The sequence below is a fragment of the Apus apus genome, chromosome 3, assembly GCF_020740795.1.
Source record: "Apus apus isolate bApuApu2 chromosome 3, bApuApu2.pri.cur, whole genome shotgun sequence".
Classification (NCBI taxonomy): Eukaryota; Metazoa; Chordata; class Aves; order Apodiformes; family Apodidae; genus Apus; species Apus apus.
The window spans coordinates 14883059-15171416 of NC_067284.1; the positions used below are offsets into that span (position 1 = coordinate 14883059).

At 39.1% G+C, this 288358-nt stretch overlaps 3 protein-coding genes across 4 annotated transcripts; all 3 read right to left on the bottom strand.

Moving 5' to 3' along the window:
• Positions 1-35412: 35412 nt before the first annotated feature.
• BCKDHB (branched chain keto acid dehydrogenase E1 subunit beta) lies at positions 35413-192322 on the bottom strand. 2 transcript variants are annotated; one of them, XM_051616000.1, is made up of 11 exons: positions 192093-192322; positions 190310-190387; positions 187707-187775; positions 169383-169516; positions 168600-168755; positions 163916-164024; positions 156482-156579; positions 152112-152222; positions 122359-122445; positions 84556-84708; positions 35413-36670 (listed from the first exon to the last, which is right to left on the bottom strand). In XM_051616000.1, the coding sequence occupies exons 1-10, from the start codon at positions 192283-192285 to the stop codon at positions 84568-84570; spliced, it is 1176 nt and encodes a 391-aa protein (XP_051471960.1). In that variant the 5' UTR covers positions 192286-192322; the 3' UTR covers positions 35413-36670; positions 84556-84567. The 2 variants fall into 2 exon arrangements, with proteins under 2 accessions (XP_051471960.1, XP_051471959.1); XM_051615999.1 differs by lacking the exon at positions 35413-36670 and adding an exon at positions 79376-79716 and having other exon boundaries at positions 192093-192321.
• An 18553-nt stretch (positions 192323-210875) lies between these two features.
• LOC127382298 (nuclear receptor subfamily 0 group B member 2-like) lies at positions 210876-216950 on the bottom strand. Its single transcript, XM_051613707.1, has 2 exons — positions 216380-216950; positions 210876-211168 (listed from the first exon to the last, which is right to left on the bottom strand). Exons 1-2 carry the CDS (start codon positions 216948-216950, stop codon positions 210876-210878), a joined length of 864 nt encoding a protein of 287 aa, XP_051469667.1.
• Positions 216951-243914: 26964 nt separating this feature from the next.
• On the bottom strand, positions 243915-266440 carry TTK (TTK protein kinase). The gene is made up of 21 exons (XM_051615993.1): positions 266296-266440; positions 265779-266004; positions 261289-261395; positions 260471-260614; positions 259319-259427; positions 259154-259229; positions 258971-259071; positions 257887-257986; positions 257237-257360; positions 254794-254972; positions 254536-254669; positions 252626-252752; positions 251443-251535; positions 249868-250025; positions 249625-249776; positions 248284-248408; positions 247888-247968; positions 246299-246475; positions 245505-245595; positions 245188-245285; positions 243915-244004 (listed from the first exon to the last, which is right to left on the bottom strand). The coding sequence occupies exons 1-21, from the start codon at positions 266438-266440 to the stop codon at positions 243915-243917; spliced, it is 2637 nt and encodes an 878-aa protein (XP_051471953.1).
• Positions 266441-288358: the final 21918 nt, after the last annotated feature.

Sequence of the window (288358 nt, forward strand, 5' to 3'; positions counted from 1 at the left end):
CATGTGGTACTCCCAAGAAAAGCAGAAACCCAGAGTATGTGGATATTGATTTGGTTGCCTTGAAGTTCCCTTTTCCTCCTAATGCTCCACATGTCTGAGTGTAGCCTGCAGCACCTGAATCTCTCACCAGTGTGACAAAAATATTTAATAAAAATGGGTCTTTTCATCCTGTGAAGAACTGCATTGACATTTTGGATTTAAGAATAAGCATCTTCACCCCCTTTCATGCACATCTCCCTTTCCTTTCTCCCCATAGTTCTATCTACACTTCAAAAGGATTCCTCAAATTCAACCCATTGTTTTGAAAACTAAAACCACCTTTATTTACTGGGATTCTGGATTCTAGCTGAACTGAGCCATCAGAGTTCAACAAATACAAAATTTTTCAGCTAAATGAAAACCCCTGTCGTGCCATAGTTGTGAATCATTATCTTTAGAATTTTGAAGTTCAGCATAACCATCACAAAATCCTGAGCTGCTAAGCCTGACACATGACTCAAGAGAGTTTGCAACTACACACCGAGGGCCAGTGTGAGCCAAGCTGATTATTGTTTTCACAAGTGGGATAGAGGACCCTTCCCTCGTCACAATTACCTCCTGCTAACAGGCACACATGAGCATGGTCTCTGCCTGTGGTGGGGCCTAAAGCAGCCCAGAAGGGACACTATGATTCTGCTTCTCCCACTCCCAGTCAATGGATTTCTGTACCAAACTTGCTTGTTCGGACTGGTTTGGGAAAATTCTAATAGTAAGAGTTTCTTGCTTTCCAGGAGACCCTTGGGAGAGACTACTTCTGGCCTTATCCAGACTTCTTTCCACATTTGCCACAGGAGATCTGGCTGGCAGTCAGGGAAGCAGCCATGCAGGGGGATTGGGCTGTCAGAAGAATAGCTTTGCTTGCATCGGTTGGCATTCAGCTACTTTGCCACCAAGTGTCCAAAGGAAAAGTAAAGCAATGTGAGCATCCTGAATTTAACAATTAAAATAGGGAATAAAATGTCTGGTTTGGATGAGAGATTCTCCAGGAAGCATTTGCCTGTTACTCACAATATTTTGCCACCATATTGTTATAATCTGCACAGCCTAATCATGTCAATATCAGAAGTAGGACCCAGAGGAGTGCCAAACTGAGGCACATTGTACTTCTTTCCTGTCCTCTGTGGTTTCAGAAACTTCAACCCTTTCATTAGCTGTTTAATTGTCCTGCAAAGGTCTTGAGTAAATATTTTTATTTCCTGATTTTACCTGCCAGTGGTGAATGATCTGCTTCCCTTTTCAGAGCATCTGACTAAATTTAACAAGTGGGACAAGGAGGAACACTCCCATGCCTGCTGGACTGGAAAATTGTAAGCATATTTAACAATTTAAACTATGCATGAAGAGCTTGAAAACAACCACTTTGTACTGAATAAAACTATTGTTCTGGGGTTTTTTATGTTGTGGATGTAAAAGGATTATAATGAAAATATGTAAAGACAAGAATTCCATAGCTCCATGAATAGACTAAAAGTCCAGAACCAAGTATTAAAAGGGATATTTGAAGGGTTTCTTATCGCTTCTAAAGTGTGAAATCAAATGAGTTCTTAGCTGCTGGCCAATGACATCTGCAGATAAGAGGGCATTTAAGAGCTGATCTGAACTAGCAGCTCGTCCAAAAATCCTTATTCATTACAAAAGGCCCAACAGAAATCATTTGGGAGATGATAATCATTCCTCTAAAGTTAACAGTGCAATAAATATAGTATAGCAGAACCATATTGTAACTAGCATGCATTCCATGGGACATCCAGGAAATACACACCCTTCTGCATTTAGTCTTTCCAACAGGGTTTATGGAAAGGTAAGGTAATACAATGTTGACATCCTGTCTATAACAGGAAATCTGAGGAATAGTTAGCTTTCGTGGATGCAAATCAAAAACAAAGTAAAGCACTTTTCCTCAGAACTCCTACTCCAAAGTCTAGGTGAGAATGCACCCTAAGGACCTTTGGGTGAGGCATGTTGGCATTGTTATTAGTGAAGAATGGGAAAGAAAAGGGCAGTGAGCATGCTGTAGTGCCCTGATTCAACAGTTTTATCAACAAAATTTGTCCATCGTTCTTTTTTTGGTGGAAACCGAGCCTCTTTAGGAAAAAAAGTGCTGCAGAAAACAGCTGGATTTATACTCAAAGAAAAAGGTGATTTACTGTATCTTTGTTTTGGAAGGTTTAGAGGAATTCAACAGGCAGATTCTGTGGTTCCATAAGAATAAGCCAGCATGCCCAGTTCTGAATTAAACCCAACAAAAGTGGGGGCTGTACGTCTTAGTAAGAGAGCCATCATACAAAAATATGGGTCAGATGGGTTTCCCTTGATATACATCCAATTCTAACAATCCCAACTTCAACTTTTTATTATTATTTCAAAAATCCCAGCTGCACAGTGTTTTCAGGAAAAGGAGAACAGAGACAGCAGAAACAGGTATGGCTGAGTCCTTTGCTCTTTTAAATCTTGCCTGTGGTGTGTCAGCACCTCCTCAATGTACAGTTACGCAGATTAATATTTTCTAGAGCTGCTGGAAGCTCCCTTTCATAGTCCAAGCAAGCCAAAAAGGATGCTGTTGACCTTCAAACGTGTTATAAATGGACAAAATCTGGAGCTTGGATGTTCAAATATGCAAGTGGGCTCTAAGAAACAAAGCCTTGCACTGGATCAGTAGCAAGGAGTACAAATGCTGTATGAACAGTGTTTGTCTGACTGCTGTTTTCCACTGAGCCAAGCAAAACACTGTTGGCAAATTACAAAACTGATGAACATGCTCCTATTTTTTGACACACCACAGGAAACCTGCCTTACCCAGCCACATCTGTTTCTTTGATTTAACTCCACGGTCACTCCTGTTAGCAATGGATTAATGGTTTGGCAAGTGCATTGCACCCTGCTTCAGTGAAAAACATGGCTTCCTGGTGAAATAAACCACTTTATGAAACTTCGATATGAACATATTTAGCAAATTATTCCATTAACTCCTCCTCCTAATTAGGAAGATAGAGTGCAAACCTTACACTAAAGGATCTGGTTCTTCACAACTAAATTGAAGAGAAGACCTCTCTCTCCAGTCACCCCAGATGCTCTCACGTCAGACTGTACCTATTCGTATGGTGGTTTCAGAGAACTAGCAGATACATCCTGCTGATTTGTACTGTAATTCCAGTGCAAGAGGTAAGGTTGCAAGGTGGCCCAATTCATTAATCTCTAAAGAATGCAGCTACACAAGTTCCAAGAGAATTTTAACGTCTGGAAAGAGCACACAGGAAAGGGAAAACAGAGAAGCAGAGAGAAAATCTGAGTTTCAGATCACAGAGACTACTAACTTGGAGCAGGAAACCTTAGCTAAAAGTAGAATAACTATGTACAGGGTGCACATACCACACGTGCTTTTTAAGGAGAGATTAAACAGATTGTAAGAGGTGATTATAAACTTTGCATTTAATCTGCGCTCATGACCTGGAGCTTATCAGTCAGTCAGCTAACATCTAAAGATATGTAGCATTGTTCACAACATTTTGATGCTAAATGGACCCTCAGTAGAGATCACCTAATGTGTAAAGTGCTGGGTGCATCTGAAATTGTAACAGTAGGCATTTCAAAGAGTCGTTATTTGTACACAGGCTCCATTTTCAAGAATAAAGTTACAGCATCAAGATCTAGGCAGGGGGAGCGTTTTTCCAGTCTTAGAAAAAGTTACTATGATCAGTCTGTCAGCAAATATTCAGCCCCATTCACTCCCCAGGAGCCAGTGGCCAGGCCCCCTCACATTCATTCACTAGAACTGCACTCGACTGTGAGAAAATAAAGTGTGGCAAGAAAGGACATGCAATTTATCCAGGTTAATGATAGTACTGCCCCTTCTGTGCACAGCTGGTGAACACCGGTGGGAACACATTTTTGGTAACAGAAACAGAGAATCCCACAAATATGCCTATAAATACAATGTGGGTGAGGGAAGTCATTTAAGCATACTTCATGGCTTGAGGTGTCGCCCAGTTAGAAAGCACAAACAAATGGCAAATAGCAGACTCCTGAGCCTGAGGAATTTGAATGACTGAAGTCTTCAAAATGGGATTTAAGCAGAATTTCACCAATGTGCAGATCTCGAGCAAGACCTCTGCATAAGGTTAAACTTTGTATTTTGCTCAAAAGCTGACTCTAACACCCAAAAAACAACACCTGAGGAATATTTGTGACAGATGTAAACTCCATTAAATGGATGGATGGATTGACAGATACATAAAAAGAAACAGCCAATTAATAAATCCTGGAGCTGATAGCATTTAAACGTGAGCTTGAAACATCCTGTTCTTGTATTCATATTCAATCCTGAGTCACCCTCTGCTTTTATTCCCTGAATACATTTTTCTAACCCCTTCCTGTCTACCACCACTCACTGCAGCCAAAATACAGGGAGTTAGATCTTCAGTGTTGCACAGCTCTTCAAATTTCATTGTTTCTTTAATCTATTCCCTGTCTGTCTTCTCCTCTGCTCTGCCACCAGGGACCTAACCCTGGTACCTCTCTGCTCATCTGTGGTTTTTTTTTAATCCGGTAGCTTTTTACTTCCATCTTTCCTTAGAAAGTGCCCTCTCCCACTGACAACTTGACCTTCTTTCCCTGCTTGCCATTATATTAAAGCATCCTTCCTTTTATTCACCTGACAAGTTCTCTCTCTGCCTTCAAAATCCTCATTGAAGCCTAGGAAGGCTGATAGTCTTCAGCTCCTCACTGGTGGTGATCTTGAGCATGCCTACAGTACTGGCTTGCCTTGGACAGTAGTTTTGCTTATCTGTGTAATTTATAGGCAGCGTGTAGATTTACACTGCAGGACCACTAAATAATGTAGAAAAATGGTTCTGATGGAAAGTCTGTCTGTTTTAATAAGCCAAGGGGTATTCTGAGTCTCCAGTACGCTGCTACTCCTCCTTCTTTATGTCTTAAGTTGTCCAAGTCCATTGCTGAAAAGAAAGTTGAGACAAGCTTTAAAAATAAATAAAGCAAAATTTTACTATATTGTTTCATCAGCTCAATGTTGGAATTAATATCCCCTCCCCACAACTTGGTCTTTGTGGTCTAAAAACTTACAGTGTAAATGTGCTAATTTTCAAGTTAGTATTAGAATAATATTTTTCCAAATACCCACCCACTGCTGCTTTCCACCTTGACATAATGAGATAATTTTTATCTCTCTTATTATCATTAGTAACAACATATTGTCAGTCAGACCTTGCTTCTCTACAGTTATCAAGGAATTTAGAAAGGTATTAGTAAGGATGTACTGAAAATATTTTTTTCATAAATTAATGCTATCAGCTCCTTTTCAGGTGCTGTGCCATTGAAATAAAAATAAAAATGCATGGAGACTGGTTTCCCTGAATACAGCAGAAACCAAAAAGGAGGGGGCAAATACTATTCACAGTTGCTAGTCTCCCTCCAACTTGCATGTTGCTCTGCTTGTTTTCTTTTTCCCTCACACAGATACCTGGTTTTCTAGTTGCTTCCAAATCTCTCTCTGTTCCCTGTCTGCTTCTGTTGTTAATACACATGCACATACTTTTTAATTTCCCACCCCAAAAAAAATCCCAAAGTACCTTTGCACATTCCTGCAAATACTCTCTGAATTAATCTTTGCCAAGTCTTGGATGGCCCCTGCATTTCTGGAAGTCTCTTTTCTTGCTTCAGCTACCTGAAGCTCTGAATTTATTTTTATTTTCTGCACTTATCCTGAACGACACGAGGCAAATGTGGTGTACTGTTAATATACTCCAGTTGTTAAAGTGAGCGTTTTTCAGCTTCTGCATTTTTTCCTATTATACTCCTCATTTCCACTCAGTTTAAGTTAATCCTTCTGTTTCTTGTTTCATCTTGAGTGGTAGTTTTAATGATAATTCTTTTCAGGACAAAGTCCTTATCCGAGTGGTCAGTTTATTGACTAAATTCTAATTTCTAGACCTTTCTAAACCTTTGCAATAATATTTTGATGAGTTAGAATTATAAACAACATTAAAAGAATAAAAAAATAAGAACAAAACAAAAGTTAGGTTTTATTGGTCTCTCTTCTTGCAGAAACGGAGGACTGAGGTATAAGGGGGCAGACAACTGAAATGTTGCAGGAAATCTGCCACAGGTCTAGGAGCTGGATCTAGATGTTTGAGTGCTTTTCCAGTTTCTTGAAAACAAACTTCCATGATTCATGTATTCAAAAATGTTCTCGGTCTTCAGTTTTAACTTACACAACTAAAATGGCAATAATGACCTCATTTAACTTTGCCATCAGCAACTTTTAAGTTGTAAAGACTGGTTTTATTAAAGAAAAAAATGCATCTGAGCAAGCACCCAGGTGTTTTCTAGGGGAAATCTTGCTTTGTAGTTTCATCCAGTATAAAACATTCCCTTGTCCTTGGTCAGAAACTACCAGGAGATGCACCCACCTATGGCTTGGTACAGGAGCCCCTCCATGCCTCTCCAGCTGTGCTCCTTGCCAGCCAATGCCGTTTTGGCCTCTGCCAGGGACATCCCTGCCACCCGAGCAGCTCACCAGGCAGTGTCTGTATTTTCAGAGCTGGCAGGGAGTCCTGCATGAAGCTGGCTGACAGCCGCGTGGTCTGTACCTATGCGGCCATGGATCCTTACACAGCAATAAAGTACAATATCTTGTTCAAAACCTGTCTCATTTTGTTTGAATCCCCTCTGACTGTGCTGGCACTGAGCCACAGCTGGTGTTTACTGACCTTTCGGAGCAGCTCTGTTGACTGAAGGAATAAAAATATCTTCTTTTCAAGGTTGTGTGCAGACAAAGCTGCAGGGTGCACGCTCAGCCACGTGTGCAGCTGCCTTCAGACCCATCTGCAGGCTGTGGGGAAGGATCAGGACAGCCAGCCAGTGCCATTCCTGATGGAGCTGTTGCCTTGGTTTGAGCAGGCAGCTCGCCCCAGACATCTGCCTGCTGGTAACCTACCTCCTGGTCCCACATGGCAACGTGTAACATCTGCTCAGCTTTCAAGGGATAATGCTTCCAGGCTGTGTCTGTGCTGTGAGGCAGAGAGGATCCCACAGTTCTCCCTGCAGTCCTGGCCCAAAAATACCTGCTGGGGGTGCTAACAGGACCCCACTACGCCTCCATCCCTGGGCATGCAGCATGGCATCCTTGAGGAAGGGACTCACAGAGCTCAAAGAGCTAGAACTTATTCAGGGTGCCTGGGTGGATGCTACAGGCACCCCTCCACAGCCTCCCAGCATCTTCCTCAGGTGCCTTTGATGACACGAGTTGCTGCAATAAAGGCAATGTAAAACACACATTTACTGAGCCAGCAGGCTGTTACCATGTCTGCCAGGTAGAAAAGTGTAGAAGCCAGTTAGCCAAAAACCTAGAGCAAAGGGTAATGTGATCTCCCTAATGAGCAATCCTGGGTTTTTTTCAGCCCTTAGGTTAGGAGAGCAGGGGACTCTGGCTTCACTTGAGATTTTGCTCAAGTTGGCCTAGATGAGACATGCAGAAGTTGGGGGAACCCATCTCAGTTAATATATTGGGACCACTGTTAATTTTCTTTTAGTGTTAATGTGGTGTGCTGTATATACATACTTCAGTTTTCAAAGAAAATATTTTTCTTTGCAAGATTTCTAGCAGGATTTCTGCCTGGATATGGGGTTTCTGCATGTCACAGAGCTTACCAGCAGGTTCTGCAGAGCCACACGGATGCTGCTCAACCACTGGCCAGCACACACACAGAGCTAGATTCAACTAAAACAAAACCAAGCAAGCCCTGTGCTTTTATGTAAGAACACAGCTATTACTTTGGCAGTTTATGATGGGCACTCTATCTCAGAAAAAGAGTTGCAGTATCTGGGCCACATTTGCTGGTTTGTGCTGAAAGGCCAGGCTAACAGGGGATTAGCAGGAAGACGGTTCCAGGATGGATTATCCCTGCAGATCATGGTAAAGAAGTTTCCCTTAGAGCAACACGTATTGACACCACATTTGGAAGGTTGCCCCTGGCAGTGTACTCCTAGGGTTAGCATGGTGGTGTCGTTCCAGGCCTGCAAAAATTTGCATGGGATTTTGTCCCAGGCATCAAATGCCTTGTGTGACCTGCTTGTGTCCTTGCAGTCTTGGAAAAACTTCCCAAATTGACGTTGTTTCAGAAGCTGGTTTTCCTTCTTGAAAATGCACAACAGCTTCAAGAGACACTTCAACTCCATTTCTGTAAGATTCTGTTAGCTCATGGTACCCACACTCCATGCCCCTCCTCACAAGCATCGACCTGATACTGCCAGACAGATGAGAAAATATATAGTAAGAATGGCCAAGATATATCTAATTATTTGAGACATGTGTGGTATTTAATTTGTTCCTATCACAGAATATGACAAAGTAAATTAGTAGCAGAGGAAAATATTACATAGTGCCATTAAGGGGTGAATATTTTTATGTGTTTAGTCAAAGCACTGCCTAATAAGATAATTGAATATTGGAGAATATCCATTTTAGCTGTGCACTTAATCCCCCAAACTCATGCCAATAATTCAGATGCCTTCATTTAAATATGTCTAACACTTTTATCACAGAAACAGTTTCTGTTTGTTTCTCTCTTCTTTTAAAGAACACAGCACTTACTTTTGGCACATTGCTGATGCTTATTTAATTTTTTTCTCTTTGGGGATACCAGCTGCGTTAACATTTCTGTAATAATCAGAACAAACCCAAGGGACAAGAACCAAGTATTGGTATTCCTTTGTCAGTTAAATAATCCACTATAAAAAAGAGACAGTTGGAGAAGAGAATGCTCCAGGGAAACCTTATAGCAACCTTCCAGTACCTGAAGGGGACCTATGGAAAAACTGGAGAGGGACTTTTTACAAGGGCATGGAGTGATAGGACAAGAGGCAATGGTTTTCAGCTGCAAGAGGTCAAATTTAGATTAGACATTAGGATGAAATTGTTTCTTGTGAGGGTCACGAGACACATCAATATATTGCCCAGAGAAGTGGATGCCCCCTTCCTGGAAGTGTTCAAGGCCCGATTGGTTGGGGCTTTGAGCAACCTGGTCTAGTGGGAGGTGTCCCTGTCCATGGCAGGGGGATCAGAACCAGATGATCCTTAAGGTCAGTTCCAACCCAAACCATTCTATGATTCTATTATGCTAATTATAGAAAGAAACCAACATTGAGACCACAGAATTCTAGTATTTATGCCTACATCAAAAGACCTATATACAGTAACTGAAATTCCTCTATTTTTATTCAAAAGGGGGTTTTATATGTTTGGTGATCAAACACTTTGAAGGAAGTTACACGTTTTTCAGATGGTCATGAACAAGCCACAGGATGAATGAGATACAGTTAGAAGAGGAACTGGCTGATGTGTAACCTGTTTTCACAGCAATTGTGTCACATGGAGTGAATAAAGCAATGTTTTTCCATCTCTCCCTCTGTGAATGAACAAACAGATTTCTTTATTTTTGCAAGGGATTCAACAGAGGCATCTTCACTCATATCCCACCAGAGAGTATCCTTGCAGATCTGCCTTTGGCTGCTGCAGATGCTTGCTAAGAAGCCTAAAGGAACTATATTTTTTTGCCTTTTGAGTGGACATACTTTATTGTTGTTCCCTGAGTAGCAGCACAGAAAGTGTTACCCATGACTGAGCTCCTTCCCTCCATGGCAGGCTGTTCTGCCCTGCTGACCTTCTGTGCTTTACTGGGAAATATTAAAAACAAGATCTTTATGTGCTCAGAAGAAAGTGATCCATGTTCTAAGAGACATGAACAGGTAATAGCCTTCCTTTTCAGTAGTACCGTAGCTGTTAGAAGTGCTAAGCATCTTTGCTGTTCTAACTCCTCTGACAGTAACATACATAGGTAGCCACAAAAATTATATGGTCACCTGCCAAGAGACAGTGCAGTCCAGCTCACTGGTGGCACTGTGTCAACATTCAGATTGGAATGCTCACCACAGATTTTCACCCAGAGGTGTATGAAATACTGTGGTTTCCTACTTCAAAAATGCACAGTGTCAAAGACACATGGTGGCACAGATAGATAGAATACCTTAAAAATACTTCTCAAAATGTTTTAAAAAATTATAAAAATCATAGGCCTTTCCAGTAATTCTAGCGGCAGCTCCCCTTTTGCTTCATTTTCAAAATCATCTGCTGTGTTTGCTCAAATGTATATCCTGATTGTTAGTTCTGCCCCTCTAACCTTGCTACAGGCAGTGAAAGGGAGAAAATGGTAAAACAAAAGTGTTCTTACCTGGACTCACAGAGTTTATTTACTTGCCTTTTGAGGTGAACTTCAAGAACATCTTGATGGTCTGTGTGGAGAACTTTATAAATGCAGAGCAAGTATGTGCTAAGCTGCAGTCTGTAGCACATGTTCCCCAATGCTCAGGTAGACCCAAAAGCTCTGCCATTGGCATTTCATTAGGTGATTTCATACCTGTAAAATGAAAGTGTGCACAGAAATTGCAGCAGGTGGTCTGAATGCTGGGGAAAAATAGTTCTGTCTTCCCCTTAGGATGGATAGAAATATATCTTAGGAGCTTCTTACCTTGACCTTTCTCAGCAGACCACTTAGGAACTGTTCAAAGGGCACACAGTGAGCTCTGTAAGGTGTATATGTTACTGGGAGGTGGTTGCACTAAAAGTAACCCGTGCCTGTTTCCCTGCACAGGATGTTCCTAATTCTACCACTCAAAGATAGGCCTTTCTGCAGATGCAGACCTAAATAAACCAGGCTCAATGCCTGTCACACAGCTGCTGCATGCTAGCTAGGAAATTTAACTCATCATCACAACATAACTTTGTTAGTTTTCACAAATGGTATAGAAATACCTCTACAGACCAAAGAGAGGTAGGTTTTGAAGAAGTGGTGCATGCAAAATATTCAGCTGTTGCAGAGCCTGCAAGCTACTGCACTAGGAGATATTTAGAGGTTGGTCTTCCTAACTGGTATGCCAGCTTCTGCAAAAAAAGCACCTATAGCCAGAAAATACATGGCAGAATTTGCTAGATTTCACTTCAGAGTAAACATGTGGAGATGGCAGGACCTCTCTGCAGAGAAAATGCTTTCTCTCAGAACACTGACATAGCACAAAGGCCAGATGCTGATGCTAATATTAGGAGAAAAGACAAAAAGAAGTTCAGAAATGCAGAGAAAATAGAGAAAAAAGCAGGCAGGACAAAGAAAAGAGTGGCAGAACAGCTCCATCGAGATCCTGGGCTTCAGGCCATACCCAGCACAGCTGCAGCAATGAAACCAAAATACCACAGAAACAGGAAAGGAGAGTCTACCTCTCCAGAAACAAGGAGAGGAGAAACAAGTCCATAGGAAGCTGGGGAAGCAGCAGAGGAAACATCTTGAAACAGAGACCTGCTTTGATCCTGATGATAAATCAACTTTGCCAAAATGGATGAGCCATTTGGACCCATTCCCTGCTGTTTAAGGATTTGTCCTTGAAGTGATGAGTGTGTGTGAAAACCCACATATGTACTGAGGAACAGCAAGCAGATGACATCAGGCTTGAATTCAGATTAGAAAAATGTGCATGAAAGAGCAAAATAAAACACCCCAAAACAACCACACATTGCAGGATAGAAAAGTTTGGAGTTCCTTTTCAGTCCTCCTCTGACAGATGGCATTTTCAGCTGCAAATGGCAAACCCCACATTTTGCTGCAGATCAGCCACCTCTCTGGGTACCCAGGCTGTCTTAGATCACCATCTTGCAGGAAGGTTGACACGAATTTGCAGGACTGGTACTCCACAGTGCTTCATCTGAATGCACCTGGACGCATTCCTGTGTGATGTACTCTAGGCCACCCTGCTCTGGCAGGGGGGTTGGACTAGATGATCTTTCGAGGTCCCTTCCAACCCCTAGGATTCTGTGATTCTGTGATCTGGCAGCAGCTGCCCATCTGTGCAGGCTGTCTGAGGCAGCTGCCCTGAGCTCAGAAGCTGCTCTGGGTCCATCACCCAGACCACAGCAGCCAATTCCTGGACAACCAAGGGAGACAGACAAAACCCAGGCTGTGGGTGCTGTATCACACAGGAAAGAGTAAGACCTTCAAACCCCATAAATGGACTTGAAAGTCTGAGACTTTTCAAAACATTTGCCTTCAGAGATAGGTGCTCACATGTCATGTTCTTTTTGTTTCTCTGCTACAGAGAGAAAATTGCAGGGACTGCAGGCTCCGGGGGTGTCTTTGCCAAAAGAGCAATTTGCAAAATTAATACCCAAACAGATACAAAGCAAGTAGTTTATGACTTCAGTCCCCAACATTTTGCAGCATCTGATGGATACTATAATGGTCATGTTAATATCTAAAATGGGCATTTTAAAGGTTCACATAGGCATTTAAAATATTATTTCACCTCTTTTAAGCAACCCATTAAAAATAATTCGCAAGACAAGACTATCACATTTTCTCATTTTTGTGCTAATATTGTCACCATATGTGACACACAGAACAGGACGTTTTGTTTCATCTTTGCAGCATGCACAGTTTTCTTCTTGTGGTATATAAAAACATAACTTAGGAGTGCTGATTTTGCAGCTTATTTTGGAGTATTTGATACTTTAATTATTAAATACATGAGCTGTGATGACAACACTGCATGCATTTTAACTATGAAGCAATTAGGCAACAAAATGCCAACAGAGCCTGTGTGTCTCCAAATCACCCTACTCCCAAGGAATTAAAATACATCTGATGATCTTTAAGTCCCTTACAGACTTAACTATTTTATGATTCTATTTTATCACAACCTTGTAATAAATTTAATTGCCAAAAGTCTGTGGGGTGATCACATCCGAGTATGTACAACTTAATGTTCTGAATGTTGCAGGACTACTAAATAAGCACAGTACTGTTTGGGGGTGTTCTGAATGTATTTAGCATCTCAAAAAAAATTCTTTCTTCTAAAGCTTGAACACACTTGACTATCAAAATCCCTGAGCTTGTGTTCACAGGGGTATTCATAGCCTTCATTTGAAGCATCCCCTCTCTCAGCGATCTGATCAAAGTCCTTTTACTTTGAATTTCAATCAGAGGTAAACACTGGGGAGTTGCTCACAGCATCCAGTCCCACATTTAAGATAAAGTGTAGAGCACGTGTGTACCCCAGAGCTGCCTGCAGCCACTGTGCATTAGAGGGGCTTGGGGCATGCCCTGCGTGACTCCAGAGGCTGCTGCACCTCAGCCAGCTCCAGGGCTGCCAGCACAGGGATGGCTGACAGCTGCCTCAGGCACAGAGACTTCCTGCAAAACCTGGACACACACACACATACACACACATGCTTTGGTTGTTTACTAAACATAATTATTTATTTTTTTTTTAATATTTCTTTAAATTATTCAACTGGTTTGTATGTCAATGTTTAGATCTCACAGATTCCTACAGGAAGTCTGCCATAAAAAATTTGAACCTGAAACACACTAAACTGTGCACTGTTGAACATTACAGAAATGTAGCTTTAAACAGATATATATAATGAAGAGCAACTTTTTTTTTTTTATTCTAAATATTTGTGTCTATATAGTTTTAAATATATAGACAATTTTTTAAAGGTATGTCTAGCTAATCAGGAAATAATCAATATCTTATAAAACTCAGCTGTCCTTATAGGGCCTGAAATATAATGTTATGTTTTTATTATCTCAATCACTGTGAAGAGAGGCTGCATAACAAGTGAACAGTGGCCAAGGAGAAAAAAAAAAAAAAAAAATCATCATAAGATATTGAATATCTGCACAATAAAGTAGAGAAGTTCCATGTATGATTTCATTATGCCCATCTCAGCAATGGCAGCAAAGAAATCTGGTTCATTCAGACTGTATTAAAGACACCTTTTGTTTTAGCTAGTCCCAGACAGTGTGCAACCAGATAGCCATGCTTTTATAAAAGCATATATAAAGCTAAACCTCAAACCTAGCCACTATGGAGTCCACTGTGGTGACCTACTGCGTAGATTTACATTAGCAATGCCACAGAAGTCATGCAGGCTGAAAGAATTTCTTTCTGAGTCTAATTTTTCAGGGTAGATGCTGCCATTTGATTAACACTTTTCCTTTATCTTTTCACAGACTCTTTGAAGGTAGTGTAAATTGCATCTAGCTCTGATTAATGGTGAGTTTCATGCTAGAAAATAAAACCTTCACTCTAGCTGGAATGTAAATGGAACCTTTCAAACTAGCACAGAGTTTTTAACAGAACCAGAACGAATTAACTTCACCTGAAATCTTCCATATGCACACAAAATATCAGGTACCTAAATAATCTCAGTTTGTCTCTGCTACAGTTCTTGATAAAAGGTAAAGGCTCTATCAAATACATTTTGGTGTGCTGTCAAGATAATACGCTTGTTTCTGCTTGTAAAGTAGACAGCAGTATCACTGTGTGAGTGCTGTGCAATCTAAGGGATGAGCTGGTAGCAATTCCTGCTGGATGTATGTTTACCCATAAAAAGAAATCAGATGCCCAGCCATCACTGGCTGTCCAGAGGAATTGGGTGTTCAATAACCTTCCCCTGCTACCAAAAATCCCACCAAACCAGAACATATGGTAAGGGAAAACCTGATTGTTCCCCCATTTTGAGGTAGGTGACTCCACTTGGAGTCACAGCAGCTACAACAGAGGTTTCAAGCAAGAAAAACACAACTAATATGATTATTATGTTAATAACATTAATATGATTATTTTGGGTGGCATAGTGAGATAAGTGAGCAGAAGTTTTAGAATCACTCTTTCAAGGTATAATTTTGGAGTTGGTACTAAATTGTTTGAGAACAAGGAGGCTCCTATCTCTAAGGTCAACCTTGCCTTGCAGAAGAGGTGAGGCTAGGAGAGAGCTCTGTTTCAGGGCATATTATAAGCAAGTGCCAGGTGAATAGTGGATTGCCTAGAGCAGGAAATTAGTAATTTGCTCCTAAAAAAACCTGTGTCTTTTAACAAAACAGAAACCTGCCCAGGAAGTAAATATGAAGAAGCCTAAGTTCCTTCTGCAAAGCACGGAATGAATGAACAGGGAGAGAATGGGGTTGGAGAGGGAGAGCAAACCCTTCCCTGTGTACAACAGGAGAATAAGAATTGTGACATCCTGGATGGATGGTGGAGGTCCTGGAAATCAAATCTGGGGAGTAAAAAAGAGAAAACTAACATTTTAGACCCAGATCCCCCACATAGTAAGATGACTCCCATCTCCAGGCCTGTCCATCTGGTATCTCTCATTGATGCCCGAGTGCAGGAATGTTCTTTGCCTTTGTTTCTGAGGAGGATCCCATGGCAACAAAATGAGGCAAGGTCCAAGAGTACATAAGAGCAACCAACCCATTAAATCACTGGCCCCCACTTCAGCTGAGTTGGTTTGCTTTGTGTTAGCTTATTTGTCATGGGAAGTCTGAAAGTGCACACAAACCCCCTTTTCTTTATCCTCACGCCCCTCCCTCACTTAGATATCCATCTAAAATAGTATTATGCTGAGCAGCAGAAATTTTCTTTGACCATCCTAGAGGTGCACCAAGTGCCAGGTGTGCATGCGTTTGCGCACATCAAGACCAGGATGTGAGGAGCTGCACAGTATGATCTTTAAGGTCCCTTCCAACCCAAACCATTCTATGATTCTTTGAGATACCTGAACATGCAGACCTATTCTTTCAGTGCTGCCTGTACTTTTCCAGTTTGCTCAGTGACAACTTTTTTCTGTAGCTATTTGCCCTCAGTGCCTACGTACTCAAACGTGTGGGGTCAGACAAACCCCTGAGGAGCAGGTATGGCTGCAGTTTGATTTCACACATTTCTGATGAATACTGAGTGCCTTGGAGCTTCTTTATTGCTCTCCCAGTCTCTCACAGGGCTGCAAGCTTTGCTCCAAGATCTGCAACAACCTTATTGCAGATTTCTTTGGAGATACCTTGATGTTCTAACAGGTTCTGGTATTGCCCTGACAAGCCTGAAGAAAGGATTTCAGAGCATCTTCAGGGGCCTTCGCTTGTTTGTCTCTAGCAGCACAGCTATACAGCATGCCAATATTTTTTTTGTAGCTTTGGGATCTTCTTCAATGACTCTATGCCCAACCTGACAGAACTCATAGCTCCCAGGGGGTACCCATGTACCAGTGCCATTGTTTGTCCAACACTCATGCTAGCAGATGCCCAGAATATTAGTTAAACAGATGTGATAAAGCCGTTCAGCTATTGGATTGGCAACTACTTTTATTGGTTCCAAGTACCCAGCTTACAGAGGGAGCAGATATTAATGTCCTTCACATGGAATCCATTTTGTGTCTCCAGTGTGTTCTTCACACTAATTATACTTTTGCAGATGACAAAAGAATGTGTGAAATACACATATTTTGAAGTTGTTAACAATTTATTAGTAGATTTTTGCCCTGCACTTGTTCAGGACATTATTTGAGAAGTCCTTAGAGGAAAAAAAAAAGTTCTAATAGACATTTGATATAAATTTTTTGGTGGAGTCAACTATCCAGAAAACAACCCACTCAGTATGCAAGAGATACAGGGAGAAGAGAAGCAGTGCAAGGCAGCAGTCATCTGTAATCTTGTAGGACAACAAACACATCATAGGTGACAATTTGTCAATAAACCTAGATGCAAATAGAAGGTGGAGGAAAAAAAATCTTAAGGCTATTGCAGTATCAGAAAATAGAGAGCTGAAGGATACTTAGCTTAAAGAAATGCAGTTTGTGTAAAACAGGAAATTAAAAAACAAATGCCACAACTGAGACACTTGCTCTTTTAATTGTGCTCCTTCCCTTGATAAAATATCAGACTAAATTAAGCTTTGATGGAACTGCAGCAAAGTCAGAGCTACACTGAGGACAAATTGCTGCCATAAATCATCAAAATCAGAGACAATTGTGTCTGTTCATGCCAGAAATTCATCTGGCCTATTACAGCAATTTTTTGACATCCAAAGCTAAATTTAATTTCTGTTACCTATGTAATGAAATATACTTAAGCTGTGATGTGTCAAGACGTGTCCATGTCCATGTCCTGGGAAACATGCCTCCAAGGTTAATCTACCAGCTATGCAGATGGGAGGACACAGCATCTCTATTTTACTTTTCACTTTCCCTTCAGGTGTGTCCAGCTCCACGCTACCCGCTACGTGAGGTTGCCCAGGGAGGTCATGGAAGCCCCATTCAAGACCAGAGTGGATGGGGCTCTAAGAAACCTTATCTAGTGGGAGGTGTCCCTGCCTGTGCAGGAGGGGTAGATCTAGATGATCTTTAAGGTCCCTTCCAACCCTAACCTTTCTGTGATTCTATGATTCTATGTAGTCCCGACCTTCCTGCCTTGTTTTTACCTGTGTTCTGTTGTTTGCTTTCTCTGTGTGTTCATACTTAATTTCCACCACAGTGGCCCTCTTGCAGTAATTAACTGAGGTGTAACAGCATTTTGATGTCTTCATACACAAACAACAGTAAGTGTAATGAGTCATCTGAAATCTTCCTCAAAGGTACATTATGAGACCTTGAACGAAGTGCGAGAGGATTTGTATCACCCTCTCTGACAAGAGACCATTGAAGAGATCCACCATCTGTTCCTCTGTATCTGCTTGCTCACTCCCTCTGCTGCTTAGGATCCACAGCAGAGGAGTTTCAAACCTTTTTAATTATATTTGCATATAGCAAGCTTCTGCTGAGCTACTGTTCAAAAAGCAGCCACAACCACTAAATAACAAACCTGGGGCTGCCAGTTGACACAGCTGGCATGCTCATCCTGGAGACATCTGCCCTTTCCCTAGCACCAAGATCACAGATTGTTGGCAGTGGCCTTCCCATAGTGGGCTTGTATGTCCTTGGCTCTCCAAAAAACCAAAATAACTTAGAGGCTGCTTTTGGATTTATCATTCTTTTATTTTCTTCTTTATTGGTCTTTGCACAGCCCTGGAAAAATGTCTGCAATATCTTTCATAAACTTCATAATTTATTAATGTAATGCAAGTCTGAAACAGCCCAGTTGTTTGGGTGCTTGGTAACGTCTGAGGTTAGCTCATTTATAAAGAGGAGCAACACTGGAAAGTGTTTCTCTTCAGAGAACCACATTGATGAAAAGTTGCTTAGATCTCATCCAAAATTCTGTCTCATACCAGATCTTTAATATAGTTTCTTTTGGATGAAGTTACAGCATGTGTGATTTTTTTCACCCTAATAACCACCAATATATTTTTATGCATTATTTTAATGCAGAGGTTTTATTTTGATGTTGTGTAAAATATGTGGAAACCGCACCTGGGAAAATTGGCTGGCATTTCTGTAGAAATGTAACAATAGTGTGACAGCTTAATCAAGTGGGTGCTGGTATTTAACTTGGTTTTCTTTTCATCTAGTAATTTCAAATGTAATTTGAATATTCATAAGATAACAAGACAGTGACTCGTTGAAAGATGTATCAGGTTCTATATAGTGAAATGCTGTGGAAATGAGCAGTGTGGTAGCAGGTTGAACAGATCAAATACAGCAGAAGCCAGAAGAGAGGGAGACACAAAAAACCTGTCTCTTTTCTGAATGTGAGCATAAGGCAAGGATTAGGATCATCATGTAATATTCAGGATTGTTGCATGGGAAATACATTTCCCATAGCAACAGCTGTTATAGATGTTAGGGCAAGATTAAAGAGAACCTATTTAATCTACTTTTGTTTTAAATGAATGGTTACCTGCCAAACAGCAGGTCAAAACAGGCTCTTCTGTGAAGACAAACCTCTCTCTGTAAAAATTATGCTCTTGCTGTGGATTTGGTTTTCTCATCTGATAATGGGCAATCATGTGCCATACTCCAGGTCTGTGTGTAATTACTAATTCACCATTTCAGTTCTACATGGTTAGCCAAAAAGGTCCTTAAGTAAGGAAAAAGGAATGCAAAAACGTTAATAAATTCAAGATGTTAAACTCTGATTTGTACCTAATTCCGTTAATACATATAGTTCAATTTAAAACGTAGCATCAGACTTTCTGCATTTGTTGACTTTAAAAAATCCAATAAAATACAAGATTGTATTATAAAATATTATAACCCACTTTTTCTCTTATCTCTAGCTCTGTTGAAAGAAAACTTGAGGCAAGTAATAACTTCTATAAATTAGTCATTACCAGATATTACTATTTTTAAATAGCATTCAAAAAAATTGTGAGGCATTAAAGAGCAAATAGCGAAGATTTGACCTTGCTCCCGTACAAAGACATTAAGCTCAAATCCTCAAAGGCTTAGATACTCAAGTCCTCTTGGGGCCCAGGTTATCATAGAATAGAATCACAGAATCATTAAGGTTAGAAGGGACCTTAAAGATCATCTAGTTCCAACCCTCCTGCCATGAGCAGGGAACCCTGCCAGTAGACCAGGTTGCACAAAACCTCATCCAACCTGGCCTTAAAAACCTCCAGGGATGGGGCATCAACAACCTCCCTGGGCAACCCATTCCAGTTCCTCACCACCCTGATAGTGAAGAATTTATTCCTAATATCTAACCTAAATCTCCCCTCTCTCAGTTTAAAACCATTACCCCTTGTCCTGTCACTATCTTCTCTGCTGAAAAGCCCCTCCCCAGCTTTCCTGTAGGCTCCCTTCAAGTACTGGAAGGCCACTATAAGCTCTCCCTGGAGCCTTCTCTTCTCTAGGCTCTAGGTTCATTTAATCTAACCAAAGGATCCCAAATTAGGAGTCAAGTCAACACAGGCTCCCTCTAAAAATCCTCAAAGAACAATTAGGGGTACCAGAAGATGACTCAGCTGTCCTAAAACCCCCATCACCTTCGAAAGGAGTCTGCCTCTTCCTCTTGGGGTGCTTGCAGGGGAAAATGCTCCTACCGAAGGCAAACAGCAGGCACCTCCTGGAAGTGGTATGGCTCATTAGCAGTTCAGTGTTTCGACACTTGTGGTAAGTTAGACGTGTGCGATGTGCCAAGTGCCACTGGTAAACAATGGGAGGGACAGAGAGAAAGTGGATTAAATTTATGACAAAGGACTATGTACTCATTAATTTTTTACATAGGCATTTCCTGATGGTACTTGCAAATTTATTAACTGCTTGATTTTACTTATGTTAATCAGATCACGTACTGCAGGCAGCATCAAAGAAGCATTTGGTTTTGAAGTAACTTAAATAAGGAGCAGATGGTGGCTTGTTGTGCAGGGCCTGGATTTGTTCTCAGTTCCAGGTTCGCAGTCACAGCCTATTTGTGAGGTTCTAAATTGGAATATATTATATTTGAGCCAATATTAATAAAAATCTGCATAGAAAAACTTACATTTTATAGTTGAGACTCAGCATATTGATTAATTTTTGATAGAACGAACTTAAATGTCCTGGCTGCTTGGGTGACTGCATATTTGATATATATCTGTGAAAAGTCAGTTATGCAGCCACAAAGAGACAGAGTGAAGGCCTTGATTGTCCACAGAAAAAGGCATCTGGTAGGATATGGGAGATTCAGGTTAAGCTCCCTGTTTGAAATATTTCACAGTCCATCTCTCCAAGAGAAGGCTTAGGAAGCACCAGTCTCTCAGAGAAGCTAGATACAGTATATTAGGGATATCTGCTTGGATTGTAGGATAGCAAAGTTTACAGTTCTCTGCCAGATGTTCTTCCACTCCTTTTGTGCCCATTAATTCCTCTGAGGGTGGCCACCAACACAGCTGATGCTTGCTCTCCTATGGGACATGTCCAAGACATGCTTCTCTCTTACCTTTGGTTATGGTGGTGCAGGCTGTAGATGCTGATTTCTTTGGAGCACCAAAGAAATGGCACAGCTTCTGTGAGGTACCCGTTGTCCAAGGGAAATCATCTGGCACTGCACACCTCTTGCAGTTAGCAAGCAATGCCCTCTCTCATTTACCCCTTCCAACTGGCCCATCTTCCCAAAAACTGAGTTTAGGACCAGAGGCAGGGCCAGCCTGAAGCACATAGAAAACCAAAAGAGAATTAAAGCCCTTTGGAAATATCCTCTGCTGCAGCACATCCTCATGAGCAAGCCAGAACTTGATGTCTGAACATTTTTCAGCAGCGCAGGGGCACGTCATGTGTTTGCACCAGTCCAGGAAGGGCATTTATATATTCCCCACTAAAAAGGCTGACTTCCTCAGGCAGAGAAAGAAGCTGTTCAGTCTGTCCATCAGGCTTGCCAAACCTCTCTCATCCCAAGGGAGAGTCTCATTACAAAGAGGGTTTCCCCCTTCTTCATAGAAGACATTCAGTCTTTTCAGTGTGAGCTCTCTCTTTGGGTCTTATCATTGTTAGAAAGAGATACCTTTCTCAGAGCTAAAATGGCCATTGTTAGGAGGAAAAAAAAAAAAAAGGCAAAAAAAAAAAAAAAGGCAAAAAATCTCTGCATGTGGGAAAGTAAGAACTAGCACAAATAGTCACTATTGCAAATGGACACTGCATTGCTTTCCAAGTGACTATGACCCCAGATGATGGGACATGACTGTATGTTGGCAGCGCTTACAGTACTAAAATAAAGCCCCATTTCAAGTACATTTGCCTCTAGAAATAGAAAAGTATCCTCTATATTTATGTTATATTAGTGGTTGGTTTTGGAAGTTTTACCAAAAGTTGTCCAGAAATGAAAAAAAAAAAAAGAAGAAGAAGAAGAAGAAGAAGAAAATTTTGCATGAATCATCCATGCTATGGTCTTCATAAATCTACCTCACTACCAAAGTATGTCCCAAATTGCTGCATGAATACCAGACTTGAAACACTGGTGGGAAAAGAAGGGTATAAAATTATGTCAGAGTACAAGCAGTACTAATATGATGGCAAGGCAATATCATTCTGTTAGTCTGTGAAATTTCTGTGGTGATATTCTAACTTTAGGACATATGCCTTTGATACAACAGCAGATGTGGTAACGCTCGATTTCACACACAATGTTATGCCTCCATCAGTCTGTGGCAATGTAACCTCAAACCATAAGAGAAAAATAAGGCTGAACTTAAAACTTTTTAAATACTCATTATGCAGCACAGCATTGCAATGGCAATACTCACTGCAGATCCTCTCAAGAGAAGCTGCTGACACACTAAGATTCTTCTGAATAACCTCTTAAAATGAAGACTAATTTATTTAAGACAGTTTTATTTGTCTTTCAACAGCTATCCAACAGAATGGTTTATAATTTTTTTTCCTGGTATCTTAGTTATAAAAAGAAGGTTTATATCTTAGTTATAAAAAGGTTTATGAACATGTGCTAGTGTACACATTAAATTGTCGCTCACAAAATTATGATGAGCATATTCATTCCTTCTAACTATTTTTTTGCTTGTTTACTGTTAACCATAAGAAGAGGAGGACTGTCAAACAGGGAAACAGATTGCTCAGAGGCTGTGCAGTCTCCACTCTTGGAGGATTTCAGAACCCCTATGGTGTAGAGTCTTGTATCTGGGGAGATAATAACATTCATCAATACACATTGATGTTCCTGTGAGAGCTGCCCTAGGTGATCATGCTCTAGCAGGGTTTGGACTCAATGATCTCCAGAGGTCCCTTCCAACCCCTAACATTCCATGATTCTATGATAAAGGTCTGAACAATCTGGTCTGATGTCATAGCTGCACTTGCTTTGAGATGGGGGTGGTCTTCCTGCACCTGAACTATGCTGTGATCCTATGATCCTGAAGTTTATTATTTACTATTTTATAGCTGAAATAATCTGCACTAGAGTCTCATTGTTCAGCATTGCATTTCCACCATAGCAGTAATTCAATTGTACAGAAATACCTGGATCACAAACAGTGGGTCTTGGGATGTTTTAACTTCTCTGACTGCTGCCAGAAGGATGGGGCAGGTGGGACACAGACAGTCAAGAGGATTTGTGGAAGCAGATAACTTCTTGGCTAAGGTATGACATGGACAACTAAGAGTGATGCAAGGTTGGATCTACTGTTCACTAAGAAGGAAGAGCTGATCAAAGATGTGATATTCATTGGCAATGTTGGCCACCAAGGAGTGACCATGAAACAGTGGAGTCTGAGATCCAGAGGTTAGCAAGAAAGGAGACAGAAGAGAGTAGGAGAGCAGACTTCATACAATTCAAGGAACTGGTAGGTAGCATCACTGCATCTCTGAAGGGTACAAGGAGTTGAGGGAATCTGGCAAGTCTTTAAAGTTCATCACAGTCCTTAGCAAACCAAGCAGACTTCACAGGATGATGACTTGGATGAGCAGAAAAGTCATGACAGAGCTCCAATGCCAAATGACAACTGGAAGAAGAAGCAGGACCGGCCTATAAAGGAAGAATTTGGAAACATTGCCAGGGCATGCTGAGGTATTTTCAGAAATGTCAAAGGTCAGCTTGAGTCAAGACTTTCAGAGACTGTCAAGGGCAGAAAGATGAGCTTCTATGACCAAATCAGTACTAAAAAGGTTGAAAAGGGAAAACGTGAGGCTGTTGCTAAATGGAGCAGTGGTTTAGTGATAGCAGACAAGTTTATGTACTCAATGCCTTCTTTGCCTGTGTTCATCAACAAGGTTTTCCAACATCTGCTAAATGAAAGGGTTCAGAGAACAGCTAACAGCACAGGATGAGAACCAAATCAGGAATTATAGACAAAAACTTGACCAGGAAAAAAAACGGTCCTGGGCACACAGAGAAGCAAGAGAGGGTTGCCAACATGGATTTACCAGAGGTAAATCATGCTTGACTAACCTGATATACATCTATGACAAATTTCCTGGATTTTGAGCTGAGGGTAGTGGATGTCATTTACCTTGACCTTAATAAGACTTTAAACATGGTGTCCCACAATAATCTTATATCCAAGTTAAGACATTAAAGTCTGGACAGGTGGAAAACAAGTAAAAAAGTGGTTGGATAGTTGGCTTCACAGATTAGTGGTCAATGCCTTGTAGTCTACCTGGTCGCCAGTGACAAACCAGCATTGCAGGGGTCTATACTGGAACTTGTACTTGTCCTGTTTAATGTCCTTATTGGTGACCTGAAAGAGGTGATAGAGTGCACCCTCACTGAGTCTGCAGCTGACACCAAACTGGAGGGACAGGTCACTAATCTCAAGGGCAGGGCTACCAAATCCAGAAGAAGACAGGCTGGCGGGGGTGGGTCAATCTTGTGAAATTCAGAAAATAATTGCTGGACTGCCTAGAAGAGAGTGACTGACCCAAATCACAACTGCAGAGCTGTAGAATCTCAGGGTTTGCTCTTTACCTCCTCCACAGGGTAAAGATCTCTGCTTTGTGCCCTTCCATATGCATGTAATGACAACCAAGACTAGACTCTCCCCTCCCACATAGCAGTGCTGCTGAAAACCTACCAATGTGTTCTCACTGCTCAAATGCATTACAAGTCACTCATTAGTCTTTTCACAAGCTATCAGTCTGTGGGTCTCATCCATAGTTCATCGACTTTGCTGCAAATTTTTCAGCAGATTGTAACATACTTTAGATCAAGACCACTGCAAGCCATGACTCTCCTTTGTGCCAACATATCAGTAATCAGTTCATTAATGACCTATTTATACCCTTGAATTTTTTGTATTTTTGAGATTTGATTCTTTTATCTGCATGTCTAAACTAGACTTTTATCTTTGACCCTTTTTTCATCACCCTTCAGAACTTTGTAGCTGACACTGCTTTGATCAGGAAGCTGGACTAGAGACCTCCTGAGGTCACCTCACAGCCACATCATCCAGAAACACTATGAAGTGCACTTCTCTGCTAGGATGGGAGCTGAGGAGTTTCATTTTCAGATTTTTTTAAGGAAGAAAGTAAATCTGCAGCTGCAGCACTAACTGGAGGCCTTTTCTCCCACCTTTGGCTTTGCCTGCACTCTTTGCTAATCGGTCATTAACCATGTTTATGCTGCTTTCAGTTCAGGAATTACTTATGCATCCTTTCATGATGTAAGTGTAGCAAAGGTTTTTAAAACAAACAGGCAAACAGACAAAGAGTTTAGCTCTACTAGTAAGGACTAGTCTTTATTGGCTTTATTCCAACACCCAAGACCCATGGTCAGGAGGGTAGTCAGTTACACTATGCTCAGCATCCTGCTGCTGTCGGAGAAAGAGGAAGAAAGAGGGAACAGAAGCAGGAGCACATGAAAACGCCTACTGTCCTACGCCAGCACCAATGGATGCATATGTACAAACCCCCTTAGATTCCCAGCCAAGTCCTTTTTTGGTTTCTGTCCACCTGTTTGGGGTGGGGGGGGGTGTCACATACAAATGAATTAAATTTATGCTCAGCCAAGATATTATAATAGGAATTTCAGTCATCAGTGCTCTAGCCAAAGACCAAAGACAGCCTAGGAGCTTTCTTGAACATTCTCAGTCACATACATCCTTCATACTGGGAGCTAAAAATATTGAAGTCCCTGACACGGCAAGCTGACATAACAGCTTAAACCTTTGGTCTGCTAAACATATTAAAATGGGGAAAAGCTATCCTACAGGCACTGTCAGTATATTTGAGCAGCTCTAGTGGAGTCTGGAGAAGGAAATTTAGCACAATAAAGTAGCCAAAAAAAATTTGAGTTCCTCAGGTATAAAAGTTGCTCTACCTACCAAAATAAGAAGCAGGAAGGAGGAGAAAAGTGGATGAATTTGACAGAACTGATAAAAATCTCAAAAATTTAAATGTCCATGTGATGGAAGTCTTACAGTTAGGAACTCACTGGCAATATTCATGGTCAGATTTCCATGAGTACTGAGAAGTCTGTGAGTCAGGATTAAGGCCTTTCAGAAAACTATCAGCATAGAATTAGAAGGACTTGAGGAGGAGATCTCTGATTTACCACGTTGGGTACTCATGATAAAACCATCAATTCACAAAAGAATTGTAGAGCTCTTCCTGGTTATGGTAGATACCTATCTATTTTTTTTGGTACCTTAATACACTGGGTATTTCAAAGTCTGCCTTGGGGTATCTCCAGAAATGCCTCAGTCCTGGAAATGCCAAGCATCGTTTCGGGATGAAACAATGCAAGTGTCACACACTGGTATTCCTCCTGCTGGCCTCCTGCCAAGCCAGGCCTGCCAGAGGTCCCAGAGCTCACCAACAAAAAAGAGAGAGGAGAGAAGCTACATTTTTAATCTTTAGTTGGAGATATCTGGATCTAGCGTCTAAACCCACCTCTCAGTGCTTCAAAGGCACATTAATTACATATCCAGAGGGTATGCTACCAAGGCAAAGGAGAGCAGGGGGGGTGGGAGGAGGCATCACCATTCTTGTCAGTTGAAGCTGTTTAACTTTTTAATAAATATTATAATTTATCATTCCTTCCAGCTAATGTTACAACTTGTGAGATAGGGACTTGCATGTCTACCTACTCTTCCCCACAAGCGCTGATCCAGCCCCATAAAGAACGGGAGCTGGAGCTGAGAGCATTCTCACAGCTCTGATTGTGCCAGAGCTGGGTTGGAATCTGGCTTTGGGACTGGGTCACTCTCTCTGGAGTGTCACCATGTCTTTGAATCCTCTCAGTCTCCTATCTGACAAGCAAGGGCTTCACCTGCTTAGCAACTGCACTAGGATAGACAACCTCTTCTGCCAGCCACATCCTGAAAGTGACTGCTTCATTTCTGGGAAGTGCCCTGCATGTAGGAGAGCAATTTTCTGACATCTTGGAAAAGGTACCAAAGAGAAGGCCTGAGTACAAATGTAATTTCTTCTCTTGAGTGTTTCCCATTGTATTCCTACCGAGCCAGAACTCCATGTGGGCTTGGATTACAGCTGGGATGCCTAAATCCCCCTGAAGCACTCCATATAGAGCCAGCATACCTAGTTTACAGTGCATGAATCCCTGCAAACTATTGGATGCCTAAACACCCACCTTGCACACACAGTCTGAAGAGTGATTGGACCCCTAGAAACTTTTCCTAACACTGTTACTTTCACATAACACAAAAAAAGAGAGACCTGAAAATAGACAGAATCATGTCTTGGTAATGAAGGCTTTAGACCCCTCAAGAAAATATGTGGGTACAAATATTCATTTTTTCTGCAAATAGGGAAAAATTCCAATCTCTGTATTATTTTAAAGAAGAAAGCTGAATTCAGTTACAGTGCAGGTCAGACAGATGTTCCACTCAAGGAGCCAAAACATTACTAACTATTATATTTATGTTTTATTACACAGCCTCAGGACCATAGTCATGGGCCAAGACCCCACTGTAATGGATGATACATAAAAACAGAACTAATATCCTTCCTGACATAAGTCTGAAAAACCCAGTGCCTTCAGTGTGATTACTCACACTGCAAGTAAGCAGCTTATTTGCCCTAACAAATCAACCAGCTACACATTTTACACACTCACACAAAAATGCAGTAAGGTATCCAGTATCAGGCTATAATACTTAGATTCACCATGAAAACAGGTATATGCATTTGTAACAAAAAACAATGTGCCCTTCCTTCTTGCAAACAAAGACTACCAAGAAAGCCCTCTTTTTCTTTTGCTTTGGCATTTTTTTGTGTCAGTGATTTCCAAAGAGCCAGATTGGCCCCATACCTAGAATAGCAAAGCAAGTTGAACCACTTGAATGCAACATAGCATCTCTTGTTTGCAAATTGAATTAAATAGTACATAAAAGCCCACTAGTTACTCACTCCTAAATATGACTAAGATTAGACCAAATGTTTTAATCTGTAGACAAGTTCTATTAGGCACACACTAACCTGTTTTGCCACTGACCATGACTGGGCTTTACCTAGGAACTGGCCAAAACATGCCACAAAATTGGAAAAGTCCTAGAATTTGCATGAGAAAACTACTTTCTTCCTTTCTTTCAATCTTAAATAAACAGCAGGGTACTGTGTGTGCTGAAAGGGAATAGTTTATGTTGGACTAAAACAGAGAAGGAAAAAAAGATGGAAAGGCCAGAATAAAAGTAGGCTAGATGCCTGGAAATAAATACGAATATATTAGAAAAATATTTCAAACTAAGGATGTGAAAAATGGAAAGCCCAAACCAAAACTAGAGAATGAACTTAATATAATTTGGTTTTAAAACCAAGAAGTGGCATAATACCATTCCAAAGTGGGGCAAGTTTGCTTCTGAGATCTGGAAAAATGGGAAATTTCTACTCCTTAGTTGCTCTGATGTGATTCTCTAACAGCTCCTTTGGTTTCTACAGATTTGCTCCACTATTAGCCCCAAATATATTGCCTGAAAGTCCTGCAAACACAAGATCAGAACACAACTTCCTAGTGAAATCACGGAGATTATCTGTTCATTGGCTGGCAGGATCTCAGGTTTCATTTGTATGAAACAAGAGCAGAATCTAGGCCCAAACAGATATGCCCTCACCATTACCAGGGACTTTCATTGGCAACGGCACAAGATTTTCACACTTTAGCCAAAGGAATACTCTCACCTGTCTGGGTATGCCAGACAAACACCCCCACCCTCTGTGACAGAGACATGGAGAGCAAGACAACAGAATGTGCCAGATGGTGATTAATAAAAACACTCCTTATTTCCTTCCTACCACAGAACCTGGGAAGATTTTTTTCTTCTAGTGCTTTCCATGTCTTTAACATTGAGAAAATTAGGAAATATTAGACTAAAGTTATTAGGTGGTACATAGGCAAGTGGTGATAAAAGTTTAAACACTGCTAGGAAACCATGACCAAAATTAGGATCTTTCTAATATACTGCCTCTGTTCTGTAATATATGCTATGAGATTACTTTTCTTTCTGGTTTTGTTGCTTTGTAATGAGCAATACCCCTTTTGTGGCTGCAAAATAAAGAAGAACTAGGTCATCGTGTTTACTATAACGCACCAGAAACATAGTGATCACTTAAATACAATGGAGTCTGGAAAAGTTAATGACAGAAGAACCAAGAGGCTTTTCTGAAAAATTGTCTGTAAAGGCAACAACAGAATGACTGCAGAAAGAGATCAAAAGCAAGAGCACAGACAAGAGGAACACAGAAGGCCCACGGAGCAGAAAATGTACTGAACTGTAAATACTGTACCAAGGAAAAACATTATCTACCAATGGAAAAGGTAAGAGTGGAGGAGAACAGACACGTAAAATATAAAAAATAAAGTATATTCAAAAGATGATCTTTTAAAATATCAAATAATAAAGAGGGTTTTGAGAAAAGGTGAATTAAAAAACAAACCTGTCAAACCTCAGGCGAGACAGAGATAGAGAAACAGGCATGTCTGAAGAAATAAATGGTGAGAAAATACCTAAGATAGGTCAACAGAAAGAGGGGAAATAGGATTTTAGACAAATACTGGAGGACTCGTACTGTATACATGGCAAATTACATGACAGGCAAAGGAGCAATTAGTAGAAAATAAGCCTGTCATTTAATCCTAGGAGCTGGTTAGAACCCAAACAGATGAGAAATATGGTTTAAGTGGTTTCTCTAAGATCAGCATCCCAGAAGCCCAGCTAAAGAACATAAACAGAAAGATGTTGTCAATCAAGTTTATTGGAAGTGAAATGGCATAGAAATGGTTTAACTTAATCCCTGAGGGTTAATTTTTTATTCCAACTTTGTTTTTAGGTTTCAGCCTACATTTAAGAAAACCCCTCTGTTCCATTTGCTGCCTGGAGCCTTCAAGATTCCACTGCTTAACTTTCTTCCTTTTTTTATAACTAAAAGGATCAGTGATCAAACCAAATTCAACAAATGTCAAGGGCATTCTTTCAAAGCCAGTATGTGGTCTCAAAACATCTCACTTCTTGCCAATGACTGAGAACAAGAAGATTGGGCCTGAGACAAAATGATCATTCTTATTTTTAAGGAAAGGTATTCATATTTAGTCAAACATTCCATCTAAGAGGTCCTTGTTTGCAATTCCAGTCAGTTGTGCATCACTAGCTCCCATGGGAACCTCAGCATTTAAGTGTCATATTTAGTTACTGGAAAACTCTTTTCCACACGGGCATCTGGTGGCCCATGCAGCTAAACAAAGGCACAGCTTTTTACTTCTGGGGGAGATTTTACCCCAGAGTTTCAGAACATGTCAGGACAGTGCAGGCTTGCACTGGTAAAGGTGAACACAGATACAGGGCAGAAGTGTCTTGATGCCAGCTCCTGTTCTCTGGACTCCACGTGTGTTTCCTAAAAGCAACTAGAAGTATTTAATTGTAAATTAAAAATAAACAAGAAGAGTTTATCTGAAAAGATAATCACAATTGAGTGTGCATTTATGGAAGAGCACATATTCACATGGATACACACAGCTGTATGTACATCTAGATGTCTCTGAGAGATATGCTACAGCATCAGTCAGCACAGTTGTGTTACCCCATAGGATTAGCAATTTCATAGTTCTCAGAGCTCTTTATAACCAGTTATAATCTTCAGGATCAAGAAAATCAGGAGGAAAAAGTTCTTCTCTTTGGAGGTACACCTTCTCAATGGTGGGATTGGCTTAATGTAGCTACATGCTACACTTTATACTAATTTAGGAGCATATGCAAGACTAGACCAAAAACAGTTTTAATGGGGCACATGTAAACTATCAACATCTTTCCTCTCAGCACTTAAAACACTTGGCTGGAGTGAGGAAGACAGAATAACCCTCCAAAGCCATTTTGGGTCGGGTGTGTTGAAGAACCTTTTGGGTGCCTGTGTTACTTCAGGGACCTGTTCATCTGACCCGAACTGCTTCATCAACAGCATTTTGTTAGATTTGGCCAGCACTGTCCCCTGTAGTGACTGCCTTCTTCATATCACTGTGGACTGTAAGAAAATTATCTGCATACTATTTCTGCACATCAGTCTTTTCACACCCAGAAAAGGTCCAAAACCCTGACTTCCTGCTGCACCAAAGTGCCACATGCTGTTTTCTACACGTGCAAGAGTGCACCGGGTTCAGCCCCGTTGCACCAATGTCCAAGCTTTTCCTGCAATGAGTACCAGAGCATGAAACACCCTAATTCTTGGTCCTGGACCTCCACACATTTAGAAAACCAAGTGGGCTGGTATCTGCTCCTAAAATCAAAGAATGAGGCCTGGTCCTGCAAGCAGACTCCCAGATATGTCTCAACTAAAACAAAGTAGTGATTTTGAGATGTTGGTGTCTGGTAAACAAGTCAGTGCAATCAAACTTGAAACACATTTTTTTTCACCCTTTCTTATTTCCAGATTTCTATCTCCCACTGCCCATGTTGTGCAGTGATTGCTTCCTGTATTGGGAGAGCACCACAAAATTCCCGTGTTTGTACATTTGTTTCTGTAGGCTCATAGAGATTTATTTTTTTTTTTATGCATCAGTGACAAATGTAACTTACAAATATTTTTTTTTCATTATTTATTTTCTAAGACCTTTGTGAATTTTATTTATCTCCACCACCGTAGCAACAACATGACTGAAGCTGACATAGGAAGAGACTAGCAGAAATACGGCTCTTACCACACAACTTTATTGATGTTTCTGCACCAACTGTGATTCTTGGCAATCCAGCCCAGCCTTTCCCAGCCTTGGCCGATGAAGTCATACCCACAACACCAACAAAGAGAGATTCAACTTCTCCTCACTCACTTTAGGTGGGCTCTTCAACTTGCTCTTAAAGAGAGGGTGATGCCTCTGTGAGAAACAGCTCAAGTATTTCCCCTGTCATTGCTAATATCCATGTGCCACACACTCGCTGAAGGGAAGGCAAAGCACTGCCTGGGAGCTTGGGATCCCAAGGGTAAATGTGTTTTGCATTTCTCTAGTTCACCAAACACCTCATGACTAGTGCCAATGGTTAGGTTTCCTGGGTAGGTGTGGGAAGCAAGGCTCAGTGCCTCTGTCACTCTGTCTCCTTTCCCAGAAAATCTAGGGGCAACAAGGCTAGGATTTCCATGTTGCAAGTTTATCTCTTAAGACTTTGAACACCTCAGTAAGTTTACTAAGACAGACGACAGTCATTGCAAGACATAGAGAAGGAGAAGACTACTCAAACTGTTCTTGTCTGCGTTCATTTTTTGTTCAAAATGCAAGTATTTATCTGCCTGCTCAGGGACCCACCAGCCCACTCTCATAGAGTCATTGAGAGTCGTAGAATTGTCAGTGTTGTAAGGGAACTCTGAAGATCATCTAGTCTAATCCCCCCTGCCAGAGCAGGATCACACAGAAATATGTCCTGGTGGGTTTTGAATTACTCCAGAGAAAGAGACTCCACAACTCCTCTGGGCAGCCTGCTCCTGTGTTCTGTTACTCTCACAGTAAACAAGTTTTTCCTTGTTTCTAACTTGAACCTCCTATTGCTCCAGTTTGTGCCCATTGCCCCTTGTCTTGTCATTGGACAATATGGAAAAGAGAGTGGACCCACTCACTCCCAGTCCAGTAGATTCGAAATGTGTTACATGATCTCAGTTTAATTTGACACAAATTTGACAGACGACTAGAGCTCCCAGATGCCCCTCAAGCTGTGTTTTACCAACATATAGGCTAAGCCCTGGTCCCTGGACCAAGTGGTACAGGATACTGCACATCTACTCTTACTATAGGGCATGGTTCATAAGGCCACTTCCTCCTTTCTACATCTCAGTTTTTCCCTCCCTCTTTGTCCTGGACTGGAGCCTGGTAGTGGATACAGCACTTTAAAGTGCAGGTGGGTGCCCAGTTACTCAGTTCCTACCAGCTTCCCAGGAGTTGGGTGGAGGATGCAGCTGGCGTCCCTAGGGGAGCAGAAGGCTGCAGGCAACCACACTTTTTCCTTTATTGAGGCACTCAAATCCCCTAACTCCAGGCCATCTGCTTCAGATTCTGTTCCTGTTACCAGCTTTCCTTTACTTTCACTGATGGCCTCTGTGACTGTAAAATATTCACGTGTTCATGTCCCCTTCTTCCCTAAATGCACAGAAAAATGTGAGTCCCACCTTAATATTTTTTTAATGCTGCTGGGATTGTTACAGGTGACAGAAGATCAACATTATGCTGTTGTAGGTACAAACTTACAGTGGTATTAAAAAAAAAATGCTCAATCTTCCAGCAAAACCTGTGGTTTTATCAAGTAGGAAACATTTGGGAATTGTGTTAACTTTTACAGCTTACAATAGGAGACAATAAAAATTAATAGTGCCAACTCTTCTTTTCTTTCCAGGTGTCAACAAAATTCATTTTATTATGGCAAAATTTTGCCATTAAACAGTTTTCTATTATTTCATTTTATCTTCTTCAGAATAGTTTTAGTATTATACTCCTATATATATTTCTATTTTTATATTGCACTTTTGATATTATCCAAATGAAATATTGCAATGGCTCTAAACATATTTTTATCTGGAACACAGACCTATAACTCATTTAGATTCTCTTTATAAGCTATGTTCTGTAGAGCTCAGCAAATAATAGAGTTTGTAGTCTGGGACTGAACCAAAAAAGTTAAAAAAGAAGCTTTGTTCAAGCCAAATGAAAACAGAAATGAACGTTACATAAATAAATTTTAAAAGGAGTAGCTTATTAGCAGAAATTATTATTTTCCTTAGCTTTTAAGGAAGTTAATGTCTCTTCCCTTAGATATCTTATTAGCCATTGACTTGCCACATTCAGACCAGCATCATAAATAGTTTCTGTCCATGCAAAACCTCATTTTTGGTGGACATAATGGGAAAAAGCCTTCCTGGCTCAGACTCTCTGCTTCAGGATAGGATTCAGCCTGTGCCTCCCTTGCCAAGCAAGACCTCTGGTCTTTGGAGGCATTTGAATGTGGGCTAGGATGCTCCTGCTTCTTTTTTTTTTTCCTTATGTTTAAAATTATGTTTTTATTTAAATTTAAATTTAAATTTAAATTTAAAATTTCTCTGGGAGAACTGAGCAGCACTGGTTTCATGTAAACTTCTAGGTTGCCACCACCTTCATTGTCAGCACCATCCTTGGCCAGAAAAGCCACAACTGCTTATCTTGAAATGACAGATTTTGTGAGTGGGAACACAAGGGATAATTTTCAGCTATCAAATCCAGTGAAAAAAAAAGAAGGTTTATGAGCTCCCCAGGTCCTAAAACTACTTGGCTATCACCAAAAATCCTCTGGTCTCTGCAGAAATCAATGTGGCAGCTTGCTCTAGTTGCTAATATTGCTCTGACAGCAGAAGAGTGGGGCTTGCCTGAAAATAAAGTTCTCAAGGGAAAAATTAAAAACAGAGGCAAAAATTAAAACATAATAGATTCGCCCTCACAGGACAATATTGCCAATACAACAAAGACAAGTAATTCCCTGGGGACTCATTTTAAAAAACTCCAGTTTCCCATGTTCTCTTGTCTCAGGACTGAATTGTCTGGTGTCTCTCAAATTCTAAATGCCCCATTAAAATACTGTTCAGTTTGGGAGAGTTGTAGTACTACTGTTGAGGAATGTTGAGGAGTTTGCTCTCTTCTCCACCTGGTTGCTTATCTTTTGGAAAGTCTCAGGAATCTTTTGGAGTTTGCATTACATTTCATGAAACTAGCCAGGGAACTGGGCTAAAAACAGCAGCAGATGCCAGAAGCCCTAATTCTGTCTTTTCCTCTGTTTCTATTGTTGGTTAGGCTGAAACATAACACTAAGCATTGAGAAAGAGCTTGAACAACATCTGTCTGGTTCAGGCAGTTCTTCTCTTGGTGGATATGAAGTCTAATCCTCTTTATTTTTATGTTCTCCATTTCTTGCTTTTCTGGTTCAGATTCTCTGCCTTATACAAAATAGTTAATCTTTTTCCATTGACCTGGTGACTGAACTCCTCATGACAAAAAGGCAGGCTTTCACATTTGCTATTATCTTATGTGAGACTTTTACTAAAACTAGGAAGAGTTTGGTCTTTCCTGGGATGCTGAAATCAGAGTCTATCTTCTGCAAGACATTCAGATTCAATTCAAGTTTTCTTGAATCTCTCCTTTCTCCTGAGACCTGTCTGAACATTGCTCTGAAAAACACCTGCTTTGAATGGTTCTTAAAGTTCACCATTCTTCACCATTCTGCTCCTCTAGAAACCAGGCTCAGTTTCCACCAAAATTATTGTCAATTTTTATTGCAAATTTGACCATGCCCAGAAGTGAACAAGGTGCTTTAAACTATAGATAAGAAAAGCCAGATTGATTCCTGCAGCAGTTTTTAAATGTGACCTCGTGGTAGGGATGACAATAAAACAGGGAAACTCAGTGGGAAGGAAAAATGAAGTACGAACAGTGAGACCGCACTGATGTTCCCTGAGACTCATTGTACAGCATGAAGAGGTAAAAAATCAAGCATTTCTAAATAATTTTGAAATACAGTATCACATTCTCTTGGAAGGATCACCATAAAATCTTGATTTTTAAAAACAGTGTAAATAAAAAGAAAGAAGAGCTTGTCACCAGCTCAGAAAAGTATTTTGATTTAGCATTGACTTAAATGGCATTTTGATCACATTAACTCTTACTTTTTTCCCAGAATGATGATATGGAATAAAGTCTCAGCCAATGACTACTCTGGAAATACTGACCTCAGAAACCTTTTATTTCTCAAACATTTTGCCATTTTGAAATTCAGTTACAGCATTGCATTTCTACAATGAATTCATTACTGAAGCTTTTTTCTCCCAATTCATTTTCCAAAAGATACCGTTTTCAAATGGATTTTGTGCTGCTGCTTAGCACACTGTGGACAGAACAAAATAAGGACACCTTTTGGAAAAAAAACAACCAAACAAACAAACAAACAAAACCTGTAGTGGTTTCAATAGATTCTACCATCATTCTGCTAGCAAAAGTGTTTGACCGCAGAAACTACCTTAGCCTGGTCCCCTCCTCAGCTTGGATTGGGGAAACAAATCTAGGAAGCTCTTTATTTTCATCTATTTTTCTAAGTGAAAACTGCACCATAGACTCCATAAGATTTAAAACTTACTGTGGTGTGAGCCACAAGACTTTCTGCAGCTAATTATAGTGTTATTTCAGCCTGAAACACCACCAAAAATAACCAGCATAAACTTATTATTTTTAAAGAAAACAATCTTATTTTTGTAGAAATTCAGAATACATACATTTTTGCATGGACTTGTAATATCAGCTGAAGCCAATGCTAAAAACTAAACATCTTTTAAAAACACAAGTCGTTCCTGTAAAGAATTTGATGAATCCGTGCAGCAAGCCAGCTTGGATTTCTCCAAAGAATAACATTATAATTATTATTATTCATACAGCAATAGCTAAATAGCTAAATACTTCAATGATTTTCAAGCCTTGGGGTGTTAAGTAACATGCAAGAGACAGACACTTCTCCAAAGCATTCATCTTTGAGATGAACAAGCAGCACAGAGAATAGGTGATGGGGGAAACAAAACACATAGGAAGAGAGGTGGCCTACAATTAAAATCTTAATTTTATTCTTACAGGTGGCCTGTAAATTAATATCTTACCCCTCACTGCAATGCCTCGCCCAAGCAGATGTGTTGTCTGTATGGCAAATGGCACAACAGCAAGGCTGAAATCCTAACCCCATAAAATCCATGGCAGAATTTCTCACCAGATTAAGAATTAAAATCTCTTGTGAGACTCCACCTGGAGTAATGTGTCCAGTTCTGTGCCCCCCCAGCCACGTAAGAAGGACATGGAGCTCCTGGAGAGAGTCCAGAGGAGGGCCAGGAAGATGATCCGAGGGCTGAAGCTCCTCTCCTATGAAGACAGGCTGACAGAGTTGGGGTTGTTCAGCCTGGAGAAGACTCCTGGGAGACCTCATAGCAGCCTTCCAGCACCTGAAGGGGATACAGAAAAGCTTGGGAGGGACTTTTTACATGGACATGGAGTGAGAGGACAAAGGGTAACTGCTTCAAAAGGTAGACTTAAGCTAGATATTAGAAAGAAATTCTTGACTGTGAGGCTGATGAGGCACTGGCAGAGGTTGCCCTGAGAAGCTGTGGAGGCCCCATCCCTGGAAATGTTCAAGGCCAGGTTGGATGAAGCTTTGAGCAATCTGGTCCTAGTAGAAGGTGTCCGTGCCATGCAGGGGGGTTGGAATTAAATGATCTTTAAGGTTCCTTCCAATCCAAACCAGTTTATGATTCTAAATAGAATTTTAAGACTATGACACTTCATCCATCAAAGTAATTGTCAAACTTTCTACTGACTGACTGACCAAAGTCTTGTATTTCAATACTATGCAGCATCTGTCGGCTCCCAGCACTTATTTAATAATTATTTTTGCAGATGTCTGCTACAGAGTTACCAAAGAACTTTTATCAATAGTGAGTCTCTCTAATCTCTAAAGTTTTATGCTTTTTTAGTTACTGAAAGTTTTGAATACATGGAAGGAAACTGTGGAAGAAGTATGTCTAGCCTGTCATTCTTAAATATTGATTGAGGCTTGTGCAGCTTGGTCAAGTGTGAGGTGTCCCTGTTCATAGCAGGGAGGTTGGAACCTGATGATCTTCAAAGTGCCTTCCAACCTTGATTCTATGATTCTGTGATTGAGTTCCTTTGATTTCAACTTCTTAATTTATTACACACTTTAACAATTATGTTTCACTATTCTAAACTGTTTGTTGTATTCTGAAGTTTGTGAGACATATTCTAAACACACTGAAACAGGCTTTCTAATTGTTTTTTAGTGATGTGCTGTTTGTGGATATAACATATAACAAAATATAAACACAGGTTTAAAGTCTCTTGACAGAGACTGTCTTCAGATTCCAGATTCAGAGAGATGGAGATTCCAACAGAGCAAAAAGCTTGATATAATCAGAGGCTTGTTAAATTTGAATTGATTCAGTTATTCTTTTGAAGTAATATTGATTGCAAATGTAATTATATCTTTTCACTGTGAGCAGCTTACAGACTAATGGACTAGTTCATTATTAAATTGTTTTTTAGTCATACATATTCATGGAATAATCAGGATAATCTTTAGATTCAGAATGTTCACCAGATGTTCACTCTGACCACTTTTTGTTGTTATTCATGCTGTGTGATTGGCTACTCAAACCGTATGGCATTGGTTTTAATCCTCAATCAGTGACAAATGTTTAAATCTGGATACTGATGAAAACAAACTTCACTTCCGTGAGGAATCTTCAAATGAAAAAATCATGTCCCAAAATTTTTTCCTTTTTAATGAATTATTAATATTTTCACCCATTCCATGTGCATAACCAAATAGTGATGAATAATACAATGCAGAAGTTAATTCTAGGGCATTGCCTTTTCTCACAGTTTGCACAGAGCACTCTTTTCTCATTTGACAAGCTTTGACTTTTCCCCAGGGTCTAAATTTTAGTGACAGACACATTGTTTGGACTTTTGTTACTATCATGAACATTATCATAGTTATTACTAGCCTTTGAACTTGTTATTTCTTCAATCAATTCAATCAACATATTTACTTTTCAAAACTTACTTTCAAATAAATATTCCTGGGCAAGGCAGACCTATTGGCTCTTTTATTTAAGAAAATACCATTTTAGGAATATTAGGGGAAAAGACATATAAATTGGCACTTTTCTTAAAGATTTCTGCACATAGCAGCACATTTTTTCACAGTAATATAAAAGTCAACTTTACTTGAACATTTCTGAGAAAACTAACACTTTTCTTCAGGATCTGGAAATGATTCCTACATAAAACAGCGTGTCTTAAACTTCCAAAGTTTAAGACTATTAAAAACATTGTCCACATGGCATATTTCATAATACTAAGCTATTCTGTTCGTACCCTCACATCTGTCATCACCTTGGTATCTGAACACATAAAGTTTTTTTAAGAAAATGTTTTCCTATTAAAAAAAATTGTTTTCCTATTAAAAAAAAATTAAAGCTGGCTTCTCAGAGATCACAGAAAGCTACTCCAGATAAGGACCAAAAATTTGTTCTAGTCTCAGCTTTAATCTATAACTTTAATAATGAACTGAGATAAAACAGAAACATATGGCTACTGTTTAAATTTGTAATTTTGCTATCTGCAAAATGACAAATAATTTGGGGACACAACCATTAGATCAGTTTGGATCAAAACAGATTTTACCCCAGACAAATGAAGGTGATATACACAGGAAGAAAGACACAATTCAGAGTAATACAATGGGAGCTGTTTCCCTGAAAATCAGTGACAGGCAGGATCTTAGGGTAGATGATGTGGAAGAGCAGATTGATGATCACGGCGGCCCCTTCTGTATGTAAAATTCTGTGAAGCTGCAAAACGCAGGAGGTACAATCTAGGCACCAAACAGAAACAAAATTTGGAGTCTGGCCAGCTCCTGCACAGGAGGTTGATTTCTGACATTATTAATTTGTCAAAAGCTCAGCCTTTTTATTCCATCATTCCAGTGTTTCATAACCAAGATGACATTTCATCATGAGAAACAATGCTGAACAGAAGTAATATGAGGGAGTCGTGCTCTTCAGTGGTGTTTTTCCTTCTTGAATTAGAACCTTGATGCCATGCTGTAGTCACTTATTTAGAAGGGTTACATTAGCTACAGTAACTGGGGACTGCTTCAGGAGTTATCTGCTCTGACTGACAAATCTTAGACTATGCTTTGCATCCATGGCCTCTACAAAATGAAGCATACTTTCACATCCTTCTGTGCTATTTTTTCTCAGGATTCTCAAGAACATCACCAAGTGGTCCATTTGCATAACAACTATGCACAGACAGCCTGACATACCCCACCAGGACTGGATTTACTGGGCATGAACAACACATGCTGATCCACGCATGCATTATGAGCTTTACAATGGTTTCCACATGCATAGCAGATGGGCTGGAGCTACTTTACCTATACTGTAGCACATAACCTGATAGAAGCTACCAAACATCCAGAGAATCCTAGGCAAGAGTGAAGTAGCTCCAAAATTCACTTAGACAGAACTTCTGAGTGAAAACAAAAAAGAAACAAAACAAAACAAAACATTCCATTTGGAAAACCAGACTTTAGTACATCTAATGTAGAGTGCATATTTTGCTGAATTAAGGCCTTCATGCCTTTAAGAGAAGTGATTGATTCCTAAGAGAGGGAGAATACATCTTCCCTTCTTCCCCTGCTTGTGGGAACGATGCTTTAACCTGACATTATTTCAAGTGTGGAAATGATAATTGCAAGAGTGACGTAGAGATTCCCCCTGATCCAAGAAACACCTCAGGCAAGAATGGAAATTACTGAGTTCTGGGCACGTTGTTCCCTGCTAACTCTTGTGAATAAAAGGTACAAAAGAGGATCTGGGTTGGAGCTACAAGGCAATTGGAGGTAATTCTTCAGAGCATTGTTTTAGAAGCTCGGCTCTTTCATCAGCTTCAGACAGCTCTTCCCTGGTTATGAACAATCCTACACTCAGCCATGATCATTTTGGATAACGTTTTCTCCTCTCCTTGTTTTTTCCAAAATACTGGATAGGGAGTACCAATTCCTCAGTAGCAGTCCTGAATTTTACTACAAGGATCAGCTGCATGTGAGTCAGGGAAAGCTAATACAATCTCTGCACATTGATGTTGGTTGTTTTTTTTTCTGAAAATATAGCAAATGTGTAGGATTGGACATGTCAGCATACAAGAGAGACTGATAACCTGAACTATCAAAAAACTTTCTAGCCAATGATAAGGACAGAGAAAAAAAGAAAAGAAAGAAAACCCTAGATCTGCACCATGAAGCAGACCTTTTCAGAATGGGTGAAAATGGATGATGATATTGTTCATTTGGAAGAACTGTTTCTCATTAGATTCCAAAGATTTTCTCCCATCACTTCCAATGCTGATTCAACATGGTCACTTCACTCTGGAAAGAACCACATGTTTTGGATAAAAATCCACAGTGCCTATCAACACTCCTGCAGTACTCCAGTCATTTGTTTGTGTTCTCATTTAACTGGCTTCATTCTTCTAGGTGCACGAAATGCTGTCATAAACCTTTGATGCATTTAAAATACATTTTGAATACTTCAAGTAGATTAAGAGCCTGAAATGAGGCAGCCTGATCTATCTGTCAATAGCATGAAATAAACTTCTCAGGCCCACGTTTGGCTCTCTCCTTGTCTTCCATCTCTTCCAGCCTTTGAGCAAGATATTAATCATACACCTCCTGACTGATCACTATCCAACTTCAGCCCTTGTGGAAGCTCAAGTTTTTATGAAATTGCACCAGAGGATGAAGCTGGCCTGCTGTGCAGAGAACACAGAATGAATGAAGCCAAGAAAAAACTGGTAAAGAAATGTAATGTGAAGTAAGAAAAAATTCCTTAGTGTATACAGTAACATCTAGAACTTTGCCTCCTATTAGAGTCATGGACATATATACTACAGAAGGGTGTCTGTAATTTTTATTGACAGCCAGTTTTGTGCTTCTACCAGCCATACTCAGGAGAATATTCAAGTCTCACAGCATCAGCCGGCAGGAAGAGCCAGGGAATGTGCACATATATGAAACTACACAATTAAGCTACAGGAGGCAAGGAATTTTTATTTTTATTTTTTTTATTGCCTAGATAGGAATACTAGATATGAATACTCTGCTGAAAAGGAAGGTGAAATTTTTTCTTCCACACCTTGAAGATTCCTAATATGTCTCATTTTTCAGACGAAACTGGAAGGCTTCTGCACAGGGTCTGAATTTTACTCACAAGATTCGTTTAAACTAACGAATGAAAGGGACATATTCTTTTTATTTTGTCTGTGTTTTTAAGCTAAGCTTATATGGAAACATAAAATACTCATAAATAAGTACATGTAATTTATTTGAATCTGTGTTGCATCATAGAATTTTTTAGGAAACATTATCTCGTAACTATCTAGTTATATAGATTTCTAAGACAGGAAGTTTCCTAGACCAAGGCAACCGAAGTTAGAGGTTTGGGGAGAAAGAGGGGATCCTGATCCATAAGAAAATTATTTAATTTGTATAAAGACCTCTAAACAATGTTTTATGAAATACTGTTGTTCTTTAAAAGTTTATGGCTTGGGCTTTTGTTTGGTGTTTTATTATTATTATTATTTTAATGGAAAACCATTTATGAATTGGTTTTTCTTTCTGCAGGGCACCATATCAGTGGCTTGATGCCACAAAACAAATCTACCAACATAGCCGCACAAAATTCAAGCAGTGGCTAGAAATGGCTTAAAAATATCTCAGAGGTTTTATTTCAGTTATATCCTTTGGGATTCTCAGTTGTTGTTGTACATTTTGATAAATTAAACTAGACACTGGAACTCAGCCCTTTAATCTCTGTTAACACAAAAAAAAAACTGTAACAAAGTATGAAAAGGATGGGAAGGGAAAAAGAAAACTAAATAAATGAGAATGAAGAGAGTAACAAAACAAAATCAAACACATCAGAAAAAAGAAAAGCAGGAGGCCAAGTCTGTGTCTTTAGCTTCGCAAAAGATTATTTCCTGATGCACAGTTTCCCACAGAATTTATTCTGAAATTACAGAATACCCACAGCAGTCAGTCAGTCTAATAAAATAATCTGAAAAATTCACCATGTGTTGCTATCTTTATAAGGTAAAAAATTTTCTATGTGTTGAAGGTTCAAAACAAAATAATATTTGAAACTGAAAAATTAGCAAATAAAAATAACTCTTTCTTGTGTCTTGTTTAAAAATACCTAAACAAGGTTCAGTTACTTGTCTCTTCTTCAAGGGTCTCACTGTTTTGCTGACAAAAAACACTTTCTCATTGCTCTTCTGCAGCCAAACATGATTAAGAATTTCACCCAAACACAATGGTGTGTCACAAGAAAGGTGTCAGCTGGTCCACACCAACAGCCAATAACAGTGAAACAGGAGCAAAACTCCTGGCTGGCAGTAACCAGGAACATGAAGACAACATGAAGACATTGGGACTGATGTTGTCCCAATGGGGCAGGCTCAGGCAGACTCACAGAACAGAAATGAGAACCCCAATGTCCATCAGTCTGGATGCAACCCAGCCTTGAGCATAAGGAGACAGGAATGCTAATTCAGATGATAATATTTATTGTGATCAAAAGGACAAGGTATGTTCTTTCATCTACTCAGACTATGCTGGACAAAGCTGTAACAGCTCTGTTCTGGAGTGGTTTCTGTTCAGAAAGAAACTTTACGTTGCATCTAAACCAAGGCAACTTCCACAGTCTCACAACATGTTGTTTCTTAAAAAACAAGATGCCCTTAATCTTTGCAACAGTTAAAAATAAGCTTTCCTTCTTAAAAATAAACTTACATATTAAGTGCACAAATGTGCCAGACATGGACCAGGCAGTCTCATATGTGCAACATTGTACCTGGTACACAACCAGGTCTGCTGCAGGGCACTGCCATTGTTTCCAATTACCTAGGCACAATTAACTTTGTGACAGTTTGGTAAACTTGGTGATGTGGGATATTTAGGGAGGATTTGGAGTTTTTTGTTAGACACTTCATACTGCACTGCTGTTATTGGCACATCTGGTGTTTAGACATTTTTTACTGCCTTCTGTAAACCAGTAAGTCTAAAAAATTCAGCTTTCTGCTGAAATTTTATTTCCAGTGAAATCTACCCATGTGCACTCCACCTGATTTAAACAAAACAAAACAAAAAACACAAACAAAAAAACCCAAACAAACAACCCAAAAAACTAAATCATCAAAACTTTTAACAAAAATATAGCACCAGACTTACAAGAGAGCAAAAATTGCTGGTAATCTTCCTACTTTGAGGTCTTTTCTGCACTAAGTAACCCCCTTTTCCTCCCCAAAAAAGAAAAATTTGGACTTTTTTTCCTCTGAACTCTTAAGAACCCAGTGTTTATTCATTGGAAAACTATCCTGAGAAGTGGACTGCCTTATCTTCCTTCTTACCTCTCACACTTCTCACAGCATGTAATTCCTGAGAGCAGACTCAGTGACTTGGGAAAGCAGAGCAGAGCAGAGCTCAAGGTCTAACCCCAATCCACTGAGTCAATGGGCTTTGAGCCTGGTCAAAACCCAGATTACTACAGAATCAGTCATCAACCACCATATAAGCAAAAGACAGAGCAGTTTTCATCACAAACCAACCCTCTCACATGAGGAATCCCTCTGTTGAAACACCGATTGCTAACCACAATGTCTGGAACACAGTCTCTGATTTTAGGAAAACTCTGGACAAAACAAAGATGTTTATCTTCCAGAGACTGGAAAATCCAAACCACTAGAATGAAGAAGTACAATGGTTTCATGTTGCATGCTTGTAATTAGAGTGCAAATTGATAGTTACTTCATTATCATCCTTCAAATCCTTCCTTAAGCTATCTTTTGCCAACACAGAAAAAAATAAGTGGCAATGCTGTTATGACTGCTGATGGAGCTAAGGCTTATCATCCCATTCCTGATCAGCCTGAATACATCCATTGCTTCATACTCGGAAACTCTTTATTCTATATTTGTAAGGTGCCTATTTAAATGGGATCCAGACCCATGACCGACCATTCTGAACATCACACCAATATGAAGATAAGTCAGCAGCAGGCTTTCCAGGCTGCAAAGTATTCTAATCTGAATGGATCTTTAAAGTTTATCTTGAGAAGTAACTCAACTGAGCTTATAAAATAAATGGTTTTGTCTTCTCATGGAACAAAAAGAGTTTGTGATCCACTGCACTGCTTTTGATGCATTCAGAAAACCAAATTTATTATCTCAAATGTGTGATATGATGTCATAACCCATGTTGGAGCTGTCTATGTTAGCATATTGTGCCCTAGATAGGCTTCCCCTCTCTACTAAGACCAACACACCCATGATGAAAGGAGGTAGTCAGAGTACACCAGGTGGCTGTCAGCTGGGACAAGACAATGGCAGAATCAGTGGAACAAGACCTGCATCCTCAGGTTTGCAACACAAGTGGCCCCCAAAACCTCCATACAAAGCACCACCATTTTGCCTCTCAGCAGTACTTTACCTGCACTAGAAGAAGAAAGAAGAGCCTGAGCCTAGGTTTTTCCCATATAATTAGCAAAAACTGAGGAGAACTTGCTCAAGCAATGGATTTAGCACTCAAGCAATGTTAAGGAGGCTTTCAGGATGACTTTATATGATTATTTTTTTTTAACGGGAAAGCCTACTGAATGCTGTTGCTAGTCATCTTGAGTTTGTCCTTCACACCCACTGGTGGCAAAAGATTATGCTGGTGCTGCTGCTAAATTGTTATCAACCCTTCCCAATACAAAGCACTGTTAGAGCAATGGCTGAGCATGGGAATGCTCTGCTTTATTATACTGTGCTTCTCTAACAAAAATACTGCTCTCAGAAATTACTTATCCTCAAACTCCACAGCTTTCTTCTCCCCAGGAGGAGAGGATTTGGGATTAGCCACAGGAGGAGCTATCAGGGAACACCATGTTTCTGAGGTCTGGATCAGCATAACCCAGTGAAAAACAACCTAGTATCTAGGAAGGGTCTTTCTCTCTCTTTCAGTGCTGGTTTTTCATTCCATTTGATTCTTTTCTGGAAACCACTGTCTCTCATATATTTTTAAGTCCCACAGAAAACCAATCCAGCTTGTTCCTGAAATAACTCCAGCTCTATTATGGCAAGGCAAGAAGTCAGGGATTTGTTTTTCTTTCTCTCCTGGTTTGGTGTTTAGTGCTTTTTATGAGTCATGCAGGTGGCAAACATCAAATTAAAATACAATCAGTCTCGACACTATATTGACAGTGAAAACAATGCTTTCCTTCATACCATATGAAAAGTGCTTATGTCTGCAACGATACGTGTCTGTCACCTCACTGCATGCAGAACCTCATGCAATGCCTTTTAAAATGTACAGGGAAGGGAGTAAAACACTTGTAATGGAGTTTAATTTCCTCCAAAACTGAAAAAATAACTTTGGAACAGATACAGCTGTGTGTATTCAGATGCAGATTTAAATAATAAAGCACTAAAAGAATATTCCAGTGAAAAAGGGGTTGAACACAACAACAAACATCTGGAAAACACTGGAGGTCCCTCATAATAGGTGTCTTTGAAATGGTATCTATACCTGAATTACTCTGTGAAAACTCATTCATTTGTCAAAAAGCTCTAGCTTTGCCTCCCATCCTTGTATCAAAAGCTTTAAATTTGGCAGCAAGGCTTCACTAATACTGGGCAGGAATTATATGTCCAAGAAAAGCTGCTCAAATCTGGCTAAGGTTCTGAAGAAGAAAAGAAAGGTGGGGGGAAATGGCAAATATAAATACTTGTTAGTGTTTGGCAGCAGAACTATACCAAAATATATTTCACTGAGCACACTCCATTGTGGATTAGTGGGCCTTGGTCAGGATTTTACATGCAATTGCTCTTACCTCTTGCTGGAGACCACCAAGGAAATAGACAAAAATGACCAGAGGGAGTTTCTCCCTTTTATTTTCTTTCTGGAATCTTATTTTTTCCCTTATCATGCCATTTGGATTTGTTCAAAAAATAAAACAACCAAATAAGCTGAGCCCTGTTTCAGCCTACCAATGCCTCAGCATTCCAGCAAGTAGAAGAAGCTCCTATTATGCTCTGTTTTGGTAAGAACATGGTTTCAAGTAACAAAGCCCAAATTACAAATATATTACTTCCACAACCCATTCCTCTAACAGAAATTATATTGGGCTAATGACTTACAACAAAACCCTCCTTATTTATGAAATACATTCCTGAAGTAAGAATATAATTTTGCACTGCTTGAAACACAAAATATGGCTCCCATGGAGGATTTTGTCCATGGCATAAAAAGATTTTTAAAAGTTAAAACTTTAAAACTGTTATGTTATATTGAATCCTTCAAAATTTGAGTTTAGCATAGAAAGACTAGGAAGATAACTTGCACAAATTAATGCTTTGTGATTTTCATCCTCTTTTTCTAATGGGATGGTGGTGGTGTCTCCTTTTTTTTTTTTTTTAATGCTAGCTAAATTAAGTTTTCACTGTGCAAACAGCAAAAATACATATTTGCTTACTCCTTGTAATAGCAGGGGAATTTTTTACTGCTGAGGAACAGCATTTCCATAGAGCTGAGCTGCAGCTGAACACCAGAACTCTGCTCTGTTCTGGTTCAAGGAAGCCTGCAATTACAATCAGAACAAATGTATTGGAAAGAGTTTTTCCAGACTTAGTGAGAAAAAGTACCTGACAAGATTATTAATTTTATTACAATTTATTATTTTAAAAGTTCTTTAATTTTTCAAGATTCTGTGGCAATTTCAACTCATCCAGAGCAGATGGAATATTATTGGTAAGGGGATGAAGGGGAAGGTATGCCAAGATCCTTCACGTAAGCTGGTCCCCAGTTATTTTTTCTAGTAAAGATGACTCATTTTTTATTAATGGCAGAGGTAAGTATACATGGGAGATACAGAGCAGATGACAGGCATTAAAATCCCATATTGCCAGACCCTGAGGTAGTGCACCCATGTTCCCAAAGCTCACATACACTCTTGAGCTGCGTGGGTTGGTACAGTTCAGAGGAAGCCCCCAGAAGAGCAATAGTTGACCACAGACAAGTTTTGGTCTCTTCCTCTCCTTTCACTGTGCAGCACGTAGGAAGCTGTTTGTTTTCCTTGCCCCAGGCACCTCCATTTCCTTAAACCAGCTCCTCTGAATGACAGACAGTACCCCAGATGGCAACAGTAAAGAATAAGCATTCCTTTTGCCAACTGTTGAAAACCTTTGCACATGAACTTAATAATTAAACCAGAATAATAGAAGCTCACTGGGTTAAATCTGAAGTGCCCCCATCCTTGGATTTCTTAAGGCTCTGTCAAACACAGCTGGCCAATATTTATTAGCTGATGAGAGATTAGCCAGTGTGGATTCAGATGGTTTCCAAAGTGGAACTGATGGTCCTAATTACTTATTTAACCAAATAGTACCTATCAATATTTATGGGTGACAGGAAAGCAATGCAGACTTGCCTTTAAATAAATAATAGCAGCACTAATCCAGAGTAGTTATATACTGAAATAACCTGCTTAATCTTTACTTACATTTCCCAAACCACTTACCCAGAGTTGTTAGTCTGTACAGAGAGAGAAAGAAAGGAAAATAGACCTGTAGAACAACCTTGTATCAGAAAATAGAGAATGTACTTTTCTGTTATATGTAAGTAATATAATATAAAATACCAGTTTCAGCTGAACAGTTGTAGTCATTATGAGCTCATGGAGATTTGATATAGTAAATTAATTTCTGTACAAGATGCAAGCTAATCTGCTGTGTCTTGTATCTCCCTTGCAGACAGTGCATGTCAGCAGGAGATGTGATGAAGCAGGAGGAAAAGGCCAAGCAAACTGCCTGCAGACCCCCAGCCTATAGGCACACTGAGGTTCAACAGGTACCCACCTGTGATGTGTGGCTGTGGTGAAAAGTCATCTGAATCACTTCTTGAAACTGAACATTTTTAAGATGTGTTGATGCCTCTGGGAATGTTGCTGAAACTGATATTGTTATTAAAAAAATTAGTAGAACAGCATGTTAATGACTTATGTTCAAACTTTCTCAGTAGTTGATTATTACCATTTCCACACCTAGTGAATTTTTCACCGTCTCTTGCAATACATGAACTGAGGAGCATCAGCTGAGAGGTGAAAGGAACAGGCTGAAGCTAAGTACAAGAAAATATTTTCTTGCACAACAGGTCACTCAGCTGCAGAAGTTAGTAAAGTCTACCCTGTGAAAGTGTTATTGCTTGACCATCAGCAATAAATGGTTCCATTTACCCATTTATCCATTTACCACAGGTGTGTCAGGTTTCTGAAACCAAGGGCAAACCCTCTCTTGCCCTAGATTACATACCTCAAACTTGCTATCACTCTCTAGCAACAGTTAACAACTGTTAATTATATTTGTCTGATTTAAACTTTGCACAACATATGGTCAAACCTTCGGTCCTACAAGAGGGCAAGAGAGGAGTATTCCAGATGTTATGCTTTAGCCCCCACTAAACTGAAAAATAATCTCAGAAAATATATAGAAAATAATCTCATATTTATTTCTCAGGATCTGGCTTGAAACTTTGGCTATGTTAAAGTAATGAAAACACTGCTGTTGATCATCAGTTCCAACTGGGGACACCTCCCACTACACCAGATTGCTCAAAGATCCATCCAACCTGGCCTCACTCCTCCTCCTCCCAGCCCTGGCACCCTGTCACCTCTCCTGTACCTCCTCTTACCTAGCCTGTACTACTGCCACCATCCCAAATGTATGGGCTTCATTTAGGGGAAAGGCACAAGATTTCATTCCCACATCCCTCTGGTAAATCTGTGTTTTTTCCTCTAGCCCTCTTCCTGGAAATGATTGCCTAGGAATCACATCCAATTGGTGAAATTTCCAGTTCCTCTTTCACCTTGTTATAAACACACACACACAAAAAGAAAAAAAAAAAAGCTTGAGGCCAATGTCCAAGACAGAAAATATCAAACCAAATGGTTGACATTTAAGAAAATTATTGGTGCCTAAGAACAAGGCCTCATAAGCAAGAGAACTAAGGAGCTTCACACACCACTAAAGTGTGTTCAGCTTTGAGCCAGACTGGAAAAGTAATTTTGAATCTTCAGTACTAGGCAATGGTTTGCAAAAAGGAAGGCAGTCATTTCTGCACTTGAAACTGCTCTATCTGGATAATCTCCATCTGGCAGGGGTAGCCACAAAATGCCTGACCTTGCCAGAAATTTGGTGACACAACTGGAGCTGGGTTCAAAGACTCTTCCAGGAGACAAGGGGAATATCAACTCCATCAGGGACTTTGGCTTGGATCAAGCTTTTGTTGACCACATATTGAAATCTCCTGCTGAGATTTATGGAGGCTGCTGAACCAATTCATTGCCTGCTGAAGGGAGCATAACACCCTTCTGTTCTGCAACCCCCTTCAGCACTCCTGGACTTGTGTGCCTGGTGGTATTTCAAGATAAACTGGGAGGCAACTGAGACCTGGGCAAAGATCTGGGCAGTTTTCACACCTGCTATGTGGTGAATGATAGCTTTTCTCCATTTCAATTTTGCCCTCACACACACATACAGACAAAGAGTACTGTCTTTGTTTCACCTGAATGTCTCTTATGCTGTTATCTGCACTTTAAAAGACATTCAAGCAAAACAAAGTATGCAAAGTCTACATAAGAAACCACAGAATACATCTCCTGTGTAATGGATGCATCCAGACTGCATAAAATATCTTCTGCCATCAAGTCTTTTCAGCACTCTTAGAAACTAAATGGCATCTGTGCAAGAGAAGAATAACAAATACAGCCCATTTTATTACATAGCAGAAAATAACAAACTTCTAGGCACATGTAAGTCAGTAACAAAGAGGATTTTTTTTCTGAAGAACCTTTTCTCTTTAAAAATTCAGGATAAAAACGTCTGTTGAGTGTCAACATAATACTGCTTTGTGATTTCAGATTAAGAAAAATGTTCTCTTTTGGGCAATTATAGATAAATAGCCATTTTGGCACTCATTTCTGCAGCTATCTAGCCTACCTAGACAGTTTTACCTGTTCTAACAGTGAAAAGGGCTTGTTTCCACATGGAAGTATTTCTTGTGTGCTCCAGACCTAAGTCAGCGGTTGAACTCTGAGCACCCCAATTGCTGGCAGCCCAGAAAGAAGTGAGAATGTAAAGGACTCAGAGACAGAACATGATCCTCTCCTGGTCATGATTTGCTCAGATCAGTCAGATGTGAAAGTAAGTTCAGTGCACAAATGGCTCCTCCAACACGACCAGTTGTGCACTCTGAGGTCTCAGGTGCCCCAAGGCCCAGCTGTGTTTGCAGCACTTTACTTTCCCAAGCTGTCCTCCTCTTCTTCCCCCAGCTCTGGGTTGCCATAACTTCCCTCGTCAGAAGAGGGGAGCAAGGGTGGAGAAGGAGAGGAGTGATGCCACAACCAAAGCCTGGGCTGCAAGGAACAGGGAAGCTCTTTTTGCTGGTGCAGTCACCCCCTGCCCCTGCCAGAGCCAGAGCTGGGGTGGGGGAGAGGCAGCAAAAGCTGCCTGGAAGTGTTTTAATTTTCTGTCAGAGAGCAACAGGCCAGCTGCTGTGGAGGCTAGAACTTAATCCACCATTTGGAAAGAATTAACGGGCAGTAAGATGTGAGCTCTGGATGCAAACCTGCAGTGCTCGACCTGGTGCCAAGGCAGAGCCTGGGCTCTGTGGGTTACAGGCACATCTGCATGGACAGAATCACAACAGGTGAGCCACCAGCTGCAGTCAGTGCACCAGTCCCTATGGCTCTGTGTTTTCCTAGCTAATATTCAGCTGAGAGGCCTCCAAGGAAAACCCATGGGACACTGGTGCTGGTGATTCAATAAGTGTCATTCTTCCCTCTGACTCAGCGTGCAACCATTTCCCATAAACGGGGTTAACAAGTACTTGATGGCTGGAAAGAGTTGTCTTTCAGGCCAGACATAAAAAACAGAAGTCCTGAACAGTAGTGTGAAAAACATTTGTAACTACAGCAAAGTAAAGGGATTTACCTAACTCAGTATAAACAAACGGGTTCGCTTCTGCACATTTAGTTAAAGCAGCATCAGGCCCATTTTCCATTGAGAGCACGCCAGCATTAGAGCAAAACTAGTCCTGGTTTAGGGTGAAAATGACTTTTTTATTATGTATGAACAAGGTGATATTTTTGTCTGGGTTTTGTCTTGCATTGAGGGATGTGAGGTCAGGCAGCAAAGAGGAGCCATTGCACCCATCACACAAAGGAAGTGATGGCAGGGGGCAAGGACTAATGCAGTGGGGCTGTGTCCAGTGGTGTGCCTGAACCTGGGGTTCACCAGGCAGATGTTTGAAATGGTGCCCTGGTACATGCCACCAGTGCCTCCAGCCATTGCTGAGCTGAGCACTGAGCCAGCAGGCTGACGTCCCCAGCAGCTGGGGACATGCAGAGCCACACCAGCTGTCCCAGAAAAGCTGTTCTTTGCTGGAAATGTGCAGTTAATGTGCAGTCCTGGGGTTTTAGCTATTCCTAGGGTTGCAGATTCTTCCTGCTGGCATAGAAAGTGGTTTTGAGGTGCAGTTTATTTAAAAAAAAAAAAAATAATAATAATTCAAAAAGGTAACCAGGGTGTATCTAAATCAGAAAGTCAAAGCAAAGACATAAGAACAAAGTTAAAGGCAGTGCCAGCCAGGACTCAGACACTCAGCCACCACACCACACACAGAGGAACAGTCATTTGCATCATCTCCACTACTGCAGCCATGTGGGTGAAATAGATTCCTTGCACAACACAAAACTAGAGTGCCAGAGAGGTGTGGGATTTCCTGGAGGCGGTACAAGGTGTTGGGAGGAGTGGCTGACACACCAGAAGGCTGTGCTGCCATTCAGAGGGACTTAGACAGGCTGGAGAGTTGGGCAGGGAGAAACATGATGAAGTTCAACAAGGGCAAGTGTAGAGTTCTGCATTTGGGGAAGAAAAACACCATGCACCAGTACAGGTTGGGGGCTGACCTGCTGGAGAGCAGTGTAGGAGAAAGGGACCTGGGAATCCTGGTAGACAGGAGGATGACCATGAGCCAGCAATGTGCCCTTGTGGCCAAGAAGGCCAACGGCATCCTGGGGTGCATTAGAAAGGGGGTGGTTAGTAGGTCAAGAGAGGTTCTCCTACCTCTTTATTCTGCATTGGTGAGGCTGCATCTGGAGTATTGTGTCCAGTTCTGGGCCCCTCAGTTCAAGAAGGACAGGGATCTGCTTGAGAGAGTCCAGCGCAGAGCTACAAAGATGATTAAGGGAGTAGAACATCTCCCTTATGAGGAGAGGCTGAGGGAGCTGGGTCTCTTTAGCTTGGAGAAAAGGAGCCTGAGGGGTGACCTCATTAATGTTTACAAATACGTAAGGGGTGAGTGTCAGGGAGATGGAGTTAGGCTTTTCTCAGTGATGACCAGTGATAGGACAAGGGGTAATGGATACAAATTGGAGCATAGGAGGTTCAAGGTGAATATACGAAAAATTTTTTTTACTGTGAGAGTGACAGAGCACTGGAACAGGCTGCCCAGGGAGGTTGTGGAGTCTCCTTCTCTGGAGACATTCAAACCCCACCTGGATGCGTTCTTGTGTGATGTGCTCTAGGTGACCCTGCTCTAGCAGGGGGGGTTGGACTAGATGATCTTTCGAGGTCCCTTCCAACCCCTAAGATTCTATGATTCTATGATTCTATGAAGGTGTCATGGGCACACAGCTGTTGGTCAGGAGCAGCCGAGGTGCTTTCCATTAAGGGTGTTGATCACGGCAGTTTTCATTGCTGTCAGGAGAGGAGGGACAAGGACACTCCTCACACCTGCCCAAAGCAAATAACTGCAGGAGTATATTGCTGTAACCTCAGTGCTCCTCACCTCTCCTTCCCATTTCTCTGCTCTTGGCACATTCCTGCATAGCACTGGTACAAGAAACTCAGTTCATCCTTTCACTTTTATTGTCACATGTGGCTATGCCTCTTACTGACTGTTAATGGATCCTTAAATGTGCAATGGTAACAAAATGGACAAGTAACACGTACCCACCAGAAGATAGAACTTCCCCTAGTCCCTTATGATAGATGAAAGACCTGGTGCTCTGACAGAAGGGATGCTGCTGTGTTACTCAGCTACTCTGCACCACAGCACTGATAATACTCACTTCCAGTTAGCTGTCAGCAGGCTATGCAAAAACATGACTGCTACCCACTATCTGCTGGTCTTCATGTGACATAGAAACAGCAGCCCTGGAGAGCTGGAAACACTCCAGCCACCTGTGGCTCCAGCCAAAATCAGTGCAAGTGCTCAGCACCTCAAGAAACTCACTATTTTGTTTTCTCCCTGCAGCCTGAAAACCACCATTCCCTTCTTCTAATCTCATATTATAAACCAGCTTAGGAACTCTCACTGGCACTTTCTTTTATTTCTGTTGTCACTTATTGTGAAGGAAGCCTTGGACGGCCAGACTGAAGAGTTTCAAAGGAACTGAACCACTCTGAGAGGCTAAATTATTTGGTTACAGGCAGTCATTAGAAGGCATTGTTCATCACAATTATTTCTTCCTGTTGGGCTTTATTTAATTGGTATTTGATTTCCCCCCTGGGTGAGCTCAAAAGAGTTTTAAAGAGTGCTGGGAAAAAAGCCTCACTTGCAAGAAGCCAGCGTTTCTCCTAAAGGAAATACTAAGGTTGAAATGCAGTTCCAGGTTAAAACACCTAATTTTAAGTGCTTTCTTGTGGAGTAGGTGACAGAAATCCCGTTAGAGCTTGGAGGGTGACTCAGCTTATTGTAAACATCTTGCAGCTGTGTAGCTGAATCACCACATAACCTTGGCTGACACTTAGGACAAGCTATGGAGCAGTATTTTTGGTGCTTTGGGGTCTCCCCTTTGCCCCCTTGTTGCTGCTGAACATGGAGATGATTGCCTGCCCTGGGTACTGAGTACAGCGTGTGGAACCGCATGAGGTGAGGAGGGGAGACCTGTCCCCTGGCACCCACATCTCCACCCCCTTTCCCTGGTTCCCAGACCCTACTGCCATAAAACTGCCTTCACTGTTCAGTAGCAGCACATTTAGCACTGGCTTTTGGAAAGCTCAGAGTTTATCCTGTGACACATCAGCATATGCCACTTTACAGATAGCTCTGCTTTATTTTTTTTATTATTTAGTCACAGATAGCCATGATTATTTATTTTCAGATATGAGCTCTTTACCATTTTATCAAGAAAATGTGCCCTTTGACTCATTTTTTTTCTCTCCCCTTTTTGACACAACCACCCCTCTGCTCTGCCATCCATCAGCATCTCACTAGAGTTCTGATGGGACTGGGAGTGTGGGACAACAGTTTTCAACTTGCTAGCCACTACCAACGGAGATCTCACAGAATCACAGACTCATCACGGTTGGAAAAGACCTCTAAGATCAGAGAGTCCAATAATTCATCCATGGAAAGGAAAAAAAAACAAAACCAAAAAAACCCACCACACCAAAAAATGCAAATTGAAAAAAAAAATAAGAAAACCCAAAACAAAACAAAATCCAACAAAACCAAATTAAAAAAAAAAAAAAACAAAACACAAACAACCACACACCCCACAAAACCAACAACAATCCACAACCTCAAAGAACTCACTGTGACCACTGGAGCATGCCCTGAAGTTCCACATCTGTATGTTTCTTGAATACCTTCAGGCACGGTAGCTTCACCACCTCCCTGAGCAGTCTGTTCCAGTGCCTATCCACTCTTGCAGTAAAGAGATTATTCCTAATATCCAATCTAAATCTCCCCTGATGCAACTTGTGGCCATTTCCTCTAGTCCTATCATTATTCACTTGGGAGAACAGGACACCTTACTACACTCCACAACCCTACACCCTCCTTTCAGGTAGTGGTAGAGAGCAATAAGGTCTCCCCTCTGCCTCGTTTTCCCCAGACTAAACACTTCCAGTTCCCTCAGATGCTCCTCATAGGACTTGTTTACCAGACCCTTCATCAGCTTGGTTGTTCTTCTCTGGACACGCTACAGCACCCCAGTGTCCTTCTTACAGTGAGGGGCCCAGATCTGCACACAGAGCTCAAAGTGCAGCCTCACCAGTGCCCAGTACAGGGGCACAATCACCTCTCTACTCCTGCTGGCCACACTACTCCTGATACAGGCCAGGATGCTGTTGGCCTTCTTGGCCACCTGGGCACACTCCTGGCTCATGTTTGTCTGGCTGTCAGCCAGCACCCCCAGGCCCTTTTCCTCACTCGTCTCCTAGTTTTGTCACTGTTGTACAGAGTGTGGTTGTTGATCACAGCACAACTGGGAAATGAAATTTGATCAGAGAGCAACAGCCTTTTGCACATACTTCGCAGATACATAAATGCCTCTTCTGTTCTCTCCCACTTCTGCCTGCGCTGAAGGCCACTGCCCCTCAGGTAGAGCTGCACAATGTTCACACATGTACAGTTCTACAATCCCCATGGATTTTTAGGAAAGGCTTTTTTGCTGAAGGTGTGAACACTTCACCAGGTAATGCAGATTGGACAGAGATGTACTAATGAGGAGATGCTGATAGGTGTTCCCTTTCTGGCCTGGTTTTTCTCTTCCTACAAAACTGTGAGAGCCATCCAAGGCAAATGTCTAATTTCCCTGTGAAGCATTAAACAATGACCCAGATCCAAACATTCACCTTAATGAGCACATTCTCAGAATTTCCTGATTAAAACTTTTTCTTTCCCTAATGACATGCTCAAAATGCTTCAGGCTGTAATTGAAAACAGGGCAAGGATTCAAATGAGAGGTGGGGGTTATGGAGACATTATGGAAATAAACAGCTTGAGAGACAGTGATGCCAAGATTCTTCCTATTTTGATGGTCTCCAACTTTTCCATTATGCTGTGGAGCAGCACTACTCCAAGGAGCCATGGCAGCTCTGGGCTGAGCCCCATGAGACTGGCTGCACCTTGGACCTGCAGACAGGGATCCTGGGCAGGTGTTCTGGCATCCTTTGGTACTGGGCAAATGCTGTATGAGCCATTTGTCCCAGCTGGGCTTCAAACTCATCCCTCCATTCCTCCTCAAAGTGCAGCCCATGGCAGCCTCAGGGACAGGAGCACACTCAGTGTTTTCTCAGATGGAGATTTTTAATATCAGGTGACTGGACTGTGTTCATAAATGTACACTCATGCATCCAAAAACATTTCATTACATTTCAAGCTCCTCAGATCTAGAATTTAAGCTTAGTTTCATAGGATTTTTTAAAATTACTGTTATACATTTAACTAAGCAGTAATGGTATAGTTGAAGATGTCCCTGCTCATTGCAGGGAGTTGAACCAGATGACATTTAAAGGTCCCTTCCAACCCAAACCATTTTATGATTTTATGAAATCATCAGGGAAAAGAAAGAACATTTCCAGAGTATTGCTCTGACAGCAGTAAAATCCCCATAAATGCAATCAAAGTTTAAGTCTGTTGTTTCCCAGATTGCACATGCAAATGCCACTGAAGCTCAGTGTGCAGTTAGGCTTTAGACTCATTCCTCCCAGTTGTGGTGAGGCAAAGTCCCAGAAAACGGGAACCCATAAAGTACCCCCACGTGTTTAACACACACAGGGGGGCACTTTCAACCAACCTCATGAGCAACAGGGAGAGTAACGTCATTACAAGCAAGAGGAACATACAAAAAGTGCTTCAGCAGCTGAGTGCCATATTTAAAACAGTGACAACTGGGTAAATACTCACTACCTTTGGTATTTGAACCCAGAAAGGCTTTCCTAAATAGCCAATAGTTCCACTTTAACTAAAAACAACAGACAGGGCTGTGTGCTGATGATATCTGCCTATGAAGGATATTTATTTAGTTCATGCCTCAGGTAAATTGCACAACATCCCTCATTGTATTCTGGTACATAAGCCAGAGCAATTATGACACTTCCATTTTGCAACACCATAGTCATGATTGTTTAATAAGAAGTAATGGGATATTTTACTACCGTTTGCAACACAACGCTGCCAGTGCTGATTTTGTAACAAATTAACTTCAGGTATCCTTTTCTTGTTTAGAAAAGGGGAAAAAAAACAGAATAAAAATCTGCACTGATTCTTTGATTTGGAAAAATGCCTGAGAGAGGCTCAGCAGAGATTACCAGTCCATTTCCATTGGTGACATTATAGCAACACCAATCTCAACCCAGACCTGACATTCTTCACTGTTATCACCGAAATGCTGACTGTCTCCCCTGGGGCCAGGCGTTCAGCCCATGGTGACAATGCTGCCACAGCAACCACAGTGACGCATACATATAATACTTCTGCATGTCCTCTACCATGTCTTCTCATCCAGAAAACTGATCAGGTTTGCAGCAGGTTCTCAGAACACCGGGACAGAGAGACGTTTTGATTTAACCCTTGGTGCCCAAAGCACTGCCAACTTCACAAAACATTTACTGATGGCAGCAATCCCTTTTCACTTAAAACCAGAAATGAAACAAAAGTTAATGGGTTAATTACCTACACAATCCCTTATAAAAATTAAATACAATAAATAGTCCCCCAGTTTCAGAAAGCCCACTAGGGTAGTGAGTCTGTGCCTTAACTCATAAAGATCAAGTGTTTATATGTCCAGCAAATTTGGCTGTCATAAATACCTCCCAGAAAGGCAGCTCTGGAGGTGACGCAGCATTTCTCCCACTGACAGGCAGACTCCAAATCCTGGCTTCTCATGTGGGACAGGGAACTGGTGATGGGGAATGAGGGACAGCAGAAAAAATATATTTCACTTCCTTCATACTGTCACCAGCTAAAACCACATCTCCAACAGCAAACCTACCTATTATTGACTATATTAATATAGGTAGGATTAGAAAAATCAATGAGTAAATTAATAAGATTACAGAGTTCTCTGATGGCAACGACAGCACTAAGGCATCACTGGAGCTGGTCTGACAGTTAGTGGCTGTTCAGCATATACTGAAACCATAGCAGACCTTCTTAAAACACCACACACCCAAGCTCTGCTCCTCTGGAGTTTCCTGTTGATGCAGAGTTACAGCTCTCTCCTGCTGCCTACAGTAATTGTAACTTTCTCTTTCAAACATGCAGAAAGGAAAGAGTCACAACCCTTTTTGCAAAACCATGTAAGTTACAATGCCCACGCTGCCACTGCAGCTTTCAGCATCATTTATGTAACATCATCACACAGTCTGATGGACAGATAGAGGATAACTTCAGGAAATAAAAGATAATCAGGATACTGATCATGACATGTTTAAAACACCGACTTGATATTTCTTCAGCAACTTGAACCTGGAGCTGAAAACCATAAATGTGTCATGTGAGTCCTCAGCTCAGTATTATTTTCTGATTATATCTGTAAATGAAAGATAAAGTATGTTTTATTACTATGTGAGTATAATCTTCTAAAATGTTCCAGCTCAATAACTAATTACAATAAATTACAAATTATTTTTGTAGGTAAAAAATTGCATGAAGATGTAGAAATCTCAGAAAAACAATGTTTCCAGAATAAATAGTTTTGCAACTCTTCATTTAGCTACACAAAATTTTCCTTTTTTTTTTTTTTAATGAAAATCATGTCTAAACTACATTTTTAGACAGTACCAGCTATACACTACTGTCCCTAAGGGGTTCTTTCTAAAAATGTGTAATTTAATGATTTGAACAAATACATGTCTTTCTTTTAGTTAAACCTACAAGAAACAAAAAATAGATCAAATCTTTTCATTTTACAGGCTTTTGGGGGAGCATCAGCAGGAGAAAATGTACTTACATTGTGAATAAAATTATTTAGTGATTGTTTTTCATTGGAAAAACCTAATAGGAAAAAGCTAATTACTGCATCATTAAATTTTCATGGAGGAACTAACACTATTTCATAGGTTACTTTGCAAAAGAAAAAGTAAGGAAGACATTAAGACGTGCAGTGTGAGCTGCGTGAGCCAGGGCGATACATCGTAAGCCTCGTTCATCAGAGAACAGAAATGGATGGAGAAGTCCTTCCACATACAAAAAATGTTACCCCATGTTGTACACCCCTTAAATCTGGTAAATGTGACCTCGGCACTTTTCACCAAATTGGTCTGTTCAGCAGCTTTACTTCCAGTGGGGTAAGTAGGAATTGGCATGGCATGAGAAACGTGGGTGGCCTTGGAGAGGTTAAGCCCCGGGAGCTGCTTTTGTTTTGTTTTCAGCAGAGCTATTTGGGCCTCCTGACTCACTTAAGGACTATTTTATGGCTTGATGCTCTTGCACATTTCTTAAGTATATTCTACATTAAACACAAACTAAAATAGACACAGAAGAAACTTACCAGAGAAACAGTTGAGTGCTGCAAGCTGGAAGTGGAATAAAAGTTTTATTTTTAATCATACCAAATCCTGTCTACAGGCCTGGAGTTTACCTGAGTTCAAGCTAAAATGAAGCTCACAACCCATGCAGAGGAAGAAAAAACCCTGCAGACAAAAAGCCTTGCACATGGGCTTTTTTAACATCTCCACAGGGATCAGTTTCTCAGGTGCTAGGTCAGGGCCTGGGAAGGAGCCAGAGCAACAGCCCTTTACAAATTAAATTGTGGGAAGGGTTTAGATGGGCTCCAGAAGTTTTGGTGAGAAGGCAGAAGCAGGAACCTCAGATAAGGAGGAGATATCCATGAGGACAGGAATGTGTTGGGCAACCAAGTGCTGGGGAGGTTGGGGATGTGTTCAGGAATCTTCAGCTAGGCTGGCTTCATAGTGAGGGCACTTGGCTGTCATGTCAGACTGAGATTAAATGAGACTTAATTAATAGGTACTTGTTGCTTAACAGAACACAGCTGCCCTACAAAACCATGGATCCATTCAAATATATATCAAGAGGTGAGATTAACGTTTCTTACAGCTAAAATCAATGCCATTGTTTGTCTTGTTTGTTTTTACACACTTTAGGAAAAGCAAGATAGCACCATGTCCAGAAGTGTCACAAGGGACAATTGCTGGAAAACTAGCTCCTTCAATGTTTTTATATCTAGTTGCATTTTTACACATTCTTTAAGCATTTCTTCACCACACTAATCAATGTGTTACAGTGCTGCCTTTATTGGTTACAAAAATCATATATGCCAACATCACAATGACAGGAAAACAAGATATAGCTACAGTTAGCTTTACATTTCATAACTAAAGATAATTACTCAGGCACTACAGACACTCTAAAAAAAAATAATCCTTGTTATTTTTGTGATCCAGTTCAGAGGGGCCCAGAAAGATGATGAAGGAAGTTAAGTAAAACCTACTAGCTGTCTCCTCAAATTATTAGTCCACAGTGTCCTGAAAAGGAAAAAAAATTATTGTTCTCTTGAATGCCCTGAGAGGGGAAAAAAGCTGGAGCTGCCTGAGAGCAGCTTGTTTTTTCTGAGGGACATTTGTTGCACCTCCATGTGACCTGCTTTCCGGGTATTCATAAACTGCTAATTTTATGGAGTTTGATTGAAATATGAGCCTGCAGCTCTTTCAGGGAACACCTTGTTTTGCTGCTTCTGAAGCTCTATGAGGAATGAAACCTGACCACTGGTCTCCACCACACCAGTCCATGTGTCCCTATTGCATCCAATGCAACTGCAATGAAACAGCACAGCAGAGCTGTGTCCGAGCCAAGGCTTTGGGAGAGTGTGTGTCATTGCAGGGGAGTAAGGGGGCATGCCATATTTCCCAGTAGATAAACAGAATTCATGAGGTAACTGGGCAACCTGTTCTTGCACTTGAAAGCCCTCAGCAGGGAGCAATGATTTATGGTTGATGTATGTGTGAATAAATACATATTTCATGTTCCTGTTGCTATCTCAGGGTGAGTTCTGCAGCTGATGTCTTCTTTGCTCATGTCCAAGACAAAGTGAATGGGAATTTAATCTGCAAGTACTTCTCTCAGAAGTGATCAAAGAAGTAATTGAATTAAGGAAACGGCAACAACAACCCCCTAAGCCCAAATGTGTCTTGATCAAAGAGCAACTGTTGATAATGCATGAGCTGTGATAAAACTGATTAGGCCCCTGACTGGGAGAAAATTGGTCCTTTTTTCATGTGTTGTATTGACCAGATCCTCTCAGTCTATTAATTCCTTAGACCTGTGCCTGGGTAACAGCACACTGCAGGACTTATTATTTGAGAAATAACCTCAGTAAAGCCACAGATGTAACACACACAGAGATAAATGAAATAGGAAACCGGGCCACACAAGTGGGCTGTTTCTTCCATCAAAAATAAGGTGAAAATCATTAACTAATTCTCTGAGCCAAACTTCAGCAGAAAGGCCAAGGAGGCAGGTAGGGGAAGAGGTGTTCTTTGTAGGCTTGTTGATCTCACACCCCAGAGATGCTGGGTGGGAAAGCAACAGCATAGCACTACATGGATCAGTGTAATCTCCATACAGGTGTTTGACAGAAATATGCAGGTGATATCCTGAAGATCATCACCAGATTGAAGCAATCATCATCCCACTCCTGTCTGTCTGCAGTTCTTTAGTGGTCCTCAGGGGTCCTGCAAACAGCATACAAACCACACAAACACCATGTCACTTTTCCTTCCTGTTTACACGAAAGTATACATTTGTACAGATAAATTTATAACAGCTGATTAATATAGGACTCACCTCCAGTCGGAGGGAGGGAACTCTAGAGGATAATGATTTTAGCCTTAGCTGCCTTCACTGGGAACATGGAAAAGCTTTAATGCAATCATCTGAAAGTCAAAGGACAGAAACTAGCTTTGTTTTGCAGGTGTCACATTTCTAAGCTGCTCTGCAAGACTGTGAATGAATAAAAATCTGAGCAAAAGTGGCTGGATACCAAAGGGCACAGGATGAGGGTCTGGAGTATAGAGCAGAGGAATATAGAAACATTGGAGAACTTACACGTGCTAACCACAGCCAGGTAGTGCATCCACTACTCTCTTCCTACCTAACTTTCAGAGGAGCAGTTGCAAGAAAATGTGTTTTCGTTGCCATCTGAGCAAAAGCTTTTCAAAAATTCTCTAGGGTTACAAAAACAAAGGCATCACTGTCTTTCAGCAGGCTTTCTCCAAGGTTTTGAAGTCCTAGCCCACTTGCCTCACATACTCACCTCACCTCCATAACTGCAGCATCTGAACACTTCATCATATTTAACACATGAACCTTCCCAGCACCTCTGCTAAGCAGCACAGCTGCAACAGCTCTGGTTTATAGCAAATGATGAATGGCAGAACAGACACCAAAGACTAGAGCCACAGGAAGACTTTGAGCGGCCCAGCACTATGAAATGTAACATGGATCAGGCAGCATGTGCACCTAGGCCAGGTGCTTTTATAGTATAAGGTGAGGTTCAGTGCTGTACAGGGACAAACAATTGTCTTTCCAGTGCCCCACAGGGTCTGGTATGTGTGGGGCACCAGGAAAGAATGTCACCACACCAGGGGGTTTCAAAGACATCTGAGGGATGTGAAGGCTCACTCCCACAAACCTTTCCTTACACATAGGGAGGTCCTTCTGAAGCCATCTCGACTCCCTTTTGCTCTGTTTTGATTGAAAGCTCCTTCCAGATGCCATTCCTCAGGCAGCCAGACCATTTCTCATTTCTGACCTAATTTTCTTCATTACCATTTTTTTTTCTACTACCAGCATTGCCATTTAACAAAAATTCCTCTTTTCTCCCCATGATCTCACAACACTATTTTTCATTACTGTCCTGCTTGCTTCGTGTCATCAAGCCAAACAAGTCACTCTGTCTCCGTTTGGAAGACAGAGTTCCCATTGCCTTGATCACCCTTAGAGACTTTCACCACATCTGTTGCTGTTTATCTCTTTTTAAAACACAGCTGATCAGAGCTGAAAACAGTTTTCTAAACAAAATCATACAGAAAGCCTTGCACAGCAGTGCTGATGCTTCCCACCCATCTCTCCCATCTCTACTGGGAAGATGTTCTCTGTCGCATCCTGAAACTTCTAGCCCCCAGCTTGCCTGCAGCTGGTAGCTCTCCTGCAACTGGGCTGAGTTGCTGTGACTGCTTGAGAGGCACAAGGAGTCAGGCCTGCCTCATGCCTCACTTCTTGTTCTATGCTTAGCAGTCCTGTGATCAGCATCTACTTGACTTTTGGAGTTTACTCACTGGAGTCCCTCCCACCATGGGAAGGAAAGGGAGGGAAAGCCGCTCCCCTCCCTTCTGGCTATCTTGCATATCACCAAGAGACAAAAATGGTGAAAAGGCTCAAAACTGACTTGTGCAAGTCTGTGCCTTCCTTTCTGAAGGCTCAGAAGATTTTCTGAAAGCTTGAGGACATCACAACTATTTTGCTTCTCCATGAGATCCCATCCCCTCCCCTTCCCTTGTCCTTACTTGGTAAGGAAAGTGCCGGAAGGGAATATATGGCCTTGCTGATGTACTGGACCATGGTGCTGAAAACGGTGTCTCTATATTTTGGGCAGGTTTCACTACAGGTGACAAAGCCAAGACAGTTAGACCTACTTGCTGCCTATTTTTATTTATTTATTTATTTATTTCCAGTGTTGGCAGAGCTTTCTGACTAATTACCAAATAGTGAAGGACAGCCTTGTACTTTTTAAGTGCACATGGTGTAACACTAACAGCAATTTCTAGGGTGCACAGGCAATTATTCCAAGGAATATGCCCAAGTGCATCAAGAAACAGCTCCCTGGAGTTCCTTTTCACCTGCTGCATCCACCTGGTTGGGCATTTAGTCTCTTTTTTTCATTAACAGAATTCTCTATGGGAGCCCATAATCCATTTTAAAATACTTGTCAGAACCTTCAGGAACATGTACCCAAACTCTTTATGAAACTTAAAAAAAAAAAATAAGGGCTGTTTTGTAATTGGAATACGAAAGCTGCTGCAGTGCCTGGTGCTTCTTCCTGTGCTTCTGAAGTTAAAAGAAAAAAAACAAGAAGTAATCACAGCAATGATGGGACAAAGGAAAAAGTAAAGAACATACTGAGGTACAGGCTGATAGAGGTATCAGGCAAATGAGCTATAATTGTTTGGCCTAGTTCTTAATGTAAGAAACTTCTAACATGGTTAAGTGTCTTTGATCTGAACAAGGGAACAAGTGTCTTTGATATGGAGAAAAATAAGTACGCTTGGAGTGAGACATATCCTGTGCCTCTTGCATAATTACAAAAATGTAACCAAAATGGAGCTCTTTGGTGAACTACAGGCATCTTTGATGGGATTTGTGCAAGGAAGTGACTGGACAGACTCTGGGAAGTTGTGGGCCTGGAACTTACAGCACTTGTGAAGAGATGTACTGTGGTAACCAAACTGCCATCAGTGTTTTGGAAAAAAAATATCTAGGTCTAAGCAGAGATGATTATGCAGAAAATACATTTAGAACTTCTTATGAAATAGGTCCAAGTTTTATGTCACAGCATTTTTCAGCCTCATTCCTAGGATTGCTTTGGAATGACAATTGAAAAGGAAACTACCTTTTCTAGTGAAAAGCCAAACTGCTGTTCAGCTGAAATATTTGAAATTACCTGTGAAGGAACCATGTGCCTTATATTTCTGAGGCTGCAGTAACCAGGAACATCCCATGGCTGACTGCTCCAAAGTCTCATGCAGGATAAAACCAGATCTGACCCCTTCTTATAGGTAAAAGATGTTTTGACAAGACTTTTTGTTATGTCTGCTGGAGGAAGTCCTGAATGTCACCTACGGCTGTAGAAACTGAGTCCAGGTAGATCAACATTCTTCCACTGGGTTCCCATGTGTACCATAGGCTTTCTGCTGTTGTTGCTCTTACTAAAAATGACAATCAAAAGATGTGATATGCCATTATCTACACAAACAGGAGGAAAACACTAGCACATCAGAGACCTCCCCCTTTAAAGTAAATGAGCATCAGGAGTGATGGAAAACACCAGATCCATCAGTCATGCTGGCATTCTCATCCACCAGGCACCATCAGGCTATTAGTGACTAAGAAACAGTGTCACATACTTAAATTACTATGGCCCTTCAGTAACACCCTGTAAAAGGCTCTCAGAGATATTTCCCCAAACTCTCAGGAATGTGACAGAAAAGGCTTGTCCTTAGCCTGACTCCAAGCAAGCCCAGCACATTGTAAAAAATGCAGTTCATAACTTGCAGCATCTCATTCTGTTACAGACACAGATGCAGCCATGAGCACACATCTGGCCATGAGTGTGTGACAGCAGCCGCCTCTCCAGCTATTGCCCTGGGACAGAAAGCTCTGCACCACAGTCAGTGACTTAATGGGAAAGGAAAGTCGCTGGAGCTGGAAGGCAGTGGGATCCAGCAAAAGCAATGTGGTGTCACAGTGCTGGTCACCACTTCCAGTGTCTCACCAGGAGCATAGTACATAGATAAGAAAGCAAGGGAACAGCCCGAGGTTTCCACGTACATTTAAATTTGGTGGCCACCAGGTTCTCAGAAGCAGCAATACAAGTGGTATGAATTAAGCTCACCAGAGTTATTCATTTTTCTGGGTGTAAAAAGCCCTATTTTTTAATTCAAATATGGAGAGATTCAGCAATACACTGCATGCAAAATAAATTAGTGGTTCATCCCCAGACCTAGCAAGCTGTAACTCCGACTGGCCAGTTCTTGTTCCTATCTGGTTTTGGTTTCTGTGACTCATAAACCCAGCAGATGATTCCTCCAAAACCGCAGCCGTTGGCCCTTTCATCCACTTCTTTCCAGCTGATTTTCGGCTTATTTAGATCTTTGTTAATGTTTTGTTGACACTATGCTCTTGGTCGTCCATGGCCTCTCTTCCCAAACATTTTCTGGATGCATAATGGCCACAGGACCCTGCCTGCTCTCCAGTTCACTTTGTGCTTGACCCAACTAACTTTCCTACCATATCTTACTACTGGCTGTTGGCCAGGTCTCTCAGACATTTCCAGACTCATAAACCAGCATGTTCTCTCAGCTCTTATTCTCTGACAACATTATGAGACAAAATGAACAGTTTTAACTCTTACTATCCGTATTTATTACCACGAGAAAGCACACTGTTGGCACTTCACTGCCTCAATGTTTTACCTGTTGAAGGCTTTTCACCTCCTTTCCTCCTCAACCTTCCCTCTGACCTTTCCATTGTTTCCATACAGGTGTGGGCTCACCAAGGAAACAAAATTTCTCAGCATTACTGACCTTTGCTGCCTCTTGTTGAGCAGCATCTGCTGTTCTCCTCCAGTGAAAAGCAAACAAGACTACTCAGGCCTCCTTCCATGTCAGATACTGTTGGCAACTTTGCCTGTGTGCCAGGAGTGGGTGCTGTGAGGTGTCTGCTCACCTGCACACCCGCTGCTCCTGCCATCAGCCAACACAAGCCCAGCACAGCTGCCTGAGGCATCCCTTAGCCCACCCAAAAAACAATTGCCACCATCTTCACCCAATTTATGTCATTACCTTAAACCAATCTGCTGGTTTGGGGATGGGGTTTTACACCATATTCAGCCTCAACTGCCAGAGTTGCAGTTTGGTTTTATATTTCTTCTGACACCTCCCAGGTGCTATAACCTTCCCTAGGCTCTCTCCAACTCACCACAACCATGACAAGATCATTGCTCGTCATTAGCCCTGGTCCTCCAGTGCATTTCCTGGAGTCCCTGCCAGCAGGTGTGTTTGCTCCATATATAACATTGCGTATCTAAAGCCTTCTCATCCACCCCCATCAGCAGCCACTGCCCCTTCCTGCAGAGCCAAGCTTGTCTTGCTGGTTGGAGATCTCACTGGAATTACGCATATAACAAAGACATTCCCAGTTATTATGATTGCAGCTGGGGAGGGACTGTCTACAAGGGCTTGTAGTGAGAGGGGTAATGACTTAAAACTGGAAGAGGGAAGATTTAGGTTAGACATTAGGAAGAAATTATTTAGTCTGAGACTGGTGAGACACCAGGACAGGCTGCCCTAGGCAGTTGTAGCTGCTCAATCCCTGGAAGTGTTCAAGGTCAGGCTGGATGGGGCTCAGAGCAACCTGATTTAGTGGGAGGTGTCCCTCCCTTCCCAGTGCAGAGGGGCTGGAAGTAGATGATCTTTAAGGTCCCTTCCAATTCAAACCATTGTATGATTCTATGATTCCATGAGGGAACAGGGGACATTTAGTTTGGAGAAGAGGAGGCTGAGGGGAGACCTCATTGCCCTCTACAACTACCGGAAAGGAGGTTGCAGGGAGGTGGGTGTTGGCCTCTTCTCCCAAGCGAATAATGACAGGACCAGAGGAAATGGCCTGAACTTGCAGCAGAGGTTTAGATTGGATATTAGGAAGAATTTCTATATGGAAAGAGTGGTCAGGCACTGGAACAGCCTGCCCAGGGAGGTGGTGGAGTCACCATCCTAGGAGGTAGATGTGGTACTTCAGGGCATGCTCTAGTGGCCAAGGTTTAAGTGTTGGGATTTTTTTCAGTTAGTGTTTTCTGGTGGAGCGTGTGTGGTTGTTGTGTTTGTTTAGGGGTTTTTTGTGTTGATGGTTGGACTCAGTGATCTCAGAGGTCCTTTCCAACCATGACAATTCTGTGATTCTGTGAGTCTGTGATACGTGCCTCTGACCTGGCCAAGCCACAGTGCTCTCCAGTGCAGAAGGTGACCCTCTGGGGCCGACTGTTTTTTTCTTGTTGACTTCCACCACATTTTCACAAACGTGATTCTGCCCAAGGGAGGTCTCAAGAGTAAAAGCAGGAATGTTTTGTTCAGGACAGCTCACCTCAGCAAACACTTGGGATGTGGATCATGTCCAGAGTACCAGTTTCACCTTTCATTTATTGCCTTTCTCAGTTTGTATCCAAACACAAAGTGAGATTGTGGCAGAACACAGCAAAACACAACACTTAAAAAAAAATCAGTGTGAAAAGGTTGCTACATGTTTCTGGCACAGGGATCTAAATTAGAAAACTTCAAATATATAAACAAGCCTAAAATGCTACAAAGGATCAGGCCAATCATATCTGCCACATGACTGCCTTTATTATAACTGGAAACCACACAGGTACTAAACTTGAATTGTTTTAATACTTTCAGATATTTTGTGAGCTTCAGAAAGGAATGCTTGGCATAAATACTGCTTGCAGAAGGGCTTTTCAGCAAATGTATTAATCTTATGGGATCTGCCAAAGTGAAAAATCCATCTACCTTTCCATGGATTTCCTGTATCTTTTGGCACATTCAAGCAATAGGAAAAAACTTCAGGGCTTTTATTATTATTATTATTTTGGAAGCTCAGTAGCTCTCTTGAGACTTTAATCCTGGTAGCTGAATTGTGTGGTGAAGCCACTGGCCTCTGTACTAGCTGCAAACTAGAAAACTTAGCAAGAACTTGATGAAAGTTGTTTTTTTCTGCAAAGCCCTGAAGGTGCCAGTAGGTTTGGGTCCAGGTCCCAACCCACAGCTTCCCCTTGAGGACACCGAAAACAGGGAACTGGCTCTGATATTTACCCTGAGACCCTTCCCATGCTGCAAGCTGCAGCTGGGGCAGGGGTAGGCTGAGGCTTCCTCAGGGCCAAGTGGGAAGCCAGCTCCCCTGGGTGGAGCATCCCCATCAGACTTCATCCCCATCAGACCCCATCCCCACTGCTGCTTCCAGAGCTATCAGGGGGCAAAGCCCCTTTAATCATCTGTAGCTGTACCTATGCTGCAAGCTGAGAGAGGCCAAGTCTGAAAGGCAGTGGTAAGAAAAAAATGTTTAAACAAATTTTCTGTTAATGAAATTGTGTTGATTTGGAAATCCTACATCTGCATTAAAGTATTTTTAGCTAGCATTGCTACAAGCCCTGCCTTAAGTCTCTGGATCTAAAACCAAATCCCAGCAAACAAACCAAAGTGTAATCCATCTCTTCCAATGCATCTGCCTGGGTGAATCACCAGCACTTGGCACACTGGCAGAAACTTGGCACTTTTATTTCTGCTGTATTTCTTCACACAAGTAAAAGGAGGAGAATTAAAATAAATAAATAAACGAAAGTTACAAAAGCAAGAAAGCATGATGGTGAAAAAAAAATGGTTGGGAGGGCTCAGGCTGATATAGCAGAAATTAAACCAACTTCATTCTTTTAAACACAGATCTGGGTGTCAAGTCCACATCAAAGAGTTAATGTAGCACTTTGTGGGCCAGATTTTCAGATGTTCTCCACATAAATCACTGGAAAAGCCTCTTGGTCATTTTTTCTATTCCAACAATGACATAATAAGCAAGGAAAGGGAAAGCAAAGGAATTAAGCTGAACCTTGGCAATAAGTGCAGAGTACATCCTAGCAAAAAGTATAGTGGGTCTGACAGTGTATACAAGGCTGAGTATATATAATACAGACATATATCAGTGTTCAGTGTTTACTGACAATACCGTGGTTGGCTTGAACTAGCCATGCTAGTGAAGAAGTCATTTTGTAGGTGATTGTACTGTCCACACTGAGAGAGAACCTCCTCAGCTTCCCCCTGGTGTACCTGTGCCTCCCCCTGCAAGGGACTACTGGCAGTGGGGTGAAAGGTGAGGATCTCATCCTACTCACTGCATGTCCTGCAACACTTCTAGGGCATCACACAAGGAACGGCAAGCAACCCAGGGATGGCAATTTGGGCTGGATAATGGCCTTTTGTTCCCATCCCCATGGAAGAGCAGGGCTGCTGCCTGCTCTTGGCACCATGGCATGGCATTGCCTGCCTCCTCGGTGCCAGTCCCTGCCCGTCAGCCACACAAACAAGAGCTGCTTCAGGCACCAGCACGTCTGTGTCAGCCCTCCCAAAACACACCCCTGATGTGCCAGCAACGCTCTGGGCAAGCTGGTACTGCCCTGGTCACCAGCCTCCATACCCCTGAGTACCTCACCTCCCTTTGGGGAGGTTTGCACACTTTCGTGGGCCAGCAGTTCTTCTCAAGTGTGTGCCAGAACTGAGTCCCCTGTGTCCTGGTACCATGTTGATGGCCAGCTTATTTTTATGTTCAACATCCCTGCCCTGTGAGGCCCTGCACTAAATCCCAAGAGTTCTCTGGTTCAGCAGGCAGACACACAGCCCCATGGTCCATCTGTCCACCTCATGGCTGCCATCACTGGGTTCTCCCTGGTTTGAAGAAAACACCCAGGACAAAAATGTCTTCCAGGACTTTCTCTTCCTGTTTACACTGCCTGAAACGCTTCTTTTTCTCATAGAAATGTGACATCCCCTGACCCAGGCAGTCGAAATAGCTGAAGTTACGCAGACGACAAGAGAAGCAAAATGAGGAGGAAAACTGAGTGCTCTTGAAAACAGGAGTCCAGAGAGAAGACAGGGGCAGCGGGCAGGCAGCAGCTTGCTCAGGGATCTGCCCACAGGCGCCAGCATCTGCTGGGCTGCCAAGGCCTCTGCCCAGGGCTGGCTCTGCTGGCATGCAGACAGGCAACGGGGGTAGGCATGACTGGCACTTTGGAGTAGCATAATTATAATCTGGGCTCTGCAAGTGTGGGTTAGCTTTCACTTAAATAAACTGCTCAAATCTATGATGAATATCAACATTGTAGGCACAAGGGGCAAGGCAGTAAATTGTAGTAGGATGAAATACCTACATTTAATTATGTCAAATTATATAGAATTTGAGAGAGTTTTTCTGATGCATGCTATTTAAAGTTACTCCTCAGTGCACTTCCTTGCCTGAATAAAGCAGCTTTTGTTGAAAGATGTGGGCTTGCTTTGTAGTTTATGATTTATAGCCTTCACCAAATTTTGTCACTTTCTTGTTTCTTGACTGAGATGTTTCTGAACATCTCATTTCAGATAACGGGATGCAGCTAAAATGCCGTGCTATATACAGTCTCTTAAAAAAAGTATGAGCAGTGCATTGTTTGTTTGTTCTTAATCAAAGATACTCAAGTATGGCAAATATCCTGTCAAAAAAGTGTGTATACAACACATGCACGTGCAGCCAGTAGTCATTGCTGAAGTAGTCTAAAATTCAGGCACTTCCACACCAGCTAGATGGGACCAGCCCCACCCATCTCCATTGCTGTTATTTTTTGATCAAACCAATCAGGAGTGTCTAAATAGCCCCCAGCTGAGCTCACCCTTCAGCTCCATGTCATTAGCAGCCTCCGGGGTTGAGCACTAGTTTGGGATGCTGCCTCAGGAGCCATGTGCTGCGTGGCCAGGCCTGGCACACTGCCATCGTGGCAGGGCTGGCAAGTTACAAAGTGAGGAGCCTCCTCTCAGGGCAGAGGGACGGCTGATCTTCTCCACTGTGGGCAGAGGAAATGACCAGCTGGTGAAGCTGAAAGGGTTGCCACCCACACGGTTCAATGGCCCTGGAAAGAAAAGGGGGCTTATGTGCAAATGAGAGCCTGAAATCTTCCTGCCTGATGGGCTCAGCGCAAGGTGACCATGCAGAGAGGGAAATTTTGTCCAATCCTCTGAAAATACAACATTTAGTTGGTGGTGATGGCCCAGACTTGAACCACTTTTTGCATACAAATGCACGTGGGAACGTTTCTGATCCCACGGTCCTGCTGGGGCACTGCCCTCAGCATCCTCTCCAAGCCAGAGGGATAAACTGAGGGGTGTCTGGTCCTGCACAAGCTCTGTCATCACCTCAGCCAGGTTCCAGTGATGGGTGGTATGTCCTGATGTTTCCAAGGTAGGCATATAGGATCCTGTATTTCTCAGGTACAGTGTCAGGTCTCTAAGTTCTGTGGCAATGAAGGGAGGGAGTGTTCACAGCTGTAACTCACCTCACTGCAAGAGAATGTGGTGAGGCTTGCCTAGCAGATCTCACACCACAGCATCAGAGCTAATGAAAGGACCGCAGAGCTTCATAATTAAGTATAAAAGAACAAAGTCCCTTTTAATTTAGCTATTTCCCCTGGTTGAAAAATAAGCAAATAAAACCAAATAAACTGCTTGGAAAATGGCTCCATATTTCATACCTAGATGAAAGATTGTAAGGTTTCATTTGTGGATATAGACAAATGTTACCAACATAGCAGAAGGAAATGACTTAATCAAACTCATTGGGAAAAATACTTTAAATTTCAGTCTCAGGGAGCCAGATTCTTTCAAGAGTAGCCTCACTTGTTTCAGTGAGCATGTATAGATACAGACACACACAAATATCAGCCTGCTTTTGCAGCTATGCTCCACCAAGATAATTTTAATCATATCAGTAATGTGAACATCCTCCCCCAAAAACAGCAGGCTGAACACAGGCAGTGCCTGCACTGCTACAAAACGGCTTTGAAAGATCAGAGGCAGCAGCATCCTGAGGAGAGTGAGCTGGTGCAGCAACAGCAGAAACACAGACAAATTTGCTCCAGGCTTCACTTAACCCACAGCACTATGGCAGCTAAGGGCTCAGTTAGTGAAGCCAACAGCAAAACTCTCAATGATTTCACTGCTTGTAACATAAGATGAATCACAGGTCCTCTGCTGAAAGTGATTAGATGAAGTGCTGTCTCCCAGAGACACAGTGTTTGACAACACCTCTATCCCACCCTGGGTGGGTGTTGTAGCCTCTTGACAATGGTCCTGGGGAAGCCATGGGTTGTTTGTAGCATGAGGTAAAAGCTGGGAAGGAAAGGATGAGGGAGAAGGCAATGCCTTCAGATCATCTCTGCTATAGAAGACAACTCAACACTGCCTTGCCTTTGCTTTAGCCACCTTTAACTCCACTGTAGCAGACACCAAATGAGAAACAGCTTAATAACCTATACTTTGGTTTTATTACAAGTGAGATGAAAATCACTTTAAAAGTTTTGTAGGGAAGAAGCAGCTATGCTGCTGGGGAAAAGGGGGAGAAGCCTCACTGAAAGTTACTGGAAAGAAGTAACTGTTCAGATTACTCTAACATTGTTTACTACTTTTTGTTCCCACATATTAACATTTGAATGGCAACCTGCTGACACTCTTCTTGCCAAGTTAAGTTGTGTTTTGTGAATAAAACACAGGGTGGGTTACAACATGAGATGCCATGAAGCTACTGGAGGGGCACTTGAACAAGGCTGCACTTTGTTCCTTCACTGCCTCCCTCACTGCTCTCTCACTGTATCTTTGAAAATCCCTGAAGTCAAGCCAGTAGGCATTAGTTTTCTAAGAACAGCAGACGCAATCGTCTGGTCTTTTATGGAATTAAAGAAAGCACCCAAACCCACACTGCTACACGACACATACCTCTCAAGATTCTTCTGCTTTGAGTTGAGGTACTGCCCTGCACCACGCTAGGTGGGAGAGGAAAGCCTACAGTGCTTGGTTACAGCCATGGGTCCTACTGGAGGTACCTTACTTTTGTTTTCCACACAAACCAGTCCAAAATTTAAAACATATCTAGGTTGGCCCTTTCCTGCAAAGCACTGGATTAGCAGATAAAAAGTGTTAAGTTAGCTGAGCTAATGCATGCAGGCTTGGGGTCTCAGAGTGCAGGGTCAGGTTGCAGGCCACCACTGAACAATATTCTCTAATTGCTCCTCTGAGCAATCACATCCCACTCCACCCACCCCTGAGACCCAATGCCTGGATGTGCTGCTCCAGGCCAGCCAGCCCCTGGCCCCTCCCTTTGTCTCCTGTCCTTCCTGCTGCCGGGCACCAAGGTGCTCTGCCCCAGCTGCTCCAGAACTGCACCTGCTGGGCTGCTCCCCACACTGCCACCACCTGCCCTCACACAGGCTGTCCTGCAGCCTCTGGATAGTCACAGTCCCCATATCACCCACAGGGTCCTCCTGCTGCAGCTGGGACAGAGGCAGAGCTTGTACAAGCCCTCCTGCCCTCTCCCTAGGCCAAACCAAAGGCACTCAGGATCCCAGTGTGGTTCTGTGCACCCATGTTGTCCTTCTCCAGTCAGATCCATGGCAAGGGCTGCATTGAGGTCCTTGGCACAGCCTAAACTGGGGCAGCAGAGGGGAAGGGGGTGTAACAGCTTTACTACCTGTGAGACTTGTGCCAGAGCCCTAGAAAGCTGAGGAGCTGTGTTTGCACGTGAGGGGCCCTCTCTGTCCCCCTCATGGTTGGAGGTGGCAGTGGGGACTGTCGTCCCTGCCAGCCCCTCACAGCCACCTAAGCAGCCCCACACCTCCACCATCTCCCGCGTCCTCTGGGCTCCTTCCTGGGAAAGGCAGGCCAAGGCCAGGCCCGGTGTAAGCGCTCTGAACTCACGGTGGGAGTTAACCACCAGCTTTGCCCACCGGGGAACAAATAACTGCTCGTCTGTTGCTTCACTGCCCAGGCTAAGGGGAGGCCATCATGAGCTGTGGTGGAAAGACTGGAAAGAAGCCACCTCCCTCCAGCCCAGGTCATTTACCTCAAAACTGCCTGAGCCTGCATGAAACTGGAACTAGCAGTGGCTCAGGCAGGGCAGAGCTCACAAACACTGTGAGAAAAGTGCAGCCACGGGTGTCATAAATTCAGACCATTTCTGTTTTCAGCAACTATTCAGCTGCGAGTAAACAGAGTGCAAGTAAACAGGAATGATTTAATTTATCATATAAAAGCAATTAATTAGACACAGGAATCAACAGGGAGCTCTTCTCAAACACTGGTGGCACATTACTGTCAGTTGTAGAACAGTTCTCCACGGACCTGCGTGAGCAAGGACACCAGTTTCTATTATTGAAGCAGAACATTTGAAACTATTTTTTTTTCTCCAAGATAGACAAGAATTTGGTTTAATCATGTAACCAAAGACCAATTTTGAAGCAAGAAACTTAAACCCAAAGCTGGGGATGATTCAGAGTTGCACTTGTAATATCCATTAGGCTAATGATCAAATTAATCAGTATTGTTAATCAGAAGGCTTAGTTCTTTCTGTTAGAGGGCTGGGGACAACGAATGTGATGTTAAGTACAAATTAAGCCATTGCTGCTTGTAGCAGTTGAACCAAGGGACAGACCATCTTCTCCCACAGCTTCTTGTACCAGTCAGTGCACGGCCCCAGCACCCACCTAACACTTTCTGTGCTTTGTTCTCCACTCTCCCTTCTGTCAAAAGCATGGAAAGGGCAATTCATCTGAGGTGAAGCATCTGAAGTCCACATTTGGGCTGTCATCTTATGAAAGCCACAGCCACTAGAGAATCAGGACCTGTTGCCCACACAAACATCTCACAGTGATGCCTGAGGTGACAGGGCATGTAAGGTATATCTGAGCTAGCAGATAAGACTGAAGACTGATGGGAGATCAAACTTCTAGCCTAGCAGCCAAAGGCCAGGCAGGATACCTTACAGCACCTCATCTGCCACTATGCATGGCCAACTCAACTGAGGCAGCAATTGAGTCAGTTCAGCCTACAAAATTGGCCAGATTACCCTAAAGGCACTTACTAGCTAGCTCAATTGCTCTGCACACCTGTTTCTTGACACTTAAATTTAGGTGGCTTAATCCTGAGCTGAATCCCACACATGGATCCTGCAGGAAGCAAGAGGACTGCAGCTCCCTCATCTCCCATTATCTCACCACTGTTGCTCATGGCTTTGCTCAACTTGAACCAGGTCGTGCCTACATGCTACCTTCAGATACTTACCAGGAACCTTGAGCTGCAACAACCAACTGCAGCCAGGGGACATTTTTAAGGATTTTGCTCTAAATTTTTAACCTGAATTAACTGCCCAGTTCAGCATCAGCTTGACATCCAGGAGACAATCCTTTCTTTCACACACACAGCATGTCATGTATCCTGCCTTATGTACTTACCAGGGATTTGAGCAATTTATTTTGAAAGCTGAGGCAATCTCAGTGCTAGCATTTTATACAAGCTCACAGGAAAAAAAAAATATAAAAAAAAATATAAAAAAATAAAAATTCAGACATCAGCAATCCAAGCCCCAGAAACAAAGGGCTCTATTTAGATGCCTGAACACAGGTATCTAGTGCCATTTGAGATGCCCTGAGGCACCCAAGATACACACGGGTTGGCAGACATCACGTAGGACCCATGGAAGCAGCAGCTGGAGACACGGAGACGATGCAGGACAGCGCAGGGTGCCTCAAACAGAACTTGATGCCACAGCACAAGCAACTGAATTCACTTCTATAATCTTGTTTATACTGAAGTCAGATGTATGTCTCCCACGTCTATCAAACACGTATCTTGCAGAGCAGCTAAGCAGCAGCAGAGCTACAATAGAATTGAGTCCTTATTTCGGGTCTACTGAAATCTGGCAGAGCTTACAGACTGTGTCAGCTTATTTTGTTATGAACATATAATGCTCACTGAACCCCATGAGCTGCTGTGATAACAATCTCTGCCAGCTTGCTGAATGGATTCCTTTCAGTTGCTGCCTCTGAAGTTATGTGGCTAACAGAGCTTCTGCAATATACCAGTGCACTGGCAACACCAGTTTTTTTATCCACGGGAGCAAGAGAGCTGCCTGAAAAGATTCATGAGCTCAGAATTGTTTATCAGACCATAGGAGCAGAAGGCCATTGTGTCAAGGCTCCTGGCTACCACAGTGAGAACGTACTACCGGCTAATCCTCTTACGGACACATGCACCTCCACAACGGAGAATACCTCTAATGATTTAAATCCAATTTTTATTAATTAGTGCACTATTACAATGAGGTTGTTATGGCACTACAGCGTTAACTGAGCTAGATGACAGGAGAAGAGTATACAAGTCTTTCATCTGCAGTTAATAAATCTAGGATCCCATGAAAGCTCTGTCTGTCTTGAATTCCACTCTGCTGGCTCAGGATCCAGCATTAAACTATGTACCATAACTATTTCCAGCAATTAGTGCTAAATGAGCATGACTAGATAGTTCACTAATTTTCTGGACTACCAGCAAGGAGTACTGACATGATTTTTTGCTTTAGAAGGAGTTACTTAGAGTTAAACAATCACTGCCCAGGTTAAATCTGAGAATATTCCTCCACACATAATCTAATTAATCTAATCAAGAGACCTAGGTGGTTAAAAATGAGAAAATAGGACTTGTCTTTGGATTTTATTATTGAGGAATTTAAGGGGATACAGTTATTTGTATGTAACAGCATACACCATCCTGTCCAATTCAGAACTATATGTCATTTTTCCATAACACACACTTTAAACAGCTGCCATCCTTGACCACAGGTTATGTGAGGGGATACTGCCATCTAGGCAGGCTTTTGGGAGCAGCACCTATTTTAGAACATTGAATTGTCTTTGCCAGGGCAACATATTCTATTATCCAAAACGGAGGAGAAAGGAACATTTTTCACACTATTATAAAATGACACATTACCACTCACTGAAAATACAAATCTTGCCCCTGAAGCAGACTGTAGCAGTCCACATGAAGAGTAAATATTTTCTACACGTTCATGAATATCTTATTCTGTATTTCCATACACGTAACTCAAACTTAAGCTCTGCACTAAATTACAAACTGCTTTTGTCTATGAAAACTGTAAATACGAAGTATATATAGTATTAAGGTTATTAATTACCAAAGCACATTTTACTATGACAGTACTATAACTGCAACATTTTATATGCTTTGAAATACAGTAACAGTACATTTTTTAAAAAGTTACCAAAATATCTATTGATTTTCTACAGAGATAAATATTTCTTAAAACCATTTTGTTCATAAAACGAAGATAGTTTCCATCCAGTGCAAAAAAAATATAAAAAACCATAATGCATCTATCATATTTAAAACAATAAAACAAATTCTATACACAGGATTTACAAGAGACTTACAGACAGAAGACTTGATTTATAATGTCATTTTGGTAAGAAACATTAACAAACAGCTTCATTATCAGTTGTGGGATTCTCTAGAGAATGTATGAACTATGAATGCAGAATATTACACAAAATGGTAGTAGGACCTGAAAAGATTGTAATCTAGCATCTTCCATCTGTACAAATCTTTTGAATGTGACTTTTTGATTCAAGTTCTGCTGGCAGGTAAGCATCATTCCACATTACAAACAACAAACCACGCCACAAAGACTGCTCCTGAGGTCTGGGAGATTGAGATGAGAGTTGCCAAGGAGTCCCAAGAAGCTTTGAGGTGCGGGTGCTCACACATTGCCCAAAAGGCCAGATTCCCCTGGGATTTCAGTGGAACTGCTCAATTAACAACTTCCCAAATCTTCAGAATGGGTGATAGAGGGGTATGGAGGCAAATATCCACTGACATGCAGAGTGAAGCTATTCTCCTGAGATTCCTCCCTGGTGTGTTTCAGTAGACACCTTGAGGACTGCCCCGAGCAGTACTCTCCTTTTTCCCTGAAAGATTTCCCTGAATAATAATGGAAATGTGGTTACCTGGCTACTGGCATACATCTTCCCAACCTCTTCCCTCCTTCCCCCATATAGTAAGAAGCAATACAGCATGAGATTGACTTGTGCCAGAGAGCAAAGCAACCAGAAAAGACTAGGAACTGCTGAATACACAATTTAGGTGATGGAAAAATGAACTGAGCTGGTACCAAAGGAATTCCATAATAAGCTTGGAACCTACTGTGCTGGAAGATCTGCTGCCCTTTGAGCAGTCCTGCAATGTAGGACAAGAGAGGATAATTTTCACATCATCTTTGATGTGTCCTTGACTTGTCATAGAAAAGAAGGGCATTATTAAAAATTAAGCAAACCTTCACTGAGCTCAGAAGCTCTCAGTCTGGAAGGCTGAACTCCGTCTTGTACTTAGGGATGCTCATTGCCTTTTATACTAGCAAAGGAAAAATAAACACTCAGTTTTAATTTTATAGTAGAGTCCTTTTGGTAATTTTGAACTTCTATGTCCTCAGCAACCCAAAACAGCACATGTGCTGACTTCTCTCCCACCACTGGCACGAATATGCCAGGGTACTGTTAAGTTTTCTCAAGAAAGTGGCACATTTTGCACAACTGCTTAGAAGCAGATACATTCTATATCCAGAGGAAAAATTATTAAACAAAGATACTGCAGCAAAGATGTTCTAATAAGCCTCTCACTTATAGCAACAAAGCAGAAAAGAAGAACGCAGTTTTTGTTTCCCTTGTAGGGAAAGACAATGACACTGGTTAAAGGAGGTCTCAGACCAAAAGCACAAGTTGGTCTGGCTGTCTAAGGTTTATTTTGCTGAAAATACAGTAACATTCAAATAACTCTGTTGGATTCTCCCCAAAAACCAATAAAGCCAAGAGAGAACATGTGCATAATATATTTTATTGAATAAAATCCTGCTTCTAATATTTACACAGTGAAGATTAGAGATGTAACCTAGTGAAGCATGGCAACGTGTAACATTCATAAGACATCTGGAATATCTTTTAACACACCTGAAACTACTTACTATAGCAATCACCTGCTCATCACTGATTTCATAATTAAGGAAGATTTGAACTTTCTGAATAATAATCAAGATGAATATTAAGAACAGCTGAGTTCTGAGAAAACAGTCTGCTATGTGAATTCCAAACCTAAAAGATCTGAGTAAAGTGTCAAGAGTTTTGAAGGCAGTTTCTGTATTTCCTTGTGGTTCTTCTCATCTCTGCAGAGGAAGATGACAAAATAAATTACAATTCTTAAGAGTGAAAGTAATATCCACAACTTAAACACACAACACCCTCCATGGAAATCTTACTTTTTAAATTGTAATGTCCTCTTACCTTCAAGGTAGGTGAATTACAGCAAAATACTTATTATGTATTAAAAACTATTTTACCTTTTTTAAGCTGCCAAGGTAGGCACATAGAAATTAGAAATGCTGCAACTAATATCTAGTGACAAGACAGCATTAATTACCACCATTTACTCAAAAACTTTTATGATGAAGCATCTTCCATCCTACTCCAGCATATTAAGTGAAGTGTTAGTTATATGTTGGCTTTTTTAAAGCTCCACTAGATATACTATCAATATACTATTACAAGGAAAAGGAGTCCTGTAACAAAACTCTAGGCAATACCCTTCCTACTTACAGGGGTTTTTAAAGATAATTTCATTATTCCTGATCTTGCATGCATTCTCAGCAAGGTTTGAATGTAAGTATAGACTTAAAACAGCCACCCTAAGAGACTGACTCTTAGCACTAGCAGACTGTTATCTTATATTTGGACTACTCACTGGTTCTGAGTAAGATATGACTAACCAGCCATTTGCATAGTTTTTGCCATCCAGGAGGAAAACATCATAAACCAGGGATGCTGTGTCCTACTCAACACTCTGGAGGTTGGTTATTCTAGTAAGTTACAGACAACCCATTATAGAAGGCAGGCACTCTAGTCTGCCACGTTTGGGATCCAGTGTTGAAAAAAACCTGGTTGTTAGTCTCACATTAAAAAGAAATTATTCTGCACAGTCTCTCATATTTTATTTACCAAACAAAGAGAGGAATTAGGAAAGGCCTGGCTAATAACCAGGAGTGCAAAGAACAGATAAACACCAACCACAGTATCTACCAGGTCCCTCCCTGTTTCTCAGCACAACTTACTCACTGAGGAAGGGAAAGCATTGCTGTCATTTGCAAGTCTCTCCCAGCTGAAGCACTGGTTATGAGAAAATGTATTACATGTTGAAATGCAACTTCAAATACATGCTTGGAAAGAAACAAATTAACCCTTCCATCATTCCCTAACATTGTTTAAGCTGTAAGCACCAAGATTAAACTTTCTGTAAAATAGTTCCATAATGAAGTTCAGTGTGATAGCTTCGTATTTTTAGAGACTAAATTTGTAATAGTAACAGTGTCTCTGCATAGATACACAGACTCTCATGGAGATAAACTGTAACATGGCAAGGACAGCTTTAAAATTCAAAATTTTACAAGAAAACAGAATATACAAATGTGATAGAAAAAGCTGCAAGAGGTAACAGAAAAGCACTTGACCATTTGCCATTTCTGTGCTACAGCCACTCCTCAGTATTTTCTGTATTACAATAGTATATTTTATAAAGTATGGGGCTGTTTTCTTCTGATTCTCCTTTTATCTTTTTTTTTCTCCCCTCCTCAAAAGAACAGCCAGACTATTCCAGCTATCCATAAAATTTATACCCACTCTAATCTCACTGATTATTTTCTCTTTCTTTTTTCTAACCACACAGAGTTATCTGGAACACAGCTGCCTATCTGGAAGCTATTTCTCTTATAGCTAACATGGGTATAAATTTTAATAACTAAGATGCTGCTGAAGGATAGAAATTTTGTTCTTGCTTGTCTCATGGGTGAGGTACACAGAATGCCTTGTCAAATGCTGTCTTTGAGCAGGAAAACCATCTGTACTGTCAATGTCAAGATAAGCAACTCTGTATGTGTGAGACACTGTCAGCACTTACACAGAATAAAACCAAATGTACATTAAGATAACAAGGCTAAGTTTAGAAATGATTGACTGCAGCATCCAGCTTAAGACTCTGCATTAGCCTCAGACACAATGAAGCAAGCCAATCCAGGCACCTGAGAGGAACCTTTTTGTGTTTGAGGTACACACAGTCAAGCATATTTCAAGAAGGGGTTTTTTTTGGTTGTTTTTGTTTTTTTAAAAGAAGATTTAGATTAATTCTTTATTAAGTAAGAAATACTTACTTGTGTAAGGACTGAAAGATTTCCACAGACCAATAACAAAGAAAAGCACACTGGTAAAAACAAGTTTGGAATTACCATCCCCATGTTTTAATACAGAACCTGTTTCTAGATGTGAAGAGGACTTCAAGCAGCAGTAGACCATGAAACATTATACAACTTGATGTAACAAGGGGAGGAAATCTTATCACTGCAGACTTCACAAAAATGAAGTTGCAGATAGCTCCTCATCAAGCTACAGAGATCTCAGACAATGTTAGAAAGGACAATCTGATATATACCTCTGATATATTTGACAACTACCATAAGGAAGTTTTAGGGTTTTTTTCCCCATGACAAGCCAAAAAGCAAAGAAAGAAGAAAGTTCCATTAAATTGTCAGTTAAAAGGGGGAAAGAAGGTAGACAGCCATCTCATATCTAACAGAAATTACTTAAAGAATAAGCAAAGCAACAACTTAGCCAGCCTGGCCACTTCTGTAACTCAGAGGACAGCCCTATATTTCTCTTAACCAAGGAGAACTGCTAGTTCCTCTGTCTCTCCAGCAGCAGGACAGGAAGCAGCCCAACGTTGCTCAAATGCACACAAACTGTAACACCAGTTCTCAGAAAAGATATCCCTGTCTCCTGACATGTGAGGTGGTTTGGAACATATTAACCTCATCAGTCCAGACCAATGGCAAGTAAGGTCCCTAATAAATGACACACTGAGTACAAAAAGAAGCAAATGTAAAGCAATCCTTCCATTTCTCAGAAATGGAAGAACATCACCTAATATGCTAACTCTGGAGTAGATGACAGGATGGATATCTACTACAACTGCTGTGTTCATCACTAAGACCACTTACCTCACCTGTAGCATGCAGAAAAATAAGGGAATATGCCCCTGAAATGTGCCTCTAAGGATCTCTCTTTGAACAGCTCAATCTGTAACACTTAATACCAAGTCACACCAAACAAAACACAGCGTTATGGGTCCCACCATCAGGATGTTCTCTTAGACAAGCCAGAAAGCAGTTTTCTGTCTCTTTACACTGTTTTCCAGACTACCCCTAATAAACCTGGTCCTTGATATACTAAATCCATGCTTTCAGCTGGCCAGTAACCTCCTCTGATATTTATGTGTGGTGCAGCCCACAGGAGAAATGTTTATATGAATGCAGATGACTTTTACACATTTTAGTATATATTACCTTCACAGAAAGGTTTAGCGTGGACTTTCAGTGCAGAAACTGGATTGTATGCAAATTCAATGCAATCTCAGAACCCACTTTTTTTTTTTCCTCATACTTCCTTCACTTCTCCATCCTATGGAGGAGTGGGAGTTAAACTAAGTCTCTGAACCACAAAATCCTCGTGGTTTGTTCTCCTCTACTTACAAAGTGGTAAGATTATTTGGTCCTTTCCTTTGGACAGGAACAGATGAGAGTCTACTTAGCATGGACAAGTAACTCACCTGAAAGATTTGAGCCAACCCATTCTCTTTAGGAAAGCTTCAATGACTGTATTACAGATGTGCCAAACAAAAAATATAATAATAAGGCTTTAAGTTCAGTTTAGCACAGATGTAAGATGCAAACAACTGTTGTGAAAAAGACAGCATTTGCCACATGGTCTACAAAAAAGACCACAACATTTGTCAGTTTGAAGCCTAAGGACATGCTCTGGTATGTCAATAACTGGTGATTTTGGAGAAATACTGTAAGTTGAATTACACTGTTTTTCAGAGATGCTGCCTCACTGATTGAGTTCCCATTTCACATTCACATACAGACACTTGACTATCAGCTATCAAGGGAAACAACAATAGCAAAATTCAAAAAGGCATCCTGAAACTAAGTATGCAAATAAATGAGATTAGCATTAAGGTACTGACAACCTCTTATCCCTGGCCCTGAGGTCAAACATACAAGTAAAATGGACACAAGAGGGCGCCCCAAACACAGGGCCCACCTTGGCCCTCCCCTCTGTAGAGTCAACAGTCACCCCCAGGACCCGAACAAGGCTCAATCTCAAAAATATGCTCCTTGATTCACATAATCAAAGGAAGCAGATAATACAATGCACTAACACATTTCCTAACTATTAAACTTTGGTCATTAAACACCAGAAGTTCTCTCACAGCAACACCCAGTACATTCCAAAGTCCTGGTTGGCCACTGCACTTAGTATTATATTACAATGAAATCAAAGACAAAATGTTACAGACTGTGATTAATAGACACATAATAGAAATCTGTATTACTTCACAGACTTGGTGCCTGAAGGGCTCTGCAAACAGAAATCTTCAAGCATGATCAAATTACATTAAATATTATAAAAAGTATTTTAGAATAAGTATTAAATATAAGCCTTATAATTTCATTTGAACAGAACAAGATACTACAGATAGTTCCTGTATTTGCAACTCTGTGTTTGCTTGCAATGCCGTGCCTATATCTGCTGAAAATTGGGCCTTGTTAGCACCTTACACGATTACAGGCCACCTTGAAGAGTGAAAAAATATACAATTTAACCATATGGTTTGCCTATGACAGGCTGAAAGAGTTGAAATGTTCTTTTCATTGCTCAGGATACAATTTATTTAATTTTCAGATTGGCTGAGCAAGGTAATTAATTTCAAACCCTTACTTCAATAGCACTACTTAATAATATTCAGACTCCTTTAAGACTGAAGGCCCATAGCCACGAGACAATTCTTGTTCTAAATAAATAACTACATAGAAGAGTATTACTTCATCCCCAGACTTTGCAACCACACTGTCAGAATCCTTAGAGGCAAAGGGTCAGTATGAGACATTATTTCTCACCTGTACCACTGCTCAGTAGTTAATCATTTTCCGAAGAGCGTCATAGCATTTCCATTTGTCTGGGATGTAGAAAGGCTCAAAGATGTGAGGGAAAGGAGTGTCATAGCCACATACTCTTGAAATAGGAGCTTCTAAATTCAAAAAGCATTCCTCCTATTAACAGAAATACAGAATAAATGTTACTGAGGCCATTATTAGAAGCAGTCTTGCATCACAAACTGAGGTTGAATGAACTTTGCCAGATTGACAGTCCTTGAAATTCAAACCTTCTATTTATATCACAGCATAAGTAGTCCAGACCAGAACAGAGCTTCCTTTGCCCAAAGGTCCATATTAAAATAACAACTTGTATTAATGTTATTTTCATTTGCTACATGTATGCTGCATTAAATCATAGGCAGGTTATATTTAGTACATCTGCTATACATCCAGACATGCGGTGCCAAGAAATAAATAATATTAGGAACAAGGGAGTAAGACTTTCTTTCCTGTGCTCCTTTTAAACATAAAGAAAAATTACATAATCTAAGAGTGTGTGTTATTTGTTGGCTACTTGAACATCATATTCAAATTTCTTTGAACTCCTTAGATTATTAAGACTGTCTGTGAAAGATGAAGCAGTTACAGAAAGTATGAAATTCAGCTCAGGTGGGTTTACATATCTCAAACCCCTGAGTCAAATCCATGCTACACACAAAAGCCCACAACTTGTGTTCTATTTGGAGATCAGATTTAGCAATGACTATGAAAGTATCATTACTCTACTAGTAGAGTACAAATACACCATAATAATCTCAAAGTAATCTGTGGAAATATGTGTAATGTTATCAGCTTTAATAACCAACTCAATAGTGAGGTTTCAATCTTCCTTCTCTGAAGTACCAGAGTGATGTCATGGACCATGAAAATGCACAAGTGGATGCAGAAATAACTTTGCCAGATCAAACCAATGTTGATGCTAATTATCAGCTCCAGTTATCCCCATACCTTTAGCTATGTATTTGTTTTCCAGATTAGACAAATTAAGAGACTAAACATGTTTCCTCCTGGCCTCTCCTTTATGGACTGCAGCAACTGAGACATCCTGGCCAACTTCCCCTGCACTTGGCTCAGCAAAATGGGAGGTGAAGGATTACCCACCAGACCTTTTCCATCAGGCTCACAAGGAAAGCAAAGCGCTACACTTTCCTGCAGCAAAGTGCTAAGTATTTTCTCAGACTGATGAACTGTTTTAAAGACATGTTGCCTTGCACTCCACGACAGCCTAATTCTAAATTACTGTTCTTTCTATACATCACGGTATCTGGCAACGTAGGAGGTACTCATAACACACTGAGATTATCAACTTTTGCTCCAGCTACTAGTTTGGTGTGTTTTGAAGTGGCATCTTTCTGAACGACAGATGGAAGTAAAAAGTCTAGGAGGCTGCATGACTGTGTACAGTGTCATTATGTTTAACTGAAAATATCTGCATAACAATACGCTGAATAAACACTTTACAGTTTTCGAGTACCTCATGATAGCATCATGGAATGGTTTGGGTTGGAAGGGACAGCCAAAGATCATCTAGTCCATTCCACAATTGGATGATCATCTTACAATGTATTTTTTGCCTTACCAGCCATAGCTGAAGTCATAGGCAAGTCCTATACATAAGCATGTGTTATAATGCAGAGGATTATTGACACATATTTTACAAATGCCTGTTTGGGTGAGGTGATGTGTTGGTGATGAAATACATTGCAGTAAGTCTCTCAATAACAATGACCACAGTAACAACAGAAATGCTGCAGAAAAATGAAGATGATTCAGTTGACATTATTGAATTTATAGATTTGCTGACAATATTTGCAAGGATACTGATAAAAGTGAATTCCAAAGAATAAAAGCTTTTAAGATATATTTATATTTTACAGACTGGAAATGAAGTAGTAATCCAGAAGGTGGACTATAAAGTTATCATCAGAACAAGCTTTTTGAAAACAATCAATAAAATACATTTTTACTTTACAATGTAGAAGCATTGTAAAGAAACAAGAGTATTGGATCTTCCTGAGAGTTTGGCAAGTGCTTGACCCTAGCATCAAAATTCTCGTTCAAAACATAATCAAGTTTGTTTTTATGACTTTCAACATGCTCACAGTAGGATAGCTAGATTTACTCACAGAATCACAGTGATACTCCTGCCACATGCTAAGTATTTGGTCCTCAAAAAAAAAAATTCCCAAATCCACACATTTTACACATAAGTAGTCATGAAAAACAAGCTCAAGTAAACATATTAATAACATGATTTAGAGAGAAATCATGTCTCTTCTTTTTTTTTTTTTTTTTTTTTTTACACACATGTAAGGTGATTTGATAGAGGATAAAAACTACTTTACCAGACATGCTTTGGATACATCTAGGTATGCACCCAGTCTTTGCTTATAATGATCTGCAATTAGTTTTGGAGCCAGTTATGCTTAACATGCAATAAAATTTATCAGTTCATGGGGCTTTGATTTGTCTCTGGAATAAGTTCTAATTTTGGGACAATATATTCATACTAGTGTCCTTTAAACCCAAATCAAACCAAACTTTTTCACAAAGTTACAGAATATGAAAGTGCCTGCTTGATGGCATTAACTTAGTAACTGTAATCTGATAAAATGCAATTTTATTCTTGATTAGATGGCATTACACTTCAAAAAATCACAGTGTTAGCAAGATTTATATCATAACACTAAACAATTATAAAGTTTATGGACTTATTTATAACTTATCCTTCCTTTTTGAGCTGGAAGAGCACTTAACTCGAATGATCAGGCCATCAAATAGCCTGTCTTATATGGATTCTTGTTCACAGCTGCTGTAAAAGTTAGACTGCAAGAGAAACAAGGTTCACTTCATCCTGAATACAATACTACCACATGTGCTGTACATATTGCTGTGCCAGATTTTTTGCACCTGTGCAGCCCAACTGTAGAGAAACACAACAAAGAATATTAAACACACAACATCCAGCTCTTTTAAAGATTATTTAGCAGACATCCATTGTACAACCCTATCAGGCATGTCTGTCAGAGTATTTGAAAGAGTGAAAGAAGATCCAAATTTTAAATTAAGTGGGTTTACTCCATACTACTTAGGTATACAAGGGCTGGCACTGGCCAAAAGTGCTTTTGCACAACATGGGAATGCAAGCTTATAGTCTTCAAGAAGTCCCTGCATATTTCAAAAAGACTCTGACATCTTTCAGGGAATGACCCTGGGAAAAAAACTTTAAAAAGAAACATTTAGGAAGTAAAGGAGTATGTTTGGGATTTCTGAGCCAGTGTAAAATGTTTTAAATTCAGTTTTTAAAATCAGTATGAAAAAGTCACACTTCTTTAGCAGAATAACCATAAACTTGCTAACATTCAACTGAAATAAAAAAGTATTGTTTTATTAAAAAAAATGCTTATAAGGGAACAGAAATAGTTTAATATATCCAAATTGTCTTAATTTTAAAAAGTTCAGACAAAACACGAAATCATTGCTCTTCACTAACATTGCTTCCTAACTGCAGAGGTTAAAGTGTAGTCTCAGTTATTCAATCTGACCTTTGCCAATTACATTCATTTGCCTGAATTTAACTTAAAGCCTCCTGGAAAAGGCATTTTAGCTGGTGAGATATTTAATCTCAACATTTGATGTTCAATGAAATTTAAGAAGACTTTTCAGAACCATTTAGGAGCAGAGGACCCACTAAAAATCTGTTGTTGAAACTCACAGCAATCAGCCAAATGTATCACATGCACGCATGACTTCAAAACAGTGTAATGCCTTCATTTTTAGACTAGATGCTAAAACCAAGGACTTGCCATATGTTACGAGATCATATTTGACATGCATACTCTGGTACACTCCCTTTTCCCCAAAATTTTAATACTCTAGTGTGCTAATATGGAAAATTTATCCAAGTCTATTTTAAATCTATTTACGTGTGTATTTTACTGTTACCAGAGACCCAGGTAATCCTTCTTAAATTGGAGTCCTGAGTGTAAAACTGAGAATCACAGGCATTCATAGACACATACAATTGTACAGAAAGGAGAAACAAATAAATCAATTATTGGGCATTACTGAAAGAAAACATTACTCATCCTTTTGCAATGTACAGAAAAATAAAGCAATCTGGTCTGCAGTTTAGGCAAAGTGCTTGTAGGCATCTGGCCAAGAAGAAAATAGTTAAGGAGTTTATTTGCTAAAGATCTTTCTTCCTCTGAAGGGGATCTCTATCATCCTATATTCATAGTAAAGAAAACTCCATATGCAAATACTCTGGTAAACACCAGTAAATGAGACCATTTAATGTGCAAGTAGCAAGACAGACAATTCCCAACTGATATTTTTCCCCTTAATTATCCTGTTTTCATCTTATTCTCATTATTTCCATATATGTCATGTTTTCTCTCGGACTGACACAAAATAAAATCAGTAAAAAGGAATTTTGTATTTATTTTTAAATTCTACTACTCTGTAGAATACTCCCTAAGGTGAGAAAAAATTCATTTAAAAATCAATTATTTGTGCAACATTTTATGTCCCTTTCCCATGCTATTCTTATTTTGCAACACTACAGGTACACAAAAAAATTAAGACCTACAAGAATATCATATTGCTACAGAGTTGCTATATGAGAACACCGATTTTACAATTCCTTTTTTCAGTACAGGAATTTACTTGCTGTAGGATGACAAAGAAAAAGTTCATTTTAAAGATTAATATGAATAGGCAGAATTTGATAAGAGACTCTGGTGTTTCTTCTAGTATTATTGCCATTAAAATAAAAGAAGTCTAAACATAACATTAAGGTAAACTACACAAGGCAAACGGTAGGAACATTTTTCATGCAAGACTACTTACTTTTCTGCTGAAAAGAACTATAAAATTTAGACCCAGGAACTCACAGACTAGTTGTAAAGGTTTAATTCAATTGTGGTTTCTGTCAATTAAAACTCTGAATTTTTCCATCTCATCTGTAGATTATAGAATTTTTAAATAACATATATATATATATATATATATTCAAAGACCTTTTCAGAAAGAAAACTCTCGGCACATTGGAGTTTTACTTTCTGTTCTGATATTTTTATCCTGATTTATTTATGCTGTTGCCATAAATTAAAGCATGGGGCTCAAACAGTTAAGAAAACTCATTTCATACCACTTTGTAGATGACTGCTACCTTTATACTACCTATTACTCCCCCACATGGATTTCTAACTGTAAATTGCCTACTATGGTAAGAACTAAATGAATAGTACTATAAGTTAATAAAGAGCATGATGAGCTCATTTATAAAAACAACTAATTTTTACATCAAAGCTTAAAGATTTTCAAAAGAAGCTTTCTAAAGAGGCTGTCAATCAAACCCCATTTTATAAAAGGTGGATTTCATGCAATGAAGCTGACAGATTAAAGGTCTTCTTTTTCGGTTTCTGCTTGAAAAGAAATTTGTACAATTTGAACAGTTTACTTTCAGTAACAGAAAAGTCAAGCATCTGTAGTTTTCATGTTCCCAACTGTAGCACAGTACTTTCCTTGACAGCCGCAAGCACCAAATGCTGTATATTTTAAACAGAATTTGCTTTGACAACATATGTATCTGACATTCTTATGAATAATCACTTCTAGGAGCTATGTAAGTACTATACACCCATGCAATATTTCCAAGATGAGATAGATACATATCTTTTTTTAGAGTATTTTTTTCCAACAGCTTAGCCATATTAATCTTAAAATACTTTTATGAATCTCTTCCTGATAGTAACAATAATGATACATTTTTTCCTCAGAGAGCTCTGCAGTTATATGTTGTAAATGTTTAACTTCTACCAAAATTTTCTCCTTTTTGAGATCACTTTAAAGCAATTATTTTATAGTTTAGCAGTTTGTAATTATTAATTTCATTTATTACCAATTATTTGAATTTACATAATTAATTTATTGTCAAATACAGAAAACACTTCACTGCTAAAATAATTTACCTTAAGATTGCCCAACAAATAAATAGTATTTTTACTTACAAAATATAACAGAAATTAAAAAAAAAAAAAAAAGCACTTAGAGGAGAAAAAATGTTCTGTGTAACACATTGGAGTGTTATTAAAAAGCAATTAATGGTAAATACTGTTTTTCCAGAGCTGAATCACATAAAACAGTATTTATAAATGAAGTCAAATTTACTACATAAAACAAGGTATTATAACACTAAATGAACAAAATTATTTTCAAATTATACACACCCCTCTTAAATCCATCATGCTAAAATAATTTACTTCATCTAATTTTAATCACTAGCATTGGATCTGAATCTATTGGCAGTGAATATACTTCTGATCAAAGCACTTTTCAAATTCAGACAAACAGAATAGAATCCAACATTTTAAGAGTAATATTTAATCCTGGTTTAATACTTAAATACTTTAGTACTTAAACCTTTTTAAAATTATCAATGACATGGTGCATTCTGACAGTCATCTCAAATTTTTAAAAAGGGTGATATATGAATGCTCTGTATTAAAATCTTTACTAGAAAAACATGCAAAGCATGTGTGCTTTAAATGGTGTCTTCATCAAAAGAAACGCATTGGATTGGGTAGCAAGGATGATGACAGTGAATATAAATTACTTTTATGCAACACATACACACTTTTAGAAAATGTGTTTCTACTATATACCTTAAATGATTTCCTAATAAATGTTCAGGGAATTTGAAAAAAAAAAAAAACAAAACACCAACAAACAAACAACTAAGTTTAAATTGCAAGCAATGCAAAATGAAAATATTGTAAGTGGAAGTAACCCAGACTTTTAAGAATATACACATTCCTATGCATAAATACAGTACTTTTGAAACTGCTTTCTTCAGGCAGGATGGAATTTTTGGTGCTACGGCCACAACTGCAATCCTGTAAGATGATGTTAGGTCACTATAGCGACTATGGGGTGGCTACACACCAGCAGCAGCCTTGCAAGTCAGTGCTGGTAATACAGGCTCTTTTTCTGTCATGTGGAAGTAAAGAATCCACACGTTGACTGAAATATTAAATGCACTCTTTCCTGAATAATCAGTTTCTAGAGCATCCCATACATTATTTTTCTGAATTCCTGGATACTCTGCTGACTTTCACTGCAGTCAGGTATTTGCATGTTTTGCTTCTGGCACATCATTAACTGATGAAACTAATGGACACTGGAAGGATGTTTTAATTCAAGTCACTGAAAAATGTTTCTGTTGCATATTTTTCCAGACCACTTGCAATTTCTTTATATTAAAAAATAACCAATCTGCTCTGTTAAGCTCATTACTTCCATTTCACAGAAAAGAATGTGCATAATTAGAGAAATAAAACAAATGAGGATAATGTTGTCCTCATTGTCACTTGTACCTCTGGGAGTTGTAAACACTCTGAAAGAGGATTTAACCAGAAGTTCAGAACAGACTCCTTGCTATGAGCTGGTTTCATTTTTAAAATCAATATGCATAATTTTAGAAAAGTCACACCTTTTGTAACTCATAGTGCAACAAACTGCTTATGGGTAGAATAACATTACTGCTTATGAAATATTCACTGTGAATTTAAAAGGTTCTGCAAATTCCAAGAGGGAGAACTGAAACTTGTATAGGTTCAATATTCTATTGCTGATGGGAGACATCAAGCAACATATTTAACTATATTAGATTTTACAGAGGGCCTCATCAGCATTCCTTTACATAACATAACCCTTTTATACATGAAGACTTTTATATGGACTCAAGGGTATTTTACTTCTTACTTATTTTCCATCTCTGGAGCTTCATTAGTTGCACTGCTTAAGACAACACCAGCTACCTTAGCAATGGCTGCCTGAGGCAATAAGTTCTCATTCACACACTGGTTTTGAAGATTGCCTTCCAAAGTCATGGTGGCTAGCCTCCCAAATGAATAATCTATTATAGCCCAATGCAAGACTGATTTGGTTTGTTAATTTCTTTTTATCAAGTTTAGAATACAACCACTCCAACAAACATTCACAGCAATAGCATTATCTTGCAGCTGTTGGGACTAGAGCCTTGGACAGTGGCTTACCTGTCTTGGTGGCAGAACCACACAAGAGAATCAGGACCACATTCCCAAGGTATTTACAAAACAAACAAAACCCCACAAAAATAAACAAAAAATTCCTTCTTTTTATGTCAGTTTATCCTTCCCACAAGAAAAGGCAAAAGAAGGAAAAGTACTTTTAATTTCTTCCCATCCTATGTTTTATACAAAAAGTTTAAGATTTTCCAGGGAAACTTTATACAATTTAAATCCAACCTGGCAGAATCTAGGACTAGAACTGACATGATGACACACTGACAGAAATTACATTCTTCCCAGTAAAGTAAAAATTTGCATTGTTTAGGAAGTGAGGTGCAGCAGCCAGCAAGATTCTTCTCCACAAAAAAATTGGCACAAGACAGATCCACTCAAGAGGATGTAACAGGACTTCCAGATTGCTAGAATATGTTACTGCCTTAAATGAACCATAAAAGTGCTCTTAGTCAGGTAGAGTTTTTTGATATCTAATTGTAATCCACTAGATTGTCACTTCCCATCTTTTCTCTACAGGTATCAGAAAGACTGTGTTTTTCCTGGACAATTCCTGCTACACCGAAATGTAAACAATCTAAGGTCTTTCCTACAAATTACATATGCTATATACTATATATAAAAAAATATGACAAAATTCTTCAAATAGAAGTTATTTATTCTGTAAAGTAGTAAACAACTTTACAGAGCATTCAACACAAATTATTTTATTCAATCGGATATTCCAAGTTTACTGTGCACTTTCTTGAAGTGGCAATTCTGAGTATTTACGCCAGTATTATATGTATCTATATTTTCTAAAACTACACCCAAAGCCCCACAGACAGTTAGAACAACTTCCCAGGCCTATGAGCATCTGAAGATACTTTCTTTGTTTAGTTACTTGGTGTTATTAACTAATTTCTTCAGTTAATGATCCTAAACTGTTACACATATGTCAACACAGGTGAATAACCCAAGAGCTGAAGTGCCTGCATAAAATTATTCGTATGTGAAAATGTTTCCAGATCACAGGTCATTTTCTGCATAAATGAGCAATATAATAAACATTTTTAAAGCTTCTCCTTCTAATTACACCCTACTCCTTTTAATCCCAAAGCTATAAATATCCTACCAATATAATCAGATTTTATAATTTTTGATCACCGTTTACGATTCTAATTACTTATTTAATCATTTTACAAAAACATCTCCTAGTTAATTCCAGCATGCCAGAAGTGACTGGAAGTATTTGCTGCTACTAGTTTTAATAGCCAGTGAGTGATATTTTTATTTCTACAGCTGTTCAGGCAGCTGAGAGATCCTTGCAAAGACAGCCTCATCAGTCTATGTATCTGGCACAGTAAAATCCTCACAGAAGTACTTCGCTCAACACACACTAATGAAATTCAAAGGAAATGCAATTTCAGCTGCTGTTATTAAACATTTTAAACTAGCCTATTTCCCATTTTCAACCAAAGCATTTTCATTTTAGGACAGCACAAGAACAAGGCTGCCACTCTGACTGACCATCACCAAACACTTCTCCAGCGCAAACACACAGCTTGGCAACACCGCCAGGGAGAGGCAAGTACAAAGGAAATATCTCATTCACTCATGAAAGTTGGGGGCTTACCTAGTATTTTCCACAGTGTTTTTCAACATTATTTTCCTTGCAAAATGGACTTGGAGGGGGGGAACACTGGATTACTTGAAACAGATGTATAAGGAATTTTATAATGCATTTGGTAAACCTGGCTGCCATTTTACTTGTGTAATTTGTAGGAAGCTGCTTGATGATTCAAATACACCGGCAGCAGCAATACAGTAAAAAGCTTCAACTCATATATTAAATATCTTCTCATATAATGGCAAAAGTAACTGTCACGGAAGCTGAGTGGTAAGTATAGAGATGTAACTTTTATTCTACAGAAAAAGTGTAAAAAAAATTAAAAGAGAAAAATACAATGAGATTTTACAGAAAGTATAAATGTTTATGCAGAAAAATATTCGGGAACACTGAGTGACCCATACTGGACACTGGGTACAGGGTGACTTAAAAAAATTAATATGAAGATAATTCTTAAAATAATTATTTCATCACACAAACTTAACATTTCTATACCACATTATGCCCAACTTTCTTACATAAATTAGTTTCTCGTGTTTCCTAGAGATATCTATATTATTTATAGTGTTGATCATTTTTTTACATTTCCTAAATTGCTCTTCATATAAACAGGCTACACTGCTATTCCACTGTAAAGAAAAATTGGTGTTACTTGCCAATAAAACAAAAAAAAACCAAACAAGAACAAAATCAAGCCTGTAAGAAAATAAATAATTCATACCTTATTAATTTTTCCAGCTATAAAAAGTTAATTCAACTCTCTTACAAAAGACCAAGACATTAAACACTTTCATCTTGAAATGTTTAATAAAACTATTTAAACAGTTCCTATTACCTCTTTTATTATAAAAACTAGCCTAAAAAATGAAGACCAGGGATAATGTATTTCAGAGGCTATGAAATTTTAGGTTAACTTTATCCCAGAATTAACAGTTCAAAATTATTGATCTGAATTTGAAGTGCCAATAAACTGCATGCATTAAAAAAAAATTAAAATGCAGCAACATTTAAGAACAGAAATACCATTAACAGAATTAATTATGTTTATACAAGATAGATACATAATGGTAGAGGCTAACTGTATATTCTAGGATTCTTGCTGAAGTTTTCATTGGATTAAGCCCAAATATTTAACTTGGTCTGTGTTTTAGAACTGACTGCTTAAATAGATTTCATACTTAAAATTATTATGTGAACTTTACTTTCATACTAAATAAATTATGAAATTTTAATTTTCACTCCACTAATGAACTTTCTGCTTCACAGCCAAAACTATAAATCTTTTTTGTAACCTCATCTGTCTCTTCCACCAACAATGTTATCAATTGTATAGGGAATTCGTTAACGAAGAAACAGAGTTAAAAGTAAAATACCTACACAGTTGCCTTAGTTACCATGAAGTACCTGGCATAATTTCTTTTCACTCACAGTTAGTACTCTAAGCACAGTTTCCATGAATGAAATGTAAAAATATATTACTGACAATATTGCAAAAAGGAAACTGCAACCTGGTTCAAGCTGAGATTTTTTTTTTCTCCCACTCAAGTAAGTACATTAGGAAGTGCCTTTTCAGTTTATTCAGTAAATCAGGCTTTTGCTGAGATTAATCTATCAACACAAACTGCATTCTACAGGAGTGGCTATCGTTAACAAATGGCATTCAATATTGCAGATACAAAACAGAACTACAGTATGAATGGAGATTATTTTACGATGTACAAATTCTGATCCTGTGAAGCTAATCAGTAAACAGCAATCCTAATCTTCCTCCCCTAAAAAAAATAATCCGCAGCTATTATCTTATAGCAGGATCATTTAAGAATTAAAGGCTTCTATGTCAAGTGATTTTTTCAATATTTAACATTTTTGAAGCACATTGGGCTTCTTGTTTCGCCCTGTATCCAGTCCTGTCATTATACCATAGTATAAATTCTAGCCACTTGCAATCACAGAATCTGCAAAGTATGATATAGAAGGGGAAGCATAAAGAGAGAAACCAAACAGCAGAATTCTGTGGAAGTCTGAGCTTTTATTTAGGTCTGTTTCCTTTGTTGGTTGTTCAAATCAGATTTCCTGACACTTAAAGTCACTACTGATGGCAGAAGTCAGGGATTATGTGCACTGACACTGGTGTACTCTTCTAGCTGTGCAACCGCAAACACAAAGCACATTTTTAAACAAGTTATCTAGTCAGGGAAATTCCTGTTCATACCAGCTCATGTGTCTGATTTCCTCCCAATAAATGAGACCACCAGCCCATGCCCAGATGAGCTGTTTTTCTTTCCCAAGCTTCTGAGAAAGTGTAAGAGCACGACTTGACAAGGTGTCAGATGAAGTCCAGTCTCTGCCATCACAGAACACCAGAGCTTCCATCATAAACTGATGATGTTTGACTGTATTGTACTGTACTACACTTACTGGATTTCCTTATCCCCACTCTTTCTGTATGACAGGTGCTCTTAAAATCCTTTTTCTAATTTCAAGTCTAAATTAATTAGTATATTATTTTTCCCTAGCATTACTTCAGTAAAATAGGTTATTTTCTGCTGGTTACCTTTGCTCATTTCCCCAGTAAATTTATAAACAAGACTTACATTCCTGTAGCCTTCACTTTGATAGTGGCAACAAGGCAGGCACTTTAAAGCTATTTTCATCTCCTGATTCCCCTAGCAGCTCCTCACTCACATTGTCTGGTTTCACTGTCTTTTTCTTAGAACTAGTTGACCACACATATGCAATATTCCACATGAGAGCCTACCACTTATCTTCTACAATAAAAGATGTACTTATTATTTCCATTGTTAGGGCCTCTCCAATTGCACTTGTCTTTTTAACCAACGCCATGAGGCTGGTGATACCTGCAGCTCTCCTGTGTAACTGATACACTAAAGCTTCATTTTTTGCCCAATGAATAAGCTATAATCTTATTTAAAAAAAAAATAAATTAAGCTATTAGTGCCTAGTAATGTAAACCTGTACTTCACCAAATTATGTTGTACTCTGTTTCTGCATGCGAGACCCTCAACATCACCCAGGTTCATTTTAAGGGTCTAATTCTTATTGTATTAACAATAGACTGACTTTAGGACTGACAAATTGTATTTGTTTGTAACTAAGAAACTAAAAAGAGTATTAAGATCCAACCAGGACTTACAACTTGGTAACATTTTTGAGAGCCCAATATACTACAGACTCCTCATCATTTACCTTGCAGTTCTTGTACTGTCAAGGTATTGTCATGTCAGGATCTAATCTCTCAGGTTAACATACATCTGCAAGCCTGGCAAATTCAGCAACAAATTAAGTTTAAGAAAATATCAGCCTGTCAAAAATGTTTATTAGGATACAACAACTAAAGAAAATTAGTACTTTATGCTTTTATGAGGGAATTCAGAGCTGTGAAGATGGAAAACCAGTGTTGAAAAAATACCCAAAACCAGCTGATACAGAAATTGTTACTGGTCTTTTCTCATTGTATTTGGTGACTAAATTAATTGTGGTTTTGTCATGTCTCAGCCTATAGAAATGCAGCCAACCAATTCTGCTAACAACTGTAAGAAAGAATCCATCAGATACTGCAGGCATCGGTTTATATCACTGAAGATCCAGCTTTGTGTCTGTCATTATCATAATCAAGACAAGAAATATGTTCTCAAATACCTTCTTTCATGGTTGGTTAAAAAAAAAAAAAAAATTGCCATAGAAATAAAGCTCACATGTAACACATTACTTTCATGGTTTGTATCTGCTATGAATTCAGGGATACTCCAGAAATTATGGGTTTGTTGGTGGCACAGTTTCCTGTTCATCACAAAATCAATATGGTTATGAATGTTCTACAGAAACAGAGGTTAAAGAAGCTTTGTCTGAAAAGTATGTAATTTCTCAAGATATTTCTACTTATTTTAGTGGTCACCACAAATTACATAGAGAAATAGAAGCTTAGCTTTTAGTGGTTAATAAACAACTTCAGCCTAGAAAACCCTCTGACCAAACAAAACAAGGGCAGTAGCAACATGATGACCAAAGAACACTGAAACTCAAGTTACTGCTTTGCAATTTCCTTACTGTCTATAATGGTTTCCAATAGCCAAACATCTTTTGAAGGATTTCTTCCTTATTTTGTATAACCTTTCTAAATTAGTACCATTTGCATCTTGAAACAGCTGTTCTTTCTGCTTTCCTTCCCTCAAAATTGGGAATATGTACTTGAATTTCTCCTATATTCCTAACCATTGTTTAGATAGTCTTTTCTGTGCTGTTGTGTCATATTAAGTTTGTTAGCTTATTTAAGAACAGAAACAAAACTTTTTTTTTTTTTCTCCTTTAATCTGGGATTTTCCTTTGGGATGGACCACTTCAGAGAGTCTAAGATGTTTTAACTAAGTATACTGCAGAATATTACTATGATGACAGACAACTAATAAATCTGAACAACACCAGAAAAAAAAGCCATAAACTGTTTAAATTCAAAAGTAAATCTTTTTTTCGAGGAAGAGGCTGAACTAAAAAATCCAAATATATTTCATACTGAAAACAAAAGCAAATCAAAACTTTAATACTATTTTTAAAAAATATATAAAACCTATGGTGGTTTAGAGTAATGTTTGCTGCAGTTTCCCTTGCAGACAAACACGGCAAAGCAGCTGAGCAGCTTTAAGGTGGATATTCTCAGTTACAATGTATCTGCTTTGACAGACCAGAGGCTGGATGTCCAATGCTATTTCTGTTCTTGCAACAGAAGGATCTTTAAATTGCAGTTGCTGTTAAAAAGTTTCAAATCTTTCCATGGGGAGATCTCTAAAATGAAATGTGCTGCTCTTTGTTTGCTGTTACTGACTAGGAAGGAGGCTTGGAGTGAACGGATTACAGACGTCATTTTTTTATTAATCCTACCTGAGTAATTATGAAGAAAAATTCAAATCATGCTATCTCACTGCAATGGCTATCTTTGCACAGATAGTTGCAGAGATGAGACAAATGTAAATGGAATTTTTGTGGAAGCCATTTAATACCAAACTGGACCAATTCAAAAGCTAGATAAAGACACTTTCTTCAATCTGTAAGATGACAAGCCTATTAATTTCTGGTACAGAAACACAAGCCTCAGGTACAAAAAGAACAAGTCAGACCAAGAGTAAAACCAGAGGTCCTGAATTCTAGAATCCCATTCTCAAAAAGGTCTCAGGGACCTTAAGGAAATATTACACATTCTTCATCTCCAGAGTGCTGGGCATCTTTGAGATGCCTACATGTTGCCTGTGTTACAGGTTGTGCAGTGACCAAAAGCCCTGCTTCTCTGCACTCAAGGAGCTGTTCCTATTTTAGCAGTGTTGTCCCTGTCCCATGTCTGATCCTGCTTGAAACCTACAACCTAAATGCTCTGCATCCAAATCTGACAGGGACTTGTGCTCTGGGTAAGTCCAGTGAATGGTGCTGCAATTAACACCAGAAAGTAGCAAGAACCTGACGTTTGGAGCCTAAACCTCAGAGAAGCTGCAGCTATTCTGCAATAAACAAAAATAAACAAACAAGTAAAACCACCCTGTCACTAGTGTAAGACTACTTTTAAGTACTCACATAACACAGGACCACCCTAGTAACTAGAAACAGACTGGGGTAAAATTGGAAAGAGGAGCATTTTCCTTGTAGCACCCCAAAAGCTGCAGTGCCAACAAGCAGCAAAGAAGGGAGCACAAGTGTGACACTTCAGCCCTCTGGCCAGGGTGCCCAGCCTGGCGGTGGCAGCTCCCAAGCTCCTGTGCCTCCTCATACACACATTTTATCCAACAGCTAAGAATGCAAAACAGAGAAACCACCCAGGGAAGACACTAAAATTTTAAATCATGAACATCTGTCAGGAATTCCACCTGGAAAGACAAAATTACTCCCACAGATACCACCCGGTAAAACTGAAAAGGTTTCACATTGGCATTTTCTGACAGAACAACATTTTGCCAAAAAACCCACAGCCAGTCCCAATACAGAGGCGCTTTCCCTTTCTTGCTAAAGGATTAGAAGCTTGCATGTAATTAGCTTCCTGCCTGATTGAAATAATAGGTTTGCAGGCAGTAAATAGTAGCAGCCCCAAAAACAGTGAAGTTGTATGGTCATTCCTTATCTAGGTCATCAGGGATTTTAATCGGTCCTCTTCTTTCCCCACCGCAATTGCCTTGGATCAAGCTGTTACTTACAGACACATTCAAATGTAGGAGCCTGCACATCTTTTACAGTTCATCTTAAAGAAAAACATTAGAACTGTGTTAGGCAGAGAGACAGACACGTTATATTTCTGCTCGATTATTTCATACATGAAACGCGATTCCTGTTTCTCTTGAGTAACACCAGTCAACACTAGCCACCCAAGGGGCCTTCCAGGATTTAATTACAGAAACTTGGGCTTGCAGATAACTTCTTTCTGTGACAATGCTGAACAGTATAAGTTTGACTGTATTCAGAGCAGCAGCCAATGTTAAAATACTTTAAGATTCATTCACCTCAGCTGTCCAACAAAAGCATGGAGCTTTCACATCATAATGCAGGATTAAAGGAGTGGGTTTTTCTGCTGGGTTTTTTTTCCCCCCTTAAGTTTTTGCAGAAAAACCACGTGAGTTGTCTTTGGACTCATAAACCCAAAAGCTGTTTCTTGTATGCTTTTTGGATTTCACTGTTACCAGTATTTCTGCCTCCCTGATGGAACATCTTAGGTCTGAGGTTTCATGATTCAAGGCAATTATATTACAAAAATTGAATGTTAAAACAATTCATTTACACATATGTTTATATTGCTCCAAAGATTTTATACACTGAGAACAGATTATATAAAGCATGTGAAACCAGACTTGTGTTTCAGCTCCAGCTAACAGAAAATTCACATTCAGTAAGTTGTTTCAAAATAAGATGACTGCACTTCTTACAGTTTGTGTATTTTTACTATTATATTATACCCTAATGTATTTTTTTGCACTGAATTAATTACATTATTTGGCAAAAGTACAAATGTAGCATCATGACTATTCCACTGTATTTCTCAAAACTGTTCTTGACTGTAAAATCTACAAACAGCTGTTGAAAGGAAAAATTTTAATTGAAAAAAAAAAAATTAAACACAGTTCAAGACACAATAATTAATATAATAATTTTTACATAGGGAAAACTTTGGTTTCAGGTTTACAATGTGCTGATCAGTGTTTTTTTTAATAAAAAAATATAAATTTTTTTTCTGAACAGCTAGTACTAATATGTTAAACATTTTTTCTGATGTTTATGATTAAATTTAATAATCTGTTAAGAAGTGAAAAATTATAAACATATAAATTTAGCCTGGAAAGAATATATTTAAAATTACAGTCTTGTATTTAAGTTCTGTATTTATGTTCCATAATCTACCATAAAATCTCATGCTATGAAATAGCCACGAAAATGGCTTTCAGATTTTAAAGCTGTAGGTCTACTACAAACCAGAGCACATGGAAGCAATTAGCTCAAATTGCAATCATCTTATGCTGTGTTTACTTACTTGAAGAGTTGCTATTTTGCAAATATGCTTGTTGAATACATAAAGAGAATTAAAGGCAATTTACTATCTTCTAGGGTAAAGCCATGCAAAGAAATACACTGAGGTAACAATAAAAACTTACATTTTCTCTGAAATATGTCATACTTGTTAGTAGTATTTATAGAGGAAGACATCTTTAATTCTTTCATTCTTACTTTCACTAATTACAAATCTGAATTCTTTCTACTACGTAAGCAAAGGGCTGGCACAAAATTGTCAAAAAAAGGTTAACATTGCATGGAGATTAACAACTCCAGTCCTGTGAGCTGTGAAACACTTTCCATGTTTAATTAGAATTCTCACACCTCAGTGAGAGATGACAGCAATAAAAAACACTAAGGGTTAGGTCTGATTATATTTCTCTGTGTGTGTGAAAGAAACAGTACAAAACATGTTAATGCACTAAACTGTCATATTTTTACTTATTTAACTGATTGAACAAATTACAGCACACTGAACTGTGGATTCAAAGAAACATTTCATTTGTAAAACAACTCTCCAGTTTGTTTTTTGTGTCCTTCAGCAGGACTTCAGTTCAGCTCTATGGGTATTTTGGCCATACAAGAAGATAAGCATCCACAGTCCAAAATTTTTATTTCTGTGGTATCTGGTAAAAAACCTGTAAAAGCTAAGACAACTGATAGTTGATAGTAACCAGTCTGCTTTGACTGCTGGTCTGGAAGTAAGCCCCTGAGAAAAGTGATGGTGTCACAAGTTCACTCCAATAAAATAAATTCTGTGTGCTCTCTTCCATGTGTATTTCTGAATTCAAGTGGCAAACACGTTCTATGAAGTCTCTAGGGAAGCAACTTCCTAACCCACTACTCCCTGAGGACACATTTCAAGAATACCATGGAGCCCCAACCTCTTGCTGAGGGGGCATCTCCCACCTCTCTGAGGGGACAGACCCTTCCCTTCCACCGAGCGGGCAGGCATGGCACAACAACCACCCTCCAACCCTCAGCAGAACAATTCAGTCCCTGAGGTTGCAAAGCAAGCACTGCATCCTCACCTCGCAGTTTTCAGACACTTAAAAGCAGTTTTTGCTACTCAGAAGCCACTGAATAAATTTGTGTTACTGTATTACCCAGAGGGAAACGGCAGCAACCACAGCTGAGTATTACCTGAAAGAATTTCAAAAAGCATTTTGAATAGTAAAATACTTCATTTAAAACTGTTTTGTCAACAAACATCTGAAATTGGTCCACTGAAGTGGGCAGCTTCTAACCTCAGTTGGTTATTTTGCAGCCAGCACCTAGTTTAAGCTGGCTGTCTGGAACGTCCTCATGATTTGAGAGAGAAGACAGGCCCCCCTGGGGGCAAGGCAGGCAGTCTGTGTGACCAATACTTCTGCTCTGTGACTGCACAGGGAGCTCTGGGCAGCAAAACTTCCCAGTTCCTTCAGTCAGTCTGGCCCAGGAAACCGTCCAGTCAAACAACAATTAAATCCAAAAGTCTCAAATTTTAAATCCTACTTTTATAAAAATTGTCAATACTAAATTTAAGTTATTCAAGCCATAAAGAGCATACAGAAGTACAGAGTGTACACAACTACCATAAGCCCTGGTCATCCCAATGGTTTCTTACATAGCAAAGTGACATCTTTATGTTTCATATAGCGCAATAAATCGAAACGTGCTGGTAGAGGTCATAGCAGAGCATGTCTTAAATCAAGAGAACCGCTGAGGAATAGCTAAAAACTATCCAGGCAAAGAACTCCAAAGCACCAACACTAAAAACTCCCACATGCCAAAAAGTGCTACAGTGTAAAAAGAAAGTATAAAAATACTTATGCGGTACTGATATGTTCAACAGTTCATACCACTGCAACACATTTGACTATCTTATCGGCACGGCAGTGTCTTTAATTTGGCTTATACTGAAGATCAAAACTTTTCCCACTTCCCTAATGTTAGACGCTGGCTCCAGGACTTCACCATGTTATGGCATCGCCCAGTGCTCAGATGAAATGAGTCTATCTTGAATTACTGGCTCTGGCCTCACTCAGTTTAAAAGGAAGACCCAAGTTTTGCAGCTGGAAATCCTAGTTTTCAACTCCCTTGCTAGAAATATTTAGCACTCCTGAGCTGAGAAGAAATCTTCTCTCCTTAACATTCAAGGGTGAAGACTTGCAGGAGAAACATGAGTAATGGGTCACTCACCATTTCCCAGCTACGGAATCAAAACCAGTCAGCAGTTCCAACTGGTTTGAACGTTTTGCTCTGCTAAGTCTGCATCAGCCTTTCCAGCAAACTGAGCAGTTGGAGGCTACAATACATGATCAAGTCAAAGCACCAGCAGCATTCACAGAGCAAATTATTGCACGTTTTAAAAATCACATATGAAAGATCATTCTTTGTTGAATACAGCTCACTTGTAAAATCTGGCACACGTACAGCAATTTGCATCTTATGAACTTGAGAAAAAAACTAAGAACAGCCTTTACAGCTTTCATCAAGTATGTCTTATTCTCCAGAAAGTGTATTTCTCAATTAAGAAAAAGAATTTTGAAAGTCCAGAGAAGTGACAACATTAAAATAATTATAAGCATATGAAACAACTCTCCACAACATTTGTGTGAAAAATCCTGACACGAAAGAACACCTCTCAACAACAGAATATGTTTTCCCAAATAATCCTCTTCCATTTTTAAATACGATCTATGAATATTTTCTTCAACATCATTATTTTGCTGTGCTTCATGTGCTTGTCCTCCAGAATCAATACCACCTGTCCTTTTCAAGAATACTACCTCGATTCTGTGTTCCCTCCTCTTATGAATTCTGAACTTCACAAATACTCCCAAGTTCCCCTCACTCATTTCTCCTTTTGGATTCCATTCTCAGCTCCATTACTATTTCTTTCCAGTAACATTAGTGAGAGAATATGAATTAGAAATCACTTCATCGCACAGAAATTCAGATTTATAAGTAACTTTTTCAGGATAACTGAAAACTCAGGCATCTAGCAAACGTACCATACTGATCAGGCTCATGTTGCTAATGAATATCTTACTAATATTTAAAGATTTCAAGCAGTAGCTTCTTACTTTCACTTGATAAAGTGTTATTTTTCTACAGCATTACACTAAAGCAGTCATATTTTTGACTGACCTATTTCAACTTCTTGTATTTTAATTTCTGAGAGATTATTATTTATTTCCTTTTCAAAAACTTCCAATCCCCACATTTCTCAGCTGCATTGTGTAAAACACTACTGCTTAATCTTAATGAATGATAAAGAAACTATCCACAGTATAACTTCAATTAATAGCTAATATTCAATTATAGAAGCAGCACATTTACATTTGGAGAATATTTACATTAAAACATGGATATATCTACTGTATGAATATAAAATATTCAGAAATGTAATTAATTCAACATTTGATTTGAATGTTATTAAGCAATTTCTGTTCAATGTTTTAAGTAAAGCAAAATGAGCAAATACACCAGTCACAGGAACACATCTCTGAGCTGAACCACAAATATCATATATTGTTATCATTTGTAAGTGACGCTAGGAAGCTTTGTACATCAACTGATAGTTTAAAGAATTTAATTTCAATTGTTGACATTTTAATGTATTGCACTGGTGTCAAGCGGAGGTTAATTACATGGGCAGTGGAGCTCAGTTACAGAGTAGCTCAATACAACACCACAAGAACTGTTGATGAGCACCCACCTAAGCAGCAGTCTCAGGAAGATTACTTAACTGCTTGCTGATATTGCCATGGTTTAGGGAATGCAGCCTGCATTCTAAGTCACAGCGTCCCCTGTGATTTCCAGAAACCTTTTGTGCTGCATTCTGCAAAACCCTTTATGGAATGCACTTGCTTACTCCACAATGCATTTTAAGACAATACTACATTTATTTGCAACATCCAAACACTTCCATAATTGCTTTTTTATGGTCTGAGTTAAAAACAATTCAGTTTACCATTATATGTATTCCTTAGGTCATTTTAAAATAATTTCTTTTAAATGAGACCATATGACTGTTTGCCTTCCAAGGACATTTGAAAAAGCTACCAAAAAAGAGTGAATAGTGCTGAACTGGAGAAAAGGCAAAAATTAAAATAAAGGTAGATTAAAACCAAAGACTGGGAAAACAAAATAAAAGCAATTTTTAAATTACGTAATATGGCCATGTAACTTGATAGTGTGGATATCCACAGGGTTCTTCAGAACATATAGTTCATTGCCCCATAGAGAACAGGTAATGTTTGTTTCACCTAGATAGCTTCCAGTAATCACAAGTACTAAATGGATTCAAACACTAAAAGCCTGCAGAAACTATTTTGAATCCAAAAGCAAGCAACAAAGTGAAAGCTGTGTGTCTGTCAACAGCAGACAAGGTTCATCCAGCATCAGGGAATTGATCCGGAGAAATATGTACAACTTATCCCAGATAAAAGAAGTGCTTGTGATGCTAATCATTAATTTGAGGTTCCAAACTTTCCAAACTAAAGTTCAGTTTTATCTAAATCAGCCAGTAATACACAGAACAGGAATCTAGGAGAGAAAATTTTCCAAATTTTTTTTTTCGGATAATTGTTCCATTTGTCCACTTTCTGAGGCCAATTCCAGCTGCTGAAAAGGAATGCAATGCCTAAAACCTTCAGAGAAATCTGACGCTGAAGACTATGCATCCCTTCAGGATACAAAACCTATCAGGCTTCCAAAATAAATACCTTCATTCTCTCAAAAACAATAAAGTATTCATTTAGCTTATCTTTTCCAAATATCTCAAACTTGTCACTACTTGAACCTTAAAGATGGCAGGAGAATGCTCAAACAAAACCCAAGCTGACCTGCTTGATGATGAGTGGGTTTGACAGACCAGATGAGAGGTGATTTAGGCAGTGAGAGAAGTTAACACAATGTGCAGCAAAAGCATCCTGCTCTTGCATGGTCACCACAGCTTTTTGTATTGACACAATAACTGCTAGGCACTAGGCTTTGTTTTGGGTTGTTTGGTTTGGGGTTTTCTTTTTCACAGAAATGCTAGCATTAGTTTTCCTTTCTTTTCACCACAATATTCTAAATTAATTAGCAAATTAGTTATGTAAGAAAAGACTAGCCAAATTGCTCCTGCCAGTCCATTCCGTTCAGGCCACCGAGTACTGAATAAACAAAACCCAACATGACCTTTAAACTAAATCAGATTACTGATACAGCATTGAATTTCTTTGCTTAGAGGGACTCTTTGGTACTAGAGCAAGATTTATAACAGTTTCTTTCTTCCTCAAATCCAGTACGGTTACGGGAACGAGACACAATAAAGATGTGATCTGCATAGCAACATGGTATCATTCACATTTTTAGGCAGAGCAAGAAAGAGATCTACAGAAACATGATTCTGCAACTGTAAGCCAGTCAACCTAACCTGAATTTCCTAGAAAGATGGAGCAAGCCATCTTCAGTGCCATGTCCAAGAACTCCAAGAACCACAAGTTGTTTATTAACAGTCATAATTAATTTAACAAGGGCAAATCTTGCCTGATCACCCTGATTGTCTTCTAACATGAGATGTCACATTTAAAGGACAAGAGAAGAACAGTACATACTCTTTTACCAGGACTTTAGCAAGGCTGTCAAGAGCCTCCCCCAGTCTCCCTTTAACCAAGCTGGTGAAACACTGGTTGAAAAAGAGACCATGAACGAAAAACTGGCTGGATCAATCAGGCTCAAAGGGTGCTGATCAGCAAATTTCAAGCAGCAGCTGGTTGTGAGATGTGTTCCTCAGGAGTCAAAATCTTTATTAATAATCCTGATGATGGGATGGTGCACACTCTCAGCAAATCTGTACATAACACCAAACTGGGGGAAAAGGGCTGATAAATTGGAAAAAACAGACTGTCAAGCACCTCATGAAGCACAACATGTCCTGCACCCAGTCTCCAAGAACCCTGTGCACCAGTGCAAGCAGTGTGCAGCCGGCTGGAAAGCAGCTCTGCAGAAGATAAGAAGCTGGGAATCCTGGTGGGCAGTGAGCTACACATCAGATAGCAGCAGGCACTTCCAGCAAAGGCAGGGAATGGCACACTAAGATGTGTGAGCAGGTCCAAGATCAGTCTAGTTTTAAAGACTTTGCTTTCAATGTCTTTCTCTTGTGGTTTTGTAAATCATATTCCTTACATGCCTTGAATGTAATCCTTGTGGGTTAATACTACAACTGGTAGTAGTTTTCAGCTTTTTCTTCAGCTCTCAATGTCATTTCTTTCACACATTTAAACATTTCACATATTTGCATTTAAAAAATAAGTTAAAAAAGGAGGAAAAGAAAATGGATATGCCAATGTCAGACAGATATATTTTTGCCTGATTTTTTTTTGCTTTGAATGAACACTCTTGTGCTAAAGAAATGTAACACATCACCTCTGTTGATGCTATATTAGTTCAAAAGAATAAAAGCCAAAAATAATTGGCAACAGCAAGGATCTCAGATTTAAAAAGGGTGAGCACAATAAATTCCTTGTGTTATTCCTCTGTAATATACTAGGAACTCTGTAATATTCCATCATGACCAAATGTGCTTGTGAAAGAATATAAAAATAGGCAAACAAAATAAAGACCAAAACACTCAAGCTCAGAACACACAGTGCACAAAGTACATTCCCATTGTATTTACCCAGTCATTAGCTATCTGTTTGCATTGTATATGGGGAAGTGCAAAGTAAACTAAAAAGCTTGCTTGCGTAGTCACTGACATCAGTATTGCAGGGTTATTAGACACTGGGCAACCTTTTGCAAAAAGCTTTTATGATTTGAAATCTTTCTAAAATAACAGATAGGGATTTACTGTGAGAACTGAGACAGTTCTAAGCCCTCGTTGCCCTGCCTTCCCTAATTAAAGCTCTGTTGCAGTGGGCACAGTCTGAGGAGCTGCTTGACAGAGGTAGCAAATATTAATGCCCTCTCCTAACATAACTTGCTTAGATTTCAGCATATAATTTAAAACCCATAAACACAGAGAACAATATTATGCATTTCTCAGTTAATCAAAAGCCGTTATTTGCCTCTCATGCCCATTCCTAAGGCACACAAAAATGGAGGGAAGAGTGGTCACAGCTGTGAAAAAATCCCCAAGATGTGTTAATGGTCTTCCAGAGAGCTGCAGCTCATACTGCCAAATGCACATGAGAAAGCAGGAAAAATGGCCCAGAAGAACAGTAGCATCTTTTCAACCCCAAAGCAACTATATAGGAATAATTTAATATGATCTTTAGCACCAAACACAGACATGACTTTGTAGCAGAACAGCTACCCTACACCTGTGCTTTTTGCATGACCAATGTAGACCAGCAGTACAACTAATATGACTGGTTAAATAAGAAAAGGCACAAAAATGCAAAGCATTGTCGAGCTTTCCAATTCTACACATCTGCAATCAGTTAAAGAAAAAAATTAACACGTGACACTTAGGGCAAACCACCCCTTCCACACTCTGACTTGTAAAAAACACTGAAAATAAATAAATAAATAAATAAATAAATAAATAAAAGACATTAAAAAGAACATCTTAATTCCACAGGCTTCACTGTCTGGGCCTAGGTTTTCACCCTTGGTGACCTAGAGCAGAGCCCATAGTGCCAGAAACACCTGGGGAGGGAGAAGATAGAGTATCCAGACAATGGCTGTAAAATCTCAGCAGCCTGGATTTCCAACCACCTCCCTGCCTAAGAGCTAGGTATTTTTTAACGCTACCTCTAGTAGAGAGCAACGTTCTATCTATATTCATTCCTAGTCTGCAATTCCCTAAATCAAGGGCACTTTCTTTAAAAAATATAGGAGAAATGGTACTTTTTCACCAGGTGATAGGAGAGAGTGAAACACTTCCTGACTTCCATCCAAGATGATCCTTACACTCCTCAAAAGTCAGTTACTGCCCTGCTTGTCGTTTGTTGCTCATGCTCAGTGCTGCAGCAAAAGAGAGCTGGGTGATCAGAACTCCACTTGCCATAACACAGACAAAAGGCACTTATTCAGTGATGACAAGGAGAAAAACAGTATTTCCAAGCCCATGTATCTTAGGAACAATTCCAGCTACACGGATCAGCTTTTCCAAAGTCAGAAACTTCCACATATAGATTAATAAAAGATGGTTTTGGCTCTTCGTAGAGAAACTTTTTTCAGTTTTGAAGAGTGTTTTGAAAAATGACCACTTCAGTGTTTGGTAAAGTGGAAGCAGACCTTCCTTCCTGACTCAGTCGTGTCTAACATTAAATCCTCATTCATTTTTGCTCCTTGTGAGATAACTGTCAGCAGAATGATTGTTTGCCTGTAGCTTTGTTTCCTGCTTAGATGTTCACTGTTAAGCATCGTAGCAGGAAAAAAAGTTTCCAGTGGGATGTACACAGATGCCTGTACTGCTATTGTTCTTTCAATAAAGCTTTTTATTAAACTCATGTAACTGCCTGAAATTAGAAATCTTCTTTTTCTTAGGAACTAATTCTAGGCTTACATATGCTATTCAGGAATTCTTAATTGGGTTTAAAAACTTTTGTAGCTTTTTAACTGCTACATCCCTATATGATAGGGATGAATATGTGCCCACCTATATTCAAAAGGATTATTGGACAAAAAGACTATTCAACATTTCTTCCTCTGTGCCTATCTAAACTATTGCACAAAAACTCAGCACTGTCCTAACTTATACTACAATCACATGTCCATACCTGGAACGCTAAGCCAGGGTGACACTTGGGCACTGACAAACTGTGTCTATCCCTAGGGAGAGCAGGCAGTCCCCTTCTCAAGAATGCAGCAGAAGCTGCTAGACTAGGGATTTTTTTATGCAGTAAAACTGCAGCCTCCATTTTCTCTTCTGTATTAAAAATCTTAATGTAGCCAACAGCAACAGTATAAAATTCACAGCACTGTGGAAGGGCACAGAAGAACAGAGAAGTTTAAGAGGCTCTTTTTACATCCTCTCCTATGAACTCATTCAGCATGGAACTGAAATAATTTTATCTTGTGCGTGTACATCAACAAATACACACTGCTTTGCAGGCCTTTTATGTAGTAAATAAAGTAAACCTGTAAGAAAAGAAAAAAAAAGCAATGTCCTTTCTATATAGTATTTTTTAAACTTCAGTGAGCCATTAACATGCAAGCATAGATTTTTCTGGTTTGTACTGTATTTTTTCCTCTATTCTGCATAGATTATATTTTTTATATGCCACAGACCACTCTTCTCCAGTCATGCTTCTCTGAACTATGTCTGTTGCTCTAAATTGATGGTCTAGCCAGACCATTTCTAACAACCATCAAAATATGAAAGGCCAGGAAAAAAAACAGTACCATATCCATTCATGAATCAACACTTTAAAACCCTCAACCAGGCCACTAAAGTAAATTTTTAAGTAAATAAGACAAGCTACTGAGTGTCTGCTCCAAAGCAGCAAACCTGCCATAGAGTGCAACTAAAAAACTCCACATTATTCTTTACCCTGGCTTGCCAGGGTGCCTTGGTATTAAGTTGCTGTACCTGTGGCTAATGAAGGATTCTAGCACCACATTGAAGTGTTTTGAGAAATGATGCCAAAGGTTGAGAGACTTAAACCACCTAAGAAGTTTTTATAGCTCTAAAGCACTGGAAAGGTCATTACCACACTTTTACAGGGGACTCCTGGGCACACCATTGTCAATGGCTGTTCAAAGCTCCACTTACTTGGAGTTCTAAAGAGACTCATAACTCATTTGGAATAAAAGGTAACGCCAAACAAAACATAGCAAGTTAAACATGGTATTGTTACATTTTCAAGCAGAAGTTCAATATCCTTGAGATATTTATTTGCAATTTTCTAATTCTAGAGTCCTGCCACAGATCATCTTTATCAGACTAGAGTTAGTTTCAAAGCACTAAAATGTAAGGGATTTTTATATATTCATTTGAATTAAGAAACAAGTTTGTGATTTGACATGGTATAATATAAAATTCTGCTCAGTAACAGCTTTAACATTCACCTAAAATTGCTATAGGGAAGTTCACAGTTTTTATATCCTCCTAAATCATTAATTATGTTTACATATCAGTTAAAAATGCTGGTTACTGAACTCTAATATGGTATTAAAGATAAAAATGGAAAAGTATCACCACATCACAAACCAGAAAATACAGGATATGCAGTCCATAGAAAGTTTTCTGCCCTCCTCACTATTTGGAGCAAAACCTTATTTCTGTGCTCTATGGCTATCAGAAATGTAACATCAGATTCACAACATGGTTCTAATCAAAGCAGTTCAAATGAAAATTGTACTTCTGAAAATGTAAGCTGTACCTTAGAGTAAGTATAAACACAAACTATCTCCTTCCCCTAGGAGAACAACTTCTAGCAGCTAGATCTATGAATATGCAAACAGGAGGGGAGTGTGCAGCAAAGAGAAATTTTTAATTCCTCCTCAGTGCCTATATTTTTGGTCTTTTTCAGGAATAGTGTATGGAAGGCCAAATACATTGTTCAAAAGTTATAAATCACAACGAATGAACACAGATGCCTCAGCAGGATAATGATGCTGGAGTTCAACCTTAGGTATATGAACATTTGCATGCCAAACTAAATATCAGAACGTGGAAAAATGTGCTCAGTAAATTCACTAAGAGCATACCTAACAGTATACACTTAACTGGTTAAGGTGAATCCAACTCTGTATTTATTCAGTAGCCAAAACTTTTTATTTCACTGAAGCACAATGACTCTCAGTGTTTTCTGCCACTTTACCAATTTGTATTGTCCTGGGATAAACACCTTGTTCCTCTTCAAGAACAGTTGCCTACCCCATGAATACAGGAAAACCAGTTCAGTCAGGAGAAAACAAATGGGATTTGATGCATCTGGAAGAAATGCCGTCCCCTGCCTAGCTGACAGCACAGCTGAAAATGGGACAGAAGAGGTATGTTTTCCTTCAGTGCCAAAAGCATTTATTCAATATATTATTTGAAAATATGCAACTCTACAAAAGGTACACAAGTTAATGCCAGGCTTTAGAAATATTCTTTTCTCAGCTCAATTCTTTCCTAACAAGTGCCAGATCTTGCTGGTTACTGCCTGTCACCACCATCTGTCTGGAGAAGCAGACAGTTTCATGTCATCCAATGTCTTGAGCTTTCCCTTCTCCATCCACTGTGAGCTGCTTACTGGCATACATCTGTCATCCAGCTCACCCTTTCCATCTGTGAACTCTGATCCATAGCAGCAAAGCTGGCCTGTGTAGCATGCTCCAAGAGGGCAGGTGTTCAATCTCACACTGGAAATGACCCCTCAAAACATTACTGGTGGCCTTGTTCCCTCACTTACTAAAGACTTGCAACGAGGCAGTGCTTACTGTCCCTCTCCTTCTAGTGCTTACGGAACTGCCAAGTTTCCTGTCTAATCCTTGCCTCTACCTCTCTACAGCTTTAGGTCATGCCAGCAAGAGGATACTCCTATGGTGCATGGGAAAAGCTTACTCCAACCCCAAATTTTTAGCTAGAACAGACCCAAAGCCAAGTAGGCAAGGCACACTCTCACTGCATAAAAACTCATGTCCAAATAATTGTCAGTGGGATTCAAGCTTGGATTCATCATTTGTCATAGGATATGCCACGAGTGGACAGCTGAAACATTGCCTGCAGCCAGAGCACTGGTTTGTGTTTCCTCTCATGTAGGGAATGAGATTTTCCCCAGAAACAAGAAGAGCAAGCTGGGACATCACTCAGCACACGTGCCTACTCTGGCACAGACCTTTTCATGAAGTCTTTTAGAAAAGCTGAAGATACTTCAAGCTGCACTGCATAAGAATAAGACATTTTCATTTTTGTTGTGTCTAGAGGCTGGATTAATTGCACATGTAAACACAGAATGTTTACAACCTTAGAGAGTGCATTTAGTGTGGAATTTATAAAAATCCACCATACTCTTTGAGCACTTCATTTTCAACATGAATGTTATGTTAGGACTTGAGGGTTATTTGTTTGTTTTAAGAAAGGTATTTGGGAGTTTTACACAGTACAGAGAGATTACTGTGTCTCCCATTTAAAATTTGGCTACATTTCATTCATTAAACCATTTTTATCTTCTCAGTACTGAATTTATTCCAATATAGAGGAACAAAACACCCCCTTGTAGCCTGAACTGATAACACATGCTACTATTATGATTTTTCTGCTAGCATTTTAGATAAATTTGTTCCTCCCTGTATCTATCAAAAATAAAATAAAGCCTAAAATGCAGCATAAAAGCTCATGAGCAAACTGGACTTTATGACACAATAACACCAAACAGAACTTCTTAGAATTTCACTCATCTTGTACTGCACTTCCTAGCTATAAAACAAGGCTTTCTTTTGGTCATATGCATAAAACATAAGACAAGATGAAAATTAAGGCCATTCCAAACAGAACAAACTGCATAACAACAGACTTTAGTGTAACATTTAGAACAATTTTGGCCTCAAAAAGTTAGTGTGGAGAAAACAGAGGCATTATGAAAAGGCATTGCTTCTTAAATTTTGGTTCACTTTTGAAAGCAATACACGTTCAGAAAAATACCACCTCTGCCAGACAAATACAACCACCACACCCCTCCAGCTGGGCCCACAAGCCCCAGGTACTGTACAAACACCGTAGCAGAGAATCCCTCAAGCAACAAGGGGCAAAGGTCTAGAAGGGGGCATGGAGTAGAAGGCATGGAACATGTTATATTCTATTTACAAAAGAAGAAAGAAAATCTCAAATGCTTACTGCTGTATCCAAGCTCTCTAGAAAGCTCTGTAAGATACAAAATAACTCTTAGTTTCATTATTACTATAAAATATTAATATTAGTCAAATTCCCAATATGAAAGATAACTTTTAAAGTATTGATTTTACGCATTTTTCAGTACCACTGGTGAATGTTACTTTTTTAACATTATTTTGTAGTATATAAACTTCAGATTATATACTAGAGTTGTTACTGATGAATAACACAGCTTTACATCCTTTGAGAAATCTTGTTTTTGTAACATTCTGTTGATTCATTTTTATTTTCGACACATGCTGGTGACATTCAATACTATGCAAGACTTCAGACTTGGACAGCAAATATTGCCTCTAGCTCATGCTGCACCATGAACTGGGGGTTTGCTGAACTGCCTATATTCATATTTTATAACCACAAGGAACTTCTTCAAGCACCTTTCCCATACACTTTTGACTCAAGTCACTGAATGGCAACTTCATGTTGATATTTCCCTTACTACTCCCAACTCATTAATTCAGAAATAACAGTATTCTTTTCCATTATCTGGCTTACTTTTTTATTCTTTTCCTTCAAATCACTGCTCTTTTTCTATGTTATTATTATACATTTTATGCCCACCTCCAATTTACTTCCCTATGTTTATTCCAGCTTTTCTTTATATTCTATACCAACATTTCCTAGATCATACTCCCAGTAATAGAAAATGCTCTTGTAATATATAAAATCAGGCTTTTATAGCTCATGATTCCTCCTACAGGGGCTAGAAGAGTGAAAATGACAAAGTTAAACAGCGTAGTAAATGAAGAACTACATTGTGTCAATATTTCATCTCTTCCAATTTTACTGCCTATTCGTGATTGTGTCAAAGCCAAGTTAAAAACATCAAATCAAATTTAGTAATTTCCTTCTGTCAGCTGAACAATCATACTCCTCACCTGCATGTTTTAGTATGCCTTTTTCTTAGGTATCCGTGTTACATTTTGTCCAGAGCCTTTTTTTAGCCATTCCACGGAATGAAACAACAGTGAAAAAAGCTTGTGTCCTGCGAGGAATTACCAGGCTGGCCTGTGCTCAATCACCTGTCTAATCAACTTGGAAAAGACATGTTTGAGTCTTCTTTTATAATTTTGTAAGCTAAATAGAGAATTATTATTTAAAATTTTCTATAGTGTAGTAGTTCTAACAATTTATACCTCAAACTGCTCCAACTTCTTCCTATGTATACATTCCTTTATATCTCAATGGTCAGCTCAAAAGGCAATTTGCTTCAACACATACTTCGAGAATTAAATCATTGAAATATAAATATAAATTAATAACAATTAGACCAGCATTAGTTTTACTTACTTTCAGTAAAGACAGACTTTAATACAGGTTTACAGTCTGCTAACTAAAATTAGATTTTAAGTGACACTGGCGCAAGATTTGATGTTATTCACTATAATTTCAAAATAAACCCCACAGACCACTTCACATTATTAATTGTTCCCTATTATACTAAGTACAGACAAAGACACATAATCTGAAACTCAAACCAAATCTCACAAATATTTTGGAGTACTGTATTGCAAACGCTTCCTCAAAGCACCACAGAGAGCCATGGAGGACTGTCACAGCTTCACTGGGAACAACTTCAGCTCATGAGAAAACTGAAATACTAGGCCTGTTTGGAATATCTCAACATCCCAAATTGTAAAGACACATAATGCAATGGTATGAAAAATTATGCAGTTCAAACATTCTGAAAGCATTCTGGTGGACAGTTGAAATTTTTTCATTAGGACTCTGAAAAATAGTAATTTAAAACATTTCCTGCTCAATGTCAGAGATAACAGCTATTTTACTTTAATTCTTCATAGTGATGAAGTAATTGAATGTTTTTGCTATCGTTATTTAAGGGTTTGCTTTTGCTTTTTTTTATTTTTGTTTGTATTCTTCCTGTGGTAATGTGCTTTAGAATCAAATTGCTCTGAAACTCTTGTATCTTTGAAAAGCGTTCCTGGACATATCCACTTTCCCTTTTCCTGAAATGCTTCAACATAAATAGCTTGTTGTCACAATTTGGTCTTATAGTTTCTTCTAATATCACACATACTAGCAGGAAATAATACCACTTACTGAAGATTAGGCCTCATTTTGCAGCAGCAGCAGGAAATCGAAAGTACCACTAATCCAAGCAAAGATTACTGTATGCCATTTTCAGATACAGAACTGAAAAAAATAAGATCATGTAACTCAATCCTCAAAACCAGGTTACTTCATTGAGCTTGCTGGGACCTATCCCCTGATTAATAGCAATCTTTCATAAGACTGAAAGTTCTGTGAAAGTGTGAGTCCTCTGGAAGGACTTCTGAAGACTGAGCTCTGTTCACCTGTACAATCCTTCGGTAGCTGATCCAACATTTCCTGTTCCCCACATTCTCACAAGGCATAGGCAGATACCCAGGGACAAAGGAGTTACTAGGTAATGAGAAGTGTGCTTCTGAGGCAGAAAACTACAATTTAATCAGAACTGTTCTGCTCTTGCAAGAATGAAGACTCACACAATCACAAGGGTTGGAAGGGACCTCTGGAGATCATCAAGTCCAAACCCCACAGCAGAGCAGGAACACCACAGAATCTAGGGCAACTCAGAAACACATCCAGATGGGTCTTGAAAGTCTCCAGAGAAGGACGACTCTGTAACCCTTACAGTAAAGAAATTCTTTCTTATGTTGAGGTGGAACTTCCTGTGCTCTAGCTTGCATCTCTTAGCCCTCGTCCTATCACAGGGCATGACTGTAAAGAGATTGGCCCCTCCTTGATACCCAACCTTCAGCTACTTATACATATTAATAAGACCCCCTCTCAGTCTTCTGTAGACTAAACAGTCCCAAGTCTCTTAGCCTTGTAAGACAGGTGTTCCAGTCCCTTAATCACCCTCATAGCCCTCCACTGGACTTTCTCAAGTAAGTCCCTTTCCTTCTTGAACTGGGGAGTCCAGAACTGGACACAATACTCCAGGTGTGGTCTCACTAGAGCAGAGCAGAGGGAGAGAAGAAGCTCCCTTGACCTGCTAGACACACTCTTCTTAATGCTCCCCAGGATACCATTGGCCATGGCCACAAGGGCACATTGCTGTCCCATGGATAACTTGTTGTCCACCAGGACCCCAAGGTCCTTCTCTATGGAGGTGCCTTCTAGCAGGTCAGCTCCTAATCTGTACTGGTACATGTTGTTATTCCTCCTCAGGTGCAGGACTCTACACTTATTCTTGCTGAACCTCATTAGCTTCCTCTTTGCCCAGCTCTTCAGTTTGTCCAAACCTTGCTGAACGGCTGCACAGCCTTCCAGTGAACCAGCCAATCCTCCCAGTTTCATATCGTCAGCAAACTTGCTGAGGATACACTCTGTCCCTCATCCAGGTTGTTGATGAAGATGTTAAACAGGATTGGAGCCAGTACTGACCCCTAGAGTACTCCACTAGTTACAGGTCTCCAGCTGGACTCTGCACTATTGATCACCACACCCTGGGCTCTATTGTTTAGCCAGTTCTCAGTCCATCTTACTGTCCACTCTTCTACCCCACACTTCTTGAGCTTGCTCATGAGGATGTTAGGGGAGACAGTGTCAAAAGCCTTGCTAAGGTCAAGGTAGACTATATACACTGGTCTCCCTGTGAAAATATGTTCTCTTTAACATCTATGCAATCCTCTACAAAAAAACACTGTGCCATCTTGTTATAGTCAGAAATAATCTTTATCAGGCCAGCTAATATCTTTCTTGAGTCACATGCACTTCTTATATTTTAGTAAGAGCAATCATTTTCCTTATGTATTCTGCTATAATGTTATAGATGTACACAAAAATGAAAATTCCTAAATGATATTTTAAATTCCTTAAATCCAAATATTCAAAATTAGTAAAGAATTTTCTATTTTTCAATGTTTTTGCCATTTTTTGTAGAGAATGGATAGAAACCAAGACCTTCCCGTGACATATATTTCTGTATTTGCAAGATCAATGTCAGATATTATGTGTTAATTCCCTACATTTACTTTAGTTCTACCAGAAAATATTAACCACAATTTTATTGCAACCATAATACAACCTTCCCATATACAGTCCCATGGTGCAACACATTGGATGTACACGCCTTAAAAACCAGGAAGTTAAAAATCAAGCCACGAGTCATATCCTAATTCTTTCCCAAGAGGCATGTATCTTCAACACCTAAACATTTCCCCAGCAATCAAATTCTTTTCTCTTCCATTTCCAATTTCTAAATATATTCTCCACCAAATTGCCTTTGCTTTTCAAAAGAGTAGTACAGGCTTTGTAAAAGAGTTTGGATAAAGAAGGCCAAGAAAGGTGACCTGAATAACACGAAGGAACATTACATATTGTACTATGCCAATTCAGTGCTGACAAGGTCATGTGTTCAAGCACTTGCAATTTATTGGCCTAAAACGTGCCTGAAATCAAGCTGGATAGCCTCTAATGTTCAAACTATGTGCATGTTCTATCACACACAGAAGCTGCATAAAGCCAGCAAATGGCAAGAACTGCATATTATATTAACGACTATTAAAAATTCAGTTTTAAAAACAAAAGCTACTTGTTTCAGGCTTACATGACATTTATCTCAAAATTGTATAATTAAAAAGTTTTTTAATTAAATACCAGACAGTATTTGGATTGCCATGGAATTTTCAGCTATACCTAAATTTCAAAAACTCTCTTCTAATATAGTACGTGCAAACAAAATATAAGTGAGATTTCATATTGAAAGGTCACCTGCTTTTAGAGGAAAGAAAAAAAGTTTCATTTAAGTCCTTCCTAAAACAGAATCTGAGAATTCTCTTCAAAGCTGATAATATTGCTTAAACCACGATACAATTCAGTGTAAGTTTAGCTTTCTTTTTTCTCCCCACCCGCCCATGCCCCATCCTCCAACAGGGACACAAATGTTTGATTTACATTCTTTTGTATTACAAGTGATTAATGCACTGATGATTTTCACAGTCAATGCCTCATCATTTTGGAAGCCGTATTTCCCTTCTCCAACACTTCTCAAACTGTGCTCCAACTGCATGCATTAAGCAAAAGTTTAGTGCCATCTCTGCCAAACACAACAGTTTTGCAAGCTTTTATGCAGAATATAATCAATATGAAGAATTAACTGAACCTGTATTGAATTTATTATCTGCTGCTCACTTCAGAATGCATGTTGAGATCACATATGAAACAACGTTACAAAGGGTAAAGTCATATCATGCAGAGTTTTAACACTACCACTTCATCCTGTTCTTTGTTTTACAGGCTTGAGAAACCAGAGTAAATGACTACTTAACACAATAACGTGCCCTTTGAAATATCCTGTTTGACACAAATCTTATTTAATATGCTCTCCAAACGCTGCCTTTTGTCTCTCATTTGCGAGAAGAAAACCGTTTGATATCGTTTTCTCCTGTAGCTCACGAGCAAGAGCCATCATTTCCATTTGTACTCTGTTCCTTGAACTGTACATCCCCATGAAGTGTTCGTGACAGTTAACTTCCAAAATAACCTATGTACTTTTATTCACCTTATCTCTATGACGAGAGACCTCACAGCAAGGATGGAATAACAATATGGAAACTAACCATCTAATCCAAATGGACACATTTTATTGAAGTCTTATTACTTCCATGTGCAAGAGAAAACTAAAGCCAGCTGCAATCCCTAATTTCTGGCATTCTCAGTATGCACTCTATCCAGCTAGACAGTATTTCACTTTTCATTTTTATTTTTACAGCACAGTGATATTAGACATATGGGCTTAACTTGATTGTTTAGAGACTAAGTGTTTTAACTGAAACAAAATTTAAGGTTTTTATTATACCTAAAGCAATACTGTTCTTTAAAAAGTTGTAATGCTTACTAAATACTATTCTAATCCCTTTTGCCATGTAAATGTTCATAGAAATAATTGGTATCAAAATTTTAGTATGGTTGATAAAGTCTTCAAGAATTGCTATAAAGAGTAATGCAGTATGGTTATACCATGGATTCGTGTCAACCAATTTATAGGAAGGAAACTTGCTATGGATAAATCCAATGTCAAGAGTTATATTCCAATTTATTCTGAGGCAGTATGTGTGATAAATGAACTAACATTTCTCAAGATACAAATCCGAGTTTCCTAAAAAATATGAATATAAAATTATGAGCTACTATCACAAAATAAATATTTGCTTTCAATATTGACAGAAATAAATAGCCCTTTATTAATGCCTTTTAAACTTTGTTTTCTAAATAAGTGATATTTGTCAAGATACACGTCCGATACGAAAAACAACCCCAAGTTTGATCAATCAGGTAAGTACCTATCCTAGTAGAGGTCTGACAAGGTTAAAAACTCATTTTGTAGTTTGAGCAATATATTGAGCATCCCATGCTCTTCCAACAATATTTTCTAATAAGCTTTTTTCTTTTCAACTCATTTTTCATTTCAAGACATGCTCTCCTTTGTTATGCCAGTAAATTTTAAGATTGCTGCACAGCTGGATAGCTTTCTCCTCAAATGATAATAATAACACAAGACACTACAAGAAAGGCTCCTTCAGTTGAGTTTATTTCACATTTTTTAAGAACTGAAGAGAAATCATTACTTTCAACACTCAGGGTTAGCAGCACCTTATGACTCTACCAGGCCTGAATTAATCAAAGAGGCTACCTATGAAATAAGGGAGGTCAAACACTAATTACTTAGAAGGATGATAAATATTTGGTTCTTAATGGAGAAACAGTTTTGGTAGAAAAAATTAATGACTTTCACATAATAATATTAAAATTATTACAATTATTATTTAAAATATACTACACTACAATGATCAAGACAAATAGTTTTCCAACTCTTTATGCATATTTAATTCCAAATTAAATTCCCAGAACAATTAAATGTATTCCTTCTTACAAAAAGGCTAATTTCTTAATAACTACTGGCTGTATGCTTTATATTGTGATTTTCAGAATCCCATTTCTCTCTAGTCCTATAACATAACTACTTTAATAACAGAATAATCAGAATATAGTACTCAGTGACAGACACACTTAATTTAGCTACTTCTATAAACCAGTGTCACTGAGGTGCATAGGAAAAAAATTAAGGGGTAAATCTGTATTAAAGTATAGATTTAAAACGTGTCAGAAAGCTCAAAAGGACTATCAAAAATGCTAAAGCCTAATGCTCCAGACAACTGATACTGATGTTCATCTCAGTCTTTCAAAGCTGTTCTGTGAATGTATGAATGTGATGTATATGTATGCATGAGCATCATCACAACTGCTTATGTACCAATTTTGTAGACTGCTTTTCTAACAAGCACTATGAAAATTATGTCTAAGACCACATTACATGGCACTGGACTTGAGTGCATTTTCTGTGTCTGATTTCAACATTCTACGAATCTATTTTTAAGATGCATTGGGGATAAAAAGATGAGAAAAGTAAAAAGAAAGGCAAAAAAAGTACATTAAAAACAGATTATGCACAAAGACTTTTCCTTTGCATCTAACAGTGCATCCTCCCTGCCTTTCAGTGGAAGTGAAAATTTTCTAGCTTAGCAAATGCTATGCACAGTGCCTGGTAGGCACATGGCTTCTCAGCTGTTCAGATGAACTAATGCAAACATTCTCAAAACTGAAATTTAAGAAAAATGTGAAAGAGAATAACTTTTAAAAAATATATGAAAGACTCAACTCTTAATGTAGTAACAAATATACTTTCCATAAGTAAAAACATTCAGCCATGTAGAACACCAAAATACAAATAACGTGTGTACCTGAACTGTGGAACTGATTTCGGATGCAAATCCTCCTGTCAAGGGAGCCTCATGGCTAATCAGCAATCGCCCAGTCTTCACCACCGACTGAAAAGGAAAAACAAACCCTAAAAATGTAACCAAACTAAAGCAATTATAATTTCTTACTTGTACTACTGTGGAATATATGAAACATGTGCCCTTATTAGCCATGTTATAACGTAGCTATTTTTCCTCTCTTGCATTTTCACTGAAAGATAAATAATCCTAAAAGTCTAAATTGAGTAATTAGTAGATGTTTTTATATATACTTTAAAAGTGTTTACATCTTCCACTCCATTTTAAGTAAATATCAAGGACAAAAATTGATTCAATTGAATATGAATTTACCCTATCAGTGCAAACTGTAACATCTATGACTTCTGAAGAATAATGATTTTAACAAGTCCACAAAAACCTGGATTCTGAAAATACTAAGACACACATGTAAAGAAATCCTTCACTGACACAGCACACTGCACAACCAGATTCTAGATAAAGTCATGACTCTATTCAGAAAGTAAAACTGTTAAATAAACATTTTAGCAAGAAAACAACCATGTGAATTAACCCTGCTTAAGATTTAGATGGCAATTGGAAGCAAAATTTTCTAATTTAAATCTCAAGGTTCAGCAAGTTTTTATGTGACCTACTTTATAAATAATTACATAGCACAAGATACACTGCAAGGCGATCTAAGCATCTTTTCATAAAAATATTAACTGGATTCATTGTGAAATGAAAACAATGAAAACAAAATATTTTTAATCTGATGGGAGTATAAAGCTTCACCACACCCAAAGACCTTGAAGTTTATTGCAACTGCACACGAAATTGCCTAGAATCAAATAGTATCAGATACCTTTGGTCAGAAATATGGCAGCAAAGTCTCACTGTTCATAATACGTATTTTACAATTTCATAAAGTGCAAAAAAGTTTCAGGAACTTGTAGAGAAAAAAAATATAATAACATGTATGTTGATCTTTCAAGTACAGTTATAGTTTGATTTTTAAGATAAGTACACAGTGTACTTCTGGTGCACCATTAGTCACCAAGTGAAAAAGCCCACCAGTGCTATCTGTCAGGTCAGACCTTCTTAATGCCATGGTCTTCAATTTCATGTCTACAGCAGCACATTATCCAGTTGGGTAGCTTTGTGTTTTTTACATAGAATACATAAAGGCAATGCCTTAGTTATACAGTTTTCCTTCTGATTGAAATTCTTTTCTAATTCTTTTTTACTTTTCTAGCAATGACTCAATCAATGGCTCTAAGTAGCTCATCCACAGATGTACTGGCAAGGCACAGGCCTATAAATAAGACAATCCATATACTGTACTGTGAAGTGGTCTGACAACATTCAGAGCTAAACAAGACAGGAAAAGGCATTTCAACACTTGGAAAGTAATCCACAGTTACGTAGGCTGATTTCTTGAATCCATTTGCCAGCACTAGAAACTCATATATAAAGAGCAGAGACATTAATTGCACTATAAATCTGTCCAATACACCAAAACAGCAGTTCAACAAAGAAAATGTGCACTCTGGTTTTAAGATGATGTAACTGATACAACCAGTTCTCTTATTTTCTTTAAAATAAAACAATATTTATTATTTTGCATATATTTATTTTGAGAGATTCAGATTTCAAAACATTACAAACTATCATTAAAAGTACATAATTTACTCATATGAAACAGACACTGTTACAACACACACAGGAAAATCCACATGGGATCAGACTAGAAATCCAACAGTCCAGTACGCTATCTCTACAATTAAGATAAATTATGTTTAGGAAAGAGTAAGAACAGGGCCTTTAATGTGTTCATTCACTATTTCTCAGCCTACAACTATTTTCTCCTCACAGGTTTTCTCAGTTCAATATGGCTTCTTGCTCTAACTGATAACTTCTCTTGCATGAATGTATCTGTTCTCAAATTGACACCATGTAAACAATAAAGAAAAATATATCTAATTTTGGAAAAAAAAGCACTGCAACAGGCTGCCCAGGAAGGTTGTGGAGTCACCTTCTCTGGAGATATTGAAGACCCACCTGGATGCAGTCCTGAGTAATGTGCTCTAGGGTATCATGCTTTAGCAGGGGGGTTGGACTAGGTGATCTCTAAAGGTCCCTTCCAACTCTGACAATTCTGTGTGAAACCTGCTTCTCCTATATGAGAAATCCTTATTTTTAGATACGATTCCTAAGGGCTTCAAGGATTCCCTGCCTGTGGGAGCTTGTTAAATATGAGCAAGCAGCTATCATTAGCAAACACTGCATACAAGCATCTTAGCCATGCTAAAAAGGTATCACTCCTGGTGGGAAACCATGCTAGGATAGCTTTGGTGCTTTTGGAATTCATGCTAGCTTGTTCACAGCCAGCACAGATACCTGCACATTGTACCAGGGAGAAATATTTTAAAATTTCTTCTAACAGTTAAACCAGAACCAAAATGAGCAGAACTTAACCATCATACTGCACTGTAGTGGAAGGATGTGAGTACTGGGATTCCTGAATATTACAGGCTCTACTGTATCTATTTCTACTTCACATTAACACTTGTTCCTAAACTACAGTAAGTCTTTCAGAAAGACACGCAATCTTAATTATGGTATTCCCAGTGATTGCAAATGCATCACAGATATTGGTAAGTAGTTCTAGTGTTTAACTGCCTTCTCTGTTACAATTTTGCACCTTATTTCCAAACTAATTTGGCTGACTTCAAGCTGTTGGTTCTTATTTTACTTCTGTTTCGATGGAGAAGCTATCTATTATCACACTTCTGCTCCTCACATGAATATCTTATGATTGTGATCAAAAGTTGTCTTAACCACATTTCTGCTAAACTAAGCAGACTAAGCTCTAAATCTTTCACCATATAGCACACTTCCAATTCCGTCATCATTCCTACAACCTTTCCCTGAATCACCTCCAGTTTTCAATGTCCTTTTCAAAGTATGCCCAACGGGAATCAGTGTTCCAGCCTTTTCCAGAACAAAGCCAAATACATAGATAATATAACCTCAGGAATGCAGCTCTTGGATGTAGGAGGCCTCTTGGCCAAAGCATAACAACACGAGTCCAGTTTCAACCGATGTTGCCATTCCCCGTTCTTGGGAAAGACGGTTTTGTCCTTACAGGATAATTGCTTCCTGGAATAAAGCTGGAAATATAGTGTGCAATTCTTACTTCAAGATACAAAATTATATTTGTATATGCTGAAAAACATATTGTGTGCCCGAACCGAGCTCTGTTAATGAACTTATCTACTCTTTATCAGTGACAGAGTGTCTATTTTATCTCTTTCTCCAGCTGCTTGCTACCTCTAACTTAAAGGTAACAGTTTAAAATGTTTTCCATATTTTTAAGAGAAATAATAAAAAACAGGCTAAAAATCAGACTATGCAGATCCTTAGTGACTTCACTATTTCCATTCACTAGCACTACCTTTACATCACATATACAGTTAAAGTTAATGCAGCACTAACACCTTACTTCTCAACTACGTTCATTTGTTTTGTGAGCACATAATTATTAATTGTTGATCAGGTACTTCCAAGTTATTTCTCCATACTTGCTTCTTCCTCACTAATTGTTCATAGTTTTATAGATAAAATCCCTCTAACTGGTTTGGGACACAGTTGGTGTTTATTTGTTTTGTTGTGGGTTTTTTGTTTGGTTTTATTGTTTTGGTTTGGTTAGGGGAGTGGTTGGTTTGTTGTTTTTGGTTTGGCTGTGGGTTGGTTTTTTTTGTGGGAAAATTGCTCCAGAAGGTATCAGTTTAATAAATTACCAGTAGAAAGATACCTTGGTTCATCAAATGTATTTGGTCTCCGCCTGCCTTCCTCATTTTAATTATTTCTTTTTTTCCTTCTTCTTCCAGATGACAGCACTATGCAGGAATAGGAGCAGCAAACACCCACTGACATGGTTTTCTTAAACAATTTTTTCATATTACCATCTAAAAAAGTTTCAGACCTTATAGCTTAGAAGAAAGTCATAGGCCATGATTAAAAAACCCCAACCTTTTCCTATACTGGTAGTCTTCTAGGGTGGCCCAGAACCTCCTGTTCCAGGCACCTCCTCAAGCACTGAAGGCACTCCAGGGTAAACCAGCTGAAGATAATCCAATTTATCCTACAGCAGTGTGCAGTTAACACCAAGCAGCAAACACGACCCCAGCAAGAAATTCAGAGATCAATGGCAGATCAGAATTTGTTCACAGAAGGCTTCAGCAGTGTCCCTTCCCCCCGGAGGGCAGCTGAGACCCAGGCCATGGCACATCAGTGTCACCTGTGCTTTATCCAGTCATTAGAGAAAAGACTCTAGAACTTTCAACTACCAAATTAACCCTAAAACAAAAGCAGCAACCAATACTGACTTTCCACCTCAATTTTGTCATGAGGACTGTTTTACATTGGTGTCATCCACAGGGACAACAGCTGACATTGCATCAGAGCAAAAGGATAGTGGCATGGTCACTATAATAATGAAATGTGAAAAAAAAACCCCACCAAAAAACTAATTATTTTCTACCTCCCTGACCAAAGTCTTCATGCAACAGTTTCTATAATCACTTTTCTGTTCAACTCAATTCATATTGTCGGCTGCTTTCTCTCCTCCTACAAGCACTGATGACAGAAGAAAACAACGTAAGTCTGGCACTTCCAAGTGCTTTGAAACCTAAGTGCTGACACTACTAATTAAATACTTTGCCTCTACTTATGAGAAAGAAGACTATAACCGAAATAAGTTTGATGATCGACTGCATTTTTCATTATTACTCTCCACACATAGCAAAATAATTACTCACAGTGTAACCAGCTGCTTCACTAACAGAGCAACTGCCTTTAAAGAAATTATCAAAGTCAGAATTTTATTATAAGTGGCTGTTACTGCATCACAATGGCAAGTTTCCTACTTTCTGGAAGAAGAATATCTTGTTCTCAGAATAAAAAGACTTTCCATCGCTTGCAGTAAAGGAATTCTTTTGATGCCCACTTTCACATTTAAAATTTTGCATACTTTTGATTGTGTTCTTTAGAGACTGTAAAAACTGTCTGCATCATGTAAAGACTGGCTTTCCAAAATAATTTTGAAGAAGCTGGCAAAAGTACTGAAATTGTATTTATATTGTATCCCGTTTTGCAAGTAAGCATGTATGAAAACAATTATAAAGTTGTACAAAACCAGACATTAACAGATATATGCGTTTACTGAAAGCCAATCAGAACGTGGAAGCTTAAGAAAAAAAAAAAGCTCAAAAATATTATTTTTTTTTTTCATTTTTAGGTCAGCTTTAATGAATTTGTGTTTGGAAATTGTAAAGTCTAGTGAAGGTTACTTTCCCCAACCCATCAGTTATAATTCCCTTTTAATGCTTCAATAACAAATGAAATTGCATAGCAGCATTCTTGATACCGAACATCTTAAGCATAACAATAGAAAGAAGATCCCAGGTTTGTATTCAGCATTTCCCACAGAGAAATACATAACTTGCCAGATGAGTCACTGAGGATCACATTTACTTAGTACGTACAGATCCATAGAATGACATATCCCAGATACAATTAACTGGTTTTTGCATGTGATATACTGAAAATCTCAAATGCAGTTATTAGGTTGCAAATTTTCAGACACCCCAGAGCCTTGTTGGAGCTGCGGGATCTCTAGAAAAGAAGAGATGCTCAAGCACCTTTTTTTTGATAAGGGTGTCAAGAGAAGGAATAGCAGAGGAATAGTATGTGCCCTAATCACCTGGACATGAGAAAGCCCTTGCATTTCCTAAAGATCATGATCTAGTTTACAAATTATAACTATCAGTCACCCAGAAGTGCTACCTTCTCCTAGAAGCAGCAGAAGCTAAAATAGTGTGCACTTTTTAAAGCTCCAACCCAGCAACAAGCATAATTCTTAACATTAAAAAAATAATAATAATCAATCTGAAGCGAAATAAGTGTTGAAAATTGTTATTTTCTTTTAAAATTCTCAGAGATGGAAAATTAAAGAAAGCTTTCAAATCTATTACATCATGATGTCTGCACTATACTCCCAAAAAGCTGACTGAAACTCATTAATCAGTGAAATCAGGATGAAAAACAAGTAAATGACATGAAAAATCATTATTGCATCACACAAAGCTCTACAGTTCAAAGCATGAATAAGATTTTTTCAACTAGTGGTAATAAGATAGTCAGCCTTAAACTCATTCTGTTAAGATTCAGGAGGCTACTGTAAGGATAACAAACATATCACAGTATTGCAATAACATAGCAGAGAATCCTAGCTGAACACTGGCAACAACAGATGTTGATCAAAGATAAAACTACTTGGAAAGGAAAACACACCAGTTTTATTCCATCACTTAGGAAGGCCATTAGAGAAAAATCTTTAACAAAACTTCAAACCATAAAATGAAAAAACAGCCAGTTCTGTAAGAAGTGAGGATGGTGATTACCAGAGCAGAGAATGAAAAAGAAATCAAATTTATTTTTAACTTGACACAAATAGCTAAAAAGTTGCCAATTATTTTAACTGATCCACAATAGCAGAGCACAAATCTTAATCTTCCTGCTAGTAGTTAATCAAAACAGAGGCTTTTAATCCATTCTTGTCTGTTTGTCCAGCTGATACAGCTGAGGTTTGTGCTTTCTGACCTACAAGCCTGAAATTCACTGACTGCAGATGGCACAGCCAAGGCTGCTGTGACAGGCTGTGGCCCAGACAGAGCTCAGTCCCAGAGCCAGCTTTGGAAGCACAAAATGAGTTTCCCCAGCACAAAAGGATCTGCGATAACCAATCTACACGGCAAGGATGAGCAGATCCATCAGGGCTCCCCGACTGTGAAGAGCAGAAGATGAAAAGGCATTGATTCTGGTTTCTGACGAAGAGAAGCAAAACAGTCAGTAGAAGAAGATAACACTAACAGGAAAAAGGGATAAGGGAAAGAACAGAGAACAGCCCTTCATGAGTGTTCAACCCAACCTTAGCACATCAGGGTGATTAGAAAAAAACAAACAATTACTGCTGCACAAAATAAATTACCAAAATGTGTCCTAAGGTATAGCATGTTATAGGCAACACTCATACAACCCATTGAGATCTTTGAAAGTTACTAGTGTGAATTCCAGTATTTATTTTAAATAAAGAGCAATGCACCCAGAAAATAATTTAATTTTAAATGATCGCTTTAAATTTGTTCTCCCTAACAGGTCAGTCTTGCTATACCTCTACGTGGCTGTTACTTCCACCAGCTCCACAGTAACACACAATATAGTCACATTAACATCCTAATGATAGTTTGAAGGAAGGGGAGGGAACGAACTGTCTGGAGCACAGGAAATGGTTGGATCACATTTTTGACAGCAACAAAGGCAGAAGCAGGAGGGGATGCTAACAGCAGGATGAGGAAAAAAAAGAAAATCAAACATACTTTTAATTATAGCCAGCTGTCCATCAGAACTCTGACTCTTGACCTTCCTTTGACACTACATTTAAGATTAAGATTAAGCATCAAGAAAGATTTTTAAACTATAAACACTGTTTTTTGGTTTAAAAAAAATATTAGACAATATAGCAAAGGCAACGTCATTAGTATAGTTTTGTGTCTCAAGGAATTTGGATTTTAAAAAGCTTCAAGTGCAGTCACATTGATAAGCTAAACAAAGCAGATATTCACAATAAATTTGTAAGGCTTACTCTGATATAATTCTAGATATGTATAGTAGGGTATACATAGTACATATATGTTCAGAGCTCAACTGGACAGTAAACCTTCTTTTTCCCCCCTTTAAGCATTCTTAAACCCATACACCTGCATCACCTTTTGCTGGAGTTGGTAAGGCCTGTTTTTGTTGTCAGAAAGGTCATTAATAAAATCAATTCCAGAGTTTCCCGGTGTGTTTGACCTGGTGGTCAAGAAATCAACCTGCGTATTTAGTAGAGGAATGATTTTATTTCTACTAGGTGAGTTGGAATGAGGAATCAAGTTAACAGGCTTGCAATAATTCTCAAAACTTATTTTCATACAATTTTGAGAACTCTGACCCTATGGTAAAGAAAGACAATCACCATAAATAGGTAGAATTATTTGGGTTTAATACTTTTTTTCTTACAGTTAAGGATGAAAAAGGAACCGAATTAAAAATGTTCCTGTTGCTAATAAAAATTGCTACAGAGCCAATCAAGCTTTCAAAAAAAGTTATTCTAAGACTTCTCTGAATTTTTTCAGTTTTAGTATGCATATCTAGCTACCACCACGCAGATGAATACATCTATGTATTTACTTTCTTTGTTACCAATTGAAATATTACCTTGATCTCTCAGATCAAGACAAACAAAAAAGTCTCGCTGAAGACTGAGACAAATAGCTCAAATTCAGTGTGTCAAAGCAGCAAAAACATTTTGCTCAGGAGTCATCACTCACAACTTCTCCTGTTTAAACCTACACAGTCTTTTATGGCAGAATAAAAACAGTTCTCAAGAAGCAGATGAGGTTTTACTATCTCTAATCTCAAGTGAAGTCCTTACAACAGGTCAGATTTTCATCCTAACTTCTGCTTACACAAAGTATATTTTCCAAGCAACAGCTTTGACTAAGCATCTCCTTTTATTAAGGATTATAAATAAAATCATCAGCATTAGTGTAACGCTCTGCCTGTCCCATTTATTTACATAACCTTTATTTATAACCTTCAGACTGTGTCCATCTACCTAACGGCAAGGACTTCAGACCTCAAACATCCTGATAGCCCTCACTCCACCTTATCAATACTTTTATTGGGGGCCCAAGACCACCATACTGAGTGGAAGGAGACAACTCCTGCCTTTGATCACCAGGCCATGCTCCTGCTGACACAGCCCAGGATGCTGTTGGCCCTCATTGCTGCCAGGACCACTGCAGGCTCATGCTCAGCTCACTGCCCATCACAGCACCTAAGTGCTTTGCCCACTGAGTTGCTCCCCAGCCCAGCACTCCCAGCCTCTGCCACCACAAGCTCCTCCTTCCCAGGTCAAAGTCCTGCCATTTGATCTTGCTGAATTTTATCAAGTCACTGTCAGCCCATTCCTCCTGATGCCACAGTGACCATGAGACAGAAGTGTGCCCTGGCATCAAAGGCACTGTTGGTATCCTGGATGCATCAGGAGGGGTTTTGCCAGCCAGTCAGGGAGGTGATCCTTCCCCTCTGCTCAGCATTGGTACGGCTATATCTGGAGTAATGTGTCCTGTTCTGGGCTCCTCAGTACAAGAGACATAGACATAGTGGAGTGAGTCCAACAAAGGGCCATAAAGATGACTGAGGGATGGGGATTAAGGGATCTCATTGATGTACATACATACATGCCCTAAGGGAGGGTGCAAACCAGGCTCTTTTCAGCAGTGCCCCAGGATCAGGACTACACAGTTTATTCTATTATGCTGACATTGCATAACGCATTGGTTAAACTCACCACTTTGAAATCCACATCAGGGTGGATCTTTTCCCCAGTTCAAGATGTGTGCATGGCAGGAGAAGTTCATAAAGAACTAATGTGACCACAGCTGGGGTGCACATACAAAACATCTTGGAGAGAAACATTAGCACTACCATAAAACTTCAACACACTAAGATTTTATTATTCCAACATGTATCATTTTACACTATAAATGCCAAAAATAATTCTGAAAGACTAACGTGGCTTCTTCCTGCACAATGCCAAAAAACCATTGTTGTAGTGTGAAGACAGTGGTGCAGAGTTGATGAGAAATTAAGACAAACACAAGAGTAATAGAAAGTAATCTGGAAAACTTGAAAAATTACAATCAAAACCAAATAGGTTTATTACAGGGCTAGGCAGAACATCCTAAGAAGCAATGAAGAGAGTGGATAATAAAAGTGCTATGGCCTTTACATCCTACATAAAAGTGTTAGGGTACAGCTGAGATATTCAATGGAGAGATTTATAAGCCTGCTGCAAAGCTAAGAACCAAGGACAGATTCCCAGCATATTAGACTCTATAAAAATGCAGAGTAGCAGAGAATTCCCTCCAAAACAACTTTCAATTTGAATAGCTGAGACTGTGAAAGAGAGTGCACCTCAAAACAGAGTTTGGGCTGCTTGATTTATTTTTTTAATAGAAGAGAACTAAATTAATTAAAAAGACAGATTTTCTATCCACCTAATGTCTTTCAGTAAATTTACTCTTGTAAAACAATGCTGCTTCAAATGCTCTTTAATAATTTCAGAACACCACTCTACATAACCTAAAGCAGTCAATTCCTAAGAAAACAGTAGCTCTTAATAATGGTCACAGATGTGGAGACAATGGATAAAAGTTCCCTTTTGTGCAGATGGATACTCTGCTTAACCTAAAAAGATTCAGGAACATACTAACCAACTCCAGTAAGAGACAGGCAAAGAAAAATTAATTCTGGAGTTCCACAGCATGACCTCTTGATATCCTTAAGATAAATCGCTACATACACACCAGAATCAATTATTTAAGAGAGAAAAACTATTCAGAAATGAAAAATGTAAAAACATATATGAAGATATAACATAACTGGCCCATTCTTTTTACTTCATATACACTACATTGATTTTACTGAATACTTGTCCTCCACCTCTTCACATTTCATTTGTTCTTTAATACTGGAAGCTCTCCTTAACAGTGACTTTTTTTTAATATACATTTAGTGCAAGGATTCCCTGTTTACTTTTAAGGACCTCACATACTACCTGGATAACACTACTGAAAGAAGTAACATTAACACAATAAAGCTTCTTTTGGCCAACTGTCTCTAAATCTCCCAATCATTGCTATCTTGTAATAATTACGATCAGAATCCTTAAGTAGTTTTTTTAAGTATAAAGGCAACTGAACTAATGGAAAATATTAGTGACAATCCAGTCTACACTCTATTTATAATACTCAAAAATCTTCTGTTACTCCAAGTGTTGTACTACACTTCCTGTGCAGAACACCAGATAAATAACCTCTCCATGTATTCTGTATCCAAGAATAGGCCAACTTACTCACTGCCATAGCCACACCCCTATACACACACAAAGACACTGTCTGGAAGAAATGTTAGTAGTGTTCATCTGCAAGCAAAACACTGTGCTGCCAGATATGACCCACATAACAGGCCTCCTCAGGATAATTTTATTGACAACTAACTATAGGTTTGGAGAACTTGAGAAGAAGCAAACAATTATTCTTAAAAGGAAAAAAAAAAAGAGCATTGTGTCACCAAAAAATTAAGTAGTCTGAAATTTTATTGCTGAGCCCATCATAATAATTTCATTTTTCATTTTCATTTTTCCCCATAAAATTACTCAGTAGCTTCTAACCTGATTCAAATAACCATGTAGGGCAGACAATATTGTTATTTACTACCTGGACACCCTTTCTATTTTCCAAATAGAAAGATTAAAATGAAACTGATGTTTCTTAAAGCTGTAGATGAAAAGAAAGACTGCAAGAAGAACTTGGAGGAAGAACAGACAGAAGAAAAACATGAATTCTGGAAAGTGAGAAGTGCAGAAATGCAGTTGAAGAAAGCAATAAAAATAAATTCATGGCAGGAGAGATGCCAAGTTGCAGGAAAAGAAGAACTGGATCCTAGAAGGTACAGAGAAAGGAAGTGAGAAAAGTGTTGGCAATATCAGTTGTGGCACAGCATTTGTTCAGTTTTTCATTCTGGTTCCTATTGGAGCTGAGCACGACCAGGACAGCAGCAGAACTCTGTTCAGGCCATGAGAGACCACAATTAGCCTGATCTATGCAATCTGCTCTTTGCAATTTGCTAATACAGTGGCCTCAAAGATTCCCTTCCATCTGTTTCTGCTCCATTCTAAGGCTTAAACCCTCTGACAATCCTCCAAACTGCAAATGTAATTATTTACCTTCCTCTTTCAGGAGAAAAAACAAACAAACCACCCAAAATGCTCCAAGAATCCCTTCTAAGATGAAGTATTCTATGGCTACTATACTGAACAGATCTGACCAAGCACTTCACCTACCTTTCAAAAGAAAAAGGAGATGGAAAGTTGTAAGACTAGCGTGAATAGCACATGAAAGCTAATAATCATCTATTGTTAAGCTAGTCATGCCTGCCAGAACAACTGATAACACAATTAATCAAGTGTAAAGTTTCAGAATTGGGCAGAGGGGTTTGTGGTGGGTTTTTATTTTTATCAAACAAGAACAGGGAAATTCTGTTCTGCTCTATATTAAGATGTTGGCATTGCATGGAAATAAGTCTCCTTGGTCAAGGCAGACATTCTATGCTTGAAAACACTTTGTTCTGAGTCAGAAGTCATCTAAATCTCTCAGCTAGGAAAAAAACTTCTAAGTTGATTCCCATTTCCTGCATCTATTTATCTAACCACAAATGGGCTGTGCTCTTGAGGTTCTCACAAACAACCCAGATGTTAATTACACTTATAATGTACACAAACAGCAAGTGAAAGTTAAATTGAGATTTCTCAACTCAAGACTAATACGTAGCCTTCTAAAAAAAGACATATTTAAAAAAGGTTGTTCTAGCTCTTCAAACTTACAGAACCACAATTTGGCTAAAATAATGGACTCAGCCCTTAGTGTTCTCCAGTTGCCACACATTCACAAAGCATTTTAGATACAGAAGACGGGAACATTATAGCCACCCATGAACACCTGTGAAAATGTCTGTCAATTGGCTGTGTGTGGGGAGAGCCACTTCACTGACATTCTCCATATCAGCAGCTTTTTCAAGTAATACTGAAAGAATCACATCAAGAAAAACCAGAGTATGTATGCGAAATCTGAAAGCTAGTGCATTTTATAATTTGAATAACCATTCTGAAAAGCTACACTATACTTCTACAAAAAAATTCACTAAAACTCCATAAAAAAACAGTAGCTTCAGCATCTGTGCTTCCAGCATCTGCTTCATTTCTATGTCCTGAACTTAACTCCAATTCTGATAGGACAAATTCATACAACTCATCACGTGACAGATGAATCCATTTCACTGCAGCTGTTGAACCCACTTATGTCTGGGATTCATTAGATTTAGCATCTGAATTACTAGTGTGGATTATATGGGAAAGCATGAGGCAATACAACGGAAAGACCTGAGCAAAATAAGCACTAAGTGATTTAAGAAAAATATTAAGTAGACCAAGACAGTCAATTACATGTTTGAAAATTAGACTGGTGCCATCTCTGACCCCTTTCAAAAATAAGTATTATAAGGTGTCCAATGGATGTGCTAACTCTTTGATTAACATGGATTGTTCACAGAATTTTGTGCCAAATATCTCATAAACCTATGCTTTAAAAATTACTGCAGCCCTTGCTTTTGTTCTTCTGAATATATTTTTCAGTATTACTTCCCTTTTAAATTATTTTTTCTAAAGCATCAACCAGTTCCTCTATTGCTCTTTTCATTCTTTCAGTGCTACATCTTTTCTCCCTTCTATTTTTTCTGCCCTCTTCATCTCAACCATCTAAGCAATCTTCGTCTCATTTCTTCTTCCATCTCCATTCTTTTCTAGTTACACACTCTTCGTATCTGACCTACTTCAAATTATGGAGAAAGCAATAGTCATTTTTGAGGTATATAGTAATTTTCAATATATTACCCAAGGAAATGAGGGTTCCAAGGCCTGATCTTATTTTTCTGTTCATTTTTCAGTCTCCTGATAGTCATTTTCCAGTCAAGTGCAAGTCTTAAAGATACTAAGTTCCTGCAAGCATGGTAAAAATCAGTCTCTCTAGATGAGGGCAATTAGTACTCCTACTAACCTAGCAACTCAAAAAAAGACAAGCTGCACTTAACGCTATATTTCCCATAGCTCTTTCAGCAAGTAGCATGCACCAATAACTGTCTTTATTGCTACTTTGTGTCTAGCCAGCCACTCAGAACAGAGCCAAGCATCCTAATGTAGGTAAATGGGTAATATGGAATGGTGGAAGTTAGGAAATATGACACAAATCCATAGAAACTGGATTAATTACTCACACAGTAATTAAGTTTCATGCTTCATCATAATGTTGTTATCCAAATTAAAATAATAATAATAATAATAATAATAATAATAATAATAATAATAATAATAATAATAATTAATAATAATAATAATTTTTATGCCTTCATAGCATTGCATGGGAAGAGAAAAGATGGTAAGGCCAAATCCAAACACCATGGAACCTATATCTGAGATTTCCCTGGGTTTTTTCAGGCTTGCATTTCAGAGAACATTTGTACTACGTTGCTAGAATTTTTAAATCATTAATGAAGAGTTATGACTCAGTAATTTGCCTGTATTTTTTAATTTAAATTTCTGTTAAGTTACCACAAAATGAGAAACTATAGTTATTTTCTATTTTAAAAATATGTTGCTTCTACTACAATACTTTTAGTTTAACATTTTTGATACATCTCAATCAATCCAGTAATCAGGATTTAACTTATTTTTCCCCTAGAAGTGCAACTACAGTTGCAATGCTTGGGACAATGTTAAAACACAACCTCTCAATATCAACTGATTAAAAATGTATCATACAGCTGCAGAACTTTTGTCACACACAATTTGTTCAGAAAACAGGCAAAGTAAAAACTGCAAATTAATAGAGACTGAGTCATCATTTGAACAGAAGTTGACATTCAGCAATCTTTCCTTTACAGAGAAACTTGAGGTTTATAATCTATTACTTCATTTTCTGGCCAATGCTACTATTAAAACCTACCAGCCTGTTCCATCAACATCTGTCTCGCAGATCCAAGCTAAAACTAATAAAAATATTAGATTACACTAAAATAAGAACTCCTCCCAATGCTCAAAGACCTCACGAAGGTAAATCATGTGTCTTTAAGTTCTATTTGTACTCCATCAAATTCATTCTCCATTTCCATTAAGTTTAATGGTCCTTCTGCACAAGCAGCATGCTACTTAGGGCTATTTGACAGGTTAGCACAGGAAAATAAAGCAGTAACATACAAAGTGACCTAGAAACTGTTACAAAATGTGTGTATTTTTCATTGATGTCAAACACCAAATCAATCCTCATATTTGAGACAGATATTTCTTGTCACACAACAGGCTACATCTGCTACACCAAATCTATTAACACAAGCGTTAGCCCAAGAATCACTACTTATATCAATTTTTAAATGCACACAAAAGACTGTCTATAAACCAAGAAATATATTTTGCTTTCAAATAGCCTCTCCTGATGAGCTGAAGTCATGAAAGTAAGCTGGGAAAATCAGCCTGCTTCCATTAACTGATACATTTTCCATTATATTGTGCATTAAAATGAGTCAGCAGCATGAACAAATTATCAGCATTAAGAGTTTATAACATTCCATATCCATTTAGTGTATACTGCTCAAAGAACCAACTCTTTGCTTTCTTGTATTCAACATGATACACAGACATTAGCATTTTTCACTTAGATCAACAGCTTAGAAGACATGTTGAACCCTTTACATTCTTATCAACTAAAACACAGCAGTCATCTTTGTACATGACAATAAATAACGCCTGTAAATCATTCACTTCAGAGTTTTGAATATTACTGAATAATTAAATCTTTGTTCCCTCCCTTCTGCTTATTATGTATTATAAACACAACTGAGACACACTGTTTACTCTAAACACTTTGAAATGTGATAGTCTTAATCTAAGTGTCACAAAAAGATGTTTCCCCCAAATCTCTAAGGCGGTTTTCGTGTTCATGGGCAGATAAGATGCAGACAGAAAACCATGAAGCTGGCGTAAGAACCATACGAGGTGCAAATGAGCTCTTCTTGTCTGAAGCTTTGATTTCCTAAATGTAATGCTATTGAATAACACTCATTCCAAGTCATAAATTAATTTTGCATCACTGTAATAATTGAAATGCCTGTAGAGATCTCATTTATATCCTCTATATACGCAAGGACCATAGAGAGAACACATTAAATATGGATCCCTAGAAATACCAAGGAGCTTTGTACACCTCAGAGCATGGCAATGAAAGAAGCATAACCAAATCTGTCACCTGAGCTAAACTACATTGTAAAGAATGACAATTCATTCTGGGAGAGTACAATTAGTACAGCCATAGCTCTGCTACGGATCCTTACAAAACTTGGCTTGGTAGTGGAAGAGCCAGAGGGAGGAGAAATTATCCAGTATTGTACATGGGGCAAACAAAATGTGGGGTTTTTACTTAGTTCTCTCAATTTTCCTACTCTGAACAACATTTGCATTTGCTTACAGAAAACTGCTGCACACACCCTTTCACAGAAGCTCATCAACTCACTGCTCAGTAACAAAATTTGCGTTCTGTGATATTCTCTGGAGCTCTGTTTTTGCAGAAAGCTTTCATGAGCAGGTTTATCACCGCTTCTAGATTTCCCAGGTTAAATTTTCTGAAGTAGAATGTAACTGTTTTAGAGGCAGACTATTGCTTAGACTTTGTTGTCACATTCCTCAAAGATGAATTGGTAAAGGAGATACTAATTAGCAAGCATACAGAATTTAGAAAATTGGAAAAAAGGGCTAAGTGTTTGCATTGTAGTGCCTTGAAGAAAATTAAAGACAAAATATCTAAATCTTTAAAAGCTACTGGAAGCCCAAAACTATGAATGTATTCACATTAGACAACACAAGGAAAATAAGAGATCAATATACATTTTATAAATGTTTAGAACACGGTACAAAAAATTTAAGTTACTTGCCAAATATCTCAAGTATTATGTGGCAAAAATTTCCACGTGACTAGTGGAAATAACAATCTTTCCTCTATACTCCTGCATTTCTAATGTTGCTTAATTATGAAAGGATTGAGCCTCTCAATTATGTAATTTTAAATTGTTTCATTGCTTTATTTAAAGATCAGCATTTCTGTATTACCACTAAATATTTCATTTCTTTAGAAGTTTGCTGATGTATGCAAGATTCATAATATTTTCAGAACACAGATGGTGAAAGCTTAAAACTTCATTGCAACTGCAATTTCCTCAGTACTTTGCTGAATCATCAGCTTGTTCAGTCATATTGGTTCTGACATTAATTTAGGTGATAATGAAATAAAGATGAAATTGATAAAGAATGCAAGAGGGAGGGGCAATATGAGTCTTGACTTTACAGTGACTTATTATGATCTTTTCCCAGTACTAAAAAAAAAAAATTGGTATTTTACTACAGAATATTACAGGTCAGAAAATGACTTAACACTATGATACTATAAGTAAAACAAGTTACATACTTAAAAAACTATTTGGCAACTATTGAAGTAACGAAAAAAATATATAGCTAAATTTATCTTCTGTAATAAGCAAATTCCAATGTGATACTACATTTTGATTGGCCAGTAGAAGGGACACTTGACACACAACAGTGTAGACAGACTATTTTGATGGATTTGTTTTCTTTCACAGGCAAACAAAACTAGAGAAATACATTAACACAAACTGCTGGCTGCATTTTTTAGATCTAAAAATCACATCCTCCTCTAGTAAATCCATTATTTAAAACATCATTAAGTTCTAAGCCAAAAAAAAAAATAGCATAAATAGATTTCTCTAACATCCACAAAACACTGCAGCTAGTAGTTAGAAATTAATTGTTTCCACAGGCTTTTTAAAGTGCAACACTTGTTGCCATCATATTGCAAATAGCTCAACACTAACAAATTGAAAACTAAAAGTCACATTGCTGTGCTTCATAATCCAAATGTCTTTTTTTTCTACTCAACACCAACTCCACTTTCCTTGTAAACAGAAGCAGACAGAAAAGAATCACACCTTCTAAATGCATTAAATAAATAAAAATTTCTAATGAAAAATCTTTCAAAACCTGGAAAAAAACAAATTATTCAACTTTTGCTTTTAGTGCTAAAGCGATGAACCATTTTACTGGCAAATTATAAATATATGCCACTTACTCTTTAAATTGGTTCCCTCTTTACAGTAAAACCATTTAAGCCCTTTTCTTTAAGAAATTTGTAATCTTCCAAACGCAACACTATTAGGAACTTCAAAGTGTAGGAAACATGTCAGCAAATGCACCACAAATGCCAGAAATGTTAATACTGTATAGATTAGTACTTAGTGGTAATGTTTGACCACATGCCAAAAGAATGGTTTTACAGTTTTGTCATTTGCAGACCAAGTAACAATAAAAGGCAATACATTTTTTTTTAGCTGGATGGAGAGATGATAATGCACACTTAGAGCACAAGCCTTATACTGTAACCAAGTGGTTATAACTTACCACTTACTGGTTCTCTCATCTGGAAAGTCTGATTAGCATTTTCTGTAAACTATTGCAAGTATTAAGCTACAAGACATAAACCAAAGTACAGTTCCAACTTATAACACACTGCTCTGCTGATCTAAGTAATGTGACTGTAGTTTAAATAGAATATTGCTTACAGTGTAACTGACAGAACACAGGGAAAATATTTTGTATTAACATTTTGTCCTGGTTTGAGCCAGGGTGAAGCAAATTTTCTCTTTGCTGGTTTGTTTTTTTTTCCTTTCCATGAACTTTTTTTAGCAGCACCAGTGGACTGGTAACAACCAAGGACACATCTGAAGCTCATGTCTGCAGCTTCCCCCTGCCACGGGGGAGCAGACTAGACTGAAGGCAGGAGCAGCAAGTCAGAATATTCCCTTCTTGTAATATTTTCTCTGTTTGGCTTTTGGTATAGGTTAAGACATGACGGAAGCCAAGCTTTTGGTTTCCTTTTTCAATCTCTCTTTCTGCTTACTGTTGCTTCTATTGCCCTCTCTTTGGCTCTATTTCTTTTTTCCATTTTTCTTCACAGCCAACATCCGAGGACCCCCTCCGTGTGCCTGGACACTCCCCCCTCCAGCCAGGAGTCATGAGAAAGAAGAGTTGCTGTGAGAGTCGCTGAGGGAGAAGGGAGGAGATTGGGTGTTGTACATGCCTTTGTAAATATATATATTCCCCTATCACTAATAATTAAAATCAGTTTGTCTCACTTTTCAACCCAGAAAGCCACTCTCTCATTTTTTTTCTCCCTCTTTCCCTACCTTGGGAGAGAGGAATGGAGAGCATTATTGTTATTGGTTTGACTGCCAACCCAGAGCCAAACCCTGACACATTTACCAAAAGCCAAGAGCACCCAATTTCTCTGCATGCTTAGCACTGGAGTAAGATTCACTGTGGTGAGAAGAATCACAACACTTCCAGAATTAATCAGATGGGTAGTTCTTACTCAAGTCATGGGCAGAAGACGACACGAATCAAGAATATGACAACATTCTAGCATTCCCAGTTGAATCTCCTGCTTCTTCTCAGATACCACTGTCCATCGGTCTTACCCTACAAATACAGCCCAACTTCATTTATGTGGATACCCCCTCCCTGGAGGTGTTCAAGGCCAGGCTAGATGAGGCTTTGTGTTACCTGGTCTAGTGTGAGGTGTCCCCGCTCGTAGAAGAGAGGTTGGAACCTGATGATCTTTAAGGTCCCTTCCAACCTTAACCATTCTATGATTCTGTAACTCATATGATTGATACAGGCAACATAACAAACAGCTTGGACAGATTAGATCATGCTTTGAGATATGGATAAATACTTATAGCAAATGTAACCCCTTTAGCAAAATCCTCACCAAAAACCCCAAACAAACCACAAAACACAGACAAAACCCACAAAAAACACACCACCCAATTTTAGGTATACAGCCAATATGGGAAAACATGAGCAATTGAAATATGTCGAATTTATACAGAACTAAATTTCTCATACGTCTTTTACTAAGTTTTAAGTACAGAGGCATTACATTCCCTTCAATTAAAAAAAAAAAATATCTATAAGCAGTTGAGCTGGGAGCAAAATTTTGAGCAGTACAGACTAAGAGCAAGAAGTAAGATCTGTCCCTCAAAATTCTGTTGTGTATTATCTGCAAAAGGATATTCTGCGTAACAGGCAGCTTCTTGTTCTGTAGGATTGGTTCTATATAACAATTGAAATTAAATCAGTGTCAAGCAGGGAGAAATTGTTAAAATACTCAAAAACTCTGCTGGAATATAGTACCATAGGCAAATGTGTCATTATTTTTTTAAAATTTTATTATTTGCTTTTACAGTAAAAAAAAACAACTGAAGTTTTGAAAGACATACATTAGTTTAAGATTCTCAAAAATGCCTATAAAGTGATACAATTTCTGAATACCAGTAAAAACAGTTTTGAATATGAAAAGCATATTTTGCAGACATTAAGAGGCAGAAAAAGAAATATTCGGAATTGTTTCTGGAGAAAAAAAAATCTAGAGCTGTTTTTTCCATGTATTAAACACTATACAGGCATACAATAATTAAAGTCCATGCATCTCATTCTAGGACATTTTTCAGGCCATTATGGGACAGTAATTTTTTTCTTTTCATATATCCTCATGCAAAATTTAAATGTCCACCAAGCCCATGCAAGTTCTGTCCTGCACATTCATAATTTTAAGTGAAATATTACAATGCGTTTCAAGATAGTCCAAGTTAAAGACAAAGAGCAAACAAGCAAATTGAAAGGTTCTCGGGTTAGTCCAGCCTCCATCTGACAAATAATTAAGAACTTATTAACATATACCCAGAAATCAAACATTTCAACTCGGTAAGTTCTTAATGTGTGTCAGAGCTGCATTACAAGAAAACACAGGATAACACAAGAAAATAATTGCTTTCTATCATAGTGAGTCCATTAGGTAACCAAACATTCAGGATTTCATGCATTAGTTCATCTCACCAGATGTGCAGAGGGAAAAAGTCAAGTAGGTGAAAAACACAAGACTTGGGAGGTTTTAGGAGTACTCCATAGCAGTTTAAAAGAATGTTACCATAGAGTATATTTAGAAGAAACTCTTTGATTTTGATGAGCATTGTGTGGCAGACAAAACATCAAAGCAGTCCATAAGAATAGTCTTTAGCACAAAATAAAGATAGGAGGGAAGGTAAATCATAGAATCATAGAATCATAGAATCATAGAATCTTAGGGGTTGGAAGGGACCTCGAAAGATCATCTAGTCCAACCCCCCCTGCTAGAGCAGGGTCACCTAGAGCACATCACACAAGAACGCATCCAGGTGGGTTTTGAATGTCTCCAGTGAAGGAGACTCCACAACCTCCCTGGGCAGCCTGTTCCAGTGCTCTGTCACAATGGTTTGTCCAGTCCCACATTAGTAGCACTGTAAAAGGCAACAGCATTGTAAAAACTAAATCAATACATTTATTGGGTTGGTGTTTAGTCTGTCATCCTACCAGGTCCAGCTCTCAGACCTTTGGTAAATATCTTACTGAGTAAATAACTTGACAAAAAAACTAAGATCTTATTATAGAAATGAGTAAATATCTAAATAAAACAACATTTACATTTGGAAATCTTTGCAGTCTACAGAGTCTATGCAGTCTGTGTTTGTATAACAAGCTTTTTCAGACTGCCTTCACAGAAAGCTCACTGTGAAAAGAAAAATACTTACAATAAGCCAAATACAAAGCACTATGCTATTAAAAAATGCACATGCTATTCCACCATACATCAGTAAAAAACAAATTAGATCTAAGCATCACAAATGTCAGTATTATCTTAAAATTTACAATATTATTGCAGAAATACTTAAAACTACATTCTCTCAGGGTAAAGGTTAATAACTCACAAATAATAAGAATCTGAATCCTTAAAAAAATAGTTTGAAAAAGTAACTGGCTCAGCTACATGATAATAGCAGGATAAATAGCTACAGATACTTAAAGAAAGGCAATACTGTAGAGAAGTAGTAATTATCTCTATAGAAGAATGATTCATATATGATTACCATTGTGAAAACTGATCCCAACTTCCAGTAGAATACAATCAGCACCAGTTGGAAAGGAAAAAAATTAAAACATACATTCAAGCTATAAAATAGCCTCTAACTATAGACTACATATACTACATATAGACTATTCAGTTATTTGGATAAGTCTCTTTAAATTTGAAGCTTTTAACACATACTGCAGGCAAATGGGAAAAGGTTTTATGAGGAATTCATGGACTGTAGCATCAGCATTAAACTCAACATTAACAGAAACAACAAAAATGCATTTTGTCTATTTCAATAATTAGCCTCTTTCTCAAGTATCACTTATCAACACATATGTGAAAATCAGACACGGGAATTTAAGGATTCGTAACTACTTTCATATTGGGAAGGAGAAAGGGGAAAACAGAAGTGTAAATATATACACATACACATAAATATATACACACACCTCAGCACTGAGGTACATCCCTGAAACAACAAGATGCATAGGAATAAACAACAAGGCTTCCACTCAAAACTTCCTTGAAATATAGAAAAGCAAAAGATGTGAATAAGTGGTTTCTAAAATGATTTGTATATAGTCTCGTAACTTTAAAATGACTGCCTGCAAGCATGGCTCCAGAGTTCTACTTTTGGAAGCCAAGCAACAGCCCACAGCATCCTCTAACAACCTGAAACTACAAGACCAAGCGACAAATTTCTTATGGAAACAGTGACAACGTTAATTGTCATAATGCAAGCAGCACAACTTCAATCATATTTTATAGGTACATGATCCATTCAGTAAGAAATCCAAGGAGCAACATAAAAAATGGCAAAAGATCAAGAAGAGATAGCCAAGAACCATAAATCTGATCCCAGGATACCTGCATTACAATTGTACAGTTCAATGTTTGGTGAGTGCAGTTAATGTATAAAAAACCCACATCAGGCTTGCTGATCTTGATTTTCCTTTATTCACAGCCCAGTTAGATGAAGGAAACTTAAAGTAATGGGAACAATAAGCTGCTGAACCAATAGGTCTGCCAGGACACGTTGCCTATTAAATATAGGACACTGAGGATCTACTACTGACATTTATTCAATCACTTTGATTATAACAGCTGCCAAACATGTCCCCTGTGCATTAAGGAAAAAGTTCCAGTACACTGTAGAAGTGGCTCCCATCAAATAGCCTCAATGAAAAACAGGCACAGAGTTTGCCCTAATCTGCTTCTCAGTGCTGATTTACCCACTGGTTCTCACTATAGCTGCTTTCTCTTTTACTCAGATTTGCTCTTTCCAGTGAGAGGACAGATGTTTTTTCAGCCTGCCAAGCATTGAGATTGATGTCCATGGGGAGGTCTGCAGAACCTTTCCTACAGAAGAGCATTCTGGATTTGAGCAAAGCAATGTCAAGTGCCCAGAACATATACCCCTTCACTTGGCTGTAGTACAGTGTTCTAAAGATGCAAGTTCAGAATTACTGTTGTTGATAACATCAATCCACAAATGACATTTCTGCAAAGACACCATTTTTTAATTTTTTTTTTTCAAAATTCACACTTACCTAGGTTGACAGTAACCCACAAGCCCTTAATACTGCAGTTAAGTTTACACTGTTTTTATTACTCAGTCAAGAAGAAAGAATTCTCAGCATTTCTTTGCACTACAGTAGCAACAGTTCAGAGAAAGTTAGGACATGACCTGTTAGGACATGACCTATTAGGTAATAAATGGAAATCATCATTATGTGTAGCAAATACTTGCTTTCTAAATAATACAAAAGCACAAAAATGTGCTTTTGCAAATCTGCGCTTGCAAAAGTGAAAATGGCAGATTGACATTAATCAATTTAAATTTTAAATAACATGTTCAGTTCAATTCAGGGTGAATGAAATACAGTAATTTGAACAATCCCTTAAGAGTACTTAATCCTGAGTTAGATTTCCCACTTCCAGTAACATATGCGTTTCAGTATAAAGAACACTAGAACCACAGAATTTTACCCTGAATGTGACCAGTGAAGCACTGGGAAGTGTGCCATTTGCTTTTTAATCAATACCATATCACCCAAAAGTTCATAGACAGAAAAATCTACAGAGGCTAGTCTCTCCAAAGTTTTCAAGCAAATCTGTTAAGTATAACAAAGCGGGGTGGAAGTTTTGCCTGAAAACTTAATTTCAGAAAGGGAGGAAAAGTATCTTTAAACAACTTTGTAGGTTATGAAGTAAAAATAATTATAGATATTTCATACAGATGTCATGTTTCAGTTCCTTGAGCAGCACCCTCTGTGATAGCTTTGCCTTCCAAGCTGAGCAGGAAGTAGGAAAAAGTGTTACCTGCCTGGATAGGAACTGACATCTTTGCTGTTGCTGCACTAAATGCAGGCATCTGCATGCAAATGAAACAGCTGGGAAGTCAGCAGAGTATGGTCAAGGCAGAGGTTTTGTTATGTATGTATGTTGAGCAGCACTTCAATTTCATGTATTCATGTTTACAGTTGAAGGAATAAAGGTGGGAGAACACTCCTGATCCCAGCTCTTTCAGACATGAATTAAACTCATAGAAATAAGATGGTGATGTTAGAATAAGCACAGGGAATGCATTCTCTCCCTGAAGAAAAACCAAAAAAACAATCCTCAGTATGGATAGCTAACTACTCTCTCTTTTTAAATCATAACCGCTGTATCACTCATACTCCAGCCCTGGGGAATAAAGGAAGAGCTTTAGTCAGAAATCAGTGAAGTTTGTCAAAGTAAACAAGAATCTTACCAGAATTTTCACTAGCCCATGAAATTACATGGTATTTTGAGAATGTATATCTAGACAAGAGGCTCAGCTATTTAGAGACAGCCTTTACAGACAGGTTTCCTAAGGAATCAGCAAAGGCAGCACATGCTCTTTAAACAAGCTTGTGTCATTTTTCTAACATATAGCAACATAACCTTCTATGCTGCTACGTATTCTATTCAGCTACAGATTGGGAATTGATATTGGGTTCACTTTCAATTCTCTAGAGGTAAAGTACAAAGAATTGCATCATGTCTCATTCAGTAGCACTATACTAGAGCTCTATGCACACGCAAGTTATACAATCTATTCTATTTTCTTCTGAAAGGCTTTAGAAAGATTACAGATCAGTATGCTTTAATGTATATAAAATTCTTTCTATGCCCAATAAAAGTAAACTGCTGATGGACTTGCCCTGCAAAAGGCTTGCTCCCACCTCCATAATGGAAATTTCCAATTTGTATCATTAAAAAGGAACTAAAAAGGAAACAATTTTTCTTTCTTTTAGAAATGGATCTATAAAATGGGACAGCTGTAGGACACTACTGAGATCTTCCATATGGCCAAATTAAGTGGCTATGGTAACTGAGCAAAAATGTCCTTAAAAAAAAAAAAGTATAAAGAACTTGCTTAAGCCAACAACCTAAAATAATTACATGTAACCACCCAGATATCTCAGTTATCACATCACACTGCAGTGTTACATAGAGACAGCAAAAAGCAGCCTGACATGGGCACAAAAGCAGATCCCAATGACACAAAGTCAGGACACTCGTCTGCAGTGGATCCAGGTTTCTCAACTAAGGTATGATGAAAGCCTCAGAACCTGAACACACTGTCCATACATACAACCCTTTTGGATTCACTGCCTAACACACCACAACAAATTATATCCTTCAGAGACTAAGTGTGCTTTCAACACGCTGATAATCTGCCAAGTGTCATGGCCCTAGGGACAAAAGCTACTCAGCTCTTCAATTAGAGATGGTGTTCAAGATGGCATTCACATGTTCAAGATGAGCAAGACCCAGATTCCATGTCTTGTCAGTACACAGGTTTTCAAACCCAATCTTCCGTCTCCCTGGGGTGTGATGCTGCTACCAAATTATAGGCTAAACTGGGAAATCAGCCTACTCATATTCTACTGCTGATATTACCCTAAATCTCAGAATAAGCACTAGACAGCAGTAAGAGAGAAAACAAGTGGGAATGGGATCACTCCTGTGAAGAGGGCACTTTCCAAAAGGAAAAGGTCTTCTCTTCATTTTCAGAATGCTGTGTTTTATTAAAAGGCTCTACAGTGCCAAGACATCAACATTTATCTGGCAACTTAAACTAGTGACACTTCCAGTGTGACCTGAATCCTTTGCGAAGCACAGTCCAAATTTAAGTGATCACGACATACAAGCACACTAACTAGCTCAAAGCTAAGCATAAACCCAGAAAATGACCCTGTCATCATTAAAAGAAAATTCATAGACATCTGAAGAATGACAAAAGAAAAATCTATCCTGTTTGCATGTTTACCCATCTCAGGAATTGTACCAAAGAGAAACTTTCAATTACTGCTGAGGTCAGTTCAAAGCCCATGGGCAGTCACTCCAGGCAGGTGCACCCTCATCTCTTCATGCAGATGACAAATGCTAACCTATTTCAAAACTGAGCACAAACTCAAAATCTTAAAAATGCAAAGAAAAGATCAGCAAGATTAGACAGCAATTTTTTTGTTCACTATATTTAATATTTATAATTATTTATTTTCCACTGAGAGCTATATATTCACAAACATGCTCACAGGACCAGTGCAAACTCAAAGCAACTGCTTAACTTGGCTAAAAGAGGCCCCTGGTGGCAGCCGTAAAGTATAACTTCTCAGAGTTTTATGAAATACGTATTTTTATGACATAATTTGATATGCAGAAACAGCTACAAAAAGCAGGCTAAGCAGTTAGATTTGCAGTGAAAATTTTGATGTATTATTGTTCATCTCCAAAGCACTAACCATTTCAGACCATCCTTCATGCCTACACCACAGTTGTCAAATTAGTCTTAAAGCTGCATATATTTCCAGTTAAACTAAAGCATCTAATTTTCAAATAGCTGTATTGAAATCTTCAGCATTAAAGTTATTTCATTACTAAGCAGTAACAATTAAATTAAGGTTATGAGGCCTGCCCATTCCCTGGAACCAACCATGGAGGCTCCTTGAATTTGTCTTTAAAAAAAAAAAACAAAACACCAAGGAAAATTCACAGAAATATTTCTATATAAAAATGCAACATTTCTTGGGTAAGCATAAGAATAAAATATGCCTGCAGGGTAAAACATATTAGACTGGCAAATGCAAACAACTTCTGTAAAATTCTATTTCTTTATTATAGCTTTGTGACTCTGACCCACAGGGACCACAAACATTAGACACATGATTAGGAAAAATCACACAGCCTGCAAGAAGCCTGGTAAGGCTCCCTGCTTTCTAGAAAGAGCCAGCAGTCAGGAGAATCATAACTTGGAGAACTGTAGTAGGTATGTTAAAGTTGGTCTGAAAGATGTGAACAGAAGCATTGTGTGTGCAGGGACTGAGGACTGGAGCAGGCCAAGGACTAAAATAACTAATTGCAAAGGACTCCACTTTCAGCAGTGAAACTGAGGGATGTGTTTTTATGCCAAAATCTGAATTTCCTGCTCTCTGCTAAGCAGCACAGACTCCCATCAGCAGAGGATCATGCATCCCAGCACCTGCAGAGGACCAGAAGGTTGCAGTGCAACACATACACCATCCTCACCCTCTGTGTAAAACCGGACAAGGAGATGATAGACATATTTCAAACATATATGTAAGGTAAGGGAAAACAACAATTTGGCCTAAGATTTATGGAAGGTCACATAAGAAATAGTCTGAGGCAAAGTACAGCCCTCTAACAGCTGGTGATTTGCTTATTGGCCAAACTGGAGGAAAATCAATCCTATTGCCTATTAAGAACCTGCAAACAGGATTTGAGCAGATGAATGGACAGCCAAGGACTTTCTCCAGCATGGCCAGCTTTTCTACCTCTTCCTCTTGGTTCTTGACACTGGCATCTCAGGAAGAGAATAACTGAAATAAACCCACTGTCATCTGCAACAACTGCACTGCACAGTGGCTCTTTGGGTGAGGCTACAGCAAGCAGCTTCAACTGTCACTTCCATCTTTCTATTTATGTTGGCAATTACCTTAAAAGTTGTCCAGAATGCAAATTAAATTCAAAAGTTTCAATGTTTGCATAGTAACAAATGCAAACCACTAATTATTTTCATATGAGCAAAACAGACAAGATCTACAGAAGAAGACAATTTAACATTTCTCCCATTAGGCTGGTTAACCTGCAACCATACTAACTCAAGAGCAACACTAAAAACATTTACTATTTGGTATTTATTATAATAAATAGCTGATCTGCCTCGCCAATGCACACTCACCTCAAATTCTTAATAGTAAACCCATTAACAAATTTAAAGTAACATGTTTATCTGTGCCATTTTTTATTTATGCCACAGTTACCTTACAACATGTTCAGGATGGAAGATAAGCTCAAAATCTTCACAGAATATCTATTTTTATAGTACAGATTTGCAAAACATTGTACAACTGAAGCTCTGCCCTTTCTAGGTAGAGGTGCATTTCTTCACTGACTACACTACAGTTACTAGGCCCAAGTTAACTAAGCTACAGACATCTCTCAAGTTTCAGAGTAATTTGATCAGCAGCATAAAATGAGCTAGTGTACAGAAACTGAATTAGGACCCAATGAGCTGTTAGCCATGGTCTGGCAGGACTGTGGATTTGCCAGTTTAAGGGAACTCATGGCTCTAGTAGAAGCAATAATCATCCTGTTAACCAACATAACTTGTCCAAGCTTAAATCAAGGGAGCCCTGACCATAAAGTGAGGGGTAAACTTTTGGCTATGCTCTGTTTATTAATGCTGTAAATAATGCAAAGACAAAGACACTTGCACAACCTAGAGCATTTGCAGTTCCGAAAGCAAGTTCACCAGCTTTTGTAACATGGGATGGCAGTCAGGTAGCAGCTCTTCTCTCACAGTTCTCAAGTAGCTTGATAAAAAATGGTTTCATGGAAGACACTTCAGACTAAGTTTCATGAGGTAGCTATGGAAAAGACCTGCCTCTAAGAGTGCTCCCAAAGCAGTAAAGCTAACAATTGTTTTGCAGAATCTAAGTTTATTCATGTATTTACATTAAAAGTACCTCATCAAACAGGTAAGTGAAAAATTAAGGAGAAAACAGTAATACAGACTCTGTAAATAATGTACGCAAAAAATTTTGAATTCAGGACAACAGGAAAGAAGTTAGATAGTAACTGTGAGAAGGAAATCAAGTTTTCCAGATACAAAGTTTCACTTTAATAACCTTCAGTTTTTTGGTGAGGTGTGGGGTTTTTTTAGTTTCCCAAATGGTATTTTTAAAAAGGGTATCTGGCAATTCTTACTTAGATTTACAAAGACTTTTGGGAAATACTCTCCCCCCCTTCCCTTTACTCCCAATAGCTATTAGCTGCTGAAGAAAAAGCATTATAGGAGGAAAAAAAAAGGTAAGTAGATCAAGGTATATGTAAGTACAATTACCTCTTCATGATTTCTCAGTACATGGCAATTCAAACTGCAGTTTCAGCTGCTCAATGTTTTGAAATAAATTCTTCACAAATCAAAGACTCCCACAGAGCAGCAGACGAGGACAGTACCCGTGAATTTCAAAGCAGATACTCTGTGAATAGTAAAAGCTGCCTTTTCTTCCTAGTGCATTAATTCATACGCCTTAAATCAGATCCTTAATTTATACAAATATGGATAAACAAAACTAAGGCACATTATTGCAGACCCAAAACTAGATAAAGGTTTTGGTGTAAGACAGCAGGAAAAAAAAATAAGCTGATCTTCTCAGACCCAAAGACAGCAACAATAATAGAAATCATGGAAAAGTAGTTTTCAGGGGCAAGTGTGATTAAATCCTGTCCTCTACTTCAGTGCAAAGAACCCTGAAATAGAATTCTCTTCCAATGCTAAAGCAAATGTTTGGTCCATGTAAAGTGCATGTATTCTTCATATATGACAGAGAACAAAAAATACTAAACAATACATACAATACAGAGCAAAAAAACTTATAATTTCCATACCTTGCAAACGGTCTCTGTATCCCAGGGTAAGATGGTCCTCAGGTCAATAACTTCACAGGACACACCCAGCTTCTCTTGAGCCAGTGCTGCCACCTCTTTGATCACATGTACCTGAAAAGGCAGTGTATTATCACCACATAAACATTTAATTTTGTTTTAAGATGTTCTAAATTATGCATACAACATAGTGCAATAGATTACGAAGCCATCATCTCCAAAGCATTTTAGTAACAGTTAGGAGAGACAGTCATTACCAGGTAAAAAATCACCTGTAAAACATCCTGACCTCCACAATCAAAGCATATTGGCACTAAGATGACAATATGTTCAATATGTCTATTCACTTGTCTTCAAACACAGAGTAATACTAAAATTACAAATGTTGCATTGTTTGATTATTATAATCAACATTTTTCTAAAAAATAAAAGTATTCCCCTCTAGCAAGAGGCTTGTACTGAATCAGATAATACATTATAGAGAGCCACAAAGATGATTAAGGGAGTGGAACATCTCCCTTATGAGGAAAGGCTGAGGGAGCTGGGTCTCTTTAGCTTGGAGAAGAGGAGACTGAGGGGCAACCTCATCAATGTTTACAAATGTGTTAAGGGTGAGTATCAGGAGGACACAGCCAGGCTTTTTTCAATCATGTCCAGTGATAGGACAAGGGGCAATGGGTACAAACGGGAGCATAGGAGGTTCCACATAAACATCAGAAAAAACTACTGTGAGAGTGACAGGGCACTGGAACAGGCTGCCCAGAGAGGTTGTGGAGTCTCCTTCACTGGAGACATTCAAAAGCCACCTGGACAAGTTCCTGTGTGATGTGCTCTAGGTGACCCTGCTCTGGCAGGGGGGTTGGACCAGATGATCTTTCGAGGTCCCTTCCAACCCCTGAGATTCTGTCATTATTCACTACCCACCAGTCAAGGAATGTATTTGCACCATACGTAAGCATACATATGCAGCATATGTAAGATGTAAAACAATCCACTTCTATCAGCATCTTTTTCATAAGGTATGTTAGGATATGAACCAAAAAGAAAGCAATATTACATACATTAAAAACTGTATCTTGGCATTATGTTATATAACGCTTTCAAGCAAAATGTATTGTAAGCATTGGCTTCCCTTAAACAAACTTAAGCAAACAAATGCTCCAACATGAAAAATAACAAAACTGTTACGACAACTCAGATTACCCACCATGAATATCTCAGCAAAAAGTATTTGCTCATGAGGTATGAGGGTAAAAAAGAATTTCTTGATACGATGTTGTCAATAAACTCTGATGTTTCCCTTATTGTTAGAACGTTTTATAATGCAGGTTTGGACTGAGGCAGATTACCTCCATCAAGCAACTTCTAGGCATAGATAAGGGGTTGGAGGCTAAGGACTCCAATAAGCAATTTAGATGAGGTCATCTTGGTCTGGAAGGCAACAGAATTTAAGAATATGGACATAGTCAGGCAGTGTTAACTGCCTGAGGATCAGACAGCAGTATTAAATTCCACATAGAGCAAAAATCTATGCTGAAACAAGATTAATAAGGATTTAAACATGCATCTAGATAGGACTATTTTAAGAAGTAAATCAGTACAATAATTGTAATAATAAAAATAAAATACAGTTTGCAGTGTTTTTGTTTAAATTTGTAATACACCAGTGGCTGTAATAAGAAGTTTTGGGAATTTTCAACATGACACATGATGTTTCAGCTGTTTCTCTGAGTTTAGGTGTTTACCTAGTTCACAGTGGATAAGTATTAGTTAATGACCATAAAACACTAACCACAATTGGAGGGGAACTAAAAGCCTTCACTGTGCCTCATTAGAACCACCCAGGAAAGCAAGCATCAGGCAACCCCACCAGAGCAGCAGCTGCCAAGCAACTACTCAATGTCCAAATTCACAGAAGTACCAGTGAGCACGTGCAATCACTCTGCTTTTTGACAATAAACTCCGGCTTGGTTGCACATTTAGCAATGAAGTTCCAAGTGTATGTACACAGCCTGCAAACACCCTCAGCACAAACTCACTCAACATATTTGATCTGCCAAAGTCACATCCAGAACATGCTGGATTTACTGCGTCAGCACTAAGCATCTGTTCCCATGCTGTATTATACAGGCACACCAGTGCTTTGGTCAGCTCCTACATTTGGATAAGGGCTGCACATCTCTCCTATTACTGCCTGTCTTAACAACTTTTCCAAGCTCCAAAGCACATAGTTTTTTTGAAGGATGTCACTCCAAGTTCTCTTTACACTACTGCCTACTGAATAAACTCAGGACGTTATTAAACCTCCATAGCCAGCTTTCAAGTTATTACTTTTTCAATTCAGTTTTTGGGAATACGATGAATACTAAGATTTCATCCAAATTGAGAAAAAAATTGCACTTTCAAAAGAGAACTATATAGTTCAAAGAATTATAGAAACCATTTTCTGGTGGAGAAGTAAGTACAAGTAAAGATATTGAAGGAGTCCATAATTTAATGTCAGTGCAAAGTATCAAAGGCTAGCAGGAATAACCATGGATGTAAAGGAGATCAAGTACTCTCAGGACAAGGAAACTACCACAGAAAAGCACTGAAAATTACAGCTTTCAAACAAAAAGGAAAGGAAAAAAAACCCCACAATCTCAGAAATTAATTCAATATTCTTATGATGAGTTATACCACTCTCTATGATAAAAGCTTCTCAGACATAATTAGGCCAGAAAAACAGCAATTTCTTAATTCTTAATTCTAACTTAAAGGCAATAAAAATATTTTTCTGGCAATTCCAAAAAAGACACATGTTCATTTTCAAGAGTTACAGAAAATGAATTTGAATTTAGCAGGACACTCTGCCTCAGTTTCCCTTTGTGATTTAACTGCTCTTTATCTCTCCATTTCACACTCTCTCTCAGCTTCCCTGCCCTTAGCCTGGATTTGCAGAGTTTCCATGGAAAGCACAGTGCATAGTAAAATCTGAACTGGTAACAATCTTGAAACTACCAGTCGAAGGCCAAGCTGATGTTTATGCTGCCAGCTGTTCTCCTGTGTGGAAAAACATGGAGCCCAGCTTGGCCAAACTGAAACCAAACAAGAACAGAGAGATAAACAAAAGAATTTGTTTAATGAGGGAAAAGGATTTCTTGGTTTTTCCTTTGTTTCTCTTTTTGTTCTCCAACAGATGATTTTGGAGGTATGGCTAAGTAGTTAAATGACAGCAGCCAATCACTTTATTCTGTAAAATCCTGGTCCCATCTTTTATCAGAGAGAGTCCTGAACACTTTCCCTAGAAGGTGTGCTGGACCTTCTCCCCTCCAGCAGAGATGTCTGCTCCAGCAGTTTCTCCTCAAGAGGTTGAGAGAAAGGGACACGCAACTGAAACCAAATAAAGGGTAAGAAATACCAAATCCCTATACATGACTTCTTGTTCATATCTTTGGAAGCTTTGGAACTTTAGGATGTTTTTAAAATACTGCAATCACTGTGTTATCACACACAGGTATTATTTTAAATAATTGTTTTAGATCCAAGATAAGGGTCTATCAATAAGTTGCTGGCATTCAAACAATTAACCTTTGTGTAATAGTTACTGACTAGTTAGCTATTATGTGTATATTTTATTGTTAAGGTACCTTCTTATTTTGTTACCCCAATGCCATATTTTGCCACCCCAATATCCTAACACTCATATAACCTGATTTATGCCTTTTTAGTTTAATCTTTAAGACCCTTTTACTATCTACAGTAAATCTTGTTTTATGCACATACATCTCCTCTGCTATCTTGCCCCAATCAGGACAATGTATTTATCTTTTTACCAGATTTTTCAATATTTGCACATCGTAATTTGGGGGGAAAGTCCAATCATGTTCTTGAACAGCTTTTCTATATAACTTTTAGAATCAAAACTGTATCAATCTCTGTTTGCATTAAATGTTCAGTGGATTTTAACTCTCTGTATAAGGGAACCCCAGACTGAACTTTTTTTAATTGTGCAGTAAAAATCTATACTTTTCTTTCAGAACAGTACTTTGAACTCTCCTTTCCCATTGCCTTCCTTCAGAGTTACATCTCACTGCTCCATTCTTAAATATACCACTTCCATAATTACAGATAAACCATTAACCTCCTCCACAAGTACCTCTTCCACATTTCCAGAGTCAGCTTCAACCAAAATAAGTAAAATCTTATATAATAAAAATCAGGTTTTATATAAACATAAACATTGGCAATCATTTATTCAAGAATATAGTCATGGAAGCTGCACAAAGTTTATTGTCTGGCACTTCAGCCTGAATGCAACACTATTTGAACATCACCTAACTCTTGGCCTAGGCTCTGCTGGATGACAAATAGCTTGTAAGAGCCTTACCAACCTGAGTGCCCCAAGCAACCAGTGTCACATCACTGCCCGTCTGCAGCACCTCAGCTTGAGACAGTGGAATGTTATAGGGCTCCACAGGAACTTGTTCCACTGAATAAATAAAAACACAGGGAAAAGATAAGCATTCCATTCCTTTACTATTCAATATTATCCCATAGAATTATACACTAAAAATTTTCTTCAATGTTAATGCAACCTAAAACAACAGACCAAAATAACAGAGTATTAGCCTTCATTTCAAAGGTTTAGATGTAATTAAAAATATTTTTAATTATAGTCTTAAAAACACATTCAGTGTAGTGTTTGAATGGTGTCATATACCACAGAAATAAGATAAACACATACCCAGCAATCATAGTATTAAATGCTGGTGTACCTCAATCAAAATATCAGCATCAGATTAAAGACAGACACTACTACAATTGATAAGAAATCTCAAGTAACTACTGCAGTATTCTAATAAGCATCATTAAACACTCAGACAACAAGGAAAAGCTGTGCTAGTGCCCTTCTGGTATCTGCCAAAAATGATGCTCCACAGTCTGATGTCTAAATACAGATAAAAGGTTTTCAGAACTTACACACAAAGTGTGAGCAAGAACTTGTGATTAGAGCACCTTTAAATTAGTCTAAATAGTCTTCCTTTGAAAAAAAGTTACCTGTTCACCAAAACTATTCACAATTAGATAGCCAAATTAAGCATCTTGTCTTCTGTAAGATACTTCAAGTGGTTCCACTCAAGACACTTTACTAATTTTCAGATTTAAACACATTAGGTCAGTTATGCTAGTTTTGGATCACTGCTTCAATGCACTATATATTGACTGTTTTAATGATTAACACGGATAAGAGACATCATTGATCTAACCATGAACTTGTCTATGCACCAGTAAGTCAAATAAGACTTCTTAAATAAATTTGAGTGATAAGGGGGGGAATTCTATGCAACTGTTTCTAAATATATGAAGGCAATTTATAAAGAAAGCACTCTACTTTTTGTTAACATATTTCATAGTTCATAAAATAGTTCTTGAGTTCCTGCTGAACAAAATTGTTTCCTGAAGTTATGATTAAGAATCCTACTTAGTGATACCAGCAGGAGAAATTGAGTGCTTTGTATTTTTCCTTCATGGGTATGGCAGATCCAATACCAGTACAATTACCTGGCTTATAAGTTATAAATACAACTTTTCAATACGAGAAGTAGTGATTTTTTTGTTGCTGTTGTTACAGAAGATTATTTTAATAATTTTTAATATTTAATAATTCTGAATAATTTTTTTGCCAGTAATAATATCTAAATGCTATAAATTTCACAGAATCACAGAATGGCTAAGGTAGGAAGCAGCCTCTGGAGATCACCTAGTCCAAGGCCCACCCCTGTTCAGAGCAAGGTCACCTAGAGCCTCATCAGGACCACATCCAGTTCAGTTTTGAATATTTCCATGGACAGAAACTCCAAAAACCTCTCTGGGCAACCTGTTCCAGAGTCTGACCACCATCACAGTTAAAAACATGTTTGCCTATGTTCACATTAGAGATACCTCACTTCACCTGAACAGGAACAGAGGACACATACATATTAACTAAATCATTCTTTTTTCCAACATAACTCAAGAGACATGTCCATTAAATCAAGGAAGAAAGAAGAAAAAAATAATTTTAAACACAAGGTGCTTTTAAACATAGCACAAAATCACTTCTCTTTGAAAACTACTATTTGAATGTGTTAAAATATCCGTTTCTTTCTGTAATAGTTTCTTTGAATAGCAAGTGGCTAAAGGAATACAAGGCAGGGAAAGAAATAAAGGAAAGGCACATCCAGCCCTTGCTCCCTGCACATTTCTGGTTAACAGTAAAACAGACCAGACCAAAGAACAGAGATCCTGAAAGATAACTAAACCCACAACCATACTAATTGGCATGGCATAACTATCTTTTTTATGGGATTGCCATCTATATGAGTCCTGGAGAACAAGAACCTTAAAAAGATGCCACTGGACCTTCAAGTGAAAACCCAGGCAACTGACATGAATGAGAACAGGATGCACCAGAGGAAGAACAGGAAAGTGTACGTGATACAAAAAGAGCTCCTTCTCTGTGTAATGGTTTTATTCACTTAGGGAAATTAATAATAACATTAAACAAATTAACTAATTTTTTATTATAGGTAAACCATTCTGCAACAAGACGTCCATTGGATGTGCTCATCTAGAATTCCTTACACTTTTAAATGCAAAATTGCATTTTCCAAAAATGTATAGGGAAGTTCAGATTTGGCAGGATTTTATAAAAATACCTTTGCAAAAACTCCTCCCTCCACTAGCAATGATGAAAAGCAGCATATGAGATTATATTATGTATATATATCAGGGCAATGTTTATACAAAGCAGCCCATTCATCTATTACCAAAGATATACATGAATATTTTAAATCAAATATGTCAAATACAGATTTTTAAAAAGCAATTAACAAACAGTCACAATTATCAAAGAGAAAGGGCCATGATGTTAATTCTGAGAGGCTGCACCATCTGTTGCTTTCTCTAAAAGAGCAATCTGAACAGCATAAAGAAAACACGTTTTCTCATCTTACCTGTCTTGTCTCTATAACAACCACTGATGCAAGTCGTATTTATTTCTACACCACCAATGTCATATATAGTACAATTAAATGAAACTGAAAAGGTCAAAAAACATCAGAGTAGGTTCTCCACAAGATGTCTAAACCTGATAATGTCAAGGTGACTCATCTTTTCCTTTTATTCATAATCATTATGTGCTCTTGACACCGCACAGGCTGTTAACTACTTTTTATAAATCAAAGACTCCTTTTTCTTTTTAATTCAGATATTTTCTTAGTATCTCTGACATTTAGGGGGACATCACCACGGCACTTTCAATAACATTGTAATCTCATAAGTTAACCAGTAACTGAAATTCTCTCTATATACGCCTACTTGTATATTCAATTCTGGACTTTTATCCAGAAAGGCTTACATTTCTTTGCTCCTTTCTAATTTTCTACAAGGCAAATTAACATACACAAAACCTCTGATGACCACAGTAAGGTTAAGTGGAAGGAGAGAGCATCTGCTCCCTTAAGTGTGTGTGGACAAGGATCTTTTCAATGTAAAAGGACGTAACAGGAAGAGGGAGAAGCCATAAGGAAGAACATGCAGGGACACAAACTTAACCAACAAATTATGAGAGAGGCAGTAACCAGAATCAAACCTACTCAGTCCACTTATTGATAGGGGTATGGGGAATTTAGGAGTGTTTTCTTCAGTAAGATTACCTGATGTAGGACCTTGTCAAATGGGATAATAAAGATAAAAGGTGAATCTATAAACAAAATATACAGAGACACAAAACCTGAAGACAAACATAACAGAGATAAAGGCAGGGAACAAACCTGTTGAGGCATACTGAGTGAAGGGCTATCAAGAAACTATGGGCAAAACAGGAGTTTGCAACTGACAAACCTGAGCATTCAAACCTGAGAACCCAGAGTGTGAGGGGCATGAGTGGAACTACACCAACTGAGGAGGACATGTGAAGGTGAAGAGGGCTGGGGATGAAAAAGGTGGGGAACAATTAGGAAGGTTTATAGAAGTGGCCAGCTGCATATACAACAAGTCCAGTTAGCATGTTTGTCTGATCAAGGCCTGTGCCTGACCATATGGTCAGCCCCAGCTTCTTCTGGAATCCTTCCTTAACTCTGTGTAATGTCACTCCTACCCTGTGCAGGGGAGGGTGCTGCAAGGGGGGCTGAGCCACACATGCAGCTCTGCGCTGTTTCAGACAATGGGAAGAAAAAATATGCTATCACTAGCTACACCTACTATATGTTAAATATACTTTTTCTTTTCTGATCCAGTTACTGCTTTATAATATATGTTTTACATTCATATAATACATCTATATTATATACATCCACATAGGTAACATGTTCCATATACCTAAACACCAATATCTGTGTATAGTGGCTACTTCAAATTGGTTGCACATCAGAGCTAATGCAAAATACAAGATGCATCAACTGTATTTAATTCAAATAAAATAGACAGTTATTTTTGGTAACTTTTAAAACTTACTATTAACAGACACCCTGGCAAAGTTTAAGATTTTACCGTTAAGTCCACTCTCTCCTTTTAGTATTACTAGGGCTCTCAGATATCTAAGGTGTGAGTTACTTCTTGAATGAACTGGAAAATGTTTTCAAAAGGTTCTTGCAAAGCTGTCCTTCAATTTTAAAGTTGTCTTTTCTCCTCAGTTCATAACAGTGTGAATGTGGTGAACTTAAGGCAATGTAACTTTTATATTCATCTTTCTCCCAGGGATTACTGAGGTGAAGATTTAAGGCCCTGATTTTATTCTTGGGTGTGCACAAAGGCAGGTTTGGATAGCAAATAATAAAATATTCAAATAGAATCAAATGTTCATTTAATAGCTTTACCTCATGTCTGAATAAGCATACAACGTATTTGAATAAGCAAATCTGGGGAAGACATCCAGCTAAATACATTATTCAAAAAACAACAGCAAGCAATTCACAATACTCATGTAATAGTCACACTGACATATTTTGTGCTACAGCTCTGATTTCCCTTGGAGACCAGATTTATGTTTATGTTTCAAAACACTTTAAAAGATTATTTACTTACCATTATGAAAAAAATCTATTCTTGAATATTGAAATGTCATCAAAAAAACCCAAAACCCCTATAAACACCCAACCTTGAAAGCAATTAAGAGGGCCTATATAGTTCACTGGAGGTATGCATGAGATGCAAAATCACAAGGTTGGTTCTGCACAAGAGCTTCCATAAAAAAATTACCTGGCAGCCTGCTTAGCATTCTCAAAAAGCAACTTTAGGTTATCCATCCTAAGCTAGATAGATTTTACCTTCCATCTTTATCACCCAACAGTTAATTTCAACCATAGTTCCACCACTTGAGGGCAGAAGCAGAGGGCACAGATTTTTTGTTTGGTTGGGGTGCAGTGCGTGTGGGGCTTTTGTTGTGTTTTTTCCTTTGGTTGGTAGTTTTTTTGTTTTGTTTATTTTAAACAAAGCATTAATAGCTTCAGCCCACATGAACAAAGATCTATATTTTAAAGACTATCCCATCTACAGCCTATTTTCAGCTGAAATTTCAAAGATATTAGCAACTGAACAAAATATCACAGATAGCTACTTAGAAGCCTCATAGAGAGAAAGAAAATTCCATTAGAGGAGAATGATGAAGTTCAAATGCCTACATTAATTTTATAGACAGAAAACACTACTTCCTATTATTGTCTTTGACACCTTAATTTTTCAGTGAAGTCCCTCCACACACACTGGAACATCAATCATGAAGTTCTCTGCAACAAACTTGCCTCTTCACAAGAAGCCAGAACAAAAAAAAATTATATGGTAGGGACAACCTATTTTAATTATTCAAGGCCTTTGAAATAAATAAAATAAATTACTTTTATCTGAAACAGTGAGGTCCCAAATACTGGGTGGGGCTTTATAGCATATTTTATACTAACTTCTTGTCTTTCTCCTAAAAATGTGTCAATGTCAATGTGGAAGTTTCTGGTAGTAGTCAGTAATTTGCCATATCCTGCCCCCTCAAAAAAGAAGGAAAATAATTTTTTTTTAAAAAGAGAGAAGCAAAGCAACAGAGGACACCTGATACCGTTTTGTCTTCTTGTTTTGGGAAGCCTGTATGTTCCCAGCCTTGGGAAGACACTCTAGTGTTTTGTGACACTAATGGAAAGAGATACATACAGTTCAAGCTCACTCTGTTAGCAAATTTCTGAATCTGTACTGTCTTCTTTCTCCAGCTAGAAGCAACACAATGTGTGATACAGGAAGAATTTGCTTTACTGAAAACACAAGATGGTCCCATAAAATCCTTATTTCCAACATCTATCCTCTTCTTGTTAATCAGGCCAGTGTTTTATTACTCTTGTCTCTGGACCAAACAATCATAATCACCCTGGTCCATTTCTGAATTCATCAGACCACCCTGTTTCTATGATGGAATTGCAAGAAACACTGACCACTGCTACCAGCATAAGGAGGAACTCCAAGGAAGATTCATTTTCCCAGATACCACTCTCCCAGTTCAAGCTGACTCCACCTAGCTAAACAGTTAAGATGAACTAACGATGACAAAGGGAAAGATTTTCCATGAAAATAAGAGGAATATCAAAACCTTTTCATGTAATAAAATATCCCTGCTTTATATTGTAGAAATAATAAAAAGTCCACTCAAAAGTATCTCAAAATTAAGGAATTTACCTGCCACAATTATCCTGATCACATGTTAACACAACTGTACTATAAATCTCAGCCTAAATCACTGAACTGATGTTCTTAGACATTTTAGGACAAAAATGTAGATAATATCTCTGAAAGTCAGCCCACCAGAATACAGGAGAGCACAGGCCTTCAGAAACTACCAACATCATCTTGCAGCAATGCTGTGGTTGGTTATTGACCAGCACATGAACCACATTAACCACTGTTTCAGGATGTCTTTACTCAACATTTCAATCACAAGGACGATTTATGCTCACTAAACAACCCAGCAATTACTTCATAAGTCATTTCCTCAAACACAAAAACCTCCCTGTAATCTTAAAAGCTGTGCAATATTGATGCAGCCATTCATTCCACTATGAAAGTAAGTATTTTATTAACTGTAAAGTCTGTATTTGTGACCTGTAGATACTGGGGGAAAAAAAAAAAAAGGGGGGGTTGTTTTAAAGACAAGAATTTCAAAATTCTATTTTTTTATTTTGTTCAACAGGACTCTTTAAGTTCATCTTCCAAACTACTTCATCTAACTGAAGGGTCAGAGTTCTTTATTGCTAGATTTCAGTCAACTCTCAGAGCACACTGAATTTAAGGAATGTTATACCCATTTGGGTACATCACACCACACTAAAAATAGTTGTTCCACATTTAAATTACATTGCTAATTGCAATACTGGGTCTTTTTTGAAAATAATATAGCAAATAAGCAGTTTATCAATATCCTATTGTTACTTAGTTATCCCATCCCAAACATCCTGTTTGTTACTTGGTTATTCTGCTATTTTTTGTAGCTTTGATGTCTGCTTTCTAAATCTTTCCCTTTTTATTCTTTGGTTCTATTTATTTATTTTTTAACCTAAGACTGTACAAAGCATACTACTTCCAAGTTAATTGAGCATGAATCAGACTGTAAATGTACATTTATTTTTGCAGTTGAATTTAGAAATATTACTCTGTTTTCAAAATTACTCTAAAAACACAACCCTCGAACATAGAGATAAAACAAGTCAAGACTTCTGCCACAGTATTTTCTTAGCTATGACTATCAACAGATATGTGCAAAAAAAAAATAAATGTTGCTTTATTGAAAAATACAGCATATAGATCTTTACCTGCAGCTCGGTAAAGTATTTTAGGTTCAAAGAATATGCATGGATTTTTGTCCTCTATGCATGAAAGCAGCAGTCCTTTGGCCTGAAGAGGACTCCTTGGAATAACAACCTGTAAAAACATGTTTTAAATATTTACTTTCTTAATAATGCAATTCTGCTACAAAATTTTAAACTAATATTAAAAAAACAAGTTATTATATGCTTTAAATAAACTTATGTACAGATTGAGCAGTTCTTACAAAATGAATTAACACCAGTACTACGTTAGTAACGCACACTGAATTTTATTTCATCCATCGATTAGACTTGCATAGTTCAGCTTTACACCATGACTTATATACACTAATGGAGTCCCTTCTGACAAGGCAGAATCAACATCTAACAATAACATTTTGATGTAGAAGAAACAAAATAAAGTCAATCCAATAAAAAAAAAAACAAAACGTCAGTACAATAAATGTAGATGTATAACAAAAAACATTCAGCTGAGTTATCCTCAGTTGCTTGAGTCAAGACTCATTAGAGCAGGCCTGGAAGCTACTCAGACCTAGTCCAGTAAGTTTTGAAGACTACAAGAGGAAATAGCTATTTAAAGCTTATTCCTTTGCTTGTCTTAGAAGTCTGAAAATTTTCATCTTGGAAATTAACAAATACCAAAAAACACCTGAAACTAAATTATCAAGCAAAGAGAAAACTAAGCAAGGCAACCAGATGCAATCTGAATACATGGAAGGAAAAAGCATAATTGATTTGCCAACAGACCAGTAAATAAAAAAATGCTGATTACGAACAGAAAATTAACAAATTATCACAGCTTAAATGAAAATAGAACCTCAAAACTCAATTCTCTCAAACCAGAAGGACCAGCTGATTTACATCCCAGACATCCAAGATCTGGCACATGCAGTGTGACATCTACTTGCAAACATTTTCATAGCTGTGAAGTTTTAAGTGGCCCTCTCTGACTGAAAACATTAGTTGCAGGACTTGTATACAAAAAAAAAAAAAAAAAAAAACAAGGAGCTACAAACATGTTAACTTACTGCCTCCACAAGTCTCCAAGCCTTCTAAATATTTTTAAAGAATAATATTTAATTATATAAAAGTAGTAGAAAAGAGTCAAAACACAACCTAAATCTGTCATCATACCAAATTAACTTGGTGATTTTTATAAACAAGGGAAAAGCTCTCTATTAACAATTCACCAAAGCATCTGGTAACAGACACATGGGAAATGCAAGTTCACTGACAACACCATCTGGTGTCTGGTCGACACACTGGAGGGAAGTGAGACCATCCAGAGGGACCTTGACAAGCAGGCCCATAACAACCTCATCAAGTTCAACAAGGCCAAGTGCTGCACTTGAGCAATCCCAAGCACAGTCACAGGCTGGGCAGAGAGTGGACTGAGAACTGCCCTGAGGAAAAGTACTTGGGGGTTGTACTTGATGAGAAGCTCAACAGGAGCCAGCAATGTGCACTTGCAGCCCAGAAAGCCAACTGTATCCTGGGCTGCATCAAAAGAAGTGTGGCCAGCAGGTCAAGGGAGGTGATCTTCCTCCTCTACTCCACTGTCATGAGACCCCATTTCGACATGGAGCTGTTAGTCCAGAGGAGGGCTACAAAGATGATCAAAGGGCTGGAGCACCCCTCCAATGAACATAGGCTGAGAGAGTTGAGGTTGTTCAGCCTGGAGGAGAGAAGGCTCCGGGGAGACCTTACGGCAGCCTTCCAGTACCTGAAAGGGCTACAGCAAAGCGGAGGAGGGGCTTTTTACAAGGGCTTGTAGTGAGAGGACAAGGGGTAATGGCTTTACACTGGAAGAGGGTAGATTTAGGTTAGACATTAGTAAGAAATTCTTTCCTGGGAAGGTGGTGAAACACTGGAACAGGTTGCCATGGGAGGCTGTGGATGCCCCATACCTGGAAGTGTTCAAGGCCAGACTGGATGGGGTTTGGAGCAACCTGGTCTAGTGGGAGGTGTCCCTGACCGTGCAGGGAGGTTGGAACCAGATATTTAAGGTCCCTTCCAGCCTAAACCATTCTATGAAATTACCCAACTAATGGATGATACTAGTGCAGCTCCTTAGGGATCATTTTTAGGCAAGTATTTATTCACCTTACTCATTGACGAGGTTAAGTCAGAACATGGTAAAGAAAACTATTCAAAAGCTGAGAGTCACTACTACTACAGATGATGATACCAAAATACCGAGTTCACATTGAGGACATGACTGACAAAAGGAAAAGCAAACCGAATAGTAAAAAGTCACTAAGGACTACATTTTTGCTATTAATTTAAAACTCAGCAGTAGAAATTCAGATCTGAATTTATTATCTGCTCAAAGGATGACTAGGACACTATGAAGTACAGTCCTAAAAGAGGATAATAATATATCCAACCAAGTGTTAGTGCTATTGTAGAAATCACTGCTAGAAATTCAGCTGGAATACTTCCTGACTATATCAACTGTTTTGAAAGAAAATTAATACAACAGGTGCCAAAAGAGTTCCAGATATTGTTAACATCTCTTGACAGTTTTATTTGTTTAGTCTAACAAAACAAAGACAGAAGAGAAAACAATTGTTCTTTTAGTATATAAAAGGGAAGATGAAGGACAGATAAGTTAAATATACAACTTAGGAACACATTTAAGCTGGAAATGGAAAGAAAACTTCTAGCCATGACAGCAAATAATCTGGAGTGGAATGGAAAGAGCCAATAAAATAATTTTGGACAACAGTCGGATCCATTAAGACACACATCCTCACAACAGCAGATAAAAGACACATCAATCTAATGTCCTACTTATCCTAACAAGGCTTAATTAAGTACTAACGATTACAATCCTACCCTTGAACAGCCAAAATTGAACAAACTCCCTTTTGCTTGGGAAATCTAAGCCTCACCTTTGACTTAAGAAAAACACAAAACAAAAATCAGAAACCTGACACAGAATTTAATGAGGGCAGTTTTGAAAGCCACTTTGCCCAAACATCAATCCTACCCTTCCTAGCTTGTAATATATGGCCTTTCTTACTGTAATATGGAGAAAATATGCATAGATACAGGACTTTTGCAAATGCATCTGCATTTCTGGATTCATATGTTAAGGGCTGCATTTGGATTCATTCAAAAAAGAACCTGCAACCTTGAAGATAAAACCTTAAACATTATTAGCTGCATTCATGAACTGCTTTGCAAAAAATATTGAAGGAACAACAAAGATAGAAAATTCAAAAGATAGAGTCTAAAATACTTCTCTGTGCATCAAAAGCTAGTATATTGTTCCATCAGTTTACAGAATTTAACGAGTCCTTTAACTGAGATGACAGCTGTTCATGGTAGTAACCTATTTTATCACTTTATCCAAGGAAACATGAAAGAAAGTGAAAAACTAACAAGAAATATTAAAGATGAGAGAAAAGAAATTAAATTACCTCGAGGAATTAAATAAAAATCTGACTTACCAACTTATTCAGAAGACTAAGCACAGTAGTACTAGGTTGCTGTGAATCAGAAAGGGTTTTAATCTAAAGAGTGGACCACTACATCTCAGCACTTGCGTCAGTATATAAAGATTTGAGATTGACCAACAAGATCAACATAAATTAGCTAGACCTGTCAACCTTATCTTAATCGTATAATTTATCTTGTGCTTTCATATGATAATACACTACACTAGTTCTTAAACAAGCTCAAGAAACCATTAGATTCAATTACCTGACAAAAGACTCTACGTTGCTTTTGTCTATACCAAGAAATATTTTCAAGTTCAGAATAGGAACACCTCAAAGATCATAAAGAATGCTCAAAGCCAAAATGCATTCTGTTCCTCAAATATCATGAAATAAATAAAAAAAAATCTTAAATTATTCACATTTTAGGTAAGGAGAAAAAAGTAGTAGAAATGTCTTTGGCCTACCTGTAAATGAGTAATATCTGAAGTTTTAGAACACCAAAATCATATACAGACAATAGTCTAAACAACACAAACAATGAACATGGGTCTTCAGCATACAAATACTGGCTTTGCTTAAGTCTTCCACATTAATCCAGCTACGAGTCACTTCTCAGTGGACTGGATGCCATTTAACAGTGAAGTACAAGTTCATAGACAAAAATTTACTCAGAAAAAAATTGAGAGCTGGCAAACAGTGCTCTGTTAATCTGCAATTACTAGATCCCACTCCTCTTCTTCTCCAGGAAGGTTATCCAAGTTCTAGGAATCTTGCTTCAAGGGATGTCACCATCTCAGACAGAAAGCTTGCCTAAACCTACTATTCAAGAACCACAGAAAAGAAAAAAAAAAAAAAAAAAAAAAAGCCAAGTACTATTTTTTATTGTTAGTATTTAGTTTCTGCACTATACTGGACACAGAAGAGATGTAAAATGAATGGCTTTAGTGCAAAAAGCACACAATTACAAAATCCTATGCCTACTAAATGATGGCTACAAAAATGGCTATAAATTCTCAAACAACACAGTTTAATTTCTGTAACTGAAAACTTCTAACAGAGTTTTTAATTAATATATTCAGATACTTTTTATGGACTGACTTCCATTCTTCTTTCCCGGTCTGCAGGGGACATTGTTAGTCATTGTTAGTCAGGTCCATTAAAAAAAACAAACAAACTAAAGCAACCAAACAATGTGAATCTTCATAAAATAAGAGTTACTGTACCTTTATTCCTGGACAGTGAGCAAAAAAAGCTTCTGGACTTTGAGAGTGATACAGTGCACCATGACCCACACAGCCCCAGGGGGCTCTGATGGTGAGGTTTCCACAATTAAACAGATCTCCCGAGCGGTAACGATATTTTGCTGCTTCATTAACAATCTAGGAAGATTTATGTACAAAAGTACCATTCAGTCCAATATCTTCAGTTATATTAAGCCTTTACAATACATGAAATGTAACTATATCATCTGCACCATGCATGGGACTCAGAGAACCAAATGAGAAGCAAAGGAATCCTCTATGCCAGTGGAAAAGCAAACATTTTCCAAGGCAAATGAAGCAATAATTTACTTTGCTCAAGTCGGATGCCAAGGCCTCGGGAGCAGCCATATAACCCAGTTGTTTCCCCATTCCCATACTGTCAATCAGCCCAGTTCAAATCTGTGGTTTGTTCTGTGGACACATGGCTGGCTGCAGCAGCAGAGAGATGGTGTTGGGAAGACACAGCCGAGGAATTTAAGGCTGCTGAAGCCAACACAGCAACAAAACCAAAAACAAAAACAAAGAGACATTTGCTTCAAACCACATCTTTAATCTCCATTATTTGATGAGCCTTCAAAACTGGCCTTGGTGCTTTCCTGTTTACTTAAAGCATGCATAAACATCAGTAATACAGCTGTGGATATATTTGCAAAAATTACATATTCAAACAAACTGTAAATACTAACAGAGTAATTTGAACAATCATAAGATTTCTTTACTTCTCTCAAATTTATTAGTACTAACCTGATCAAATGCTGGAAAAATGTAATCTGCAAACTGAATTTCTGCAATGGCTGTAGAACCTGCAACAGCAACTCCAATACCAAAGCCAACAATTCCTTGTTCACACAAGGGGGTGTTGAAAACTCTATCTTTACCTATTAAAAAAAAACAAACAAACCATGATTCCATGAACACACCACTTCTCAGTGGAAAATATAGCCCCAGAAACACTCAAGTTATAAACAAGTCATTTGCAATTAAGCATATGGCTCTTTAGATGAGCATTTTTAGGTGTAGGAACAAACAACAGACATCCATTACAGGTAAAGATACTTTCATTTTAATTTGTAACAGCTCAGAGAGGAAGACAAGGAGTAACAAAATTAAAGAACAGTTTCTGTATCTCAAAATGCTCTTAACACTTCAAGGAACATAATTTCTTCTGATGTATATACAGTTAAGCATGCATACCCCTCATGCTTATATGGGAGCAGTAAAGAATACTTACAAGAATTAACAAAAAGCTTACAGTGGAAAAAAAGTATTAATTCAGATTGTTTTAGGCAGTCAAAACTAAATGTCCACAGTCAAAGGCAGAAGGAACTACAACAGCATCTGTTAACAAAGCATACTGTCTCTCACACTCCCTCCTAAAGTAAGGCTGCATAAGAAGAATTTTCTCTAAGGCAAAAGGAAAAAAACTGTTCTTGCTGATCAAGGAAGACAAGACTGGAAAGCACGTATTTTGGATTTTGTATCTTCCCTGTGGGAGTGCAAAAGGTTATTTTGGCCCTGACATATTTCTGTGCCACAGAAATTTCAACTTCCAAATATGCTTTTATCTAATAGATGGCTCAAAACAAAATTATTCCATTTGTAAAATTAAAAACAATTAAAACAAGGGGATAGAGATGAAACACCACTACAATGTCCTCTATAAGACATATTTGCAATATTTGCCAGCAGTACTGTATATACTCCCTAGGCAGACCAACTGAAGAACCCAGTTATGCTATTAAATTTTCCCTTTAGAACACTGGAAAATAGATAGTAGGTTTCTATAGGAATCCATCATGCATGAATATGCCAAGACTTCAAACTGGATGGAGTAAAGTAAGAACACTGCACACCAGTGGCTATGAAGTAAACTAAATTAGCAGCAAATAAATAACTAAAAAGACTAAACTAATAAAGCAATAATTAGAAAAGTTGTTACTATGAAGACTCCTAATTTCAATAGCTGCAAGTTAACAAAATAGAAAAAAAGAAAGCTAATGTAAGGTTTTAGAAAGGGATGATAAGAGAACAATCGTCCATAGCTGTATTTACAATATACTAAAGGGAGGCACGTTTTACAAACCTTTCAAGTATGTGTCTTTATTCTTCATACATCATGCAACACAGCATTATGTCTGCTTGTACCTTGTCCACACACTTTACCTGGTGTTTTGAGTTCCATACTTCAAGGGTTACTTTGTTTTGGGTTGTTTGCTGTTTTTTTGTTTGAGGCTTAGCTTGTTTGTTTTGAGAGGATTTTTTTGATATATCAGTAATCAGTTTTAGGCTCCCTCTCTGCCTTCCTCCCTTTTCCCTCCACCAGGAACATGACTACGCCACCATTCTTTTAAAGCAAGTAGAAAAAAAAGGCCATAAAATGATACTACAGCACTGGTGGCATCAACAAAGCTACACAAGCAAAAACAAGTCCAAAGGACTACCACAACTGCAGGACACTCCACAATCTTGCATACAAGACAGAGGAAACATTTTCAAGCACCTTAAAGATCATCTTCTTGAAGGGCAGCACCATTTTCTTAAATTAGTCCTCCCAAACTTGTATGACTTCTTCTCATTTCTTATAAATCATTGTTTAAAACAAAAATCCTTGAGATGTCTGGCAATGCCACTATGTAAACACAGCCCTAGCTGTGAAATATTTTCAGGCCGAGTAGCAGAAAGACAGAATGCTCTGGGAAACCCAGAACTGGGGAAGACATTTATAGAAGATGTCACTTGTTTTGTTATCCTTGTAATAGAGTTATTCTACTTCTGACAGACATCAGTTGTGTCTTGGCTTTGCTCCCAAGAATTAACAAAAATCAGTTCAAAAAGCTTCACACTGAAATCACATCTGACAAAAGGGGAAGATATCAGTCACATCAGTACCATGCTTCTCTGAACCAGACTAAGAAACTCTGGCTTTCAGGGCTACTAAGTCAAATTTCTATAGAGTAGAAATTCCTATATCAATAAACTAATCTATGGGGTGGAGAAGGAAACTAATGTCATGGAAAGAGGAACAATTCTATAACAAGGAGAACGCAAGATTACTTTTTAACCTAGAGAGAGTGTATCCTGTGTAAATTGTTCTCGTTCCCAAAGGATGGCTGTAATCTCAGCTCCCAAACTATACAGCATCTGCTGGTGTGCTCCCTTCACTGACAGGCATCATGGTCAAGGAAAGAGGAACATAAACCATCCGTGCAAATGTGTAGTTGCCCCAGACCTCACCACCAGCTTTGAGTGTAGGGAAGCCCTGCTTCAGATGTAATCACAAGAGCTTTCCCTGTACCATCCCTGTGTCCATCTGCAAAACTATAAACAGTTGGCAAACTTCTTCTTCCCTCTTTTTTATTTAAATTAGGGTGCTATGAATTAAATATCCTATTCCCCTTCTCTTTCACTGATACATTTAGATTTTTAATTTAAACCAGTTCATACTTTAATAAATTAAAAATGCATTAACATCACCAAGACTTGCTACACTTCCTTACTTTTTAAAAGTCTACTGGGAGATCAATACATTTCACTTCATTTGCCTACATGATAATGTGATCTAGGATGTGAACAGCAAAAAAAAAAAAAAAAAAAAAAAAAAAAAGAAACAGAAAAATAACACTATAGAAGAGACTGAAGACAAAGAAATTAAATTCACAGGAAATTTAAAAACCTAGCATTATTATATTGAAATAAAAATATTCAATTGGCCTTCTTCACGTGAATTTCTATTCAAACATATAGTGATTTACTGAAATGCACTTAAATTTGGTTTAAAACTCTACAACATAGCCTACTTATACAGACTAATGTCTGAGCAGAATAAAAAACAGGTAATTGAGAACTGAGCTCATACTATGCTTACCTAACCTTATTCTCTATTAACAGAATTTTCAGAGTACACTGGAATTGTCTTATACATTAGTCCTGTAAATAATTTTACATCATCACTCAAAATTGAAATGTATTTGAACAATCTGGTAAAACAAGCTTTTGGCTTATAAAAAGCTCAAAACTAGTTGTTTCATACCATTTTGTGACAGGTGAGTGAATTTAAAAGCATGTTAGATCCACCACACTAGCTTGCCCCTCTATGATTTGAAATATAAAAGACATCCTAACAACACTGTTGAATTACTATTGAGATATTAAATTAGAGGCAGCATGCTGCCATCAGTGGAGTGTGATGAAACAAATGAAGTGAGAATCAATAAAAGAAAATGTGAAATACAACATGACAGTTATAACATGACCAGCTTGAAGCACCTAACTTGGACCTTGAGAATTAACAGCATAATCCTGAAGTACTAGGTCTAAAATAGTGAAGAAAGAGCCAGGTAATTGTCACTGGATGAGATTAATTTCTCAGAAATGGTTTTGACTTTACACGTACAACACTAATTCTGATCTCTTTATTATTCATTAGCTGGGAAAACAAGTTTTGGATAAAGTGTCCAAGGTTGGGTTGTTTGGATTCTTTTTTAATAAAATATAGCCTTTTAAGACCAAATGACATGCACATCATTAGGATAGGTATTTCCCCAAACATTAAAAGTTGGATGGCATGGCTTTAAACTCCTATCTTTATTTAAACAATATGGAAATCATTACTAAAAATATATATAAATTATTTAAGCACTGAAAATGTAAAGACATTAAGCCTATGAGTTTTTATCTATTTTATTTCACCTTTTTTTCAAAATGTGCAAAGGAAGTGTAATTCTGATCAACAACCATTCTCACCACCCTTCACAAACCATTCACTCAGCTGAAATCTGACTCAAGCTGACAAATAACCCAGAGATACTTTGTCTTTCCATATGACATTTCCGTACCAATGAAGACACACTTCCTAAAGTGTAATCTTCTCCTATTACTTGCGTCAGCCAGACAGCTCAAAACAAGCTAACACAACCTGCACAAGTTAGCTTGTCACTCCAGGTGAAAGCAGTACCTCTATGCTATCTGAAACCAGGCGCAGGAGCCTCTGAAGCAAGTCCTTGTGCTGCTGCCCATTTCAATGAACCTGCCCAGCATCCCTAGTCTCAGCCACCTGAACAGGTTGGTGCCCTTTTCCAACTAGTCAGAGAATCAGCATGACAAACCAGGCCATGGGAAAAAAAAAAATAAGGTTCCTCTCACTTCTCCATCCCAGTAACTCAAGAAGAAGATTAGGTGCATGTTTAGCAAATTAATAAATACACTAGAAGTGTTGCCTAATATGGTAAATCTAATTTTTTTTTTTTAAGGAAAAAGCCATATTTGATTTAAAGTAATTTTTAAACAATTACTTCATCCTCCCTGATCTATTTTTCTCAAAAAAAAAAAAAATTATCTTTGTGATTTTAAGAATATGGAGTTAAATACCCCACATGTTCAAATTAACAGTGACCCTCTGTCTAAGGGGCAACAACTTTAAGGCAATTTTACAGTCAACTTCTCACCCTCCAAGAATAAAAAGTTTCATAGCAACCTAACAGAACATGTTTACAGACATATTTAGTCAATTGTCATGCATGAAGTTGCTGCTGCATTTGTTCCAAGCCATCAAGGAAAAAAAGTATTTCATATTTCAGTATCTGCAATGAAACATGTTCCTGTCTTCATTTGTCTTCAAAAATGAAACATTCAAACAGTACCAGTACTCCTATTATGTTAACACCACCCAAGACTCCACCTCTGAGTAATTTCACATCACTGTAAGAGCCCATGTTGAACAATTTGCGTGGTTTAAGGAGTACTGCTGGTGATTTAGACAAAAGAGGGTGTTTTGGTTTTAAAATACTTAGGTTGTGTTAAAAAAGGCATCTTAAAAGATGTCTGTACTGAGGAGCATTAACAATACACCTGGACAACATTTAAATTGTCCTCATGATCTCATTAACTTCATTTAAAATTATCCATTAGAAGTCAAATAGAAAAATCCAAGAAGCTGAATATGTTCTGTCTTCAACTGTAACAAGATAAGATGCATGTGGAGAAAGAAATGGAAATCCCAGCAGATCATCTTCTCTGTTACTCACTGGGGACTTTGTGTAGAAAATTCAGATAGAAGTGTCTGATTTCAAATCAGTCCCGCCTTTAAAGACCTGTTCTAATCTCAGAATATCTAGGATTTTTCATAGATGTACATCTACATAAGTCTACTAATTCTATTGCTTAACACAATCCATCTAGCTTGCAGACTTTCTTGGTCCTACAACCCCTTTTAAGCCCTGTCTTACAATTGGTGACACTTGTTATCTTCCATTTCTCTGATACTATGTGAGAAAGCAGACAGCACAGTTAGTAGTTTGGTAAATTCATACTTCGCTCTTTTAAAAGTCCTGGTTGAATACAAAACAGTTTAATGATTTCTTATTAATTGTAATCAATTTGTTCTATCACTTATTCTACTGATACCCTAGTCACAGTTCTTTAGCTTTAAGAAAAGGTGTGCAATGGACACTGTTCCTCTAAAGTAAGCATCAGTAAAAACATGTTAGCATTCCAGATGAGTATACCAACTTCACATCTACTTGTCCAAAGCAGGGCTTCAGTTTCACAGACACAGAGATGGTTTACCTCTCCACCTTGAATCCCTGCATACTAATGTGCCATGCCATTTAAAAGGCTGTTTTCTCCAGAGCTGTCCATGTTTAAACAGGTCATTTCACCACCTAATAGATTACAAGTAATCAAATGAAATGAAAAAGGATTTCATAAGCAAGTAGCTTATAATGTCTTATGATGCATGTTACCTACTGTGTGTAGCAAAACAGTTTACAGAATTGAGCTTTACTCCTCTCCCATTCTTTCCTAATGGCATATCCTACAAGAGTGGCACAGTCTGAGCCAAGAAGATTTGTGTGTGCAGCCTTCAAGGACTGGGCCATACTTCTGGTGCAGCTCAGCCAACTACACAGGGGCTGAGTAGCCTGGTCTCAGCTCCCAGTTAGGTTAGTGTAAAGTCTCAAGTCAAGTGCAGTGAGTTGGATCTGTTATAGGAGAGACACGTATGCTATGAAACGCTTTTGAAAGCCTGTGCTTCCAAAAGAAGTTCATTTATTTAGTTTTAACAACAAAAAAAAAAGACATTTCAATTAATTAGCAATTAATTCCATGACAGACTGACATTGCTTTTTCCTTAAATATTAAAAAAAATCACATAATGAAAATACAATACATGAACTAGTCAAAAAAGGTACCTAAGAGTTCTCTGAGCAACAGAAAACAGGGTCAGAATGGAGATTTGTATGCACTAAACTGAACTAGCTGCTTCCTCTTCTGCTGCTGCAAAATCTGCTATCACATTCTACTCTGCAACAAAGGACAGAACTTCTTATTGTGAATAGAAGACTCATAAAGGTCAAATGGCAGATAAGTCTTTCTCACTCAGTTTCATTTGTTTACAGGAGTCAATTAGGCTTCACTGAGGGAGGAGGAAGGAATCAACTTGCACCAAAAAAAAAAAAAAAATGTATCCTTCTGAAGCACTAATCACCACAGCATTGCCCAGAGATGACACTTGTTCTGACAGGTAACTGGTAAGAACAGGAACTCCTTACAGACTTATCATTTGTTCCACTGACATAACCAACACTTCTGAAGAGTACTTCAAGTAAATTGGAAATTAAAGACAGCTGAAGGGCAAGTTTTCCTTTTAAGTCTCCCCCAGTTATTAATTCCAAGGCATTCATACATCTGAGTACACACAAATATTTGAACTAGCAGTTCTAGCTCAGCGTTCTGAACATGTCATTCTCTTACTCAAGACAGTGCATTTTGTTTCCAAGAGCTCCATAGATCCAAACTGCACTTTCACCTCCTCTCCCCAGTATTCTCTTAGGAGCAAAGCACGTTTATTGCATTTTTATTTAATCCTCACTCTAAAAGATCCTACAGAGTATTAGAGTCAGGATAACTGCTGAAGTACAAAGAAAATGTTACTATGGACAGGGAGCAACCTCTTCAACTATCTACAAATTCTTCTAATCTACACAGTTACTGAATTGTAGGTCTAGAAGGAGAGAAAACTTGCCTTCTAGTAAAACTTTGTAAAATCTTAAAGTTGTTCACAGCATGAACGAAATATTAAGCATTTATTGTCACGCTTACAGCCCTCTGGATGAAGGAGGACCCAGGAAAATTGATTTATGCACAGCTTAAAAACCTTCCTTCCTGAAGCAAATAGGGAAAACTTACTTTTCTGGCTCTCTCCCCCACTTCAGATTTTCTATCATTTGTGACAAACTAGCATCCCAGCAAAACCTAAAGAGTAAACCAGAAATATTTTAAAATATTATCTAATTATTTCCCTTTCTCAGGGAGGCAGTGTGAACAGGAAGGGTCAGGGAAGGTTAATGCAAAAGCTTTGGCATAACTTTGAATGCCAGTAAACCTGCATGTCATTTAATCTTTGGACAATGAAAAAGCAGCTGAGCAGTAGTATAAGCAGAGGGAAGATCAGATTCTTTTCAGGTACACAGCAATAGGTGAAAGAATGATGCAGAAAGGAAAACTGATTATTTACGAGGAATAAACCTCAGTACAACAGTAGTCATTACTGGAACAAGCTGCCCAGAGAGGTTCTACAAACTCCTTCGTTGCATGTATTCAAAACTGACTTGGAAAAGACCACAAACAACTTCAGCTGGTTCTCTGTTGATTACTGGTTTAGACCAAATGACCTTCAAGGTCTTTTCCTTCCAACCCTTATTATTCTACAATTCATTAACAGCCCTTATCAGAGTCACATGCTGACTGCCCAAACTTTTAATGTCTGTACCTACCCTGATGATGGAAGCGTTTCATGACATTGATAAAATAGTACTGATTCAGCTCCACACTGTTAGAAAAATATCCAATAATCAGCTCATATCAAAGTAGCAGATTTGCTCACCAGAATTTATTTTTATTGATGACTATGCAGGTAATCCACTCCACATTGAATTCCTACTGATCATCTTGATCATTCACCCAGCCTAAAGACAAAAAGCACAATGCCTAACTCCACCAAGGCATTCAAGTGTTCCTTCAGCTATGATTAATAACATTCCTCGTTCAACCACAGGAAAAAAAAATCTGCTGTGTGAGAAGCTCACTTGCAGAAAAGCATAACTTAGGTCAGTTCCATGCATTTTCAGACTATCTGCAACCTTACATGACACAACAAAAGATCCAACAGGAATATACATAACAGTTACCAAAGCTAAGTGTTACAACATGTTAGTGAACATTCTACTGTAAAAGGCTGGGTAGACTATCTGGATGACACACCAAGGAATAAGCAAAACTGTGTCAAATGCAAAGCACTGTCTCTCACACTTCTCAGTATCAGTAGTGTATAAATACTTTCTAGTAAATTTGAAAGCCTGCTGGATCTACCCTAAATTTTGAAGCAACTATTCTCAACACAACAGCAAGAATTTAATGCTGCTGAAGAAATACTCAGACAAGAAGAACTGAATGAGCAGTAATCTGCAGTAGTGAAAAACATCTTATTAATCTGCCTTGTAACCATGCCTGCTCCTTGATAATGTGGAGTATGTATGTGAGAAATAAATTGATGCATACTTGTTGCTTCCACACAAGTGTGAAAAGTCTTTGCCAAGTTTTGAGGGTCTAATGTTCGTACAAATCAAAAAGGAGATCTTTTATAAGAAATTACTAGCATATTATGTCAGCGTGGTCTGCAAGATGGCTCTGAAACAAGTTAAATTAATATTAACATGCTCTTCAAAGTGCTTCTGTTGCAAAGCTGCTTAGACAATTGACAGGACTGGGGTGATTGTCTTGACCTTTTTGACCCTTCTAGGCTTCTGGCACGCTACTTCCAATGATTGTTTTATTCCCTGGAATAAAGTCATTAGCAGATTCTTAAACTGAAGTAGTGATTATTACCATGCTTTTACCACCATCCTCAGAGGCAGAAAAAACAGTGGACGTGCTAAATTAGTCCCACTTGAGAAGTACCAGTTAAGCAGAGGGCATACTGACCACAGGACTAACCAAGGAAACAGAATCACTAAATACCAACTAAGGAACTGTAAAGGCATAAAGCCTGACATCTAAAACATGTTACACAAACTGTGCTTGCAGACCTGGTATTAATAGAGACCATGAATACAAGTTATGCTCATAGATTCCATCTTGTATCTTTCCTAAAGTTTCATCCTCCTCAACACTATATAAAATATGACTTTTAAAGGTTTCACTGCAAATATTTTCTGAAGTTTTAAATCCCATTTTTTTTCAGCACAAACTTTTTTGCCCAGAAACATATCCTGAAATATCTTAAAAATGTGTTAGAACACCTTTCTCAAGCACCATGCTGAATATTAAATTCTATATTTAAAAAATTATCTCTTATCTTTCCCTCAAACAGGTTTACAAGTCTCAAACAAATATTATTTTCACACCTAGCATGCTGTCAGAACAATTACAAAAATAAACATAAAACTAAAATAAAATCTATTTAACTCTGATGCAGACTGATGTATATCAATATCCCACAGATACAAACAGTGTAAAAGAACATACTACATTGTATCAAGTTCTCAAATAACTTTTTTTCTAACTGTAAATCTTAAGAAGAGGATTGGCTATTTAAGATGAAAATGAACAACATGTACTATTGTGTAATGAATCTGGAACACGTTCTCCAGATGTTACTGATCAAAGACATTTATGTAAATCAGAACAAAATCCAGATCTTGCCAAACTGCTCAGGAAGAAAAAGACAAGCAACTGCAGAAATACCTGCTTAAATCCACAAGGACACAGGGATAACCAAACTCCAGACTAATCAGGTTTTAATCTATACACAACTAGTCATTTTTAACTCTGAATAAACTGTTCCACTCTCAGCTTCAGTCCACCATGACAAAAACTCTGAACGACTTCATTCTACCACGTGCAATCTTAGGAAGGACCAGCACCTACATAATGGAGGAACCACAGTGCTTCTCCAGCGAGGTCACAGCCTGCTTCTGAAACACTGAGCTAACATTTTATATCTGTTTATACAATAAACCTTTAACACTTATTACTTAGACTACTTTAGGCTGAGATTTTCTCCTCTCTATAACAGCATATTGCTATGTTCTTAAAGAATGCAAAAGAACTCATGATTATTGATTAAAAAAAAAAAAAACCTCACAGAAAAACCCCAGAGTGCCTCCCCACCTGTTGAAGTAATACCCAACCACTAGTAGCTTCTGGGAGGGAAAATACACTACATCAATTCACTGCACTATAGGTCCCAACTGGCCCATCCGAATTGTGGTCTTGTACTCCCTGCCCTTGAACTGTAATGCCTGGCACCACGAGAACAGACTGAGAAACTCCACTGACAGATCTCTGCTCCCTCGCCAGTAACATGCTGGGAAGTCTCCGCAACAAACAATTTCCTGAAATCACTAACAGAAAAAACTTTTAAATATAAACATCCTAAAGTACTTTATGGATTTTCGAGGCAAACCATTATAGTTTTTTTAAAAACAGAGAACACACTCAGCTCAGCTTTAAGAGGTTTTCTCGTGCTACTAAAAGCCAACAGGACATATTTTTGTAAGCATATCCAATCCTTAGTTGAGAAACTTCACCAAATGCCATAATAACATGGGGACAACTTTACCTTCTCACCCATGTTTTTCCTATAGACTTTTCACTTAAACATAGAACTTGCCTTCAGGAGTTTTCTACAGCTTAAGCTCATAAAATAGTAGTGTTCAAGTAAACACTTTTTCTCATAGAACAACTACTAGTGTCCCTTGGGCACAGCTAGGTACAGCCATCTCCTGGTCAAATAAACAAAAACTCCTGAATTATTTTACCGGACTATAAACAAATTACTCATTTACTGAGAATTAAGTGTTCTCTGAGTATTCACACAGGTGTTTACACCTCAGACATAAGGTCTACAGAATAACAACCATGGATTACAGTGGATTAGACATTGGAAATAAACAGTATTGCTGCAAGACAAGCTAGCATTATTATGAGATGTATCAACAGAACGCTGTAAGCAACCAGATTTCACTCAGTAAGATACAGAGTAATTTATCCAGTTTTGGATGGCCCATATCCTTCAGTTGCAGCCACCAGAGTCCAAAGAAAACTGATCAATAAGAAAAAGCTTCAAACCAGAATAATCCTGCACTGAGACCGTGTGTGTGTAGGGAAACCAGAGAATCACCATTACTGAAGGCTAAGAACAGCCTTTGCCAGCTAATCTGTCCCAAACATACCCTCTGTCTCAGAGATCCAATTCTGTAAGGCAGGCAGAAAGTAGAGGGAAACAAATATGGAAGTGATAAATAAAATCATTTTTAAAGCATCCAGCTGATTGCTAATGTGGCTAGGTCATCCTGACATAAGGATGTTGTTTTCTTGCTATAACTGCAGTTTTCATGTGCAGCTCAGTCACTTGCTTTTTGATGTGTTCGAAATTTTCCACTGAGGAAATCTTTGATTTAACTCCCCCCACCCTCACGGGATTCAATGCAAGTGTTATTTCTTCTCTTGATTTTTCTTTTCTTCTGTGATTTTCCAATTTGCAAGAAATATTCTGGACCAACTGAACAGACAATAATTCATGTTTAAAATCTGCTCCTATTTTACAAAGGTTTTTTAAATACGGTTTGGAAGAAAAAAATCCTACTAACTTTATTTATGCTTCTAGTTGCATCAAAATAATAAAGCATAGGATTATTTATAAACAAGCCTATATGTTTGAACAGAATAGAGCAAGAAAAAAATTAAATTTCAAGGCACATGTGCATACTTACTGCACCCTTTCTACTTCATGTGAGGAAATATATTTTAGCTAAGAAAACTTAGTAAGGAGAAAAAAAAAACAACACTGAAGCTGCTTATCCATTGTTTACTACTGTCTGCATGTACAAACGTCCTTAACCATGTAAGTAACCCAAAATTACCTGAATGAAAATGATCTGAGATTGATTTTGGTTTATCCTGCACACAGTACTGACAGTTGTTCCTCCCAAGTTTCATTTTATCAAGGCTCCACCCAGAAAAAAAACAATTACTGGCTACAAAGCAGTGCAACAGAAAGGATGTAGGAACTAAAGCACGCCACAAACTGACAGTCAACACCACACTGCTAATGAAGACAGCAAACATCACTCCACAACATATTAGCAATGCTACACAGAAACCTTATGAAAAGTATTTCTTCTAATTGACTTTGTATGAGAGTATCATAAGCTGCTGTGGGCATTACATCTCTGTAAGCACTAACAAAAAAGAGGATAGAAATAAACAAGATAGACCAAACAGAACAGTTAAAAGAAACCATAACTGACAAAAATAAAAGCCATGAGTGAAAGACCCACCAACTGATGATGAGGCATTAATCCAGAAAGGAGGAAACTCGTATTCCTCTTCTTCACTCTGCTATCACACAGAGGATCCCAAACAGTAACAAATGAATCACATGAGTAAAAGACTAATTCGTTCCAAAACATTTCAGAACAAAAACCACTGAATAAAACATTTCTGCTGCATCTCCACAGAGATCAGCTTTGATATCTCAGTCAATTTGTTTGGGAGTAAATTCAGAATTCCTGAGGGACAGAACTAAGGACAAGTCTCTTCTACACTGGGCAAGCATTCATTTCTGGTGGGAAACAGCACAGTGACATCCTCCAGGAACTGAGAGCATCTTAAAAATAAAATTTTCATTCAAATTATTCACATTCTAACCACATTTCCAAATAGCTGCAAGTGAACTAAAATGGCGTTATTCAAGAACTCCCTTCTGGAAAGTACACTACTCTTTCAGTCAAAAAATAATATACAATAGCTCAAGAACTTTAAAGGTAACCTAACCAGGCATCCAAATATTAGGAAACTAACTTAAGCAGTCACCTAGACTCCCTTGGCAGCAAATAGAAAGACATGCCATGAAATGCAGGCTGCTGTGTGATAGGTGATTGAGTTCACCCTCAACAGGTTTGCAGACAACACCAAGATGTGGCAAGTCAAAGTGTTGATCATGAGACGAATGAGAGCCAGCAGTGTGCCAAGGTGGCTAAGAAGGCCAGAAGCATCCTGGCTAGTGTCAGAAATAGCATGGCCAGCAGAACTAGGGAAGCAATAGTCCCCCTATACTGGACACTGGTGAGGCTGCACCTCAAATACTGTATTCAGTTCTGGGCCCCTCACTAGGGGGCAAAGGACATTGAGGTGCTGGAGGGAGTCCAGAGAAGGGCAACAAAGCTGGTCAAGTGTCTAGAGAACAAGTCTCCTGAAGAGCAGCTGAGGGAACTGGGATTGTTTAGTCAGGAGAAGGAGGCTCAGGGGAGACCTCATTGCTCTCTACAACTGCCTGAAAGGAGGCTGCAGCAAGGTGGGTGTTGGTCTCTTTTCCAAGTGACGAGAGGAAATGGGCTCAGGTTGCTCCAGGGGAGGTTCAGATTGGATATTAGGAAAAAATCATTCACCACAAAGACTTGTCAAGCACCGGAACAAGCTGCCCAGGGAAGTGGTTGATTCTCAGTCCCTGAAGGTATTTAAAACACACATAGATGTGGTGTTTAGGGACATGGTTTAGTGGGAGACTTGGCGGTGTTAGGTTTATGGTTAGTTTCAATGATCATAAGGGTCTTTACCAATTGAAATGATTCTATGATTCTATGATCATAGAGAGTCTGAAACAGGCAGCACAAATTACCTGCTAGAATGGATATGGAATCTGGAGGAAGCCTGAACTACTTGCTTATATCAGATCCAGCTTTTAAATGGTGCCTTTGCCATGAATAATCCTACACACATATTTAGACTAGAATTTCCCTTACTAAGGATCACATTTGTTTCCAGTTTCATACTAAAAATCTATTTATGTTGGGTACCTACACATGGATTCACTGTATCCATATCCAACTCAAACCTGGCTTTGCAGAAGACTGACAATAGTACTAGACACATTCCCAATTTATTTAAAGGCTTCTTCCAAAAATACCACAGAATCACAGAAGCCTAATAACTGATAACTACACAGAGGCATTCTTAGATAAGGAAGCCCTCAAGCTGTGTTTAGAGAACAGCAGAGCGAGTGTCACAGAATCACAGAATCATTCTGGTTGGAAAGACCTGTAAGATCATTGAGTTCAACCATTACCCTAACTCTACCAAGTCCAGTGCTTCCAACTGCTCCCCATCCCTGTCTTGTAGTTCAGGAAACTGGGTAGCCAGCGAACAATTGGTCCTTCTACTAAAGACTGAGGCAAAAAAAGACATTATGTACCTCAGCCTTACCTCTGATCCCTATGTTTCTCCCTGCAACCAACTAAGGATAGAGATTCTCCTTAATCCTCCTTTCATTGTTAACATGTTTATCAAAGCATTTATTGTTATCTTTGAAAGCTGCAGCCAGACTGATTTCAAGTTGGGCTTTGGCCCTTCTGATTCTTTCCCTGCATAGCCTCACATCATCATCCTGAGTGGCCTGCTCCTTTTTCCAAAGGCCATAAATTCTCCTTTCTTCCAATAAAAATATTATATATAGTTCACTTCTCTTGCTTATATAATCTCAAAATACTCATTTTTGGCCACAGTAGGCTAGATGGGTCTTTTTTTGGAGTTACTTAAATAAAACTGCTTCAGCATTCTTCTGAGTATCCTTCCCTGTCAATCACTGTTTCTGTTATTCTTTTTTCTCAGTCCTTACTTCTGTCCACTTTCTCCTTTTTTACCTTGTCCTCTGTTTTTTCCTCCCATTTCTTTACATCCAGTCATCTAATCCCTACCTCTGACCTACTCCATATTTTTCTATTATGTTTTTGTAGCCTAGGTAAGGAAGCAGGCTACCAATCTTGCAGTTTACATCTTTACAGACAGGAAACATCTCCAGCTAGCACCAATATGGAACAGCAGTCACTTGTTACTTCAATAGAGATACTCTACAGATTAGTGTTTCCAACCTTTGCAAATTGGTGAAAATCAATATGCAGGGGGTGATGAGGAAGGAGGCAAGAAAATTATGGCTTCCAGTGTGCAAGACTGGAGGGAAGGGACAAGGGGAAAAAACTGCACAAGACTTATTTCTCCTTTCCTACCTGAAAGGAACTCTCCACATAAAATTTTCAGGGAATGTCCTCATTTTCAGGAAGTAGGATTATACATTTGCATTCAGTTCATGCAGAACACACTAATAACAACAGAAGGATCATGAATAGCAAAACAATGCCAGAAAACTGGAATTGCCTATTTCAAATATTGACATAAGATGTACAGGAACAAACATACTATCCTAAGTCATAGCTATTATGGAAAAGAAATTTCCACTTACTGACTTCTTTACATGTGATTCCTCAATTAAAGATTTTCAAATAAAACTCTTAGTAGCATGTAAAAAAATCATCTGATCAAAAATTAGGATTTCCTTATAAAGCAAATGAACATGACTCACTTACTAGTATAGGCCTCTAGTTTTGTTTAGATAACATTACTCTATCCTTAGGCTTAAATAGCTTTCCTGGCAAAAAAAAATGTTTGAGATTTGATGACAGATTTAGTCTAAAAGCAAATTTCTCTATCTTCCCACAGAGACTTCAGTAACACTCTGGATAGCAACCATCACTTGTATTGTACTACTACTACTGAGTATGAATATACTGAATTCCCCCTACTAAAATATTAGGTGACACTTAGACCTTGACCTCTATAAAAGTGTTTAGAAAGGAACTATCAATTTGTATAAAAAAAATAACTACTTATAGGCATAGACTGCCACCTAGTGATTTTGACTACTTATGAGGGGGAAAAAAACACTAACAAAAAAACCAACCAAACAAAAAAATCCCCCTCTTCCAGGATAGCAGAAAAAACATTCAATTTCACATGAAAATACAGGAACTACCTCACATACACTTGTATGTCCTATTATTGTTATGTTGATGGTAAATGCAGGAGGGAAATGGGGAAAGAAGAGAGAGTAAGTGTATGTAATCATCCTTGTACAGTTGAGATCCAGGAGATTGTTTGTTCATTCCTTGTCTGGAATTCCTCCTTATTTTACATAGACTCCAGCCTTTGTATAAAATAAGCACTGCATCCAGAATTTACTTAATCTTTAAGACAATACTAATAGACAGCCACAATCCTCTCAAAAGCAGTTTACTTTTTTTTTTTCCCTTATCAAATCTATCCTCTTATTCATCAAAAAGAGGTTGGTACATTCTTTGATTAAATGGCAATACTAGCCATTTCATTAGCCCTTGATCAATGTTCACATAAGTACTTCCACAATTTCTCGTGTTGCCTCTCAAGCCTTAAAGGAGTTCTTATCAAATATTCCCAAAGTCCATGTCATATCTTCCTCAAAAATCTCTTTTAAAAATCTTTGTTGTCATACTTATAAAATAGATTTTCTTCTGGCTAGGCTGCTGATGTGCTATGATTGTTGCTTATCAGACTAACACTGTGTAAATAGTTCTTTGCACTTTGTCTACATTACCCATCTCAACCGTTCCCCTGCATTTTGGAGCAGTGGCTAACAGTCTTTGAACAGCACTGGCACTTCTGGATACACCATGAACAACATACTATTCCAAAAATGAAATAATGTCTTTGTTTCATTCCAGTATTATATAACTTCCTTACATCACAGAAACCCAGTTAATCACCCTGAAAGCAACACCCTAACAATATAAAGTTTCTTTTGTTTTTGAAACTGTTCACTAAAAAAATAAGGTTGCTTATAGAGCTATCTGCTCCACTTGCTTATTTCCCAAATGAAGTCTCTGTTGTTCATGTTTCCAGCAACCAACTGTTGCCGCAGAAGCTTCGTTTTCACAAAGTCTAGTAAACAGTTAACATATCACAACTGGAGTTACAGAACTCTTAACTCAACCTCAACAAGCAGAACTAAAGATCATTGCTACTAGGAGTCCTATCCACACTGTTAGAACATTAACATACAAACCAGAGAGTGAGGAAACATCCACACAATAATTGAAGCAGAGAAACAAGATGACAAAATATGGTTGTGATTCTAAAACTTCCTAAAAGTATGGTCTTCTTCCTCACCCTTTTTTGGTTCATTCCAAAAAAGTGGATCTTGGTGATCTCAAAGATGGCAGTAACTCATCTCCAAATGAGGAAAAGGAAATAGATTTAGTCACAGACTGCAAGTGGTCCCAGTCATCTTCGTGCCTTTAAGAAAGCAAGCTGCTGAAACAGGTTTGTGACCTCTTCTTCTGTTGAATAGCCCAGTGGGGGAGACAGCAACTGCCAAGTTAAAAGCTATGAGGTTACTGTATGCACAACCAGTTTCCAAGACCTGCTAGGTACTACCTAGCGAGCCATACATGAAACATTGCAGTAACAGTACCTCTTGAGCAAAATAAGTACTTAATTAATCTGCACAAAATGGATAACCAAAGAAGACGCTCAACTGGAAGAACACTGAAGGCCTTTGAACAGTCTTCTAGATTTGCTAACCAGGTAACACTAACCAGGTTGTTAAATTCAAGAACTGTAAACATGACACTTACATGCCTGTGCAACAACATTCAGTATCATCTTTTGCAAACCTTTAAAAGGTTGTATGATTTCTCAGAATGTCTTCACATGAGTCTCCCTAACAAGTAAACCAACCACATTAGCATAGCTAAACACATCATTTCTATTCTGGCTTTCCAGGCCATGCTAGAAAATACTGTATTTAACAAACAAAGAGTTTAAATCCATTTTAATGTAATTCCTTTGCATAAAAAGCATCAGCACGTATTGTTGCTAAGAGACTTTAGTTTGTAATTAAAGAAGTTAAATGCGGCCACAACGATGAATATCTGGTTCTACTGCAGTTTAAAAAATGAAGTCATATTGATAAAGTCAGCTGAAGAAAAAGAAGACTCCTGAAAGCAAGTTTCAGTAAGTCAGCAAGTATTAAAAGCTTTGAAAGTTTACACAAACGGTAACATATGTAAAACTTTTTCTATTTCCAAGGACAGAAAGGAAAACAGAAATCCACTTACAAGGCTTCTCTCACAAACCATAGGGGAGGACAAAAGAACAGAGAGGCTAGTATGAATATAATGTCATTTTTAAAAGTTAACTTACCATATTTGTCTCGCAAGCCAACTGTACACCTGAAGACTCCACCAAAGGCCACATCTTCACCAAATATTACTGAAAAATAAGAATAATAAAGGAGGCTAATGTTACTCCAACACATCTTATTTTTAATGAACATGATTCAAATGTTTTCATGTGAGACACTAACATAAGTAGCACCTAAAATTTCATTTTACTACAAGATTTATCTAAAACTAAGTGCTTCTGATGCATAGCGAAACTATAACAAATAGAGAACAAAGGTTAACGAGGAATCAGTACAGCAACACAACTTCGTCTCAACAGAAATCAAGAAACTCATTCAGCTATGGTTTCATCAAACCACTGATCTTTTTTCTGAAGGGCTCTGTACTATCACAACATCTAAATGAATAAAAGCAATTCCAAGAAATGTTCAGTCACTAAGGAGTCACTGAAGTTCTGTGTTCTGCTTCCACAGCTAACCGTTCGCACTCTTCATCAACTGATTTCAGTAAATGCAGTGGTTTGCAAAATGTTTTCTTCAAAAGATCAATCCAATGTGAAATTTCAAACTCTCCCAAAACATACTCACCAGACATCTGAAAAGTGACTAGACAGGAACTTCTCTGGAGAACAACTCTTAATACTCAACTCTACTATCCTTATAGTCTGTGTGATATAGCCAATTAAAGTTTTATCACTAAAAGTAACTGCCTTTTAAATCTAGCTTCATATCACATAATCTGGGGAGAGGAGGGAGGGGTCTTTAAATTTATGGAATGATGAAGTCTAATTTTTCTTAAAACAGTTTTGTTATTTAATTCATATAAATAAATATTGCCTATTTAATTGTTTTAAGCATGTAAGAGATGCGCAGCAGTACCACAAACAGTAATCTGCATGAACTGGGGTCAGTTCTGATCATTCCCAGATTCCTCCATATTCCAAAGGACAAAGCCTCCTTGCCTTTCAAACATCATTTTAATTTAAAAAAACCCCACATTTCTACTGCGAACACAACAAGGGATTAACACACTTCTGACAATCATATTAATGATGCCACTTAAAAATAACACATATAGTCATGCAAAGTCAATGCCATCAAGGAGTTCGACTGACGTATGTCCCCAAATGACCTCTCCAATTAATTTTTAATATTAATTTGTTTGGGTTTTTTAAGTACTTAAAATCATTGTAAGGCCTTTCCATTACCATGGGGCTACTCAGTTTTGAGCCAGTTGGCATTAAAAAAAATCCCATTTAATGCTGCTATCCGCAAACCTGTGTGGATTTACTCATTCTGTTCAGCCACTGAAAATATTTCCCTGCTTAGATTCTAATACTAATTAACCAAGTATGAGGGTTTCCAGTACTTAAACAATGGCTACACAATTCCCATACAATTAAAAACATTGCTTTCCATTGCAAGAAGTACTAATTAATTCAGTAAGTAGGACAATAGTGACAACTCACTGTTTGGGCTGTAGAACTCCAACACGATCTTGCAAAAGGCTTTGCATAGATCCAGCCCTGCAAAGCTGAGGAGCAAGACTGCAACCTTAGAGCAACTAAAAGGCTGAAGATGACATCCGAGTTCCTGTGGGACTAGCAGTCTCCTTGCCTTTATTTGACTGATTCTACAAAAACGGTACTGAAGTCTATTCTTGGCACTAATCTACTTTCAGTTGTCTAAGCTTAATTTAATAAAGGTGATTATAACACAGACTGCGGGAACGTATAGAGGCATAGTACTAGACAGACAACACAGAACTTGTCCTAAAAGACTACACAGTTAGTCAGACTTTGAGTTGAGCAGTGGTTCAAGCAGAGAAAAAAGTTACTGCCAAAAGGAGCTACTAACACACTAAAAAGAAAAAACAAAATTACACAAGACCTTAGAGCTTTTGCAGCTGTGTTCATGGCATTAAACATCCCTTTCAGACTTCTGGCCATCCTCACACTTTTGTTATGACAACAGAAGCAGCAGACCTCCTGTTACGTATAAGAAACCCAAACCATTCTATGAATTAGAGGTGAACTAAATGTTTGTGCAACGGAGTTTAGAATAAACATTTTAAATCAAGCTATGATGAATGAGCTTCTTCAAAATTATGGGTTATCCAGACTGCAAAAGCCTAGAAAAACCTTACACTGCCTATATGCATCAATGAACAGAATTTTGGAGAGAAGGGGAGAAGGGAGAATGGCCAGAGCAAGGAATATATAGTCTCTAAAAAACACCACTTTTTGAGCATAGAAAGTTGAAGGAATTAAAAACTAAGATTTACAACTGTAAAACTCCTTTACTTACTGGGTGGGACTCAAGCTGCCCTGAAGTACAGTTCATGTCAGTAATACCAGAAACATGTTAAGCAATGCATCTTTCTGTCCCAAGTTTCAAGTGAAATACACTGAACTAATACAAAAGACTCAACTGCATCTTAGAACACATAAATCATTAATAATCTGTTAATACAACACATTTAAGGTTTGTTTGAGATGAAAGTGTAGAACTAACTTCTTAGAAAACTTTAAAGGTCATGATAACTGCATTTAATATTATAAACAGATAGGCAAAACAAAATGCAATTTATACAAAGCCAAATACATTGACAAGTATAGCATACCTGCAGTTGGATCTTTGGCTAAAGCATTGTCCAAGGCACTTGTTATGGATTGGAAAAGATTCATCTTCTGAGTTTGCCCTGTGTGAAAAGGATTATTTAGCCATTTGAGTCAAAAACCAAACTAGGTTAGAAAACAATGGTGCATAACATGACTAAAAACTTAGATAAGTCATAAACTACATATCTGCTAGAAGCACCTAAAACTCACTTGCTGAGTAAACTTAGATTATGGGATAGATGGGGTTGAACATGGTATACTTTGCAATCCCAAGACCTGTATTTCTATTACCCTGCATTCAGCCTTGTGCAAAAACTATGCTCTTAGCTAGAGCAAATGCAGCTTTGTAATGCTTAGTCAAACACTAGAAACAACTACTAATACAGTAGTTCTCCAAAGGAAAAAATCATAGTAAAGCATTATTGTTTTGAGAATTTGAATTCTTTCTGCCAAGATTCACCAGATCTTATGAAGCTTACTTCATCTTTTTTTGTTTGTTTGTTTGAAAGCTCCAGCCTTGCTGGTTTACAGACAATTTCTTGACCACCAACCCACTCTCTGGACTGCAGTTAAAAAGCATCACAAGCACCAAATCCAGGCTCCAAAGAAGGAAGAAAACATGATGCTGGACAGCTCTACTAAAATGGGTAAAGCAAACACATCAGGCTGCTGTATCAAAATGTTTTGCAGCTGCATTCTTACACATCACTATGCCTGGTAGCTTCACTTGTTACACTTTATATAGCACTTTCAGAGGAAGAACTGTAAAAAAACACTTACAGAAAATGTTCAAACTACATGAAAGCTACAACATGTTCAAATTCAGCAGAAGGAAATCTGGGGAATAGTAGGTGTTTCTCTCTTTCCTAAGTTATCCACATTAGGTTATCTTTTCTCCAATATACAATCCTTGCAGTATTTGATACAAATACATTCCTATTAAGCAACTGTCAGAAGCTACTGACACTGTTCTGACCTGCTACTCTTGCTTATAATAAAGGCCCCTGTTTCAGCCCTCATGGGAAAGGAGAAACTAATTGTGCCCTTCAGATATGAACCATGGAGTTAGAGAAGCATTATCTTACCAATATCAGGATTGGTGTTGGCATGACTTGACTTTCACTATTTTTCAGAGAATTTCAAAGTGAGCTTTAAAACATAAGGAACTAGTTTTCTATTAGTGAATGGCAACAAAAACTGGCCTGCCCCACATGGGCAGAAGCTGGGAAGTTTCTTCCAGCAGAACTCAGCACTAGTCATTTGTCTGGATGCATCTCAAGAACAAAGTCAGAAAAAAAAACGTTTGTCCTGAGCTGTTAATTTCCATCTGATTTGTGTTTACTCTCCACCGTGTGATCACGAGGATAACCTCCAGCTTTTCGCCAGACAGCAGTCTTTATTAATCACAGGTTTATTATCACATTCATGACTTCAGCATACAGTAAAAAGACAGGGACGGATGCATTAAGTCATGAAGTTACTGCTAGAAGCTTTACCACGGAAACAGGAGGGGCAGGGGAAGGGCGTGCAGGTCTGAGAGATGACATCTAGGCCTACTGCAAGGACCGCACCGGCTGCCCAAAGACACTTCACCAGCCCGTCCCGAGCGGCACCGCCGAGGCCGGCAGCACCGCTGCCCCCGCCTGCGACCCACGGGGCCCTCACCGCCCGCCGCCCCAGCCCTTCGCGGAACACCGAGGGGGGAAACGCTCCCAGGCGAAGCCACCGCCCGGGGCGGACCCGGCAGCAGCGTGAGGCCGGACCCCGGCCCGGCTCCGCTCTCACCGTACGCGCTGGGCGCCGGGTCCGGCTGGAAAGCGAAGTGGGCCGCGGACCGGCGTGTGGCGGCCGTCAGGGTGGGCAGGCGGCCCCAGAGCCCGCCCCGGCAGCGCCCTGGTACCGGTACCGGTACCGCTGCTGCCGCCGCTGCCGCCCCGGGGGCGCGGGCCCCGCGCAGCGCCCGCCCCAGCGCCGCCATCGCCGCGCAGCCCCGGGCCCGCCGCGCGTGCCGGAGGGGCGGGGTCCCGGGCGGGCTTCCTGAGTGGCCCGCGGCGGGCGGAGCCGGACCAATCAGGAGCCGCTCTGCGGTGGGTGGAGGGGAGGGCGGGGCGGGCGGGGCAGGAGTTACTGCGCGTGCGCAGGAGGCGGGCGGAGGGGGGGCGGGGCTACGCGCTCGGCGGGCGGGAAGGGGCGGGGCGCGTGCGCGGCGGCCGTTAGCGGCCGTTAGCGGCCGTTGCCGGGCGGGTGGGGGGCGGGGCTGGTGCCGCCCTCCCGAGCCGCCGTTCGCGCCCCTCGGCGCCGCTGCTCCCTGCCCGCCGGCCGCCCCGTGCCCGAGAAGGGCCCCGGGGTGCTGTCCCCGCCTCGTCCGTGCTGCCGGTAACGGTGTGCCGGGCGCAGGGCGCCTCGGCGAGCGCCAAATGCTGCCGCAGCTGTGCTTCCAGCAAAAGGCTTCCCCTCGGCGATTAATTCACCGTTATTTCTTGTCTTCCGCTGGGATTTTCAGGTTGCCGTCCCAGCATCGTGAAATACTGAACGAATGTGTTGAAGTCCTCAAATCCTTTCCCAGCAGACTGTCTGGAAGGATAAAAATAATTGATAGAGACGCCTGCAGGTATTCACTGTTCCCTGCGTCTCTCAAACCTGCTTCTCAGCTGCACATCCAACCACTCGCCGAGTCCCCCTTATTTTTAATTCTTGTCCAAGGGCTTTTTTCGAGCCGCTCTTGCACATACTTTCATTACATGACTTTTTTTAGCAAGTGAAATTCTGGTCTTTCATATGTATGCATTTTCCTTGTCAGGTTTCATAAAACATGCTTTCCAATGTTCCCGAAGTGACCACCTCACGTTGGTTCTCCAGATGCTGCCGTCACTCAGGTGAATCTTCTTGCCCAACTTTCGCAGCCTTCCTTCCTCCATATAGAAACACAGAATCATGGAGTGGTTTGGGCTGGAAGGGACCTTAGAAGTTCCAACCCCTCTGCATGGGCAGGGACACCTCCCACTAGACCCAGCTGCTCAGAGCCCCATCCAACCTGACCCTGAACACTTCCAGGGAAGGGACATCAACAACTTCTTTGGGCAACCTGTGCCAGTTTCTCACCACCCTTGCACCAAAAAATTTCTTCCTAATACCTAATCTACCCTGTTCCAGATTAAAGGCATTACACCTCATCCTCTCACTACTACTAATAAATCCCTCCCCAGCTTTCCTGTAGCCCCTTCAGGTACTAGAAGGCTGCTACAAGGCCTCCCTGGAGCCTTCCCCTCTCCAGGCTGAACCACCCCAACTCTCTCAGTCTGTCTTCACAGGAGAGGGTGCTCCAGCCCTCTGATCATCTCCATTGCCCTCCTCTGGGTTCACTCCAACAGCTCCATGTAATCCTTGTGGTAAGGGCTCCAGAAATGGACACAGTACTCCAGGTGAGGTCTCACCAGAGCAGAGTAGAGAGGGAGAATCACTTCCTTTGACCTGCTGGCCACACTTCTTCTGATGGAGCCCAGAATACAGTTGGCCTTCTGAGATGCAAGCACACTTTGCCAGCTCGTGTTGAGCTTCTCATCAACCAGCACCCCAAGTCCTCCTAACGGCTGCTTTAAATCCACTCTCTGCCCATCCTGTACTTGTGCTTGGGATTGCCCCAACTCGTGCCAGACCTTCCGCTTGGCCTTGTTAAACCTTATGCAGTTTGCATGGACCCACTTCTCAAGCCTGTCAAGGTTGTCCAACAATAATAATTATATCCACATTGTTCCTGGTATGTGTTATGATTTTCCAGCAACATCAATTGTGTTTTGAAGACAACTTTCTCATTTGGAAGTTGTTCACTCACTTAGGGCCACTTCTGTTAAATCTATACACCAGACTTTTAAGACTGAAATCAGCCACATTTCCCATCTGTGTGGATTAGTCATCATGTGCATATTTTGTGTTGTTGACAACTATTAAAAAACTCAGGCAATCATTACTATTATTTCTGAATAATCACAAAGAGTAACTAATGAGGATCTGATGATGACTGCAGACCCTACTGACATGGATCACATTATGCCCGTACTTATGCCAGCATTAATCAGATGTAGCTCCTTTGAAGTCCACATTGTTACCTCTGATTGACATGGATCTAATTGTGAGCAAACTGTGGATATTGGACTCTGTGATGAGCATATGGCTCCATGTCTACTATTCTACTCCAACATCCCTCAAAATTTGGACATAACTTGCAGCTGAACTGTAGCCTCCTTCTGAGCTCATCATGTTTCCCAGTAGGTGCTTCTTTATTTAAATTACATCTTTGTAGATGATGAGGCATCCAGATGATTTCCATTGCATTCCTTCAAGCGTAGTTTCACTGTTGTTTTCTCATCAATTTTTGTCTCTCATGCTGCAGTGTTGCTGAAAGTTTTCCTCACTGCTCTGTGGTTCACTGAAGGAATTTTGTAACATTTTCTCTCCAACAGTCATGTAGCTGATTCACTCCCTCTTACAGGAGCTGCTAGTAAGCAGTCTTGCCACTCCAATACGTCTTTGCACTTACAGCTTTTTTCTTGCTTCCCTTGTTGTCTTCTGTCTTCCTCCTACCCTAACTATGATTTACTTCATTCTTCTTCATCTGTAATTTTTTTGGTACTTTGAAGCTGTTTTCTTCCCTGTCCCTACACCCTCACTCAGACAAATGGGTTATTTTGCTGGTGAGGGAGCGTAATCTCTTTTCTGGATACCTATAACTGAGGAATTGTTTTCTTAAGTGTGCTGTGGAAAGGAGATGTAACTTTTGGCCTGTCTGTTTTTATTCTAAGTCCTGTAGAGGTTACCCATGTGAGCAGAAAGGATAGTCTTATCACCAGGAGCAGGTAGGACAAACTGAGCAAGAGCAGAGCAGCAATGGTTTTGACCAAAGGGAACTAGAAGTGAATTATTTAATCTCAGGTAGCATAAATGCCAGAGACCATTTTGCAGTTTAGCAATTATTATTTTAAACTTTGATAAAAAGCAGACCAGGAGCACTGCATCTGGAACCAGCCAAGTTGTAGTCTGGCAGAGAGCAGGAGAAAATGGAAAAGAATTTTCAATGGAGGAGTTTTGTACTTGTTTGCACATAGGTTCAGAAATCATCCAGTTCCTTCTGCTGTATTACCCACCTCCCTGTTAACACAGTGCTTCCCACTTAGTCCAGAATAGTAACTGTGGCTTTCATCCCCAATTGCTTTTTAGGTTTTTAAACACTTCACCAGAACAATCACACTAAAGCTAAAGACAATCGTATTTTTTAATTATGAGTAACATTGAGCAATGCTAGAAACAGGGGTGTCTATTCACAGAGACAATATTCAGCTTTTTTATAAGATGTTTCAATGTTTCATAATTACCAGAAGAGAATCCCACACTTCTCTGTTTAATTCAATCAGTTTTAATTGCTTTGAAACCACAGAGGATGTTTAACTCTATTTTCTACTGTGACTCAATCTAGAAATACCTGAACAGGGAAATTATTTCCAATAGTTGACAGCTCATAATTCTAATGCAAAAAAAAACCCATAATGAAATAAAGTTTGTATGAGGAATAAGGACCACGTTTTTATCTTGAGGATAATGAAATGTAGAAACAATTTACCTTAGAACAAGATGGATTCTCATCACTTCCATTCTTCAAATAGCAATTAGATTTCCTTGTAGAAGATGTACTATAGCTCAAACAAAAGTTATGATCTTGATGCCAAAAGTACTGAGTGAGGTCATACCAAAATAATAATATTAATACCTTCCAGTTCTAAAATATCAGTTGTTGTTAACTAATAAGTGCAAATTGCTATTTGACTGATCAGGAAATTATGCCCAAAAATCTCAGTCAATATCATTCAGAAATTACTGGAAAGATGGATTCTTCATATGTATATACAGCTGACATCATAAGCAGTGTTCAAAAAACAAATATAACAAGTCCTTTACTCAAGATTCTTGGGATAAAATGTATCCATCCAACAGATCATATAAACAGGCTGGAATGCCTCTATGATATTTCTGTAATCTACTGCAGTAGACTGGTCAGTTATGATGTCTTCTTAAACTATGTTCATGTTCAGTGGAAGTAAAAAAAGGGAGAATAAGAAGGTATGATGGATCAGCTTAAGCCAGGAACCCACTGAGCCAAAGCCTTGCTTGTTTCCCCTTGATTAGTCATTCCCCATGAGCAGTGTTGTTCCCATATCTGTTTAATGAAGTATTTTGTCCTCTCTAAGTAAAACTGAAGCAAAATTATGTATTTTTGTTGCTATCATTTTTTATTAAAGGACTATATACTTATTTTATTGAAACGGATAGCATTGACTGAGATTTAGATTATGAACTCTAAACCATATCACATGTACAGGTAGAAGTGTGTTACAAAAGGCAACAGAAAAAATCCACTCTCCATGAATTACCTTTTGTCAGAAGAAATGGTTGTACACAATGTAGTTGCCTTTAAGTAATGGTCATGTGATCTAAGAAATCACCTTTGGGTCACATGAGTTCTTACAGATTTCCAGTGTTCTGCCTGCCACCAGCAGTTACTACTCAAGAGATAACCATGTACCAAGCAATACGTTCCCCAGGTTTCCTTAAGTGTTTGAGAGTCAGTTCTCCTTGCCACAGACTGGCCTTGGGCTGCTGATCAGAGTGGGAGCTGTGATCAGTTACAAAAATAGTAAATCTCACCCCATAATTTTAATAGTAATTTCTGTAAATTGAATATACAGAATTTGTGAACAGCAAGTGAACAAATAAAAGTCATATTCCTGCCACACAACTGTAAAATTTAGACAAATTTTAAGTATGGAGACATCAATGTCTATGCATCAGTTGTCCTTCTCTCTAAATGGGAGAGATATGGATTTGATGGGTGGACTGTTTGGTGGATTAGCTTTTGGCTGGATGATCACATCCAGAGGGTAGTGGTCAATGACTTAATGTCCAGATGGAGACTGGTGACAAATAGTATCCCTCAGGGGTCTGTACTGGGACCAGTGCTCTTGAATATCTCCATCAGTTATATAGACAGTAGGATTGAGTATGTCCTTAGCAAGTTTGGAAGTGGCACCAAGCTGTCTGGTGTAGCTGTCACACCAGAGGGACCTGGACAAGCTAGAGAAGTGGGCCTATGTGAACCTCATGAGATTCAACAAGGCCAAGTGCAAGTTCCTGCATATGGTTCAGAGCAATCCCCAGTGCCAATACAGGCTGGGGGATGAAGGGATCAAGAGCAGTCCTGTGGAGAAGGACCTGGGGGTACTGGTGGATGAAAAGCTCAACATTTGGGTAATTCATATGTATCTAAGTTTGGTTTGAAATTTTTGTGCTTCATTCAAAAAAACAACTTGGTTGTGGCAATGTTGTTTTTTTGGTTCTTTCCAATTTTTATATAAAGCATTGTTTCAAGCAGATACCTGACAACTTCTGCCTAAATGTAATTTAGGTGTGTAGAATGTCTTGTAGAAGGTTTTCAGAGGCACCCATAGGCAGCACAGGTATTGAATGCAGAAACACAGCTTCACTAGCACTCAGAATTTATACTAAATTAGGTAGCGTGGGCTTCACTGAAAGCCAGTTATAGTAACAGAAATTCACATTTTTACCCATAACCTTGATCTTTTTTATATTTAAATAAATATATTAAAATCTGATAGAAATAGCGTAACTTGAGGAATGTCTTAGTGATTTGTAATTTTTCTTGTACACCATTAGGTGGCAGGGAACAATAAAGATTTACTTGATGAGATGCAATACATATGTTGAAATATGTATCTGCCAGATTGTTCTCTCCACCCTTTTTTGAATCAGAATTATTTCCTACCGTGAGCTGTCAAGAGCTTTGTCTAGTTAATTATTAAATGACTTACCAACAGGGCTCACTGCTTTCATCGAAACTGTTGCAGGTTTTCTTTCTGTGCAACATTTTTCTCAAACGAGAAAAGAACCATATTCATTCTACTGGGAGTTCTCTAAAAATTAAATCTCACCATAGTTGTATCTCTATTTCTCACCTCTACTTCTGCTGCTGGTCAAGCTAAATCTGACTGCTGGAAGCAGCCCCTAGGCCAGGTTAATTTCAGCAGGCATTAGTGAAGAGCCTTGATTCTAGACTTTTGTAAGGGCTTTTGTCTGGGTCCAGCTAGAAATAAGGACATTTTACGTAGTGTAGCTACAAGAAGATTGAAGTGACGGGGTTTACATGCCCAGGCTGACACAGGAAGGATGGGAAAAGAGAAAGAATTTATACTCCCAGGATTTGTTTCTCTAAATCTAGATGGCTACTTATTTTAGAATTTCAGTGGATGTCAAAGGTGAGAGGGTAGGTGGTAGGAATCACAGAGCGAGACTTGCCTGCTTGATAACTCACTCGATGACTTATGTATGGGAAGTTGGTTCAATTAGTAGTGACTCTGTAGGAGTTAGAGTTGCCTGTTCTCAGCATTTCCCAGAGACATAGAATTAAGTCCCTGGCAGGAGCAGACCCTAAAAGATTTATTCCTTAAAACTCTTCTATGCTGTTGGTAGGAACTGTGCCACAGATATTGTCACATGTGCTTAACTGGAAGGTCCCAGTGCAGATTTTTCCATATGTTTATGCAATAAACTCCTGCCAAAGAAAGAACTATCAATTCCACAAAATACAATACAGCTGCAGTTTGCCCTACCAGCTTGTTAGAGGAAAAACACAGGAGGGACATTTTGTGGGTTTGTTACTGACTAGTCTGATATGCAGAGAAATTCAGCTCGATGCCGTTTTAATGTGACTGAATGAGTGGCAGTAGAGAGACTGTAATCCATTGTTCACAGAAAAATGTGTGGTAGCAACTCCTACACTGTGTCTATTTTGTCCCAGGCAATTGCATCCGGAAGAAAGGAGCCCTTTGTTCCCCCATGTTCAACCCCAGCATTGCCAGGGAACAGTGACAGTAAGCACCCAGGCTCTAATCTCAGTGTTTGTGAGCTCTACGTGTCTGCTTGGATTTGGATTCAGTATTTTTCATCTTAGTCTGTTTCAGTCACTGTGTTGTACCTGCTCAGTCCAAACACAGGCAATCCTGTGGGAAACTGTGTATCCAAACAGAAATCTTCAATAGTTAAAAATCCCAAACCCAGTAATAATGATGGTACTACAAGAAGACTTTAAGCAACAGATTCTATTAACTTGGTGTGCAGAAAATCAACATGAAGGCTGGGACTAAAAGGCAAAGACAGAGAATGGGAGAATGAATCATAGAATGGGTGGGTTGGAAGGGACCTTTAAAGGTCATCTAGTCGAACCCCTCTGCAATGAACAGGAACATCTCCAAGTAGACCAGGTTTCTCAGAACCCCATACAGTCTGACCTTGAATGTTTCCAGGGATGGGGCATCTACCATCTCTCTGGGAAACTTGTTCCAGTGTTTCACTAACCTCACCATATTTTTATTTTCCTTACATTTAGTCTAAGTTTACCCTCAGTTTAAAACCATTACCCTTCATCCTATTGCACTAGTAAAAGGTCTATTTGATCTTTCTATTAAGCCCCCTTCAGGTACTGAAAAGAACCACCCACAACAGGGGTAGGTCAGGCTTGAGACCATCTAAGGAACCTGAAGGTTCAGAAGTCCATGAAACCTGATGAGATACATTCACAGGTCCTGAGAGAACTGGAAGGTGAACTTCCTAAGCCACTGTCCATCATATCTTATGGCAGTCCAGTGAAGTTCCCACTGACTCAAAAAGGGGAAACACAACCCCTATCTTCAAAAGGGGAAAAAAATAAGACCCAGGGAACTACAGACCAGTCACTCTCACCTCTGCACCTGGCAAGATCATGGAGCGTATACTCCTGAAAACTGTGCTAAGGCACAGGGAAAAGAAGGAGGTGTTTGGTGACAGTAAACATGGCTTCACTAGGGGCAAATCGTGCTTGACCAATTCAGTGGCCTTCTATTCTGAAATTACAGTGTTGATGAAAAAGGGAGGAGGAGCAACTGATGAAATCTACCTGGACTTGTGCAAAGCATTAGACACTGTCCTGATCAACATCCTTGTCTCTGAATTGGAGAGATGTGGACTTGACAGATTAACCACTCAGGAATTGGCTGGATGGTGCACTCAAAGAGTTGCAGTCAATGGCTCAATGTCCAAGTGGAGACCGTGATGAGTGGCATTCCTCAGGGGTCAGTATTGGGACTGACACTGCTTGAGATTTTTGTCAGCAACAAGGACAATGGAATTGAGTGCACCCTCAGCAAGTTCACTGACAACACCAAGCTGTGTGGTCTGGTCAACACACTGGAGGGAAGGGATGCCATCCAGATAGGCCTTGACAGACTTGAGAGGTGGGCCTGTGCCAACCTCATGAAGTTCAACAAGGCCACATGCAAAGACCTGCAGCTGGGTTGGGGCAATCCTGAACATGGTTACAAGCTGTGTGGAGAATAGATTTAGAACATCCCTGAGGAGAAGGATGTGGGGATGTTGATTGATGAGAAGCTCAACAGGAGCTGGCAATGGGCTTGGAGCCCAGAAAGCCAACTGTGTCCTGGACTGCATCAAAAGAAGCAGGGTCAGCAGGTAAAGGTTTTCCCCCTCTACTCTGCTCTGGTGAAACCTCACCTCCAGTGTTGTGTCCAGTTCTGGAGTCCCCAAAACAAGAAGGAGATGGAGCTCCTGAACAGAGTCCAGAGGAGGGCAATGGAGATGATCAGAGAGCTGGAGCATCTCTCCTATGAAAACAGGCTGAGAGAGTCAGGGTTATTCAGCCTGGAGAAGAGAAGGCTCCAGGGAGATCTTATAGCCACCTTCCAGTACCTGAAAGGGCTACAGGAAAGCTGGGGAGGGCATTTTTACGAGGGCTTTAATGGTTTTAAGCTGCATAAGGGTAGATTTAGGTTAGACATTAGGAAGAAATTCTTTCCCGTGATTGTGGTGAGTCACTGGCACAGTCTGCCCAGGGCAGTTGTGGCTGCCCTGTCCCTGGAAGTGTTCAAGGGCAGGTCAGATGGCGCTTTGAGCAACCTGGTCTAGTGGAAGGTGTCCCTGCCAGTGCAGGGAAATAGGAACTAGTTGATCTTTAAGGTTCTCTCCAACCCAAACCATCCTATGGCTTTGTGATTCAATCTATCTCCAACAGCCAATTGTTTCCTTCACAAATAACTCCAATACAGATTTCAGAAAGCTGTCAAACAGGATTTAAAGGCACTCAGCCTGCTATCAGCCTTAGCATCTGACAGCAGGCTTGGTACTCCAAACACATTAGTCTTGCAGTCAACACATATATCATCCTACCATATCTCTACCTTGTAACTCAGTAGATTATGGATATCCCAGGGAAGTTGCAGCATAGCCTTGGAGATCATGGAAGGGGAGCTGCAGTGTTTAAGGAGACTGTACTTGAGCCCTGTATGAAACCAAACAAGAGATTTTTTTTCTGGTGCTTTGTGAGTTTTGTGAGCTGTTCTATAGTAAAAAAATTACTGTATTTGAAAGACTTGATGAAAAATGGGAGTCACTAAACAGGTGTGTTTCCCTGAGGAGACTGTGTTCCCTGGGGCTGTCCAGGCTCTCCAGAGGACAGGCTGATGGGAACAGGTAGGTGTCATGCAGTGCAAGATGCAATGCAAGCTGTGTGCACATTATAATTTGTCCCTGGAACCCTCAGCACATTGTGGCCCCTGGCTTGGATTTCAAATGAAGAGGTCTCTTCTTGTCAATACTGGTGATGCTGTTGTACTCTCACTAGCTTGGTACCTAACAGTACATTGGTTAATGCTGTTGACTACATCTGGGGCAGAGGCAATTTACTTATCTTTGTGGAAAGGGGAGGAGCAATCATAAGTCACTTATTGTGCCTTATATTTTTAAAACTGTGGTTAAGTATTGTGAAATGTTTGGATCTCCAGAAAGGAAAGGTTTTTTAAGCCTGTGTGCTTCATATGTGGGTTACCATATTTCTGAAGTTGGAGAAGGTTGTTGATCTGTTATCAGACTTTTTCACAGTTGCATCAGAAATACCAAGAGCTGCTTACTCAGCTGGGCCTAAATCCTGAAGATTTCCATTTGTGCCTTTGTTCCTTTCATTGTTTTACAGTCAGATGTGAAGGTCTGCCCCAGAAGAGGATTAGCATGTTATGAGATACAGTCGTATTTTGAGAATGCAAGGACCTAAACAAGATTAATTCCCACTCCTCCTTAGAAGTTATAGTTGTTTGCAAGAGTGGTCACAAACACTTTTTTGGTTTCTCCTGAGCTGTGTCCAAGAGAACAAAGTTCAGCTCCCTTTGCAGGATTTTGTATCTTCTGTCTACTTTTTGAGGTGGATGTAACAAAGACAAGAACATGACAAATAATCTGCTTCAGCAAAAAAAAAAAAAAAAAACATTAATTTTTATTGTTATTCTGCCTCATCTCATTTTATGGAGAGCATAAAACAGTTTATTTTTGTTTTTATTGAACTATCTAGGTAACAAACTACATTTGATGAGCCCCCAGTAAACTAAAACATATTTCAGAATGTAAAGAAGGGATAACATTTCACTGTAAGATAGGAAAACACTTGGTCTAGACATGGTCAAATTAATTAATGAAAGAATTTCCTTTGAAAGAGGGATCTCAGGCAGGACAGTAGAAACAAGTTACCTGCAGAAGTAAAAAAAAATCAGGAGATCAGCAGGACAAAGTGTGTTTCCTAGGCATACGATGACTGAAGAATCATGCTCTCTACCATCTTGCTTTGTCTTCTCTGCTAGGCTTCTCACATCAGCCAGAAATGAGATTGGTGGAAAGAAAGAAGTGTGCTTTCTTAGTATACTTTTCTTAGCATGCTGAGAAGATGACAACAGGAAGTAGGATGAGAAAGAAAGTAAGATTGGTTTTGTTCAGGTCTGCAAGATACTGGGATAGTTTAGATTGCAGTAGGTGAATGCCTAGGGCTGTTTCCCTTCAAATGTGTCAGGAGGTGGTTGCTGTTGGTTTCACTCAAAGCTACTGAGTGTGACTATACACATTCAGCTTCTTGTGAAAGACTGTAACAGAGAAGACCAAAGGCAAAACTACTCTTGCAAGCAATGCTCTCTACCTGTCCAAAACAAACAACAGCAGGGGCGGTTTGTGTAGCAATTTGTAGAAGGAAGTCTTAGGATTTTTATCCTTTCTTTAAGGCTGGAATCTAGGAAAAGAAGCTGAAGGGTAAGAGAGGAAGAAGGATGCTGTGGCCAAAAAAAAAAAAATATTAACAGAGAAGAATAAAATTGAGAAATTAATTTGCAGTAATGGGAAGGGTTGTGGAAAAGCAGGCAGATGATGGAATGGCAAAAGACAAAATTAGGGAAGCCAGTTGCAACAGAGGAGAGGAAGATAGATTGAGATAGTTTAGAAGTGAAGCCTAAGGCAGAGCAATGAGGCTGTACATGAGACTATGACACAGAACAGGAAACAAAATTATTTCCAGGTGAAGGAGGGAACTGATGGGAGAAAATCTGAGCTTCCCCTCTGTGCCAGAGAGATTCATACTCTGACTCAAGCAGATCAAGTGAACAGAGCATTAAGCCATCAGTCAACAGCAAGACTGTGAGATATGGACCAGAAGTTGAAAACTATCAGAGTAGGAATGGCAGGAGGGGATGACAGAGGCAGTTGGATAAGGGACACAACTGTTGTCTATACATGTATTGGATTAACACCTCAGAGTGAGAAAAGGTATTTGAATTGAATGACAATATTGGTAAAAGAAAGAGTGTCTATATTAGTCATTAATGATTCAGCATTGGGATTAGACAGTTCATCACCATCAGATCAGGACACTCTGAGTGCTGCCCCATTAGGAACAGAGCATGCAAACATATCCTAGATTATTTTCGGGTGGAGTTTGATAAATTTGCTATATTTTATATATTTGGGGATGTAATCATATATACATTGATATGCACAATGAAAGAGCCAGATTAGATGTTGTAGGAGGACCTTCCTACTTTCTGCACTTATCTTATCTTCCTAATAATGACACTGATGACTTAAATATATTGACCAGGACAGGTGTAGACAGACACATATTTGCCTCACTTGCTTTCCAAGCCAAAAGGATGCCACCCACTTCTGGAATCTGTGTAGCTAGAGTGGCCCAGGGCTGTGCCCATGTTGTTAAATCTGAGCAAATACTTGACATTCAGATCTCAACTGGCTTGCTTTTACCTAACTTTGAGTGTGGGCGAGGGAGTCCACACCTAACCATAAACCCACAGAGGGCTGTGCAGGGCTCACATGTTTGGTACCTCAGAAGAGTGTGAAAACTACTTAGATTAGGGGTGCAGGGAGTGTACAAACTGATGTAGCAGGGCTGAGGGGACTCGACGTCCCAGAAGAAATGTAGTAGCAACATCTACTAATCCAAGGTGCCACAGTGGTGCTCGCAGGAGCCACCTGCAGCATCTCTCTGGTCACTTCTGTATGACAGTGTGATGTTTGGTGGCAGACCAGAATTCTGATTCACCAACATTGTGTATGACATCACCAGTAACAACTTACACTTACATCTTTGGTTGACCTCGCAGTTGTGCTGGGTTCAACACCAGACAACGCACAGTGGAGATGATGCCACTGTTCCTCCTAGTTAGAGCATCCCTTCCTTGCCTGTCATCATATTTTGCATCATGCTCCCAAAAGTTACGTTGATCCTCATGAAAAGAACAACCCCCTGCTCGTGCTGCAGTGACCACAGCTATCTACTGACTGATATTTGTATATTTGGAAGCAAATATTTGTATATTATAGGCATATTACAGATTATTTTGAATTGCTAATAAGTTCCTGGTGGGCAAAGATTGCTAGACCCTTCACTGCAGGGTCATCTGCATAAACAAGACCTTTATTTTGCAAATCCCTCCCCTGCCATCCTGACTGCTGTCTCAGCCACACTTTCCATTTTGCCCTCCTAATAAGCATCCTTATGTGAGTGTGCATGGCTTACATTGTTTCTGTTGTGGCTGAAATGGGATCATTCCCACACTACTTGAAGCTTTGCATTCTTGGCTCCTGAGATTACCTGGTAGGAGATAACTGTGACCATGTCTTCCTTAGATGAATAAGTTCTTATCTTAAGTGAGATACAGAGTGCTTAATCTTGCAACATTTCTGTTACCTCCCAGGCAGAGAGACTGAGAGTGAGTGCACATGAAGATGACAAGTTGTACTTTCAAAATCACAACCTCACCTAGGACAACAGTTGATAACAAGCCCAAGCAAAACTGAACTACTGACTCACCCTCCCCTCTCCTGGTCCCACTGGAAAAGACTTTGGATTTCTATACAATTAATAACACTGATTTCAGTGAGATTCTTTTTTTTTGTCATTTAAAGAACTGGAGCTTCTTTAGCCTATACCTTTATTATAGAAACTTGTCTCCAGTTTTGTTTTTTTTTCCCCAAGTTTGGCTGCTTTTATTAGTGGACCTGTGATGGAAATAAGTAGCATATGTTTCCTTGTATGACTATATGCATATGAAGTACAGCACCACATTTTTCACATATCTGTACCCTACAATAGTTGGCTCAGCTGCAAATAAAAATGTATCTAAGACTGAGATTATGACTTGCAAGTGCTTTCTAGCAAAAGTGAAAATTTTGGTTTTGAGTTAAATACCTACATTTCTACAAAAGGCATTCCACAGGTAACAAACCAACCAACCAAAACAAAACACAACAACAACAAAAAACAAAATACAAACCCCACATAAAACTACTGATATAGACAAGGATACAAATATATGAGTGTGATGTCCCATGTGACTTTGAAATCTGGTATTACTTAAACAAAATAGATTATTTTTTTCTCAGAAAATAGCATGTCTTCTTAGTCCTTTCTGGGCAGGTGAATAAAATCACTGAATTATCTTTGTTTCCTAGCCTGTATCAGATAGCTGTTGTTTGTTAGAAATACACATTTAGCTGGAAGTATAAGTCTAAAACCTACTGTATAAAGATCAGGACAGCAAAGCTAAGCATCCTAATATAATACATTAAATTCTGCATATACAAACCAGATCCAGAGCACTTCTGTATGTTTTGTAGAGGTGGGATTAATCACACTTTTGCTATCTGAAAGTTAGTCAGTGAATCTCAGATGGTCAGGTAGGCTCCTCAGCTGAACCAATATGCAGAGGTAAAGCACAGTGTGATTCATCAAAAGCTAAGGTATATGGCTGGGAGGAGGGAGGCAATCCTCCCCACAGCATCCTCATCTCTTTGTGTTCTAGAGACAGTGCAAGTAACTCACTACCAAGGTGGGTCCCACCATAGCAAACAACATGTTATTTTTGCCACAGGATCCCTGCCATACTCAGTGCTTTCTAAATCTTATTCTTCGCTATCTTGTCTTTTTCTCTTTTCCCTATAATGTGTAGGCCTCTGCATTATTTTACTGCATGCTGTTGAATATAGCCTAGAGCAGAGGATTATTTCTTTACAGTGGGACTCTCTAACGTGCTCAGGTACAGCATTTGTTAGCTTTTTACAAACACTGACTAATATTTTCAGAGTTCGGTCACAAGATGAGGCAAAATTATTATGACTTCTTCTTACAAAGGAGGAATGAAAGCAGGAAGGTTAGAGCCATTAAATGATTCCCTGCGCTTTGGGGGTCTATGGACTGATTTTTCAGAGTTTACAGCACTATACAGCATTTTGGAAGTGTGAGATGCAGTTTGTCATGGCCTGGCTTGCAGCTGTGGGAACTGACTGCAGACCTATTTTAAGCTAGGTTCTGCACTGTTGGTGCTGCAACAAAAGCAGCTGATCCTTAGCAGGCAGCAGTCTCCTCCATTGCACAGTTGCAACAAATTCTCACAGCACAGACCACTCTTTGCCCTACATAAGGCAAGGAGTCCTGAGGGAAAACTATAGGAGTTGGGAATTAGGTCATTAAGAAAACTAAGGATCATATTCAGAAGGAGGCTGGAGTAAGGTTTCACAAGAAATTTCATTTACATTCTCATTTTTTATATTAAAAATGTAAATTTCTTCTAACAATTTAAAAATATTATCATTAAGTAGTTTGAAAAAGTCATCAAATGGGAAAGGAGAGGTATCTCTGAGTGAGAAAGCTCTCCTTGAGTCATCAACAGCTCTAGGTACTGTAATTGGCAGGTCTCCATCTGCTCAGCTCCCATTCTGGGTGGTGACAACACTGTTATTTTCTAGGCACTAGAGGGGGATAGATTCACGTACTTTGCTGGTGGATTTCATAGCCAGAGAACCACTGCTGCTGCTTCAATTCCAGAAGCTAAAGAAGCTAAAGGAAGTACTAACAAACCTTTCTCTTCTCGATTTTTAATCTTTTTTTCTTCTTCTTCTTCTTTTTTTCTTTTTGAGGGGGTGGGCAATTTTCCCTTCTCTTCCTCTTGCCTTTTGTTCATTTCTGTCTGTGCTTGTCCATTCCAATGCATTTCCTTTGACTTCTAAAGGCAGTCTTGTGTTGTGCCTTTCCTCCTTCCAGAGGGAGCTCCTGCTTTTGCTCCTGACCTCTTCTCATGATCCTTCATCTCTCCAGTTCCTGCCTGCCTCTTGTACCTTCACAGCCTCCACACTCATATGCATCTTAATGACGTTAAATACAGATTCTTACTCTGTCCTCAGCAAGACAATAATTTCTCAGCCCCTTTGAACAGGCTATCAAGCAAATTATTTTCAATATTCACGCTCTTTCTGTGATGAAGTCAGCGAGGCAGGGAATGTTGGTTACATACAGCTTTAGCTCAAGGTTCTTCAGTTTTTTAATTTCATACAAACTAAAGATGTGTTTTGTTAAGGACCTGTTAAAGGACTGAATCTTGTATTAAGAGCACATTGAGGTGAGGGCCGTGATATCAGAGCTTGTGGGAGTTCCCTTTGAAGCTTAGGATTTTCCTTCATGGTAGAAGGTAACACCATCTTGAAAACTCAGGATCTTGACTATGATCTGCACTACAGAGCACAAGGCATTCTTTTCAGCCAGCTGGTTACACAGGCACTCAGGATAATTGAGTAGTCAGCCAGTATCACATGGTCTTCTGGGTGAGCCAAGCCATGGGAACTTGTTGGCTCTGAGCGCTCCAACTCTAAGAAAGTTGAATTGAAGCCATTTTATACCTTGAAGATAAAGTCAAAGACCTTGAAGCAGATTTTGACAAGAAGTCAAGCTGTGAGCAGAGCCTGTCTGGTGTGCTCTCAGTAGCCTCAATTTCAGGGTACTGAATTGTGAATGTTGTCCTGGGTCCAGGTTCTTGGTGTGTCACTGAGCAGGCCTTTGGCTTATGAAGGTAAACTGGACACTACACAGAAATTAGCTCTGTTAATCAGCTGCTTCTGTCTGTCCCCTGCTGTTTTTAAATTCCCTTTTTGCTCCTGTCTCTAACCACTCATGACTATTTCTCATTTTACAGGTTTTCTGTACTTTCTTTGCTTCTTTCCAAAATCCCTTCTTTTTCCACTGAGCTGAAAGTGCTTCTTCCCCACTCATCACACCAGCAGAGGAAGCACTGAGATCAGAGAAGTGTTATTCTTCCCATTCTCATTGCAGAAGCTGCTGCATGTGTGAGGCCAGCCCACTCCTGCTCCCACAGCCCTGGCCTGTGCCACACTGTCACCAGTGCAAGTGGAGCACCTGTAGTAGCCAGAAGGTAGAGGCTGTTAGAGAGCTGGTAGAGAGGTGTTTGAGAGAGAGAAACTCATACGTCTACTGCCATTTGATATTGTTAATACCAAATGTGAAAATTGGTGGAAAAGTGGATGGACACTGCTTAGGTGAATCTTAAAAAGTACAGACAAAAAGCAAATCTATGGAAGTAATGTTTCCGTTCACTAACACAAACAACTAACCATGGAATATTGTGTTACCACACATCACTTGATCCATGGTAGTATTATTTAACCATTTTAACAAGAACCTACTGAAAACTACTAGCCTAGAGGCTTTTCATGGAAAACATCAGTCCAAAATCTCAATTTCTGAAAGGTCTGGTTAGCTTGTAACATAGGAAGGTGCATAGTTTTTACTGCAGTGGTTGTTACTTCCATGATCACTAGTACCCACAGGCTTAAGTGGTTTGTCTTGTTTGGGATTCCCTTTTTTCCTTTATTTTTGCAATTTATCACTCAGTTACCAAAGTGGGGAAAATATGTGTGGTATTCAGTCAAAACTGGTAGGTAGTAAACTCTTCATATTTAGACTTCTTTTTCCCTTGACTGACTTTCTTTTAAAGTCCTTTGAACATCCCTCTCTGTATATAAATATGTTGATGTGCATGTGTATATACAAGCTCTTTTTGTTTTGCTTTTAGTTTGACTTTCTGAGGAAGCACGGATTTAGCTCTTTGTTGTCCTGTCTGTCTACCTGTCTGTCAGTCCCCATTTGGTTTAGCCCCCTTGATAAACAAAACTAGATTGGATCCTCTTTTGAAAAAACTCAGCAATTAATTCTTCCAAGTTCTGTGGAAACCACTGGGAGAGGGATGGGACAGGAAGGAGATACAAATACCTTCTTTCACTGCCACTAAAGTAGAAGCTCAGTGGTTTTTTTAACCTGACAAAATGACCAGTCAACACATACATAGCTTGGCACCAACCCCAACACATGCTGCCTCTTCTCCAGCCAGAGAGATAGGAGACAGTGAGATGTTGTGGGACGCAGCACACTTGGAGGTGGAGACATGGAACTCTTGCAGTGAGAGATGGAGGAACAGATTGTACGCATCTGCAGAAAACTGTATTTCAGCATTTCTGCTGCCCAAGGAACATCTGCCATCTGTTTGGAAGGAAGTGAGGGTAATTATAAGAGGGTGCAGAGAGGGCTAAAGGAGAAAGTTCTTAAATATGTAGGAAACTGGGCTACATTAGTCCTGCTGCTTATGGCATAACACAGTATCTTTCAACCTTTGTTATTCCCATTGCGGAAACAATCCTGCATAATGACTTTTGTCCAGTCAAGAAATTTTTGAATCATATTGTTCAGTTTCTTAGTCAAGGAAGAAGTTTGTGAATAATGGGAGAGGTATTTAGTGCCCATATTTTACTGCAAGACTTAGAAAATAAATCTATAATAAAAGGGTTAGTAAGGTAGAGATCCATGAAGCAATTAGAGCCAAGGACTAGAGTTTGCAGTGGAACAGAAAAGGCATTTGGATCAGAGAATGACATCCCAGGAAAAGGAAGGATTTATACTGATTTTACCATTGATCAGCCTTTTATGTACGTGTTCATCTCCAATTGGTGATGTACTGAATAAAATTTACCACTGCCCCTTTTCCTGGAAGTAAAAACTTCTGGAAAGCCAAAAGCATATTGTATAGTTTTAAACAGCTATAAAAATGCTCACTAGAAATAATATGGTTGAACCTAGCACAAGTAGAGAGTATGCTGGTGCTCCTAGACAGTCTCTGAATGCATTAGACTAAAGGTTTTGAAAGTACATAGAATAATTCCTCTGCTTTCAGTTCTAAAATGTTTATAAAATTACTTAATCATACAGAAAAAGATAAATGTCTTACAAAGATGCATCAATTATTTGTTTAAAATGTGCTCAGATCATAAAACCCTCTCATCTCTTCAAAAATAGGTATTTGGGAGCACAGATGTCATGTGTTTCCACAGTGAGTCTGGCTTGATATATAGGGTTTCTAGGTGTAATACATTTAGGGTGGCCTCTCCTAGGATGGGCCTGAAGAAGAGCTCTTCGATTGCCTCTGCATCCACATCTCGAAGAGAGGCAATCAGCTGAAGAATCCAAGCAAACCTGTCTAGGTTTCTGTTGAACATTGTTGAGATAAAGTCCATCAAGGCTTGCTGAGCTTCCTGCTGCAGCATTTGTACGTAGGGGAGACACTTTAGGATGTGGCATCCTGTCAAAACAAAAAGTGAAATAATAAATCTTGAGTAAACACTTTCATCCTGTGCTCTTGCTGTGTGTCTGGCTTGCTAGCTCAGTAGAAAACAATAACAACATTGTAAACATACTTTTTGGAAGAAGAAGGTAAGCTTAGTTCAGTCATTTGAAGGAATATTGAGCAGCATTGTAAGCATATTGGAATCTAGCCCATTACATTAAATCCAGCTATGAAATGGTAACAGGAGGTAACTTTTACTCAGTACAGATGGTGAAGAAACTTTATGGTGTTGTCTACCCACCAGTGATGCTAAGAATGTAGGTGAAAACATTCCAGCTCTAATCTAAAATGGGTAGGTAACATCAGGAAGATGGAGGTGCTGGCTTGGCGCAGAGAGCAGGCTGGCAGCTCAAAGACATAGGTTTCCAGGTCTACCCAGCCCCATCTATTGTTACCTCTGCTTGCTAGACTAGCTGGGGCACTATGGTTGAACATGCAATCTAGGTATCTTCATGTACAGAAGAACATAAAGGTTCCTTGTGAGATTTATCATGACCCACAGGAGTAGGGTAAATAATTGTATTTCTTGTTTTTGTATTGCCTTTCCTCAGTCACTTCTGAGAGTGAGAGGTTTCGGCCTGATGGAGTCACGATCTTGAGTCTCAGTCACATACCTCCCATAGCACATGACTTCAAACTGAGGGTTATTGTGGGAGCCAGGGCCAAAATCAAAGGACATCCCAAGTTTATCCTTTGCCTCTGGTGGGATTGCCTTGTCACGTAGCTCTCAGGAACCTGTTGCTTCCTGTCCTTACTGCCTGAAGATAACCCCATCTATTCTTTCCCAGTATTGCTGCAGCCTGGACAGGGGTAGTTTTGCCTTCTGCCTCTCCTGCCTCCCACATCATATTTTAACCTATCTCCAAGCACACACTCCAACCCTGCTTAGCATCTTCTACAGTGATGGTTCCATACCTGCCTGGGATGGAATCTGAATAGCTTAGACCAAGGAGTGTTTCACACAGGATCCTTTGTTTAAGTGTGGGACCTTTTGCCTTCCTGCCTAGTGCCCAGCATTAGGGCAAAACCAAGCTGGTTGTGGTTTTTTTCCAGTCTGTGGCTGTCTGCCCTTTGTCAGTCTTCAGCAATTCTCTTCTCCCTAGACATCACTGCCAGAGGAGAAGAAGCCTTGGCAAAGCCTGCAACCAGTCTAGCCAGCAATGAAGGGTTTGGAAAAGCCATCTCCCCCGGGATTACTGCCAGCTGCAAGCTGTAAGAATGGTTCCAAGTGTTAGATTTTCATGGAAAGGAAGTTGTCAGGATTTTGTGTATTCAGGATGAAACTGCAATTGCTTATATCCTTCAAATGTGCTTAATTTCCTCATTTGGTCTTCTTTTATATGCAATCAAACACAGGCTTTAATTTACAAATAATGAGAAAATTCTTGTTCTGAGATCTGTTATAATAATACTCAGTCAAACACGTTTCCAGATGAACTGTAAAACTCTTAAGACCATGTCTTTTTTTATAGTTCTGTCACTGCCTGGAAGGAGTTTTTTATATATATATATATATATATATATATACACAACTCCATAAATACATGTGTATATGGCAGTGATACCAAAACAGCACTATTTTTCACAGTTCCCATCTCTTCACAGGGCAGTTCTCCATTGCTTTTCAGACAGTTGTCAATACCAGCAAGAGCAGTTTCCTCTCACTCTCTGCTGTTCATGCATGTTTGGTGAGACAGTCTGACCTGCTCCTTCCTTTGACTTATTACCTGAATCTTAGAGATGACCTTGCACCTGAGCCCATGCACACTTCGATTTCTCCAGAGCCTTAGCTAAAGTACCCTGGGATGAGCAAGCATGACAGTGTGTTCTGGAGAGTCTGGATTCAGTCGAAGCAGGGCTGCCTATTTCCCCACAGGGGTTGAGGACATGCTTTCTCCTTCACAGGTTCTTGCTGGCCTAGACATAGTCAATCAGTAACCCAGTCAGAGCCTCCCACACAGAAGTACTGCACAAATTGGGTTTTAGAGGGAGGACCTACACCCCATGCTGCCTACAAACCTGTTCCCAAAGGGACTTTTTTGTGATAGTAAGCACAATCTTTATGCCATAAGAGATCATCGAATGGCTTGCACTGGAAGGGACCATAAAAGTTCATCCAGTCCAACACCTCTGCAATGAGCAGGGATGTCTTCAACCAGACCAGATTACTCAGAGTCACATCCAACCTGCCCTTGAATGTTCCAAACGGTGGAGCATCTACCACCTCTCTGGGCAACCAGTTAGAGTGTCTCACCACACTCATTGTAAAAAATTTCTTCCTGATATCTAGTCTGAATCTACCCTCTCTTAGTTTAAAACCATTACCCCTTGTCCTATCACTACAGGCCTTACTAAAAAGTATGTGCCCATATTTCTTACAAGCCTCCTTTAAGTACTGAAAGGACACAATAACCCTTCTCTTCTCCAGCCTGAACCCCAACCGTCTCAACTTGTCTTCACAGGAGAGGTGCTCTAGCCCTCTGATCATTTTTGTGACCCTCTTCTGGACTCAATCCAACAGGTCCATGTCTGTCATGTGCTGAAGGCTCCAGAACTGGACACAGTGCTCCAGGTGGGATGTCACCAGAGCAGAGCAGGAGAATCACCTCCCTCGACCTGCTGGTCATGCTCCTTTTGATGCAGCACAGGTTGCATAGTTGGCTTTCTGGGCTGTGAGCACACATTGCCAGCTCATGCCCAGTTTTTAATCCACCAGTACCTCCTAGTCCTACTCTACAGGACTGCTATAGATCCCTTCATGCCCCAGCCTGTATTGACACTGGGGATCACCTCAACCCATGTGCAGGACCTTACACTTGGCCTTGTTGAACAGGCTCACACTTCTCCAGATTGTCCAGGTCCCTCTGGATGGCATCCTGTCTCTCAGACCTGTCAGTTTGGTGTCATCTCTCAGGTCAAAACCAAAGCTCTGTGTCATTTGTCTTGCCCCAGCACTGCCCCAGCTGTGCTGCTACAGCTGCATTTTGGGGCACCTCATTGAACTCCAACTCATACCCAGCTCTGGACTGCTCCATGCCTCCTTCTTCCCCTTTGTCTCAGCCAGTTGTGGAGGTCCTAACAGGAACAGAAGATACAAAATAGGAGCCCACATGTGCTACTTCATGATCCAGGAGAGAGTTTAGCATTGCCACTCTTGGTGGCTGCTTAAAATCCACTTAGAATTAGGATTTGGCCAAACATTAAGCTAAAACTAAGACGGCAGCTGAAAATGTGCTGCATGTATGCAGAGAACATGTTCTGAATTTGGTGAAAAGTGTTCAAAAATTATTACAAACAATAACCGTGAAACAACAGCTGTGCAGATTTGTTTGCAGCAAAACAGGTAGCTAAAAGGTGATTTGGGCTGTTTATAATCACTGAGTACCTTTCAGCCCAGAGTTAGACTTTGACTGTTTCAACTGGAGTCAATCCAGACTTATCTGAGGTCCTCCTAGCTGCCTTCTGCACCCCATAGATGTAAGTGCCTCCAGAGAGTAGGACTAGGGATTTTCCCTGAAACTCTGGACATTGTCTGCAGACAGTGTGAAGGGCTGCTGGGTGTCTCATACAGCACCCCCAGGGAAGCAGGAGGAGTTGCAAAGCACAAATCCAGAACATAACACCTGCTTCTGCTGCTGCTTTCTCCTTCATTAAGTGAAAAATACATTTATGCACAGAGATAATAAAAATTCCTGCTAGTCAAACTGTGTAAGCTGCTGCAGATGAGGGACTTTTCTTATCATCACCCTGGATGTAACCAGTGGTTTCTTTCAGCCTGGTTTTATCATGAAAACTTGAGAAAACAGCTTGCACTGAAACAAACTCCATTGGTTTGATGCTGTGGCACAGACACACAAGACAATACCAAACATCTGGATGACATTACATCTCGAGAATCAAAATCTGAATCCTATTGGAAACAAATATAAAGTCACTAGAACCGTCAAGCAGCCTATAAACCATTCACAAGAAATATCATGGAATAACTGAAGCATTCAAGTATCCTTTTGGTGCAGTCCCAAGTACAGCACAGTGCTGACAGGGCAGCCAAACAGCAGTGATTGCTGTGGAAGGAGCTGGGGATCCAAGCCAGAACAGGCTGGAGTCACTAAGTCTTTCCATTTACTTTAGTGGACTTTAGTGCTCAGCTGTTAATGACTCACGGGCTCCGTGGTGCTGACCCAGGCAACCTTCCTTCCTAAAGAGGCTGAACTTGGCACCAGCAATGGGAGGATGCAACCACTACTCTGAGCTTACTCCGTGACTGCTGTCCCAGGCATTGAATGTAGAGATAAGCAAAGAATAAATAAATAAAAGCTGTGTAATCTCAATACAGGTAGTTTGTTTGTAGGGTTGTTTTTTTTGCTTCATTGATGAAAAATCAGATTATATAGATTATTTTATCTTATCCAGTGTTCTTCCTACAGAGGAAGCATCTGTTAAAATAACTCTAATACTCACATAATGGATCCATGTACCATCTCTCCTTTGCTGTGCTATGGGTGAGGCTGCTGTGTTACCTTTTAACTGGAAATCAGTTTGAAGTGACACAGTTAATTCTTTATGACTTAACATTTGTTTAATAGAAGCTGTTTCAGCTTACAGCGGGTGACTACTGCACACATCCAAGGAACCACTTCAAGCAGAAAAACAAATTGTGAAATATAGAATTTTGAGAACATTTAGTTATATTGTTCAGCCTGGAGAAAAGAAGGCTTCAGGGAGACTTTACAGTGGCCTTCCAGTACCTGAAGGGCCTACAGGAAAGCTGGGGAGGGGCTTTTTACAAAGGCTTGTAGTGGTAGGACAAGGGGGGAATTACTTTAAGCTGAAAGAAGATAGATTTAGATTAGATATTAGAAGACACTCTTCACCATGAGGATGGTGAGACACTGGAACAGGTTGCCAAGGAAGTTGTGGAAGCCCCCTCCCTGGAAGTATTCAAGGGCAGCTTGGATCAGGCTCTGAGCAACCTAATCTAGTGAGAGGTGTCCCTGCCAATACAGGGGAGTTGGATGATCTTCAAGGTCCCTTCTAACCCAAGCCATTTTATGATTCTATGATTCACAGAAGAGAGGTGAACTAACCATCTTTCTATACACAAATGAAAAAGCCAAATGTCCTTCTAGGCACATAATCATCTACGTAATTTCCAGGAGGACTTACCAGAATTAAAAAGAATAATTCCTTTAACATAGGCATATTCTTTTGCACTTATGTCCAGGTCCCAAAATTTCCACAATAAATTCTTCATCTTTTGAACTTCTTCTAAAGATGCTCCCACTGATGAGCTTTCCAGTTCTTTGCTAGCTGTCAAAGGCTGATTGAGGAGAATTTTTTTCAATAAGCTAGGAGCTGAAATCTCTCTCAGGTCAAACTCCACCCCTTCTTGTGCCAGGCCCACAACAAAAAGAGGGGCCCAGTTCTGCTCTGTGAGGACAACCTGATCCTCCCAAGGCACATGATGGAAAGAAGGCAAGTTTCTAATGAAAGTTAAAGTCTTCAAGAGCACTTCAGCAGCTCTTCTGCACGTGGCTTCTGGTGTTTTCAGGACAACTCTTCTGTCCATACAAGAGCAGCCTCGGCTTCCTGTGGAGCAGTGGTGACTGCGATACTGCTGGTGCCACTTGGTCTCACTTCCATGCTCTTTGTTAAGGATCTGGTACAGGATGCTCTTAGTGTGGTGTGTCTCACACTGACATTTCTCAAATTTCTCAGCTGACACCTCGCTATCCATGGAGCCAAATGTGTCCTGTGGGACACCCCAGCTGTGGCAGGAAATGGTGTGTGTGGAGCTATGCAACAACAGCCTGGGACAGCATTTCTGCCACACAGCCAGGCCTTGTGTGCTTTTTATACACACCAGCCACTGAAAAGTGATATGACCCTGATCTGTAAAGTTCCTTGAACTTTATTTACACCCATCTGTTTCGAATGAGGCGTGTCCCCAGGCTGCCCTAGGCATGTCCCAGGGCTGCCCTAGGCGTGTCCCCAGGCTGCCCTAGGCATGTCCCAGGGCTGTCCTAGGTGTGTCCCCAGGCTGCCCTAGGCATGTCCCAGGGCTGCCCTAGGCACGGCAGGGGGCTGCTGTAGCCCCAGGGGAGCAGGAGCTGCTCCTTGCTGTGCCCCAGTGCAGACAGGCTGTGCCCAGCCTTCTGCCACTGTGCCAGTGGCTCTGTGCTGCTGCCACCAGCAGTGGCATTTTTGATGGCTGTGTAACATGGATGTCCTGCCCCAGAGGGGAAGCCCAGAGAAAACTGTGAGGCCATAAGTGAAGAAGGAACAAGTTGTCTGTATTTTTATGGACACACTGACCTTGCCCTCTAGGTAATGGAGAGCTCAGAAATGCATTCATACTTAGGAACGATGCTGTGGTACCAGACCCTTGAGGAGACACTTTCATTTCTTGTTAAAAGGAGTCACCTGAAGACACTGTGGATGTCCATAATTGTTTTTCATAGATCACTCAACAGTGATTATTCTACACAGTGTAGCTAATAGGACATGACACCCATGTCAAGGAGCTCAGAGATTAAAGCCCCAGGGATGGAAATCCCATTTATAGGAATGATTTCACATTCCTGGGGGATCTGAGAGAAACTTTAGAGACAGTCAGCGGCTATAGCTCATGACAGTGTTATCTCCTGCATTTCACATATGGCAATTTAAAACACAGAACATGTGAACTCCTCCCAGACCTGCTGTGTTACCTATTACATATTCTTCATACAAGCTGTGGAAATTAAACTTATGAAGAGCAAAATGGCAATTCATACTGTTGTACGTATGAACAGTGTATGTAGCAGAGTAAGAAATGAATGCTAGAATTGTCAGCATTCTTCAGTCATCATCAGGGATCATTAAGTAGCAGGAATTCAAGGAACTTAACATTAATAAAAAAGAAATTCATACTTCCAGGTTTTGTTACTTCACACTCTCTTGCTTGCTTATAGGGGAAGACATGCTAAGTTTTTTCCACCAAGCATAATGTTCATGCATTCCTACCATCTGGGATTTTATCATGTCTTAACAAAAAATGAACATTAAAACAACATCTTCAAGAGCTTCTTTTGGTAGATCTGCAAGCCCTAGGTGTGTAAAGGCCATCCCATCAGATGCACAGCCACAAATTTATCCTTTGCTACAACTGTTTATTTTTTCCATGCTGGGCTATTTTAAAATTTGCATTTATTTACCTCTCTGTGATATTTATGTTGCAAAATTTCCCCCTTCTGAGGAGACAAGAAATGGAGGAAGAGAGATGACTGTTCCAAAGTAAAGCAATTTAGAAGTCTGGTGCTGCTCAGGTGCAACTGTCACTAACAGTGAGGGTCAAGGGGGCCCAGAGCATTGAATATCTGATGGGATTTACTTGTCCACTTCTCCATCCATTGAACAGCTCTCTAGTGGTGTCCATTGCTGGGCTATCAAAGAGCTCTTTAGGTTAAGTGTCACAGCAACAAGGAAGTCCCCAGAATGTTCTGTTCTGCTTCTCACTGTGAAACTCTAACTGGGCTGAGGTTCAGCAGAATGACCTGCAGCCACAGGGCTACTGTCATCTGAGGGTCTGCATGAGCTACATGGACTGGCTGATGGCTGTACCAGGAAGGGAGACTGGGCTTGCAAAAGTCATTCTCACTCAGAATTTGCCTGTGAAAAGAAGTTCCGTTTCCTAATTGTTGATGAGAATAGTGGTGTTTCAGTAATCTAGGTAGGAAAGTGAGCTCTGATAAACCCAACTTCACTACTCCAAGGAAAAAAAGTTTGACTTCAGCTGAAATCAGCAATATTCCACAGTTCACCATCATTTCACCCTTATGGTTCATGTTATCATTCCACAGTTCCTATTAATTGTGTTAATTCCTATTAATTTAATTTATTAAAGTTCTACTTCAGATTAAATTAGTTCCTTTCCTTTTTTTTTTTTCCTGAGACATGCATCAATAATATGAAGAGTCCTGATATCAATAATATATATATTTATGATACTGTTTCTCTTTGTCAGAATTTATTTCCTTTGCTTGTGTATAGTTCTAAGAGGCAGAAGCAAATTAATTTATTTTTCTAACAGGAATTCCTGGTATATAGTAATAACTTTATGACTGTTTATCAGAAATACAGAGTAAAGGTTACTGCCTCAGTGCAACTGCTATGGACACAACATCAGCTTTTCCTGAGAGAATGATTACTTAGAATTATGAGTCAATATTGAGTTGAAACAAACTGGTCTGAAAAGAGCTCTCTGTGCAGCTTGATTTTCTCAAATGTAGAATAGCAGCAGCTAAACCTGCTCATAAATTAGACAACGGTTATTTTTTCTTTCTAGATCTTCCCTATAGAATGGTTGAAGCCACATGCACCTAAATCATAGAATCATGGAATGGTCTGGGTTGGAAGGGACCTTAAAGATCATCTAGATCCAAGCCCTCTGCATGGGCAGGGACACCTCTCACTAGACCTGGTTGTTGAAAGCCCCGTCCAACCTGGCCTTGAACAGTTCCAGGGACGGGGCATCCTCAAGTCTGTATCAAGCATCTACAGTCTTGCTGCAAGTAGCAATGTTTCTTACTTTCAAATGCAAAGCATACTATTCAAAAAACAGTCATTCTGTCAGACAAGAAGTCTCCATGGACTTTTGGTCTATTTTAGCTGTTTCTAGCATGATGATTTGAGAATTGTGAGACACAGTCACATCAGTGTTATTTTTTTCTGTTTTGTATTTATATACTTTATTACTGTTTCAGGTAATATACACTTAATATAGCTCTTCATCTTTGTTTAGGTGATTCACACATGATGCAACCTTTTCCTAAAATGCCTGAATTTCTCAAGTTTGTAAAAACTGCCTGCCAGGCATAGATGATCCCAGGCTTCTACCCTCTCTGGCCAGTGTGCAACAGCAGGGACAGTGTAATAAAGTCAGCGAGATGAGAGATACTTTTTACTATCAAATATGCAGTGACACATTCTTAAATATCCTATTGGGTCCAAAAGTATAAGACAGGAAGTTTTTTTGGCCTTAGCCAAATCACCTTAATTGACCTAAGAGAATACTTGGAAGTCTGAAGAGACTAGTCAGATAATATAGGAGCTCAAGTGGCCATCTCATCCTTACCTTGGCAGTAGCCAAATGTGAGTACTTCAAGAAGAGTGTATAAGATATATACTACTCTCCTCAGGAGGACTTTTCTTGCCTTCAATCATTTGCAGCTTAGGGAATTCCTGAACCAGAGTGATTTCATGCATTTAGTAACTTTCAATTAATTTCTACCCAATGGTCTCATGCAGCCTGCTCAGGAAGCTACATGTCAAGGAGATCTGTGGGTGCTGTGTGTGAGACAGAAAAATGATCAAACATGACATTCAGTGCATCTGGTGCCTTCTTCCTCTTGCACTGGGGGAAAAAAGGAATCAGTCAATCCTTGCTCACTCTATAGCTCTTTTGTATAAATCTTGTTAAGACTCCAGCAGTCATAATTTGTCCAAAATAAAGAGATGTAGCTTCCAAAATTGTTCTTTCTTACAGTGGTACCATGCCTTTGATCATCTTGTTACCTTTCTTTGAACCCCTCTTGGTCCTGTATCTTTTCTAAGATATTATTTAAGAGGAAATGGGGAAAGTATCAGAACAGCACATGGTATCTAGGACTTAGGAGAGCACAGATTTATATAGGGACAGAATGAAGTTCTGTTTTATCTTTCCCAGAAGTCACTCCTGAACACTGAGCTGTTGTTGCCATGAAACTGTCACAGCCCCCGAGTTTTACTCCTGAGTGACAGTAATCAGTTCAGTGCCTCTCATCTTTGTCAGAAGAGGAGTCAGGAGTGTTTTATCTCATGTGCATCTTTTGCCATATATATACACAACAAACGCTTAATTTCATGTATAATGACACCTAGTCAACGATTTTCATAAAGCCCTTCTGCAATTCTTCTGAAAGCCCTGGTCTTCCTCTGACTAATTCTGAATCATCAGCAAACATTCATGTTCTGAAACTTTGAAGGTCCTGTTCTTCAGAATAGTTCCTGCTGAATTGTTTAAAAGACTGTAATAATTTAACTGTGCAGCAGGAAATCAGATGTTGACCTTGCAGCAGAGAGTCCGTATATACAAGTATGTACATGTTGGACTATATATATTGGTGCACAATGGATATAGTAACTGAGTTATTACTAAGCAGGGATGTGAACTCTCCTACTTTTCTAAAAGGTGAGTCTGGAGGCAGACACATTTCTGGAAGTGAAGAATCTACCACAACTATGTCGTATGGGCTACAAGGAGGAACCACTCTCCTAGGAAGTTGACAGCAACCTTTTGGAGGTCATTCTGTCTGATACATGCACATATTCCTTGATTCACTGATCTCTTATCTCTCTGGTCTCCTGTGCAAACATTTAATTGGCCTATAAACACCTGTATGGCTTCACAACATTATTTTCTCTGGGAGTTTTCTACATTTTGTTTTCTGGGAGGAGCTGGGTGAATCTTGTGTCACTGGTACTTTTTGAGGGCACCTGACTTTGCTAACAGCCTTAATGATGACAAAGGAGACAGTCATAAAACCAGTGTCTTTCTAGAAGGTTTCCATATCCTCCTTTTCCTCTGGCACAGACAAGTTTTCTTGAACAGTAAGAGTATTAATTTCTCAACTAGAGGAACCAAGAGCTAGTTCAGACTGCCTGCTTTGGCTAGGCAGATAGTGGGAAGTATCATCCCGAAGTTGAAGCTTGCACAGCTTTAAAAAAGCTCTGAAACAGTGTCTTTAGCTTATGCTCCAACAGATAATGCCATGGCAAGCCAGGATTTCCCCTTATATCTTAAGGAAAGGTATGTAAGTTATACATCCAGTTAATTCAAATGTTTATCTTGAAGTCAGTGGGTGAACTTCTCATGTGACTGAAGTTAAGCATGCGCTTAAAATACTTTGCTTGCTTAGGTCTGGTAAAATCATCATCTTCTTGATGATAGCCATTTGAAGAGAAGTAGGAATAAGAGAGTGGTGGCTGCTCCAGGAGGCCCCGCAGTGAAATGTCCGTTGCTGAAACCAGACCTATTTCAAACTCGCTTCTGGTGATTCAGATAGAGAAGAGAAATGCCTCTGAACTTGTTTCTCACATCTTAACCTGAAGTAGGAGCTCTGAGAAGTCCCCTTCCTAAAAAACTACCCTAGGCATCTACATTTAAATCAAGATTTGCTCTTCTTTGTCTGTAAACACATTGGAGTAGCAACTGAAGTGACTTTTTGGAAGATGCTGGTCACTGGCTGAAGAAGGGAGAGTGTTTGTCTTCTGTCTGGAGTGCTGTGTCCAGTTCTGGGCTTCCCAGTTCAAGAGGGACAGGGATTGGAGAGAGTCCAACAGAAGCTACAAGGATGATTAAGGGACCACAATACCTGTCTTATAAGGAAAGGCTGAGAGACCTGGGACTGTGTAGTCTAGAGAAGAGAAGACTGAGCAGGGATCTTACTAATGTATATAAATATCTGAAAGGTGGGTGTCAAGTAGGAGGGGCCAGTTTCTTTTCAGTGGTGCCCTGTGATAGTGCAATGGGTGCAAGCTAGAACACAGGAAGTTCCACCTCAACAAGAGAAAGAACTTCTTTACTGTAAGGGTGAAGAGCACTGGAACAGGCTGCCCAAAGAGGTCACGGAGTCTCCTTCTCTGGAGACTTTCAAGACTCGTCTGGGTGTATTTCTGTGTGACCTGTCCTAGGCGGTCCTGCTTTGGCAGCGGGGTTGGACTCAATGACCTCCAGAGGTCCTGTCCAGCCCAAATCACTCCATGATTCTATGATTTTAGACTGAGGACATTTTGCTAGAGACCTTATGCTGCCCGATCGTGCTTGATCTGTTGCAAATGTGAACACAAACACATGCCATGTGGAGCTACAACTGAATCTGAGACTAAAATATTAGTACAGAAGGTAAATAATCAGCTGTGATGCTCCTCAGCCAGAACGCAAGGTGACACAGGAACATATTTCTTAACTCTTCAGCTTCCTGTGAATCTAAAAGCAGCAATGCATTTCCATGTATGCAGCTGCATAAATAAACCCAAAAGAGCTTTTGTGGTTGTTTAAACCAAACAAACAAATAAAAACCAGCTGGACTTTTTCTGTGATTTTTGAACAGCTTTATCCTGCCTCTCAGTAACATGAGCTCAGAGTCTTTTTCATATAAAAACCCAAGCAGTCATGGCTTTGCAGCTGCAGCAGAGCTGTGCACGCTGTCAGACTTGGCACTGCTCACTCCCTTGGTTACAGGGAGGGTTTGGTTTAGGCACTGTATGGGAAGGGGCACAAATCTGGAGATATGAGTAGATTTTAGGCTGCCCAACATCAATCATTTGCTTGAAAAATTGGTGAACTTTTTATAAGGGTTAACAGGAAAAATTTTTATGGGCACAACATGGGAGGGTGGGGTGTAGAGACTATAAAATAAAGCAAAAATGACCTCGTACCAGGTTGTGCCATCTATCTATGGCTCCCCCACCAAGGAGACAGTGTTTGTACAGTCACCCTTATCAGCACTGGGACAGGCACCATCTGCCATTTCAAATATAGACAGATGTACCACTTAATATTACTCAGCAAGTGGAACAAATTTGAAAACAAGGTTGAAAATGGGCACAGTTTTGAAAAACCCAACTTAGAAAATGCTCCTGGCTAGCAATGCCACCTCCAGAGTGGCAGTGAAAAGGTGACTCCTCTCTTCAGCCCCCTCCCCTGCAGAGAAAAGTGGTTGAGATTATAAACATTTTAACACAGTATGGGAGCCCACTATCACCTTAAACTTAAGTCTGTCTTATATAATTGAAGATAAATGTCTAATCTAGTGATTAGCACTCTATAAATACCACAGATCAGCAAGTGAAGGTTAGATGGCAGATTAGATATGTGGTGTGTATCTTCAGACTTACCTTTACACATTTTACTTATGATAAGATGAGCGAGGTCTTAACAAGTAATCTGTGGTCCAAAAAACCTAGATCCTTCCATTTTATTTTTAAATACATGAGGAACAATTAGCTCCTACCAGGGATTTAGGGCTAATGCACTGAGTCTTCCCTGTGACAAAATTAACATGCCCAAACTTCCCTGTTTGCCACAGGGTAACTTCTCTATCAATAATTCTTAAATAAAATATCTATCCAGATTAGGGGGAAAAAACTCTTCACCAAAACAGTTGCCAAGTGTTGAAACAAGCTGCCCAGGGAAGTGGTTGATTCCCAGTCCCTGGAGGTATTTTAAAGACATGTAGATGTAGCATTTAGGAACACGGCTTAGAGGTGGACTTGGCAGTGTTTAGAGGTTGGACTTGGTGATCTTAAACATTTTTTCCAACATAAACAATTCTATGATTCTAGGATGCTGAGTAGAAAATCTTGAAACTTTTAAATACTACAGGTTGAAAATTGAAGACAGGGAAAGATAAACCTCAGCACATTTAATAAGAGCATTTTATGACAGGGTATATATCATTTGCAAATATTCATATGAAGATACGAGTTGCTCATGAAGTCAAAGGTGACACAAGACATAAGCACTTCCATGCAGTTCACTGCTAATTTGAGAGACATGCAGACCTTCTTCTGGACCTGTTCCTGCATGCAGTAAATGACTGTTTTGCTCATTCAGTATTGAGATTTCAGTGTTCTGAGAACAACTGGTGCTTATTCTGGCATTTATGTTATTCCTGTCACTCTGAAAAACAGCTCTAGGATTTTCAGAAGCAAGCACATTTGCAAAAGTCATATTTTTGAAAGAGAAGTCTGGCTCTATTTGTCAAATAAAAATTTGCACTTAACTACATTTTAAAAAACACTATTATTTTAAGGTCAGTGGAAATTCCATTAAAGTATTTCAGGAAATGACCAGATCATTAGAGCAACTGAAATGTTTGCAAGGTACTGATTTCAAACACATTATAATACAGTGGATAAGAAATCAAGTGTTCTCTAGTCTTAGTGCAGCACTGTCCTTCAGGTCCCATACAATTTGAGAGTGATTTTATCATGCCATATGCCAGGGGCTGCTCCTGGCTTGCGGTGGCTGCCAAAAGGTTTTTCTCCTTCAGAGATGCCTGCATTGTCACCTCTCAAACTGGCCTTCAAAACAAAGTGGAGACATAACTTTTTTTCTTTTAGTTACCCTGGGAAACACGTGCAAGGAGCAGTGTCCTTGAGAGTGTCTGATACCTAGAATGAACACCTTAGAGTCCAGCCATGTACTTGAAAACATGTTCAGAAAGGCAAGATTCATCTGAAAGCAACTGAGAGTGTTGAAGAATCCCCATCAGTCAGTAGAACTGCAAGGCCTATGTGAATACATAAAAAGAAACAGAAGACCAAGAGCAGCATGACTCTGCAGTGTTTAGATTAGTCATCAATGATGCTTTCACCCTCCCCGATTCCTGTAACATGATGGCAAGAGCTTCAAGGCAGTCCAGTAGAAGGGAACATCCAAACTCGGAAGGATGGAAGCGTTTATACCTTCAAGACCTTCTTTCCTTTACAGCTCAGATCCAACAGTGACGGACATACTGGTCCAAACCTCTTTCCCTTCTCTTCCCTCCTCCTGCCCTGTATGCTTCTTGTTCATTAGGCCAGTCAAGCAGGAAAGGCTCTAGTACTTTCTATTCAGCCAGTACTTGATACCCTCTGTTGTGGAGATGTGAATCTCCTTTTGGACAGGGGTGGATAGTTTGTCCTGACTCAAACAAATCATAGCTATTCCCAGAACTGGCCAAGACCCTTAACACATTCTCAGTTTGTTGTGAGGTGTAGAGCTGTGCTGGGAAATGCCAAATGCCAGGATATACATTTCAAATTAAACCTCCTGTTCTGTACTCACACCACATATCCTGCTAATCATGTTTCATGCGATCTCATGTGAACACGAGACAGCTCATTACTTGATCTCATTTTGAGACTAGAGCTGATGTCAACTCCATGTGTGTGGTTGTCAGTATTTTGGAGGGTATTTCAACCCTATTCCCAGCTCTGTCTTTGGAGAGACTGCTGGAACCAGCATTAAACTGGCCCAGCAGTTCCCACCTGTGGTACGAGGTCACCCCCTCAGAGCTCTGTACTCCTGCTAGGTCCCATGCATTTTGCACCCACCAGACTCCTCAGAGTGTCTTACCAGCTTTGGAAAGCAGGAGAAAAGCCACCTGCAGAGAGAAATAAAGAACTTTGAGCTGATTCATTGGCAGAAAAGGACAGGAGAGATAGTCCATGGGATGGACAAAAACCTTATCTCTGATTCAGCAGAAGGACAATCTCACCAGCTTGAGGAAGATTCTTCTCAGGACCTTTGGGTAGGGCTCCCTCCAACCCTTTAGGTTATGCAGGACATGGGAACGATGACTGTGCCCAGCACACATGTTCCAGCTAAGGCAGAAAACTCCTCTTACTCCATTTTTCCAAACATAAGAAACAATGATCCTCATGAAAAGTCATGACAGCAATAATGACTCGTTGCATGTTAACCTAGTGTTACTTAAGTAATAAACTATGAATAATGGCAATGAGCAGCTTTATTTTGCAAATTGAGCACAGTAATAGACACCCAATAGAAAACAAATCTTTGAAAATGTTAATTTCACGCACATTTTCTCTTCAACTGTCAACATGAGAAGCCCAATTTATTGTGACTTCAGAGGTCATCTTTAAAAACCCTAAAATCTGGAGCAAAATGCAGTAAAAAAAGGGAGGAAAAAAGTAATTATGTTTTTATTTTAAATGTCAACACAAGATGTTTTAACTTTAAACATTTTGAAAGTTGCAACAAGCAATATAGAATATTTTTTAAGTGCCATGCAGATTAGCTAAAACCATTTCTTTTTGTAAGAACTTTTTTTTACCCCTAAATTCATGTGTCCACAGCAAGCTGAATGATTTGAACAGAATTCCAAGCAGAGGTTCAGCTGTCCTGTGAGCTGGCTTTCCTCACTCTGTTTGAATTTGTGCTTCAGGGTACACAGAGGAATGGCAAATTTTTAGTATAGCATGAAAAACCACATCTAGACCCAAAGTGTTATTTCAGGCACCCAGAGAACAACAAAAAATAAATTTATTAGAACACAGAAAATCCCAACCCACTAAACAATCACAGTAACAGGAAAGGAAGAGGTCTCTAAAAGATCCGACTTGCTTCTGAGGAGTATTACTGAGGATATTTTGACACCAGAGTAGGTGCACAAGAACTGATGTCATCAAAGTGAATGAATTCCCAGAGCTCCAGTTCCTGATTGATTCCACCTTTGCCATTTACAGTAAACCCATGAAAATGATTCAGATGCCACAGGGTGGTGCAACCACTTTGCTGCTGAAAAGGATGAGGGTGAGATTAAAAGTGAGGATCTAGGACAGTACCTGCCACCAGCTTCATGCCAGTGACAAATCATCACTGTCCCTAATTAGTGAGGTCTTTGAGCATTCTGCTACAGATGGAGGAGTTTAGTTAAAGAGAAGACCTGAAGAAAAACTAGGCAAACAAAATTATTGGACAAAGCATTATTACTGGTTAGTGTTGTTCATAGTTTTGATTATGAAGTTAAGACTTCATTGTCTGAGCTAGGATTTTGCTATGAAAGCTTTAATCTGAAGGAAGATTAAAAAAAGAAGTGGGAAGGTTTGTTTCTTTCTTTAATTTTCTTTCCTAACAGCAAAATAATTCTTCCCTGCAAATAAAGCATTTCTACCTCTGATGTCTGCAAGAAACCACACAGGTGGTTGGGTTTGGATGGGCCTTAGCTGCACATAGCTGATGTTATGATTCAAAATGCTTAAGGAAACAATGTGATGCTACATCAAAATATGCGTTACATTTATTAATAACCAAATGTTCTCTGCTAGCCCTTTCTTTTCTGCCTTCTGCTTAGTGTGCTTGCTTTTACCTGCTCTACAACCACCCAGCTACAACAGCTGGGCCTTGACCTTCTTTGGAATCATCACAAAGCAAATTAATATAAGTATTCAACATGTTCTAGCAATTTACAGGTGCATCCCAGCTCATTCCTCTCAAAAATCCCGTAACATTTCTAAATGTGAAAATAAAAACGGAAGGCAGATTAACCCCAATTACCATGTATCAGTATTTCCAAGATACTTGCAGGGATTCATCTTCACAATATGTGTTTCACATGTAACAGTTGCTATTTACAGTAATACCAAGAGCATAAGTGATGGAAAAATACTTTCCTGTTTATAGACTATTATGAAGCTTTGCTCTGTCACTTTTTCCAAGACTTTTTTTCCTCCATCATTTGACAACTTCTGAATCCCTGAATGTGCAGCTGGATTAGCTATAAACAGGATGTTGACCACACACCAGGTGCCTACATGCATGAACCCTGTGACTTTTGATCTGACAATAATCTCCATGATTTTATTATTTATTTTCACTCTAACCATCTTAAAGGTAAACCAAACTACCTGGACATAACTGCAAAATCCAAGGACAGAAAATTATATGCAGGTTGACTTCACAGAGAACAACTGATAAGAGACCAATCTGACAGCTGACTGTAGTTAACCTTTAATTCAGATCCAGCAGCAGCATATGCTGCTAAATATGCTGTTTGAAAAGCAAAAAGACACATAACCCCATCTTGTTTAGGCAACAAGTAAAATTCCTGGAAAATGTTAAACTCTGGTCTGACATGACCATGTTTACTCTATAAAGTAACCATGCAGTGAGTACCATTTGACACTCAGCCTCAAGTAGGATTGTTTTGATCTTTATTTCACCCTGTGAAACCAGTGCTTTAAAGTCAATTTTGCAAAGATACCAGTGTTTCTTTTTAAAAGGAAAAATCATCATTTACACATAGTTTTATTTAAGCACAAACAGGCCTCTCTAATCAGGTTTTATCTACACTTCACTGTGGTTTAAAGCAGTCCAAAAGAAAGCCTGTGAGCAGCTTTCCCCAGCTAAACTCATCATGGCTGATTCTTTCTTGCTGCACTTCCTTCCAGTGATGTAATTGTAATAATTTCTCAGTTTATATTCACAAGAGATATAGAGCAGAAAAAAAAAGGCATGCCATGTATGCCCACCTAAACTTATTGACCAAGTCCTTCAGACCTTCACCCCTATCTTCCACTGCCTGCAGACATTTCAGTCACTTCAAACAAACAGGATTTCCATGTGAAAATGAAAACAGAGGGGCAAAGGCTATTTTGGGCAGTGCTGCCATACAAGATACAGCTGGAAATAGAAATCAGGTTTGCAGTGAGCATTCTGCAGGAACACAAATGGGATCTGTATCTTCCCACATCAGAGACAGTGACCAGGAGCACCACCTGTGATGAACAACTTACAGGGCAACATGTACAAAGGAGAAGATGAGGTATGCAGGCTCAGAGAGGCCACAGTTTGTCACACAACCCTGTGGTAGATCTGAGACTCAAAACCATTTTAGCTGTTTCTTCACCTGCTGCCCTGCCAGCCATGGCCCTGCAGAGTCTGAGGCTGAGCCCACTCACGGTCTCTCACTTTGTAGGACAGATCCCTGCTACTGAAGCTTGACGCATTTGGGAGCCTGTTCTCATGCTGACAAGACTGAAGTGGCCCAGCTTCTGACGTACAAATAGAAACAATTTTGGGACACAACTCCAAGGCCTGCAGGACTTCCCAGAGAAGTGCACACCTCCGCCAAGGTAATAAATTGAATGGACCTCACAGGAAGCTTCCCTGGGCAACTCTCCTGCAATGCTGGGCACAGCAGCTGTCTTTGGCTTTCAGGCCCTTCACAATTAAAGGAGTTGAGAGATATTACCTTTGCTTGGAAAAACAGGGCTGTGGCAAGAGCTCAGAGCTAAATCACTTCTTATTTTCTCTCCATTTGAGCCTGTTCATTCACAAAGCTCATCTCCCTTCTAGGAGTTACTGAAAGGGCTAGTATAAGATGTGTACCATAACAGAAGGTGTTGTGTGCTAGGGTCAGATACCTATAATCCAGGGGAAGAGGAAAATATATCAGAAATAGGCATTCTCACAGGATGGGAGTTTAAATAATTGTTTTTTCCCCTAAAAGTGTCCTTTAAAATGCAGGGGACAGTGCACTATGCAGTTTGCAAGAACTCTGCTGTTGGCAGTACTGTGGTGCCCTCAAGTGGATGCAAAACACACAGAAACAGGTAGCCTGTGTCCTCCCCGTGAGCACAAGCCATGCTCTCTGGTTTGCATCCCCAGACTGCACACACAGCACGTGCCCACCCTGAGAGCCTTCTGCAATGCCAGAGGAATAAATGCACTTCAACATTAAAAAACTGTCACACCAAAAATTTCACATTTAGTTAAGGGAAATCTGTTTTTCAAGGAACAGCACAAGCTCAGGAGGGGCAGTTTGAGTGAGACAACCCTAGTCTGGGACTAAAGCAAGTTCAGGTGTATGGATCCAAACCACACAGTGCCCTGGCCCTCGGGGATGGGGAAGAGGCCCAGGTCTGCTCTACCTACCAGAGCAGATAGCCACTGCCACCAAAGAAGAGGGAAAGGTGCTCCTCTGGAAGGTCTGTGTCACATAAGGGTGAAGGTATAACATGGGCACTGCACGAAGCACATCTCTGAAACCAGCATGAGTCCTGAGCCAGGCACACTGGTAGTCACTGCAGCACAGGCTCCAGCAGACACCTTTAGAGAAGACAGGAAAGATCTTGAGAAGCTGGAGTGAAAATAAGAAGACCCTGACACACAGTTCCTAAAACAATCCCTCATATTTAAGACTATCCAGTGAGCCTGGCTGAGCTTACTGCTCAGAGGACATTGGGCAAGTCATGCTACTACTAGATGACTTGAATTCATGGTGGGCGATGCAAAACTTAAGTTAGGCTTAGCTAGTTTACCTTGGCTAAACACTTCACAGGCAGAGGTCTGTTAGAAGAGCAATGCAGGTGTTGATGCACATTCATGCATGTGCTCAGCTTGCTGCCTATCATGTCCTTTCCTGCAGAGCTGCTCCCCAGCCAGGCAGTCCCAGCCTGTCCTGGCACCCAGGGCTCGGCATTTGTCCTTGCTGAATTTGAATGCAGACCCTGTTGGCCCACTCCTCCAGCCTGCCCAGGCAAAACAGCCCTGACCTCAAGCATTTATCATCTACAAATTTGCATTGCACTGCCTCCTCCAGGCCGTTGATGATGACATTCAAGAGGACACACTCCAGAGCCAAGTGGAGAACTGCAGGGGTCTGTAAAGCACAACCCATTAGGCACTGTCATCTCAGTCCAGTCATCCAAACAGCTTCTCACCCAACTTCTAGTTATCCATCCATCCACCCAGTACCTAGTATCACTCTTAGGCTACAAAAGTACTGTGGGAGGCAGTGTCAAAAGCCTCACTAAAGCCAAAGTAAACACCATCCCTTGCTTTCCCATCATCCCCAGATCCAGTAATTTCATCATAGAAGGCAATCAGGTTGGTCAAGCATGACAATCTTCTGAGCAGCTGTGGAAAAAACTGACTATATAAAATTAGAGCTACAGCAAAATGTACTTCTTCAGTATATGGTCAATAGAAGTCAATCAGAAACAGCTGTCTAGCAAAGGAGAATGGAATTAATACTTCCTTTAAACAGGTAAACTAAGTTCAGAAATAGGTACCTAATTTAGCTTACCCAATCAGCTGCTTCAGACTGTTCTCATGCAAAAGTATCTGATGCACTGATAAAAATTCTAGTAAAGGTTTAACTCTTGGAGGAGTTGAATATAAGAACCTGCCTGCAGTGCAGTGACTGTGAGACACTGAAGTGCCTGAGCAGTGTACTCTTAGAACAGCATCAAGGGGTTCTGCCCAATGGGCTGGTAGGAAGTGTACCAGACACCAACAGGCACCAGTAACCAGCATGTTTGAGCAGAAACAGCAAGTTTGGTCACAGTGTATAATCATTACAAATTTTGGACCTGTTTATTGGCAGACAGCTTTGTTTGACTCTAGACAAAACCAAAATTTTTGTCATCAATGGCCTCAATAAATGCACCTTTGAAACATGCCAAAAGGCTCTGTGTGTTTGAAGTCAACACACAACTTGCAAATCAAATGCCAACCTGGGAGAGATTTGGTGAGTGCAGAAATCTTTCCCTGAGGATCCATGAGAAGTAAGCTAAAATATAGTCTGGAGCCAGCAGTGTATCAGTAGACTACTGTACAGCTCAGACAACAGCTAAAAGCTGTAACTCAAAACAATAACATACAAAAAAATAAGGTAAAGCTATGAATACAAAAGATTATAAACAACCTCTTACTAGCGTATGGGGAAACTTTCAGTACAGGTAGAAACCTGTTTAAGGGCACCTAGACTCTGACTAATAAAATGATTATATGTAGATTTAAGAAGGCTAAAAGACATTTCATATTAGCTTGAAATGATTAGGTGGATTTAAAATATTGTGAAGACCTGCCAGTTTTTTGCGCAAAATATAGGCCCATACAAACAAGAGAAGCGACTGGCAACACAGCACACCAGCTCTTACACCAACACCAGTATCAATTTGACATTGACTAGGCAATGATGTGTTGCACTAGAACATCATCACTGATGACAACATACCCCAGGATACTACTTGACAACAGTATGAAGAGAACAGACTGGCACTGCTTTGTTCCTGCCATGATACTTTAGGCCAGCTGAATAACCACAAAGGAAGCAAACCTGCACTCTGGCTGCTGCTGGTACAGACCAGATTTTGACACCACCACAAGACACATTAAAAGCTGGCAGTCATTAATGCCAGGACAACCAGGAAGCAGCTGTTACAGCAGAAACACAACATTAAGCCATTAAAACATGATACTATGCTCAGGGAAAGTAGTTGATCTCAGAGTGAAGAAGATGCAGCAGAACATTTGCTGAGGAAGTCTCTTCTAATCAGTTCCTCAGCACTCACCAAGCACCAGTGCTGGCTCCAGCTGAAATGATCTTCCCAGGGCAGATGTGTCCCACCAAACCAGCAGTGTGACAAGGGCACTGACTTGTAGTCCTGCCTCAGACTGAGCTACTCAGGCTTCCGATTCCTTTCTGACCACCTCTCCCACCCTGGGCAGTAGTGCTGCCTGCAGGAAAGGACTGCTGTCCAGAGACCATGGGGACTACAGCAAAGACTAAATATCACGCTGTGCTACACCCTTATGAGAGATTAGCATCCTCAAAAAAGTAGTAGAAAAATATTTTCAAGAAGTTCACTTTACTAAATAGCCCCTAAATCTATAAAACCAAAAGCCAGTCAGTTTCACATTGTTCAGCAAGGAGCACAGAAGAGTTGCACGATTTTCTTTTAAATACACATGGTCACAGATTAAAATAAAATGGCACGACAAAAACAAAAGTAGATTTAAAATTACTGGTTTTGATTTTTAAAGAGCATGAACTCCAGATTTATAAAATCTGAGAAGCTTAACAAAATTCTCATTTAAAACCTAAGCTAAGATTGTCTTTGCAAACAGTATTAAAACAAACAGGATAAGGATATACAGATAACTAAACTTAGACATAAACTGAAAAGAAACCAATTATCTGCCCTGGTTTTCAGTGAGGTTCATAATATCTCCATGGGTCACTGAAACTGATGATGGCATCACTGCATACTCACCCCAGGCCATTCTTCTAACACATTTGAAGATTACTAAGATTTTTAAAAAGGCACAAAGATGCTGATTTACACAAGATTAATTAGCTTGATCTCAAAAGTGTGCCTAGATTTAAGAAACATAACAATAATGTAGAAAGTGATGCAAATTACAGCTTGGGTTTATTAATAAGTGAGACTCTACTAAACAATTTCTTTCCTCCTGACAGGAGATCAGGAGGATTGCATACATCTTCATATACAGCTTTGGTACAACAACTTCTTATGGGTTGAAATGGGGAAAAAGTGAACCATTAAGAGAGATAACATACGGTACTAAAGCAGGTCCTGCTCATCATGTGATTTTGGATGTCATCCTGCTGGTCAGAAAGAAATCAGAAGGCTGAGGAGCTTGGTGCAAAGACAAGTTACTTCTACAGAGAAGCCCGACTCAACTTGGCTAACCAGAAGGAAGTCCAGGAGAAAGGAAGAGGGCACCAGACAGCTTCTCACCCTTCCAGAGAGGCTCTTGACAGCTCACGAGGCACAATAATGGAGACACAGCACCTCCCTGTTGCTGGTTGAGCTTGGTTTTTTTCATTGGATCCATTCACAGCAGGAACTACAGTATGTTCTTGCTGCAGAGGGAAGTAGAGGCTTAATCTAGTCCTGTGTTGGTATCTTTATCATTCTTTTATGCTTAGCCTGTATTAGGAAACTCTTCATTATTAGTCTATGATGTTCTAAAGGATACTTAAGATGTAAATCCATTAACCTCTGTGACACCTTATCCCAATATAGATTTTATTATATTTATTATTATAATAATTTCAAAATTGAGAGGAAAATTTATTTTGGTTAGAAAGAACAAGCAAGTCTCCACTTGCGATGACTGCAGTTTACTGTAAGCAGGTAAGATGAATAAGCTGTTACGGAAAACGTGCTTGGATGCACTAGCTTTGGACACACAACTCATACATTAGCAATGTTTAAGGATTAACTCGTCACACAACCAGTCTTTATGCACATCGCTTCTGTGAACATACAGGTTCTCAGACAGTCAAAAGCAGGATGTTCAACATCCAGGTTTATTTTTCACTAGTCTTCCATGAACCAAAACCTCCCTGAACTCAAAAACGTCCTTGACCAATGGCTGAAGGGGAAAGATTGAGGGCTTCGATATAATGACAGACCACAAAGTGAACAGTAAATGCTGTGAGGCTCCTTATCTTCCCACAGACTTCCTCCAGATCCAGAAAGGACCTAAAGTCCATGACATGGAGGCCTTATGCTAGGGACTGTGGCAGGAGTCTGCCCAAATGATACTAGGCACCTGTCAAAAATGAAACTCAAAAGAATGTGAAAGGAACACTGAACTCCTTGAACTGGCATTTCCCCATGAAACCCCTGCTGGAAAGCTTCCAGCTGTCGCCCTATAACAGGGAATAAGGTCATACATAAAGCAAAGTATGAGGCAAGGCGCTGTGGGAAGGCTGAGCACACAGGGAACTGTGCAGAGGAAGGGCTAGTTAAACAAGTTTTGCAGAACTGGTTATAGACCTGCCCATGCAGAAATAAATCCACCAGTGTGCCAAAGTGGTTATTGGAACATCGCCACCTGCACTGACCGAAGCTGCCAGCAGGAACTGCTGCTGGCATTATCAGCAGGCTATGTGTGAAATGTGACCTGGTGCCAACTATGTCAGTATGTGATTACAAGCAGAGCTGAGAAAGTTAAAGAATGTGCAGGACCTAGAGGTGCATCGTAAGATTGAACCCAGAGACCAAACCTCTAACAAGCAGACCTGGATCCTTCCCCTACCACAAAGTGCTGTAGCTGACTACTCTGCTACTTGCTTTCTCATAGTCTTGCTCCCAGCTTGCATCCAGGCATGCCTTTACCATGATCCTAGTTTCCAGATGCCCTTCTGAGGTATGCTGAAGGATCTCAGCAAGTTACAGTGAAGCTACAAACCTGCATGACTACTTGAGGCAGCGGCTGAGGTGGAATGCACAGGTGGGATGGCAGAGAACATTGTACAGATATGGTCGAACCATCGCCAGGACACAAAATGCCTGCTAAAACATGATTGCTTTTCAGTTGACACTGATGTAACTAATCAAATCCATTTGAATGTCGCTTGCGAAAACTGTTGTGTTGACAGGCATGGAGATTGAAATCAAGTATCTGCTACCCAAGGAAACCCAGCCATAGGGCTCTAATTAAGGAATCTGAGTGTTGCCACAGTGGGTTAGAGCAAGAGGCGGTGTGGTCTGATATCCTTTTCCAACATGAACACTTTCAGCAAAGTGAGTAATTCCATCTCTGGCAAAACACCCCAGATGCTTGGGATCAGAGTTTTAAGAGAAATTCCCAAGCCAGAGATTACATCCACACCACATATTCAGTGCCAAGGATTATCCTAACCTCCTTGAATGTATATAATCTCTTTCTGAACACACTTACACCTTTGGCTTCTAAAATATCCCCCACTAGCCTATTTCAAACATAATTACATTTTGCATACTGAACCCCAGTATTTTCCTTTTATCCATTTGAAAACTCTAATCATGTCATCAGCTCCTAGTCCTGTGCAATGCTGATTTCTCCCCTTCAGGACCCTGCCAGAGTGATAGTTTCCTAAGAGTCATCCAGCTTGCAGTCTTGCATGGAAGTAGTGCCATCTCTTTGGACACATCTCTAGTTTTACTAGATCCTTTTCAAGGACTGCAGGCAGCATTCAAACCAGAAACATTTATATAGGAGCACATCAATATTTTGCTTTGTTCTGTTCCTTTTCCGATAATTTCCTAATTGGCTTCTTCAGTACAAGCATTGGGCAGATATTTTCAGAGAACCACATATAATGCAGAAGAACCTTCTCTAACATCCCTCCAAAGTCCCTTGAGTTATACACATATTAGGATACTTTCCTCCAATGTAGATTCCTTTGTGTTCTGTCAGTGTAGACTTTCCTCTGCCGCTTCAAAAATAAGATTCTTCAACCCATTTTCCCATAGGAAGCTCTAAGTTTTATTTTTCTGAATACTCCTGCATCAACAATCGATCTGCTATTTAACTCTCAGATCTCTTGGGAATGTGCATTACCAGAGCTCCCTGACTCACCTTTCTGGTAATCTTCCTTAGGTGGGAATGACTGACTACTTATTCCCTAGCTTTCTTCCACCCATTTACTCTTGAGATTTTTCACTTTGTCTTGACACATTAGCTTCTCTTAGGAACTGTTGAAGGACCTTGCATTAGTAGCTTTTAGAAAATCTAGATATGCCATATATGAGTTTTATGCTCGTGGACTCATTGGAAAGAACTAAGTAGATCTGTAAGCAGTATTTCTCTGCAAAAGATTCTCTCTTGATAATTTATATTCATCCATATATCCTCTCATTCCACTCTTTTGTATTTCCTCCCTTTGATTAATTATGGAAGCCATACTTGGTAGCCTAATTTACAAGCTCCAACATTCTTAAAGACCAGTATCACATTTACTACCTTCCATTTATGTGTTCCTAAAGCCAGTTTAAAAATCACACAGCACAATGTCCTAGCACACCTACTGCAAACTCCTTGGGCTCCTTCAGTCAGTACTACCTGGGCCTAGAGAGCCGTTAGTGCTCATTTTTATCAACTGCCCTAAAAAGCTCCTACTGGCACATCCATTTCAAATAGTTTGAATTATTATTGTTGAATTGAAATATTATTGAATTATTATCTCCCACAAAGCAAGGCTCTGACATGAAAACCTCTGAGTTCCTCTGCTCTGAACACTGATGCAGGTAAGAATTTACTTTTCTGTCACAGACTTCTCTTCCCAGAGGTAAGAAGTAAGAGCAGCAAAGGGAGCATTCCCTAACTCAAGGCAAACAATAAGCTGAAACCCAGGATTTCTTTGAAGCTCCATTTGCTCTCCCTAAAACCAATTCTTTGCTCACACTTGTGTTGCCCAGCATGCATTACCACAGTTAGGAAACATCTTTACCTGTACAGTGCTGGACCTCTGCCAAGTCCCAAGACAGACACTTGCCTTTGAGTCAGGTACCCAAGTCCTGCTCAAGACTCAGGACTCCTGGTTGCCTCATTACTGATGTACCTTATTGTCTGTGGGTACCTTCACCCATAAAACTCGCTTAAGTAACCCAGTGCCACCACTGGCAACAGGCACTGCTGGCTTCAGAAGGGTGCACCCAGCTGCCTTTTAATAAAACCTACATGAATTTGGAAACCCTGTCTCTGCAGCTAAGTTCCTTGAAGGTCACAGGTCACTAAGTATGTCCAAATCACACATAGCAGAGGCAGCCACTGAAGCTATTTTGCATTATTAGCACATTCATCAGCAAACTGAGACATGTAGGTGCCGACCTTCCTCTGCCTGAGGGACAGAGTCTTGTGGATGGCTCAGGAGTCCCTCCACCACACAGCAGCTGCTGCAGTGCCCAGCACTCCTCAGCCACTGCAGAGGGGACATCACTGTCTTCTGCTGCACAGAACTGCCATCACTGAACACAGCAAGTATTGTACAGACTCACAGGACAAACAGCTTTCTGCCAAACTGAAAGCAGACAAGGGCTTTAAAGACTCCCAAAAATACTTTCTCCAAGACCACAGAGGAAGCATCAATGCCAAGAATCTAATTCATACTTCCTTAAATAAAGTTAACTGTATATTTAACTTGTTTTCAACACCTATGTAAAACAGGGAAAAAAACTTGAGACAGAGATAGACAAAGCATGTAATAAGCAGATATTCAAACTTTACTTGCACTTACCATGTAACATGCACATTAAGCAGATACAGAGAAAAGCCAGAGATCTTTACAATACCCAAGACCCAATGGGCTGATGCTGTTGAATCACTGACCTTTTCCTTGTGTTTATTAAGGGTTCAAAACAATGGCAACAATATTCCTCATTAAATTAGTAACCCCCTTCATTGCAAAAGCTGCCTGATTTTAGCAATTCATCTGATCAGAGCTGGCATCTTGGAATTGCATCACTGTTTAGCTGAGGATATTCCACCTGCCAAAGGGAGAAATTGAGGTGAAGAGTCAGATTTTTATCTCAGGTTTCATTTCAGCAACTCCCATGAAAGTGTATGGGTAGTCTGTACAAAGACTTCTTCTGTTTCCATATAGGTGTACAACTGTATATCCTACAAGTAACCACACTACCTTGCCTGCTCCATTCTTTATAGCCTTTATCTTGCAAGAAGATTTATCTCTTAATTACTTTATGTAGAGCAGAGAGCAAACAAAGGCATACTTTGCAAGCTCACTGACAGACAGACAGACTCCTGGCAGGTGGGCACAGATAACTGAGCTGGGAGACATATATGCATTGAGCAGGAAGGGAATACTTTTGTATTACCCATTTATACTTAGCTGAAATAGGATGTGTCTTAGCCACGAAAGAGTAACATAAAAGTGTATTTGTTTTATCCTTGCTACTGAGAACTTATGCAAACTGAGGGTTCAGCAAGGCAGTATGAGAGTGTAGACAACAGGAAGAAAGTAGAAGTTCATTTTCAGCTCTTACTTTATATCTGCTGCCATAACTGGCACATGAAAGGATTAGCCTGTGATCCTTGCTGAAAAGCTCAGGAGTAAGCTAGCCTTCAGAGGCTTTACTTCAATTGTATAACTTAATTTGATACATATCACTGCTCCCAGAATAAATTACCTGTTTAGCATGCAACCACTGAGGTGCTTAAAAAAAATTAGATTTAAAGGTTGAAAGTTTCCAAACCCATTTTTTTTTTAAACAAGAATTACTAAAGGGACCTTACCAAAATGTTCTCATTTACATTTCTACTCTGTATGTAATTGTGGTATCTCAGTATTAGCTGATACAGCATCATACTACACACATCCAGAAAAGGTTTTTTTCCAACTAAAAAAATTCTGCTACTCCATGAGTCTATAAAGGTGATTACAGACATACCCTGATCTGGTTTAGTCATCTTCTGCTTATTTTATAGATAAACAATGTCCTGAACTGTGGACTTGAGAGTATCATTAGTGCATTTTGCAATCTCGAAAAAGCTTCAGGCAGCAATCTGTTACCCAACATTTAAAACTGGTATTTTCTGTCCTTTAAAGTTACTCATGCATAGCTGTTTTGTACTTTACATGTTTTAAGTTCCCAACAGAATCTGAAAAGGGAGATGGTTGTCTCTAAAGAAAACAAAACAAACAAAAACAAAAAAAGGAGTGGATTGAGGGCAAGTGGCAGCTGCCAACATAGAAGCTCTGTAGTGGGGAAGGAGTATAAATCAGTTCCTGTTTGCAATGGAAAATTTAAAAGGGATGACTGATAACCCAACACCTCTCATCAGCCCCAGTTCTCTTTCATGAGCTCTCTTGCATGCCAGCTGTGCTTTCCTGTGGGTTCTTTAGCAGTCATGAAAAGACAGAAAGGACTGGTAAACCATACGCTACAACAGAAAAAGACATGTAGCACTGCTTCTCTGCATATTCAACACTAACCAGAAAAGCAAAACAGTGAAAGTTAAAAATTATAATAGTAGAATAATTATGCAGAAATATTTCAAAATCTGTAATCTAGACAAGTAGTTGGGAAACATTTCAATAATTCTTCATTTAAAGGTTTCAGCAGAATAAGGATTTTCTTCACAAGTTTTCCTCTGAAGAGGTGGGTACTTCCCCCCACTCCCCAGAGGAAGCCAGAGATAGTATTTCAGTTCCCACACTGTGAGTAGTTTCTCAGACTGCCTAGAACATGAAAAGTGCAGAAGAGTAGTATTTTTTCTTCAGTAGTAGCTTCAAGTTTTAACTATAACATTTATATAACAGACAAGCAGAGTACAATTAGCATATGTACTCATTATGCTTGGAATGTCACTGAACTTCTGCAGGAATAATGAAGTCTGTGATTAAAAAAGTCAGAAAGAACAGGACCATTACAGAAAAAGTCTAACTTTTTTCCCTAGAAATATGGGATAGCTCCACCCATACCCACAGATGAGTAATTGAGGCTCCACAGCCTGTTTCATATAACAATTAGATCAAAAGTTAAGTTTCTCACTCCAAGTTTGCCCTGACAAGAAAGGGAGATGTGCTGGTCCTGCACATGTCCCATCACTGTAGTGAGCACACATTCTCTTCCCCCTGCTTCAGCCCTCCTCCCAGAGCAGTTTTCATTCCTAATCACTCTCCCTGTGTATTCCTGAGAGTCACTGCTCACCTGAAACAAAGGAGGGCAGGTATTGGAACAGACACAGAAACACCACACCCCAGAATAATTAATACTCTTTTACAAACACTTGTTCTGTCGAAGTAGGATAGTCCTAACTGGCATATCAATGTGCTGGGGGCTTAAGAGTTTTGAAACACAAGATTAAGCAGGGACCTAATGAAACTACATAAATGCTATTTTTCATTAAAGAACCTTTACATTTTTAAAAATAATTCTTTTGCTGCGTTGAATAAGAATTAAAAACAAAGCTTCCCACCTATCACAGCGATCTTTTATTATATTAGCAAGCTCTGACAATCTCATTTAAAAATCAAACCTACTAAATCAAAGCTACCAAAGTTTATGAAAAAATACAACACTTGTGTTTCATGTATCATTTGAGATCAAAGAGTGTGCTATTAATCTCTCTCATTCTTCAGTGCTTACAGGGCTATAAAGTCATCAAAAACCCACAAAGTCAACAGCAGGAAAGATAGAAAGAACACATTAAAATAATGTCTCTTTCCATATTGCCAGAGAGCTATTTACAATAACTCACACTTTCCTCTGCTATCAACTTCAGATCAAGACATTATGATAGTGCCATAAGTGATACCAGTAAAGCTACTTACTGCCCAGCATGCAAACATGGAAAAAGGTAATGTGAACCGAAGAACCAAGCAAAGTACAGCTGCCTCCCTGTATCTTGGTCACTGCAGAAATAGCTGTGTCTTCCAGGAATAAAAGTTAATACATTTTCTTTAACTGAAGTTGTGTGATCCCCCATGAACACTAAGGAAAAGCAGAATGGAGTATGCAGCACAATATGCCTATTCCTGTAAGATAAGCTTACCTAGACAAAGAGAAGGAAGGTATCTCAGTCCTGCTAATACGCCTGGCAAAGGCAGTAAGAATTCTCCTTTTATTTGGTAAAACTGGAAGTTCAAGAACAATATCCATACCCTCAGAACATCAAACAACTACCCAGTATTTTGCGATGCTCAAAGTAATTTGTAATAATTTCCTGGACTCCAGATGCACCTTCCCAAGGCAGTAAGATGTGGTGGCTTAAGCAAGTCTCCAGCAGCAAGAGTGACCAGCTGCCAGCCCCAGGCAGCTGATCTACTCCACCTGCCAGGTGGCATACAGAAAACAGAAGTGCTGTGAACACACACTTTCACCACAGAGGCAGAGGGAATTTCCAGGCACTCAATTTATGCTTCAATACTTGGATGCCTAAATCAATACTTCTGTCAGAAAGTAAAACCTGGTAGTTTAAAATAACTACCCTCCTTCTTCAGCAGCTTTATGGAAATTTCACAATACTGTTACAGGTTCAGATTAACAGGCAATTAGCTGCACTGAGATTTTTTTTATCTTCTAAATCTTTAAAGAGTCATGGAAATAAAAGCTACAGAAATCAACTGGCAGTAAGTCAGTAAAACCTTGCATTCCAAGATCAAAAAGAAATAACCAAGTCCTGTAAATTCAGGCAATCTGAAAAAAAAACCAACCAAAACCAAAAACAACACCACCACCAAAAAATGAAACAAAAAAATTCGAAACAGGGCAAAGACAACAATATTTAAATATATGCTAACAATGAAAGAAACCTCCCATAACTTTGGCCTTTGTGACAAATTATGTTACAACATCTTTTCTCAGTATGAGTTATCCAAACAAACACAAAATACAAAAGTTATCACAGAGACTTCAAAATATTTCAATGTTTTTCTGAAGCTGAGAAAACATGAACTCAGTAACCTAACATGCAGAAGTTATAAAGGAAAGCTACCCCAGTGCTGACCTTCAACTTTTCCCATCACTGATCAAGACATATGACATACTCTTGATTCTTGCAGATAAACAAGGAAACAGCCACTTTAATAATGCAGTTGGGATCTTTACATGCAGGGCTGTTATGAATGAAAGTTAAAACAGACTAATTAAAAGTGTTTGATCAAGTTAGAGAACTGACAAGCTCCATGTTTTAGAAGGCATCTGAAGACAGCATGGCAGCTGTCATAAAACTGAAGGCAAGATTTTTTTTCCCCAATTTAAAATAGATATTTTAACATCTTTCAAACATTTAAGGAAATGTAAAATTCATACACTTGCACCAGAAACATAACTCAGTTTAACAAAACCTGATCAACCTCCTAATTGTATAAAAAACCCAGCCCTGTTACATACAGTGCATTTTAAAAGAGTGCTTAGTATTAATGCTTTTAAAAATTCAAATTATGATTTCTGACCATACTGAATCTTGATGGATTCTCTATTATTTTGATACTTGAAAAACATATTTGATTTACAGGCATTTTATTCATATAACTCTTCAGCACAGTACTGATGCTTTCACCATGTCACTTAACCACAGGAACAGCTCAAAAACTGGGAACCATTTCCATTTATCTACCAGCACTGTAACTGATCACTTAAGTAAACATATTGCTTATTCCCTTAGTTATGATCAAAACTGGCCATCAGAGGCATTTGTTGGCAAAGGACAGATCAGCATAATACTGAGTTCCTAGAAGAAACTTCCAAGAGATATTTGCATGTTTTTCATGCACACCAATAGGCATTTTAGGAATATTTTTGTTTTAGCTCAAGGGAGAGAAAAGAGCTTGAAGATTCTTATACAAGTTTCTGTACTCCAAATACTGTAGGTCTTTGTAAATAACAAAGACCATGATCTCCAACTAGCAATTTTCATTGTTCAATCCAAGCGTTATGCAAATAGTGAAACAGCCCACAGTTAAAAACATTCAATAAACTCTTTTTAATGATCTGCAAGCATTATCTGAAGACAAAGAACATTTTAAAATGCAAATTTTATGCTGAGTGTCCTTTTAAAAGCTAGCAGCACAAAATATTTTTCGAACAGACCAGACATCTCTGCTGCATCCTGAACAGTAGCACATCATTTTGTTGTCCATGACTTTTGACTCCCAAGTTTTGCAAACGCTGATACATCAAGGCTCTTACCACTGTTGCACTGTTCATATAAAGTCTGGAAGTTAATAAAAACACAGGTATTCAGGTGAACACAATTTTATCATGTGAAATTCCAACTATATAACAAGTGTTACCACTTGAAATAAGTCATCACATCCTGACATATTCCATACCCCATACTAAAACTTCTCTCTGAAATCAGAAGACAAAGATATACTTAAGGCAGCATAGTTGTACCAGTAGTAATACAATGTAGTGCCTACAGGAAAACACATACACTGCCTTAGCAGCGCGAACAAACTACAGAGCTTTACAAGCTGGTAAAGAACATGGGAATTAGCAAGATTTAAAATCAAGTTTACTCCATTAGTGGTCTCTGATGTGGAAACACCAGCAGGGTAGAGAGATATTTAAATCCTCAGGGTGAGGAAACATACGACATAGGAAAATCCGTGGCCACAAACATAACCACATCACAATATAGTTATAAGGATTGTCTTTTGTTCACCCCTGTAGTTACAAAATCAGGAATGACTAAGAGTAAGTGTAAATGAACTTCTTTATATGTACTCTATGCATACTGAATTTGCTTTCCTCCCTATGAAAGCAGCTTTGCATTCCATGTTACCATTACATATTTGACCACCATCACCTCTTTGGAGAGACAGGTGGAAGGAACCAATACAGTGAAGAGTTGCTAAGCTTCTCTTTCAGGCAGTAAACTGTGAGGCTGGAATCAACACCTCAACATCCAGGGCTAATTTACACATAGGAGGCACTAAGAGTTCAGCAGCTTCCAGGAAGTAAGGATAGTTGCAACCCAAAAGCACATTTGACAGACTGAGATAAATTTCTCAATGGTTCTTAATGATGGTTCTTAAATTAGAAGACTTACTACAGGTTTTGGGCAGCTTAAAAGCAAAGTAGAACACTGAGAACTGTGTTAGAGAGGAGACGCTGGGACAGTGGGGGATTTGGAAATAAATCAATACAGATACACTGGGAGGTGGAAAGGAAGGAAACAGCTAAAAATGAAGGTCATTATCATCCTTTCAACCCTTCCCATTCAGAAGGATGTGGAGACATTCTGCATGCTTGCAAACAAAAGCACTGCAATGTGAATGTTTTTCCAGCTGTGTTTACAGCTTTGATATATGTATCCTGTCAGCTTTCACTACTAATTATAACCTTTGTTTGCATTAACACCTAATACCACACAAAATAGAAAATTCACTTACCCTAGCAGCTCTAGAAATAGAGTTGGGAGAATTCAAGCCAACAAGCTGGCCAAGGATGCGTTTCATTTCCTCTGTTGTTCCTTTTGCATTTGGAACACCTGCAGTCAATTTATAATTATGCTAAAGTTGTACAGACCTACATATAAATTACAAGTGCAGTTTTGTAGGAAAAGTTGAACTAAAATACAGATAAGACACCAAATAAAATACATTTCTACACCAGCAAGTGGAAAGCATATATAGGAGTAAAATGTGTTGTTTTCTTAAATATAGTTGTAACTACTACTTAGTAAAAATGTATTTGAAAACAAATGTACCTGTTTGGCAGTTACTTTGAATTTGAACATAAGGATGTACCAGCAGCTCCGAAACAGATATTCTTTGTTTAGGATTTCTTATTAAACAGCGCTGCAAATGAAAGCAGAAAAGGAACAATGCTTTGCCTATAAATTAAGAATTTTCCTAAGAATTAACAGTGAGGATACTTAAGACTCTGTAGATGCATGTCAAATTCTGACTGTTAAACTACATACTCAGAAAGACTAAACTCAATTCGTAATAGATTAACCTCATTGCCTTCATTAGCAATTATCTTCAGAGTAAAGCTTGGTAACCTGTATTACTCAAGCAACAATGCTGGAAGAGGTGACCACACCCTTCTATTCTGAATGACACAAAATTACACCGAGATCTGAAAGTGAAGGAGATAAGTGTTTTTAGATTTCAGTTTGTTACCTGTTGAGCAAGACAATTAGGGGTCAAGTAAAAGCACAGGCCAAGACACAAAAGCAAGCAAATATGGAGGGCGAGGGAAAGGGATAGTGAGTACAAAAGCTACTATATTTTTTTTTGTTCAGTCAAAGGAATTAAGCCAGACTGCTTTAAGTATTTACTTGCTTATTTTCCACTGAGCTGAAAAGAAGCTATATGAAGCAGCTTTAGCTTCATTAAGCCTTCTTTTGGAATAAGGCCTGTTACTAGAGGCAGCAGTATTTATTTGTGGGGAAAAAAAAAGAAGTGTCTTAAGCACAAATCATTCAGTTTAAGAAAATATGCTTTAAATAAAGAAGCTGCCACTACTTGAATCAAAATTAATTTAAGGGACAGTTACCTTTAGCACATCTTGAAGATCCTTCTCAGCAATATCTGGAAATTCGATTTCATAAGTAGGATCAACAATAGCATGCAGTTTATTAATTGGATTTGTTATATGTTGAAATGGAGTCCTTCCATATGTCATACAGTACAAAATGCATCCCAATGACCACACGTCACTTTTGGGACTTATCTAATATAAAACCAAAAATATTAAGATTAGTCCTCACTTAAGGAAATGCCCCTTCAGGAAATTCATCATAATTGTACAGTCATTTCACCTCAAGAGTTTATCTCTTCTATATTGCATATATATTGCATCTTAGTAGCTATGACACAAAATCACCAAGATATCATGCTAAAGACAGCAATGTGGCTTCATTAAGTAATATGCTGTAAATTATCTTTGAAAATCAACTTACTTGAACAACTCGCAGAATAAAATTAAATGTAGTCCTTAACAAGTTGAACAACAGAATTCTAATTTTGTATTTATGAGTAAATAAAAATAAGAATACTAAATTCATTCAATTCAGAAACCACAGTCCTCAAAGTGGGTAGCCATAGGTCAGTTCCTCTGGCTTTAGAGGATTCAGATTTCAACCACCATACCTGGGCTGTTCCTAACAGGAGTTTCCCCATTATCTTATTAAGCTGAAGAACTTTAAGAAAAGCACCTAAGTCTGGGGGAATGAGAGAGGAGGGAGGTGGGAAAGAGGCACACGATGAGCCTTACTCCCAGCACAATGGCTAGATTTTGCTTAGATGAGCTGAAGTCCAGACAAGTCTGCACTTTGTATGCAGTTTTTAAAAATGTAAAGGTTTAAAAGTTTTAAGGTAAAAAAGTATCATGCTTAATCAAAGAAATCCACCTATAAAACATTCTATTCTGTGTTTAGAAAAACAATATTCTGTTTCACTACACAGTAATACTTCCATTCAACTATTAAAAAGTCACAAGCTTTACGTGATGCACATACCTATGAACATGGATTTTTTTTTAATACCACCTTTCCACAAAACTATGAACCCCTTAACTGAAGCTTGACTGCCAATGTGAAGTTCCTTTGCCTCACTTCTTGTTTAAGCAAACATACTAGCAATGGTTTATAACCAAAAGCAAGTTTTCTTCCTCTCAGAAAGAGATTGCTAAGCCAGATTTATTTCTGTAGAATGCTAAAATGCAGCTGTGTAGCAGCCAGCAGTACCATAAGAGCTCCACCAGCCTTTGGCAAACTGAAGATAATAGAATGAAGAAAGTGCATAAGCAGCACAAAAGGCAACCAAGAAGCAACTGGGAAATTATTCTCTCACTCGACTCCATGGAATATCCTTCCAGAAAAACTCCCTTAAAGCTCTAGCCTGGAGTGAATTGCCAGAGATGCACAGCATGGTGGAACCTTAACGTGCTCAAAAGACTTTTGTAACATTAGTCATCAATACATTAGTATGTAACTTTCAATCTCTACCCACCATCACCATGGCACAATGGATTTCCTCATGTTCTAGCTTGAGAGTAAGATTTTGAGAAAACTAAGTCTTCAGATACATGCCTGAATTACTTTATTAAGTTGAAGGGCATAGAAGAAAAAAAGATCATGTTACCTTAGATCGAGATTTCCCATTTTCTCCATAGGAAGACATATCTTTTATTGCTTCGGGAGGCATATAATTCATTGTGCCAACCTAGCCATAGAAATGTAAAAATACTCCTGTAAGTGAAGCATGCTCTAATTTAACTCACTTGATAAAATGGTATATTGTCTCAAAGCGCTGAAAAGCACCTTGAAATTTTGTTTCTGTTAGGGCTGAAGGCCATTGTTTTTCCTTTAAATTAAACCATCTAAAAATTCATACATATGAATATTTATATATACACATATAAAATTACTCAGTACAAAATTTCAACATTCACTGAAGTTACTACAGTAGTGAAGATAATCAGCAAGCATTATAGCACCTTACAGAAAAGTGAACATCAGTTTTCCTGAGGTATTTCACCTGAGAATCTTTAATGATGCTTGTCACATCTGGCTGCATTTGGTTTGCAATGCCAAAGTCAATTAGTTTTAACATTCCATCAACTATCAGAAAGTTTGCTGGTTTCAGATCACTGTGAATAATGCCTGTAAAATAGAGTTTAAAGTCAATCCAGGTTTAGTCAAGCCAAGTTACTACTGAAGTACAGAGGTTTTATTGTTCAACTCCTATAACTCTTGCACAAAGAGAAGCTTTACCTGGCCAAAGCCAAAATATTCTTTGAAAATTGTGTTTCTATTTCTTTTTAAATAATTAGGGCTTGCACGAGCTCATAGTTTGAATTGTTACTTATTCAAATCTGCAGGCACCCCAAAATAGGTCCAAGGGACCTGAGTTGCATAGTTTCTCTCAGACAGGCCCTCTAGCCATTTGTGCACATGTCACACTGAACTGCTGCTCTTCTGGATCATTCCAGTGTCCTATTCACTTCTGTAGCTTTCTCAAATAATTAAGCAGGTACATCAGACTAAGCAATATAATTATGTTTCCTGCTTCCTAATCTCAAAGGTACCATTCACTAAGGATTACATATTACTGACCTTTTGAAAAACCTACACATGATTTATTATGAATTTTCATTATCCATAAAATCAACCAACCCATCTCTGCAAAATTTTGCTTCAAGGACATATGTTGTATACGCAGCCTGTTTTAGTATATTTTGCTGTCTTCCTATGTTATTGAATGTTGTAGTGCTCTTGTGTTGTGAAGAGGTAATGCTCTCTGCTAAACGGACAGGTCTCTCCACATCTTTTTTTTCCTTAAATAAGCAAAGGATCCAAATCTGCTCTCTCCTTTATGTTATACAGCCAAACAGAATACAGATACACGCACTTCAATTAGATAAAGATGAAAGGAAGGCCTGAAGAACCATGAGAAAAAGCTGAAACACTATGTCAAAGTAAACAAGATAGAGCTGGATAAAAGCTGCCATTAACGTCAAAGCTTCTTTGGAGAGGATAAGTGGCTGACATTTGAGTCTAATGGAAAATAAGCAGTATTTGAGTATAAAATCTAGTCTAATACATGGAAGATTATTTTCTGGCTGTTGCAAAGAACTCAAAAGCATTATACAAAAGTGATACTTGGAGATCCCTGTGAGTTAGCAGAGTAAGTCTACCTCTGCATCTAAATTTACTCATCTTTTGTCTCACTGAAGATTTTTTCCCAGCACAGTAAATACCTATTTTTGAAGATCATTAGGCTTACCAAAACTAAGCAGTGCCACCTGCAAAACGTAAACACATTTATATTATCTCTGCCATATAACCTATACAAATACCTAGAATTACTTAAGAATACCATATTCATGAATTGTGTGAACAGCTTCCAGCATATTTTTCCAATAGCTCTTTCGTTCCAATGGATCGATGTTTTTTTTCTTTTTGAGCCAGCTATTGAGATCAATATTTCCACACTCCATTACCATATAGATATGATGATCAGTAATTTCACTAAAAAGAAACAAATGTACTTACATTAAAATTTAAGGTAACTTCTTTATACCAAAAAGTCACTGGTTTAATACAGTTAGTGTTTACTCACTAGCCATAAAGGCGGATGATCTTATCACTGTGTTGCTGCAGTTTACTCAAATGAGCAATTTCATTCTTATAGCTCTCAACGGTCTGTTGATCAGCTTCCTCTAGATTCACATATTTGACAGCATACAGCTGCTTCTTCTCATTCAGTACTTGAAACACCTGCAAAACAGTGGCAGTTAATAACTTCATTCAAAACTAATTCTGATTTACTATGGTTCTTCATCTCACCACAGACAAAATTTCAAAGAAAAAGTAGCTTTTCAAAAGGAAGAAGCAACACCAAACTACTTCTAAGATAAAGAATGCAAAAGAATCTTTCCCACTGCACATCCAGTTCATCACACCAAGATGATCTGGAGGCCAGACCATGTAATTTGGAGTTTAGAGAAGAGCTTGACAGAACCGAGTCTGTTGAGTCTTTAGATGAGAAGGCTACTGAGAATTTTATTGCTCTTTTCAACCATTTAAAGGACAGGTATGAAAAAGATAAACAACTCTTGAATCATCTAATTATGAGGCAACAACAACAAAATTCCAGTTAGGTATCAGGAGGCTGAGGAGGGACTTCATTGCTGTCTACAGCTTCCTGAGGAGGGGAAGCGAAGAGGGAGGTGCTGAACTCTTACCCCTGGAATTCTGTGACAGGCCATTTGGGAAAGGTTCAAAGCTGCATCAGGGCAGGTTTAGACTGGACATTAGGAAGCATTTATTTACTGAGAGGGTGATCAAACACTGCAACAGGCTTCCTAGCAAGGTATTTCAAGCTCCTATGACCCCAGCTGTCCTTATAAAAAGCAGCTCACTCATCACTTCAGTCACACACTCCACTTTTCACACAAACTACAGAAGACTTCAGTAATAAGGGATGGCCTGTCCACTTCAGGAACTTTCGATAAACCTTACAAGCCACACACTTCCCAACAATGTAATCACATTGCCCTAAACAATAGCCTCTCAAACGAAGTACTACTATAATACTGCAGCACATCTCTTATAACAAAGGAGCTGGTTTTATTAGGAATTTTAATACTCGCTCCACCACAGAAACTGTTATCTTTAAGAGCAGATACAATCTACCTTCAGGCCTTAAAGCAGAAACTAAAAAAAGAAGTGGGCTCACAACATTGCTTACTGATTTAACTGCTGGTTTTAGATGCTCATGAGAGCTCTGCGATCACTTTTTCCATAACTTGTCTGTAATTTCTGTTCAGTGTTCTGAACGTATTTGTTCAGAATTTGTTCACTGTTATTCTTTACCTCAACAACCCCCCCTTCCTCTAGCCACTGTTTTTTTACATCCTGTAATAATTGAAGAATCGTTTTCATAAGACATGAATTTGGTTGTTATTGCTGGGTATCTGGCAAATGCAATCTGTGCATTATGTTTCTTTTGCCTCCATGAGGGATAAAATCTAAGCAAAGCATTAAATCAAAATATTTTAGATTTTCTGGGTCACTCACACTTCATACATCAGTATTAGGCACTCCTTACTAGATTACTTCAATCTGTATGTTTACAATAAAATTAATACTGTGTAAATGATTGACTACCTAAAAAGACAAAAGAGCATCTTACCTTACTTGAGCCTCCACTGCCTATTTGCTTTAATATTGTATAAACTCTTCCTTTGATGGCAAGACATTCGTGTGAAGGTATAGAAGATGGAACCTGTGTACATAACAAAAAAGTTAAGAAAAATTACTATTGGTGTGCATGCAGGGGAACATGGTAGAGCTCTACTTTTTATCAAGTTCATATGCTTTAAATTGTGTTGGTCTTTCTGAACAAGGTCAATTGTGGTAAAGCTAAACTTTAAAGGTAAAGACCTCCATAGCACAAGTATTTGTATAATGATCACTTGGCATGTACCATCACTGAACTCTTTAATATAAAATATTACAATGCTCTTCACATTGGGAAATCAAGGACAGGGTGTTCTTTAATAAAAGTTTCTCAGATCATTACTCACACTTCTCTTTATAGATAATCTTGGAAACTAGACTAAGAGACTCTCACTCACAGCATTCAACTAATTTAGAGCTGTACTCAAATCACCTATTTTATTTGAAGCAATCTACTGGCTAGCAGAATTCAGTGCTGCAAGGCTAAACCAGCCTGTACTGCCCACAGCTGCTACACCAAGCTGTAGAAGAACCACAAATTTTAAATATTAATCCTACAGTAGGAAGCTTAAACCTATCCACCAATTCTATCTACAGGTAGGAAGATTCCTATCTGAATATGCAACTAAGGTAAACCATTTTTACATTATTTCAGGCCACTACAAATGCATCAAAATTTGTGAAATCAAACAAAATGGAGAAGGAATGTAATTCTTCAAACTTTTACCTCCCTCAGACTCTTAGGATTTCTAACACACATTACCTTCTCCTTCTGGTTACTCCAGTGCAGTGGGTAGTACCACTATAAAAGCAGAGCAGAACAAAAATAGTGACTCTAGTTCTGGTCTCTTTCATTAATTAGGATCTAAAAAGGCTTAGATTTGAGACTTAAAAAGCTTCAGGATTTTTACAAAACTTAACTGATTTTTCAAGGGCTGACTTACCTAAATTCACACATAATATGAAGAGTTCCTTGAAGAATAAGCAATAAAGACTGTTTTCCATTACTCATCCAGAAAGATGAACAACAATTTTAGATTAAAAATATATATGCATACACATATACATTTAACCTAAAGTAGTCTCCAATGAAAACACATACTGGAAAATTACAGAAGATAGCCTAAAATTGTTACCTGCAAGCCAACTTGATTTTGAAATGGAGTTGCTGGAGTATGTGGTAGAAAATATGGGAGCTGGCTGTAGGGAGTAGAAATTTGACATCCTGGTAGAAAGTTGTTCTTTACAACTGGCGTTCTGAAACTAAATGAAATTATGATTAATAGCTGCATTTAGTTGTTTATTAAAATATTATTCTAACAACAAAGTTCAAAACTTCAGTGCTTCTTGGAAGTTAAACCTTGTTGACTAGCAGAAGTCCTAGCTTCTGCTACATTCCATAATTAGCATTTAGATCACTTCAACTTCTGAACTTAGAAGTCTTTTAGAAGTACACTTAAACTATAACATACTTAGGAAATATTTCTTAAAACAGAAACTAATTAAATTCCCATCTTCAGATACTAGCTGGCACTCCCCACAAACAGGAAAATGAGAGGACCATGTAGCTAGGAGAGCTGACCTTAAGACAGCAAGATAGTTTGAGCCACAGTTCGTTTTCTTTAGCTTATTACTCTTTATTCAAAGTCTTTTTAGATGAAGAGAGACTTTTTAAAGTGAGCATACTGAGGCAAACAACTGCACAGCAATCATGAGAGGGTTTTTTATGAGAGCTTTAGCTATGGTGTGTATATGAGCAGGAAGATCATGTATTTAAGAAAAATAAATACTGTAAGAAATGTTTTGGTTTTTTATTTGTTCCCCAATGCAGCTACCATATATTTAGTTATATTACCAAATACGCTCCCCCCCCCCCCAGTATTTCACAGAATCATAGAATGGTTTGGGTTGGCAAAGGACTTTAAAGATCATCTAGTTCCAACTCTCCTGCCACAGGCAGGGAGGGCCACGTCCCACTAGACCAGGTTGCTCAAAGCCCCATCCAACCTGGCCTTCAACACCTCCAGGGATGGGGAATCCAGAACTTCTCTGGGCAACCTGTTCCAGTGTCTCACCACCCTCACAGCGAAGCTTCTTGCTGATGTCTAATCTAAATCTACCCTCTTCCAATTTAAAGCCATCAACCCATATCCAATAACTACATACTAATTACAGAATTTGATGCTAAGATCAAAACTGGAAATTTATATATCTAGGAGATTAAAATTAGAAAACTTTTAACCCTGTCAAAAACACTCAACTCTACACATTTGCTATGTGTACATGCACACATGTATTTGCTATATGCATATGCAAACTGTGTGCAATGAGAATTTTTTTTTAAATTTCTATATTATTAAAGTTTGAAAGAAGCAAGAACATGATCTGTTAAAGTACTACTTTTATCAAGTTCCAACATGAGATGCTGTGCTTCATTCACGACACATTCTAAATTCTACAGCTACAGAGCAAGAGATCCTACCAACAGGAACAGTGCTCAGTCATCATACAGCTTTGACCTGTATGATTCACACTAATGACTTAGGAAAATAGTAAGTAATCACAGAATTAGCAAGATTTATCCAGGTATGCACAGCAGGTTATGCCTAACTTAAGACTGCATGGATAAAAAAATGCTAGCATTTCCTAACTTGTGCTTGATTCTGCAAGCCTCTAGATTTAGAAAACCTACAGACAATTGCATCATGGGAAGCAGACTGATACAGTTATCAATCTATAAAAAGCCTGTTAGCCACAAAAAACAAGGCTTGTAAACAAGTGTCATGTAGCAGGAATCGGAGAAAAACGTACATGCCTTAATAAGAACATACTGATTTGACAGTGTACTTCCAATTGCTGAAAAGCTTACAGGGAAGACAAAAGTTCACTAAACACAACCTGAATCTTCAAGTCAGGCACCTGACATCAAGCTTTGGAATAATCCATACATCTTGTTTGTTATCTGAACAAAAAAGCTTAAGAAACCCTGTTACAAAATGAAGTCTTTTCAAAGACTGTGAATGAGCTGCTCAAAGAAGTGGCTTACCAGTCCATATAGTCATATGTGGTGCTTGGTGTTCCACAAACATGTGATGGATCACTTTTCTTAGAAATAGCATCTGGTGGTGACAAACCTCTTGAAACGGGATGACTAGACTGTTCAAGGCTTGATTGTTTTCCCTATAGAGGGCAAAGCAAGAAGTTACTCCATACAAGAAGCCACAACTAAGAATATAGAAATCCCTTTTCTAACACGTGAAAGCTGCTGCAGCTATAAAATCACTACGTAGTCCTGTTACTTTACCTCTGTATAGCAGCTTTTCTGCATCACCCCTTGGACTGGCCATTTTTTTCTGTCTTTTACACAATTCAGTTGCATCTGACCCAACTGCTGTCTACAGCTTTCACCAGAACTAGATTGTTGCTGTTGACTTTCCAGACTCCTTGGCTCTGGTATCTTCAGCTTCTGATGCTGGACTTTTTCTGAAAAAATCAGATCAGAAAGACTTGATATTTAGTACTTAACCACAGGAAGAGTTTTTGGCAGATTTATTTAACCTCATCTTCTATATAAGAATAAATTAATACAGTAAGCTTATTGGAATTGGGCATTAAAAGGCATTAATATTATCCTCAGAATTCATATTCTGTTCAGTGTAGTAGCATGGCAACTTAAAAATCTTAGGATACTACTAAGAGAACAAGATCATATTACTTACTGCAATATCTCAAGTTAGAAGTCAGTTGTCTGTGAAAATAGGCAGCCTACAATACAGTGTAATGACTGAAGCCAGAAGCATAAAGGACAAGGCATGTTCTCTCAGTTCCTCTTGAAGAGGTAATAGGACATTGAAGTGGTGGAAGACTGCAGAGCAGGCTGCAAATTGCACAGTCTAAGAGTGTCTCTTCACTTGCTTGCTTAGGTTTATTTTCAAATTACTAGAAAGCAGTATCCCATGCTAAGCAGAAGTAGAGTAACACTGAGCTACTACAACCAACATCTCATCTGCAAGCTTGAATGAAGCACAAATATGACCTGAAACCCAAACTGAAATTTTGCTGGGGGATTGAGGGGACACTGAAGCCATCACTCAGGGGAGACCTTACCGCTCTCTACAACTACCTGAAAGGAAGGTGTAGTGATGTGGGGGTAATGTGCCTCCCAAGTAAGAAGCAATAGAACAAGAGGAAGAGACTTCAAGTAGAGCCAAGGGAAGGATACTAGGAAAAAAAATTCTTCAACACAAAGTCTTATCAAGCATTGGAACAAGCTGCCCAGTGAAGTGGTTGATTCACCATCCCTGGAGGTGATGTGGCATTTAGGGACATTTTCTCCTATTTTATACAGCAGGATCAGAAATCAGAAAGCCTTCTAGGGAATTAAGATTTCTGATGAAGCACAGAGGTGGCAAGTAACTGCAAAAGATTAGTATTTGTATTCCATATTCCATTATGTTGGTGCTAAGTCATTGGTACTAACCTAAATTTTACCAGTCCTGAAATACTGTCTACAAAACCAAGTTCTTTATAATACTTCCCAGAAAGGCCACAATGTAAGGTGGTCTCATGGCACACCTTTTTCTACATCCTGAGGTGACTTTACACTATAGTCAAAATCCATGCATCGTATCAATATTGAAGTTGAGCTTAAGTTTTTTGGAATACACGAAAAATGTCTGTTTCTAAAATATGTTAAAAATAATACTCCAAAAGTATGTTAATAATGTGATAAAAATCTCAGCCATTCAAATGATAGTGAAACTTAAGATTTCTTTAAGAAATAGAATTTCTAAAAATCAGACAATCATTATGTGCTATATTTACACATAATTAAGGAACACAAGAAACAACATCATTAAGGCTGAAACACTGTTTATTTAAAGCAAGAGCATATACAGTAATCAAAAGTGTAACAGGGCAGATTCATTGGCACTGAAATTTAATAAGTCACTAAAAAGGACACATTCATTTAGTACAAGTGTCTTTCACACAAAGGATCCTTGTTGTAAGAGTTCATAAACTGGATTCCGCTCAGTATACAGAAAGAACAGTAAAAATCATTCGGGTTTTTTGCAGACATAAGAGAAAAGGGACAAATAATCTGCCCTTTGACAAAGTATTTTCATACTTTTAGGAAACCTTGTGAGAAAGTAACTGACATTAAAGAAACTTCCTTTATCCCAAGACTCACGTGTGTACATCTGCTGCAGTAACAGTAGCAAAATAGCAAACTACTACAAGTTTGAGTCTGTCTCACATCTAAACACACTACCTCTGAGGAACATTATAATCCTTGCTTTGAGTTTTTCTCAGCCAACATTCACTTTTTTTTCATAAACAAGCACTGTTATCTGCTACTCTGTCAACATTTTTCTAAACTCGGGCTGGCAGGTTTAAATCTGAAACCTTGCACTGTTGCTACTTCCATGCCTACCTATATCATTGCAAGAGCTAAGGACATGACAAATGAGCACTACACAGTGGCAGTTCACTTCAAGCCCAGTACTCCATGCTTTTTGACAATGTTGCAGTGGGCATTTTTGTGGGTTTTGATGGGCTTTGTTTTACTACTTTCACAGGTACTACTCAAAAGCCAAATTTTAACTACATGTTCATCAATTCCAAGCAGTCCAACTTTTCACTTTTTGAAGAATATGTAGCAGTTCAATTTTTTTAAGAATACAGAACAGCAAATTTTCAATGCTTTTTCTATTTCAAAAACACTAAAACATCACATCAATAGTTACCTTCTCTTCTCATTGCAAGACTTGTATCCATTTTGGTTTTGAGAGTTAGAGTCAAATCAGTAGCCATTTCTAAGCTGTTCTCATCCAATCTCTGCAACTGTAAAGAATTTCTTTCTTGTAAAGACTAAAATAAAACAAAGAGTATCTTAAAAAAAATCAAGGGAAACATCAAGCACAGTGTCCAAAAGACATGTCCTTATGATAATGAACAGCACACAACAAAGCAGATATACTTCAGAAAAGAGTGCAAGGTATGTAGACAAGTATTACCGATACTGTTTTTAAATCCATCACTCTGAATTTCAAGCATAGTTTCTATAAGAGACCCAAATGCTTTCTGTTCTTGTATTTTATTTTGGGGGATAGGGAGACAGGACATGGAAATGCAAAGCATAGCTCAAAATTAACCTCCCCACCTCCCTTTCTCCCATCAGATATATTGTTCAGAGAAAGCTCTTTCTTATTGCATAACAATTTTCAAATTTAAAAGCCACAATGAGCATTTCTATTCCCAACTGATTACTTAACATAAAGGAAAATTCGACCTTATTTTTTTCTTCAACTGAAACAAGTCTTAAAACTTTCCTTTCTAATACCACAGGACAGCCAGGTACAGTTCCTTATATTTATTTTTAAATTATTTCACTTACCAGTAAATCTCCCAGGTCATATGAATCACTCCCACTAGATTTTGGTTCTGATGGTGGAAAAGGGGCAACAAAAGCTTTACATTTGGAGCCAGATATTTGCCTATTGAAATAAGATCGTTAATTACATCACATGCCAACATACAATGTAAAAATTGCATTGTGACTCAGATGAAAAAGGCAATTGAATTAAGATTTTAGGCTACAAGTTTGAAACATACAGAAAAGCAGACCCACTCTGACAGCCAAATGAGAAGTTAAAAGAAATTCGTACGCCACCATCATCCTATGAAATTAGAGATCACTTAACTGGTTGTCTTCCATAGACAACAGTGATTACCTATGGCTAGGATCCTAAACCCCAGTGTGTTCCTAAGTAAATTTTTAATTACTTACAGAACAATACTATTGTGTGAAATACCTTATCCCACTACTTTCAGAGATACAGAATATTGGGCTTTAACTTCTAGATGAAAAGTACGCTGTTTTTACACTTTGCTTACCTATTTCTCCCCAAAGTTACCATTTCTGCATGAATTTAATCATACAGCAGTAAGAGGAACAAAATCAGTGTAACAGACTTCATCAGGGTGAGGAGTGTTCACCTGTTTACTTCCATTCTGTGCTACAGTCACGTAACATGTAGCAAACTACTTTGATTGGCAGACTCTGCCCCTCCTGAACAGTGAACTGCTTTCTTAATATAACCACTGTATGGATGATATTAAAAAGCAAGACAAAAATCTTTGGAAGTTACAAGACTGCCTTATGTATAATTTTAGACTCTGCAATACACAAGTGTAAAGTTATTTTGAACAAAATGTATTTTTGCCTTAGTCTCCATTTATTTTGAGTCTACTGATTAGCCAAAACATGAAATTGATCTCTGCATGCTCTCACACAAAGAATCTGAGTACTAAGATAGAAAGCAGCTTATTGCAATAACTACTGCTGTTATAAAAATTATTCACACATAGTCATTATATCAATTTCAACATTAACATCTGACATTTCCACCATCCAATAAAAACACTGTTGAAAAGGTGTAGTAAAATCTATTGTGGTGTAATAAACCAAGTATCTATACCTCTTCATAACACTAGCTGTAAGTGGGACATCAGTCTTCTTCACATCATCATCATCATCATCAGCTACTAGTGTAACAGGAACCCTCCCAAAGGGACAGGCCTAAAAATGAATTGAAAGTTATGAGATTTGTAAAGGAGAATTAGAGATTTAAGATTCTGAAGCAAAGTGTTACATGTTCTACCTGGTTAGATTTGCTTAGTGGTCTTAATGGGTTATGGTAATTAACTAGAGCATCAAGTTCCTGTGACTTCTCCTCCCTGAAGGCAAAGAAAAAAAAACACAACACTGTAGTGTTTGGTTTTGGTTTAAATTATTTTTTTAAGAAAATAAGAAATCAATCCATTACCCAAGAAAAAGCCTGGTAACAGTAGAAGAATTTTCACCAGAATCATTCCTTTTTATGCTTCTGTGATTTCCAACTATGCTCTGAAGTCCAGACTCTTGTGTACTTGACACTGTAGTAAATCAGAATTATTCAGGTAATACTGTAGACTGTATTTGTTTCAAAATATTAAAATGTTCTTTCATAATAAGTGCAATTTAAAAATTTACATTTGCAGTAATCTGGTATGAAGGACATATGGCACTATTTTCTACTCATCTAGGCATTTTATATAATTATGTAAGAAATGACAATTCAGACTAACACAGTCTTACAAATGTAAGAATCTTTCCAGGATAAGCACAAAATGGTCTGTAACAATTATTAAATATATTTGTTGTATGTTGTTTCACACAAAAGGTTGATTCAACAGGAACCATCCAAATCTCAAACCACATTCCTGAAGGCATACCTAATAAAATTAAACTAGAACTGTTTTGCATTAATGCTGTCCTTATACAAAGCTAAAATATAGAACTGTCAGAAACCACTCTTGGGCAAGCACTTAAATATTGAAGTCAAACCACATTTTTTGCTCATTTCTACTCCAAAGAAATTTACATCATGAAGTTTGCAAGAAATAACTATTCCCTTATGGAAGTTACATACCCAGCAATCAGTATCAATTACTTTTATGATATGGCCAAGCACTTCACTTTTTTACTGATAAATACATGAAGTTGAAATGGATCCTTTTTCCTAGATTTGACTTAAGTGAAATAACTGCCAGAACTTTACCAGTCTATCACAAGATACACCTCAAAGCTATCTGCATAGGTTATTCTGTATGTTTCAGTTCTAATTCCTCTTCACCACTAGTAGCTCTTATTTCACTTTCAGCTGTCTCTGTTGCAAAGTACAAATACCTAACAACAGTCAGAGGAACACTCTCTGCAGAATTAGAGAATCTGGCATCCTATGGCTCCTGCAAGCCACAGTCACTGCACTGAAGACGGAAACAAGTGTTGTAGGAATAAGCACAGATAAATATGACTTTATTAGACCATAGCAGATTATGAGTTTGTATCTAGAGGGAAAAAAACATTAGAAGAATTATTTTCAATCTAGAATTACAACATTATAAACTCAACCAACATGTTAAGAAGCTGTAGTTACCTGCAAAGTTCTCCTTCTCCTCATCTGAAAGCAACTGCTTTTTTTGTGAATGAAAGTTTTGAAGAGCAGTTTCTAACATTTCTAGTGGAATAGCAGAGCACTCCACAGCTTTCTGAAGGAGCTGCTTACACTTCTTCACATTTCCTGAGTAGTAAGGAACACAGTTAGAAAACAAGGAAATAAAAACTATTACACTGAGGCAACATGGTCTTTTTTTAAAGATGTGATTATATTCATGCTCTTTTATATTCACTTTGCATCATTCATTGAAGCCATTGCTCCTTAGGCACTTACTCTCTTAGATACCCACTTTAAGGATACTGTCTGGAATTAGTTACAAGTGAATCATGTAAGTCAAATTTTCACATGAAGTAGAGCACCAAGTCACAAAATATGCTTTATGAACTCACAGAACCATATTCTCAGTATTTTTTTAGTGTTACAGGAACTGTCAGGACATTCAACAGAAATTCTAAAATCCGTTTTTTCCTGTAGTATCACCAAAGAAAGACAACCTTCATGGACTTTCATTTAGATCTGACCAGACAAACTTTATTATGTTTCATTATAAAACATCTTTAATGCACTTAAAAAACAAAGTTAAAATTAGCTGTTGTTAAATCAAGCATCGCTACTCCAGAAAGCACTGCAGTTAGAAAAACAGGAGTAAGGAAGGATATTGTTCATTATTTTTACACATTACTAAATGACAAACAGAGATCGAAGAGAACTGGGGGGGCAGGGGGTGTTTTAATAAAACATACTGAAAGCAATACATTTACATATAAAAACCTTCACTTGACTTTTTTTCTACATACCTTGTGACAGCTCAAACTGTGCAAAAGCCACATGCACAAAAGCAAATTTCTTGCAGTTCAGTTTGGCCAGATGAAATTGGTCCCGTGCCTCCTCTGGATCTTGGAGACTGTAAAGACAGGGTATCAATAGTTACACAAGGTGAAGAGCCTGAGGAACAAGGAGTAAGTTCTATGTGCTGCATTATGGCAATCCATAACTGAGGTTTTTCCTCTTTTCTAGAGCCATTAGTAAAGCACAAATAAGCTAAGAGTCTTAAAAAGCTAATCATTAAAAGGTATCAAGCTGACCCTTTAAAAAAAAAAAAGGCAAAAAAACCAAGAAACAGGATGTGCTCAAACCTGTAGAGAAAGATTAAGGACTCATTCTTTATCACTGCTTGTATTAGTCCTTGAAATATGTAGACATTTTTCCTCGGAACATTCACTAACCTGTACAGAACACCTGCCTGTAGCCCTTCCAGGCTAAATGCTGACACTATACAGAGAAAAATCTCCAATTATCTAGATGCATCCACTCCTATATGAAGGAGGTTGCAAGGCAGGGGGAAAGGGAGGAGATTGCTTTAGAAACACCAAACACGGGAAAATGTATTAAGTCAGAAGAAATATTATATGCATTATTAGTTATATTCCACAGCAATATGGTCACAAAGTTTCCAATTCATTACACTAAAGCAATACTGAACTCCAAAATTTTGCCAGAGGTTATGAGCTTTTCTACATTGAAGAGCTTCTGCAACTGCACCCAAATTGTCAGATTCCTTTAGTAGAGATGTAGGTCACTGAAGGAAATTGTTTGTTGGTACCTCTATAATACCATACCTATAGAAAACTAGGACAAAAGAGCATTTACCCAGTAGCTACCTCTACCAGGGTTTCTATATGAGCACTGACTCGGATGTAGGGAATTGTATTTCCCCTATACTCCTAGGCAACACATTCTTACCAGGTAAATTTGGTAGCACAAGGTGGATTTGTTTTCTGCAGACACATCAGAAGCAGCGATGGGAAACGTGGTACACTTCAGAAATGCACAGACTGTGCCACAATGTCCAGACAAGATACCTCACATTTAGTACTTTCTTTACTACTTCTACATTTTAATCCTAGGTTTACATTCAGCCATACATTGCCAAGTAGGACAACTGAGATGCTTGCATATAGTACATCACCATTTAAATATTCAAGAGCATCTACAGCTAAAATAAATACATGTCAAGATAGAAAAGGCCCAAACCTATATCACTATGAAATAAATTAGCATTGTTTCAATTGACTCCTTCCCTCCTTTTATTATTAAAAAAATATTTTAATACTTAAATTCACGATCAAGAAATAATGGAATTTATTCAAAAATTCCACCCTGGTTCAACAGATAACAAGGATAGTACTCAAAATTGGGAATGGTGAAAGATTTATGACAATGGCTTAAAAAATAAGTACAGAAAAACACAACGTGGAAAGCTAAAGGGAATATATCTCCAGATGAATTATGTGGAATTAAGAATGATAAAAGTATCTATCATAGTTTAGACATGTTACTGGAATCCAGTAAGTTTAATAAACTCCGCTTTGATCATGCCAAGCAACAAGACAGGCACAGAATCTGCAGGCAAAGTCAGAGGAAAAAAAATTAAGCTGTAACGTGAATTACATTCACCTTCAAAAAGCCATGTTAAAAATGAAGTTCCTGTAGAAAGCAGAAATTACTTGGATAGCAATATACGAACAAGACTTAATGTTAGCAACAGGCCTCCAGTGGCACACACTTGGTGGCACTGTGCTACAGCCACAAGCAGTACATAAAAGCAGGCCTGGCATGGTTACTGTGCAATACAGATAGTCAATTACAGATAGCTGGCTATTCACCTTTGCCTATTTCAGAGTACATTCAAGGGTTCTTCAAACATCACTATCATAATAGGTCAAAAGGTTTTGGTATATTCAAACTGCAGCTAAAGATACCAGGACAAGACAGGTTCAGTGCCAAGAATGGAATAACGGAGCTTTGATCAGAAAACAGTTGAAGCCAACAGACACTAAAATCTCAAGCCATTGTCACCACCTCTGAACTTTAAGATGGTCTGACTTTTAGGCAGAACATTTGGGACAACAGCAAACAGAACTCTGCTGAAAAGCACATTCTCCTCCCACCAGAGGCGGTGTCATCAGAACACCTATTTATCAAAGTGTTACTTCACTTGCAATAGCTAAAAAAAAATCAGAAGCACTCCAATTCACAAGATAAGAGGATTTTCAGGAGCAGAAACAAAATAGACAGTACTAGAAAAACTGACAGCCAACAACAGGAACATTGCATATACCAAGAAGATTATGAGCAATGAGTAAAATACCAAGCACAAAAGATTTAAATAACCACTCACTGATTAACTTAACATTAATCTCCAAAAACTACAAACAGGCAACATCATTGTTGTTGTTTTTTAGGTCTGATCAGTCAAAAACAATTTCATGTTCTGGTGTGATTACACATGTAGCTCATAAACGTAATTTCATATAAGTAATTGACTTTATATTACATGCCACTCTGAATAAAACTGCGTTATCTTATAATGAATTATTAAAAACTGGCCAACCTCTGAAAATAACTTTCAAATGGGGTACCATCATTTAGGGAGATACACAGCAAAGTTCCATTCGGATTGATGCTATGTCAGAATTTGTTGGGTACATTTTTTAAGAGGGGTTTGGGAGTGGGTTGCTCAGCTTTTTAAAAAAAGAATCCTCATTACCAAGTCTGGCAAATAGCTTCGGTCATATGTTTCCTATTTAAAATATCAAGCAGAAGACAAAAAAAAAGCAGATTCAAACTACCCAGTGAGATAGGCAGATTCTACAGTAATCCTGGTAACCAAAGCTGTATTTTAGTAAAGCTATAGACAGTGCATTTTAATAACAAAACAAGATATGGACTACTCTGCCAAGAAGGTCCCTAAAGGCTGTAGTACTGAAGCAACTAAAGACATTTCAGTGGGACACTGCGACTAATACTGTTAATATATTCACTCATTCTAGCATTAGCAGGTGGTTCGGTCACGTTCAGTTTTGCTTTCTGCAACACAATACACAGAATACTGAACACAGTTCTAGTATCCATTTTAAAAGCATCCACCTTTAAAATCATATTTTAAAGATCAAGTGGAAAGAGACCCAAGAGTTTAAGTGATAAGGGTGGTATGAAATAATATTTCTTAACCTAAACTCCTACTGTAAGTAGTAAGATAACAGATGTGACTTAATAATAGCATTCAATCACCATCCTGGAAAAGAAATTCCAGAAAGTATGAGCTGGAAGCCTATGTAACCATTTCTGTTCTAAGGAAAAGCAACTAACCTTCCAAAAAAAAAAGTAATCTCTCAGTATCTTTAAAATACTGGTCATCTTTCTGGAAGATAACGGTCTAGTCCACTTAGAGAAGACCTTACCTCTTCAGGGTACTAGAGAATTCATAGCAGGTCATTATTCTCCTGATTGTTTCTCAACAGTAATTCAACAGACAAATTCCATTGTATGCTTTCAGTAAACACTGATGCTGCAAGATCCTTGCAAATGACAGTACCAAGAAGCAGACCATATAATTCTGCAAAATTAAGCTACCTGCCAAAGAGCTGAATGGGAGGACATACAAGAATTGGAAAAAGACCAGCTGCTATGTTCACTGGGAGACCATCTGCTCAGCTCTAATTGTTAGGGGCTGACGCAATGTTAAAACGTGGCTCTTCATCAAAATCTAAAAGTACATGGTATTTCAAGTGACAAAAAACTCCTTACCAAGAAAACCAAATTGTAACCCTGTGCCAAATCATGTCCAAAAATGTCTGAACAACGACACTGTTCAAATTTGGATTGAATAAAGCAACAAATCAAAACTAATTTCATAAGGATAAATGTATAGAATTATGTTTGGAGATGTTCTTCCTACCCTAAGGCAGCTATTTAATGTAGCTGGGATGCATCTTTCCAAAAAGAGAGAAAGCAGTCTAGACAAGGATGGTTTGACTGGATGGATTAGACAATAGCAAATCATCTGCCTGGCGGCCAAATCAGTTCTAGAAGTCCACAGGGAAATTAATCCTAATATACAACATGCACAGTTTAACACAGACTACAGTTATTCAAAGTTATACCAGATTTCACCCATGCAGCTTCTTTTAAGATGAAGGAAAAAAATTAGTCTCACGCTGTTTCCCCATGTAACTACACATAGAACCCAGAAAAAGTGTGTCTACATCTCTAGATCAAAAAACTCTGAAACATCATGTTTATTAGTGTATACAAAAAATGCCAGCACTGCAGACACAACAGATACACACTGATTAGCCAAAGCTGCTTAGTTTCAAGGAGTTGATATGAAAACACCCCTGCTCAAAATTCTAACTTACTGCAGAAAATACTAATGAAAACATACTACTTTTACAGAGTTCTGAATTATGAGTTCTTATATTGAAAACTGGAAATTTATACTTACGCTTTCAACTCAGCAAATCTCACAAGGATGCGAGCATAGCTCTCATCTTGACTGTGCTTTTCTGCAGGTAATGCAGTGACTGCTTGACTGTAACGACCAATTAGTCTATTCAGTAAGCTAACATCCATCTGAGGAATACCCTTTTTCTCGAGCCTAAGCAAAAAACATAGCCAATCTTCTGGATTATTTGTTGTCATCATTATTTGATTAACAGTTCCAGAGTTATCTGACAAAAAAAAGTAACAAAGAAGATTGGTTAAAACAGCAGCAAACATGAACAGAAGAACACACTTTTTGTAAGCTGTCATGTAAGATGACTGGTGGTTATTTTTTTTTTGTTAACACAAGATTACAGCAACATAGTTAACTAAAGAAACAAGGAGAGATTTAAATGTATTTTGTGGTCATTAACACTGAAGAATTACAAAACTTTAAATCCTTTCAGTTAATTGCCTTCACACTAAGTGTAGGACAAGATGATTTGCATAAGTGACAATATAGTAAGAAAAACACATACCTGTTGTATCAGTTGAGATTTTAGTATAGTTAAATTCATCTGTGACATTGTCTTCATTTCTGTATTTGTTTTTCAAGTCTCTAACTCTATTCATTATTGAAGCAATTTGGGACAATCGTCTTTCACTTGGTTCCTCCTCCTCCATCTGCAGACACAAGGTTAAAAACCAGTGAAGTTACTGAAGAACCCTGTTGTAGCTCACCTTAATTGGAATTACTACAGGAAAGCCTCTCATGTCTATTTTGCAAATTAATTGAGACTCAACCACATTACATAACATAAATACTCTATTAAGCCTTTGTCAATGTAGTTATACAAGTAAACTTCTTAGCAGAAGCCAATGTAGATAAGCAAAAGGAATGGGTATGTAACCAATCTGCTCAGATACTATTCCACGCTTCACAGTAGCTCTTTCCAGTAAGGTACCTCCAGATAAAATGGGGGGTGGAATATGTTGTCTGAACATCTATTAGTCTATTGCATTAAATCACATCCTGAATCCATAAAATAGGATGGCTAAGAGGCAGTCCTCCTAGCCATACACTCCTGCCACTTCTTCTGAATAAACAACAATGGAACAAGCATTTGTCAGACTTCAGGACAACCTGGCTCAGGGACTAAAGCCAAGAAAAAGCTACATAAAAAGGGGAAGAACTTCTATCTTTTTTCTTGATGTTTCTCCTTCTCTCTCAACTGTGTCACCATATAGACAAAAGAAAGGGAAGGCAGGAGAGACTTTCATTTGATGATACCTTGCATACGTCTCTCCATACATACACCTCCCTTAATAAACATTTTTCATAGGGAAAGAAAACCTGATACCATAAACTTCACATTTTAACAACACCAGCATTTTCCATCACAGATATAACTTACAGTAGAAATAAGTTTCAAGACATGAGATACTTACAACCCATCTTTTAGCATTATTTCCTCTCTAATGGGCATGATTTGTTATTTAATGTAATCCACATGTAGTTGAACAGTGAGATGTGCTCTGAAAAATCAGTTTTTGTTATGCCTCAATTTTATTATCCTTCTCTAAAGCAGCACTTAATTGAAATGTGGTGCACTGATTTATACCACTGAAATTCTAAACATTTTGAAATAGCTTCTTGTCCTAGTTCTCATTAAATTTTGCTGTTGGAAATTGTTACCACTTAGATGTCTATCCAAAAGGATTCATTCTAAGAGATTACACAAACCACTGAACACAGGTGAACCAGTAACAGATATGTAACAAATACTACATTGCTTGTAATAAATAATATTCAACTTTTGTATTAATTCCTGGCTGATACATCCGCTTTATTAAGGAATACAAGCCAACACAAACTAAAAACTGATTGGGAGGGCTAGCCAGGAGACACTAATCAGAAAATGAGGGAAGTTCACAGATGGAACACCAAAGGCACATCTGCACAGGGTTTCACAGCCTGTGTGCAGGCTGAGAAAACCCAAAATCAAACCTGTGTACCTTGTCAGCTGCTAAGAATTATCTCATGTCACGTAACAGGAGTAATTTTAGACTTAGAAAAGTAAATATTAGGAACATCATTAAGACAAAATTATGTATGTTGAACCTTCATATAGTTTCTCTATTCCGGAAGGGCAAACTCTTGTGCATATTTCCAAATAAAAGCCATATTACTTTTGCAAAGGATGTGACAGCACCACTGATGTGGGTGGCAGCTTACTGTTAAAAAAGACAGTTTTCTTTACTCAGAGGCATGTGGTGCAAACTTCTCTGTATGCCTACATTTGACTAACACCCTGCAAATTCATTCACTATAATTCAATCTGAAAACTAAGTTATGAAGCTTCATTGCAACTAAGACTGTCTCCAGGAGATTCCCCCCCATGATTGTTTAATGCTTTTAACAAGTGGCACATGTCCAATATACAGCAAGCAGCCAAAGTTCAAACTTACAACAAAAGCCAGGGGCTCACATTGTAACAGCTCCAGGACAAAAAGCCTCACAAAAAGAGAGATCCTCACAGGCTTAACCTCCCACAAAATTAGCCTTCCTCTTTGCAGACCCTGTTCTTTCATGAGTTGCTACCGTCAATTCAGAAAGAGGGAAAAGACCTAAAACCAGAAGTGTTCTGCACATACATACCCTTAGAGCCAACATGACCTATGATCCTGTTACCATCCTTCTGTCTAAAAGTTCAGCACACAATACTAAATCTAAAATCCAAGCTCTTTGTCACAGGTTACAGCACTTAGATTTCACCATGGGTAAGCAGAAAAGAATTCTCGTGATCCTTTGTTCAAATGGGTACTAACAAATACAAGTGACACATTTTTAAATTTCTAAAAGGATGTGGATTTAGAGGTTTAAATACTCCTTTAAGCAACTTACGCCAAATCCTTAATGCTGTATCAGTTTATTATGCACTGAAATATAATACGTGGATACAGAGATAAGAACCCTGGCAATCTGTAGCAGAACAACCATGCTAAAACAACTGAAGAAAAACTGAGGATTTATTTTTTGTCTACAACAAAATTTACCTTTTCACAAAACACACTGATCACACCTTTACCTATGTCAACCAGTGTTCCACACATCTAATTAATGGGAGAAATTTTAGGATTAAAAACTGTGGTGAATTAAGTGCATACCCAGGGGATTTGAATTCCAGATTATTGTGAAGTTGTGCCTAGAAACAAGGAAGGTAACGCGGTCCAGACATATTAAATTGGTGCAAAGAAAGACTAAGTTTATTTTTACAGTGAATTGTTGGTCTTTGTTGCCTTTGTACTCAGGTATAACATGTCAATGAAAAGTTGCTGGAAGACCCAAAGAGATTAGATCCATTTTAGATTAATTATTAATAGAGACGTAATCAAATGTGACGATGTAAGTTGATCATCTCTAATTCCACTATCTAAAAAGTGAACCTGGCATCACTTTCAGGAAGCCTCACCATTTTTAGAGCACTAGTTGTCACAAGTTTGCACTTCTTCAAAAGCAGCAGGCTCTCAACTTTTGCCAAGCAAAGCCCATAAAGCAGAGAGATTTTCATGTTTACAGAGCTTACTTATACAGCAGAAGTAGGCATATTCCGTGTTCCTCCTGCAATAGAAATAGCCCACTAAGAACATTAAGACTGCTCTGGTCTATATATAAGTGGTTTAGTAGGTTCAAAACAGGGTTTTTTTTGTGCAAACTCTTAAGATTTAGTCTGGCAAAAGCACCACGTACATTACCACTATCAAAAGGTCTTAGCATCACATTAACAAGTCTTGGAGACTGGTGAGACTTTCAACACATGACTTCATAGTATCTTTGCAGAAAAGCAAGAAAAGCACTAAGCTCTGAAAAATATTCCTTCATTCACTTTTCAGTCATTGAAGAGAACTAGAAGCCAGCGTCCCCTAAACAGGGCTGCAAGCAAGACCTATGCAGAAAAAAAACTATGAAAGCTAGGAACAGCGTGCTAAATCAGTGCTATCTGAAAAACAATTTTTGGTTCACTGAACTGAAACTAAATTAAAAACACCCTCCCTTCATTTTTCTTTAAAAAAAGAAGTATATTGAATAAATGATAAATTCAGTTGCTGGGAACTTCCTTTAGTATCTGTTTATCCCTAAAGGGTATAGGGAAAAATCTTAGGCTGTTCTGGTACTTGCTCAGTGAAGTCCCATCTTTTGGAGACTGAATTGCTAAAAATTACATAGGTGATTACTGTAGCAAAGACTATTCACACGTCACTGTAAAGATTATAGTTATTCACTTCATAGGGGAAAAAGATCCACATATGTCTCTTAATAAGGAAGACTGTGGTACATATAGCCATTTTGCCTTTGATAAACACAATAGAGAGAGCTCGAGGAACCCAGTACTCCAGATCTCCTCCTTACATGTAACAATACCCTTAAGGATCGTCCTTGAACTGTAATCATTCTCTCAAAGTAATGATGAAATCAGCTTCTCCAAAGCCTGAAGCACCAAGAAGATCAAAGAAATCTACCTCACATTTAGTAATATCACAAATATATATCAAACTTACCTTTTTCTGGTATGCCACTTAACTGTACAAGGTTCAATGTGTACTATATGGAGAAATGCTCCCCTGAAGAAAGGATAAGCCTTGTCAAACACAGTATGGATGAGGGTCAGACTATCTCAGATGATCACAAGAAACCAGCAAAGGCAGGAAATGTAGCTCTCCATCCTGAAGAAGTTCCTGTGTATCAAAACTGGAATAGTTAGATATTTAGAAGTAAATGAGTATCAGTATACAGTATCTGCTTGTCTTATCTTCATGACATCCCAGAAACATAGTTATCATTGAATCAATAAAACTATGCCTAGTTAGTAACAAAAATGTATTTAAAAAGTTCAAAGATTGCTTTTGGACTAAAGACAAGCACTTCCAAATGTGTCAGTTTGCTATGACATTTGCAGATAAAAACATGAAGGCCACCTGTGTACTGTCATGATTTGCACCTAATGTTTCTACTCATGCCAAAGTTGAACCATAAACAAGTATTCAGCGCCTCATTTTGGCTTAACCTGCTGCATGACTGCTTTTAAGGAAAGACTTTGACATCTGTTTCTGTGTGAAGTGTCTTCAAACTGGCAAGGCAGCAAAGACCTAAAATATCAACGTGCTGTCATATATGTGCTCAAGAAGAACTGAGCTTTTAACTGCAACAGCTACAGGCAGCACACTGGAGACCTAGAAAAGCCACACAGGAGAGGATGTTAGGGAGAGGGAAGCAAAGAACAGGAAGACAAGAAGCAGAAATCAGGAAGACACAGAATAACCTTTAAAAAAAAAGCATTGTAAAATAACTCCAACAGCTCATAGAGCGATAAATAAGAGGCCAAGGGACAGAGACTTCATTCAGGCCTGAATGAAGCCACTTGCAGTGTTCCCTCAAATGCAAACTCTTGAGAAAAAGTATGAGAATTATTTTTCATTAGTGAAAAAATGAATACACTCTCCCTATCCCTAGAATCTACTTAAATACTTCATTAGTTTATCTAAGGAGGTATAGAGGGTAGAAAAAATTTAAGGAAGTGCCCAACAGCTTGTCTGGCTTTTTTCCTCCAAGTGAATTGATCAGCCTAGGAGAATATCCTATTACTTATATTTCCTTTTATGCCGCCAGACCACTGTGGCTACAACTGTAACAGTTAGCTCTGTTGCTGTAGTCTGATTGAAGTTGTCAAAAAACTATATGTTGAAGGACTTTGAGTTAAGTCCTCTACTCTTTCATAGAAGTAAATGCCACCTCTAAATCAGGAACTTTACCCCTATATCTTTTCTGTTGCCTTCCTTTCCTAAGCAGAAAATTCACACACAAACAGGAGGGGAAAACTAACTGTAGTCTTCATCTTCTACAGTATTTGCATTATTCTGCCAAAATATTCAGTTCATTATTTAATCATGCTCATTTAAGCAAAGATGCACATGCTTGTTGGTAGTACAGCAAATGCTGTCAGTTACAGTAAGCAGAACTACCTCCAACTAGAGTTACATCAACGTTCTCAAAACACTCTACAGTACTGCTGCCCTCTACTATTCTACTACTACTACCCTTCCTGAATGTTGGGATCTATTGCACAGACATTTCAGCGTTTAAAGGTTCCCGCCTTCAAGCTCTTACCACCGCAGTTCAGGGCAAGAAAGAATGGAAACACACGGTAACACAGAACCATTTTTGGAGACACGTGGGCATTATCTATTGTTCATCCTGTTATCAATTATTGTTCTGTAGATATTACAGGAGAAGGTTGTCTGTTACTCCTTTGAAAGAACAGATACCAGCTTTCACAGAATCATTTAAGTGGGAAAATACCTTTAAGATCATTGAGTCCAGCCATACATCTAACACTGCAAAGCCCGCCAGTAAAGGATGTCCCATGAGTTTCACTAAAACCCTTGAGAAAGCAGATCTTCTCACTAAGAGGCACAAGCTTTTAGATTAAATTTTAAAGGGCAAATTGCAATGGTAGGAATATGAAATGAATCCTGTGACTTCTGCTTATTCCAGACAGATGCTAAAAAAATGCTGTTACTAGAAAGCATCAAGCTGAGTTGCTCTATAAGCAATCACCAAAACCTGAATGAAGACGAGTGGCAAAGCCCCTCAAATACTCTCCAGCTTTAGCTACCTTCACATCCCTATGACACCTTGATTACAAAACTGGGTTAAAAGGGTGTTAACTAGCTATCCAAATAGATAACTTTTTAATCCACTTCTATTCTCTATTGCAGCCACTATTTCCCAAAATACAAAAAAAAGTTGTGTTTGAAGCCTCTACCCAGACTTTCCAAAAAACTGTATTTGCATAATCTTTGGTTTTGTTTACAAGCCTTCAAGGCAAAATCAGAATTTTCTTAAAGGAAAAAAAAAACCAAAACACTCAAAAGTAAGAAAATAAAGACTATGTGAAAAAAAATTAGTCACATTAGCTGAAAAAAATAAGGGAAAAATTTAAATCATAGTATTAGTTAAAGAAAAAAAACAACAACACCAAAACAAACAGATAAGACTCAAAGATATAAAATAGGGCTAATCCAAGAGAGGTTCAGCAGCAAAGAAGCAGATGAGCTACTGCAGGATAAACAAAACAGAGGCTGCACGGCAAGAACGAGTTATCAAGAAACAGTGAAGAACAGAGCAGCACCCAAAGCCATAGTATTAAGTTTTGGAGGGTTACAGATACAGCCCAGAAGTAACGATGGAGTTAACTAAGAGTAGCTTTAATTTAGGGCATCATTTCAGGAATAGCTATTGCTTTAGCACCGGTGCTAGCCAGAGCAGAATGGGTATGCATTCCAAAATTTTTCTCTGCTTTTCCCTCTCCTTGCCCACATACAGCTTCCCGTTTCTAAAACAACTTGTGTTAATTAATAGCAAGCACAGCTCTACTTTATACCTGTTTCTACAAAGCGCTACTCCTCAGCCTAAATGAAGGTAAGTCGCACAATGGATTGATAATCTCACGCAATCACATCTCCTTGTATATTGGCAAGTCTGCAACCAGCTCTATTACTAAAAACTTATTTTTGCTTTAAAAATCATAATATACCAAACTTGAATAAGGGGGAAAAAAAAAAAAAAAAGCCCAAACAATGCCACTCTCGAAACGCCTCGTGTAAGTCAGGTTTAAAAAAAAAAAAAAAAAAAAAAAAAAAAAAAAAAAAAAGCATAATAAAAGAAGGCAGCGAGAACAGGCGGCAAGATGAGGAGGCACCAGGCCACCGCGCCCCCCAGGCCACCGCGCCCCCCAGGGCCCTGTCGCAGCCCACCCGGCGGGTCTGGGGAGGAGCCGAGGCGGAGGCCCCAGGCGCTGCCGTCTCCCGAAGGCGGGCACCGGGACGCGGGGCAGCGCCGGGCCCCGGCCGGGAGAGGAGGACTGGGCTGGGCTGGGCCGGCGCCAGGCGGGCCCCGCCACAGGCGGCCGGGAGCTCCACCGCAACCGCCGCTCGGCAGCTTCCTCGGCAGCTTTCCCCCCAGCACCAGCCACCCCGCACCCCTCCGCTCCGCCGTCCCCACCGCCCGGCCCAGGCCCCGCTCACCCTCCTCAGCGGCCGCGGCGGCGCGGGCAGAGCGAGGCTCCGGCCGGGGAGGCGCCCGCGCCGCTCCCGGTTTGAATACCCGCGGCGCCCAAGGAGCCCGCTCCCCATTGGCCAGAGCGGCTCCGGGCGCAGGGCGGGAGGCGAGCGCTGATTGGCCGGAGGCGCCACCACCAGGGGAGAGCCCGGCGGGGGCTGCTGCGCAGGCGCGGCGGCTGGCGCGCGGCGGGGCCGTTGGCAGCGCGGGCTGGGCCGGGACCCCCGCGCGGCGGGGCCTGCGGGGCCGGGGTGGCCGGGCCGGGGTCAGGGCCGTCCTCGGCGGTTTCGGGTTGGGTCGCCGTAGGCCCCTTCTCCTTGGCCGGTTTTGCGGAGCGGGGAAGCGGGGCTCCCGCCTCCCCCGGGGCTCCCGGCGGGCTGGCGTGGCAGGCGTCGTGCTCCATCCCGACAGAGAGGGGAGGGGAAGAAGTGTGCGCAGCCCGGGCGTAGCGCGTGGTCGCCAAGTGCTGGGCACAAAAGCGAGATAGGGCGAGCTCTCTTGAAGTACGTCTGAAATATTCTCACCTTTAAGTGGTAACTGGTTATTTTTTTGAAGCTTCGTTTGGCTGTAGCAGAACAGCGGGACGGGGGGCCCTGACCAGCTCCCAGAGATTATGTCTTTACCTTTTTCGCAGACGTATTCTTCGTAAGCTGATGCCAGATCTGCAGTATGCCTAAGTCTGCTAAAAGCAGCACTTTCTCCGAGCTGTCCCTTTCTTCTTGGATTATAGTAACGCAAATGACCCAGCTAGAACAGTTCAGCCTCTCTCACTTTACATTCTGGCTTTATGTTTTAATTAGTGCTTATTATAGCAGGTACAGTTCTGTTGCTTACGTTTTCAAGCCTGCTAATGCTATATAAAAGTGAGATAGATAGATAGATAGATAGATAGATAGATAGATAGATAGATAGATAGATAGATGCCTTATTCATTTGATAAGTTTGTAAACGTTAACTTTCTGCAGATGCCACACATGATGTAATGATACTTAAACTGGCCCTTCATTGAAATTTTTCTTCCCATCTAGTGATACAAGCTTACTCTATAAAGAGGCATTTCAAGAGAGAATTTCAGTTCAAACACCTGTTTTAGAATGTAACAGATAAACCCATCTAGGTGTCTGTTTTTCTCAACTAAGTATAGAACAATTCTAACTCTCAGCTAAGATTAAGGAGATTGTATTTTTTTCTACAATGCCTTACTTTTCCTTACATACACACAGTTTTTGTGGCTTTGATGTTTTATTGGAGTTCTTGCATTCCACCAGAATACAAACCTAATGAAAATCTCAGTGCAGCACAAGTTGCATGAATCTGCTCTGCATCTGCCTTCACCTGAGGGAGATTATTTTATCAGCAGGTGTTTTGGTGGGGTCAAAGGAGAAGAGAATTGTGAGTGAATAATGCTCAGAAGAGTTGCCTTTTGATTTCTGTAGCTGAAGAAACCAGGATACCATGTAGAATCCTGGCAAAACCAAAATGAATGGGAGAAAGAAGACAAGGTAGATTCCTGGAAGAAAGCAGCAACAAGAGAAAAGGGCCAGAGAAAGAAAAGTTGTAATATACTTAGAAAAATAAAGGACTCTCCATCTAGTATTATTCAACAAAATGTAAAATGTGTGGGGTTTGGATTGTTGGTAGAACTATTACCTATTTTCTTACAAATGTTTTATGTTTGGTTTTCATTATGAAGTCATTGAACTATGGGGGACTTTAAAAGTATGCCAATTGAAGTCTCAACCTAAAGGAGGTTCGTATTTGAATGACAAAATTGATGTGTGAATCCCAAAAGCAAGGACAAGATTGGATGACAGGCAAAAGGAGAGCTCTCATCAGGGGAGTATTGTTTCATTACTTGAAATACTTTGTCATACGTTAAGATTTTGTACCAGTTTGGATGATGCTGTTGCAAATCTGAATTTAGCAAAGGCACAGGTGAGTCACAAAGGATTTTTCAAATGTTGCCAAATACAACACTGTAGTGTTTTCTGCAAATGTATGTAAGAGAAAGGCCTTCCTCCTCTAGCTGAAATTTTTGGCAGCCACTAACCCATCCACTCAACTTAGTATTTGAGGGTTTAATGTCTCTGATATGGAGGGTTGATCTAAAAAGAGATAGCAGCTCATTGGTTACAAAGGGTGACAGAACATTCAGTGTAGCTGACTGGTGGAAAGTGCACTTGGAGACAGCATAGACAGCATTTACTGAGAATATCTGGGCTGTTCCTGACTGCTGATGCTTTGCTACAACCTACAGATGTTCCCAAGAAGAAGCAAACATGTTCTAGATGGCAGAGTCACCTCAACAACTGAGAGCTGTTAAGATTTTCAGCAGTAAAAATAGTCATCAGATGTCTAGTGTCCTAGACGTTATGTTTCCATGATAGACTATTTTTTGGTCACTACTGACTACTTTCATATTTATGTGCAGTATTTTTTTGTTTTCAATGAAGAGAAATAGAGAAAAAGGGTTTTTTTGTATCAGTGGACTTATCCTGTGGCATTTCTTCATTTATGAATCTGAGCTGTGCTGTGTGACTGGACTTACAAACTGTTTTCCATCTTGATGGACACATTCGATCACTAGAAGAATAAGAATGGTTGTACCTGGGCTTCTTCGTGTTGGCTTGTACCATTTTTTGCTGAAAGCCTGTAAAATGCACGGATGTGCACACACACAAATATTGATTTAGAAAGTAATATAGAAGCTAATCAACAGATCCCAAAAAGGAAGTGTCAATAAAAAGTGTTCAAGCTGTTTAATTCAGAGGGGTACCTCAGGGATTGTCTCTAACCATGATGTATTTTGTGTACTCTATTGGTGATACAGAGGTTAGTATTAAATGGCTGCCAGCAAAGTTGATGCAAAGGTGGAGTAGAGGCTGCAGGCAAATGATGGGGCTGTTCACTAGGTCCTGGCCTGAGGTTAAGGTGGCTGAGGAGACATGGAAATCTAGAGAATGTAATGAGAAATTGCTGAATGTAACATGGTGAAAAGCTGATGAAAGCTACAGACCACAGTGTGAAAGGTGACTGGATCTTGCATGTGGTTATGGAGAAGTTATGTGAGGAAGAGACAAACTTGACAAGTATTTGGCGTATTTAGCAAAGGGTATCTTTTGTAGAGTAGGATCATACAACACCAAGAGCACCTATATAATCACATCAGGAGTACCACCACCACACAGGAGATGATTTTGATAATGGTGCCAGACATACCAGCTTTGAACATAGGTTTATCAAAACTGGGACCAATGGAGAAAAAGGAATTTGAGCTGTATGTGGGAGGAGACCAGGACAGAGAAAGGGCACAGGGCAGCAAAAAAGAGCTGGGAAGTGGGAAAAGCAGTGATAAGCTCTGGAAAGAAATGCTTAAGTGCATTTTGCTTTTCATAAATGCAATCTTTTAACAGTTCAGCTGAAGCTTGTAGTACAATATGTTATGTTTAGTGTAACTTTCTCTGATCATTAGTAGAGCTACTACATGAAAATTTCTAAACTGTGCTAAGAAGAGATCAAGCTGGATAATCCAATGGTCCTTTCCACCTTGAACTCTGAATCCACTAGACTCAGGGGAGAGATCCTTGGTGTTCAAGAAGTGATCAGCATTCTTAATCACTTGGAAGGTATGGGTCTCCTCTTTTAAAAACTTTCTATCAGTCTGATTTGTTTCTTTCACAGCATCTTTTTCCTGGGAATTTGGAGAAATAGTTTCTGATTAATCTTCTCACCCCTTGTGATTGTACATATATAGATTACTGTGTTTCGTGTTCTTCCACCTTATTTTCTTTTTCTGTTCTTTCTGCTTTGCTTAATAAGGAACACTGGTCTTAAATACTATTCAAAATCTAGCAAAAAAAAGTTGTTTAATCTGTATATAAGCCTCTGCTATTTGAAAAAAAAACAAAAACCAAACAACTACACAAAACCCCCAGAAAACCAGCAGCTGCACAAGGGAGAGTGATGGAGAAAAAAGGGACAATTAAATTTCTGTAATATGGACACATTTTTACTCATGGTGGTGCGATGTCTGTTCATTATTACAGTTTGAGGTAACTAGTAACATTAATCTTTTGGCTATTATTGAAAATACCAGGAGGGTAGGGTTGATTTTACCTCCTCTGAACTGAAAGGTAGATTGCCAAAAAAAGCTAGTGATCCATGTTCCCTTTGCACCCAGCACTGGGAACTGTCTGACCCCAAGTCCTCCCAGTCCACAGCTGAGGTGAGGGACTCTCTGGAGGTGTCTTTTGTCCTCCCAGGTGACTGTTGAGGGAGTGTCTTCATCTTAATGCATAACTTGAATGCAAATAAATAAGGTAAAGTGAACTATTTCTAAACTGCTTCCTTTCACAAGCCATACCATTTATCCTCATCCTGTCCTCCGCTATGTCTCCTACCTTATTTGTTACTAGCTTCCTGCCTTTTCACTGGACAGTATGTATTTTCTTTTTAAGTTTAAAACTGAATGGCTTTAATTCAGGCTGATCACCCACTTTCCAGATTTTAACTTACTTCCTTGGAAGTAACAAGGCAGCCTGTATCTCTCAATGATGAAAGGCTACATGATCCAAACATCCATTTTCATCCTGTCAGTGACTTGTCATCTTCAGATGTTTTTCTGTGCATCACCATCTCATCAGAATACCTTGAAAATATGAAAGACTTTTGTTTTCAGCACCTGGGTAAGACTGAGAAGTAATATTTGTGTCTTGTATTGGAAAAGTAAGGCATGGGGAAGTGAGTGGCATACCTTAAGTTACATGGGATGCCTGAAACAGTTCTGGGGATCAGCTCCAAAGATCCCTATAACAATTCCAGCAGATTAAGAACTTTCTCATTTGAGGATTTCCTTGGTGCACACTAGCTGTGGTGATCTTTGAGGAAAAGTATATATGCACTTCAAACAGTGATAACTATAGACATAGTGTCAGCCTCCACAGGTTGGCACTGAATACAATAAACAGTAGGTGATTGCTCACCTGGATAATTTAATCTGCCATGGATGACTTTTCAACTGGAGTTCTCCTACATTTTGTTCGGTTATCTGTGCATGACAATGTATGTATGAGGCCACACAGGAAATCCGTGATGATATGAGAGTTGTGGTACCTTTAGTAGGAGGATAATACCCAGCTGTACATATTAATTTCAACAGATCCAGCTGGTGCTGTTCAGCAGCTTACTTTGTCTACAGCCACACTGAGTTACAGGTTCACGTGGGCTAGAAATAACTAGAAAAGAACAGAGCTGAGAAATCACGTGAACAGTTTGTTGTGCAGGTTCATAACTTCAGGTCATGCCGGATCTTTAGGTTCTGTTGGATGTCCATGTAAGAAGAATCAGATGAAAATGTATTTTTTATATATATCTATTGGAAATTTCCTTTTGGATGTCCATCTTACAGCAGTTAAGCACGATACAGCTGTCATGTTTACTGTACATTTTATATGAGTGCATTCTTGAGTATTTCTAAAGGTGCCAAGTAATATATATCAACCACAGTAAAACCTATCAAACTTGTTAAACTGGCTGCTAATCAGAGTCCTTAGTGAAATTTTAAATCTTGAGTTTTGACCTGTAAAACTAGATAATACTGGCTACTACTTCTGTGATTAAAGCTTTGGCATAGGAGGTCGGTTAAGGGCAAATAGTCAAATGGCTACAAGCTACAATCATTTCTGCCCACATTTTGGTCCAGTTGGACATGGACTGGGCCCAGTTCAGGAAGACACAGTTGTGCTGTAATGGTCCTCTGGAACCTGCCTGAGAAGCAGCATGTGATAGTTTGTGCATAGGGTTTCTCTGTACAGCCCTTGGACTGTGTGTGGATTCTATGTGACTGGCTTAAGCTTGGCCGGAGAAACTTGAATCTATTTTCACCTCTCCCTTAGAAAGCCCCGAAAGGCTGCAATTTTTAATGAAAATGAGGAGCTTGAGCAGAGACACAGCATCTCTGAATGAAAATACTTAGACGATGAGAAAGAACCAAGTAAAAGTTGTTTTACTTGGGCAGTTCAAGATAGTAAATTTAACAATGTACAATGGTGAAAGATGCACTTGTTCGTGATGCTTAGATCAAGACCTGAAGTAGTTACATGTTACCATTGTTCACTGCATTATTAGAGTATTACAAAGAGTAGGTGGCCATAATGCAATAATGTGCATCAGTCATTTTGACATCTACCTTTCAAAAGAGGTGTAACAGATATCTAAACAGCAATCACCTTTATAGCTTTAATGTGACACACAACTGTGGTATCAGACATTTCTTGTTTCAGTGTCTAAAAATGTAAAAGATAAATACCAAACTCATTGCTTTGTTGTCAGATCATAGGACTTTGGAGAGAGAATGGGATACAGGGTTGTTTTCTGCTAATTCATCAGTCCGTGTAACTGTGTAGGGTCTTTAGAAGGTTGGGAGATCTATAAAATGTTGAGCATGTTGCACCACATACTGTGTAACTGTTGAGACCATTGCAACTGTTAAAAGTCTCCTTGGATCGCTCCTTTACCAGTGAAAGCAAGAAAAGACTGCCTGGTGCTGAAAAAGTGATGGCAAGATCTAGGTTTGCATACTCTAAATGACAGTCTTAAACAGAAGAACATGAAGTGACTTCTAATTATTTAACCACAAAGTCAGTTCTTATCAGACTGGTTTTATATGCAGCTTCTATAAGCCTGTGCATCTGTGATATTTGTTAATGGGGGGGGAGGGGGTGGGGGGGTGGGGGGGGAAAACAACAAAAAACAGAAAAAAAAAACCCCAAAACAAAAACAAACACCACACACGCAAAATAAACAACAACAAACCAACAGATGAGTTGTTTTTCCAGAAGCCATCTGCTGGGAAAACGAGTAGGCCTAGAGAGACAGAAGGTCTTTGAGGATGACTAAATCCAAGGAGGTACAATCAAGATCCAACAAGCCTAGAGAAGTTCAGGCCAAACCCAACAGGTGGGAACATTTCCTCTACCCCTCAAGACTAGGTACAACCCCATAATTTTGCCACCTCTTACTTGCCAGCTGCTTCTTTTCCCAGCGTTCTTCTTCAATAATTTTATACAAATAGAGCTGATGAAAAGCCAGTAAGGAAAAGACTTGTGTGGTTTTTTTTCACAAGTCTTCCCCATCTTACTGACATTGGACTAAGGATTAGGGCTGTGCTTTTTTTCTTCCTTAGCTTTGAAAAGCAATTATAATAATGGATTTGTAATAATTGCAGTTTCTCATGTGGAAGATACTATTATAAATATGTACATGCATTTATTGTTATTATTGCATAAATAATAATATATTTGTACTGGAATGAAGTGTCCCATCATGACTGGAAGAAGCAGGATTCAAGATTTAAGTGGCCAATCATTAATACTCCACCCTGAATTATCAATGCATCCAAACAATGTATCATTATGCTACAGAGATTGCACTTATTGCCCATCTTTATTAATGACCTTAAGAAGGAAGTAAATAAAGTATTAGGGAAATTGATAAGTAAATGGGAGGAGCTGGAATAGAAGTGAGTAACATGTAGCAGCCTTGGGAGAATACAAAATAGCATCAGAACAGAAAACAAAATTTGATGACAAAGAAAGACGCAAATAAAAAAATCCAATACAAAACACTAGTACTTAAAAAGAATAAGTGGGCAATCAATAATGCTGCAAGGGAAGTATAAATGATGTTACTCGGGATATAAGTATGTTGCAACAGTGCCCAAACCCATTGCCATTTTAAGCAATTAAAGACTTTGTCAGAGTTCTTGTAAATCTTTTCACCCCTTGTCTGTTTTCTCCCTCTTTTGTTGGAGGCCATTGCTTCCATAATGCAGATAAAGAATGAAGCATACTTCTCTCATCTGAGTGAAAGTGGGGTGCTTGACTGACACAACTGTCAGTCAATGCAACAGGCTGCCCAGGGAGGTGGTGGAGTCACCAACCGTGGAAGTATTTAAAAGAAATGTAGATACAGTGCTTAGTGACATGATTTAAGCACTGAATGGGTAAATTAGGTTATGGTAGGGGGATTTAGGTTATGGTTGGACTTGATGATCTTCAAGGTCCCTTCCAACCAGGATGATTCTATGGCACATCTCAAACACATATTTGTTTTTATGCACTTTACTAGAGGGAAAGCAACCTCAGGCAGTGGGATGAAGGGGGTCTCTCAAACTGTTTCACCTCTTTCCTCAACAATATGATCAAAACATTCAGGCCGATGACTCTGAAAATCATCTCCTACCCCTGGAAATGGATAAATTAATTTCTGCCGTGGAAATTCTCACTGTTTTTACTGATAATAATGAGGAAACAACTCAAATGTTAACAGCATGCACCGTTTGACATTTGTCTGACACTTGGTGTTAGAGGAAGACTGTAGCAACATGAAGCATTCATCTGCTCATTTCAACAGCAGATTTTGATGTGGTAGGTGAACTGTGAGCATGCACAAACCACAACTATACAACGAATTAATGATCTGTTAACCAAGAAACCTGTCCCTTCAGCCAGGATGGCAGGGGTGTGGATTCAAGTACCACTGCTGCCAGAATTAGCAGAGAGATCAAATTCAGATTTTCCTATCTTTGTGTTCTTAGCGGCTCTGGACAGACTGCATCAAAAGCATCACTGCAGCTCAGGATTACCACATTATCACAAAGCTACTCTGTTATCACAAAGTTATTTACAAATTGGAAAGAGTTTGGACAAACATTTAAAATTTCAGGCAGTTGGTAAAAAAATCCAGGGACAAAATCTAATTATCTGTGAAGTTGGACAAGAAGTAACAATGTATCATACTGCAATATTCAATTGTACTGAAAATGTAAATTACACACAGAAGCAACAGATTCTGATACCATAGGTTCTAGCTTTGTGTTGGGTCATCTGGATGTTAATGGCTTGAGAACTCTTTGGAAGTACATTGTAATGGTTATTCATCAGTATTCTTGAGAAAGTGGACCCTGTTATTTCTGATCATATAGGAAACAGGAATTAAGCAGACTTTGTCAGAGAGGAAGATAGAACTTGAGATACAAACTGTTTGTTGCAGTTTCAGAAGTAACATCTGGTTGTGGGTACTGCTTAAACTGAAGTCACGTAGGTTGTTTTTTAATTACCATTGTGGCCAAATAATCCCATCAACCCTGCACAAAATGCGGAGTGTAGAAGCTGTTTTCTTTCATTTCCTCTGCTGTGGAATTATTTTTCTCTATTTATTTTTTTCAGAGTAGTCAGTAGTTTCCCTGAGTTGAAGTTTGTGAACTGAATTTTAATGTATCAATAAATAATTTCTCTGCAGGTTTTTAAGGTGTGATACATTTTAAATTAAGGCTTATTTTCCTGTATCTTTTTAATAAAAATTGAAAACTTTGCTCAACTGAAGAATAAGAATTCAAGGGAACTTGAATTCAAGAAAGATTCAAGGGAATCTTTTTTTTTTTTTCTATTTTTGCGATACTTGCCAATAAATGCAAATAAAATGCTTTTTTGTTTTCATGATGTTAGGCTGTGTAAACAGCGAAGAATTGTAAGATTTGAAATATGAGGGATTGTTTACCATTGCTGGAATTAAAAAAATAGATTTTGAACTTCAGCAAAAAAGAAGCAAACTGAAATTTTAGAACAGACACAAAATTGACTGAAATGTTGTTTCTGTAAAACAAGAAGGAAATTAAAATTGAAGCTGAAGGGAAGTCTGGTCTGCAGTACTGAGTTACTAAAAAGGGGTAAAATGATCACACTGGACAACGTTTTCCCACAAAAAGAACTCACTTTTCCAGCCGAAAATATGATTCAAGATGACACAATGAAGGAAAGCCAGTGGAAGCTGGAAGCTGTTGCTAGGCAGGTTGCCCAGAACAGAGCCTCAGGAGACATTTAGAAGAAAAAATTGATCTAAGCCTGCCAAACATGAAGTGCATTTTAAGATCGTGTTACTAGGAATAAATATGTAACTGATTTTTATCATAGCTGTAAATAGCAGCATGAGAGCCAAAAGATCCACCTCAGGACATCCTCATTAGAGCTCTTAATTTTAGCTCATCTTAAATGAGCTAACCTGGTTATTGAAAGCAGTCCAAGGGCAGAAACAAAGAGCAACATGGTCTCCCATACACTTCTGAGGACTGTCAAGCCAAGAAGCTGTGCTCTATCCTGCATGGTTTTCATGCTCTCACTGTTGTTTCTGGTACCCAATTAGCATTTCTTAAGCAATACCTAAAATACATAGCACAGTACAGACTACTGCCTGATGTAGAAGTCAGTAGTAGAGACAATAATGATTTTGTACTGAACCAGTTCTTCCGTTCTGACCTGACAGGTTTGCCAGAAAGTTGATAATTAAAAATCAGTTTCCTTGGGAATCAGATCTTGCATGTCAAGCTGCACACTTCTGTAATTGATGAGGTATGGAAGCAGCAGAAAATTAGGAAAGGAACCATGGCTTGGATAGCAAACTGTGCTTGTGTTAACTCGCTGCAGCAATGCCTCTTTCCCAAGGTTTCTCAAGGAAGGAGGTTACTCATGAAGGAAGCCATAGATTACTGGTATGAGAGAACCAACCACCAAGAGTGATGAGGTATGAGAGTTGAAATTAGCAATTAGTGGATGTCCAGACAGACGATACTGATAAAAAGAGATTAGAAGGCTTTATCCACCCTACTTTCCATTGGGTGTGTGAGCAGCATGAATAGACATGCCCAAGTTATCTTTAACCCAGTAAGCAGAGGTAGCACAGCAGTGAAGATAGGACAGCATGGTGTGGGCCAGTAACCAATGTACTCTGTATTCATTGTCTAGCCCCAGCTACTGCTGATGCTACGATTCTCAGTGCTGTGGTCAACTGAACTAGCCATATTACAGCCTACATAGTGTTACTTACAAGTGCTGCTGCTGTGCATCTCATTTGTAGGTGAACATGTGGAGAGATCAGTGGGGTTTGCTACCCAGAGGGCTGAACTTGCCAAGACAATGCCGGGCGCATTGGAAGAGCTGAGCTACTTGCTGTAGTCTTGGTGTAACCCTTGTTTTCACTCATGAAATAGGTACCCGGAGATAGGACAAAACAGAACTTCTTTGTAAAAGCAAAGACATGAGAATAACCAGTGACTGGATACTTAGAGCGCATCACAAGAGGACTTGTGCCTGAGGAGAAAAATACAAGAACAAAGGAAGTGAAGTCATTGGGGCAGTGCACATTTCTGATGCTGCCTGGGGAGAAACCACTCCAGTTGTCCAGTTTATTACCTTACGCCCTGGGAAAGTTGAAATTCAGATTATGACATCTTAGAGGACATGAAGGCTGTTGTCCTAAGTGAGGAAACAATCTTGAACTGCTGATTTTAAATCCTTCAAAACTGAAGTACAGTCACAGGCAGGTATAGTGCTCGATATTTTCATCCTACCTATGCCAACCAGTTAATATATAATAGGAGAACCTAACTACTTGCTACAGTAATCACTTGTTAGGACACTGGCACTTAAACCTCATTCTCAGGGAATATTTCCTTATGCTGATGTAGCCAAAGGGTGCTCCAGTGGATGCTTACATAGACTCTGATTGAAAACTATTTTGAAAAGCTGGTGCCTGTTTGCAGAAGTGAGAAAGGAATTTAATTATGACCAACTGAAATATCTTGATTGTCAAAAAGGAAGATCCTGTATGATCAAGAAAGCACTGCAAGGACTGCCTTCCAAATAGAGAAACCTGTTAGGAACCCTTTGAGCTTAACACTGTTTGAAGAATTGTGTTGAAACCTTCAAATCATTAGTATCTGAAATCCCAATGGGTTATACTGAACTCATTGAATATGGCATGAGTATTGAACAAGGTAGCAGCAAAGATCAAGGTCTGAGTTAGTGTAGAGCAAAACTGCAGAGGAGATCATTGAATCATAGAATAGTTTGAGTTGGAAGGAACCTTAAAGTTCATCTAGTTCCAACCCACCTGCATGGTCAGAGACACGTCCTACTAGACCCAGTTGCTCAAAGCCCCATCCAACCTGGCCTTGAACACTTCCAGGGATGGAGCATCCACAAGTTCTTTGGGCAACCTGTGCCAGTACCTCACCATCCTCACAGAAAATAATTTCTTCCTAATGTCTCACCTAAATCTCCCCTCTTCCAGTTTTAATCCATTCCCCCTTGTCCTTTTGCTACAAACCCTTGTAACAAATCCCTCCCCAGCTTTCTGTAGCCTCTTCAGGTACTGGAAGGCCACTATGAGGTCTCCCCACAGCCTTCTCTTCTCCAGGCTGAACAACCCCAACTCTCTCAGCCTGTCTTCATAGGAGAGATGCTCCAGCCCTTTGATCATCTTCATGGCCCTTCTCTGGACTCTCTCCAGGAGCTCCATGTCCTTCATATGTTGGGGGCTCCAGAACTGGACACATTACTCCAGGTGAGGTCTCACAAGAGCTGAGTAAAGAGGGAGAAATAGAGTGGTCTCTAATTTAGTGGAGAAAATGTTCAAAGGAATTAACATCTGGAAGATGAAACTGGACACATCTGAACTGAAGACAAGGCACAGCACTGAGCATCACCACTGAAAAAATTTCAACGGGATTTATGAATTCTCATCTTTAAATCAAATTTACTTTTTCTGAAATAATATTTTTATCAATAATGTATTTGGCTCAATACAAGGGTAATGAAACACAGTGAGTGGTGGTATATCAGCACAGCTGTTAATTTCCTAGTCTTGTCTGGCTTAAAACTCTATGAAACTATTCATTTCAGAGAACTTGGCAGTGAATTTTCAGACCAAAAACAATGTGGGATGTCAAAAAATACTGCCTGAGGCTGGTGCTATACCTGAAGAATATCAGTCAGGCTGAGGTATCTCTGGTAGCTCTTGAGGCATGAGCACCAAAATTATATGGGAATTAAAAACATGTCATGCATGAAATATAGATCACAAAAAACAATCTAGTAAAACACACGTCCATTGTACCAGAAGGAGAAGAGATCCCACTAAACACTGAATATTTTGTAATGCCTACTCAACAGTGTTTCAATATATTTTTGTACTAATGAATTTGCAATGGAATTATGGAATGGAATTATGTCAATTTTTGTCATCATTGACTAGCTACTTGTGTACCTTACTCTGCATTCTTAGCAATGCAGTGACTATAGCAATGACTATGAGGTCAGTTTTACTCTAAATACATTTTCCAGAACTATAGAAGGCATTGTCACTTTTATTTTGTTAGTTACTTTTTGTTTCCTGAGTGACTTGCCATATGCTGAGTGACTGGGTTGCACAGTTGTATAGGAGGTATAATTCACATGACATAAATATTTTAGGGAACTCGTTTTTGCATCACAGTCCTGTTTCCACCACTATGCACCTTAGTCCCATCTCTTCTCTAGCCCATCTGTCAAAATGGTGAATTTGCTAAGGATAACTTTAAAATGATACTTCTGTGAGGTATTTTTCTCAGAAGCATCCATTCTGTTGAACGGTGAATACGTAATTGTTGCAAGACTTACACAACTTGCTGTGGAGTAATGTATTACAATCTTTGTATCATAAAGAGCAAAAAGAAAGAAGAAAGTAAGTGACATTACACAATTACTCAGAGATTGAAAAACTCCAAAACAGTTCCAAAGGAATAAACTGCATATTCAGTTATAGTCCCTTTTTAAAATACTTCTAAGAAAGGTATTTGTATTGCACCCATAAGAAGCTACAGTTGGATTTATCTGTGCCCTCCTCTTTGATGACAGAACAGGTCAAAAGGGCACAGCTCTTGTGACAGGTCAATAATACTGAAAAGACTCTATGTCAGTGAGACCCATATATGCAGATGTTCTTTGTTGTTTAACAAGATTCTGAAAGTCATCAAAATGGTAGTGTAACAGCATACCTTTTCCCTTCCTCCAGGAAAATAACATGTACATGTCTGTAATAACACTTGACATACTGGAGCCTGGTCAAACAATGTCACCACTAATTCACCTTTTTTCCTTTTTCCACACTGAATTCTCATCATGGTTTCCTCGCACACTCCTCTCTGATGCTCCATCAGCTTGCATTATTTTAACAATTTCACATCTTCTCAAACATTTGTATCCTGTTCAGAAGATCCCTTCCCAATTCCACATCATAAAATTATACTCTTATTATCTCTGTCTTCACTTAATTTCTCTCAAGCAGAAAGGTCTATCCATTTCCTTATCTGCATCTGTCCAACTCTACTGCCCCATGCTTCGCTCCTATTCCCTTTTCTGATTCATTTATTAGAGTAGCACCTTACAAAGTCAGGCATTGAAATTACACCTCTGGGTTATAGGACGATTCTTCAAATATCCCTGAAATAGCAACTATCTGGAATTGGGCTTCCCAAGTGTCAGTATGGTCATCAGTGGTACTCACATGCACACTACTCACCCATCCAATGAGCAGGTGGAAAGTGGGTTGCTGAAGCTGCTATTCCATCATTCTCAAGTGGTACTAAACGCGAATGTGTGTATGTAAGT

Bases quoted from the DNA above. Each gene is read 5' to 3' on its own strand.
- TTK (XM_051615993.1), bottom strand. From the start codon at position 266,440: ATGGAGGAGGAGGAACCAAGTGAAAGACGATTGTCCCAAATTGCTTCA. The intron at 257,987-258,970 runs GTATAGATACTT...TTATTTCAATAG, and splicing joins ACAGCTAGTGTTATGAAGAG to GCAAATATCTGGCTCCAAAT. The intron at 247,969-248,283 runs GTGAAATACCTC...TTCTATGGCTAG, and splicing joins GCATCATTAAAGATTCTCAG to GTTGGCACAATGAATTATAT.
- BCKDHB (XM_051616000.1), bottom strand. From the start codon at position 192,285: ATGGCGGCGCTGGGGCGGGCGCTGCGCGGGGCCCGCGCCCCCGGGGCG. The intron at 187,776-190,309 runs GTATGCTATACT...CTTATTTTTCAG, and splicing joins AGCCAAAGATCCAACTGCAG to TAATATTTGGTGAAGATGTG. The intron at 156,580-163,915 runs GTAAAGATCTAT...TTATTTATTCAG, and splicing joins AATACTTTACCGAGCTGCAG to TGGAACAAGTTCCTGTGGAG.
- LOC127382298 (XM_051613707.1), bottom strand. From the start codon at position 216,950: ATGGATAGCGAGGTGTCAGCTGAGAAATTTGAGAAATGTCAGTGTGAG. The intron at 211,169-216,379 runs GTAAGTCCTCCT...TTGTTTTGACAG, and splicing joins AATTATTCTTTTTAATTCTG to GATGCCACATCCTAAAGTGT.